The sequence below is a fragment of the Mchenga conophoros genome, linkage group LG5 (assembly GCF_057382185.1).
Source record: "Mchenga conophoros isolate Kocher_MC1m ecotype Shallow Benthic linkage group LG5, M_conophoros_male_GT1.1, whole genome shotgun sequence".
Lineage (NCBI taxonomy): Eukaryota > Metazoa > Chordata > Actinopteri > Cichliformes > Cichlidae > Mchenga > Mchenga conophoros.
In genome coordinates, this window is record NC_140530.1 from 18,047,435 (window position 1) to 18,333,027 (window position 285,593).

The 285,593-nt window shown below is 40.9% G+C and overlaps 13 protein-coding genes across 23 annotated transcripts in view; 6 read left to right on the forward strand and 7 right to left on the reverse strand.

Moving 5' to 3' along the window:
- The window catches only part of faim2b (Fas apoptotic inhibitory molecule 2b), a 4,663-nt gene extending 3,331 nt beyond the window's left edge, over positions 1-1,332 (forward strand). For both annotated transcript variants that reach the window (XM_085273817.1, XM_085273818.1), the window contains exons 11-12: positions 98-151; positions 264-1,332. In XM_085273817.1, coding sequence (XP_085129943.1) covers positions 98-151; positions 264-413 — 204 coding nt within the window. In that variant the 3' untranslated portion in view covers positions 414-1,332. The remainder of the gene's footprint in view (positions 1-97; positions 152-263) is intronic.
- A 4,346-nt stretch (positions 1,333-5,678) lies between these two features.
- Positions 5,679-32,512, reverse strand: LOC146574280 (RNA-binding motif, single-stranded-interacting protein 2-like). Of its 3 annotated transcripts, none has more exons than XM_085273819.1 (14): positions 32,377-32,512; positions 22,024-22,190; positions 16,696-16,754; positions 14,920-15,011; positions 11,629-11,786; positions 11,397-11,476; positions 11,162-11,271; positions 10,945-10,988; positions 10,656-10,749; positions 10,297-10,347; positions 9,478-9,588; positions 9,273-9,353; positions 8,036-8,123; positions 5,679-6,298 (listed from the first exon to the last, which is right to left on the reverse strand). In XM_085273819.1, exons 1-13 carry the CDS (start codon positions 32,446-32,448, stop codon positions 8,043-8,045), a joined length of 1,200 nt encoding a protein of 399 aa, XP_085129945.1. In that variant the 5' UTR covers positions 32,449-32,512; the 3' UTR covers positions 5,679-6,298; positions 8,036-8,042. The 3 variants fall into 3 exon arrangements, with proteins under 3 accessions (XP_085129945.1, XP_085129946.1, XP_085129947.1); XM_085273820.1 differs by having other exon boundaries at positions 22,024-22,187; positions 32,377-32,503; XM_085273821.1 differs by lacking the exon at positions 32,377-32,512 and adding an exon at positions 32,135-32,244.
- Positions 32,513-46,458: 13,946 nt separating this feature from the next.
- lrp1aa (low density lipoprotein receptor-related protein 1Aa) lies at positions 46,459-147,092 on the forward strand. 2 transcript variants are annotated; one of them, XM_085273822.1, is made up of 90 exons: positions 46,459-47,070; positions 65,623-65,745; positions 79,762-79,899; positions 84,162-84,281; positions 84,859-84,987; positions 85,105-85,368; positions 95,472-95,634; positions 97,152-97,374; positions 98,976-99,165; positions 99,249-99,392; positions 100,461-100,697; positions 101,013-101,193; positions 102,239-102,461; positions 103,752-103,941; positions 104,045-104,170; positions 104,763-104,903; positions 105,326-105,451; positions 105,534-105,650; positions 105,758-105,838; positions 106,755-106,922; positions 108,625-108,807; positions 108,924-109,121; positions 109,249-109,494; positions 110,425-110,622; positions 111,612-111,816; positions 111,966-112,130; positions 112,218-112,462; positions 112,986-113,117; positions 113,934-114,161; positions 114,650-114,824; positions 116,337-116,431; positions 116,544-116,693; positions 116,859-116,999; positions 117,235-117,360; positions 117,478-117,609; positions 120,962-121,096; positions 121,360-121,489; positions 121,605-121,731; positions 121,820-121,971; positions 122,107-122,231; positions 123,289-123,663; positions 127,352-127,541; positions 127,648-127,852; positions 128,003-128,195; positions 128,766-128,891; positions 129,490-129,618; positions 129,714-129,833; positions 129,924-130,037; positions 130,136-130,285; positions 130,547-130,669; positions 130,761-130,877; positions 131,769-131,897; positions 132,020-132,142; positions 132,262-132,402; positions 132,814-133,001; positions 133,113-133,296; positions 133,387-133,472; positions 133,565-133,684; positions 133,867-134,054; positions 134,800-135,005; positions 135,090-135,278; positions 135,388-135,536; positions 135,628-135,721; positions 135,818-135,934; positions 136,033-136,152; positions 136,725-136,847; positions 137,252-137,377; positions 137,463-137,579; positions 138,248-138,354; positions 138,444-138,576; positions 138,687-138,809; positions 138,921-139,043; positions 139,238-139,375; positions 139,455-139,592; positions 139,686-139,805; positions 140,085-140,356; positions 140,485-140,666; positions 140,780-140,886; positions 141,000-141,119; positions 141,228-141,404; positions 141,531-141,671; positions 141,779-141,952; positions 142,142-142,303; positions 142,447-142,630; positions 142,724-142,831; positions 143,006-143,076; positions 143,167-143,260; positions 143,415-143,453; positions 144,175-144,319; positions 145,183-147,092. In XM_085273822.1, the coding sequence occupies exons 1-90, from the start codon at positions 46,974-46,976 to the stop codon at positions 145,321-145,323; spliced, it is 13,710 nt and encodes a 4,569-aa protein (XP_085129948.1). In that variant the 5' UTR covers positions 46,459-46,973; the 3' UTR covers positions 145,324-147,092. The 2 variants fall into 2 exon arrangements, with proteins under 2 accessions (XP_085129948.1, XP_085129949.1); XM_085273823.1 differs by lacking the exon at positions 143,415-143,453.
- LOC146574282 (somatostatin receptor type 5-like) lies at positions 123,766-125,907 on the reverse strand. The gene has a single exon (XM_085273826.1). The coding sequence runs from the start codon at positions 125,355-125,357 to the stop codon at positions 124,323-124,325; it is 1,035 nt and encodes a 344-aa protein (XP_085129952.1). The 5' UTR covers positions 125,358-125,907; the 3' UTR covers positions 123,766-124,322.
- A 59-nt stretch (positions 147,093-147,151) lies between the features above and the next one.
- Positions 147,152-156,780, reverse strand: LOC146574283 (uncharacterized). The gene is made up of 19 exons (XM_085275470.1): positions 156,689-156,780; positions 156,329-156,401; positions 155,244-155,442; positions 154,943-155,109; positions 154,752-154,865; positions 153,851-154,665; positions 153,580-153,589; positions 151,915-151,940; positions 151,587-151,659; positions 151,372-151,434; positions 150,994-151,056; positions 150,659-150,721; positions 150,033-150,231; positions 149,653-149,828; positions 149,486-149,572; positions 149,272-149,355; positions 147,995-149,158; positions 147,647-147,864; positions 147,152-147,541 (listed from the first exon to the last, which is right to left on the reverse strand). The coding sequence occupies exons 2-19, from the start codon at positions 156,377-156,379 to the stop codon at positions 147,472-147,474; spliced, it is 3,642 nt and encodes a 1,213-aa protein (XP_085131596.1). The 5' UTR covers positions 156,380-156,401; positions 156,689-156,780; the 3' UTR covers positions 147,152-147,471.
- Positions 156,781-157,370: 590 nt separating this feature from the next.
- dtex3lb.1 (deltex E3 ubiquitin ligase 3L b, tandem duplicate 1) lies at positions 157,371-160,830 on the reverse strand. Its single transcript, XM_085273825.1, has 6 exons — positions 160,559-160,830; positions 160,231-160,285; positions 159,561-159,756; positions 159,243-159,409; positions 158,945-159,028; positions 157,371-158,831 (listed from the first exon to the last, which is right to left on the reverse strand). Exons 2-6 carry the CDS (start codon positions 160,267-160,269, stop codon positions 158,016-158,018), a joined length of 1,302 nt encoding a protein of 433 aa, XP_085129951.1. The 5' UTR covers positions 160,270-160,285; positions 160,559-160,830; the 3' UTR covers positions 157,371-158,015.
- Positions 160,831-161,743: 913 nt separating this feature from the next.
- LOC146574285 (uncharacterized) lies at positions 161,744-179,692 on the reverse strand. Its single transcript, XM_085273827.1, has 52 exons — positions 179,049-179,692; positions 177,956-177,997; positions 176,909-177,043; positions 176,724-176,797; positions 176,559-176,631; positions 176,297-176,386; positions 176,077-176,132; positions 175,394-175,514; positions 175,127-175,303; positions 174,828-174,910; positions 174,594-174,642; positions 174,409-174,498; positions 174,202-174,297; positions 173,626-173,697; positions 173,451-173,537; positions 173,204-173,353; positions 172,955-173,056; positions 172,669-172,845; positions 172,318-172,403; positions 172,188-172,236; positions 171,909-171,998; positions 171,726-171,821; positions 171,556-171,627; positions 171,372-171,458; positions 171,133-171,279; positions 170,344-170,450; positions 170,073-170,253; positions 169,794-169,967; positions 169,625-169,707; positions 169,327-169,375; positions 169,148-169,237; positions 168,948-169,043; positions 168,619-168,690; positions 168,423-168,509; positions 168,153-168,299; positions 167,936-168,072; positions 167,474-167,582; positions 167,294-167,388; positions 167,001-167,136; positions 166,089-166,265; positions 165,913-165,995; positions 165,554-165,602; positions 165,351-165,440; positions 165,077-165,172; positions 164,910-164,981; positions 164,728-164,814; positions 164,444-164,590; positions 164,214-164,362; positions 163,139-163,270; positions 162,947-163,049; positions 162,655-162,704; positions 161,744-162,510 (listed from the first exon to the last, which is right to left on the reverse strand). The coding sequence occupies exons 1-52, from the start codon at positions 179,409-179,411 to the stop codon at positions 162,483-162,485; spliced, it is 5,490 nt and encodes a 1,829-aa protein (XP_085129953.1). The 5' UTR covers positions 179,412-179,692; the 3' UTR covers positions 161,744-162,482.
- Positions 179,693-181,527: 1,835 nt separating this feature from the next.
- zc3h10 (zinc finger CCCH-type containing 10) lies at positions 181,528-185,570 on the reverse strand. The gene is made up of 3 exons (XM_085273828.1): positions 185,262-185,570; positions 183,597-184,885; positions 181,528-182,544 (listed from the first exon to the last, which is right to left on the reverse strand). Exons 2-3 carry the CDS (start codon positions 184,740-184,742, stop codon positions 182,032-182,034), a joined length of 1,659 nt encoding a protein of 552 aa, XP_085129954.1. The 5' UTR covers positions 184,743-184,885; positions 185,262-185,570; the 3' UTR covers positions 181,528-182,031.
- On the forward strand, positions 185,130-187,117 carry LOC146574287 (dnaJ homolog subfamily B member 9-like). Its single transcript, XM_085273829.1, has 2 exons — positions 185,130-186,115; positions 186,745-187,117. Exons 1-2 carry the CDS (start codon positions 185,884-185,886, stop codon positions 187,038-187,040), a joined length of 528 nt encoding a protein of 175 aa, XP_085129955.1. The 5' UTR covers positions 185,130-185,883; the 3' UTR covers positions 187,041-187,117.
- A 270-nt stretch (positions 187,118-187,387) lies between these two features.
- Positions 187,388-193,980, forward strand: LOC146574288 (sorting nexin-5). The gene is made up of 14 exons (XM_085275548.1): positions 187,388-187,581; positions 187,808-187,918; positions 188,047-188,154; positions 190,109-190,169; positions 190,284-190,408; positions 191,789-191,872; positions 191,953-192,027; positions 192,123-192,153; positions 192,334-192,421; positions 192,549-192,588; positions 192,671-192,757; positions 192,916-193,005; positions 193,167-193,232; positions 193,364-193,980. Exons 1-14 carry the CDS (start codon positions 187,576-187,578, stop codon positions 193,499-193,501), a joined length of 1,110 nt encoding a protein of 369 aa, XP_085131674.1. The 5' UTR covers positions 187,388-187,575; the 3' UTR covers positions 193,502-193,980.
- A 30,560-nt stretch (positions 193,981-224,540) lies between these two features.
- LOC146574289 (leucine-rich repeat neuronal protein 1-like) lies at positions 224,541-234,773 on the forward strand. The gene is made up of 2 exons (XM_085273838.1): positions 224,541-224,910; positions 231,685-234,773. The coding sequence occupies exon 2, from the start codon at positions 231,888-231,890 to the stop codon at positions 234,033-234,035; it is 2,148 nt and encodes a 715-aa protein (XP_085129964.1). The 5' UTR covers positions 224,541-224,910; positions 231,685-231,887; the 3' UTR covers positions 234,036-234,773.
- A 263-nt stretch (positions 234,774-235,036) lies between these two features.
- sumf1 (sulfatase modifying factor 1) lies at positions 235,037-242,849 on the reverse strand. Its single transcript, XM_085273839.1, has 9 exons — positions 241,621-242,849; positions 240,837-241,010; positions 240,655-240,729; positions 238,396-238,478; positions 238,116-238,238; positions 237,694-237,808; positions 236,331-236,444; positions 236,179-236,238; positions 235,037-235,614 (listed from the first exon to the last, which is right to left on the reverse strand). The coding sequence occupies exons 1-9, from the start codon at positions 241,909-241,911 to the stop codon at positions 235,513-235,515; spliced, it is 1,137 nt and encodes a 378-aa protein (XP_085129965.1). The 5' UTR covers positions 241,912-242,849; the 3' UTR covers positions 235,037-235,512.
- Positions 242,102-285,593, forward strand: part of LOC146574291 (inositol 1,4,5-trisphosphate-gated calcium channel ITPR1) — a 74,973-nt gene continuing 31,481 nt past the window's right edge. For 2 of the 7 annotated variants that reach the window (XM_085273834.1, XM_085273836.1), the window contains exons 1-39: positions 242,102-242,572; positions 243,417-243,529; positions 246,120-246,190; positions 255,948-256,057; positions 256,715-256,801; positions 258,159-258,317; positions 259,433-259,531; positions 260,260-260,343; positions 264,912-265,058; positions 265,217-265,312; positions 265,732-265,776; positions 266,818-266,972; positions 267,688-267,787; positions 268,071-268,231; positions 268,325-268,466; positions 268,687-268,845; positions 269,427-269,599; positions 270,766-270,885; positions 271,169-271,363; positions 271,469-271,720; positions 271,820-271,961; positions 272,071-272,224; positions 272,308-272,498; positions 272,606-272,738; positions 272,824-272,878; positions 272,960-273,125; positions 273,418-273,591; positions 273,729-273,803; positions 273,939-274,076; positions 274,183-274,308; positions 274,434-274,634; positions 274,732-274,983; positions 275,439-275,564; positions 275,672-275,800; positions 276,828-276,854; positions 277,141-277,261; positions 277,375-277,559; positions 277,642-277,790; positions 277,880-277,991. In XM_085273834.1, coding sequence (XP_085129960.1) covers positions 243,438-243,529; positions 246,120-246,190; positions 255,948-256,057; positions 256,715-256,801; positions 258,159-258,317; positions 259,433-259,531; positions 260,260-260,343; positions 264,912-265,058; positions 265,217-265,312; positions 265,732-265,776; positions 266,818-266,972; positions 267,688-267,787; positions 268,071-268,231; positions 268,325-268,466; positions 268,687-268,845; positions 269,427-269,599; positions 270,766-270,885; positions 271,169-271,363; positions 271,469-271,720; positions 271,820-271,961; positions 272,071-272,224; positions 272,308-272,498; positions 272,606-272,738; positions 272,824-272,878; positions 272,960-273,125; positions 273,418-273,591; positions 273,729-273,803; positions 273,939-274,076; positions 274,183-274,308; positions 274,434-274,634; positions 274,732-274,983; positions 275,439-275,564; positions 275,672-275,800; positions 276,828-276,854; positions 277,141-277,261; positions 277,375-277,559; positions 277,642-277,790; positions 277,880-277,991 — 5,103 coding nt within the window. In that variant the 5' untranslated portion in view covers positions 242,102-242,572; positions 243,417-243,437. Of the gene's footprint in view, positions 242,573-243,416; positions 243,530-246,119; positions 246,191-255,947; positions 256,058-256,714; positions 256,802-258,158; positions 258,318-259,432; positions 259,532-260,259; positions 260,344-264,911; positions 265,059-265,216; positions 265,313-265,731; positions 265,777-266,817; positions 266,973-267,687; positions 267,788-268,070; positions 268,232-268,324; positions 268,467-268,686; positions 268,846-269,426; positions 269,600-270,765; positions 270,886-271,168; positions 271,364-271,468; positions 271,721-271,819; positions 271,962-272,070; positions 272,225-272,307; positions 272,499-272,605; positions 272,739-272,823; positions 272,879-272,959; positions 273,126-273,417; positions 273,592-273,728; positions 273,804-273,938; positions 274,077-274,182; positions 274,309-274,433; positions 274,635-274,731; positions 274,984-275,438; positions 275,565-275,671; positions 275,801-276,827; positions 276,855-277,140; positions 277,262-277,374; positions 277,560-277,641; positions 277,791-277,879; positions 277,992-278,690; positions 278,730-285,593 lie in introns of all 7 variants that reach the window. The other 5 variants (XM_085273835.1, XM_085273837.1, XM_085273830.1 and 2 more) reach the window with 4 other exon arrangements.

Below are 285,593 nucleotides of genomic sequence, written 5' to 3' on the forward strand. Positions count from 1 at the left end.
AAGGATTAGCCTCAGATAATCTTGCACTGTGTCTTGCTTAAATTAGCATCCCTGCTAGCCTTCTTAAAAGTGTTTTGTAATGCATTTTATCTCACAGGTACCTTGGTTACATGCCACCTATGCTGTAATAGGAGCCATCCTCTTTACTCTGGTGAGAATCACACAGCCTACCCCCGTCTTAGTTTCCAGCTAAGTTTTCAAATGATTACCTCGTGCTCACCTGCTCTGCTTGTTTTCTCCATTTGTGCCTTTCTCTGCCACAGTTCTTGGCGTTCGACACTCAGATGCTCTTAGGAAACAAGCGCTACGCCATCAGTCCAGAGGAATACATCTTTGCCACGCTCAGCCTCTACCTGGACATTATCTACCTCTTCAGCTTCCTGTTACAGCTCACGGGAGAAGGCCGGGAGTGAAGCCTGTTTTACACGTTTCTCCTGCATACTAAAGATGTTTATCAGCTGAACTATTTGAACACTTGACTTGGATTTACCTCTCGACAGAACGACATGACTTCAAGGCTCATTGCAGCAACCTGTTTGCTCTTTCTTTAAGTGATGTGTTATCGAGCTAACCTTTGTTTAACCTTCAAGTCTCTTCAGTTCATAATCTTCTTATCAATGGAGACCCTGAAATCCCAGCTTGAAATCCCATAGACTACACCGTCCAACTACTGCTAGGTGTTACCTTGGGAATCTATAAGTGTGTGTGTGTGTGTGTGTTTTGAATGGCACTTTGGACTCTTAAGTGGATAAAAGCAGGTACAAACAGAGTTGGATGCATCACTCTGTTTATTCAGCCTTGAGCCAATAATGGAGTTGAGTTTATTTTAATCATTTGTTTCACATCCAATATGTAGATGCACTTTTATACTTGTTTTTATTTTTATTCATTTCATTATATATGATAGGTTTAGTGTATTATCAGTATGTACTGTATGTGTGTAAGCTCAGACTGGGCATTGGTATTTCGGAAGTAGCAGCTACTGTATGAGTCAACAGACTTTAAGATGTAAAGAAAGCAAACAGCAACCACAAAGGGAAAATGTATTTAGAGTAAGTCAGAGTAAGAGAGTACATTTGGCTGTTAGAGATCTGTTTACACTGGTGTTGAGAATTTACCGTGGCCTTTCAGCTGTTATAGAAAATAGTTTTAGATTAATAAGTTATTAATGGGAACGCTGGAAACTGTGTGTAATGAATAAAAAACACTATACATTTCTTTGCAAAGAACACGGGCTATGGACTTGTAAGTGGCAATGTAATTAAAGTAACACATGAAACCTATAAAAATTGTTAATTTTAATGTTACAGAATTAAACAATAATAACATTTCTTTGTATTGTATGTTTCTACAGAGCAAACTACACCATCCTTGTGGGGTTTGGAGTTGTGTGTACACTGACCAGTATTAGATACACCAAGCTAATGGCACAGATTCAACAAGGTGGAGGAAACATTCCTCAGAGATTTTAGTTCATACTGGCATCAATGGTCTCTGATCAGTGGTTGTTCATCAATGGTCATAACATGCATATTAATGATCAAGAAACTGACCTTACAGCCCATTTTTCATCAGTGGTGCTAGTTTCAGTCATTGTGTAAAGGTTAGGGAAACCTGCAGTCAGCTGAGCCTGAAGAAGTCACTTGGACTGAGTGATGTGGTGACTATTCAGGCCATCTGAGTACAGTGAACTTATTGTCACTTGAGATGATCTGTGCTTCGTGGCATACTGCACTAACCCTCTTGGATCAGCCATCAAGATTGGCACACTGCTCATAAAGAGATGGAAATGGAAATTGCTATCCTATTAAATCAACTTTCTTTTCCATGTGTCAGAACATCAGGAGGTTGACTCGACCATATCTACGTTCCTAAATGCAGTTGTTGCCATGTTATTGGTTAAGTACTTATTTAAGCAGGTGGACTTTAGCTTCCTGCAAAAACTAATTCAATTTAAAGATTAAGAAAATAAGACTAATGATACTGCAAGATCAGGCATCCATAATATGTAATATACACCCCTAATTTAGCAAAAATTTAACAGCCAATAATAAATCACTCACAAAAACATTGAAACAAGACTTTTATTAAAAAAGAAAACTGACATATTCAAATTCAAAGAGAAAACCAAGAAAGAAGTAAAATCTCAATCAATTAAAAAACAAACAACAACAACAAAAGAAAAACAAAAACACAAGTTACAGACAATTTAGCAACTCTGGCACAGGAAGACAAAAGTAGCCAAATGGCATTTGCAAAATAACCAAATATCAAAACCTCTTTCCTCTAACAAAACTGTACAAAATGAGTTCTTGTATAAATAAGAAAACTATTCACAAACAGATAGTGAAATGCGCCAATCTGAATTTTCAAAAAGCTTGTGATCCACACAATACAGTTTATACAGTGTAGAGCTGTGTTTGTGGATCAAAAATGTTACTTTAAGACAGCATTTCTTGCTAAAATGATCGAATATTTATCTAGTTAAACTGCTCACTACTGCAACATATAGTAAACTGTAGTATTACACAACAGTATGACTCAATTGTTTAAAAAGAAAAAAATTGCGACACTGGTATTAACCAAACTGAAATAAAATGAAACATTTTGAAAATCCAGATGTGACGTTATTAAACCAGCTGTTTGGAAATCCTGTTTTAGCAGCAAAATGTTTTGAAACTATGAAATAAGCTGTCAAATTGACATTAGGATGGATACAAATAGCATTTACAAATCTATGCGGACTAAAAATGCAAGTGCAATGAGTATTTTTTATTTTATTTCAAATATTGTGTACTTTCCATGTAGTCTTAGTATTCCTATATTTGTTATGTCATTTAAAAGGCCAGTTCCTTTAGTTTCCTGTCCTGTCATCTCTGCTTTAAAAAAATAAATAAACACTGCATTGTAACAAGTGGTCATTTCATAGTTTCAAAATCTTGTTTTGTATTAAAAGTGATGGCTAATATATGGAATAGCATTTCTCAGAACATTTTCCTTCATGGTGCGCTGAATCTGAAAACTTGCAAGTCACTGTGTTTTCTGGACAGGTTATAATTCATACTAAAAAATTAAAAATCACAAAAACACACAAGAAGAAAGGGAAAAAAACGGTGAAAGAAGTGCAAGGAAAGACAGGCTATTTACAAAATCTGCTTGTGTCTGAAAATGTTCGTGTTTGCACCAATCGTAAAATCTGTGCTCCGTTTTTCTTAATGTCCATTGAGTCAAGAGCCCGACCGATATAGGATTCTAAGACCGATACTAGAACCGATAGCTGGTGATTCAAATATCGGCTGATACTTTTTTTTCTTTCAACATAAATTTTTTGGTTTGTAGATTTGTTTTTGTGTCCTTACTAAGACAATATGACAATGCTATCTAAAAATAATGTTTTCTTATCACAAGTTGTGGATTCCTTGTTTATGCTGCTCGGATCAGCCGGTTGTTGTTTTGCAGAATTCCAAACATGTGCCCTCTGGTGGACAAACCATGCAGTGTCAACACATAACATGGTGGAAAGGTGTTTCTCTCGTCTCATCTTCGCTTAGCGGGCTTTATAAATGTTGACACCGACATATCGGCAATCAGCTAATAATATCGGCAGGCGATATATCGGTCGGGCTGTAGCTGAGTTCGGTAAAGTCTGCTCGCATGCTGTCCTGCACTCATTATGTAAGCTAAGGGGAACTAGGGTTAAGCAGCTGGATTTGTTCTTTTCAAAAACACTTTCTAAGACAGAGCTGAAAAAGTCCTCAAACTGTAGTCATAATTTGGAATATTGAGTGTACGTTAACACTCTTATTGCCATCTTTCTCTTTCTTAGAGTCAATAAAAGGCATTTTATACCATTACACAAAACATACGAGCATCTTGGGAGATTGGAGACAGCGGTGGGTGGCTAAAACATCTTTGGTTGCAGAAATGTACAACAGAAAAATTGCAAAAAAACAATGTAAGCCTTGGGGAAGATGTTATCTCGTTCGTCTTTTCACTGGATTCAAACATGAATGGTTAAAGAACAGGAAGAAAAGCTCCTGGTAATTCTACGTCTAACTCAACTGACTCAAAGTTCAAACAACCCTGCTGCCATTTCCACAGTATATACAAACTCATGTCAAATCTATGTGAAACCGGGCAGTTCGTCCAGAGGAAAAACATTAAGGCTTAGCTAGAAAGAGTTTTTGCAGACTTTTTTTTTTTTTATCACTCACAAAGTCATTCAGACTTGCTGTCTCACTAAAGGCTGTAAGAATCATCTTTAATGGCACTTCCATGGTCTAGTGAGCAGTCCTTTGTAAAACCATTATTTCTATTATCTACATATGTACAGTTTTTGATATCCGTATAAATTAAAGTTCAACATGTTTGGATGTACGTGGTGACAGCTTAACTCGGTGTGCTGACTTAAAAAGCTGAAAACAGCCCAGGTTTGTGTGTTTATGAGCTTGTCCGAGCCCGATGCAGCAGCATCAGTAGAAGTGATTTGGATCAGCACTAAGTAAAGTCACTGTTTGGTTCAGCTCTCCATTCTGGAAGGCTTTCTGCTAAAGAGGCCAGACGCAATGTCGGGACAGACGACGCGAGGTTTGGAACGGAAATTCATGTGAAAAGAAAACAACGCGCACAAGAAAACAGCGTCAACAAAACAAACAAAAAAAAAAACGACTCCATAAAAAGCTAAAAATCTACAGCTAAAATCTAATCTACTTGTAAGATTAACTCATCAAAAAATAAGGCAAATTAGCTCAAAGACTTTCAAGTGAAAGACAAAAGAGAGAGAGAGAAAAAACAGAAGACACTTAACTTTCTACAAACTAAAAAACAAAAATCACTGACAAAGAATCAAACTCAGGTGACAGCAGCATTGAAAAAAAAAAAAAAGACTTACAGCTCCCTTTCCTCTCAAACTAATTATTCTCAGGGATTTTGTTAGTCTTCCATTCGATATCCCTCATTGCTTTCACTAAGCTACGTCTTAATTTAGTCACTGCATTTGCTCTTTGTTTTCACATAATCTCTCCTTTGTAATGCGGGCACACGTCACCACTTCAGGCAGAGGATGAATTCAATGATACCTGATGGTTCGCCACCACAAAACCGCTTAAAACCACTTCTCATGGACGAGGATGTAGTAAAGTATTAACTATTAACAGTAGGTGCAGGTTTTTTTTGTAAGCATATGTGGACTGAGAGTGATCCAATCATAAAAAAATAATTAAAAATTAAATTCATGAGCCAAACACTGGAGCTCAGCTAGGGGGGAGGGGGGGGGAGCTCTTTCATGTTTTCATTGACTACAGTATTAAATAACTCCTTTTGTATAAACGTATGCCTCGCTGATCTAGAACCTCTAAAAAATAGAACTATAATTCAAATATAAATATAAATAATTGATTGTCTTTTGTTCTCTTATGAAAGAATGATTTAAAGTTAAACGAAAAAACAAGAAAGAGAAGAATTAATTTGACTAAACTATAAACAGTCGATGTTTGTCATCATCTGTGCGTGATGAGAAATCTCTGCAGCAGTTACAGGAAGAAGTAGCTTTAAACGGTTTGCCTCCCACAGTCAGAGCGACTCGACACACCAGACCAGCGGAAGTGTTTGTAAGGTTTTTTTTGCTTTTTTTAAATCTGTACAAATTGCCCCCCTCCCCGCACACCCCCGAACCCCAACCCGTCCCGCTGCTGCAAATAGAATGTCAAACAACAACAGACATCAGGAAATAAAAATAAACCTTTGCATATTTTACAAAAAAAACAAAAAATCAAAAAGACACATTGTGTTTCAACTCTTCCTTGAATCACTCTGAAACATCCAGAATGCTCAGTTAAAAATAAGAATTTGCTATATTACGTACACAAAAATAATGCTCTGTCTTTTCCTCCTCTTTTAATTTTTTTTTTCCAAAGAGTTTTTTAAACTTCTTTTTTTGTTACGTTCCTTTTTTTTTCAGTTATCAAAATAGATCAAAGCTTCTCTTGAAGAAGATTCCCACCTTTGGTTGATCAGCTCTTGAGGATGTGAGCTGAAAAGTCTGATGATGTTAAGTGTTGTCCTTTTTCTTTAAACCCCCCCAAAAAAGAACGAAACAAAAAACACAGAAATAGACAAACAACAGACAAACACACACACGCACGCACACAAACAAACACACTCACAGGCATACACGTGTTCCTTTTGTCATCCATGTTCAAGTCGGGTTGCTTGGTGATGGTATGGAGCACAGATCTCTTCCAGCTGAATCCTGTTCGGTTGGATTCATTTCGCAGCCTCGGCCCCACCCTGCCGGGAGCTGCAAAACACACGACTCAGCGTTGACACTCTAAACCCACTCGCGCACTTGCACTGATCATAGTTTAGAAAACATTGCATGAGATGCTTTTAGACCATAGCAGACATAATTAGCTAAAGTCTTCCTCTTAAAATCATATTATGCAATATCAAAGCATTCCTTCCTACTCCTTATTTTGAGTTTTTTCAGCCGATGGATACACACGGCGTGACCGTCTACCTCTACGATCACTGAAAGCACGAACCACACCTGATTCCGGTTTGGCTGCTATTGAGTTTAAGGTTGCGTCACTGTGCATACCTGGACCGCTTCCAGCACTGCAGCGACCTTTAGATGCCTGACTGGAAGTCTGTGCTTAGCAACCGCTGACCTCAAACTTACCTCAGAGCAAACATAAACTTGGTGTCAGATAAAGCCGATGGTGATGACAGTTGGCTCCCGCTGAGGCAGTTTTCAAACCTTGGAGTGATTTATCACCTCGGGAAAATGATCTGTCATCTGTTTTCTCCTTTTCTTTCTTTTCACAATCACCGGTTGATGCACCAATGAAGTACCCCAGAGTGAGACGACCACTCGGTGCAAACAGCCTCAGCCGTGCTGCGGCCTGGCGTGAAAATGTTTTTTAGTCACAGCAGCACAATCTTCACTCACCGCATGCCCTGTGTTTTCAACCTCTTTACCATGAGGGTTGCAATTTTGACGCAGCAGAGAAGATCTGGTAACCACTGCGGATAGTTTAAAGTGGGAAGAATGGGGACTTCCAGGGTGGGATCTAAAAATGGCAGCAGCAGCCCTGGATGTGGTGCACATGTCCAGGCAAGGATATGACAAACAGCATACAGGCTTATAGCTCATGAAAGTTAGAAATCCAGTATCTAATATCAGATTATAATCTTTCATAAGAGCAACTAAAAAAAAGGATTTACAATAAAATAATGTCCAGCTTCGGAAAAGCATGTTCATTTATACACTCTGTGCTTAGTTCAGGCTCCTTCCCCTCGGCTTACTGCATCAACGCGATGTGGCATAGAGGCGATCAGCTTGTAGCACTGCCACAAACAATTACATTTAAAATATTTGATATTTTGCTCTTCAAAGGCTCAATAACTGAGAAACGTTTAACCACATATGTAGGTGGAGTGTACAGAGAATTTCTCAGTTTTAAAGTCCCTATACAAAGAACAACACTCATAAACATGCCCCCATCCAGAAGCCACAATGACCATCATGTCTTTATTGTGACCGTGGTTCAGAGGGCTGGGAAGTTCATCTTGCAACCGGAAAGTTGCCGGTTCGATCCCTAGCTCTGTCTGTCTTGGTTGTTGTGTCCTTGGGCAAGATACTTCACCTACCGCCTACTGGTGATGGCCAGAGGGGCCGATGGCGCGATATGGCAGCCTCGCCCCAGGGCAGCTGTGGCTACAACTGTAACTTGCCTCCACCAGTGTGTGAATGTGAGAATGAATGAATAGTGGAATTGTACAGCGCTTTGAGAGTCTCAAAAAGCGCTATATAAATGTAATCCATTATTATTATTATTTTTCTAGAGTTTTTGATTTGTGGAAACCTCCTTAAAAAAAGTTATTTTAACTTAGTAATATTTTCACCATTGTAATCATCTGTGTCCCTTTTAACCACGACTTGTGTTTTCATTCATGCTCATTACAATTTTGCTAATTAAGCAATTTACAAACGTCTACATATTTGTAATTTGCAGGAAGGAGCGACCTTATCTACCTTAGCTTTACTTGGTGTGTTGGTATGAGTAGTTTGTGTGTTCTGTAGGAGTCTCCATTGCAACCTGCTGCTGCTGGCCACCGTTTTCCTGGGGTAAAAGAAAAGAAAAGTCAGGTTTAGCAACTTAATAATTCATGACAACCACACAGATGTTAGCATAAAGGAGACAGACGATATTTTAAAACTCCCTTCCTAATCACATTAAATGCATCTTATCCTTTTGTGTGCATGCACAAAGAGCAAATATTGGATTTAAACTCACAGCCTCCCCCTTTCATGTGCTTTCTGTTGTACTTCATTCATAAATCATCCATTTTCTCATTCACAAGGTCACCTAAGAGGCCACCACTGCTATCACTGAGCTCCATTCAGCAAATGGCTTAAAAACACCCCACAGGTTCAGAGGCCCTACTGCAGAGCACTCTGCCTGGATCTGCCATAATACAGCCCTGGAACACACAGACTGCGCAGTGATGGCCAAAGTAAATAAAGAAAGACATAAAGAAATTGCCAAAGCTTGCCCGGTTAGGTAATAGTCTTAAATCTGAGGTTCGCATATGGCTGCATTCAGGTTATCAAAGGTTACACATGGACTCAGCCCAATGTTGGGCGGAAACAGAAGCAGACACTCCATTTATACAGGTTCTCCCAGCTGGAAATATTCTCTTTGGTTCAAGCAGCAAACACATGTGCTGACCTGGAATAATCAGTCATTCAACAGATAATCAACACGATGGAAGAATTTTTGCTGCTTCTTAAAAGCACTTTTAAGTGGTGCTGTTTACCTAATAAAGCAACAAAATGACAGATGCTTTTCAATATTTCATTATTTGACAATTTTTAATGAATCAAATATCTGGCAGATTTATGAATGAATAAGGAAAATGAGCAGTTGCAACCTAAACTAGGCACATTTGTTTCACAGATTAAAAAGAAGGCAGGACAGCACTGCTAAGTCATTTTGATCTCAAAAACATCAACAAAATGACTTCACAGACACAGGGACGTACGCCGCAGTTAAAGGTTTAGCTGGTAAATTCGTGATCACTTTAAAAGGGCTCTCGGGATATCGAGTGAATTCAATCAGCCAGCTGGCACCTTTGAACAACCACCTCCATTTCTTTAGCCACGTTCAATTATTAGTTACACAGCATGTCCCACAAAGGAGTTTTCATTTTGAGCCAGCCACCTCATGGAAAAACAAAACATCATTAAGACATTAGGAAACGTTTCATACCTCTACTGGGACGCTGGAAGGAGGCACTGGGGTGTACTGGGGGATGTAGGTCCCCTGCATAGTTGTATTGGCCGGAATATACTGTAGGGAAGACAGGGAGGAAAACGAAATCTGTGACTGTGTGTTTAGTATTTCACGCAAATAATTACACTTGTAAATGTCGTTAGTGACGGGGACAGTTGTTTGTGTGTCTGTTGGTACTGACTGTGCCTGTGCTGCCCAGAGACAGGTGGCTTAGTTGCTGGGTGAGAGGTCCCATCATGGATGTGGGCTGGATGGACATGGCATGTTCCATTGTTGGGGTAATAACTGTACCCTGCGAACGCACAGAGACACACACCTAAATGCAGTCCCAGAGTGTGACATGTATGACCTAGAAACTACATTTTGTTAAAATGCAGAGGTTAATATTCATCATATTTTATTAATAACACTGGTACACGTTTAATTTTTTTTTTTTTTTAAACTGTAGATATCTACTGATGAAACAAAAGCCCTTTCAGGTGTGCATTCCTCTTTAAGCTTTCCACATGGCTTCGGCACGCACCCTGATCCCTTTTCCATAAAAGCTGACCCAGCAGAAGATATTTTTCCTTTCATTTGGTTAATGCAAATCATAGCTGCCACTGGTCAAGTTCAGATAGTGGCAGCAATGCAGCTGATGCTGGGCAGCTACAGATACACTGTCCAGTTTAACATGCAGCGTAATTACAACCACAAAAAAGTATTGAGACTAATTCATGAATGGCGTTCCCTAAAGCAGGTCAATGCTTAAAGCGTACGCTTAAAGATCACAACTATCAGGGATCCAATAAATATTACAGCTTCCTGTGTGACCACTGAGGCCGCTTGTTCCTGTTGATTTCCATGTAACAGAAAGAACTATGTTCTTTTTCATTGCTGTGACACTTTGATTTGTATATCCTGCTTCAAGCGCTTTTTGCATTTACACTTTTGTTTATGCTTTTTTGCCCTGTGGGCCAAGTGAAAAGACCAGAAAGCATTGACCAGAAGGGATACTCACAGCTGGCTGCATGAGGTATGACTGATGGTGCATCCAGGACGGGTTGTGTACCTGTAGAGGCGGGAGTACATCGCAAAATTACTTTTCGATATTTTTCATCTGGTGCTGTCACAGTCCCCTCAGAGCCCTTAATGTGTAAGCTGGCACAAAAAGGTCACAAGAACAGAGACAGGACCTGGATGAAAGCAGCCGTTCTGCATGTTAACTTACATAACGTGACCTTAATGAGGGATTCGGTACAGAAAAGCAACAGAAAAATACATGATTCACTTTCATGCAGATTTTAAAAACCAGCAGGGCTAAAAATGAACAAACAAAACTACTAATAATTTGAATATAAACAGAGTGAAAAGTCCCACCTGGTATGATGAGACAGGAGAATGCATGTAGGGAGAGAGGGAAGTCTGAGCAATCATTCGATTTGGAGCCAGACTGTAAGGTGAGGAGTAGAAGCTGCCAAACACACAGAGCAACAAGAAGAAAACATGAAGGAAACTGCAACATGTCCACAATTTCCAGCTAATTTAGCAACATATCTGAGTTCCTGCAATGTCCAGCAGAGGGCAGCCTTTTACCAGTCTCTGATTGCTATGTTTATTTTCCTGGAGGGCTGGGACTGTTTTTAGTCAGTCCGTGCATACCACTCACCCATTTTGTAAGGCTGTGGGGTCATATGCAAGCGTCATTCCTCCCTGGGAAAACAAAAAAGGGATTCAGAACCAGTGAGGTCATGCAAACACCGGTGCAGTACGTACTAAAACAGTCTGCTAGCACAGAGTGTGGACGATTAAATTCAAAACTTTCCAGTATGTACTTGATGTGATTTTTCTCCAGAATTTTAGAGGAGAGAAAAAAAAGACATTACCGTATCTCCGTCTCTAGCCCAAGGTCTTCCATTGTGGAGATATTTGCTCTGGTTCTGCCTCTTCTTCTGACCTCCGTCTGCAAACTTACATAATAAGGGCTCTGTGGGCACTGAGAAAGCAACAGGTCAAACAAGAGAGTGAATTCACTGATCACAGTGGGGAAGAAAACACACTCAGCTCCAGCACTTACAACAGTATCAGGTTTCTATAATACAAAAAAAACATTCCACGCACCGGGTATTCCTGGTGGAGTCTTGATGAATTTGCCATTGAAATGCTGAATTATGGCCTCGCACTTCTCCGTGGATTCCATCCTGAAAAACCAGACAGAGTTCAAATTAATCCCTCTCGAGAAGCGCTGTTTGCATTCGGTTGGTCCGTGCCAGAGCTGCACAAATTACACGTAATTGATAACAGAAAATGAGCTCAAGACACGATGGGCCACCATGCGAGGCCACAGTCTGACCTGGCAAATCCGACGCCGCGGCTGGTCCCATTAGCATCTCGGAGGATGCGGGTGGAAATGACCTGGCCAAAAGACTTGAGCATGCTCTCCAGCTCTTGCTCATCCATAGACACGGGCAGGTTGGAGATGTAGAGGTTGGTGGGGTCCTGCTCCTGTTGCTATACAGAAAGTGAGAAATGAGAATCCATTCGCTCGTGCATCTTCTTAAGCTTTGAATGAGGAAACGCGGCGCCGACTTTTTATTATTTATCTCAAAGCGACCGTGTCGGTGCAGACGCCGCTGCTTTAATCAAGTATTTACAGTTGCTTAAAGCGTGAAGTTCTCCCGGCTTCAATTTAAAAATATATATATTATAGCACACTTTCCTGGCACTCTTGCAAATAGAAAAATGTTGTCACTTTCAAAAATCTTTTTTTCCACACGGCACAAATTTTTGTGTAGGCAGCAGTGCGACCCGTCTTTCCATCAACACCTGCCACTGCACTTGGCAAATTGATTAAATTACATTTGCGTGTCAAGCATAATTTAGTAACAGAACCTGCTGAAATGTTTTTAAGCAATTAGTGACAGACCAATAAAGGGAAACCCTGAATAATCTCTCACCACTTTCTATGTGTCACTGTCACAGCTGAGGAGGATTTGAAAAACCTTGCGTGCACGCTAAAAAAAAAAAAAAAAAAACACTCTGACATTTGCAAAGCATTAATTTGTGCACAGGGGTAGCGAGTCGTGCTTTTTTTTATAATTTTGACTAATGAAGAGATCTTGATCTGTGAGTAAATTAAGAGGAGAGATCATTTGGTGGCACTACTTGAAAGCGAAACCTTGTGTGACTATGCAGAAGCAGACAGGAAGCCAGGCATGAAGTTAAAGAGTTCACAGAGCAACAGGAGCCTGGCAACCATGAAAAAAAAAAGAGGCTGGGCTAAAAAACAGGGGAAGGAAAAAAAAAAACGGAGAGCGAAGAAAGAGGGAGGAAATTAATAACTCAAAAGGCTGATATTTTGTTACGGAAGGAGGAAACTTGCAGGGTAGGACCTACCCAGGCCTCTGCAGTCATTTGGGCAATTAGAAAGGAGAATGACAGAAAAAGAGTGAAACTAGAAAAGAAGACAGATGGGTGTCTTCTGACTAGCAGGCTGCTCTCTATACCATTTTATCTCCTCTTTTCAGTGCCTGCTGCATGCAATCAAACAGCTCTGCACACCACAAATAATAAAAGCTTTTTAAATTTGGATGGAGAAGAAGCTGTCAGAAGCTGTCAGCGAGCGAGCGAGGCAAATCGAGTTACAACTGTTTAGACTGGACTGATCCAAGCAACAACCAGGAGAGGACAGCCAGTACCTCAGATACTTGCCAAGCTGTTCGGGCACATTTGACAGAGGTGGCGATCTGACAATGAAGAATTCCTGAGAACATTTATGGAATTAAAGTATGTCAACAGCTATCTTAAATGTTTTATAGCCTACATGAGTATCTCCTACTCTCAGCCATCTGGTGGAGAGATAACCTATTTTCTGTGATTGCCGTCATTCCTGCTAACACAGCTATTATGCAACAGAGGAGCAAACCGCAGGGGTCATAGGCCAGCTGACAGTAATGGAATTCAAAGCCATATGACAAAACAAACACAAACAAAAAACTCCACCCCTTTTCCCTTTTTTTGTTTTCCTTTTAGCTTGGCCGGCGCACGCGGCAGACGGTTTGATATTCTAACAATTTTCCTCCTGCTGTATTAAAATGTTGCCGCGCGCAGCTCAGGCGCATGAATGGGATTTGCTGAGGTGTCACCGTGTATTGTCTGTGCCAGGCCTTCACCGAGCCGTGTCTGTTAAGGTGTGTCTGCGCGTTAGCTCGCTTGGGTGTTTGTGTGTCGAGCAGCGTGTGGGTGATGACGTCTGAGTTCAAACAGGGAGGTGCTGAGAAGTAAAAAAGAAAAAAAAGAAAAAAAACAAACAGAGGGGGTGGGGTGGAGGGGGCTCTATTTTTAACTTTGCCATTGTTTCGCTGCCCCTACACACGCAGCTCCTCTGGGCTTGCAGCCTGGAGGCTGGGGTGGCCCATTCAGGGACTTAGCACACACTCTAAGGACATCTAGTTCAAGGTGTGGTTCATTGTGTTTGTGAATAACACTGCAGCAGCCATGGTGAAGCTGCTGGCAGGTGAACCTGCCCTTGATATTGATAATACCATTGACTATAGCTCTTTTTTTTTTTTGCTGACCTGAAATACCCACTGACTCTGAGACGGCGGTGTATATTTAGGTTTATATAGTGGTTATCAACACCTCTCACTGAGCACATGCTGTCTGGGTGAGTCAGGTTATGGTGTCCAGTTGCACTTGTCAAGTACAAAGATACGCAGGATTGTATGGCACTCTTACAGAAGCAGCTCAGTGAACTTAGACTCAGGTTTTAGTTGCACTGGACTGTTTCAGATCAGCTGGCAGTGTGTATCCGTTACAGTTCTCCAGCGCTGCTCTGAGGGAGACCCTGGTGTTACATTGCTGCAGGTCTGTTTGGGTGCAAGATAGAGGGAGGAGGTAGGGACGCCGGCGTGGAGTGTACTAAGTGCTGGTGTCTGCCCCAGGCCCAGGCCCAGGCGATGGACAATGCCAGTCCATTGTGCCTGTCCCATTGACAGCGGGTGTAGTGGCACCCTCCCCCCCGGGTTCCTTCAATGGGGAGCCTCAGAGCCAGAGGGATCAGCTTAATGGGCCGACAAGAGTAGCTTTGACTTCAGACACTTGGACAAAGAGTTCAGAACAAGTGCTACAACAGAGTTCAGAACAAGTGCTACAACAGGAGCAGGTTTGTAACATACACAGCACAGAAATGAAGTACGTGAGGGGGAAGGAGACAGGAGGTAGTGCGGAGGACAGTGAAGAAAGAGGCAAAATGAGGATTTGAGAGGAGACCGAACAGAGCGGAGGAACAAGCAATAAAAAATATGATCAGCAAACTGTTTCTGCAGGTCTGGGCTGTGCATCACTGGGACATCTCAGTACACACACACCTCCCTATAGACAAGAGTTTACTTTGAACCCTTTCCAACAGCACAGTCGCTGCCAATTAGGCCACTGCATGTAACAGTTTTTAACCTTTTACATGATAGTGTGTGTACGTGCGCAGCAATGGGGCCATGACTCTTGAGCTGATGGCTCTCTGAAGATCAATACGGGTACAAGACGGGGTGATGGGCTAAACAAGGCATGTTTAAATCTAATGGTGGCTGGTAAACTTGGAAGCAACAAGTGGTAGATGGATACAAGATAGTTGGCTAATTCTTACCTTAGCCATCTGAGCCTGGACCCCAGTGGATTTCAGAGTTGTAACAGCTTTCTGTGCTGCTGCTGGACTGTCAAAATCCACAAAGCCATAGCCTGTAAAACAGACAAACTGATGGTAAAAATGCTGTAGCATCAGGAAGTACATGAAAAGATGCCATGCGCTTGCTGAATACAGCACTCTACAAAAGTGTTGAGCCACATTTCTTTACATTTTGCTGGAAAAATGGGAAATGAGTGCAGTGATTCATTGAAATGTGCAAGCAATTCTAACAAGCTTGAAAGTCAGTATTTGGTTTGACCACGTTTATTCTTACAAGCTGAATCTGATACGCAAGCTTAAGTAGTCTTCTGTAATAGTTCTTCAGGCTTCTTGAAGGACATCTTCTTTGGATGTCGGCTGCCTTTTGCTTCATTCTCTGTCAAGATCATCCCACAGTGGTTTAATAACGCTGAGGTGTGGGCTCTGGGGAGGCCAATCCATGACTGATAGTGTTCCACTGAGTGTTTTCCATCTAGGCGCGCTTCTACTGCTTTTACAGCGTGTTTGAGATCATTGTCATTAAAACTGAAGCCGTTGCCAATCAGTTGCTTTTCAGATGGTATTGCATGGTGGTTCATAATATGTCTGTACATTCCTGCATTCACAATTCCATCAATATTGACAAGGTCCCCAAGACTACTGGCCTAAAAGCAGCTGCAAACCACGACAGAGCCTCCACCGTGTTTTACAGTGGGCTCCAAAAACTCACTGTTGTACCTCTTTCCTGACCTTGTCTGTACATTATGATGACAATTTGAACCAAACATTTCAAATTTGGATTTATCGTTCCATGAAACTGGTTTGCACTGATTTTCAGTCCAGTTCTGTGTAATGTGGCATACCTCAGCCTTTCCTCCATGTTTCCCTTCCTTAAGAATGGAAGCTTTTCAATAGCCATCCTTCCATTGAGAACATTTGTCTTCAAACTAAAAGATGCACTTTTTGAAACATGTTGGTAGCAGTGTTTTTTATTTGTAAGGTGAACATTCTCCATTTGTGGTTTACATTGCACTTTTTCAAGTTTCGCTACATCTCCAAGAGCAAAGGGTTTGCAGCCAAGTACATGCCTTCTGTGCAAACTATTGGTGACTGTGGCAGTCTGCTACTGACCAAAGCAATCCGGTGAGGTTTTAGGTGGAGCATCCTCTTTGCAACAGATTTTGCTTGTCAGCAGTCAGCAAACTCCAGCAAGCACATGTCAACTGATCTGGAGTCTTTAGAGCTATGTGACTGAGGCCTTATGAGCGATCGTGGCTCAAGAGTTGGGAGTTCGCCTTGTAATCGGAAGGTTGCCGGTTCGAGCCCCGGCTTGGACAGTCTCGGTCGTTGTGTCCTTGGGCAAGACACTTCACCCGTTGCCTACTGGTGGTGGTCAGAGGGCCCGGTGGCGCCAGTGTCCGGCAGCCTCGCCTCTGTCAGTGCGCCCCAGGGTGGCTGTGGCTACAATGTAGCTTGCCATCACCAGTGTGTGAATGGATATGCAAAGCGCTTTGGGGTCCTTAGGGACTAGTAAAGCGCTATATAAATACAGGCCATTTACCATTTACATGGATGTTCCATCTAATTCTGGGCCATACAGGAAAACAGTGTTTTCCTAACCCTTTGACAAATGGCATGCTTCGCCACAGCCAAAGAATGACTGAAAATGACATTCAAAAAAATATGTATATATAATAATAATAAAAAAAAAAAAAAAAACATGACAACCCAGTCTTTGAAAAGATTATTAGAGTTTACCTTTACATTTGTTGGTAGTTTTGTCCAAGATGGCCTTGGTCGACACAATTTTGCCATACCTTCAGGGAAGAGACAAGAACACAGAATACAGGATGAATGAGTGGACAAGGTTACAACGAGGCAACAAGAGGAATCTGCTCCTACCACATGCATGCCAATATTTATAAATTTCCCCTGGCTGCCAGACTACAGGCGTAAACACGAATACAAAATCCTTTGTGCAACCATTTGTGTGCATTTAATGATCTTAAGAGGCACTGAAAACTTCGTCTGACTCCTCCCTCGTGTCTCTGTTCAGGCCGCCATACAGTAACTCTGTTCCCTGACTTTGTTTTCGAAGACAGGGGACGGCACCCCAGGGCCAAAAACAATTTGTTCCCGGCCTGTCTTTACCAGACACACACACACAGACTAACACACTAACACCTCTCTTCTAAATACAGCTCTGCTTTAGGGTATTTTTGACTTAAATACAGCTTAAACGTCTTGTCACTTGCAACATCAGACTCTCAAACTGGGATATTAATTTTCAGGAAAATGCATTCTCATCCACCCATCTACAAACAAAAGAAGGAATATAGCGTGCGAAACACAAGTTCATGTCTTAACCTGTCATTTCGGTTCACAGCTGTCAACGGAGACGTACAACAAAGGTCAGTCAGTAAAAGATGAAAATCAGTTTCTGCATACATCCAGCCACATAAATATTGATAGTAGGAAAATCACCTTAAAGGCAGCAAATGAGAAGTGTTATGCAACATGCTGAGACTAATGGAATGCAGTGTTGTAAGACGGTGCATCAGCACTACAGTATAATAGACCTGCCCTTGTCTGGTGAATTTACCCAGTGAGAGAGGCTGGTGCTCCTCTGTTTGGGCAACATGGCGTCTGGGCGGAATGTACACTGTAACCTGATGCTTCACCCCTCCAGTTCGCCTTCCTTCCTTCCCACCACGTCCCGCTCTCTCTCTCTGTTTTTCCACCCTCACATGGTAGCACACTGCTGGGTCCTACACTCCGGCCTTGTTTCAGTGCACGTTTAACCACATGACTCAGACCAAGTTTGATGGTCACAACAGAGACGTGGGTAATGACTGGCAATTCAATTTAAAGACATCGCTACTCCTCCACTTTTGTCCTAAATGCAAAGACCAGAAGTTATATAGGAGCAACGTTTATGGCTCCACTCCAGTTACCGCGGTGGGGCATGACTGAATGTTTGCATTGACCTTATTAGCTTATGTCTGTGTGTTAAGTTTGATATTCAAATAAACGTATATATTCATTTCGATTATGATGAATTAAAATAATCTAGAAGCTCCGCTGCACAGTTTATAGTGGTAGAAAAGCTCCTTATTGCAGGCATTAATAATTCATCAGCCATTACCAAATAAACACAGGCTATGTTTATACTGTCCCAGTGTCATCTAACAGCTGCAAAGTGGTTGTTAGGCATGAATGTACACACACCCCTGATATAATGTAACCCATTCAAGCCCAAATGAAGTTTTACAGTTGGACCTCTGGCTTTCACATATGGACACAGTTGATTTTATGGTGGATTTTTGTTAGTATACAAAGCTGAACTGGTGCTGTGCTGTTTACAGCCATTCGAGAAACTGCAGAACGTGTCCAGTGACATTTTCATGTAATTATACTTCAAGTATTTCTATGTTGTGCTGTGTTTTACCTCTACATCACTTTATTCTGAATGCAAATGCCGTACTCTGTACTACAGGACGCTTTGGTTACTTTGAGGCTCCTGTGCAGTTCAACATTTCATTCCTGAACAAATATTCTGATTGCATGGATAATCACGTTAAGGTAAAGCACCCTTCTGCCATGAAAGCAGCAACCCCACCCACCTGGAGTTCAACCCTTGTGTTTATGAGAGGCAGCCAGTCAAAGGAAGTTGACCTACTGTAATAGGAGGGTGGCCAGCCCAAATCAGCTGATGGCTCAACTTCTGCAAAACACTTTGCAACCCACCTCCGCCTAATCTCCTCCTTTTCATGTTATTCATGCTCTTGCTGACTTAATCAATGTCACGTGCATTGTCAATGAAGCCTGCTATGTTACGTGAAGCATTTGTGGTGGTGCTGCTGCTTTCCCTGCATTACACAGAACAGTCCCACACCGCCAAATAAAAGAAAAATGGCTGCAGAAGTCATAATAATCCTATTTTGACAAACACGGACCTAACAGAACTGCAAGTTTCAGACAGCGGACAACCTCAGGGACTGCGCTAAGGATTTCTTTGAAATTTGAATCACACCAGGCTAATCTAGCAAGGTCCATGAATAGAAACAAGGAGCTGGAAATTTGAAATAACCAGTCACCTTTAACTAAAACAGACTTGAAAGCCACTGGTTTCTTTTTATAGCGGTGTCTTTTCACTGATATAAAGCCTCGGAAGTAAAGATGCCGTACACACATGCACGCACATCCTTCTGAGACAAATTTCATTAAGTTTATCCACTACTCTTTTTACAGAAAGCACTTTGTCACCTGTCACCTGATTATGTCAGAACAGTAAGCGTCTGATTATTTAGGAAAAAGCAAAAATGTTTGGCATTTACAAGCAAAGAGCAAAATTTAGATGAGAGATATAAGTGAAGTCTAGGTGAGAATCAAGTCTAAATATTTTTTATTATCAATGTGGATTATATGTCGGTACTCGAGGTATGAATATTGTCCGACTGAAACAACTTTAAGGTGAAATAAATGTGAGTTTGATCTTGAATTGTACTTAACTATCATTTATCTAGAAACCAAAGGTCTTTAGTGGCATTGCTGTGAGTTCATTAGGCACAATGAAACTACTATGTTTGTTGTATGGACAATAGAAATGTGCTTAAAAAAAACTGGTTGACCTGATGTTAGGTATCTCTATTTTTTCTGGTTTCGATCTGATGCCTTTAAACTAAAGAAATCTAAAAAACTCACTTAAGACTTACTGATCACTGAGTTATAATTAGAACCAAAGATAAAAATAAAAGCTGTCATTTATGACTTCCCCAACAACAATGCTATGAGTTTAAAAGGTCAACGGGCACTGACTGTGTGACCCTGCGCTTACCTCGGCTCCTTTGCAGGAGAACACCAACCAAGCACACTATGGAGCCCAAAGGGGCCTAAAAGACAGCCCTAACCCATATATGGTCATCTGACATTCTTTCCCAGCAGGCCATGCTACTTTTTTCCCCGCTCATTTAAGTTTCTCCTTCAACAGTAGCCCTCCCACCCTCCTCTAAAGTCTCCGTCCTCTTTCCACTTCTCTGCCAATCCACAATGGCTTCTCTGTAAATCTCTTTAACACTCAAACTTCCTGTGTTTCACATCTGCACATTTCTGATCTTCTTAGATTGCTCACACACACGACAATTCATGAGTGTGTGTATGTGTGGTCACAAGCCAAGTAAATTCTCCCTGTGGATTTTAATACTTCTGATACTTTTCTCTGTATGGGCAGGATGATTAAAATCAAAGTTTTAAAGATGGATGGTCTGTGATGTTGGAAATATTACCGGGCATTTTTAAATTAGAAGTTGTGTAAGCTTCTTCACAGGGATATGCTTTTACTGTGAAAGAGCCCTGATGGATGTGGGGCTGAAGTTCACTTCTGTGACGTACAGCACTCACTTGCAGCAGCCAAAAACCAGTTTGGGTGTTTAACTGCATGCTTGTCTGTAAAGCTAACTACACTGGCTAGGCTGTTTGTTTCCAGGTGTACAAGTCTGGCTTCACTGAGTTTAAATGAGGAAATATTGTAAGTTTCTTTTCTTTATCTCAGCACCTATCCCATCAAGATTAATTCAACTGACTTTAGTTGTGATAAGACTCACCCCTATCACAACTAACATAAGACAGGCATTTTTAAGTGCTTCATAGACCCAAACTAAGGTTACACCTTGGTATATATGAGCGCACCACCATAACTCCAACAGTCAGAATATGTTGGTTTAGGTTAGGATAAACTTAGCTTAGCAGCTAACCTGATTCTGTTTAAAGGCCAGAAGTAGCAGCACCTCAAAGGCCCCAATCAGCATTCAATACACATGTGTGTCCACTAGCACCGACAGATAAGTCTCGGTTTCTTCATTGTTATGAGAGGAACATGTGCAATGAAGAAAATTCAACCTGAAAGGCGTGCACCACGCATTCACTGTCAGCACGCACACACGTGGCCAATGGGACGGACTGTTACATACATGAGATTAAGTCTGGGGCTTCATCTACCACTGCAAGACTTAGATGCAAACACAGCATGTCAGCTAAAGGAATCAGAGAAACGTTGCAGGATGTTCTCTCATGTGTTTGCAGCTTCTTATCTCACACAAAGCAGCAAAAGTCCTTTATCACTGCACCCGTTCAAACACAGCATCTACACCTAATGTAAGCCCCACACCAACCTAAGGAAAACTCTCAACTGAACTGTGTAGACGTTGTATTGCAAGTCATACTGTCATCTAATCATCACACAGTAGAACAGTGTTATTGCATATCACAGATTGTAGTAGGTCTTCTGTCTACATACAGAAACAAACAAGAATTTGCATAGTGCATCTAGTTTACGATGGCTACAGTGAAAATTAGACTCTGGAAAAAATGTGAAGTTGTTTGCCAAAAAGTCTCCATTGTGTAACCATTTTTAGTTCTCTGTGTGTGTAAAATCAAAGGCTGTATTTAAAAGATGGAGGTAGCCTCCACATCTGGAAAAGGAAGCCAGTGAAGAAGTGCTCTCTTTCTAAGGTCCAGCAGGTGGCTGCAAAAAGAAGTCTGGTTGTTTAACACCCCGTGGCTGTCAAATAGCACTTTCCTGATGGGCTTATGGTCTCCGTCAGTAGTTTCCATTTATACTGAAAACAGCACAATGTTCCTTTTGTCTTTTTTTTTTGGTCAACAGTAGGATTGTGAAGGTGGTTTTAGTGCCTCAGCTTCACAGTCAGATCTATCTAGGACTCGTGATCTATCTAGGACTCGTGACTGGTTACAAAAAGCTAGAACAGCACACTCGGCTCGAAACTTGAAACAGAACTTAGCTTATCAATCAGTGATGTCACTGTGGTCACGTCTAATCCTTTATATACAGTGTTTTTGGTAGGCGAGGATTTCATAGATGGAATAAAGGCAAGCTAGATTGTTCCTTCATCCAGTGTTCATGTTTTCCAAAGCTAACCCCAGCCGACCTATAGTTTTATGTTCCACTTGACGATAGATAGATAGATGGTAACTCAAAAAATGAGAAAGAGGATGATTTTATAACTTTATAAAAATTCGACTTGCTGTGCTACGTACAAAATAACCAAAAGTTTAAAAATGACTTACGGTTGGCAGAGCTTGACCAGATCTTGGTCCGTGGTCCCCGGATGGAGGCCGCGAATATACAGATTGGTTTTGCTCAGCTGTTCCCCTCCACCGCCACTGCTGTTGCTACTACTGTTGGTGTTGGGACTGGGGGGTGCCATCTGGTGGCCGGAGGACACATAGGTCTGCTGCAGCAAGAAAGAAACATACCGATTATTTTACTGTGCACAAACATTTATAGGAAAAAACATCGCTGATATTCTCAAACGCCAGCAGAAACTACACAAGTACGCTGAAGTTTTTATTAAAAGTGTGAAAATTCAAAGGCGTGTTTAGAGATGTGGAGAAATGGAAAGTAATCCTGCATGAAACAGATGATTATGTGGGAGCTGCGAAAAGTGATATCACACAGCCCTCATGTCAACACTCACCAATAGCGCTTTCTGAGGGGAATGTGGGGCCTCTTGGCCGACTGCTCCACACATAGGGAAAAGGGGCCTCTTATGCTTTCTCAATGTTGGGTAACCTTTTTTTTTTAACTTCTAGAACCACACAAAACAATCCTGTGGTGCAAAAACCAAAGACCTAAAGATCTCAGACCAACATTTAGTTAGTCTCATGATGCAGAAATAAATAATAGCCTTGATGTTAACAATGTCTACTTTGTAGTGCGACTCGCTGCCTCGTGTTACCTCAAATGAAAAAAAGCAGATACGTCAAAAACGAGACACTGACAACGCTGCATTTATTTTCGCTCCCGAAACTCGCTGAAGTCTTCACTTTAACAGTGTAATCTTTTCCCCTCTCAAACAGTCATTAAGGTTAAAGGGTTAACAAGATCCCGAGCGGCTAGATGCAAAAACAGGGATCAGCTTAATCCACGATAATTATGAGTCTGAGAACCCCATCGGCTGATGTCTGATGACAGATATGTGGTTACAGAAATGACTCGAATCTAAACAGAAACAAGGAGAATTTAAAGAGATTAATAAACTTGGAGTTTATCACTTTATTAAAAAATATGAACAAACATGCTCATGAGCCAAACATTTGACATTTACTTCCGCTATTATCTTATTTTGGTTTGTTTTCTACAAGGATGCAGTGGCAGTGAATTCTGCTTGTAAACTAATGGATGACTCACAGCTAGGACCATGAAACGGATGTTGCGCAACAAAAAGTGCATCATCTAATCTCTCTGTGGGACCGTGGCTCTCCTTGGAGATATCAAACAAAAAGATTGTGTAACTGTGCAGATGCTTTCATTTTAATGGAATAAATATGATGTTATTATCGCTTTGCCAGTGAAGGAAGAAAAGAAAAAACTTCTCCTTTCGGGAATAGATCTGGTAGCTTTTTTCCAAACATGACTGGGGAAATAAACACAGAGCGCACCAGCTTCACCAGAACAGGCGAAACTGGCTGTCTGCAGTGAGAAAATGACTTCAATCGCATTCATTTAACAGTCCAATTTCTTTAACTTGCTGTTGTATAGGAACGAATTAGATCAAGCATGCTTTCTAAATAAGCTTAGCAGGGTGCTTCTGTGAAGCTGGGCAGGAGGACAATGGGTTTATTTCACGACAGAGGAATAAAAAGGGCTCGCCGATCAATCTGGTCGTGTTTAAAAAAGGCCCAGCAGGACGACACGGTCGCACCGGGATCACCGACAGCATCGCTCAATTCTGCTAATTAGACAGTATCCATAAGGGCGTGAGGTCCCTTTAAGACAGGCTTTCTGACCTGTGACCCCCTACTCCACCACCAACTTAAGCTTGAATGTAGACTTTTTTCATGACAGGTAGATGAGATGGAAGCACAGCCTCCCTTTTGTCCATTTTCGTTGTATCTTTTATTCCAGGGATATTCAAACATGTTCACAAGTGTGTTAGACTTCTGCCTACAGGAGTCGTCCTATATCATCACAGTGAAATTCTTGATGAATATGTTTTGCAGGCAGCTAATTTGTGAATGAAAGAAGAGGACAGCAGAGGCCTATAATCTCATTCAAACTCTCTTTACCAAAAAGCCAAGTCTCATTCAGTGAGCGTATCACTGCAACAACACCCCTTAAATCACCGGTCTGCAGTCACACGGCTAACTACGCACACATACCGCTGAAGGGTTGTTAAGGCTAAAAATGTGCACAGAGAGCTGCATAAAAGTTCATATTAACAATTGGACAGAGACGACTGACGCTCAGAAGCAAATCTCTGTCAGGCTTTCAGAAATTTCTCTTTATTGCAAAAAGCTTTAAATTCACGGTGCTGTAACTATGCTGTTGATGCTCGGTCACGTTATAGTGGTGACGTGTAATCTTTCTCTCGGGTCCTACATTAAAGTGTGCGGGTACATTGTTATAGAAGCAAAAAATATTAAACTGAAAAATAAAAAAGTTTAAAAAAAAGTCACCACCCCCAACGGTTGGTAATTAGCTTTCACGTTATTGCAGTAATCATATTTTGTAGTCCTGACGCTGCATTTCTCCTTCTCTGTGAGACTGGAAATATAAATAGATTATTTTAAGGACCAAAGATAAAAATCAAGAACATTTCTATAAATAAAACCATTTCCTCTATTTTTATGCAAACCTGTATGAAGACTCTGACGCTGGAAGGAAGTGTCTATTTTAAATATAGCATACTGCAAGCATTTAACCCTGCCTTTAATCTTTCACAATATCAAAGACGTACCCCGTGTTGTATTAAACTCTCAGAGGCGATTCACGCACAGGAACAGCTCACTGGCTTAAGTGAGACATCTTACCTAATTGAATCGCATGTCTAACGGTTTAATTGTATCAGAAATATCCTCCACCAACACCCTGAAGACATTTGACACGAGGTGTCACATGAGTGCACCTTCTTCAACCGTCCTTTAAGTCTCACGCCACCTCTGCTTTTATTTTATTTTTTAAAATCTCAGCCTCTCAAGCTGACTCACACAAGTCCATGGACTTCCTGGTTGTGTGTGTGTGTGTGGGGGGGTTGCCCACCTCCCCATGTCCTGCTGGCAAGAAAGAGCCATGACTGCCTGTGTATGGCAGCCGACTTCTATGCTAATGCACAGATTAACTAAATGAGGACACAGCTTCCAGCGTGTATAGAATTACACTGCTGAGCTGCCGCTTTACATCCGCCTCTCTTTAGGACCGACCAGAGCAATGAGTCATGGGAATTCAAAACCTACGATCCTTCTGAAGCATTAACAAACCTTCCGGAAGAGTTATCCGATGTGTGTAACCACATCTTTTCTTCTTTGCCATGTTGATAAAAACCATACAACCAAAAATGTAACACTTCATTATACACCCAACGGAACGTTCCGTCCCAGAAAACAAAAGTGCTAATAATCATAAAAACATAAAGCAGGTATCTTTAAAAAGGTTAAACAGTCTGTACGTGTTAGCGGAGGATAAGAACAGGACTGTACGTCTCATAAAGTGGTGAGTGACAGTATGGCAGTAGGCAGGAAATGCTGTGTGTCTGCTCCTGATCTTATCACACAGCCTTCTAAATGAGGAGCTCTGCATTCCAACCAGGTGACAGGGACACCAAACTCACGTCCAGACTCGTTCCTGAATCCTCCTTCCTTTCAGTCTGCAACGCTCCCCTTCCTTTTGTCTCTTTGTAGGCACCTATTAATCTTGGAATTGTCTGTCTCTTATTGTCGCTGATCACACCTATGTGCGCACGCACAGGCCAAATGCACATGCCTGCGTGGCTTTCAAGCCGGGTCAGGTGGCAAAGGATGGAGAGCTTGCAAACGGATACTCTCAAACACTGGGCCAGAGCTCAGCTAGAGATCTAACAAAATGTGAGACAGAGAGAGAGCGTCTGGCATCGGCGCAGGCCTCGGCATTGGATTTCTGACAGCTGTGCTTTCTCCAAGGACTCTGTCTCCCTCTCTACCTGTTCACCTTGGCCGGTTCATGCGGCTGGCACTCTGGCCAGGGACTGATCCAAAACATCTGACACATTAAACAAAGAGACAGATAAACATATACCTGGCATGCGACCAGGAGGACAAAGGTGGCTGTACAGAAAAGTTCAAAGAAAAAAAAACAAAACTCGCTGCAGCAAAACAGCTGGTTTTTTTACGCACAACCGTGTGGAGTCGTTTCTGATACCTTTTTCAGTAGTGTCTGATATAAAGGATTGGCTGATTTCAATACAATATAAATAATCCTGATTCATATTCCTCAATCTGCGTCAGAACACACGTGCATTCCTGTTTAAATAAAAAGGTTTCCAGTTGAAACGCATTCATTTAATTGATTATTGGTACCCACTAAAATCGTGGTATCGTGACATCCCTAATCCCTGCCAATATTTACTTTAATCTTTGTCTTTATCCTTCATTTAGGGATGGGCAAGTCATATACTGTGGGTTTTTAAGAGATTATTTGCCTGAAAACAGCTGCCTACTGCTTGCTGAAAATAGGATTAATGAAAGCAACAAGACTCCACAACAAAGTAAATGTGTGGGCTGTAAAAAGTACCCAAATAATAATAAGTATCATTTTAAAAAACCAGCCACCCAATATGTTTTTTCCCCTCATTCAGACTTCAAAAAACAATTGATCAATGGAAACTAAAGCCTTTGGGTGTAGCTATTTTCTAGCATTAGCATGTCAGTGTTTGAGCAGCAACGATGTTAAAGTTAATATGCATTAAAGTGTTTGTGTCGGGGCACACAGTGTGGAACTTTGTGTCAGTGAGACGGTTACACAGATGACTGGCAGCCAAGCAAACCGCAGTTTTCAGGCCCTCATTTAATATGATTGCATGGAACGTATTTATGAAGCAGCGAGACATGTACCCAAAAAATTTAAATACAAATTGAGCCATGTTTGTGTGCGATGAAACTGTGAATTAAGCTTGAGACAGCCACCTGCTTTCTACCTCCTAGACATCAGCTGTTTTCAGTTCCTGTCACAGTGACAGGAAAATATGACATGAACGAGGACATGAATCATGTTTGACACAGCGCACAGTTGTAATGTATCAAAATGAATCCTAATGAACATTTAGTTCGCTCTACCTTCTTTCTAGTAAAAAAGAAAAGAAAACCCCAACACAGCTGTGTGGCAAAAATATTTCTTTGCACTGTGATTTCGCGCTCTCAGTCCAGGTGTGCACAGTTGTGGCTAGCAAAATCTTCACAGTGGTTCTGCTCACTGCTGAGATCACCCATGTTTATTAAGATAACAGCTAATCCACCTTAAAGAGAAAAAAAAAAGCTTGTATCACCTCTTTTTCATACTACATGCTATAAATAGTCAGGTCATTCCTTAAGCTGCAAATTAAAACAAATGAGGTGTGTAAGGCATATATTATTCTAATTTTATTTTCTAAATTACCTTGCCTGCAGTATAGGGGGGCAAATACTGCTCATTTACAACAAATAAACACTGAACAGTGTATATGGGTGCTATAAAGTGCTTGACTTAATAAGCTAAACACAAGCTCGCTATGCTGCACCAATTAACTTACTGTTTAAAGATGTTCTAATTATCATATGAAAGCATGATTACATGTCACTTTGTTATCCCGACTAACCCCAATCACTGTTTCCTTTATTTCTCCCAGAGTTACTGAGGCTTTCCATTTATTCTTTAACTCTAAGGCATTATTTTTATTTACTTTTTTACAATTACACTGTACAACAGCCATCAAACAAAGAGCTCGCTTAATGGAAAGGACTTTTTATTCACTATAATACACAAATACAGTTTAACAATTTAGTTTGGCTTAGATTTTTTAAATATTTTAGAAATCTTTCAATAAAAAATGTAAAACTAGATATTTTATTTAATTTATTACGCAAATAATAAACTGAAGTCATGTTGTTATAGCCACATTTGAGCTAGCGTACTGGAGTCAGTCAGAAATTAATGAAGTGTAACATTCAACCACTAAAACTAATTCTTCTGTTTAGGAATGTAAGTAAATAAATGTAATACGTCATCCTAATATAACAATAATAATGATCTTTACATTTTTTTCTGCTCTTTGCTTGTAAAACAGTACATGGATCCATGGATAACAGCAATAATTAGATTTTAGCATTGAAAAAAATAATTTTATTTCAAAGAACTTGGAGATATTGGTGCATTAAATATTACAGCAATGTAAAAATGGCAGCTGTGGCATAAACCTTCCATCGGATGCTGGTCTGCATATGTTTTATTGCTTTAGTGCATTTAGTGCAATCATTTGGGGAATTTTGAGCAGGTCAACTATTTTCCGCGTGCGACTAAAACCTCCACAGTCACGTTAAGGAGAGAACACGCCGTACCAAACAAAATCAAACTTCTTAAATGACCCAGTTTACTCTGAGCACGATGTTACAGTGAGAGAGGTTTTCTTTAAACATCAGTGCTGCAAAGTAAAATCAGTTGCCAGCACAGGCATTTAATAAACATCTGTCTGGAAGTCTTAGCATAACTTTCTGACATCAACTCTTATCAAGGAGTAACGTGACAAAACTAAACATGCCCACTTAAATGTTGCTGGTTTACATAATGCTTGAATTCAGGAATGAATACTTGTGAAAGCGTTTGGAGTTCATGTGTAAAAGGATCAAACTACCGAGTCAGAAATGGATTCGAGACTTCACATCTGCTTATTTTCCATCAATGGCCTTTTTAGAGCAAACCTTTCTATCTGTGTGTGAATTTAATGCTCCAGTCAATGTGCTTTATTGATTTCTTTGATTTCTTTTCATATACATAGCTGTGCTTTGACTTAGCAGAGTCAATGTTGAGGCATCCACAGCTTTAAATCACAGCACTAAGCTGACATCTGTTGAAAAGGTCTCCAGCCAAGAGGGAAACAAAAATGTGAATGACAAGTACAAAGAAAAAAAAACCCACGCCATTCGATGCCGCCCTGACTGAGTCTCACGATACCTTAAGAAGCGACGAGCCGCCTCCTGTTATGTTTCCATGCAGGAAGCTTTACACGGAAACCGACCAAATTTGATTTGAGAACATTAATTCTATTTATTTGAAGGAGGAAATGAGGTGCTGAGTCAGGGGAGGAGCAGCAGCCTTTAAGCACGACAGTAACCGAATGGCATTTAGCAGTCGCTAAGTCAGTCTCAGTAATCACCGTGCTCACACAAAGAGCGCTTTTCTCACCCCTGTGAATGGGTTTATTTCTCATTCTGTTTTTTATTCGATGCACTTGTATAGCTCAGGTACGGCAAAATGTGAGCAAGGGACCAAAAGAATGAAAGGAGGTGCGCGGAAACAAAACACAGGAACTTGACCCCTCTGTGAACTTTGGCTCCCCAACATAGAGGAGCTTGATACTACTAAAGCAACTGAGGGGTAAATGTTTTGCCTATGCCTTAAGCTTCTTTTACATGTTGCTTTATGCCTTTTCACCTTAATTATTCCTTTGAGAAGTCTGAAACTAATCATTATGCACTGAAAACACAGATAAGCAAATTCAAATCAACTGAGTATCACACGTTTAATTCAGATGCAAATATATTAACTAAAAGAAGTGCTGATACTTATATTTGAAAACAAATTTGACTAATATTTAATGCTGATGTGTATTTTATGTGTATTTCATGAAAATCTAAGTAGAGATGAGAGCAACACTCGTGAAGCGTGCTAGGACTGTACATGTCGCATGAGTTGACCACAGGAGAACATTTCCCTGTTGTCAGCACACGTTTCATCTGAGTCAGGCACAACTAGTAAATAAATAACTACACATAACAAAATTTTATACAATTATTTAATGGTGCAAGCGTCAGAAAGAAAAAATATATCATCAATCAATCAATTTACGAGACTAATGGATGTTTAATATCATCAGTTATCGGTGTCCGTCTTAAAAAGCCAACATGGGTTGGACTTCTCCAGAGTATTCCAGCTCTTTATCAAATCATCTTTGCACCCTTTTTTTGAAAACAACACTTAATGCAACAGATAAACAAAGGCACCCGGCAAAGGCAGATGTCATATTTAGCTTTCATTATACTCGGACACGGTCAGCAAGTAGAGACCCGACAACCAAACAGACAAGCCTGTGTGTCACAAAAAATTGGTGGACATGCAGGCATCCACATGGACTTTCGCACCCACTGTCTGATGATGAAATTTAAGTCACTTTGAGCCAAGTGGACCGTAGCGGACTCGCAGAAGCAAAAGATATAATCAAGGCCTTTTATTTGGAGTCTGCAAGGGAAAATCAGCTGACATTTATGATCTGGTGAAAGCTTGTGTTAAACTTATCGAACGCAACAATTTCCTGATTACCAGCATTGTAAGTGATGTGGGGGGTTTGTGGCTCAAGAGTTGGGAGTTCGCCTTGTAATCGGAAGGTTGCCGGTTCGAGCCCCGGCTTGGACAGTCTCGGTCGTTGTGTCCTTGAGCAAGACACTTCACCCGTTGCCTACTGGTGGTGGTCAGAGGGCCCGGTGGCGCCAGTGTCCGGCAGCCTCGCCTCTGTCAGTGCGCCCCAGGGCGGCTGTGGCTACAATGTAGCTTGCCATCACCAGTGTGTGAATGTGTGTGTGAATGGATATGTAAAGCGCTTTGGGGTCCTTAGGGACTATTAAAGCGCTATATAAATACAGGCCATTTACCAATAAAATTAAGAAAATCAGATTAAAAAACACCAATCATATAGTTTTTGAAACATCAACACACATGAGAAAATTTAGTCTTAATTTGCCAGTGCACATTTTGAAACATCTGAATTCTTTTGAGAAAGAAAGTGGAAAATCTAAATAGTGTTGGCAATTCCCACAAGAATTTAGCACATCACCAAAATATCTGCTTATGCACGCAATGAATTAAATACTGCCACATGATCTGTTGTGTACATGTATGTCACTAGAAGACCAAATTAAATAAATGAAACTGAAAGTGCTGACATGCACACACTCCACTGCTCACACTTGTGTACTTCCTTAAAAAAATTTTGACAGTATCTCTTAGTCCCCAGTGGTGTTAAAAAAATGTAAAAAATAAAGTGGGTGTTGATAGTTTAGAGAATGAACCATTTGTCAGAAACAATATAAAACCCAACCTAGTAACAGCAGTGAATTTAAAAGTCTATTCAGTAACAACCCAGTGCCACTGCATCAAAAACAAATCGCTAATTGAGTTTGAGCCTGCACAACCCAAACATTTTAAGCTATTTGCCCCAGACAAGCGCAAGTGTTGACATCAGATCTGGTAGGATGAGCAGTCCGCGATCACAGAGAGACAATATGTCAATACACATTTTCAAAATGCCATTCGGGGTTCAGGAGCTCACAGCAACACGCTCAGTGAAATGCAGGAATATCAGCAGGAGATGAAAAACCACTGTTACTCTACTGGATGGAGAGAAAAAAAATCACAACACGATGCCTTCACGTTCAAAGGAAAAGCTTTTACCGTCACTTAGAAGTCATTAGGGTCCACAGGGAGAGGTCTGCGTGACTAAACAAAAACACCACTCTGGAATATGGATTATAGGAAGCGAAAAGTTCTCGAAAAGTAGCTTTGCTACTTCACTGTATCGAGACACTTTTGCTCATTTTTAAATGGCTTCTGTTACGGTGTATAGTGTACTACTCGAAGCAGAGTAGTCAGGCTACATTTGCCCTCACGTAGTGGTTACAAAAAGTGACAATGTCAACAGTGAACGCAACAGAGAGAGCGCGATTCATAATTCTGGGAATGTAGTCATCGGGGTCTGGTGGGATTTTTCAAGGGGTGGGGCATATTCCGCTTTCTGATGGGAAACGAGGGAAAGAGGGGAAAAAAACTTTGCTAACTTACGCGGCGGCGGAGACAATGAAGACCTGATTTAACACCAGATACTTGTGTCCGGAGCTCTCTCACGGAGGAAGAGGCAGAATTCATTTTGTAACATGTTCCCTCTCAGTCTGCGTTTCTCCCTACCCCCACTTCCACAAACACCATCCAGGCACTGACGCGCTATCCCAGCACCGTACAGTAAACCACAAAAGTTGCTCCCCACCACTGACTTTTCTCAAATGAGTGAGCAGAGCCATAATCGACATCCCCCGCTTGTAGTACCCGCACACAAATACTACTAAATAAAACAGCCAGGCGTCCAGCGTGACAGGGACCGAGCGGTAGAAGGAAATTTCCCACCTTGACACACACCACGGAGCGGGCCTGCTCTTTAAGCTGAATATTTGACTCCACGAAGTCTGAAGTTAAATTCAGCTCGTTTAGCTTCTCAAGGACACTGCAGCTCACTGTCACAAACCCTCTCTCTCTCTCTCTCTCTCTCTCTCGCTCTCTCTCTCTCTTTTTTGGTCGCGACAGACGCAGGCGTGTTGCCCTGCAGGGCGAACAAGCCGAAAATTGGGGAAAATCCCGAAAGCGTTTACCTTTTTGCTGTTTCTGCTGTTATAGCCGTTGTATGGGTTGATTCCTGCCCTTGGCGATACGGAGAGCAGCATTTTTCTCGGCGCTATGTCCGGAGCGGCGAGCACAGCCCAGGCTGCCAGCTGACGTCAGCAGCTGGGGAAGTGAGAGCCTGGAGTCCCGCTGCTCGACGGCGAGTGGTGCTGCTGCTGCGGCAGGACAGCCCCCCCTCACCTCCCCCGACCTCCCCCACCTGCCCCTCACTGCTGGCCCCTGAGATCCTTCGGGGGTCCTTCACGCGCGCCTTTAGGGGTCCGCACAGAAGAAGGGCTTTACCTCAGATTCATTCACTCAGCAGGGGGATTTCGAGTAAAAATCACCAGACAAGAAGAGTCTCAAAAAATTAGCTTTGTCGGAGCAGAACACTTAAACAAAAAACCCATCAAAGTTACAGTGTGCTTTTGTCTGAAGGTCCTCGATTCACTCTTGACTTCACAGGCATTCACCTTCTTCAGAATTCTCATTCACTTTTAAAAGCATTGACTTATAATAAGGGTTCTCGATCTTTTGATGACTGGGTGGTAATTAAGGAAGCCAGCAAATGACTGAGGCCAGATAGGAAATGCACTATGCATCTTTCATCTGTGAATTATTGACAAAGTTAAAAACATCCTGTCTCAGAGTGATCCTGAAAAACTAGTCCATGCATGTGTTAGCCATCACTTGATCCAAAACCCTAAGTGGGACTATGAGAGAGCACATTTCTGCTACATTAGTTTCTTCTCATGGACTCCTTGTTAAATCCAGGACTGAATTTAAAATGAATCCTGAATGATAATATCCCAATGATAGCTTTAAGACCTTGCAAAACCATGTCATCCCAACAGAGCACTTCTCGCTCAGTCTGCAGCCTTACCTAGACTTTCTGAAAGTAGAATGGGAGGCAGAGTCTTCAGCTATCGGGGCCCTCTCCCGTGCAACAGCTCCCAGTTTGGTATCAGGAGAGAGACACCCTCTCTGCTTTTAAGTGTTGGCTTCAAGTTTTCCTCTTTTGATGATGCTTATAGTTAGGACTGGATCAGGTGACGTTTAACCAGGCTGCAGAGGGGCACACATGGTGCACTGAGCATTTCTTGTTCTCATCTCACCTCTTTTCCCTCTGTGTTTTTATATTATTATCTTTTGTCTACCCTCTCCTTTAGTTTGTAGTTTTTCTGTTACACACATCTTCCAGAAATATCTACTTTCACCTATTTTTAGCCTATATATAATTTATACTACATTATTCTCCTCATTTTAACAACAGAGACAAAAATCTAAACTTTAAGTTTTGCGAGAGGTGCCATACAGAAGACAATAAAAGCGTAGTAGAAAAGCAGATGCCATCATTTATTTATCTTAGATGTAAGAAATTCATAACACCTCCACATCCTTTTAACCCACCTGAAGGGTTGGCTATTTCCCGTGGGTGTTTTTTGTGCTGTCTCTCTGTGCTCTCTTTTCCCTCACCCCCTTAACCAATTGTGGACGATGGCTGACCCTGATTCTGGTTCTGCTGGAGGTTTCTTCCTGTTTAAAGGGAGTTTTTTCTTCCCACTGTCACCAAGTGCTTGGTCATATGGGGACATCTGATTTTTGAGGTTTTCTCTTTAATATTGTAGGGTCTTTTTCTTTCACTATAAAGCACCTTGTGGTGTGATTTGGCACTATAAACATGAAACTAAATTGAACTGAACTGAAGCATATTTAATTTGCTGCTCCTCTTTCCTTTGTATGTGTGGCTTTCTCTCTCTATTTGTTTTTTGTTGTTGTTGTTGTTGTTGTTTACTGATAACAAATGCATTTTAAACTTTCTTAAGTACATTTGCAGTACAGCGACTCCTATGAACTGAGAATGGTTAATATTTCCTCATTAAATACTGAATGCAAACAATCAGCCAGTTCACATAAGTCAGTCTTTTCTGGATATCATTATAAAGATGACAAGACATACTGTTTTATAGTTACAGCTCTCTGCTTTCCATTAACATGTTCTCATCACTCCAATCAGTTTTATCCGTGCCGTTCTCCTGCTGCATGCCTTCAGATGCCATTTATTATTATCTTACTTTGCCCAAGAAGGAAAGAACCATTTGTGATAACTCCAGACTGCTGATGCTTATAACACAGATCGCCCAGAGTAGCTGGAGCTTCGAGGATCATTGCATGATTTAACATGCCCCCATTTAGAGCATCTTGTTTGAAAATGTCTAAACGTGTAAAATCTGCTCCTAAAAACCATTTTTAAAAAAGTGTATCTGTCTTTTTTCCCCTATGATTAATATCCAAGCAACATGTCTTTTGAAGACATACAGAGCCTTAAAACCTTCAGTCTGGCACAAGAGAAAAATAAATGAATACATTTTATAAACCCAGACTTATAATGTCATTACTAAGGTTCTCCTTCGCTAGTGCCACCTCCATTGTAGTCATTAGTTCATCAGAAGCAAGATGAAAATAATTTCATGGGCCAGGGAAGCAAAAAATAATCAAGTATGTTGTGTACAACTTGAGACCTTCCTGTTTTGGTCATCTGGAGGGAAAGAGACATATTTAGACATATAGTCAGTTTCTTGCTTGTGCCGTCACTGACCCAATGACTTGTGACCAAACAGAAACAAAGCTATTGTTTGTATTGTTTGTGTAACTCAATTAAGTATCTAGGACTCACCACTAGTAGAAACTATTGTGCAACACTTAAATTGTGCTGCTTAGAACTTTTAGTTCTGGTGTTTTAAATGGTCGGAAATAAACTTTTGTGCGAGGCAATGATGTGGTTTTGTCACAGTGAAATGGGTCAAATGCAACACTGTGTTGTTTGTTCTGAAGGTCACAGACAAATACTATCAAAGAGCAGACACACATGAGGTGCTAACCCTAAAAATTTGACATCAGAGTGTGAATGAGCATTGTCCTAAAGTTACCTTTAACATGTTATCCATAGCTGCCTAGTCACTGACTCTGGTTTCTTATCTACTACTACTATATTTGAATGGCTTTTCACTTTCTCTTGTTGCCAGCAATTGGCTGGAAGACATATTCCAACACAGATGGCAATTGAAACCTGATTCCTAAATTGCAGTGGCATTCAGTATAACCAGCACTGACACAAAAAACCCAGCCCTGCTGCTACTTTTAATCTCACACTGCAGCCATCAATTATGAAATTAGCAATCTATTAGTTTCATTTCAGTGTTTTGGACAGTACATCAATATCGAGTCATGAATGATTTATGAGTCAATGTATTTTTTCAAGCATGGGGACTCTTTGCAAAATCTCTCACCAGAAGAAGAGTGATTTGTGTTTTTTCCAGCATGTACACACCAAAGCACAATTTCTGCTGCTGATACAAACACCAGAGATGACTTTTAAGAGCAATGCATGTGTTCGACATATAAAACAGGCTACAACTGGTAGGCAGAACTGACTTTCCCTTAGGATTGTGTGCCTTCTGTTCAATAAAGCTGTAGCTGTTAGTCTCCAAATTCTCTGTGTATTTTGCTTATAATTAGCTTTGTTTAAGGTAAAGTTAAAAACCACAAAAAAGTTTCCTCTGCTATCAATTTGCCTTTTGTAGATTTTACAAAATAGCTCTACAGATTGCAGACTTTGTAGAAATGGCACATCCCTGTATAGTCTAGTGAGCAAAAGGCTTTCCTTCCTCCACAGACGGCCCACTCTGCCAGCTGTGAGCACTGCATGTCCTCTGTGTGGACAATAAAATGACAAGTGCAGCGGTATGGTCAATATTTCTAAGAAATGAACCATAAGCACTTTGTGTTAGTCCGTGTATCTCTGGCTTCAGCAGCCTGTGTGTGTCTGTTCATTCATTTCCCTTTAGGAACACACCAGCAAGACTGCTGCACCAGCAGCAGAACCTCAGTCTGTTACAACCAGCCGCTTTGACGACATGAACATTGTTTGGACATCAACAGGCTAGTTGCTAAGTAACCCAGCCCCCTCCACCCCAAGTGTTATAGCCTGTGAATCCATACTTATTACCTCAAGAGTAGCTAAGCGGTTCACATGTGCACACGGGCATGTGTTTATGCTTATGTGTGCATGCAGGCGTATGTGTGGGATAACCGTAATGCTTTATATTAGAGACAAAAAAAAAAGAAAGAGGTGGTGCATTGCCTGTTTCTTTTCCTTAAAAAAAAACTTTAATTTATCGTGGCCTCAAAGTGGGAGTGAAACTATGTTTTGAAGCATGGGTCAGAGTTCTTTTCATAAAATGAAAGCTGCATCTGGTACAGACTTGCATTAAAAATGTTCTCATTTTTTTTAAATTTGTCTTCTAAAATAAATCAGCCTTAGCAGATACTTTTTATTTGCAAGTTTATTATGAAATGCAGCCATATAGCCACAGCTATTTTGCAGTGTGGAAGCCATTCAGGACAAAGGCAACTGTTTAGGAAATTCCACCCTGTGGTTTGCTATAGAGAGCATGAATGCAGTGGGGGTGAACCCCTGTCATCAAAGTGGGTTGTTGTTTGGGAGGAAGGGAGCCTGTGTGTGGTGGAAAGTGGATATGAATGCTGTGAAAGGGTTCAGGTAGTTCATGTGTGAGGAAGGGTCTGGGTCACTGAGATTGTCAATGTGGGGTTCAAGGTCAAAATGGCTGAGAGTGGTAGAAAGGCAGAAAGTCACTGCAGAATTTCTAGAAGTGGGCAAAAAGAAGAAAAAGACAAAGGTGTCATTCGAAAATGACCAATGAGCACTATGTGTTTAAGGGTGAAAATTGAGAAGCAGCCAGTCTTTCTTTCTTTAAAATCTTCACCTCTGACAGAGCAATCCCTTCACCCAACACCTGCTCCACACAAAGAAACAGCTTACTGCATATTGAAGCAATCTCTGCAGATATGTGCAGCTCGAGTTTCATAAGCTATGGCTTTTATTATTTATGTTAATTCATGTGTTTGGTTTTCATGTAACATAAACCATTCACACAGCAGCAGCAGCAGCGAGAGAAATACACTGGTAGTCACGAAATAAACTCTTTTTAATTACAGTAAACAATAAAAAGTGCACTATCTCACAAAATAGCTTTTTGCCATTTTAATTAAAACCTTAATGAATTTAATTACACATGTGCGTGTTGCTTGTTCTCAGTGCGGGTTAAGCAGCGAATGAATGGCTACAGCTCTGTTGTAGTGAATAAAAGCCATAAAAAAGATGCATTATCAGAGGCACAGACAAACAAATGGATGCATTCGCTTGCTTCACGTGAGAGTAGCTACTTAACACGTCTGCCGAAAAGACCACACACACACACACCCCTAACACTCATCAAACAATCAGTCAGGCATTCCCTGTGGCTGGAATGTGTTTTTGAGGGAGAGTGTGAAAAAGGAAGTTTTGAGGGGCGAGGCGGCTTGAGGGGAATGGATGATGACTTTTAGGTTTCAGCGTAAGATATTGTTTGTGTGCACATGTCCATTAATTATCTTTTTATAATGATAATTAATCTATTAGCACAGTGAGTAAAATTGTGCAAGCATCCCGGACATCCTGATTCTTCTGAGGCACTATTTCAGACTGTATTTGAGACAAACGGGAGCAGTTTACAGCTCCTATTTCATTAATTCAAATAGGAAATGAGAAAACTATTAAGACAACTGACCTCAACAATCTTCACCCTAATGTCAACTCTATCACTGACCTAATATTAGCATAAAACCTACCTGTTTAGGACCAAAAAGCTCTCCAGAGAGTGATCCGTACAGCAGAACGCTGCTGCAGGATTGCTCTCCCCCTGCTTCAGGACACCTACACCAGGAGATGCCGGACTAGAGCAGCGCAGATACTGAAGGACCCGTCCCATCCTGGCAACAAACTGTTCCAACTTCTGCAATCTGGTAGAAGGTTCCGCATCTTCCGGACAAGGACAGAGAGACTCAAGAGGAGCTTCTATCCCCAAGCCATCCGTGCCCTAAACACACACACCCGCCCTCTCACATCACCTATAATTGACTGAGACAGGACTCTTCCAGACACTAAACCAAGGCACAATGTACATTTCAATTCCTTTAATTTTAAATATGTTTATATTGTCTATCCTGTAAAATAGTCAGATGTCTATTCATATTAATGTACAGAATTCACCTGCTTGCTGCTATTACTGCACATTCACCCAATGTATATACTACATATATAAAAAAACACCCAGCACGCCCCTGCGGGCGGTTTATCCTTCAAGCTCGGGTCCTCTACCAGAGGCCTGGGAGCTTGAGGGTCCTGCGCAGTATCTTAGCTGTTCCCAGGACTGCGCTCTTCTGGACAGAGATCTCCGATGTTAATCCCGGGATCTGCTGGAGCCACTCGCCTATATATACATATATATATGTATATATATATATATATATGTATATATATATATATATATATATATATATATATTTTTTTTTTTTAAATTCTGGATTCCTTTTCCTCTCGAGTTCATGATTACTTGTTTTGTTTTGCTGATTGTTGTTGTGAAAGACTTTCTGAGCCTTATCTAAAAAGGTACTATATAAAAAATGTACTTACTTGCTTACTTACTTAATACAAATAAAAAGTATAGATTTTTTAATAATTAGCCATATTGCTTGATTGGTACACATCAGTTTAACAACATTTCAAAACTCACCATCTGAGGATGTAATTAACAGATTATCACTGAGAACCTATTTGGCGTTAACATGCATAAACATTGGGCTCACTGTCATGACACCACAATCTAAATGTTGCACGATTTATTTTTGTTTCTCTTGATTTGATTTTTTTTTTAACCCCAAGTCCCAGCTGCAAGTAATGTGAACAGATTCTGAGTGTAAAGAGGCAGAAAGAAAGCCTGATGATGGAGTGGGAGGAAAGGAGAGAAGGGGATGAGGGAAGGGGGAAGGGGAGAGATTGAGCTAAGCGGATGGGGGAAGGGCTGTTTGTGCATGCCTCAAATTCCTTAGGTGTTATCAGCGTTGCCCGCTCCATAATTGTTTCTTTCGAGGAGGGGAAAAAAAATACACAGACTGTACAACATTGTAGAACTTCCTCTCGTAGGTTAGAGGACATAAAACAAGGGGTAGTTTTTGACTTAGCTACACTTGTATCACTGTAGACTAACATTAAAAGGGCGGGTCTGACTTTTAATGCATAGCACGGAATAGAAAGGGGAAATGGGCTAGATTCTTCTAATCAAGTTAATTGCATTTTGATTGTGTATTGCAAAAATCTTCACAGTTTTGAAGTATTTAAAACTTAAAAATACATTCAAATAATACTGCATAATCTTGTCTTCTCTGGTTGTTTACAGAAATCAGGCCATATTTCACTGCTCAGCTTTGGAATTCTACGTACACTTGTCAAATTAAAAGCCCTTGTCCCACCTACAAACAAGAGCACTCACATTATTTTGATTGTGTCATTTTGTCAGCTCAAACAGGCTTTCATGCATGAAGAAAATGAGCTGCTCCCTGTGTATAAGCAGATGAAGTGAATGAGACAGAAAATTTCTTTAAATATCTTTTTTCTCTCTCTCTTCCTTAAAATGAAGACACTGTAGTGTTGGGACACATGCGCATGCACGCGCACACACAAACATGCACAGACGCACACATGCACAAGATGTGATTCTAGGAACTTTGATTGATGAGGTAATCCATCTGGCTCCAAAGCAAGGGAGGGGAGGGAGAGAGCATCAGTGAAGGGAGGAGGGATGGGTGAGTAGAAGATGAGTGATGATCTACTTCAGAGACTGATGCATCCCCGTCTCCATTTGCGTGTGCGCGTATGAAGGAAAGTTAAAAAACGCTCCAAGTTTTAAAAAACACAAAACAGATATTGACGTGAAATCCTAAAATCAATCCATACTTTATTCATCAGTTTTGGAAAAAATAATAATCCAACATCTTAACATTAACATGCTGGAGGGGAGCAAGTACAGACTGCCTCCTCCGCTCTGCGCTTCACCCTGGCTTTCACCACAGCTGCAGTAAACTGGGCGTAGGTGCACCAAGAGCCTTAGTTTGAGGATGAAAGAATGACGCACAAAATCCTTGCTCCTTGCTCATGACACAGAGCAGATGAATGGCGTTTTCACTTACTTCATCAATAAAATGTGCAACGGAAAAAGACATACCAGAAGCCCAGCACAGCTCTCAGAGAGTTCTCCACAGGTTAGTGTTTCCATTAATACGGTAATTCAGTGTCACTCACATCAGATACATTTTGTAAGGAGAAGAGATGTTTTCCCACTGCACAGTGTGGACACTTTACTTCACATGCACAGTTGCAGTTGCTTCATCCATCCAACTATCCTTTGAAGGGTGGCTGGGAAATTAAAGCATGTCAAAAACATCAACCAAGAAAAGCTACAGGCTATGATGGCTTTACTGGCAACTAGACCAAGAGAAACAAGTGCTTCCAATCCTGATATAGCCTATCATGTGCAGGACTCAGAAGCATGGTGTTTTACAATATGATGGTGGTAATGGTAAATGGTAAATGGCCTGTATTTGTATAGCGTTTTTACTAGTCCCCCCTAGGGACCCCAAAGCACTTTACACATCCAGTCATCCACCCATTCACACACTGGTGGAGGCCAGTTGTAGCCACGGCTGCTCTGGGGCAGACTGACAGAGGCGAGGCTGCCATATCAAATTCAAATTCAAATTCAAATTTTATTTGTCACGTACACAGTCATACACAGTACGATATGTAGTGAAATGCTTGGACAACTGCTCGTGACCTAAAGAGAACAAAAAAGGAAAAGGCTATGAATAAGATAGGAAATAAATATGAAAAATTAAAAAGGGTAAATTTAACTAGGAAGGAATAAAATATAAATTAAGGTTAAAAATGAAATAACTGTACAACACAAATTAGAATGAAGGGTAAATTTAACTGGGAAGAATAAGATAAAGATAAATATATAAATTAAAGTTGAAAATAAAATAACTGTACAACAAAATACACAATACACAATATAGAACTATATAAGAATGTATGAAGAAATCTAAATATAAATAAATATATACACAATAACAGCAGCTGTACAAGTATTAACCGGAAATGAAGAATATAGTGACCAGTGTTGTGCAAAACCAAAGTCCAGAAAGTCCAGTGTGTGTGTAAGAACCATATGTGTGAACCATCGGCCCTTCTGGCCAACACCAGTAGGCGGTAGGTGAAGGACACAACGATCGAGACTGTCCGAGCCGAACCTTCCGATTACAAGGCAAACTCCCAACTCTTGAGCCACGATCACACGATCGGTGCAGAGATACAGAATATACTGGAGCTACAGGTAGAAAGGGAAGTGCTGAGCAAAATGTCATTATGGTGAAAGATGCGTGGGTGTATATATGCACAGCATTGGAGTCACTTTAGGATTGCTGCAGGGATAAATATTACTGTTAGCTGTTAGAGCAGATCTCTAATGTGTTTCTCCATTTGTTTCGCTGTCACACATATAATGCATTAAAACTGATTAGAGGAGAAAAAGTGAAGATCCCCAGAGATGGATCTAAATCTGACAAGTAACACATGAGACTTCTACAAGGTCAAGAGAAGGGTTAGAGGGAATTATGGAAAGAAATCATGAGCGATGTGTTAATAGCAGCATATTCTTGATTACTTTTTCCTATTTTACTGTTGTTTTTAGATTTCATTCATTAATTCCTGCTCAAAAATAGTTAAACCAAAAACAGTAATTTAGTCTAGTCGTTGCTTTTACCACACACAGGGCTGAGGGTAACATGAAAGTGATGTCTGTGAGCGCTGTGGACTCTACAGGCAAGCATGCCACCTGTGTTATGCTTCCATCTGCTGGTATAAATTGAAAAACAGCAACTGATACCTCAACATTTCCCCCATAAAGAGCCTTTTTGAGAGCAAAGGAAGCAGTGTTACGGGTCAACACGCTTGCTATAATTTTGCAATGTGTGGGTTATATGTTTACATGCACAAACAATGCTGCAAGTAGGTGATGTGACAGCTCACTCCAAGACTGATTTTCCCTTGTTTCATTAGTTTCACTTGAGTATGTTTTCCAGAGCTGATTAACAAGAAAGAGCAAAAAAAGAAGAGAAAAGGGAAACACAAAAGTGAATTAAAACATGATCACCTTTTAGAGAACTTTAGAAAACTGAACAAAATCATTACACAGCAACTAATATCTCAAGAGTTTAAGTATAGTCTAATTAAAAATGAGGACAAAATCATCTTTTTGCTGCGCCCTTTCCCTCTCACCCCATCAATCCTCCTCTGTCACACTAACTCTGCACGTCGTCCTTCACTATATCCAGGAATCTCTGTGGTTTTTCTCTTTTCTTTCTGCTTGGCAGATCCATATATATCTACTCCAAAATATCCACTATCCCTACTCTCTACATCTCCAAAGCATCCCAACCTCACCTTGATGCACTCATTCCTTTCTTTCTTTCTTTCTTTCTTTCTTTCTTTCTTTCTTTCTTTCTTTCTTTCTTTCTTTCTTTCTTTCTTTCTTTCTTTCTTTCTTTCTTTCTTTCTTTCTTTCTTTCTTTCTTTCTTTCTTTCTTTCTTTCTTTCTTTCTTTCGTCCGGGGAGCCCAGTGGCTGTGAAAATACATTCACAAAAAAAAATTCAAAAAGGGTTCAGACAAACATTTGCACTGTTACTAAGCTCCATAAACTGGGAAAAATGTGCCATCGTGGGACAAGGTGGTCGCAGAATGATGTAAAATGGCTGTATTTATCACACGTACATGTCTGAGGTTTGTGTGTGTGAATTTTCTAAAGACTACATGTTTTTTTTGTAAATATATCTCAAGTCTTTTTCCCTCTCTGTCCTTCCATGCTTTTTCAGTGAATGTCTGGTTTTAGTTATGTAAGCACTGCACAAAAGCATTTGGTATGAGGACATCTTTGGACTCAAACACAGCATTAGATAAGGTAAGAACTGGTATGTGGCGCTGTTATACTGTTAGCTATGCTGCATGCACTAAATAAAGCATTTAAACAGCTATAAGAGGACGATCTGGGTGAAAAATGTGGAATTCCTGATTGAATTAACACCAAATAATAGCTTGTTTAACACTAACTGTAAATGAAAATTTCAGTTTTATTTAAAAACAAACCTCGTTGCTCATAACTCTTCCTGAAAGGTTTGGCTTCAGCAAATATAATGACCCTGAAATCAAGAAAAGACTGAGGTTAAAAGCACAAGTGGTATTAACATTCTCTCTTTCAGAAACATCTCGGTCAAGTGTTTTGCTGGATATTCTTTGTGGTCACGCTTGCAACTCATTTATTTTCTTATCCTTGTAAGAGTCTTGGGGGGACTGCTGACACAGAACAGAATACTTAAAGCTATGCGTCACTTTGGTAGTATTTTAAATACAGTCTTCTTCTCTCTTTTTTTTTTCCACTGACACAAAAGACCTTTTGTTCTTTGGCTTTAGATAACCTTGCACTGTAGACCCTCTAGGTGTCAGTGCTGCACAGCATTTCACAGATAGATTCTAGAGGTCACTTGATATTGTTGCTCTAAACTGGTGCACACACACTGGGGATGCGTAAGTAAAAGCCAGATTCATTTGTGCTGTCAGGAGCATGCACAACCTATAAAAACATAGTTATTATTAAGGCTCAGTCTAAAGACTCCACACCTGGTCTTGTGTTTCTTCCAATTCTGCATGATTGTGCCACTTTTTTTTGTAAATGAATTTTACACTGTAGTTGGGATTAAATTAAATATGTAAAAAGTCACAGAATTTAAAACCAAAATACAGTCACAACAAACATAATCAGGGTTAACGAGAATAAAACTTTGACTCATCAGATATCAGCGTCAGTAGGACTGTGACCACGAATGACTTGTTTTAATAAAGAGGAAGTAAACCATTAACATATAGCCAGTGTCTTACAAGCTGTTTGCATGATTTTTTTTTTTTTAAAAACAATGAAGTTAGAAGGGTTCTTAATAGAGGCTGCAGGCCTTACTTTATATATTTTAAAGAGCAGTTCAACATATGTCAGACAATAATCCCAGCAATCTGTTTGTAAATGAAGAACGTTTGTGTTAAGACAAAGTCTGCTCTCTGCTGAGCCACAAATGTTGAAATGATTCACTGCTTAAGTCTAAATTAATCTAAGCCATCTATAATTCACCTTATACAGTCACACTGCCATTTATTGTATATAGTCTTTCTGTGTATTCATCAGATGTTATCATCGACGATTATATAAACCAGGTAATCTAATCCCAAACCTTTAGCTTAGGCTTTTTCTCTGGCATTATAGTCCCAGCTCCCCGGAGTGCTCTTCAGTAAAATAAAATATGTGTTTCAGGGTGTTGCTTTTGTTAAATGATCCAAGTAAACCTATTGCCTAACATGTTCAAGTAAGCAGTTTGTACTTGATGAATGTAAAGCGATGGTAATGATCCAAAATATCATCAGTTCTCCGAACATTTCTCGATGTGCTGGAGTATCAGTGGAGAAAGCAGCAGCCTCAAAATAGACAGGATGAGCTTCTCCATATCTTGAAAACCTTAAATTAAGACAAAGCCAAGGAAACCCTCGTGTCCGCCGCCTGGCTGTCGTTTTGGATAGAGGTTCTTGTAGGCTGGTTTAGCATCCCAACAACATCAGCTGTCATCATTCAGGGTAAAAAAAAAAATCCCCACACATTTTTTGATGTACAGATGGGTGTTTCCCTCCATACTAGGCAGTTCACAGCTTACAAAACCGTTAGTGTGTCAGCTTTGTCTACGATTGGTTACTTTTTGGTTACCTTTTTTAAATAGCAAAATGGTTGCTGTGGTAATTATGCCTCTGCACACTATTTTCTAACACATTACGTGACTTTCTCCTCATTATCACAGTAAGAAGCTTTTTCATGGGTACTGTTGAACCCTGTTGAAGGCAGAAAGCAAGCATCAGATACCAGTCATGGCCACACACATCACTAAAAAGTATGGCTCTGATTCTTGAGTAAAGCATTCTTCCACTAAAACGTCATTCCATTTCAAGGATCATGTCCTTCAAAGTCGTGATTTCAAGACTATGTGCATCATAATAGGTTTATGGGGTCATGTGGGGTCTTCTTCAAATGTCGTTAAACTTAGTTCTGTGAAGGCTGCATCCAGAAGGTAGCTGGCTTGGGGGTCTGAAAATCTGCAAGTCATTGGGCCCTATCAAGATGCAAATTGTTTGCTGTGCTTAGCAAATTTATTAGACCACCAGTCATAAAAATATGAAAGCACAAATATTAGAAATCTGTCAGAAACTTGTTTAAAACTAAAGATTTTTATTGGGCAAATAGCAAACTGACTTAATGTTGTTAATCAACATAACATTCAAACGCCAAAACTACATATCCTGTTCAGTAATGAAACTGACTTAATGTTGTTAATCAACATAACATTCAAACGCCAAAACTACATATCCTGTTCAGTAATGAAACTGACTTAATGTTGTTAATCAACCAAAACATTCAAACACCTAAACTACATATCCTGTTCAGTGATGAATTTGGCATCTTAAATGAAATAATACTATTCTGCTTTTCATCTTTTTTGTAAAACAGTACATTTGAATTTTCGTGGATAACGACAATAATTAAAGTTTAGCATTAAAAATGTCATTTTGAATTAAGGAGCCTACATGCTGGTAGATTAAGCATTACAGAAACATAAAAATGATTTAGGTAATTAGCAGTACTGACAAATTTAGGGCAGCCGCGGCATAAAGCTTCAACTGGGTGGCTTGTTCAATACATTTGTTAAGGATTGACCGCAACTTCCAATATTATTGCGAAAATTCAGATCAAATCAACGTCAAATCCCGATGAAGTTGCAAAGTACTTGAAAATAACGACAATACTGGAACGATCGGGTGTTTTTTTATGTCACAATCTAAATGTCAAATCCGTTTAATAAGGTGGACTGAGAATCCCTACCGTGGTAGCAACTGCAGTTTGCGAGTTTACATGAGTGAGCCTAATTTGAAGGAGGTGAATGGTGGTGGTGGTGGGGGTGTCGGGTGGTGCTGGAGGGAGAGGGGAGGGCCAGCTGAGCCCCCTGATGTTGCGACGTCACTCAGACCGCTGACTGACTGGGCTCCGGGCTTCAGGCTCAATCTGTGGCCAGCAGCAGCAGAGGTGGCGGGGAGGAGAGGAACATTTGATCCACTTCTTATTCCCCCCCTGTGACTTCTTCTCCATCGGGGCAGGGAGAACAAAAGGCGGACAGCTGCATGATTACAGGCGCCAGCGAGCTCCTTCATCTCGCCTACAAGCCGGGCTAGCTTGATGCTCAATTCAGCCTGCTAGCCTTTGTGGCAGGGCTCTCCATGCATCCGAGGACCCCTTAGGCAACCCGGGCTGGGAGAAAGCCTCGGCTTTTTGCCTGGACAAGTCTGGAAGACTTATTCTCCGAGTGTGGGCAGACAGCAAGCAGCAGCCCTGTCAGCACTCACTGCGCACCCAGACAGCGGATTTCCAGCAAGGAGCATCCCCGCCGGGGCACACGGTTACACGTCGTCGCCTGTCTGCTCTGCAACCTCCAGCTTTTGACAGGAGCAAGAAGCGATTGATGAGTAATATTCTTCCAAGATAGGCTACAATGTTGCGCATCGCGGCCAACATGCTGGCAACAGGATTGCTTTTCTTGGGATTCATACACAATTTGGAAGTAATCGCTCCAGCCAGGGCCATTGATGGTAAGCAGAGCTGATTGAATGTTACCCAGAGTGTTGTGCCAATTGCTCAAAAGATCTATAGCCGTTAGGTGATGTGTGCACAGTGATTAGTGCGGGATTTATTTTGCTCTGTGCCTGCGTTGCAATGAGAGTACACTGCACCCGTTGGAAGGGGGAATGCCTGCCCCCACTGAGCGGAGCAACGTGGAGGGGATGAAACCTAGGCGAGACAATTAAAGCGGTCTTTTGTTACTGTGTCCCGGTGAAGCGTGTGAATGTTGCAATGTCACAGCACCCCACCTCCAAACCCTCCATCAGCACCCCGCCACCCTTCACTTGATTCAGGCGCTCGCATCCCAGCATAGGCCCCGATAAGAGCTCAAAGCTCATGTTTACGTGTCGATACCTTCATTAGAAAAATGTGTCGACCTGCAGTCTGAGGCGTTTTTTTTTAAGCTATGATAGTACTACGTCTCATTAAAAAAGAAGAGAGCTGTGAGCACCTCTGCCGCGCTGTAATCGAGCCTATCTGATGTGTCTCGACTTCAGTCAGTTCACGTTCAACAGTTTTCCCCGAGAGCGCTGATGCGATGACAGCAGCCGAGCTACCCCTCAGTCAAACCGCACTGCCACACTTTTGTCCCATCCGTGGCTGGATCGTGCTTTATTAAGAGCAGAGGACCCGTTCGTGTCCATCACTGCACACTTGGTTTTTTTCTGCATCTTTAAGCTCCGAGGATGTGCTGCCATCAACAGGCATGCGTAACGCTGTGCACTGTTGCTGTGTGTCGGTGCCATTATTCAGTTTGTTGCGTATCTGTGCCCCCGAAATGCCGACAGTCATATTGTGATCTGCAGGTAGACAGTGAGCAGCTCTAAACGCCTCTGCTGTACCCCCCCCCCCCCCCCCCCCCCGGACTTTATGAACACACACACACACACACACACACTGGAACAACTTCTGGAAACTATTAAGCTTCACAGTCCCACTCAGGGTTCCTGTTTTTGTGTAAGACAGGAAACAAGTATTCATTCAAAGACAAAGATTTGCTGACAGACTTCTTAAAATCTCTGCAGGTGGAAAGTAAATCTATAAGCTTGTTCTTCAAACACAGCTTTTTAAAATTTAATTTCATGTAATTTTTGAGGGGGATGTCACCAGGGTCAGCAGGGCTAATCGGAGGTCCTGAATTCACAGTGTCATTAAATTCAGCAAGACTTGGATTCAAATCCCAAGCTGCATTTTGAGATTATTCATCGAGCCACAAATGGCTCCCTGTGTCTTTTTGAAGTCATCTCATCTCACTTGGCAGCCCAGTGCGGTGAGGTTCTTAAGGAGCACAATCCCCCGCATAAAAACACCACCTTGGAGATCGATAGCCTGCAATCACCTGTAAGTTGAGAGAGACTTGAGAGCCTGCATTTAAGCGTTTAAAACAAACAGCTTCTGCCTCAATTCACAGTGATTGTTTTAGCAAAAATCTTCTTCCCTCTGAGTCTTTTTTTTCCTTCCCTTCATTTGATGAGTCAGACCAGTGCAGTGGAACAGAGGAGATCACCAAACCTGAGTTTTTCCTAAAAATCCACTGAGATGCAGAGCCTGCTGTGCTCGACGGCATCTGTGAGCAAAGATTCTAATTTGTTTACAGATGAGGTGTTTCATTACAATTTATTGGTTAGACTGACTGTGAGATTTACCAAATAGTCTCTAATTGTAACTCATGCATTTGGAAGATTTCTTCACTACATTGCCTTCTTTCTAACGTAGTTAAATGGCTTTTATTTTTTAGGGCCCCTTCAGTTACACATGCTACTAGTAAATCCCCCCTCCCCCCCCGACTTGACATCAAAGTCTTCTTCCTTTTTTTCCATAAAGGTTTTTCTTTCTTTCTTTTTTTCTCATACACTGTAGTCAGTGTAAAAGGCTCTGGGTACCAACAAACCCCAAGTTTAATTGGGTCTAAATTGCTCTTTGTTTCCCAGAAGAGACCTCCATGAACAGTCTCAGCTTGTTCAGAGAGCTCTGCTAATTGGAGGCCCAGTGGAAAGGGCCCTAATGAAAGAATTCCCATCACTTCGGTCTATGAAAGTGATTTCACTCTAGAAAGAGATCACTGGCCTCTTACAAATAGACAGTTTCCCCCCAAACCCCGCCCCAGGCTTTCAACGATAAATATTTTGTTCAGAAAATGACAAAGCAGAAGCGGTGCCTTAAGATCAGTCTCTTCAACTTTTGATAATTTCTTTTACTGCTTTTCTTCCTTGATGATGAAAGTGGCACGGGTTCCTTCCTTCTTAATGAACTCACGATGCAGCGATTATCCTGGCAGTTCCCCTCTGTGCATCTCTGTGCTGCAACATTTGGTGGAGGCCTAAGAACTGCCCCGGCATTTGGCTGATAGCCGGGTGCTACTCCCATGACAATGACAGCATAGGGCCAAAAGGCTTATTGTTTACAACTGTATAGAATACAGAGTAGGTTTGTGAGAGCTTCACAGCTGTTGACCTTATCTTACCCTAAAACATTTAAGCGCAGCAGCTAATGCAAACAGCAGATGAGACATATATAGAAGTCTTATATAAATTTCTAGGTCAGATCAGTTCATTTGTTTCTGAAAATACTTTCAAAGCTACTCCAGCTGGATGAATGAGGAGCTTAACCAGGGGAAAACAATCAGGTGGTTACATAAAGCTCATTCACATCATTGCATCACTTACAAAATCTTGCCTTTTTTTTTTTTTTATCTTTAACTCTTATAGATGCTAGTAGACCATGACCAGAACAATGGTAGCTGGTCACATTTAGGGGTGGGGGATATAGCCTCATAATTCTATTGTGATATTCTGAGGACATCTGTAATAACAATATTTTTAAAGATATATAGAAAAAAAATACTGAAGAACATTTTATTGGTGATTGTAGCTCGCAGGCAGCAGCATTTCTTAGTGCAAACAAAATGAAGGTCATTCGCCGTCCTTCGTTTCAAATAAGCTGCTGTAGTTGATGCTAGGCGACCTGATTCAGAGTATAAATGCAATGCCATGAGGTGCCAGCAGCAGCAGCAGTATTAAATGTGAGCACAGAAGTAGCCTAGGTAATGTGTTCCCTAGAATTTTTAAGTAGTGTAACAATAAAGCAATATCAATGCTAAGCAGCATACTGATAAAATAGTGCAATTTCACTATAACCAAGCACAAAATAGTTGGACAGATTGTGATGAGAGGTCCATCGTAGTGGTTTCAATACAATGGAGGTGAGGTATAGCAGACACCTATGGCTGCAGATGCCTGTGTGCAAACATGCCATTCAGAGTGATGATGCCCATTGTGCATTAGAGTCTATTTGACTGACTTGTTTTGGAGCCAGCCTCAAGTGGCTGTTAGAGGAACTGCAGTTTTTGGCACTTTGACAGGTTCTTTTTCCAGCTGCAGAGGTTTTGCCAACACTAGTCTTTATTTAAAGTTAATGTAGCCGTCTCCTGAAGCTCACTTATACTCAATAGGTAAATATAGACTACAATGCTACCAGCTGGTTGTGTACAAAATCTTCATAATTAGGCGGTACACTGTCAAAATCTTTGAAATTGCAACGTCTTTCTAGCCACTCGGCTCTGGGTACACGTACACTTTTTAGAGCAGTCCTGTGACCCACTTTAGGCTTGTGACCCACTGATTGAGATATGCTATCTATATGGAGCTATTTAAGGACTGAAGATGCTGCACAGAGGCGACAGAGCGGAAAGTTGCTCTTGGGATGTAATGATCATGACATTTCTTTACATTCGCAACACATTAGCCAGCAAATGACTTAACAACCGTCACCGTACTGTATGTGAAGGTGATGATATTTTAAGAAACTGCGTATGAATTGAAGCTTAGTTAAAATACCAGTCCATCTCATGTCAGGATCCTTTGATTTGTACCTCAGATGAAATATAATCCCTGGAAAATGTTAGTCTTATTCACAGGTCACCTCTCTTTAGAAACAATAGCAGAAATACTCCTGCATTAAGACCAAAAGCGAGTACAAAGTAATACTACAAAACCTTCTAATGACAGTTAGAAGAAGAGAAGGATGAGCGCGCTTCAACGTGTTTCAGGAGAGAACAGGATTTTGGGGCAGTAGCGATGAGCTGCAGAGAGCTCCATAGTTGACCTAACATAGTGTTCAGGATTGTGAGTCAGTGTCCAGTTGAAATTTGGCTCCGGTGTTTGCAACCACCTGCAAATATTCCTAATCGTATTTGATGTGAAGGCTAGGCTCAGGCTGTGCAGCCTGTTATTTTTTTATAAATTCACATATCTGCTTATTTACTGCACTTGTTTTGTTTTTTTAGGAGCAAAGTGGTGAAACACAGATGTTTATTCTGCTTTTATGTTTTTTTGCTATCTGGTCTTAAGATTTACACCCGTGTGCAAGCCTGTTTGGCTATTCACCAACTCCTAAGGGAACAATTTGTCTGTTTCTGCAGATAAATTCTCGACCGCGTCCAGTAGTTAGTTGGCAGTTTTCTGAGGTTTGTTTTTTGTAATCTGCAGTTTTTTGCCAAGCAGGTAGGTTGATTTGTAGAGCTTTAGGAAACAGCACAGTGAGAGCGACCCAAATCAGTAAAGTCTCAGTCTGCAACATCAAAAACAAAGAAAATCTGATTTTCAATTTTTCAATCTGAGTCAAAGTGAGGAGGACTTTTTTTCTGGGGCAAAGAAGACCACTCTGATGTTGGATCTGCTTTGAGTAGTAGCTTTAAATCCAAAGATGGCCTGTAGATAAAAGTATAGCTATGACAAAGACAGTCATTTCACTCTTGTGTTATACTTGTAGTCTCATGTGTAAAACTCATCAGTACACCTTCCCCCGATATGTACCAGGGCAAAGACAATTAACTTCACATCTACTGCCGCAGCTACTTTGTCAAATTATTGATTTTTCCATACCAGACTTGAAAGAGTTTTAGTTTTCATTTCCTGCAGTATTGATACGCTGATTTGAACTGCACTTCCTTGCTCTCTTCTCTCCCCACCGTCGAGTTCGCACGCACACAGACACACATTGCAGTGCCCACACAGCCCAGCCGCCTCTCACTGACTTACTGCCTTGCTGTCTTCTTCTTCATTTTTCTCATCCTCTCAGGTTAAACAGCATTTTTTTTAATAGTATTAGAAAGTGCACTTTAAATCAAACGCAGCTTTTGGCCGTATTATAGCCTTAATATTTTTCTCTTTTAATAAAACTCTAAACCTGCAGCGCTCTTAATGTTGTGGCACTGATTCCCCCTGGTACTTGTTTGAAATACTATTATTGCATCGAAGTATGTAACTCCTTTATTATTGCAACACTTAGTGGAAAGCCGTGTTATCTGCTGCTAGATGCGAGCACATGTAGGAGTGGGCTACGTAAGTAATCAGGCTGCCTTGAAAATTCAACAAAATAAAATATTAGTCTAAGTGTGTGTGTGTGTGTGAGAGAGAAACAGTTTTCATAAGAAGTGGATGACTAACCTTTCATAACAACCCAATTGTCATGATAAAACAACAAAAAAACCCAAAAATGGTGACACAAAGGTGCTTAAATATTGTGTAATGAGTCCAGTTTGAAGGGTTTTGCCAGATTTGCAAAGAAGCTGTCGTGCTTTATAGGTGTGTAATGTGCATTATTCATCAACGTCAACAACAACCACGTCATGCTGATGCGAGGCAGTGCCATGGTCAGGCTGTAGGATTTGCTGGGACCCTTTTATCACCGATAGCAAACATGAGGTAAACTCACTCCTCGGGCGTCAGTCTGAAAGGATGTCTGTTATATTAATGACTCAAGCTGTGACCTTCTCTCATTTTCTTTTCTCTTTACCAAGTTTCAGATTTCGTAAAGCACGAGGGAGGCAATGTGATAGATTGTCCCAGCATAAGGCAGAATTTGTGAATTTATTTCTTTTATCAGTTTGCTAGATAAATTGCTTTATTTTCCTGTTGTAAACATTGTTGAATTTCAGCTCCAGCCCCAGGGGAAATGTCTTTTTTATTTGTTCAAAATGTTCCCAGTCTTGGTTGCACCAGCAGATATAACCAATATGTAGTCTTTTTTTTTCTTTTTTTTAGCACTAGGCCTCTAACAAATATATTTATTAACATCCATTAAGGCCTTTCCTAGAAACATTGTTTTTCACTGACATCCATTTATTCCGGGATAGAGTGGACACGCATCCAGAGGTCTACACAAACAGACCTCATCCTTTTCTCCAGCCTTTGCTGATACATCACAGTTTGTATCTAGGCTCCACAATGTAATAAGAGTCCTCCGGCTTCATGCCAGCAAACTCTTCCTAACTCGGGTTCAAACAATGAGCGCTGAGCCACAGGCCCAGACGCACCAGCACCGAGGTTATAATTCATAGCACTGTGATTTAGATTCATTTACAAACTTCTAATGCAAAATGTAAATAACAATAACCTCAACATAGGCCTAAAAAAAAGAGCAGACAGTAGCCTTGACTCTGAGGTAAAAAAATATTTTTAAAAAAATCTCCTCACCTGGTCTGTAGTGGAGAAACAAGCCTGAGGAAATATAGCAGTCAACTGGGAGATTATTTATGTAGCAATTCCTGGCAAACATTTTACACATTTACAGTTAGGTCCATATGTTTTTGGGCAGTGACATATTTTTTTTCATGCTCTTGTCTCGGTACACTATCACTGTGTATTTTAAAGAGAACAATATGTGATTGAAGTGCAGAGTTTAAGCTATTCTTGAAGTGAGGCCGCAAAACTGACGAGCAGATCTGGAGTTGATCCCAAGTGTTGAAATTGCATTTCATAGCTTCTTACTGGAACTTTCAATATGATGTCCAGTAAGAGAACCAAAGTGAAACTATCATAGAGACAGCAAAAACGAATCAACAGTGGCCAGCTCAGCAGCACCAAAAGGCCTGAAAGACCACAGAAGACAAGTGCATGAAGAATTAACTCCATGGTTTAAAAAAAAACAACCCCAACTTCAAATCTAACTAAATTAACACTCTAAACTGTGCATTGTCAAAGTCTGCATTCAAGACATTCCTTCGTGAATGAAGGTTTTATAACAAGGTGCAAACCACTGGTTATTCTCAAGAATAAGAAGGCCAGATTAGACTTTGACAGAAAATATCCAGAAGAGCTTGCACAGATCTCCTAAAAAATAATCTTTGTACAGATGAAACCAGAATGAACTTGGAAGAAAGGATGGGAAGAAAAAAATATGAAGAATGAGAGAAAAGGTTCATGATCTAAAGCACGCCCTAACATCAGACACGGGGGAGGCAATCAGAAAAGGAAGATAAAAAATAGAAGCGCTCTGTGGTATCTAAAGAAATACATGCTAAACAGGCGCTCCTCAGTGGGATTAAAAAAAAAAAACAAGTCAAAAAAGCAGAAAACTTGCAGAGACACTCTGTTAGTAAGAATTAAAAAAAAATTGATAAAATTTGTAAAAGCACAGCAAGAGACAAACTTGACCTACATGTATCGACTAAAGAGTTTTAGCAGGGTCTGATGAGGACCTTGATGAAGGAGGCAATGTTAGAGCATGGGCATGCATGGCTGCCGATGGAAGCGGGTCACTAGTGTTCATTAATGACGTGAGTGCTGATAGAAGTAGGAGGATGAACTGTTAAGTGAACAGGGCTTAAGTCTCTGCTTAGATTTAGGCAAACTCTAAAAGACTGATCACATGTTGTTTCCCAATGCAAAGCAAGAAAAGCACGAGAGAACAGGCCTTAGTGACTGTGTCTAAAAAAAATAGCTGTAATTCCCTAACAGCTAATTACTAAACCCCTTGAATTAAAGCTGAAAATCTGCACTTCAATCACACCTTGATTGTTGGATTTAGGATCCATTGTTGTGGTGTGCAAAGGCAAAAATACAAATCCAAAAACCTGTGGAGCTAACTTTATGAGCCACACTGCAAATGCTGCACGCAGTTTTTAAGCAACTGGCTTCTTGCATAAGATTTCCCACATTCAGATGTATGTGTGTAGGCAATGTGGTCTCTCTGATTATGTGCATTGTGTGCTTCTGGGAAAAGAATGGGTCGCTGTTTGGTCTGCTGTTATTAGCCTACACACACTAAACTAGTTGGAATATATTTGGTAAATATCCCTGAAGACATTTCCTTATTTATATGAGGTATTTTGGAGTGTGTGCAATTGCATTTTTAAATATATGAACTGGCTGAAGGAGTGATTTGGCTTTCAGATTAAGATTAGGATTATATCACTCGCTCACAGTCTTTTCTCAATGTGCCAAAGGCCAAGAAACCCACCTTACAGCACTCAGAAAATGTTCTTATTAACAGAGATTTTTGAGCGACTGTGTTGCCACATGACAGAGTCAGGCTAGTGGTTTTCCTTCTCTGTCCATTTTTAGGCATAGTTAGGTTAACAGCTGCTGTCTGCTTAAATACCACAGACATGTATTTACAGCGATATCAATTTCTTACATTTTCATGCAGACTTGTTTGAATTCCCAAATTTCCCCAAAAAGGAAATTTCAGCAACCTTTAGATTTAAATCTGTTACTTTTTATGCAAGAGGATTTCTTCCGACTTTGCTTTTTGATCGTCAGTGTCTCGTTGGAGTCTCAGCCAAGGTTGCTTTAGCACATGGAGGTGAAAAAACATTCTGGAGAATCAGGTCTTGTTGCATAGAGCTCATGCGTCACACTGAGACTTGAAATTTGTACTGGTCTTACGAAAAGGCACTAAAGAATTTCATATAATCTTCTTTAATATGTTCCCCTCGGCAGCATGCTAAGCAGGCTTAATTGTCATTTCCCCCCCTCTGCCGCTGCATACGGCGTGTGCTTCGGTGCTAGTGCGACAAAGGGATTTGTCTAAACTGACTAAGTTGATAATGATGCATCACACCTTGTGGTTTTCTGCTTCGTCCCTTTTTCTTCTTCTTTAGAAAAAAAAGATTAACCCTTATGATGAAGCGAAGGAGTTCATGACCTCCTCCCCCCCTGAGTTCTAACAGTGAGCGTAGTAGCACAAATAGCAGTCATGGTTGATTACCACACCGGGGCTGAGACATGGTGAAATCTCAGCCAGACATCCAAATAGCTTTTCATTTGATTACTCTGCTTCAACTAATAGGTTCTTGTTCACAATACTACAAAGGCTTGCTGAAATTTGTGGAGTTTTTTTTTCTTCTCAGATTTGACCTGTAAAAATCAGACAGTCACATTCAGGAGTGTGTTGCCCTGTAAATGAAGCCTCATTTGCCTTTGCAGCTAGCACCAGACTTGAACATATTCCTCGTGATGGCTCTCCTGAGCCTAATGCATGCATGACACACACTTTCATGCATACGAACGTACACGTGGCACAAAATTTACATCCATCCAGAAGGCGGTTGAGTAAGTCTGCACGCACAAGCCAAACTTTGACTTGGATTGTAGATTTTTTTTAAAGACCTCATTACCTTAATGTAGGTGACAAGTACAGTGGGGGAGATAATTATTTGATCCCCTGCTGAATTTGTAAGTTTGCTCACTTACAAAGAAATGAACACTGTGATTTTATGGTAGTTTAATTTTACTGGAAAGAGAGAAATCCAGAGAAAACACATTACGAAAAAGTTCTTTGCATGTCATTGAGTGAAATGAGCATTTGAGGCCCTTGCAAAACATGACTTTGTACTTAGTGGAGAAATCCTTGTTGGCAAGCACAGAGGTTAATTTAGTTAGTCTGTAGTTTTGCCCACTCCTCTTTACAGAAACTCTTTAGGTTTCTTGGCTGCTGCTTCATCAGTTGAAGCTTAACCTCTATCCACAGGTTTTCTATAGGATTTAAGTCTGGAGACCTTTTTTTCATCATGCCTTTGTTGTCTTGGTGTTATGTTTTTGGTTGATGGTGGAATGCGCTGGAAGACCCATCTACAACCCATTTTGTTTAAGAGGCACAGCTGGAGCCTTTATCTCTTGTTTTGTAACACAGGAACTTTTTCCCTCCCTCTTTCTTCTCCTCCTCTTCCATTACAAAATTCTGAAGTGTTTATGGCTCAGCTGTGGAGGTGGATGAAGAGTTGGCAGACTGCAGCCAAAGAGGCCGATATGCTCATCCCTCAATTTTGGCACTTAGCAGAACCCCCTCAGTTCAGCCCATAGGCCAAGTAAATAAACCCATATCCCATTTCTTTTTCGCTCAACCTCAGTGTTTTCTATATCTATACAAGTTTGTCAGATGCCATTTCTTGAGAGTGAGAAGCGTGTTGCCATGAATCCACTGTGAAATTTTCTATTTATTTTTTGTTGAATTCTGTCAAGACATTTAGCTCCAAGTCGATATCAAACCGGCTGGGTTGGGTTCTTTCCTCAGTGGGTGACTCAGTAAAGATCAAATCCAACTCAAAGTTTTCCAGAGTCTGTGTCAGGGTCAGGACTTGCAGCACACAACTCAAGATGTTAAACTTCCTTGGTTAAATATTAGAAAACATAATGATGACACATATTTTGAGAAGCAAAAATGTTTAAATTAGTGACAGCATCTTAACCTTTGAGAAACTATTGAAGTGTTTCATTTGTGCGAGTACATGCTGTCTTCTGTAGACTAAACTTGGCGTTTGTTTCCCATTAGACATTTCAAAACTCTCTGTAAGTGTTTAAAATGACGTCACTGTGTGTTTACTTCAGCCAGCACGCCCTCCTGGTACTTTTATGCCCCCTGGCAGCTTTCTTAGTTTCAGTTGAATTAGTTTTCTTTTGTATAAAGATTTTATATGATACTTTTCCTGCTTAGTCTCAGTGTATGTGGATGGCATGAGTGACTTAGGTTCGGAAAAGTCAGGGGAAAAACCCAACTCTTATTTCATAAAGACAGTCAGATTCCAGTCTTGTGAGATGAAGCTTGGGTAGCAGGTCTAACAGTCAAATAACAATTGTTTTATTGTATACTTTAAAACAGTTTGCTGTTAGTTATTTTATGGCTCACCTGGTGGTATGGCCACATGCATTGCAATATATTTATAGCTTTAGAGGTTTGCTATTTTAAAAAAAAAAAGGTGAATTTCTGATTTACCATTTTTTCCCCAACTTGTGCAAGCAGGATAACATGTATCAACAGCTCAGTCCAAAGAAATCTGGTATAAAGAAATGTGCTCAGTGTCATTTTTTCCCCTCAAACACAGTATCACCATCCCATCAGCCTCATCAGCTTCAGCTGTGCTAACACACTAAGCCAGTGGTTCCCAAACTTATTTTGCTAGGCCCCCCTTTGTTTTACAAGAAAAATGTCCCCCCCCCCGGGGGAGAAACACAAAAAACACATCCTCCAACCACACACACCCATATTTTGCTCAATTGCGGTTTATTTCACACCTCAAACATTTAGTAAACAATTAAGCAAATACAAGTAAACTGCAATAAATTACAGGTAGTAATAAAATAAACTACTAACTCTAACGCTACGTCCGCACCTATGTCCGTATTTTTGAAAACACAGCTGTTTCGTCCACATGTAAACGGCGTTTCGAATCACCGAAAACTGAGATTTTTTAAAACTCCTTTTTTTGCTTTTACGTGTGGACGAGGAATACAGAGTTTGTCAAAGGTATGTGCCTTTTTTCACGTCACGCTGTGCGCCACGTTATTGTTTACATGAGATGAATTGCAGAATGGGAGATGGAGACAAAATACTGTTAATCTGACTATCTGCAGGTTTTACACCAGTTACTGTCCCTCTATTTACAAAGGCAGAGGCGTTGCGGTGTGATTATTTTACATGTTGTTTTTTTCCTGTGTAATAATATTCAACATTGCTATCAATACATTTTTCAAAAAATGCCTCTCTGTGCAAAATGGGTTTAAAAACATAAGCAGCTGTGGGATACTGTTTGTCCGTGATTTGAACCGGGGGAACAAATCGTGGCAGGATCAGCCTGATATTATTTGTATCCTGCTGTAACTTTACTGTATAAAGAGCCAACATCTCCAAAATGTCAGGAGTAGTTATTTATTACAAGAAGTGTTTGTGAACTAAAAATCAAGAATGTGGGATACTGTTTGTCCGTGATTTGAAGAGCCCAACGCCTGATCCCAGTAAGGGAAAACCAATTCTGCAGGGGAGACCTACCTGGCACTTGTGCAGGTGAAACCAAAGGGAAGATATGCTTCACCATATTTTCTAGTCTTTGGCTTGGAAGGAAGTTGGTTTGGAAACATATTCAGCGATGCTTCATCTCCTGCTTTGCGTTTGTGTGGGCGGCCTGTGCTAGCAGTGTCCAAGCCTTGTTTTTTTGTTTTTTCCCCTTTTCATACCGCGCCCCCCCTGCAATGGCTCTGCCCCCCCCCTTCCAGGGGGCGGGCCCCACACTTTGGGAAGGTCTGCACTAAGCTAAGATGGTGTGCATAGTAAATATTTTACCTACTTAACATCAGCATGTAAGGCTGGCCAAGAAAGCTGATTCTTAGTAAGTTCAGAGTTTGGCCTCAGAAGGTTCTATAACCTATATTAATACTAATAATAATACTAATCTGTATTCTATCTACTGTTGGTCTTATCACAGTGGTGGGTTTACTACACTGAAATTCTCATTTTTTGATTTCTAACTCCACTCTTTGATACATTGTCACTATCCATTTTAAGGAAAGTACTCCTGTGATGTGATTAGCAGTTTCAGGACTGAACCTGAGGACTAGCTGGTGGTTAGTAACTACTGAGGAGGTGCCCCAGGAACTAAATACCTTCACATCTCTTTCTTCCCCCGTTTAATTTGAAGCTATCTAAGATCTACTAATTGGAATGCTGAAATGATGCAATAGCTTCCCAATGGTCAGGATGTATGTCGTATCTTGTGGACCTTTATTTTCTGTGAATTTGTCAGTAAGATTAGAAAAGTACTATACATTCACCAGCCTTTTCTTTGCTTCCTCAATTACTTGTTAACTTAAATCAGTACTCAACCAATAATGTGGCAGAAGATCTATACATTGAGGCAAGTAGATTTAGTCAAGGCGACCATCTCTGATATTCGAATTGAGCATCAGCATGAGGAAACCCAAGGGAATTAAGTCACCTTTGTTGGTGGCAGATGTGACTGATCTCACAGTTTTAGAAACTGCTGATCTATTGGGATTTTCCTGCACAACCACAGTATGTAGAAGAGCATGTCTGAAAACACGAGACATTCAATTTTGAAGCAGAGAGGCTAAAGCAGCAAAAGACAGCAAAAGAGGAAAAATGTTGCCTGATCTGACAAATCCTGATTTCATTTGGACAATAAAGTCAGAATTGGTCAAAAGCAACATGAAAGCACTGATTCATCATGAATTGGTAGCAATAGTGCACTTTGGTGATGGTGTAATAGTGTGGGGGACATCATATTGGCACACTCTCCGCCCCTACTGATCATTGTTTAAACAACAGAGCCGACATGAGTGTTGTCCATGCCTTCGTGACCATAGAGCACCTTTGGGATGTGATGGAATGGGACATTAGCTTAATGGATGTGTAGCCACCAAAGTGCAGGAGCAGCGTGATGCTATCATGTCAATATGGACCAACATCTCTAAGAAATGTTTTCAGGACCTTGTTGAATCTAGGCCATGATGAATTAAGGCAGTTTTAAAAGCAAAATGGGTCTAAACCAATGCTAGCAAGGTATAACTTGCTAGCATTGGTTTAACCAATGCTAGCAAGGGGCGATCGTGGCTCAAGAGTTGGGAGTTCGCCTTGTAATCGGAAGGTTGCCGGTTCGAGCCCCGGCTCGGGCAGTCTTGGTCGTTGTGTCCTTGGGCAAGACACTTCACCCATTGCCTACTGGTGGTGGTCAGAGGGCCCGGTGGCGGCAGTGTCCGGCACCCTCGCCTCTGTCAGTGCGCCCCAGGGTGGCTGTGGCTACAATGTAGCTTGCCATCACCAGTGTGTGAATGGGTGGATGACTGGATATGTAAAGCGCTTTGGGGTCCTTAGGGACTAGTAAAGCGCTATATAAATACAGGCCATTTACCATTTACCTAATGAAGTGGCCAGTGATTGTACAAATATTAGTCCATAATGTCTATACCAGTGTTTACACTGGTTTTCAAAAATGAGGTACATTTATACACTAGTCCCAGCATAACTACGTCACTTGGGGTTCTTCATAGGCTGATGAAGTATCTAAATAGTTAAAAAAGAACCACAATGGTCTCTAGTTTCTACAGTGTAGACAGAACAAAAGTAGGTGCCAAATGCAACAGTTAGAGCCCTTAAACAGTTCCTGTATTCTTAAGGACCCTTTAAACAACTAACTTTGAAACTTCCTGCTGTTCAGAGTCCTTTCAGCCCCACTGTTGACAGTACTTTAAGTCTGCCTTCATCTCAACCGCTGCTGAGCAGTGTGTGATGAGGCCATAGTCTCAGTGTCTGCTGGAGCTTTGTCCTGGTTGATCTCAGAGGGCAGACTTCCAACTTATTTATAGCTCTGCTGTGGGTGTCTGAGGAAATGCTGCAGTGACTGGGGGCAAGGCTTGTGTTTGCCTTAGTATAGGTCTCTTCCTCCCAAGCAGACAGAGCTCATCTTAGAGGGCTCGCGGGCAGCGGCGGGGTGCAGAGGGCAGTGGGTTATAAACCGTCCCAAATGGCGACAATTCAAAACATTTTCCCGCAGCCTCCGCTTTAGTAAGCACACAGGCAGCTCATTGATAGCAAGTGTTACATTCCTCCATCCCATCTCAATATCCCTGCCCAGCTCAGTGTGCTCTCTGATCTTCAGGCCTGTCCTGAAAGCTGAGATCACTTCCCCCAAGGAGTTGTAGCTCACTGCCCACTCTCCATTTCCTCTCGCATTGATGCCGTACATCTAATTTGTTCTCTTATATCATCATTCGGCCTATCCATCTGTTGACCTCATTTATTTGCTTTTCAGTTAAAGCTGTCCTTGGATCCCTTTAAACCCCGACTTTTAACCATATTAATTCAGATCGTGCCAGCAGCAGACTGCTTTCACAGCTAACAGTAAAGTGGTTGTCACTGGCAGCTGTCTTCTATCTTCTATGACTAAACAGTTTTACCTCAGTTCACATGCAAGTAAACCTGCATATTCAAAATACGATTGATTCTTTTTCTTGATCTCGCCAAAATTAAGTATTTTGTCATTACTTGTCATTGCCTGCTATTTAGATTGGGTAGCCCAGGACTTACTTTAATGGTTTCCCTTTGCCCATCCCAGACTGAGCTTCACTTTTCCTTAGCTAACCTCTTGACCTACTTCTTATTTTCCCTGATATGATTCTGTCAGCAGCCGCTTGCAGCTGAGCCTGAGGTGCTTGTTAACTCCCCCCACAGCCATTTTGAAAGCGGAGTTCACAGCAGAGCGTGTCAGCATCTACATAAACAATAGACAATAGACAGATACACCACAACTGCTGCCTGCTCTGGCTGGTGCTGATATCCCTAAACAAACAAACAAAAAAACATGATCGCACACACCGAAGAAGAGGGAAGAGAAGCAAAGAGGAAACCCTTTAACACAAGCTTGGTTGCATTTCATGAATAATTCAAAACCTTGTGACTTCTGAGAGAGAGAAAAAAAAAGGCGACCCTTTACACACTCATCCACACACACACACACACACACACACACACACACACACACACACACACACACACACGGTGATCACAGCGGTACAGAGCGGAGGATAAGTGGGGAGCGTGTGAATGTGCGCAGCAATATGTCAGGTTGAATTCATGGTTTTTAGGTTGAGCCCCATTTGAAGATTCCTTTCACTGCTGGAGTTGAAGAGTAGCTTTACATGTAGATGCCGTCATCCTGTTTATCCTTCTTCATCCCATAAGCCACTCCTATGCTATCCTACACTCCCCCACGTCCTGTTCGTCATGCTCTCTATCTGACTAAGTTGTAGCTCTGGTAAAAATGCCCATTTCTGGCCTCGCATTCTGACCCAAAGAGGCTGACTCGTCTGCACAATGGCGTTACATAATCGTCTATACAACACACTTTTTAAGATAACACTGAAAATGTAAATCATCAGTCGTGCCGCGGGACTGAGGTGGGTGGATCGCTTCAGTGAGGCGATGCTGTCAAAGATGTTGGAAGAATCACCCTCAGACCACTATATTCGAAATAATGACAGGAAGAAATAAAGGAGTCTATTAGAAAAACAAACTTTGAACTCAAATGATGGAAAAACACCAGCCTCGTGATGGATATTTAAACACTGAATATCCACAAAAACAGACAAATTTTAAAGTGTCGGTTTGTTCCATTTAAATGCCATGAAAGACTTTTGCAAAATGGTAAAAACAACACTTCTCGGTCATGTATTAAGCTAAATCTTAGTATATTATTTACCGTATGGTCCCATCTTACTACAATGCATGAAATCGCCATCTGTGAGTTTGTTTCTTTGTTCACAATCTCCTCCTAGACCATCAGGAGCTGAGCAACCAAACCTGGCATGCAGGTTTATCTTTGGTCCTTGAAGGTTGTTATCTATATCAGATCTTACAGTGCCATCAATTTGCCTAGCAACAGTTTGAAAATGGCCTGTTTTTAGAGTTTATGCACCCGTAACATCTTATAAAATTATCATCTGATGTAAGATCTAATTTAAACCTAGAAAAGCTGAGTTATGCATGCATATTGTTGATACTCTAATGCCATCACTTTGCCTGGCAAACACCTAACAATGTGCTAAAATGACCCGTTTTTACCCTTTAGACACCTACAGCACCTTGCGAAAGCATCCTATCATTTTAATTTCACAACAGTAACATCTCATTTATATCCTCAAAAGCTGAATGATACATGCTTAGCAACCACCTAGCAACGGGCTAAAATGACCCATTTGTAGCATATAAACAACATCTACTGTCTCTATTTTTGTACTTTTCTCAGTGTGATAAAGTGCCAACAGCACAAACAAGCCAAACAATACTCTAACATGGGCATTACTAGTTAGTTAACAAAAATGTCTGTAATTCTACCTTTTTTATTACCATGTTAAGCAGTTTATTATATCTTTAAATATAACTAGAAAATTATATTTAGTTTGTAACATAATAAAAAAACCGTTTTAGTTAAACGTACTATTAAAATGAATTAATTTTTTGGGGGGGAATCAAGTAATTATATTAGTTACCAGTATGCCAGTAACTGTAATATAATTAGAGGAATATGTTGTTTGGTTCAAAGTCATCTTAGTCTCTCCGTCTTCAGCGTGGTCTGGTATGTCTTAGCTTAGCACTGTGGCTTGGGTTGTGCAGCTGCAAGCATAGACTGTATATAAAAGTCTAGTTTATGTATACAGTCTTTGTTCAGAAGAGGAGACTTCAGCCTTCTGGTATCAACAAAGTAATCTTAGCTAAGCTAGCCGGTTGCCTGCTAACAGCTTGCGTTCACATATCTGCTGGGATTTTTGAACCTTGTGAAGCGAGTACTTATAAGATGTTGCTGCATGTGGTCATAATGGCAAATGTTAAGCTAGCTGCTGACAGACAGTAAATACCATAGACTCTGATAAACATCCACAGATCGTAGGCTGCTGTCTGTAAAACCACAAAAAAGCATCACTTCTGTATGATTTCCTTACAGTTAGGTAGAGCAACTGAAACGTACACATGTTAAGTAATGTAGGAATTACTCTTTCTGATGACGAATGATTTAAAAAGAAACAATTTAGCAATTTATTTTGCAGTGATTACCTTATGGGAACTTATCAAACACTGGCAATAATAAATAACATCTGCTCTGTATAAAACACAGCTTTACAAGAGGACGTGAACAAAGAGTGCTCGGGACAATGTGAAGAGCAGTCCATGTCAGAGTATTCATTAATCCCTGCCTTTATTTACACTTCAGTGACAGCTGAATACACGTTGAATGAAATATGGTTAAAAAGCTTAGGTCAGTGTTTACGTTTTCCTACTAAGTTTGTAAAATCTTGGAGACCGAGATTATTTCTTCCATTTGTTTTAACGTATTTTCAAAGCCAAAGACTTTGTACTCCATCGTCTGTTTTTTGGTCACCGCTCAACAGTAAGTCCTGCTCGTCCAAAACCAAAGCTGAATGACTCAGCTTTGTTGCTTCTCTGTGTGTATATGTGTTGTTAAAGTGTTCATGTGCTGCACAGAGAGGACTTGAATTAATGTGGCTTTGAATATGCGCTGCCATTTGGCTGTGGCTAGAGTGGGCAGTTTTTCCTCGCCCTGGAAGTTTGGACTGAAGGGGGGTAATAGAGGGAGGGTAATTCAGTGAACAGGATGTTCTTTGATATCCTCCAGACGAGCTGCTTCTCTGCCACCGGCTTGCAAATACTGACCTGGATATTTAGGTGCAGCAAGTTTATGCAAAGCTGCTTCCAGGCTTGCTTCAGTGCTCATTTTGCTTTTCTTGTGTGTGTATCCATTCTCTATTGCCCTCCGTCATGTAACAACGTTCCAAAACCTAATTAGGGCCAGTGTGAGCTTCTATTGACTCACAACAGACACCGCTTCCTAATGAGACCTCAGGAATAAAGATCATTGACAAAAAAAAAGAGCTGCTTTTATTTTTCTCCCAGAAATCCTTTTAGTCTTACTTTCTTTTTCTATCTCTTTTTAGCCCCAAGGACCTGCAGCCCAAAGCAGTTTGTGTGCAAAGATGGGGTAACGTGCATCTCAAAGGGCTGGCGCTGCGATCGGGAGAAGGACTGCCCGGACGGCTCTGACGAAGAGCCTGATGTTTGTAAGTCTTTCAAAAAATAATGAGTTTAAAGGCTCAAATATGCTGTATCCAAATAAATCATCAGGTTATTGAGCATGCTGCATCTCACTTATTCAGCAGAATAAACTATCTGGCAGTTAATCATTCAGAGACAGATAACTGTTGTCCTGAGAAGAGACATTAAAGACTAGTTATGTTGCTTCTCTTTCTTGTTGTATAATAGAGTCCAGAGTGAATCATTCTGTGCTCAGGTTACTGCTTATCACATTTGATAAGAATAAGGGTGTGTTTGAGGCAGGTTAAGACAGGGAGCATTTTCACTAAATCAGTTAAAAATGCAGTGTTATGCAGACCTTACATTTTATTCAATCTCAAATTAAAAATGCGAGCTCACTTGGTCTAAAGAACATCTTCAGCTTCTCATCTTTTGGCAATGTGTGAATTATGCACGTAACCAACGGTCACCAAGTGTGAAATTGGCTTGGAAATTGATCAGAACCTGCATGGGTAGATTTGTAAAATGTATCTTCCTCTGTATCCGGGGTATGCCAATATAATACTGCAGCGTTTGTTCTCTCAAACACGCTCTAACAGCAGTTGTTGACTAAAAGACCGAGATTGATGCACTTTTCGATTTATTTGGCTAACCACCGCCAGACGAGAGAAAACAATGGGATGTTCTATCAGCAAATGAGAGGAGGTCGTTCTGCCGTTGAGTAGCTCTGTCACGGCCAATTAGAAGATCTACAAAGTTTGTTTTTCCCTGGTAAATGTGATTTTCCACTAACACTCAGACCCACAGAGGACACAGTCGTGACACGAAACCAAACAGAAAGTGCTAAAAAAACAAGAAAAAAAAGAAAAAAAAAAGACAGCTCTTGTTTCAAAGTCCTCAACTAGATGTTGAGATGCTTTGAGGCCGAATCCCTGGGGTGAGGATGAAAGTAGCAGTGTCTTTTTGGTCATCCTCTGAGACTAAAATGCCTGTAGTTATCTAAGAGGACAGAGGGCTCCGGGTGGGTTGGGGAGTGGTATGTGTCTGTGTATGTGTGTGTGTGTGTGTTTTTGGAGGGGCTGACCTGGGAGAGAGAGAGAGCAACTGTGTGGACAGAGAACTGTAGCTGCAGTCTAGACGCATGAGGCTGTATGAGAGCAGGTCTGGAAGTCATTAGAGACTCGCCCAGAGCAATGGAGAAACCTGCTGTTTTTCACAACCTGCCTAGGCCAAACACACACACACACACACACACACACACACACCCTCCCCACTTCTCATCTTGGCCTTTCTTCTTCTGTGTCTATCTGGGACAGGAAGAAGTGATTTGATCCTCTGTTTCTTGCTACTCCATCTATCGTATGCCAAACCTCTCAACAGCAGCAGTCATAGGACCTATTGCCTCCAGGGACCCGATTTTATACAGTCAGGGAGGAAAACTCTAGAAGTGAAGCAAGGTCAGAAAATAAACAGGTGGTTAAACCATCTGGCACAGGAGGCTTTAATTGGGATCGTGAATTTCTTTTATGCTCAGTTAATGCTATCCTTGCCGTAATCAAAATATACCAGCAATCAGGTTTTCCAAATCTCAAGAAAACACCCAAACCAACAATGAACGGATGCTATCGGCATGTAGTCACAAACAAACATAATTATTAGCCACATGTAACATTAAGAGGTTAGGACTAATGTCTCACAGCAAGAAGGTCCCGGGCTTGAATTCACAAGCTGCTCGGGCCGTCCTGGGTGTCCATATTCTCCCAGTGCCGGCGTGGGTTTCGCCAGAGGCTCTCGGTCTTCCTCCCACAGTCAAAAGCCATGCAGGTTATGTTAATTGGTAATTCTAAATTGGCCGTAGGTGTGAACATGAACACGAAAGGTTGTCTGTCAGTATGTGTTATAGTCGTACGACAGGCTGGTGACCCGTGCTCTCACCCCATGGCACCTGGGAAAGGCTCCAGCTTCACCATGACCCTGAAATGGATAAGTGATAACAAACAAATTGTTTTTCCTCCGTTTATGAAATTTGACAAAAGCATGGGAGCTTAAATATGCTGTGAGTCTGTAACCCCAATAGGCATGGAAGCAATACTGGGCTTTGCAGCTGATGTTGATACAAGCCACATTTTCCTCCTTCACACACACATTCATACAGCGCTTTATTCTGTGCCTTTAAATACTTTCTATTTAACTATCACGCGCACACATTGACACTCCGATAGATGCCTCGGGGGCAATTTGAGTTCAGTATCTTGCCTTAGGATACATCAATCTTTAGACTGGATGAGCTGGGGCTCAAACTGCAGATCTTCCGAAGCCACAGGCAATATATGAGCTAGTTTTACGTTAAGATGGTCAAAATTTTTAAGTAAGAGTAAAAATAAGGATGAGCGACACTGCGAAGGTCTTGCCTAACTCTGAAACTCGTCTGCTTAGTTGTGATGCATACTCTACATGTGCCGCATACAACACTGAGAGTCTGAGCCGCTCCCCTGCTGGATGGTCTCTGCGATGAAGCAATTTTTAATTTGCTGCAGTACATTAAATTTTAAATGACGGCATAACGGCCAACATAACCTAACCACCTAAAAAGCTGCTCTAAACCAGAGTTTTCAGAGAATATGACAAGAGATAATAATGGACAGCAAAAACATCATATACTGACAAACCTGCGTTTTTATTGTTTTGATTAAAAGTGCTCTTTGTTGAGGGCCTTTTGCAGATGCTTCTGGTTGAAAGATGCATGAGGTAGTTTATTTATTCACTCATGTGGACGGAGCTTCACAGTGGGCTTTGTTGAGGTGTTGGCTATTGCCAGTGAAGTCAGCCACTGTCCAGTGCAGCTGCTTTGCCCTGCTGCGTAACCCCTACAATGCTGTTCTTTGTACTCCGGGGCGCTGGGTCAGACTGGCATAGAGGGATACTGAATGAGTAAAACAAAAATAAAATGGTCTTCTGGGCGTTAGGCCTTTATATAGAACTTTGAACTACATTTCTAGTCAATGAACAGTTAAAAGCCAAAAGATGAATATTAGTGTGGTCCGCAGCCTTCAGGTAGGGTGTCAATTCCTGCCTCGATAACACAGGAAGAGCGTGATGCTGAAATGATGGCCCTCCCTGTAGCCTCTAAGTGCATTTTTAGACTGACATTTCCTGTCTAGTCTGCAATTAGCTTTTTAGGAGATGAAACATATTTGTAACAGCCACTTTTAGAGTGGGAAAACAACTGATGTAGTGGAGCATCTCACTGATGCCTATCAGAAGAAATGAAAGACTGTCGTGAAAATAAAATCTAGTAAGTTTCATCTTTTTTTTTTTTTTTTTTTTGAAAATATTTTTATTGAAAAAAGAAAACAGTACTTGCAGTTACCGAAATACAATCAACCTTTCTTAATTTTCCTAAGTAAATTAACATACACATATATATATATATATATATGAAAAAAAACAACAAAAAAAAACAAAAAAACAAAACACAACGCCCCCCCCCCCCCAGTCCCACACAGATCAACACAACCATCAAACATATTAGAGGAATATAACAGTAACAAAAGTAGATTCAAACAGGCAATACCTCTAGACTAGCAAAATAAGAGATAAAGGGTTGCCACTTGTGAAAAAATTTGGCTGTGCAACCTCTCAACGTATATTTAATTTTTTCAAGTTTTAAAAAAAACATGACATCTTTAAGCCACCGGGAAATAGTAGGATACTTAACAGACTTCCAATGCAACAATATTAGACGTCTCGCTAATAGGGATGTGAAGGCTATAATATCCCTTTGTGTGGAATCAAGTGTAAGTGAGCGAGCAGGAATCCCAAACACAGCAATCAGAGGACAAGGATGAAGAGTTACCCCAAGAACAGTTGACATAATAGCAAAATACCTTGACCAGAAACCTTGTAGCTCAGGGCACAGAAAAAACATGTGGCTAAGGTGACAAGGAGAACCATGGCATTTATCACATTTATTTTCCACTTCTGGATACAATTCAGAAAGTCTAGACTTAGAGAAATGCACCCTGTGTATGACCTTAAATTGAATAAGTCCAAGACGAGCACAGGAGGTGGAAGATCGTATCCTCGTTATAGCCCGTTCCCAAGACTCCTCATGTATTCGAAATCCCAGTTCTTCTTCCCATGTACGTAAGTTTCATCTTTAACCTTGGAAGGTAAAAGCGGTTATAATCTGCTGATATACAGTTGACTGTTGTATAAGACAGCAGTTATAAAAGGAGCAACAACCAAGGTCATATTAAAGCCATTAAATTAGATAATCCTAGGTTAGTATAAGTGTCTGTTGTTCCTACAAGGATTAAGGTATAAGTACTTCCCCTTTTTTACACACATTTTTACCTCTCATAATAACAATTTTAATTATTAACTAAAGAAGATGAGGAAAATAGGTTTCAAAGACCATGGATCCATGCCAAATGAGTGCAGCAACATAATTAGACAACACTTTAACCGACTCAGTAAATCTGATTCTCACAGTTGGAGGAAATTTAAGTTGTAATGCAGACACGCGTGACAAAGAGGACTCATAGTAGTAATAGTTAAAAAAAGGTGTAAACGTGACATCTGGAATCTCTTATTGTTTGTGTGTTACTGTACCTATAAATGCATTCAACAGATAGAGAGTATCACTAGAGCTGATCTGAAGAGCACTTGTAGCATTTATATTCGTAGGTTTCATTTATATGGAGCTTTTTTCACGCTTTTACTATGCAATCAAATAGAAAATGTTTGCAATTATAAAAACTGAGCAGAAGCTAAAATTCAAAAAACTGTATAAATGTATTTACTGTTATTAAAACAAATCTAAACATTTTGTTTTTCAAGTTTAAAAGTTGTTAATGAATCTAAAACATGCAGTTCAGTGGAATCTGAAGGATTTCAGTCATGGCTCTTAGCCATAGGTATGTAGTTAATAGGTAATTCTAACACAATTATTTTGCATCATGACCAGGTATCTTACCTGACTACAGCTGCTAGATTTAATTGACATTACACGTCTCTGCTTGACACGTTGCTGCTAGTCTAGTCTGTGTGTATGCGCAGTAAACTGTTACCATGGTTGAGACTCACTGATAGACTTGCTTTGCATCTTTTAGTGTAGGTTATGCCTGTGAAATTAACCTCAAAAGCAAGCAAACCCCTTTGCTTGGATTTGCAAGCAGAACTTTTGGATTCACATTTTATTGCCTAGTCTAAGATAACTCTTGTTTCATTGCATTACAAAAGACTCCAGTGTAACTCCTGAGGGAAATTTCCTGCTCCTTACCTTTTATATATTCTACTGATGTCGTTTTCCCTGCCATATGCCCCATAGGTTTCTCAAAATTCACTGATATTATTCTGCAAAATAACATTGTGTGTTATATTTAAAGTTTCCTATATTTAAGAATAAACTCTGCAAGGATTCAAACCATTCCCTTTTCAGTTATTTTTAAAAATATTTCCAATATGTATGGCTACATTCGTATTATCTTTCAAGGGTTGTGTAAAAGTTCAAATTAATAAGTCTTATATTTGATTTTTAAGCAGTCCATAGGTGTAAAAAAAAAAAATCTAAAAATGTGCAATACATGTTGTATATACATGATGCATATCAAAAAATGTAAACATCTTATAGTTATAGGTAAAATGACCCAAATGCTCCAAAAACAGGCAAAAGGTAACTGAACACCATTTTCTTACAGGCAGCAAAAAGTCCAAAAAACAAAGTTGATAAATCCACGTTTCCAAAGGAAACGGCAAACGTAATCTCTGTAAAGGCAGAGTGGTTACAATGAGGGAAAAAAAGACACAAAGTAACAGGGGAAAACTAAACACGGGTGGACATAATCAAGGTAAAGAGCGGACAGTAAATATATCTAAAGAAAAGACACCAGAGACAAACCCTGTAATGTAAAAACAGGAAGTAACAAATTGAACACAGAGGGTAAAGTCACAGACAGGATACAGGGACACTAAAATCCCAATGGCCACAACAAAACGTGTACATAGCCATTCGTTCGTCTATTTCCCCCCCTGCTTATTCATGTCGTACTGTAACATAGGTATGTTTTGAAAACATAATGCCGAAGATATTTTTTCTTATATTTCGGGTACAGTTACACAAACTGCAGGAAAAAAAAATACTTCCCCTTATAAAACCTCAGTGCAAGGTGCACTTCTGCAAAGTTTTTCAAGGTGGTTGGCAAGAGTAGGTGGTTTGAAGCATCTTGTTTTGTTGATTTAAGCTCCTTTATTTTCTTCAGTCTCTTTATGTAGACTGACTCTGTGATGCTGAGATCAGGGCTCTGTGGGGGCCTTACCATCTGTTGCAAGCCTCCTTGTGTTGCTGCAGTAGACAGTTCTTTATGACAGGCTCATTCTCTTGCTGCAGAAGGATTTTTGAACCCATTATTTGACTTCCTGATGGTATTTCATGATGGCTAAGATCTGCCCGAATCATTAGAGAAATCACTAACTCCGACCTAAACCCCAGCTGCATTTGCACAAATTCTGCCTCTAACGTGAGTAAATGGCATCATCCTTTCCTGCTTTTTACATTAAGACTTGCTGTCATTTATTTCAGTGCAGTTCCTTTTTTTTATGTGTAAAATAGAAACCTGTGGGTCTGTTTTCACCTCCGCGGAACGTATATTGTGCATTTACTGTAATGACTATATTGAAGGATGTGGCGAGCCAGATGTGACCCGTTTTTAGATGAGGGGTTGAGGCTGGGGCAGCGAAAAAGGGCAAAGCTGGCGCCCGAAGCAGAGCCCTGCCTATGTTTAGCCAAAAAAAGCATGTCAGGCGTTTCAATTTTTAAAACGCTATTATGTAATCTGAGCTGCCCCAAAAAAGGTGCGGCAGGCCATAGGCACCATAAAGCGAAAGCAAGCCTAAAAAGAAATATACAGCATGCTTTTCAGCTCAAAGAAAATCAGTAAATTGAAGAAAAAACAAAAAAACAAAACTCTGCATTTTGAATGTACAGACAGATGCTGAACACCTGGCTTTGCCTTGTGGCTCATCTTTCTCACCACCTGTGTCTGATTAGTGGCAGCAGCGAACGACTGCAGCCTGTATCCTGTAGTGTGCATTATTGAACACACAGCTTGTCTCCTGCAGCATTTGTTTAACTTCACACTCCTCTTACAATGAGGATTACTCTCATCCCGACCCCTCAACCCCCGACCCTTGTGTTTCATTTATCTATTTCTCAAGGTGATAATTAGTCTGTAACAAATTTAAAAATAACTGTTCGGTTTGGGGTTTGGGGCTCGGTGCTCGATTTGTGACGATTAAAGTCAGCCTGCTGCTCTCTGGGTAAGAGGTCTGAGCCAAAGTGGACTGGAATGCCTTTCAGATATTTAGTCATTCTGGGCCAGCAGTAAGTCTTTGAGGAAAATGTGAACAAAACTGAGAGTTAAGCCTCACACCATGGTGAGGAAAGAAGTCTTTTCAATCTGAGAAAAAGAGGCGCCGCGTAAAAACCTTATTTTAGTCAGCGACGGGTCTGTTCCTCTTCTTTCAAAACTCCAAGAGAAAGAGTGAAGGGTAGGGAAAGAGCGTCTCGTTTGCTGTGCGAGAGAAAGACGTGTTAAACTCCTTTCTGTACTTTTAAAGCTGAAGTAGAGCAAGTGTGTTTTGGATCAATGCCCCCACATATTTAAATTTCACACCACACCAGATTTGTTTGGGGTTTTTTTGGTTTTTGCCTGTATCGTTGACTTTTTCTCTCTCATAACCAATACCGGAGTTTGTCCACTCTGTCTAACTGGTTGGGGTATTCTGATGATGTTGTCCTGTTTGAATCTTTCAATTTACTGCGCTGACAGCACTGTTTGCTTAGTGGTTGCTCTGCCCCGAGGAGCAGTGGTGCTCGTGTGTTTGGAGAAGGCTCAGTTTGTTGTGCTTTCGAGAGCTAGATTTAGCCTTCCTGCTTTGCTTGTCCCCTTGCCAGCCACCCTAGAAGCCCACCCCCCCACAAGAAGGAAGGAAAATGCAGTCTTGATATCTTAGAATGAAAAGAGTGAGCAAAGAGCCAGAGAGCTAAGATCCAACCATTAAACAGCAGGGTGGGGGGAGAGGACACACAGTCAAGCTACATATTACTGAAATAAACTTTTATGATGTAAATTTTTGTAAAAAAAAAAAAAAAAGCACAGCTAATACTCAGATGTGGTTGCCTGTACAAAGAAAATTCAGATAGCCTAACTGAAAATTGTCCCACTGTGGTACTTGTGAGTCACCCACAGGTGCGCTTCGAGTGGCAGGTTAATGTGTTGTTTGCCACCTGCGGAGCAAAGTGTTTATAGGATGGCTGTCAGAAAGAGGGGAAAAAACAGCTGTGAAGTGCAGCATTGTTCCCTTTGCCGCTCGGCTGCCTGCCGTTGCTGTGCCTGCTCTTTTGCTGCCCATCATCTTTTTTTTGACAGGGCTGCGTTGAGTAGCCACATCATAATACAGACCCCCCCTCGCTGTCCCCTCTCTGTCCTCTCTTAGCCTTAGCGAAGGCTGTGCTGTTGCTGTGTTAATTTTTGGTGTCCTAGTTGTTTGGGGTTTTGTTTTCCTTTGGCAGGGCAGGCAAGGGGGGTGTGGGGTAGGGGAGGGTCGAGGGTCAGGATCTGGGCGCTTCATCCAAGAATATGTCATGTGGCTCAAGAGCATCACCAGTGAGGGCCCGTGAGGACATGGTCATGAGTTTACATTTACAGTATATGTGACGCCTTTGATTAGATTCTTCTTTTCTGTACAATTTGCTTTTACGTTCTCATTTTTAAACGTCTGAAGTATTTCAAATGTAATAAAAGGCAGTGGGGTAGAATTGGTTTTCTCTGCAGTGAGCCTCATTCTGGCTCGCATAAAGCTCCTTTTATCTTTTATTGTAGCACCAGCAGGATCTCGTTATTTGTATTTGTGTTTTTATTGGTGCATTAAGAATCCATTTGACTAGCAATATGGGGGGAAAGTGTGAACTACTCAGTGGAAAACCCTTGCAGCCAAACAGACTTTGGGCTCTGCGACAGCCTAATCCAGACCCAGATCATGACTCCCTCTCAATCAGCTTGTCTCCTTTCTACTGGTGGAGAGGGAATGCAGATGAGGAAGCAGTTTCCAGGATGAATCATTCAGCATTCATCTTGTGAAAGAAAAAAAAAAATCTTAAAGTTGCAAAATTATGAGAGAGTCCTAAATGACACATACAACATTCTCCTCATAAATCACAAAGCGCCAGCTGCCCTGTCATCACTTTGCTCCTGTGCCCCGTGGCCCTTACCCTTTACTGTTACCCCAGCTCTCCCTCCACGTGGCTGTACCACAGCTCAGGTCAGGCTTCGCACGTGACACTGCTTACAGCACTGTGGCTCAGCCTGTTTTGTAGGGGGTCACAGCCGATTTGTATGATCCAAACAATGGCCTTAGTTCTTTGTTCACCATCCCACTACCATTGCCCCCCTCTGCCCTCATTCCCTTGGACTGGAAAAGTCCATGTGATCTACCTCAGTGTGTAGCGGCTTAGAGACTCCACTGGTACAAGGTGTATGAAATCCTGTATGCCTCAGCCTGCTTTTGATTGGTGCTTAAAGAAGAAAAGCTTTGTTTGGCTCCAGCTGTGACCGCCAGGTGCTTATACTGATTCTGCAGATTAAAAAAGGGGTAAATCATAAAATAGATGGTTACTTCAGCTCTCATATTGCATTGCAGTTTTAAATTTTTAAGGCATATGGAAGAAATGACATCTGTCCTGTATCTGCTGATGCCTCCGTGACGTCTGTAGTGGAGAAACTAGGTCTTGGAACAAATTCTGATTCTCCACAGGAAAAGAATAGTCAAACTCCCCAAACGCAGTTTTTAACCACCGTCAGCATCACAATGCAGGCACTAAGATACTTTTTCTTTTTCGTGGACCCCCGTATTGAGATAGAGAATAGTTGAATCTGTACCCAGTAGCCCTGTGCAGGTCTTTCAGTGAACTAGTGAATGAGCTCTGTACAAAAATAGAGCAGAGGAAACTTCTTAAAGGAAAAAAGGTTCGGGCCTGCTAACTTGGCTCACTCACTGTAGAGGAATGTTGATTAAAAAACCCTGTTTAATTCAAATTAGAAATGCCTTTTCTACCGCGGCACCTTCGCCTGGTGCCAGCTTGAAGAAGAATTGAGCCTTGTGGGTTTCTGGCCACTTCCTGTGGATGAGGTGTTTCACATGGCCTTCTGTGTCTTCTCTCTCTCGCTCTCTCTTTTTATTTCTGTCTGCCTCTCTGTCTCACTCTCTCTCTCTGCCTCCGTCACGTTACCTCGCCTTTGGAGGACAAATCATTTTTTATGTGCTGTTTAAAGAAGGAAAGTGAGTAGGCATAACAACGTGGAAGAAAGGCAGAGCCAACAGTTTAACTTTTCACATATACAGAAAAAGCATCTGTAGCATATAGGCAAGCAGTCTGGTTGAAGTCGGTGCGTTAAGCGAGGAACAAAACTTAATTCCTACCACTTGTATATGTCATAACACTAAACACAAGAAATAATTTTTTTTTCCCATTTTTAGGTTATTGTTTTATTAATGAACGAAACTTAAAGGATCAGTTTGAAACTTCTTTCTTGGCATGAGTTGATGGGAAATTTGATCCCGGTCTCGAGTGTGTTTGTGCTAAATGCAGAGCTGGGACAGAGCTTCGCATGAAGATTTGAAGCAGAGGGAAATTTTTACAGTAGTCAAGCTGTCTCAAAAAATGTCCATCCATCCATCCATTCACTTCCGCTTATCCTTTTCAGGGTCGCGGGGGGCGCTGGAGCCTATCCCAGCTGTCATAGGGCGAGAGGCGGGGTACACCCTGGACAGGTCGCCAGTCTGTCGCAAGGCTAACACACAGGGACAGACAACCATTCGCACTCACATTCATTTGCACATTCACACCTAGTGACAATTTGGGTTATCCAATTAACCTATCCCCACAAGCTGCATGTCTCGAAATATCACTAATCTTAACTGGAAAGTAGTTTAAGCAACTCGGCTGGAGCTTCATTCTGGTATTGATTTTCTCATTTAACTCTTGGAAAGAAGGAAAAAATGCTTTCTAAATGCCAAACTATCCCTTGAGTAGAACCGTCTCACCATCTATCACATTTCAAACACAAGTATGAAATCTAATTAAAGCATTTGTTCTCAGCTATAGCCTAATTCTGCTGCAAACTGGATGTTATTACTGTGATGATAAAAGTTACAAGAGCTGCCGAAAGTTGTGGATTATTGCTTCAAAATATGCTGAAAGTTCTGGGCACACATAGAGGGTTTGTACCGGGGTTATGCTGAGTCATTTAGTCTGTGGGGGGAAAAAAAGTCTGGTCAGAGTTACAAAACAGCAAACTCAATCCCCAAAAAAGGAAAAAGGGGTTCCTTAGCAAAGGGGTTTGTCAGCATATGTTCTTTCTATATCCAGTTAAAGTTTTATGAATTTACTTTTCAAAGGTCAACATGTTTTCCTTCCCAGAAATCCCAAAGTTCTTTCCTTAGCACACACTCACATCGGGACTACATGCCAGAGCTCTGGTGTGATTATTGTTGCTGTTTTGCCTTTTGGAGAGAGCTGTGTGCACACTGCAGATTCAGTGAAGGCAGTCATTTGGCTAGTCCAAGCTAGGATAGTGGTGTGTTTTTATAGTTCCTCCTACTTTTCTTTAGTGGCCATCTTTTGCTGCCTCAGTGGTGCTTTGGATGCTTGCTGTGTCTTTCTGCCAGTTAAGTTGGCAAGCAGGAAAAATGCATGGTCATCCACGATAAAGAAGTACTAGAGGAAAAAACATTAGATTTTTTTAAATGTAATCTTTCCTGTTTGCATTACACAGAGGAGACACTTAATGTTTCACAAAACAACAGCCAGTGTAAGAACAGGATCTTATGTAGCGAGGTTTCCCAACTCTAAAACCTCAGATATTACAACATGCAGCTCTGATTAAATCATCAATTACTCAGCACAGTGACTGGGTCAGGTGTACTCTACAGTGTATCTAGACAAAAGGTATTCTTTAAAGGTTATAAGATATAATAGTACCTATATAGGTTGATTCACTGAAAGCCAGACTATGGATTCTTTATTCTTGTAGATGTTTTGTGTTGAATCCAACAGCAGTGGTACTCTCCACAGACATTTAGGAATGGATAGCTTAACTCAGGAGGTGGCAGAGAAGGATTTTGTGTTCCTTCGGTCTGACAAATGTAGTGCCCGAGGACTTTGTCAGAAAGTCTGTCATCTACTGCTAGAACAAAAGGGCAGTATTTTTGTGAAGACTGATTTTAAAGCATTCCTGCTTTACTGCACGGTTTATAGTCGAGAGAAAATTGATGAAAGAGATAAAGGGACAAGGCTTATGATGAAGATCCAGAGGGTAAGATTATTCTTGGGCTGTGCTGTATGAGCCTCTGTGGCTTGAGACAAAGCTGCTTTCAACAAGTGTTTGCAATGGCACAGCTGAAGGTGTTTCCACAGATGAGGTGATACAGTACAATTTTGGTATCCATCACACTTGTGTTTATTCCTGCCGTGAGTGGTTCGTTCTTATTGGAAACCCAAGCAGAGTGACTTCTCTTATTTAGTTTAACTATGTAGGCACTAAATATACAAGTGATACCAATTATAAATGGAACCAATTAATCTTTCTTTGGGTTATATTCCTATGTTGAATAAACTAAAGTAGATCTATCTATATACGTACAGATTATTCAGTACAAATCATTCATGCAGACAACTAATCAGCCAATCACATTGCACCATCTCAAAGCATTAAGGCATGAATACATGAGCAAGATGACCCGCTGTAGTTAAAATTGAGCATCATAATGGGAAAGAAACGTGATTTGAGTGACTTCGAACACGGCACGATTGTTGATGCCAGATGGGCCGGTCTGAATTATTTCTGCTGTGATTTTCCCACACAGCCATCTCTCAGGTGCGTTGCTGATGTCAAAAGACAGAGGAGAATGGCCAGACTGCTTCCAGCTCATAGAAAGCCAATAGTAACTCAAATAATCACTTGTTACAACCAAGATATGCAGAACAGCATCTCTGAATGCACAACAGGTCGAACCCCGAAGCAGCAGAGACATCACTTGGTTCTATTCCTGCCAACTGAGAACAGGAAACTGCGGCTACAATTCACAAGTTTACCCAAACAGTAGAAGATTGGTAAAAATGTCATTTGGTCTCATGAGTCTCAGTTTCTGCTGTGACACTCAGATGGTAGTGTGAAAATTTGGCATATACAACGTAAACTCATGGAGCCATCCTGCCTTGTATAAACATTTGAGGCTGCCAATCTGTTATATTGGTATCGGGGCTATTTTCTTGGCACACTTTGGGTCCCTTAGTAGCAACTGAGCATCATTTAAACACCAAAGCCTACCTGAGGATTGCTGATGATGATGTTCATCAATTTAAGACCACAGTGTATCCATTTTCTGATGCTTGCGTCCAGCGGGATGTGTCACTAAGCTCAAATTATGTCAAATTGATTTCTTGAACATCACAATGAGTTAATTTTGCTCAAATGGCCTCATGATTCACCAGATCTGTTTAGTAGGGCAACATTTAGGATGTGGTGGAACAGGAGACTCTCATCATAGATATGCAAATTTACAGCAACTGCATGAATCTATCATGTCGATACGGACCAAAATCTCAGGAATGTTTCCAACGCTTTGCTAAGTCTATGACTAACCTAAGAAGCCTGAACCAAAAATCCAAATTTTCTGAAAATGGAGCATTTATTGAAGCTTCCGACAAATGTTATATATAAAAAGAAATCATATTTGCTACATCCCAGATTTTGTCTGCAATTTATTGCTATTTATATAAATTAATTCATAGAATATGTATTAGTGGGAACCTTCTGAAAAGTACTGTCAACTTTGAAATTGTTTGGATGAGAGGTTATTAAATTGTTACAGAAAAAGGAGAATGAAACCGACATGTGGAAATAGTAAAGACTAAGCTGGCATTAACAACTACAACTTAACATTGTCAGTCAACCGTGTTTGTGTTTGTCTTCCCTCAGGTCCACACAGCACGGTATCACGATGCCCTCCCAATGAATACCAGTGTGGGGGAACAGAGCTGTGCATCCACATGAGCAAACTGTGCAATGGGGTCTCAGACTGCACTGATGGCTGGGATGAAGGACCACACTGCAGAGGTATCACTTAAGCCACATTTTTATACCCCCCCCAAAAAAAAAAAAAAAAATCCCTACACACACAGATGAGGATAAAAACTTAGCTCCCTATGAAAGCTTTTGTCTTTGGAACGCATAAATTATTTCTATTTGCACACAATAACCGAATTACTTCAGAAAAAAAAAGAAAGATTACTAAGGTCCGTATTATTAGCCTCCTGAAAAACTGACCTTTTTATGGAAAGCTGAGGGTTATCTTCCAGTTTACACACAGTATAAATAGGTCATTAAGACTTGAGCACTGACCCTGGCAGTTTCTGGTTTTTGTAAAGTGAAATAATGAAAGTGTCCAAAATTAAACTTTTTTTTTTTTTGGATGTTTGGAAAACTATGTTGAAAACTTCTTGTTCTTAACTACATACAATTTTCATAGGGAAGCTCATAATTCTGCCCTCGTCTATGATATGCAATATGGTTGTATAAGACTGTGTAGGTTAATATTACAGATGTGGATCTGTGTGAAACTAATGGTGTCTGACTGTCTTTTTACTTATTTATTGTACAGTCTTCACCCATGATATGTGCACGCCGTGAAGCACCGCTGACATCGCAGCAACATGTTGATTTACCACATTCATGTTATAACATTGGATTGTGCTGCCATCTGCGTATGTTCCCACCGGTTCTGTGTGCTGTATTTTGCGGCTGTGTGTATTTTTAGAGCTTTAAAGTCTTTATGATTTGAATTAGGGAAGCAGTGATTTTGAAACCAGAAACTGGGAAGTAATTTATGATGACTCCAAGGAATGTGACATTTCTTTTTTAAGAATTTGCTGATTGAGCTCAAAAGAGCTTCAAAAAATAGAATTTAATTGTGCAAAACACTTTTACATTATTGGAGGAAAGGGTAAAGATCTAAAAGGAACTCAACCTGGGGACTTTAACTTAAAGGTCAGCAGAGGAACAGAATTGATGATGGACTATCAATCAGACTGCTTTATGTGGCGCTGGTCAAAAGTCAGCACACAGCACAAACCCAGCATCACTCACCTGTCCTCTGGAGTGTCTTTAATAATCGTAGCTGTCAATAATGGTAGAGTTTTACTGCGGAGGACACACACCGAAACCTGCCATTCTCACATCCAGCCTGTACAAAAATCCCACTCCTGCTGGATGAAAATATTTAATTGATATTTCAATATTCGTTTCAAAGCTGTGAGATTTGGCTTCTTAGATTCTGAACTAAATATCTAACCTCGTCGTCTTGCTCACCACCTCGCTCACCTAAGAGTCCGTCTGTCATTCTTTTCCTTTATTCTTTTCTGGGTGTCCCCAATACTCTTAGTTAAAAATGAGCTGGGATTAAATATTTATTGAAGAAACACAGAAAGAGCCACTGGGAGAGGCATCAAATTTTCATGCGCTTTCAGGTTGGCTAGACTTCGTTACGGTGTGTGTGTGTGTGTGTGTGTGTGTGTGTGTGTGTGTGTGTGTGTGTGTGTGTGGGTGTGGGTGTGTGTGTGTGTGTGTGTGTGTAGGTGTGTGTGTTCACCTCATAATTGTGATGAAACTCTGTCAACATATGGGATGCCCCTGTATCCAGGGGTACCTTCTGCACTATTAAAAAAAAGAAAGAAGAAGAAAGAAATCATTTTGGGGCCTGTGACTTGGGGTTAAAGTTAATCTTAAGGGTTAAAGTTGGAATTGCATCTTTATTTGATGACTTTTTAAGCTTTTTTTTGAGACATCAGGTGTTACATTTAAGAGTCATCTGACTGATTTTAAGGTTGCATTCTGCATTTTATGTAATTCAAAATAAATATTTTGCCGTGTCTGTCACCGTAGGTTGTTTACATTGTTGCCCATGTTGGTTTTCTAAACTAATCTCAGTTGCTCGGCGCTCAGACTTGTTTTGGAAAATTCCGAGCATGTCTGTAATTTCAACTGTGGCTGTCCCAGCAAGTCTCTTGAGAGCAGGAGAAAGACTGGTGTATTCATAGGATTGTCAGCAGGACAGTGGTTACACGGGGGAATTCATCCCTTTCTCATGTAGGGGTCTGGGGTAACATCTTTAAAAATGCACAAACCAAAAAAATCTGCTGATTTGTGTGGTTTCTTCTCTGTTTCCCGCTTAGTGCTTACAGATGAAGTTTATTTTTTATTTAAGAAATTCATTCGGTCAGTAGTTCAGAGGTTTGCACAGCACTGCGACAGACTCGTGGGATTTTGTCTCAGAAATGCGACACTTTGACTGCGCCTCTTCTCTTTCTAGAGGTGTTTTTTTTTAGTGTGAAGAGTCTTCCAGTGTTTCTGGGAAAAGTGAATCACTTGTGACTGATAGATCTCAGCTTGGTTTGACATGGCTGTGCGTTTGTTTGACTATGACTCATGTCTAGATTTATATCTCATGGCGTGTTCCCTGCTCTTTTGAAAGCTCTCCTGATGTTATGTTTGTACTCTTTTTATCTCAGACGTGTACGTAGCCTTGGAGATGGTCTGTGATAACACTGAGACATTGATTTTGAATGCTAGGTGGGAATATTTGGTTATTTTCTTTTATGTCTTTTCTCTTACTCACTTAGAACTAAAACAATCAAACTTAAGATCACTAGAATATATATGTTATACTTTAGTGATTTGAAGCATTACCTTTGAGTTGACCTGAAGATTAAGAGTTCCAGAGAAATAACTTTAGTGAAATGGGTTACATTTCTCCCAATTTAGAGTTTACTTTGCAGCTACCCCTGTAATCATTAGTATCAGTTCGCCACTTGCACTTGGCACTGCTGTTAAATTTACTTTCTACTTTTGAATTACCCAAGGGTAATGTGACAAACCATAAAGTCCAAACAGCATATAGGCACAGATGCCTCATACCAACAGTAAAGCACAGTAGTGGATGGATGGCGATTTGGGCTTGCTGTGCAGCCACAGGACCTGGGCACATTGAAATCATTGAGTTGGGCATGAACTCCTCTGTGTACCAAAGTATTCTGGAGTCAAATGCTTTGTGAAAGCTTAAACTTCCCCAAAATGGGTCATACAACAAGTCAATGATCTGAAGCACAGCAACATATCTACAACAGAATAGCTGAAAAAGCAAACAATGAAGTTAAAATCTACCCAAAGTCCAGATTTCAACTTGACTGAAATACTGTGGCGGGTCCTTAAACGAATGCCTCCAAACCTCAATGAACTGAAGCAATGGTGGAAAGAAGAATGGCCCAGTATTTCTTCACTATGATGTGAGAAACGGATGAAGTCATATAGGAAACAACTCTTCCAAATTATTGCTGCCAAGCTACTTAAACATGGAGTGTGCTTAGTTTTTCACAGGACTGCACAGAGTCGTGCGAAAACCTTTTTCATATGACTGTATACGTATGTTTGAGTTTTGTCTCTGTAAGTTTAAAACATTTCTCGTCATATTAGGGCGAGGCTGGTACATTAGTTGTTACTAGATGTTCGATACATTCGTTTGACCAAGTCTCATGATTCCTCCGTTGAGCTGAACAGTCAAAGTTTGATCCTGAAAACTCCTTAACAGCAGAATTATAATGGGAACCATTTGTACCATTTACACAAACACAGTCATATTTTGAATAAACCCCCCTGTATCTATTTTTCTACTGAGAACCACTTGTTGTTGTTGACTCTTTTTTTTTTTTTATCTTACTTCCAGTTATTGTTGATTTGATTTATTTTTGAGGGTTTTTTTTGGGTTGTTTTTGTTTTCAGGGACATGTTGAGGCACAGAGCAGCCAAGGAAACTGTAGATCACGTCTCTGTCAGTTCTAGTGTCTTAACTGATGATATAACTGAGCTGACTATAAATTTTTCATGCCCATTATTTATGTTCTTCACAGTCGGGAGGAAGCCACAGAGGGTGAAATTGAACAATTTAGCAATGCACATCAAGATTTTATGCAGTTAAGCACCCTGCTGAGCTCTAAAAAGAACGTACGATAGCAGATTCAGCAGCACCTGTGCCTGATACCTACAGGCATTCTCTAAGCTCTGTGTCTTCTGATAGACAGTACTGAGCGAGATGAACGGAAGCTGAGTGATCACAGTATAATATCTGAGTGTATAGTGATATGTTGAAGGGATTATTGCATAATTATTACAAATCCCTTTCCCCGTTAAAACCACCGAGGAAGCATTTTCAGTGCAGTAGCAATATAAGTAACAGGAGACGAACATGATTAAAAGCTGTCGTTTGTTTTTAGTGTTCATTTATTCATCATTCCTCTCTTCCGTTGCTCTCTTTCCTTTTATTTCAGAGTATATCACCAACTGCTCTCACATGGGCTGTAAGGAACATTGTGCCGTTACTCCGGCAGGGCCTGCTTGTTACTGTAAGACTGGCTATGAGATCAGCCCAGATGGAAAGACATGCAAAGGTGAGTTCCTATAAATTCCGATAGTCAAGTATGGACCGCAAGTGTCTAATCATCGTGTCACGGCAGAAAAACAGTCTGTGATTCATCTTTCTGTCCTATGCGCACATTTTTTTAGTAATAAACATGTTGTTTACAAAGCCAAACCAAAGTTTATTCAGGTTTTATAGAAGCCAAACTGAGTGCGGGTGGGTTGGGTGCTGAGAAACATGTGGAGCATTTCCTGCAAAAGTCTGTCTTGAAAATGTTGCATTTTGGCAGGTTTTTGGAGGACTTACTGGCAATGATGAGCAACACTTGTAAATCCCATTTATATCATGGTTATTTTTGCAACAAACCTGGTGTCTATCTACAAATACTCACACCTTTACGAAATTAGAAGCCAGTGGGAACATGAAAAACAAATGAGAGATGTATTTGCCAGCTTAAGGAAACTGAAAGTAAATATTAATCAGCATTTTTTCTTAAAATTATACAGTCAAGTTTTTATCCTTTTATGTTGTCCTTTCATTTCTGAGCTGTTGATGCTATTTGGTGTATTTACTGACTAATAACACCATCTGCGGTTTCTTGGATTCAGACTTTGATGAGTGCAGCCTGTACGGGACCTGCAGTCAGAACTGCACTAACACCGAAGGATCCTACACCTGTTCCTGTGTGGAAGGCTACCTGTCTCAGCCAGACAACCGCTCCTGCAAGGCCAAGAATGGCGAGTACAGTCAGGCAGCAGTAGAACTGTAGAGTGAAGCAGGTTGTCTCAGTGCATATTGATGATCTCCTCGCGTTCCTTCTGTTTACTCTTAGTTATGTCCGTCTTTCTTTCCAGTGCCAGTAGAGCGTCTTCCTGTCCTGTTGATCGCCAATTCCCAGAACATAAACGCCACCTTTCTGAGCGGCACCACAGTCAACAATCTGCTGTCTACCAGCACCAAACAAACCACCGCCATGGACTTCCTTTATGCTGAGGAAAAGGTCTGCTGGATCCATGTGGGAGACTCCCCCTCGTCCACAAACCTCAAATGTGCCTTCATCCCCAATCTGAAGAGCTTCACGGACGAGAGAATCATCAATATCTCCTTCAGCCTGCACCGTAAGTACAGCGCAGCATCACAGCTAAACCATTTAATGTTTATAATGTTTTCAAATTACGCTTTAAATGCTTTTCAAATTATTCAATGAGCTACAGAACTTGCTCCAAAAACTCAGCACAGTATTATCTGCATAGTCCAGAGCGTGCACCAGAAAATGGTCTTCTATAGCCTTCTCTCACACTTTACTCACACTTTAATATGGGAATGTATTATTTATGTGTTTGTATTGTAATTCTGTTTCTGACAGCAATTCAACGTAAAAATGTTTTGCTGTAATTGCTCAGTGTAATTAGCTCAGTGAGGCACACTTTACACCACCTGTGGCTACATAGCAATCTGCCAAACCACTTGGGATCTTTTAAGCTTTGGCTTTTCAGTTTTCTTCTGTAGGCCTTTTGCATAGTCAAAAACACAGGCGTGCACTACACTCCAGAAATGATAATTAGACTTTTTCTCTTGGTTTATATGAAGAGGAGGAGGGACGTTTCAGCATTTTTGTGGCTTTGCATAGAAAAGTGCTTCCGTTATACATGCAGGTCTTATTAAAATGAATTGTTGATGTAATGCGTGCATTAGCTGTGACATAGCAGATATCCATTACTACTTACTACTTACTACTTCTCCTGCAGCAAGGTGGACATTGTTATCTGGGAGTGATTTAGGCGTCTTTCTGTGTGATGAACATACACCCATGTTTTTGTCAGATAGACAAATAAACATCCATCCACTTTTTCAGATGGCAGTTTGACAGAGCTTGGGGCAATTTAATCCGATTAGTACGGTCCCACCAAAGTCAGCCACAGGTTCTCTTAGTTCTGGTCTCAAGCCCAGATAAACGGGAACACTTGTGTCACAAAGTGAACCCGGCATAAAAATTTTTGCCAAATTAAACATGTGACTCATTTGTAAGATTTCCATACCGGATCAGCTGAGGGCCCAGTTAAATTCTTGTCTGGTCCTGTTGGCCAGCAGGGTGCTGGTGGAAACTGCCCGGCAAAGACAAAGAAAGAGGAGAGGAGGAAGGAATGTTCGGGGCAGCGAGAGAGATGTCTGCTAGAAGAAGAAGAATAAAATGTTTTCAAATGGGGGTTTTTTGGTCATTTTTTTTTAAAGGTTAAAGAACATGAAAGTGTATATCAGAGGGGTAAATAAATACTTAAAACACAATGTAAATAGGGTAACAAAAAAATGTCCGGAAACTGGGCCAAAAGCTGGGCTGAGCTTCTCTCGGCTCTGTGCACAGTCAGTCATAGATATTATGGCAACACATTAGAAGCAGCTGTATTTTTCCATGGCTTAAGTCTCCTTTCAAAAAACACTGTAGAGTCCTTACTTGTGTAAAAATGAAACTAAAAGTCAAAACCTGAGGAGAGTCACTGAATACAGACATGAGAACTTGCATGTTCCTGAGTGTAGACACCCTGCAGGTCAAGCAGTCACACCGTCTTTCTTACCGTCTTTTTCCCCTTTATCGCTCCTTTGCTTCGCACCCTGTTTCTAGTCATACTGTGGCTTGGTTTCGGGCAGCTTGTCTTCAATGAATCAGAAGAAAACAGAGCGACAAAAACAGAAATCTCATCTTGAGAAAGCCACCTGCGATGCCTCATTACAACATCTTTTGGGAAGCTGGTCGACAGGTGGTTTGTAATCATTCGTAGCTGCAAACATTAATCGGGGGACTTGGCCCTGAATCAGTACAACGCCGAATTTCTCCCTCACTTTGCCGTTCCGTTTATTTTCGGAAAATAAACTGCGTGCTTCTCCCCACAATCTTTTACCGTCACCTTAAGGGAAGGCTAAAATGAAAGCGAGCCTATTTTGCGAGTGCACCAGAGAAAGTCGAAGAAGTACGCGACGTCTCATTTGTACTTTATAATTGCTGAGCGGCGCCAACAGAGCTGTAACTCGATGAAGGAATGAGAAGTATTGAAGAACCGGCTGGGAGAGATGGGAGGGCGTGCAGGACTTTTGATGAGCTTAGCGAGCAGACCTCTGGATATTGGTTCTGATGAGAACTGGAGGGGATCTGACACACTAAGTAGCTCCTTACAGCAGCAGGGGAAATGAGGAGTTTTAAAATTCAACAGAAGGAAGATAATGTGCTCACGAAGGTCGTGACAAAATCGAATCGGTTTATGGGAAATAGGGGAACGCCCTCAGTCCGCTGACTGAATTTGAGCGGAAAATGAGAAAGAGGGTGCACATTAAAGACAGTCTTCCTTGTGTGAACTTTCACATATTTTCACTTTACTTTTGATTTCGGGACTTCAAGCAGCCCTATTGAATAATGTAGCATGTAGTTTTGTTCTTCTCCTTTTCCTCCCCTCACATCTGCTTGGAGTGCAACCACTTGTCTCTCACTCTCTCCACATTCCTTTTCCATGTGACTAAAAGAATGAAGTAACATGACAGAAATGACTTGCTCAGCGCCGACCGTCATAGAAAGTTTAGAAGCAGAATAGTGACAGAGAGGCGAGCTCTGGTTTCCACATGCACACACAATGTGGTGCAGCTGTCTTTTGGAAATGTGCTAGTTGTAAACCAGATGATACTAGACAAGCTTAGAGCAGGAAAAATGGGGGATTTTATCATCAGAGTAGAAAAAACTAAATAAAAAAGCATTTCTCTGTGTGTGTTCGCTATTGCTACATTCGTCATGAGCTCATTACTGCACATCAGTACATCATAACGCCCATCTCAAAATTACAGAAAGTGCCACATCATTACAGAGCTTGCCTTTAAGGATACAGTATTTGAGAGTAGTAATAATAATAATTATGATCAAAGTCATTCAAAAACAAGAATTATCACAGTTGCTATAATTGTGCAGCTGTAACCAGAACCTTACAACCGACTTGCCAATTTAAGAACCAGAAGCATTTTTTATTTATTTATTTATTTTTCCATAAAGGAAATTCCATCAGCCTCAGCTGGTTTCCTCACGCCTGTCCTCCACGCACATGCACGCCCACACACACTGCAGTGTTCGTTTGTAGGCACAGACACATGTGTGCGCACCCACGCACTGACAAGATGGAGCACTGGCTGCATTGAAGAGCAAGGACAGGATGTGCATGACAGATGATGCAGGATTAGAGATGCTGTAAATGTGGAAGCAATCGAAGGGCGCTGCTTTTTCTGTATCCTTGTCACCGTATTGTGGTTTCTGTGTCATTGTTGTTGATGGAAAATGCATTTCGGTTGCTAATGAGGCAAATCAAAATATGCTGAATTAAAGCAAGCGTATCCGAGGCACAAAAGGGTTGCTGGGTATGAGCTACATAATATGGAAAGATGTGTAGATCTTTATGCTATAATGACTTTAAAAACAAACATTTATGGCTGTGTACTTTGAGCCGTGTAAAGAATAAACAGTACAAACGGGCAAGAGTTTTTGTCATCCGTTCCACATGATGATTTGAAGGGACTGCCCATCAGACTTCATCTTTTGTACAGGCTGGAAGGAGGAAGGAGCAGATTTACACTTACAGTTAACGTCAAAGGAGCCAGCGGGCTCCAGTAACAGGGATTTACATAGGAAATGACGCACATGTGATCAGAGTGACTCATGACCTCACTATTTCACAGATGAGTTGTCCAGATGTGTCTCCACCCGCGAACACTGTCACTCTCTTTAGCCACATTGCCTTTTTTATTTTTTTTATTTTTATTTTTTGTACTCTCAAATTTCTGAAATAAACAAATTTAAAATCAGGCAAACTTTTAATGGGATGACAGAACAAGTCTATAGCCATGATGCAGCACGTTTAAAGTGTGCTATAATAATTAGCATTCCTATACACAAAGCACAAACTAAAGCATATAACAAATATGCATATTGATAATCATACTACTTCAAAAGTACTACAAAGTAATGCTGCTACTGCTTCACCCTGCTTCACCCACAAACATCTGCCTCCTGCTCAGCTTGAGGAAAAATCATGGGATTTTGCAGTGTAGGATCCATCTTTCTGGCACATTAATGTCCGCACTAAATTTCATGGCGTTAATCCCTGTTACTGGAGCCTTCCAAATAAGATTTACATTTTTAGAACCTTTGTTCCTGTTTGATGTACGATGATGGAGGTCAGAGGATTGTTTAAAAAGGAAAGTTGCAAAACTACCTCCTTAACATTTGATGATTTTTTTTCCCCCGTTTATCTCAGCACTTTCTTATTTAATAAACTGTATGTTGTTCTGCACCATTTATTCTACACCGTGGCTCTGCAGAAAACAACTATCCTTTTAATATACAGGCCGAAAAAACACTCAGAAAGCTGAGTAAACTTTACTGTGAGCAAAATGTTAATAAAAGGAGCTGCCAAAAAAGATGACAAACAAAAAAACCCTAAAAGCTAACTAAACTAACAAAGCTGAATTAAGGCTTAAATAGAAATCACAGAGAAGCTGAGAGCATGAGCTATAGAACACTTTTCCTTGACCTCAATGGGAAATGTCACAAGGTGAAGGAAAGGTGTGTAGGAGACGTGATAAGGCTAAGTCTACTCAGCCTAGGTTCCTTAACAGCACGATGTCAGATATCTGCTGTGTCGAAACTACAACATCCAGTAGATGGACTACAACATGCACGCCTTACCTGACCCTTTTGTTTTGCTTCTGTCCGGTAAAGGATCTACTACGAGCCATCTGAATGTTTCAATATGTAACTACCAAGAAGCAGCGGCGTGGCATTCAGAGATCAGCTGCGCGTTTATCAGCCTGTTCAAAATTCAAACCATATCAATAGGTTACGGCACGAAATGGAAAATGCATTTATAATTAACATGCAGGTGATCTGCGCAACTTTGTCAATTATCTATGAATGGTGGGATGGCATTATCCTCTTTCATGAAGGATGGTCCAGTGTATCCTCTGCTAAAGGATGTAATAAAGGAAGCACAGACAGAAGCACCTTTCCTTAGTATTTATTTACAGTTCCTCTTATTATGACTGCGACACAGATACTTCCACGTCTACTCTCTCAGTTAGAAACCTTTCTAAAGGAAACTGACTTGACAAAACTTGTGGTACACACAAGCTCTGTCAAGGAGACATGGTAACATGAAAAACAAATACCAAACATATTTCCCTTTTTTAGGGAACACAGAAAGACGTGACAGAGGGAAGGACAGACGGAAACAACAAGGACACTAAGCAAGCAAATATGAAACTGAAGCGAAATACAAATCAAGTATCCAGAGCTAACGCTAGAGCAGCAGGACAGTCTAAACTGGTACCCAAGAGCTCAAATGAAATCAAACAGAGATAAGTTTACATTTACTAAAAATCAGCCTTTGATGCTTCATGCTATGCACAGGAGGGCTGATCCCGGAGCTGCCAGTAAGCCCCCCTCATCTCAGCTTGTACTCTAAGAGCCAAAGTACCTGCTACCCTTGCACAACCAGCTACAGTACGCTGCTTAGGACAGACACTGGCCTGAAATCTCCTTAAAGGGTCATGTGCTGTTAAAAGGCAAGCCAGTCAGCACATTTTTAAGTCTTTCCATTCAACACTTGGTCAGCTTTAAGTTTCCCTTGCTCCCTTTCTGCTCCTTTACTCGCCTCACTCATTTTAGTTTGCACATTTTTTCTTATTTAACACGGGGACTGGGTTGTGCAGTATGAGGGACTGGTGTTAAAGCTTCAAACATTTCAAATTGACAGCCATGAAGTCTCAAAGCCATATCTGCCACTTTAAACGCGATGATACTGATAGAAGCACGCTAATGCGTCCTTCTGTTAGCGGCGTAGTACAATGCTGGGCCCCGTGACCGCCCTACTACGTGCGCAGTTGCTTGTGTAAAACGTTGTTGAGCTCCTAGAAATAAATTTTAACTCCATTAGCTAGTCATGCACTTGTTTTTCTTAGACCAATGGGGAGCAGCCTACGAACAAGAAAACACGAAGAAAATGAGTTGTTTAGAGAAAGGAAGGCTAAATGAATAAGGCAGCTGTTTCTGTTTTTTCAATTATACGGTGCTGTTTTTTATAGCATAGTTTCAGACAGACAGAGCTGCAGTTAATGAATCCAGACTGTTTTCCCACCTCTGGGGAACAGACAAAGGGGAGGAATGGGGGATGATGCATGGAGGAGGAGAGAGAGGAGAATGGGAGGAGATAGAAAAGTCTGTGGCTTTGCTGAGGCCATTTCTGCTCAGCAGAGGTGTAGGAAAACCTTTTTTTTTCATGGTTTTCAGTAATCTTGCACAATCTCCTCTTTTCTCCCTCAGTTGTTTACCCAGGGTTTAATCTGGGAATCGGTGTTGTGAGGCAGCTGGAAGCATTTAAACAGAGAACTCTGTGTTAAAAATTAAGAGCACCTTTGGGACTTACGGCCGCTGATTCCATAAACCTCAGAAATGCTGCTGCACAATTGCCAAGTTTCCCTAGTGGAAATCAGATCTCTCCCTCGCCATCTTTCTTCTCTTCTCACTTTTTTTTGTCTTTCTCTTTCTCTGTACTGCTGCATTTTTCTTTTATCCCTTTTCCACTTTTGTTCAGGCTCAAAATATTTGAAGGTGGTCCGTTTGCCTTCCTTTTGTTTTTTTAAGCTCTTCACAAAAAATGTGAGTTATGTTTTTTTTAAACAAGAGTTTAAACAGATTTATTGGTTCATTGCTGGTGAATTTTCACTATGGGCACTTTTACTGCATTCTTATACTAAGGAATCTGCTCCATCATTTCCCGAACCCAAACGTTTCTTTCCTGGTTGAAAAAAATTGATCCTCAGGTTTCCCCTAAAGTCAGCACGGGGACCTGATCACTCTGGTAAACATACTGCCATGTTACACCACCACCCAAACCTCCGAGCGCTGCGTGGCCAAGGACCCCTACAGTATGACTTTAGCCCTACATACGAAGTGTTTGCGTAGAGTGTGTTAGGATAGTTCTGTGGAGAGCTGAGCCAAAGCAGCTGTGAAAATACAGGCTTTGTGATATGTGAAGCCTGCCTCACCAGGATTTCTCTTACTTTCTCCCTAGTATATGCATAGTTTGTATCTGCCATGCCAAAATGAATATTTACAGGTACGTTTGCTGGTGCTGGAAGAAGTATTCAGCTGTTTTGCATAAGTAAAGGTAAAAAAGTAGCAAAGGGTTATGTTCACAGCTTGTTTCTGTGGCATCTCAAGAGACTAAGAGCAAAGAAAAATCATTTTATGTTGGTCGGTTGCATGAAGATGGCTGATTTCATAGTCAGTCATCTGTCATATGTTCCCCCTGCACAGACTGCATAATATTTGGCCTCCATGGAGCCTGACTTTCAGATTTTTGAAAGTGATGAGCAATAGGTCTCCAGGCTTTCAAGATGTCTTTGACAGAGAATCACAAACTAGTATTTCTGCACCAACAAGTAGATTCCCAAATTTGTAGAAGACTTGGCACATTTCGACATGCAGTCCAGTATGTCCTAAAAAAGGATCTGAGGAAAGTGGACAAGTAGAGGACAAAAAAAGAAAAGTGTAGGGGCTTAAGAAAAACTATCTACATAATATGAGGAGTAACTTAGTCATTAGGAAACAGACACCTGACACAGGACCTGAGAGATTGCAATTTCTTTAAGTATTTTTTAGGAATAGTTCTCCAGGTTTCTTAAAGGACATTCAAAGCTCTTCTTTGGATGCCGGCTGCCTTTTCTGTTCTGTTCTCTATCAAGATGATCCCACATTGCTTTGATATTGAGGTCTGAGCCCTGGGGAGGCCTATGACCCGTGGCTGATAGTGATCTATTGTGTTTGGAATCATTTCTTGCTAATCGGATGTTTTCCTTTTTCCACATTGACAATTCCATTGATTTTGACAAGATTCCTAACACCACAGGTTGAAATCCAGACCTAAACCATGACAGAGCCTGCAAAATGTTTTACAGATGGCTTTAGACACTCAGTGTTGCACCTCTCTGCTGAACCCATCTTTAAATATAGATTCATCACTCCATAAGAACTGTTGCCGTTGATTTTTCAGCCCAGTTTTTTGTGCAATTTGGACAACTTTTCAGCCTTTTTGCTCATTTTCCTTTCCTTAGGAATGGCCTTTTCACAGCCATCCTTCCACTGAGAGCATTTCTAATTAGGCTTTGGCAAACAGTAGATGGATCAACTAGATTTTATTTTGGCTGCTTGTTTGTGTCATTGTTACAATTTTTTTCTTTTTTGCTGTCTTTAATATATTTTTATGTCTGTGAAGACTTTTGAACCTTTTGCGTTATACAGATAAAATTCACTTGACTAACGCCAACAAACTCAGTTACTAAACTGCTTCCGCAAACACAGATAACTGCTAATTAGTGCTGCGTAACATCCAAATAAAATACTGTAATTTCCCTCAACAAAAATGAAGCACAGACTTTGCAGATTGGCTGTTAGTACAATTACCCACACAGCAAGCCTTATCATTTGTCAGGTAATTGCATAAAGACACCAGCACAAACAGAGAAGTCCAGTTCAGTGACTTGAGTAAGCAGCCTAGCAGTCATTTAGGGGCAAGTTCAGCCTGTGTCGACGCCCACCTGTCATAAAGCATCCCCACGTCTAATAATGCTTAACTTTAAGGCTTAATTTAATCCAAACAGGTATGTAACCAATAAAACCCCTATGTAATAAGGGTGAAAATCAGACAAAGCAAAGAAATGTAATGTGAGAATATTTTAGAACTGTGTAATGCCATCTGGCACTGGTGATGTCATTTCCTGCAAGATGTTTGCAGTAATGACCAGGGAGTTCCGATGCAGGACTGAGGTTCTGGCTACAGCTTCCTCCGAATGTCCAAATGTCAACACACAGACACACACACGCACACATACCTGCCTTACTTTGAGTATGACTTAAGAGCTTGCTGTAAACTTGGCATGAATCAAATATAAACACCAGAAAAATTAAACACACATGGTGATGAGAAGCACTTTACTGTGAGGAAAAAGTATTTGTTAAGCCACATCTTTTAAAACAGTATTGGAAATCGACTTTATTCATTTACCAGCAGTTCAAAAGGAAAGAGACTAATCATGTTTTACAACTTTATATGATGTATACTTTGTTAAAAGTATAGAATTAACAGTAAAAAAGTTACAGCACTCATATGAAAAGGAGTATAGTCTGCAATATATAAAATATATTATTGGATTATTCCTTACTTAATTATTTCTGGTCTGAGCTTTGAGCTTTTTTCCAACCTGCCAGATAAATGAAGGTATTTGAAAAATATATCCATTTCGGCATTAAGAGTACGTATAAAAATGCAAAATATAAAGAACTTATGCGTAATTCTCTTGCCCTTGTGCTTCACCAATGCACTGTACTTAAATTGGTAACAGTGAGAGCAACAGGTAGTGATAATTCCAGGCCTTTAATATCCTCCCATCTCCATTCATCTTCAACAAAAGCTTTCTGTCTTTGATTGTTGGCTCTGACTCATTGCGGCCGTGCTGCTGTTTGATGAAGAAGGGGGTCTGTTAATGTAACGTTTCTTTTTACTCTATTTTCTCCTTCCTCAGACCCCTCCCCTCTTCACCGCATTCGGCACAGTTTTGATAGGGGAAGGGACGTTACAGTCTTTATGTCGGTCTGAATTTGAGCTTCGGTAGGCTTTAAATGTTCCATAAACTTTGCGTGTGGTGCTGTGCTGTGCGCTGTACGTGTTTGATTTTTGTCCCGTATGTGGGGAGTGGAGCCTGGGGAAAATAAACCCAGTGAAAAACCACACAGAGCCGTCAGCTCTGAGGTACCACTATGGCAACATCACATAACCCGAAGCAACAAACAGGCTCTCTCATATTTTGCTGAAGTGATTTTAAGTGACAGACACAGTACTTAGACTCTGGCTAATTGGCGTTAGCTGTCGTCTTGTTTGTCAGTCAGGGAAAGCGATCCGAATGCGAACCTGACGTCCTGGACTGTGTGCGAATGTGTGCATGAGAGAGAGTGTCTGCAGCACACTGCTGCAGACGAGCCAAACCTCTTACCCATCTCCTAGAAATAAAAACAACATCATCGCACGCCACGAGTTCCATACTAGTCACTGAATCATTACAAGTACAGTTTTTGCTTCACCTTGCTCCCTCTGTGTCCCATCTTCTCCCCCACCCCACTTCCAACTTTTCTATCCAGATGTGGAGCAGATGGCCATTGACTGGCTGACCGGAAACTTCTACTTTGTGGACGACGTGGATGACAGGATCTTCGTGTGTGACAAGAATGGGCAGACATGTGTTACCCTCCTGGATCAGGAGCTGTACAACCCCAAAGGCATCGCTCTGGACCCCACCATGGGGTGAGTGTGGTCACTTTCTTAAAGTACGGAGGGAAGGACATCACACAAACTTTGTCCAGCAACTGCGTTGTGTCATCCATCGCTGTTATTCAACTTTAAAATATGTGGAAATAGAGGGAAAAAAACAGGATAAATTGTAAGTTTGGAAGCTGGAGTAATTGAGCGCAGATGTTGGCGGTATGCTGACTGTATAAGGTTTTGAGAGGAAAAGCACGTTTTTGTTTTCGGCTCTTTTGTTTATGACCAAACTTTCCAGCTGAATTCCTGAAAGTGCGTCTGTCTCTGCGGCGCGTGGTCGTGATTCTGAGAGATCGTTCTTCGGAGAAAACTGCGCGAATGCAAGAATGTGCGTTCGCGTGCACGTATTTGCTTGTAGTTTTCCTCCCACACGGCTTTCTCTGCTGTAATTGGTTCGTTCAGGAACAGGTAGAGCTGCTGGAGCTGGCTTTTCTTTTGGTAATCGGCAGTGTCATTAGAGGGAGAAAACAGCAATAACAAACACTGGCACAGCAAAAAAAGTCTTAGTTGTGCTTTTAATCTGCAGGCTGATTTACTTTGAGTGACATACAAGTAAAAGACAAAATTTTATAAATAAATAAATAACATCGTTCTATTTTTCCTGCCTTCATCTACTCATTAGCAGTTGCTCCGTTTCTCTGTTATGAAAGGATTTTGAGAGGTCTACTTTAGAGAAGGACTCACAGCTCGCTTGTGTAACACATGTTTTTCACAGTAGACGCTGTTTGTTAACACGTTTACAGAGACTGTGAGCAGGATTTGATGATTTGATGTCATAAACAAGTTATTTTATTTTATTTTTTTATATTTCTGCTCTGGCAACAATGAAAACTTATGGTCTAACAAACTGGTTTTGGAAGGAAAAAATGTTATCAGATCTCAAATATCCATCAAAAAGCCCAAAATAAAGTTTTCAGTATTTTTTCCAACCAGAAGTTAAAGTCTGTCAATCAGCAGCATCTCTGGGAGCGGGCTATAAGGTGCTCCCGACACCTCCTGAAATATGTTTGGTCTCCCTGGCACCCCCCACCCTACTCCCACCCAAAAAGCCACTGGACTAGAGTGCTGTTAATCTTACAGTACCCAACAGTAATAGGTGAGAGCACAGATAGGACCAGTAGGAATGTAACCGAGTACATTTACTCAACTACTTTCTCAGGCTTTATGTACTTGTAGTTCATTTACAGGTGACGTCTTGCTTGTAAATGAGACATCTAGTCTGTGTGGGATTACCTGTATAAATAAAGGTTATAATAGGCTATAATTTTTAGTTACTGAAAAAGTCAGAATACTTTTTCTATTTTAAAAAGTATCTATTACAAGATTATGTTTGCATATTAAATCGGCAATATGACACAGGGCTGCATATAGCCTTGAAAACTGTGCTTTGCAGACCAATTTGCATCTTTGGTGCCCCCTGTGCCCCCCTTGTACTCCATTTAGAAAAATCATGAAAACACCCCTGCTATCAGTCCGTTTCTTCTCACTTCTTTCTATAGGAAGGTGTTCTTCACAGACTACGGACAGATCCCCAAGGTGGAGCGCTGTGACATGGATGGCCAGAACCGCACCAAGTTGGTGGACAGTAAGATCGTCTTCCCCCACGGCATCACGCTGGACCTTGTCAGCAGGCTGGTGTACTGGGCTGATGCCTATCTAGACTATATTGAGGTGGTGGACTATGAAGGCAAGAACCGGCACACCATCATTCAGGGACTGCTGGTAAGAAAATAATCTCATTATTATCTCTCTTTAGCTGTAAGAAATTCCCCATAACGCCGTCTAACATGCTCTGGAGCTCTATACACGATACGTTACCCCAGTGTGCGCCTTTAATGCGTTTTTAGCCAGTGAGTGATTAGCAGGGAGAAGATGGTGGACATTTGGCTTTTCATTAAATAAGCTGATTAATCGTGTCCAATATTGAGGCTGTTGATGTTGCTGCGCTGTTGAAGCACATTGGCTCTTAAACCTGTTACCATGGCTTTTACTGTGATCTGTGGGGGAAGTAACAGCTTTCATTTACTCACTGAACCTAAGGGCACAGACATGCACACACACACACACACACACACACACACACACACACTTAAACCGCCACCTCTTGTAATATATGTGTGTGTGCGCACCTGTGATAGACCATTAGTACATGCACATCCTTCACTTACAGGATAAAAAGAACCGTGGTTATGGATGGTGCTGAGTCAGGGCTGTTTTACCAAGTCGGTGTATGTGTTTGCTGAGACTTAGCACACACTCTCTTAAAGGTGCAAGCTGCGTAAAAAGTAACGTTCAGATCACACACTCTGGCCAACACAATCCGTCAGTCTGGTTTGTGTTGTCTACATGTGGAAGCTAAGGTGACCTAATGCACTATTGTTAATTGTTGCCTGAATCCAGATTATGATAGGAAGCAGTATGTAAATGTAATCGTTAAGGTAGTCTGTGTTTATCAGCGATATCCACAATGACAGGCCTCAGTTCCATGTCAGATTTCGTGTTGTTCCGGTGTTTTTGTATTTCCTGCTGACTTTGTCAGCTAAAGGCAAGTGTTGTGTGAGCAATCATCATGTTTGCGAGCTCTGGACTATTTTCGGTCACACTTTGCACCATGCTAACCACGGGAAATTCTACTTTTTGGACAAGTGGCTTTTTAAAATTGTATATTGGGGCACCTCAAACAGCTTGACCACTGTTCTACACATGTGCGCATGGTTTGTTAAACTAAAGGTGACATAGCAACACAGCATTTGTTTAATGGTAAAAGAGTTTTTTAAAAATCTAACCATCGGAAATGTCACCAAGAAGATCACAAAGAGGAGAGAACTGTTTTGTTTTGGTGGTAAGTTGCCATGGAATGAGGAAAATAATAGCTACCAAATTGTCCCCATACAGAGAAAATAAAAGACTCGCTCAAGGAAAATGTCACAAAGCAAGGAGTGACAGATCCATTGTTGTATATTGGCGATGCAGGGGAGTGCACTACTAAAAAAACAGCTCTTGGATTGCATTTATTTGTTCAAATTTATGAAAGTTAAACCCCTTTTTTATGAGGTTACACACAAAGGCAATACTAAAGTGTTTCTGCGTAGACGTCACGAGGGCTTAGATGATTTTTTACAGTCTCTGCAGACTAATAAAGCGCTTGTAGGTCTATTTTTTTGTAAAGACTGTTAGTCAGAGAGACTTTGTTTATGGAAAACTTATTTTGTATGAGTATTTGTACATGTAAGTTTAACAACAAGAGACGAAACACATGAAATACTGAAAAAAATAAAGCGTTTTTTGTGCTTTCCTCTCCCTCTGATTTGTGTTGTTTTTAGATTGAGCATCTGTATGGGCTGACTGTATTTGAAAACTATCTCTACGCCACCAACTCAGACAACGCTAACATGCAGCCCAAGACCAGTGTGATCAGGGTGAACCGCTTCAACAGCACAGACTACCAGGTGGTGACCAGGGTGGACAAGGGAGGAGCTCTGCACGTCTACCACCAGAGACGGCAGCCCCCAGGTAGACATGCCCGCACATATACATCATTCCTAGGTGGATATTTTATTATGAGACTCATTTTTTCCCTCTTTCTTGGTTTCTAGTGCGCAGCCACGCATGCGAGGAGGACCAGTTTGGGAAGGCTGGAGGTTGCTCCGACATCTGTCTGTTGGGGAATGGCCAAAAGACGCGGACTTGCCGCTGTCGCTCTGGATTTAGCTTGGGTAGCGATGGCAAATCTTGCAAAAGTGAGTGGGAATGAACGGTGACTGAGCTCCAGCGATTGTAAATCAACACATCCATCAAAAGTTATCTGCGTGTCAAACATTCACTGTAGCAGTATTCCCAGACGAGGGTGGGCTCCTGAATTTCCCAGTGGGTGTATGGGGGGCATAGCTCAAGTAATTTGAAATTTTACTAAGAAAGAAACAAGTTTGTTGAATTGTGTCGTGCATAAGATTGTTACATGTAGAAATGCCATTTTTTTAAGAATTTGGACGGTCTTTTTAGACTTTCTACATGTGCCCTATGAGAAGGTATTATAAAGGCCTTTCTATGAGAAGAGCTGCTTTAAGTGTATTTTGGTCTCAACTGTTGCCTTGGCTCGGATCCATGTAGATTCAGTTTGAAGTCACCAGATTAACAGATGTCTCGAGCAGTTGCTGTCTGTCTGTGTTCATTCTCCTGTAGATTTAATCCTGCTATCTCACTGTTTGAGTTTAAGCACAACTCTCTCCCTCTACCTCAGTGACTCTATATCAAATGATCTGCGAACCAAGTTGTACAAGTCATTTATCGATGTATGAAACGATCTCTTCTGCTGTCCTGCATATGCAGTCTTTCTGTTCTCAAGTTATTTGCAGAGTTGAGTTTTCTGAAAGTAACGCCGGCACTGAGCTCCAGCATTTGTTTTATGTATTTTAACAGCATTGCTGGCTCTTTGCTGGCCGCTCCACAAAGCTGTCAGTGTGATTCAGCTTATTCTGAGAAGTGTTTTACTATCCACCAATAACAGCTTTATATTGATCTGCCTACTGAGAAAAGAACGTCCTTGAAAATGGCAATATTGATTGACCCAAAGGGCACCCATCCTCTTCTTTCGCTGTCTCATTAAAAATCACTTAATTTTCATTTTTGGGCTTTTGTTGAACTTGCATTTTTTTAACATTAATAATCCATATAAATTATTCAGAAATAACTGTGTCAGCATATGAGTTGGCCTCTAATTTTGATTCCTTTAAAAAAAATAAAGTAAAGAACAGTAAATGATGGTCTAAGTTGAAGTGTTTTACCTTTATTCCCTTGTTTTGCCACAGAACCAGAGCACGAGCTCTTCCTGGTCTATGGTAAAGGTCGCCCGGGGGTCATCAGAGGCATGGACATGAATGCTAAGGTGCCAGATGAGTACATGATCCCGATCGAGAATCTAATGAACCCGAGAGCGCTGGATTTTCACGCCGAGACCGAGTTCATTTACTTTGCTGACGCCACCAGCTACATGATTGGGCGCCAGAAGATTGATGGAACGGAGAGGGATACCATTCTGAAGGAAGGTACGGCAACAGCAGCTGATTGGAGAGACCAAAACGACATGCCAAGATTATGAGCTAGTTCGATGATTTTCCATAATAATCTCAAAAACGCATTTCTTAAAATAAAATTTGTAGCCATATTGTAAAAGACTGTTTTTGTTGATCTGGCTTAAAATTATTTGAGATAAAAAAGTGCTTTACAATATGACTCTTCTATTCAGTCCAGTTTATAACAAGTAGCAACTACAGCCTCTTTCAGTACCTTACTTATAAAGCATGTGATATGCTTTATGCTGTGTAGAAAAACTTCACAGCCACTGTTTGTGTTTGTCTAAGCGATCCACACGGTGGAGGGTATAGCTGTGGACTGGATGGCTGACAACTTGTACTGGACAGATGACGGGCCCAAGAAAACTATCAGTGTGGCTCGACTGGAAAAGGCTTCACGCACCCGGAAAACACTGATTGAAGGGAAAATGACTCACCCTCGTGCCATTGTAGTGGATCCGCTTCATGGGTAATATGGATAAAGAGATGAAGGGAGGAATAGAGTGCAGAGAGAACAGATATCAGTAAAGAGCAGTAGAGGAAATGATGGTAATAAGGTACAAGTGAAAGCAGATAAGAGATAATAATAATAATAATAGGTGATCGTTACATCTGGTTGTCTGTCTGATGACTCAAGTAAAAAAATACCCACCCTGCTGCTCCCCTGTCAGTAAAACCAAAGCAACATTTCTGTCTGCTCTCTTTGTTTGCTTTTATCTTTATCTGTTGCTTTTCCTTGTAAGCAGTATCTTTGTATCATCCAGCCGAAGCCCTTTGATCATTTTTCACCCAGTGCTGCTGACCATTTTCCCCTCGAATTGGCGAGTCCTTTCTGATTACACCTATCACACCTTATTTACTAAAACAGATGGAGCATTTTGTATATTAGTTTCATTAGCTCCATTTTATTTGCATGCAGCCATATTGCTCTTTCAAATAATTCTTTATAATGGTGTACATGGATGTGTCTTATTGATAAGACCTCCTGTGCTCTTTCCTGAGAAATACATGCTCATAAACCCACGCAAAGACACGCACACACATTGGATTGCTAGTAACAGGGTGATGTGTGTCCACACACTTCCCTGGGGAAAGGCACTCACTTCTACTAATGCCTGTAATCAATCAGGCTCAGCAAGGAGGAGGAGAAACTAGCAGAAACCACTAGAAAGAGGAAAAGGCAAGGGAACTATAGAATGCCACTGTTAATGTCAGTCATATTATGGCAAGAAGGGACGTTTCTAATGTCGTACAATAGTGTAGACATCAGTGGTTGACAGGACCTAGAGTACCTGATGACAAACACCGGCATGCCTGTGGGCATATCAGCTGAGACACACTGCTGAGCATTCCCCACTGGTTGGTTTGATGAGTATTGGGTGCTTTAGGGCAGCTAGATAAAATGTCACTGCTTTTGTTAATCCTAAGTGATTCTTTACGATGCACCAATAATATTTACCTTTTCCTGTCTTGCTATCACTTGTACCCATAACAGTTCCCTTGTTATTCCTCAGGTGGATGTATTGGACAGATTGGGAAGAGGATCCTAAGGAAAGCAAGCGTGGAAAGATCGAGCGGGCGTGGATGGATGGCTCAAACAGAAATGTGTTTCTGACCAGTAAAACAGTGCTGTGGCCCAACGGCCTGAGCCTGGACATCCCCCAGGGAATCCTCTACTGGGTGGATGCCTACTACGACCGCATAGAGATGGTCTACCTTAACAGTTCCGGACGCAAGGTCAGAATTAAAATGGTTTAAGAATTGAAGGTTAAAACTGTTTTACTGGAGTCTGGTAACTTCAGACAGGAGTTAAAAACGGGTGTCAGTGCACTAATAAGGAATGCGCTTTAAAGCAGTGGAATAATGTGGGTGGTCTATCACTGTGTAGTACAAACAATGTGGCCTTGAGTTTTGTTAACACTGGTTTCTCCTTGTGTCTGAACTGATATTTTGATTTCACTGAGCTGTGGTGCTATTGGTGCTGTTTTTATAATGCAGAAACTGGAATGGAATCTAAATATTATGCGCACACACACACACACACACACACACACACACACACACACACACACACACACACACATTAGTGAAACAAGTGCCAGTCAATGTTTAATGTGCATTTTTATATTGCTATTGCCTAGACACTTATGTTACTTAACCCATGTAATAACTAGTAAAAAACACCAGTCATTGCATCATACTTTATCATCACCATGAGCAAGGTTTGAACTACACTGCTCAAAAAAGTTAAAGGGAAAAAAATCATGCTGGATATCTATACTGATGCCGTTGGGTGGACTGAAACATAATGTCCCAAGGGTGTTCGACTGATTTTAGGAGAGGTGAATGTGGGGGCCAGTCAACTCTTGTCACATGAACGCGGGCATTTTCAAGCACCAGAAGGAACCCAGGACCCACTGCACCAGTGTAGGGCCTGACAGTGGGTCCAAGGATTTCATCCTGATGCCTAACTGCAGTCAGGGTGCCACCCTATACCATCACTGAGCCATTATCAAACAGGTCATGTCGTCAACTGTGCAGAAGGTGAACCTGCCGTCATCTATGAAAAGCACAGGGTGGCAGTTGTGGACCTGCCAATTCTGGAATTATAGGGCAAATGCTAATCAGGCTCCATACGGCCCACTATGAGTCTGTCTCTCATTGTCTGTGATGGTTAGACATGCTAACATTTAGACCAGTGGCCTGCTGGAGGTCATATCGTAGTTCTGGCAGTGCTCATCCTATTGACACCGGTCCAGCTGATGGGTTAAAGGCCTTCTACGGCCCTATCCAGCTCTCCTAGAGTAACTGCCTGTCTCTTGGAATCTCCTCCATGTTCTTGAGACTGTCCTGGGAGACAGAGCAAACCTTCTTTTCCTCTACTGTAACTGTTATTAATTTCATTAACACCAAACCAGCTGAAACTGACCAACAACCCCATCTGTTACCTAACTGACCATATATATGCAGTAGCGGTTCATTATAAAAACATGCTTTACAGTCTTGCCTCTCTTCTCACATCACCAGACGGTGTATGAAGGTCAGGAGCTGAACCACGCCTTTGGTCTGTGCCACTATAAACACTTTTTGTTCTGGAACGAGTACCGCAGTGGTAGCATTTACAAGTTGGACACCACCACAGGCACTGCCACTCTACTGCGCAACGAGCGACCTCCCATCTTTGAAATTCGAATGTACGATGCTCAGCAGCAGCAAGGTACTGGGAAAAGCGTTATACATAACATCCATCCAAGCATGCTAACTTAAAAAGTATTATTGTCCACAGAGACAGCATCTCATAAGTGCCCATTCATCTACAGGTTCTAATGCATGTCGCGTAAACAATGGAGGCTGCAACAGTCTCTGTCTGGCCATACCAGGAGGGAGGCAGTGTGCCTGTGCAGAAGACCAAGTACTAGACAAAACTGACAACACCAGCTGCAGAGGTTTGTGCATGAACTCATTGTACGTGCTTGTGTGCGTCTGCAGGGTGTTTCTAATGGCACCAGTTTTGCTCCATTACCCACAAGGTTAAGCTTCTTGTATGTCAGACAAGATGAGTCAAGCAGTCTGACTGTATGTTTTCTAAAACTGTTAGTCCTAAAATGTTTGAACAAATGCAGACACACAAGAGCAGGCTACAAGAGCAAGCAACATCTACATACTGTAATGCAATCCAGTGCAAACTGTGCAAAAAACGCTGCCTTTGTGAAGCGTTGTCTTCAAGGTGTTCTTGTTGTTTTGCAAAAAAACCAGAGATTACAGTCTTTGTACAAGTGGTTCCCTTCTGGTTTTCTTGATTGTTATGCAAGCACCAGTCAGCTCAGCCTCAGCCTGTTATGGGTGGGTTTTGACTGATGGATTTCATGAATGTTCATGTAATTGTGCTTTTTCACAAAACCACGCATTTTTCCCTTCTGTGGAATATTTTCAGAATTCGTTGCAAACTCCTGCTACTTTTATGTCCCTCAGGACCTTTGTTTTTATGTTTTGTTTTTACCCCCACATTGTCTTTAACCTCCTTCTTCTCTTCTACAGCAAACCCCTCTTATGTACCTCCTCCTCAGTGCCAGCCTGGAGAGTTTGCCTGTAAGAACAACCGTTGTATCCAAGAGCGCTGGAAGTGCGACGGAGACAACGACTGTCTGGACAACAGCGATGAGGCTCTTGAACTGTGTTGTGAGTTACTGCCCGTACACGCAAACAAAACAGCTGCCCCTCCTTTTGCTACTGAGTCAGATGGTGTCCTGAATTTGTAGTGGAGCCAGAATGAAATGAGAGATTTTGAATTGAGTGGGCGAGAGTTTGTGTGTGTGAATGCCCGTGTATATGCGGGTACACGATTTCTGCGGCTCGGGAAATGCTCTCTGTCTGTCTCTCCGTCTGTCTTTCTGCCTGTGGTCAAAAGTGCAGACAGGTTTCCCTTCCAGACAAAACAACACCCCGTCCAAACCAGCTGGAATATCTACCCTCTCTTGTATTCGTTTTCACCTCACATCTCCGAACTCTCTCACCTTTCCGTTCCCCATCTCCACACACGGCTTCTTGTATTCCTGTTTCTCCCTCGCCCTTCAGTGCGCCCTTTTTTTCCCCCTCTCCAGACCAGCACACTTGCTCCGCAGACAGATTTAAGTGCAAGAACAACCGCTGCATCCCTCTGCGCTGGCTGTGTGACGGGGATAATGACTGCGGGAATGACGAGGATGAGTCCAACACCACCTGTTCAGGTAGACAAAGACTCATTTATTTTGGGTCGTTTCGGAGGTTTTTTTCTATTTATGACGTGAACTCTGCTATTTTGTGTTTTAGCCCGAACCTGCCCGCCCAATCAGTACTCGTGTGCTAGCGGGCGCTGCATCCCCATCTCCTGGACATGTGACCTGGACGACGACTGTGGTGATCGATCAGATGAGCCTGCTTCCTGCGGTTAGTCAACTTAATTTCCACCCGACAGCTCGTTGTACAAATTGTTTTGCCATATGAGCGCCACGTGAGCTAGCGCTTTATATCTAAAAGTCTTCCTCTGTCCACAGCCTACCCCACCTGTTTCCCCCTCACTCAGTTTACCTGCAACAATGGGCGCTGCATCAACATTAACTGGCGCTGTGATAATGGTCAGTTTCTCTTCTTTATTATCTCGTCTGCGTGTCTTTTATGTCGACGTACAGTAGCAACTCGTTGTTTGTCTTTGTCCCAGTTATCTGTGCATGTTTGGCCACCAGCCTCATTTTGGCATACGCTCTTCTTTTCATCATCTTTTGCGTTTGCATGTGCGTGTCTGTGTGTGCATGTGTGTGTGTGTGTGTGCAATTGGTTTTGTTGTCACGTGTTGTGCTGTTAGCCCAATCTGCTGTCTTCCATTGGTTCTGTCTTTCAGAAAAGGATTGTGAGGACGGCTCTGATGAGTTGAATTGTCCAAACCTGACCGGTTAGTGCATAGATCAACATGCACCACAAAAGCCTTGATGCTAGCCTCGCTTTAGGACTGACCAGGCAGGATTAGAAACAGTTAGGGCTGCTTTTCTGCTCATTAAACATGGCCACAAGCTGAGACCAAAACTGCTAGCATTGATTAGTCCATTGTGCACAAATTTGACACCAAGTAAACTATTCATTAAAACAAATACATTAAATAATCAAAGTGTACTTTTTGAGGAATTACTGGAAACCTTAACTAAAGAATAAATGCTATTTTCCAGATGACTTCATAGTCAAATTGTTTAACAAATACTGAACATTATGTATTAGGTTGTCTCAAAAGTGCTCAGAATGCTCTGCTTCCAAGCTCAATGTATCAGCGCTGGGTACATTCTCTCATGGTGCATGGTCTGATCTATGCAGTTTCTGTGATTACTTTGACTCTCATCTTTGATGTTCAATTTAATTTGTGTTAAGTTTTTTTTTAATTTTCTCTGTCGTAATTGAGAAAAGATGATATCTATCTATCTATCCACCTGTCTATCTATCATCTGCACTGCATGCCTCACAAAGTGAGTAAGTTAGCGTTGCTTCACTGCATTTGTTTTCCAGATAACGACTGCGGGGACAACAGTGACGAGGCAGGTTGTAGTCACTCCTGCTCCAGCGCTCAGTTCAAGTGTAACAGCGGCCGCTGCATCCCAGATTACTGGACCTGTGACGGAGACAATGACTGCGGAGACTACAGTGACGAGACCCATGCAAACTGCACCAATCAGGGTCTGTATCTAACCTCCATATTGTCTCTTGAAACTTTTCCACTGCTGCAGAATATTGCTTTCCAATCGAATGCACCTTTAACTAGAAAAAGCAGTGTGTTAAAATATCCTTTAAAAAAATCAGTGTGTTAAGAGTCAAGTTTTCTGTTTAGATAAAGCCTTGCTACACTTGTGCGAACAAGTTTTGCCTTGACTTCAACTTGAAGAGGTTTGTTTCATCTCTTTTCTGAACTTCATGTTTCTGTTCACGCAGCACTCCCAAGGATGTTATGTGATGTTATTCAGACACTTGAAGTCGTTTAAATATCAGGCAGGGAAATCTGACACAGTACTTAGCGAAGTTTTATGGTGTATTGCATTTGGAAGGAACAAAAAACAAACATGATTTAAAAAGTAGCTATCGAACGTGACAATTGTACTATACAGAAATAAAATAATACAATAAAAGGACCTGCAGCTGATGGAACAGACTGCATTCTATTACCAACCTCTGTTGTACCCATAAAAATGTATGATAATTGATTTCCCCTGACAAAGAATTTGCATTTATATACTATATAATTAGTATTCATATTTAATAATAAAAGCTTTAGTTGAAGAATGGCTAAGAAGGAGTACTGGCAATAAATGTGAGGAAAGGGGAAAAAGACATTGTGCACTAAAAGTTACGGGCCACTGGCTTACCATAGAAGCTACTTTCGGCTGCTCCCTTATTGACAAGGCGTCGTCACAGCGGGTAGCTCCACATGTTTGATTTGCCAGAGTTTTTACGCTGCATGGCCCTTCCAAAGGAATTTGAGTCTCCTCCTGGGACCAAACCGTGGAGGTTTCGCTTGTTAGCCACTACGCTACAGAGCCCCTACGAAGGCTACTGGCTAAAGTAAAGTGTAAAGTGTGCGTGTTAGTCCCCATAGGGAAATAGTTCCTCTGCATTTAACCCATTCACCCAGTGAAGCAGTGGGCAGCCACCAGTGCAGCGCCCGGGGAGCAGTGTGTAGGGACGGTACCTTGCTCAGGGGTACCTCAGGGTAGCCGTTCAGTGGAGTCGAACCCCCGACCTTCCGATCATTGGGCCACCACTCTACCTACTGAACTATCCCTGCTATCCCTGGCTGATAGTATAGGTTGGATATTTTGCAGTGTTTCTTAGTTGAAACAAACAAGACTGAATGAGTTTACAGAAGTCAAATTTATGTTAAACATTCAAGCTCATGTTCAAGCTGGTGTTTATGAAGCACAGGTAGCTGTTAGTGTCACGGATGGTTCTGCATTAATTTCTTTATTTAATCTCTTTCTTTTGTTTAGTTGATTCAATGGGTTTCGTGTCCGTAAGTCACTCTGTCTGTTAGGTACAACCTTTGACACCCAATAATTCAGATATACCTACTTATACTTATAAGTAACTTCTCTTAAAAGCAGCGAAATAAATCAAATATATTTTGCTGCTGTAACGAACTGCCTGCTGATGTGTAGAAAACAGTGACCTTCTGAATTCACGCTTAAAGCTTTTCTGTCAAATCTGTCCTTCTGCGTGCTAATTTCTAACGGGCACCTCATTAGTTTTAGTTCTCAATCTTTTGAAGTCGCACATTGTTTTTGCTCAAGGCTGTGTGTCCTAATGCGAGAGATGTCGCAAAACGGCGTCACTTTCGAGTGATGTCTTTTTGATGTCTTGTTTTTTGGTTTGTTTTGTGTTTTTTCAGCCACTCGCCCGCCTGGAGGTTGTCATACAGATGAGTTTCAGTGTCGGATGGATGGCCTGTGCATCCCCTTGCGCTGGCGCTGTGATGGGGACACTGACTGCATGGACATGAGCGATGAGAAGAACTGTGAGGGTGTCACGCACATGTGTGATCCAGCTGTCAAGTTTGGCTGCAGGGACTCCGGTGAGGAATCCACACTTCTTAAAATGCACCGACTAATTTCATTCTGCTTCTAATGACATTTTATGCAACGTTCTGACGGACGTTGCTCGTGAAATAACCCTGCCTTCTGTCTGTAGCACGCTGCATCAGCAAAGCCTGGGTTTGTGATGGCGACAGCGATTGTGAGGACAACTCAGATGAGGACAACTGTGAGGCACTGGTGTGTAAGCTCTCTCACCATGTGTGTGCCAACGACTCCACCATCTGCCTGCCCGCGGAGAAACTTTGCGACGGAGCTGACGACTGCCCAGATGGTTCTGATGAGAAACTCTGTGGTAAGGAACAACACCACCCAGGCTATGTCTCATTGCAGGGAACGCAACGCAGCAAGTGAAGGCCTGCATTTAAAATGATCGCTAAAATAAATCAACGGTTAAGTACATCTGTTCCTTTTATCTACAGACTTGTGTTCGCTGGACAACGGCGAGTGCAGCCATAACTGCACAGTGGCTCCCGGAGAGGGGGTCATTTGTTCCTGTCCTCTGGGCATGGAGTTGGGGGCTGACAACAAGACTTGTCAGATCCAGAGCTTCTGCGCTAAACACCTGAAGTGCAGTCAACGCTGCGAGCAGAACAAATTCAGTGTCATATGTTCGTGCTACGACGGCTGGGAACTGGAGCCTGACAAGGAGAATTGCAAGAGCACGGGTAAGGGATCATGGAAACAAAAGGCAGATTTAGGGAAGTGAGCAGGGGTGTGTGTGTGTGTGTGTGTGTGTGTGCGTGCGTGTGCGTGTGTGTGTGTGTATAGAATTGAGTTACACAGGAGGGGGAGAAGAAGTGACCCTTACTATACCTCATCACTGCCAAAACAGCAGAATCGAAGGGTGGTTTGGTTTCGGGATGAAGGAAATGAGAGGCAAGCCAAGCAGGAAACTGTGGTTGGAGAGGATGCATATCGCCAGAATATGGTATTCTTTTTGGACAATAGACAGTACACTGGAGACAGGAAAGGGGAACATATTACATTGTTTTAATGAGAGTATATGACATGTAAAAAGATTCATGAAGAAAACCTAGCTAGTGTTTTCTGACTACCAGTTTTAGTTTATGAAAAAGTGATTATTAAATGTCAAAGAAAAAACTAAAGAGCTGATGTGTTTTTAAAAAAAATTATTAAAGTCATTAAAAGTGCAATTTGGGAAAGACAGAAAATACTTAATCACTTTATATCAACTTTGAATTTTGTAATCCACATAAAGAATGTAGCTATCTCCCTGCAGCAACGAGGACACAGATTTATGATGCTGCCTCTCACTGCCAGGTCTTAGAGACTAGCCACCAGCACCCTGTCATTCATCCTGCTGCCCGTATGGCTGCCTGTTAGGTACAGATAACTCCTGTCTTATTTACACTGAGTTTTAATTACCAGGGATTAGAGCCACTTTCATACCCCCTCCTTTGCTGGTCAAGCCACACACGGCAGAGGAACAGGGCTGCAGGGTTTTCCATGCTGCACAGCAGAGCCATTTTGGAGCGTTTTGAGTATCAATCAACGGTGACCAAGCAAAAGTTTTAACCCTTTATGATCTGGTTAGCTCCATATTTTAGGATATTGTTTTTTTCCTCTTTCCACAGATCCTTTCAAACCCTTTATCATTTTCTCCAACCGCCATGAGATCCGCCGCATTGATTTGAATAAGGGAGAGTTCAGCGTGTTAGTTCCTGGGCTCAGAAACACCATAGCCCTGGACTTCCATCTCAACCAGAGTGCCCTCTATTGGACTGACGTCGTGGAGGATAAGATCTATCGTGGGAAGCTGTCTGAGAATGGAGGTGAAGCCTTGTACTGTAACAGGGTTTTATGCCTAAAAGACCTAAAAGCACCACCTCTTTGGTTTGTTTTGACAATCGAGGGTCCGCTAAGTTTCATGCCAGAATGCACGATCTTCATCAGTGAAAAACAATTCTATTTGCAGCTGAAAACATCTGGAAATTGGCCTTCCAATTGCAGTGCAATGATTAGGTTTTCTAGGATTTTATTGAGCTGAAAGGAACACATTGGAATGCAGGGCCCCTTTTCTGTGCTTAAAAGCAGAATAGACTGTAGAGTGTGTACAGCTATGCTGCTGGAGCTGTGGCTTCTGGGTAACAGAACATCAGATACTTCATCACATAAGGTCAGACCGGTCAATCAAGACCTGCTGCATCAGGCAAGCAAGGCGTCATCATGGCTGCAGCAGCAATAATGAGGAAATTATGTGCACAAGTCTCCACTTATATTGTGCATCTTACTGTATGTTTATTTGCTTGTTGTGTGTCATGTTTACTTACACAGTCCATAGGCTACATGCAGCAGTATGTGTATGCTTTCATTGTGGCAGAGAGGATAATGACTCGTGTAATTAGACCCTGATTAGGAGCCCAACGGAAAATGAAAGGGTTAGAAAGGGGCTGGAAAATGTGTCTCTTTGCTCCTGGAAGACACCACACATTTGAGACCTTTTCTGCAATTGTAGCATCACCACCCATGCTGAACAATACTACTGTATTTACCATTTGATTAAAGAAAATCGCAGAGTTAACTTCTTATCCAAATAGCTCCATTGCATTTACATAATTTGTCAAACTAAAACTGGATTAGCAGTTAAGATTAGAAATGTAGTCGTCAGCAAATCCCAGCCTCTGCAGCCTTTAATGCTACATGTTGAGATACTGTGTGAATTTAAAAAATGTAAGCACCCCAGAGGAGTGTTTATTTTATTGAGTAGTGAGATGAAATATGATGTTTGAACATATGCCCTGATTTTTTTCTCTTCTTGTAGCTTTAACCAGCTTTGATGTGGTAATCCAGTACGGGCTGGCGACACCAGAGGGTCTGGCAGTCGACTGGATAGCGGGAAACATTTACTGGGTGGAAAGCAACCTGGATCAGATAGAGGTAGCCAAGTTGGATGGAACCATGAGGACCACGCTACTGGCGGGGGAGGTGGAGCACCCCCGAGCTATTGCTCTTGACCCCCGGGATGGGTAACAGCTGTTTATTCCGCCTCCTCCTCATATCAAGGAGAACACGTTAACATCACGTTACAATGGCTCTAATTGTTTTGGCTGTAACTACGGAGCTTTTTCAGTTATAAACCTTGCTGACTGTTTCATTTCGTGTTATGGTTCTTTAGGATTCTCTTCTGGACAGACTGGGATGCCAGTTTGCCAAGGATTGAAGCTGCATCCATGAGTGGAGAAGGCAGGAAGACTATCCATAAGGAAACGGGCAATGGAGGCTGGCCAAATGGACTCACTGTGGATTATTTAGAGCGTCGCATCCTGTGGATTGATGCCAGGTTGTACAGAGGGAAAAACATGAAAATATTTGCACATAAATGTTCAGTAATACTCCGAAACATAGCTAAAACTTGTGCTTTATGCAGGTCTGATGCCATCTATTCAGCCAAGTATGATGGTTCTGGACTAATTGAGGTTCTGAGGGGCCACGAGTATCTGTCGCATCCGTTTGCTGTCACCATGTACGGTGGAGAAGTTTACTGGACAGACTGGAGGACCAACACGCTGGCCAAGGCAAACAAGTGGACCGGGAGCAACGTCACAGTGGTGCAGAGAACCAATACGCAACCCTTTGACCTTCAAGTGTACCATCCATCCAGACAACCACAGGGTAGGAAACAGACACACACTCATGTATGCACCACCATTCAATCAGTATATGGAAAGATTACAATCTGAAATTATCTACAAGTTTCTGCCTTCAAAGTTGTTAATTGTACATTTTGAGTTACTGACAGTCATAAACTGAATCACCCCACAAGAAAGTTTGTGTAAGTCAAGACCACTACAGTCAGTATTTCCATCTGCAGTCATTTATAGTTGGCCGTTCTGAGACCTCTCTGACCTCCATCTGCTTATAATGAAAGCCTAAGGCATGTGACGAGACACGAAGGCATCGATAAAACTGTCAGAACAGTAATTAGACAGGAACACCATGCAAGGGGGGAGCTGATTTTGGGAGGGGGGCTGCAAAGTGGCTTGCAGAATTCACGGGGAAAAGAAGTTTTACACTATGCTGAATTTTCTTGACCATTAGGAAGTATAATTACATTCGATTTTAAGCACACATTAAAACATTTCATTGACCTTCATACTTTTAAAATAAAACCTTTTCTGTGCTCATGTCTCCGTAGCTCCTAATCCGTGTGCAGCTAAAGACGGCAAAGAGCCCTGCTCTCACCTGTGCCTCATCAACTTCAATCAGACGTTCTCCTGTGCTTGTCCTCACCTCATGAAGCTGGGCCCTGACAAACGCACGTGTTACGGTAAGGCTGAGCTCACGAACACAAATGCAACCACTGTGGAAAATAGACTCGTTGAGTCTTTCTTAGCCTCCACGCAGTCCTGTTCTTTTCTTGAATGTTACTGTCTAATCCCTGTCCTTGCAGAATTGTTTATTTATAATTTCTTTTATTTTTCTCTTGGAGAAAAAGAGAGAGGATTAAACAGACTTTTTTTTTTTTTTTTTTGCTTTGAGGTCTTTTTGCTGTGACAGCTTTGGAGCGTATTGAGGTGTCCGTCTGTAAAATAGTGAAAGCTGGCCTGTTTATTCAGTGTGTGAGTTTAATATTCAAGGCAGCACTTTCTATTATCTTCGGCGGTAATGGAATGGAGAGCCCCATTCTGTCTGATGCAAGCATCAGACACATCCCCCAGCTTCCACCACCGGCTCTGGGATGGCCAATACAGCCCGGCGCTGTCATTACTCTGCCCTCTCCGGCTCTCTTTCCCTCCTTTGCTGTCTATCATTTAAGCCGCACACAGTTAAATGATACTTGACTGTTGAGACCAGTGCAATTGCAATGTATCTTCACTGATTGAATTCGCTCGCTCTACTCTGGCTGTGCTATTGAGTTAGCCAGCCAGACACAATCATTAGTCAAAAGATGCAATTGGATCAACTGTTTGTTCAAGTGGTAGGAATAATGCGTGGATGTACTGATCCATGCTGTAACCATCTATCCGCAGCTCTGACTCATGCATTAGTGTGTACTCGTGCATTTGACTTGAAGCTACATTTAACTCCCGATTACTCACATTGAATACCAAGGGTCCACGTCAACATCTTGTGTCTCCCGCAGAGTCTCGCCAGTTCTTGCTGTACGCTCGGCAGATCGAGATCAGAGGAGTAGACATCGACAACCCGTATTACAACTATATCATCTCCTTCACTGTGCCGGATATCGACAACGTGACTGTGGTGGACTATGATGCTCTGGAGCAGCGTATCTACTGGTCAGATGTCCGTACTCAGACCATCAAGAGGGCGTTCATCAATGGCACTGGAGTTGAAACTGTGGTTTCTGCTGGTATGATGGAGGCAACACGACACATTACAGAACATAATTAAAAGGCTCATTATTTAGAGCCTTACTTTAAGAAACAAATATAGCAGGGTAATTTTATCAGACTGCACCAAGATTTTTGTCCAGTAGTTAAAAATTAATGCTTCTCTCACTTCTAGATTCCTAGTATGCAGATGCTGTTATGTACAAGGGCTCTACACAACAAAACTCATTAGCTTGGGGAATGGCGATCTTTTGCCTGAAATAATAACCTGAGTGGGCACGTTTTGGTGGATGATCTATGCCAGCTAACTCTGTCTTTAAAAAAAAAAACAAGTTAGCTGGAAACAATAAAAGATTCAGGTGATAAAATGTGTCATCAGTTGTCCTGTTAGCCAACAAATGCAGTACTGCATTTTCTAACCTATGGACACGTGTCCATAGAAAACATCTGTTTTTAAAAAAAAAGGCTGATTAATAAGAGTTTGTTCGTGTTCTTCATCTTTCATCAGATTTGCCCAATACTCATGGTCTGGCTGTCGACTGGGTGTCCAGGAACCTGTTCTGGACCAGTTATGATGCCAACAAGAAGCAGATTAATGTTGCCAGACTGGACGGCTCCTTCAAAAATGCTGTCATCCAGGGCTTAGACAAACCCCACTGTCTAGTGCTCCATCCAGTACTGGGGTTGGTCTCGCACACAAATGCACACACACACTCATACTATAAAGCTGTCGCCACGCTGAAGCTTTCAGAAATTGCTCACAGACACCCTCCTGGCTTCACCTATAACTTGCAACAGATACAAGCAGAAGTCTGCACAAAGACACACACAAACAATCATACAAAGTCTGTCTGGCAGGTTCCCCTCTGTGTGCGCTCACAGTAATTCAGTTCCTGACCTCGGAGTGTTTTGTCACTCAGGAAGTGGTTCCAATCCTTCTCCCCTCATGCTGCCTCTCTCTGTCTTTTTTTTCTATTTCTGTTTCAAAAGTTTCTGTGCTCAGAGTATAAATAATTTACAGCAAGTGTCTCTGTTGTTTTGTGTTTCTTTTTCTGTTTCTCATCACTTTCTTCACTGTGTTTATCTTACATCCTGTCCGTTCCTGTCTTGCCTTGCATAAGTTTTTCTTTTTTTGCCAGCTCCATGAACTCAGTCTTTTCTCAGTCCATCAGAGAATAAAAAAGTCCATCTGTATTCATATACTCAGTTTTGATCTGCCGGAATATGTGGGCTTTTGTGTGTTTGAGGTCAGTGAAGAAAAGATATTTTCTTAAGACAAGTCTCTGCCTCTGTGTGCATTATTTCCACTGTACTCCTTCCTCTCTGTGAAAGGCTTTAGCCTCCTTAAGAGGAGGAATGTTTCCGATCTGAGCATTGTTGGCGTGAGAGAAAATGAGAAGCAGATGTGAGATCTGTGAGCTCTCCCCTTTTTCTGGCACACAAACACGCTGACCCCACCAAAGGTGGGTGGGGTCAAAGAAAGTTGAGGCGGGGCAAAGAGTTGGGAGGGAAATGTGTGTGCGTGTGTGTGTGTGTGTGTGTACACAAACATGACAATATAGGGGTTTATATGCTTCAGATGCTTTATTTAAGGGTAGTTAACAAACAAAGGAAGGGCGTGGTGGCTCTGGCTGGATTTAACAGAAAGTGAATGAGCATAGAAAATGTGCAGTCCAAACAAAGTGGCACACACACGTATATACATGTTACCCTCTATACTCTGCATATGTGCATTTCCTCATGACAGTTTGAGAAGCAGTCATTTATGTGAGTGCATCTGGTGTGGGAGATTAAAGCTGTCAGCGGTTGATCGGGACATTAATTAACTGCTGAACTAAACGCACTGAAATATAGTTTCTTATTTGTCAGGTTTTTGCCAGCTTTATTTCTGCCTCACTCATCGTCATTACAGTCTGTTGATGCGATTTTGGCTTTGAAATGAAAACGGCAGATTGCGTTTTAGAAAAGTCCAAATAAGCTCGCGTGCAGTTCGGTGTTGCTCACAGACCTGATGCTCTCATTTCTTATCGATAACATCACTGTTGTTCATGCTTTGAGTACCTTTAGGCTTTATGGTTTTCAGTGGCGTACTACCACGGTTGGTTCAAGTTTAATAGTGATGTAGTAAAATTTCTCTCTCTCTCTCTTCCTGTTGCGCATCATATCTTTGTGGATTCTCTGCGCACCTCCATCAGGAAGCTGTACTGGACAGATGGGGACAACATCAGCATGGCCAACACAGATGGCACCAACCGCAGCGTCCTCTTCACCAACCAGAAAGGCCCTGTTGGTGAGTTAGCGGCTCTTTTCTGTGACTGTATAAGCGACAGCACCCCCTAGTGACAGGGCAGATGATTACAACTCAGAGCTGTCTTTTTTCTTTTCCTTTTTTTTTTTTTCAGGCCTCTCCATTGACTTTAAAGCTGAGCGGCTTTATTGGATCAGCTCGGGAAACAGCACCATCAACCGCTGTAAACTGGACGGCTCTGGACTTGAGGTGCTTGAAGGGGCCAAGGGCAAGCTGACCAAGGCTACTGCTCTGGCCATCATGGGTAGGTACCCAGAGTGCATTAAAACTGCATTATTCATCTTGCGTGATACTACTCTTATCTGGCTGTGTTGCATTGAAAATTGCTCCGGTTAACACGGTTCTTGTAGTGTGAGATCAGGTTTTAATGGAGAACGCTGATCATCCTCATGTGCGCTGTGTCCTGTAGGAGACAAGTTGTGGTGGGCGGACCAAGGAACTGACCAGATAGGAACCTGTGACAAGAAGGACGGTGGAAACTGGAAAGTCCTGAGGAACAGCACTTCTCCCATGATGCACATGAAAATTTATGATGAAACTGTGCAGAAAGGTGCAGAGTTTGGTGCTGCAAGCCAATTTTTCTGGGGGTTTTTTCAGTCTTTTTTTGCTTTGTGAAATTGCTCTGCAAAAAAAATAGGAAGAAGATATGTCCTTGTTTCATTTAAGATCTGCTGTGCAGACTGCATGTAGCCCAGAGCTTATGTGTGTATCTAAAGCACATCTGTTTATGCCTCTGTTACTAGTCTTTGATTTGTTTTATTTGCTCTTTGCTTTTGTATTTCCAGGCACCAATCTTTGCAGTAATAACAACGGAGACTGTTCCCAGCTGTGTCTCCCCACCTCCCCAACCACCAGATCCTGCATGTGCACTGCAGGATACAGCCTGCGCAGAGGGCAGCAGTCTTGTGAGGGTACGATGCTCCCATACCCATGCCATATGCCTGATTTTAGACAATCCTGGATATATGAAGTGATGAATGTGAAGTGATGCCACGCTCAAAAATGAATATTTTATTTGTTTGCTGTAGGTGTCGGCTCTTTCTTGCTGTACTCTGTGCACGAGGGCATACGGGGTATTCCCTTGGACCCATCAGATAAGTCTGATGCCCTTGTACCAGTGTCGGGCACCTCCCTAGCAGTGGGCATAGATTTTCATGCAGGTAAGAAATTCTCTAGTTCTCTAGTTCGGACCAAAACTTCTGGTCTCAGATTTGCTTAAAAACCTTTAAATTAATTAAAAATCCCAGTCTGCAATTAATACAATACAAAATACTACATAGAGTGCACTATACAGGTCATCGGATGTTCAAGATGGGCTTTACATCTTCCAACAACTGCTCACACTGTCAAGGCAATACACCAGACAATTACATCCACGCTCTTTGGTTCTGTCCACCAGTGCAAAAGTTTTGGCGTGAGATATGTGAAGACTTATCAAAGTGTCTGAAATGTAACATTCCAACCTCCCCCTTAGTGTGTTTGTTGGGCAGCTTAGATAATGTCACTTCAGAAAAGAATATCGCCCATATGGTTTTCACTGCCCTATGCATAGCCAAGAAAACAGTCCTCATGAACTGGAAAAATAAAAATAATCTTAATTCTAACCAATATAGAAATTATCTATTAGATTACATTAGTCTTGATACAGCCTCTGCCACCACATCAGATCAATTGCTCTGGACTCCTTTTATCAGCTCCATCACCTAGTGGAGGTGGGGGGTCATAATTTGGTCCCACCTTCACTGTTGTGATTGGTGTGGGGGTAGGGACAGGCTTAGGGCGTCGGGGGGTTCCCCGGAGGCATCTTCCTTGGGGGGCTCAACCCGGGGTAGCGGTCATGTCCGGTTGGGGGCTCTGTTGGCTCTCAGGTGACTGTTTCCTCGCGGCTGCGTGCAGCGGGGCTAGGGGAGGGTCTGTGCTGACGGACGTGGGTTACTGACCTGGTAGCTTGGCTGGCCCTGGGTGGGTCCGGGATGCGCGTGAGGTTCTGGGGGCGCTCCGTCTCTGGGCTGGGGCCCGGGCTGGGCCTCGGGGGCTTGGATCCTGGTTGGTGTGTTGCCGGGGTTGTGGGCGGGTGGGTGCATGGGGGCCTGGCCCTGGAGCAGGGTGCCGCCGGTGCGTCGAACCGCCTGGGGGGCTCTTCAACTGGTGGGGGAGATGGTCACATCTAGCAGGAGCTTTCTTCTCTTCAGGAACTCTCTGCAGGAGGGGGAGATACAGGAGAGGTGGAGGAAGATCTCAGCCTGGGCGTTTACTGTCTTATGTAGTCTGGAAGATGAGTGGATGGTGGGGTGGGTGCAGTTTTCTCTGTGGTGGGGTTGGGTGGACTGTCCCGGGCTCTGTGGAGCCGGGAGGCGCTGCTGCACTGGGCCCCGGTCTGGATGGGCCTGGGCCCCCTTTCCCTGGCGGGTCGCGGAGTGTGGGAGTGCCTACTGGGGTCAGCGGGGGAGCTGGCCCCAGGGAGGGGTTACCTGCCCCTCCCTTCCTTCCCTCCCCATCTCCAGCTGCCTCTCTCTTCCCGCTCCACCACAACCACCCACACATGCAGGGCCTTGGAGTAGGGGTATGTCACCAGGGTGCAGAGGAGGCTACCCCCCCCTCTGTCCCCTTCTGGCTGCCTCTGCCTCAATTTTATCCCACAACTTAGACATTCACATTATTCACACTCTCATTACACATACATATAGGATCTTGGGGGTGGGCACAATCACGGAGTCCAAATTACCATCAGGGTGTACACCTCACCCCTGGCGTCGTTGCCCACCTCTCAATTTTAAATACACTTAGTCATTGAGGGCTAGCAGGAGGGACTATGCGCTTACCTGCTGCTCTCTGGCAGGTAGCTCCATGCCCTCCTGGGTTTTAATTGCACCTTAGAACACACATGCATCAACACTACAATGAGCGGGTGGAGGGAGGTTTGGAGTCTTCTCCCACCCCCATTCTCTGCGGCCTGCTGGAGCGGGAGGGCTAGGTGGAGTTGGCCGTCCGACTGCGGTCTGGAGTGTGGGGCCTCCCTGCTGCTACGGAGTCGGGGTGGTCTGCCTCTCCCCACCGCAGGGAAAAGGGTAACACCACCTGGGTCTGGGTGCAGTTCCCCCCTCCAGGGGCAAGGGTACCTAGACCCGGTTTGTAGAGTACGCTTGGGGAGTGTGATCGTGTGTACAGCGTCTCTTTATGTCTGTCTCCACGTTGGTTGAGTGTGGAGTGAGTGCATATGAGAGCATGAGGGTGGGAATGGATGTTTGTATCTGTGTGTGCCTGTATGTCTGTGTCTATATGTCAGGTTGGGTATCAGACACCACCTCTCTGGGGACACCTCAGGCCCTCCAAGGTTTGGAGGCCTATCTCCACCCACCACCACTTCCCCTGCCGGTGGCGGACTCCCTCAGGTGTCGGTGCGTTGGTGGTTCTTTGTGTCTGGGGGTGGGCGTCCAGGTACACACCGGCTCACTCCTTGGCGGCCGCTTATCGGGGCCTGGAGCCTGGGGCTCGCTCGGGCCCCTTCGGGGGTGGGGTGCCCCCGGCCTCTCGGCCTGGGGCTCGGTCACTCAGGCACAGCTGGCGGCCGGCGGAGCTCACGGGCGCGTCACTGCAACTCCCCCTGGCTTCTGCTCCGCGGCTGCTGAGTGAACCCTCATCTGGGACTCTCCTCAGCTCTTTCTGGGACAGTGGCGCGGCTGCCCCTCTGTTGGTCTTCCATGGTTTCTTGTGTTCTGGGGGCCTCTGGATGTCTGGAGTTTTGATCTCCTCCATACCTGCTTCACACCCTGGAGGACGGGGCTGTGGCCCCCCCACACTCCCTAGCAGATCGTTACATGGAGAAACCTTTGGAATACAAGCACGCTGATCCACGCAGGTATGCACACGGGTGTTCACTGCTCGTAGACCCAAATTACACCTTTCTTGGCTGCTACCTCGAAGCACATCTGTCCTGCGTGCTGCACAACAACATTGAATATTTAGTATTTACTGCTGTTTACACTTAGCTAGATTAATGCGATGGTGTTGTGTTTAGTATGTTGCTTTGTTTCTTTTTTTTTTGTCTTTTTTTTGCTTGTTTTCTATTCTTCTCTCAACAGGTGATCCAGGAGATTTTTATTTTTTTTTCTCTCCCCCCCTTTCTCACTGTCCCTCTCCCCTTCTGTTTTTCCTTTCCTTCCTCTTTCTTTCTCCCTTTCCTATCTCTCACTCATGTCTGTCCCATCTGTAACATCTGAAAATAAAATATAATAAATAATAAAAACAAAGATCGACCAAATGGACCAATACGGCAATGCCACGATGATCCATTTGGCAAAGTAAATCCATTGGGTATCCTTGTTGGTCTTCAGACAACAATTCTGATGGCTAAAGAACCAAATGGGACAGGCGGAAAAAAAAAAAAAAAAAAAGAAGAAATTCTCTAGTTCTGCATATTTCGTGTAGCTGAATTCACTGCTCCATAAAATATTTGTTAAAGCTACTAGCTTCCTTTTTTAGTCCAACTCTGTGTTTTACTTGTTCCCACAGACAATGACACGATCTACTGGGTAGACATGGGCCTGAGCACCATCAGCCGGGCCAAGAGAGACCAAACCTGGAGAGAGGACGTGGTCACTAATGGCATCGGCAGGGTAGAGGGCATCGCTGTGGACTGGATTGCTGGTGAGAGAAACTGCATCCCGGCTCATGCGTACTAAATTTAGATAATGACAGTTAGACATACTGATAAAGAGCGTTTTGCTTTTCCTCTCTGCACATTTATCATGCTTGCACATACCGCCTGTCACTGTTAAAAGCAACAGTGTGGACCTGTTGCACTAAGTGAGAAAACAGAAAGTAGATGCAAAAACAGAGAGAAAAAAGTATTATTTCCAGGTCAATGCGGTTTAAAAATTAGGAAATTGTTTCTCCTTCATCCTCCACAGGAAACATCTATTGGACAGATCAAGGCTTCGATGTGATTGAGGTGGCCAGGCTGAATGGTTCCTTCCGCTATGTGGTGATCTCGCAGGGCTTGGACAAACCTCGTGCCATCACTGTCCATCCTGAGAAAGGGTGAGAACGAAGGACTGTGCCAGGTTCCTACTTTAGCTTCTCCTTCTGTGATTTATCTCAGTGTTGATTTCTGCGGTATTTGGTTTTCTGTCTTTGCGTGCTTTGGCGCGAGCAGCTACCTGTTCTGGACAGAGTGGGGCCAGTATCCCCGCATCGAACGCTCTCGCCTGGATGGATCTGAGCGAGCCATCCTCGTCAACGTCAGTATCAGCTGGCCCAATGGCATCTCCATCGACTATGAGGTACACCGCAACAGATCATTTTGTACATTTATATCGCTGACTTGCAGCACAGAGAGTGGGCCTAACATTACTTAATGTGGGAATGCAGGATGGTATGCTGTACTGGTGCGATGCCAGGACTGATAAGATTGAGCGCATCAACCTGGAGACTGGAGAAAACAGGGAAGTGGTGTTGGGCAACAACAACATGGACATGTTCTCTGTGTCTGTGTTTGAGAGCTACATCTATTGGAGTGACAGGTCAGATACACCATTCCTACTCAGTTTTATCCCTCTTTTTGCGAATGGTCCTAATGTTTATTTATAAATATATATATTTATATCAGCAAATGTCAGCTTGTGTTTAATGCTGATAATCTGTCTGGTGTCAACCAGGACGCATGCTAATGGCTCCATAAAGAGAGGCAGCAAGGACAATGCCACAGACTCTGTGTCACTGAGGACTGGTATTGGGGTCCAGCTCAAAGACATCAAGGTTTTCAACAGGGCCAGGCAGAAAGGTAAGCAAAGTGTGCTTTAAAGGTGACCTGTTACGCTCATTTCCAGCTCCCCATTTTTATTCTGGCACTCCCTGGAATAGCTTTGCATGAATCGCCTTTTAAAACACTCCTTATTTACTCTTTAAAGGTTTTTATGGAGCACCTCAGTTGATCATATCTTTGAAACTTATTTTAGCTCCTGTGTCCTTAAGCTGCTTCTTTCTAAAACCCAGATTTTCTTATGACTGGCTGTCCTTGCAAACAGGACGCAGTGCTTGGAAATTCATGCTGAGCTGACGTCATCTAAGCCCTGAAGTGGAAAAACAAAGTTATAGATGAAGCATGTGTGAACCCTGAGCTTATCACCTTAGAACACATATGCGTTATTATTATTTAATATACAGCAGTGGAGAGTAAATTTTCCCTATTAAGTTTTAATTTCCTAAATTAAAAATGTGCAATAATGAATACATCGACATTAAATCTGAACAGAAAAGTGGACAAAATCGTGTTTTTGTTTCTTAAAATTTCAAAACTTCTAGATTAATGTGCAAAAGTAGTTTTTGCAACAGTGCAAATACATAAATACTTACAAATCCATAAGGTTTACACTAAAGCGTTGATCAGTCACAGTAAACAGAGTGTTACCACCACACAAAAATCCCCAGCATCACTAAAGGGGCAAATTTCACTGACGGATTGGCCAGGCATCCCTGGGCATGTATGAGTGCGCTGTGCACGGGTTTCTCGTGATAGCTGAGAAGCTTGTTGGAACAAAGACCTGGAGTAAAATAGCGCACTGCTTACTTGGAGTTAACATGTCAGAAACTGTTTGATATACTACATTTTTTTGTGACATACTTTTGAGAGCTATCTGCAGACAGCAAAGCTAAGATAACAAACACAGGAAATGCTGGAAAGTCTGTTCTCGACGACATCATTGCTTGGCTGCGCCGCATCGTCTGCCTTCACATGCCGCTACATATATTCTATAAAATGAGTAAAAGTATAATAAGAGTCAGGTGAAAATATATTATCATTCAAATGTATATTTAATTGCATTTTGTTCTCTTTACAGGAACAAATGTGTGCAAGGAAAACAATGGCGGATGTCAGCAGCTTTGCCTTTACCGTGGCAAAGGACAGCGTACGTGTGCCTGCGCCCATGGCATGCTGGCTGAAGACGGCCGCACGTGCCGCGACTACGATGGCTACCTTCTCTACTCGGAGCGCACCATACTGAAGAGCGTTCACCTGTCCGACGAAAACAACCTGAATGCCCCCGTAAAACCATTCGAGGACCCCGAGCACATGAAGAACGTCATCGCACTCACTTTTGATTACAGAGGAGGAGGAGGCAAAGGAGCTAACCGTATCTTCTTCAGTGATATTCATTTTGGCAACATCCAGCAGATCAGTGATGACGGGTCTGACCGCAAGACTGTAGTAGAGAGTGAGTTTTCCTGATTCTTAAGTTAGTTTTCTTAATGCTTTGTGCTCCGTCCAAGTAACTAACATGACATGGTGATCTGGCCTAAACCTCCCACCCTACCCCACCCAAGGTTTATGGCTCCTGTCATTTGTCCAGTCATAAGACTCCCTGATAAGAAATCTTCCTGGAGAAGAAATCTGCTGGCTTTTCCCTAAAATACTCATATTTATTCTGTAGATGTAGCCAAAGTAGAAACAAAGGAAAAGCATTATTTTAGAACAGAGTGAGAAGCAATACAATCAGGCTGAGAGACAGATAGACTTTCATTCACCTTATCTCAGCACAACAGAACACGGGTGCACCGTTAATGTTTTACTTTAATCTCTTTTACAAGGAATGCGTGATATTCCCGCTGTGCATGTAAAGCAACAAATCCCAGAGCAAAGTTCCCGCTCAATTCAAGAGCAACTGTTGTTCAAAGCAATGATGCTGACTGTTGCTGTGAGAGCTCTTGAGTTGACTTTGTTCATGAAGGCAACGCTGACGTCCAGTTTATCTGTAGTCTTTGATCACGTTTTTTTAGCTTGTGTTTTTTTGTCGATCCCAGTTGCCAGCAGTTCCTCGCTGTGCGCAATTAAAATAGTCACGTTATGTCAAGTTAGCTACTCGTAGTAATACTGTCAGGCAGCAGCCATAGCCACATCCCTGCTGTCTCTTTGTCCGTCCCTCTTGAACAGCCTCAGTAGGTCCTGCCTGAACTTTTCAGACATCAGCACATAGAGAATAGGGTTCATCACTGTAGAGGAGGTTGCCATAAAGCGTGCAAACACAGCAAAGGGGCCATAACGTGGTGAGGCTCCAGTGGCTCCTGTGCCTTTATCCGCCAGTAAGGCCAGCGTCATGCCGTAGGACGGCAGCCAGCACAGGGTGAAAGCCAGCACCAGCATAGCCGACGTTTGGGTCACTTTGCTTTGGTAACGCTCCACCTGGGGGGCTCTTCCAGCATGCCGACTCCTCCATAGGAACATGTAGATGCTGCCATATGCCACTGCTATGGTAACTAGTGGTAGAAAGAAGGCCACAAAGAAATGAGACAGTCCATAGATCAGCTGGTCACGGTGGGTCTGGAAAGCAAAGCATGCAAGCCCGTCAAGGGCTTTTTGTGGGGTTCCTACAGAGCGAAAGACTAGCTGTGGAACAGCAAGGCAGCAGGCTGGGACCCAGACCAGTATGGCAGCTACAGAGACTCGGCGAGTAGTGAGAAGGGAATATGCTCTGGCAGGCTTCACCACAGTCAGATAGCGACACACAGCCAGTGTGGCCAGAGTAAAGATGCTGGTTGAAGAGCAGGCTGATCCCAGGAAGCCCAGCAGACGACACATGAAGTCACCAAATGGCCAGTGCTGCATGGCTATAGCAGCTGTGTGGAAGGGAAGCATGGAGAGCAAAAGCAGGTCTGAAACGCTCAGGGCCAGAAGCAGGATGTCTGTCCCCATACCCATCACAGAGTTTTGGGGAGACTGTCCAATACGTCCCACCCCTCTCCTCCATCGCTTACATAAGATTACTATCACTATGGTGTGTCCGCTAACTCCCAGCACCAGAATTAGTGAATCTAGTATTGGGACTAGAACCTGTTCCACATTGTCCAGTCCAGGGTCACTGCTACTGTTACCCAACAGATCCTCTGAGCTTGTAGAGTTCAGCAGCAGCATTGTGTCTTCAGTTTTGTTGGGTCAGTTTGTTCAATCTGGTCATAAAACTTCTGATCATAAATGTAGGAATGATTAAGGACATTCCAGTAGCAGTGTTCTCAGAAATGACAACGCACAGATTTACAGTTCAAAGTTTAACATGAATCGCCTCAGACTGAATCATGTTAAATACATAAACACATATGACTGTGCTGACTGTATAAAAGTGTACAGTTAAAGCTGCTTCCTCTCGATCTGTTCCACCTCTTATTGGCTTGGTATTGTAGAGGGGAACAAAGTGAGATCAGGCCCCTCCACTGAAGTCAAGACACACCTGATTTCTGAGCTGCTTGCCATTCTTCTGGTTGAACTCCTGTTAAGGGCAAGCGGGTGTTGAGAGGTGAATGCTGTAGATTGTGTGAGTTCAGAGCAGGCAGCTACTCCACATGGCATTCGCCTTCCACAATCAGTATTCCTCATATATCCAGGAAAGGAACTTCCAGAGAAAACCGCAACAGTGGAAAGGATAGTTGATAGTTTGACAGGAAGACAGGATGAAACCAAGTAAGCGGTAGGTGAACTTTGGACTGATTATGATAGAGCAGGACGTGGATGGGCTGTCCAACTCTCTGTGGGAGGGCCTATTGAGGCCCAACATATTTTTTTTCCCCATGCTCTATTTAGTTTCTTCCCATTTTGTGGAAAGGCCTCTGCATTGTCTCGACGTGCATTTGCAGCACAGCCTGCACAAAAACCTGCGCTGATACAAAAAATAAACAAAGAGCGACACAGTGAGATAGTGTTTGCCTTCAGAATCGGGGTAATTATTGACTCCCGGCCTGATGGCAAACACTACACTGCTATCATACCTACTGTAGATAAACGGCCATAAAATCACTGTCAGCAGAGCTCAAGACCTGTATATTCAGCTTGCCTGTATTGGCACAAGCAGCGCGTGAAAATGTAGAGAATCTTTGGTAGCCCTAGATCAACAGTAATGTGATTTGAGCAGACAGTGGTGGCAGTTTGTGATTTAAAATTCATTAACACCGCTAAAGAAAGAGGAAATGGGGGTGAATAGATTTCACGGCGCTCTCTATCGATTGTTAGGGTGTTGATTTATGAGTGCGAGAAGCGGGGGACAGTTGCCTTGCGTGTTGCGATGCTCCGCTTGATTTTCAGTCGCTTTGCTTCTCTCAGAGTCCCATAGCGTGCGCTGGACGCGCGATGATTCACGTCTGCGGTGTCGCACTGGAGATATTGAGGTGTAGTGTGAACTGTCCCACCTGGTGGTAAACCTCACCGTTGCTTTGGCCTGACATCTGATGGGATGAGATCATATCCAGTCCTAAGAAAAGGCTGCTTTAATCATTAGACCTGCACTGTTCCATTGCAGCAGCTGCAGTAACAAGTAGGGGACTATTACTTATTATTTGGAGCGGTCTCTGACTCCATGAAGCACAAGTTACAGTATTTGTTTGTGTCTGCGTCGCGTGTTTTCTCAATACCGGTGCAGCTGTTCTCCATCTGATGTTGCAGAACTTTGTGTTCCTCCATCTCTGCTGACTTTTGGCTGTCCTCTGGCCTCCTTTCAGCCGTGAAGCTCCCAACTTCTTATTAATTTTAAGGCTGGGAAAGCAGAAAAAAATGACCTCTTGCTTCTCATCTCTTGATGAGGCAGTCCAGTGGAAAGTAATATGCTAGCTGGTAACCGTTATTGTGACCTTTATCCTCCACTATTTGCTGGATAAAAGCCTTGAATCACACAGTGTTCTTAGTCATTAATACTAAGCTGTCATGCCCAGAGCCCTGACTCCGGGTTGCCACACAGCAGTCTGCCAGCTCTGAGCTGCTGCCAAACGGTCTACACTTGGCCTTTTAACACAACCCCGTAGCTGACGTGCTTCTTTTTCTTCTCCCTTTTTCCTCTTCTATCTACTCCGTCCCCCACCTCTGGTCGTTGCCTTCTCTTACTGTCTGTGTGCTCTTCTCTCGACTCCTTCATGCTTTTTCAGATGTGGGCTCGGTGGAGGGGTTGGCATACCATAGAGCCTGGGATATGTTGTACTGGACGAGCTACACTACCTCGACTATTACCCGCCACACTGTGGACCAGAGCCGCTGGGGTGCCGTTGACCGGCATACAGTGGTCACCATGTCAGGAGACGACCACCCGAGGGCCTTCGTTCTCGACGAGTGTCAGAGGTAAGAACTGATTCAGTTGTTCACATCGCCGATTTGCAGGCCATTCTGCTCACGCCAGTTCATTACACCTGTTTGTATCACTGATTATTATGTTGTTTTTCCACAGCCTGATGTTTTGGACCAACTGGAACGAGCAGTCTCCCAGTATCATGCGCGCCACTCTGACTGGCTCCAACGTCCTTGTGATCATTGGCACGGACATCCGAACCCCCAACGGCCTGGCCATAGACCACCGTGCTGAAAAGCTTTATTTTTCCGACGCCACACTGGACAAGATTGAACGCTGCGAGTATGATGGCAGTAGGCGCTACGTGAGTGACAAAAACACTAAAAATATTTCTAATGCTGCATGGCTGAGCAATGTGACTGTTTAAATAGCAACCGTCAGCTTTTTACTCTTTCACTGGTTTGATAGAAAAAGACTGGGGTTCTCATGACTGTGGTTTTGCTTCCCCCTGCAGGTCGTGCTGAAGAATGAACCGGTCCATCCATTTGGCCTGGCGGTGTATGGAGACTACATCTTTTGGACCGACTGGGTGAGGAGGGCTGTGCTCCGGGCTGAGAAATACACCGGGGCAGATATGAAGGTCCTGCGTGCTGATATTCCTCAACAGCCGATGGGTATTGTCGCGGTGGCCAATGACACTAACAGCTGTAAGTCTTTGCACCAAATGAGGAAATTCAATGTAAAATTGATTTTCATCACAGTCCTCTGTCGTAAGACTACGACTGCTGGACTGTTTCATGTAAATGTGTGAAGCAAATCGATCTTACATAAAGCCTGCAAACCAAACATTGGTTGAGTTGAGCCGGTAAAACATTCAACATCTTTTTCACATTTATGATAAGTGAAGGAATCCTGAATTTTTCTACTATTTATTTATTTTTTATTCCTCTCTGCATTTATCATTGTTCGTATCTTTTTATTTCAATCAAGTCAAGCATTTTTCCACTCTACCGTATCTTTTCCCTCGAGTTCCCTTATTCAGTAAACAGTTTTGCACCAATACCCGCAGCACCGATGCAAGCCGAGAGCCCGCTGTAACAGCCGCAAATCCTATTTAGATAGAGTCACATTGTGCATTCAGCTGAGGCAGAGCCATTGCCGGGTTCACCCAGGTGTTTCTGTCTGCTCGTGATGTGTGTTCGCCTGTGTGTCAGGAGATTGGATGCGAGATCAGAAATTCTCAGGTTTGTGTGCTAACTGTCCTCCTGTTTGCACAGGTGAATTCTCCATGTGTCGTGTTAACAACGGGGGATGTCAGGACCTGTGTTTGCTGACCTCTGAGGGAAGGGTCAACTGCAGCTGTCGGGGCGACAGGAAGCTATTCGAAGACAACACTTGCATAGGTAATTCAAGAATAGGACACGCTTATATGGAGGAAATGTTTATACACAGGAAACAAAGCGAGGACGATTTCAAAATTCGGACACATTTTTTTTTATAGCTCCATAAGTAAACAGAAACACTAAATCAGATCAGTGTGCCTTTAAAACACAACATCCTCGAGATAAATTTGTACACTGATTTTCAAGGTACCTAGCAAACAGGTTGCTCCCATCTTCTTGGAGGACTCATCACACTTCTTCCGTGGATTTAGGCTGTCTTCATCTAATCTTGATAACTGAAGAGAAGGGGGCTGGTCGGGGACTGTCTTTGGTAGAACTTGTTATTGTTTTTGCTGAAGATGGATATTAAAAACTCTTGGCTGAGTGTTTGAGGCCGCGCACTGCCGAATGAGCTGAGACTGAGCAGCATTACTGTAGATGTGTCCCAGATGGTACTGTTGCGTGGTGATGCTGGTGATGATGAGCAGACATTCTTCTCGGGCAGAACTTGATGTGATAAAGTAACAAGCAAAGACAGATATCGGCTCTGTGCCTGCTCTGATTGTCTTGGGTTAGGCGACTCTTCCTAAGTCCCTATTTCTCTCTTTTTGCCTGTCAGCCCTCAACACGACATGTAACAGCATTGATGAGTTTGAGTGTGGAAATGGAGACTGCGTTAACTACACCCTGACTTGTGATGGCATGGCTCACTGCAAGGACAAGTCTGATGAGAAGCAGTCATACTGCGGTGAGTGGAACCTTTTTTTGCGCGTCGAAACACTATCAGCCGTGTTTTTTTCTTGTTGGATTTTGTAGTTAGAATCCATCCTGTCTGGTTTTCAGCCAACCGCGTCTGCAAGAAGGGCTACAGACGCTGTGTGAATGGCCGCTGTGTGGGTCACAGCTCCTGGTGCAACGGGCAGGATGACTGTGGAGACAGCTCAGATGAGCTCTTCTGTAACAGTGAGTCTGCTTTTCCAATTAATCAAACATTTTTGCATTCGCATTTCTTAAAATATTGCTCTCACTAACCGCCGCCTCTCCTCTCGCCAGCCACGCTGTGCTCAGCCGATCAGTTCCAATGCAAAGACGGAAGCTGCATCTCCAACTCCAGCAAGTGCAACCAGAAAGTGGACTGCGAGGACGCTAGTGATGAGATGAACTGCAGTAAGTTAAGATCATCAGATTTGTTCTTAAAAATTCAATGTTGACATTTTTGCTACTCTGAGGCAGTGGTAAAATGTTTTGCTTCTCTCTTTGTTAAGCCGCCACAGACTGTTCCAGTTATTTCCATCTGGGAGTGAAGGGAGTGACATTTCAGAAGTGCGAGTTCACCACACTCTGCTATGCACCTTCTTGGCAGTGTGACGGTGCCAACGACTGTGGAGACTTCTCAGATGAAAGAAATTGCCCTGGTATTTTAATTACATCTGACAGCTAAATCTACTTGGATTGAGTTTTTTTGTTTGTTGTTAGAGTAGAAAGAACTATTTGGATTATGCCACAGGGAACAGGGAAAAACGATGAATGTTTTCATCCATTAACTTGTGTTTTGGGAGGTAATTCTCCTTGAAAAACACAGCAAAGTAAATGTAATTTGTTTTTCCTCTCTTCATGCTGGATTAACTCTTTGATGTTTCCTTTTCAAACTAACCTCTTTTCTGCTGCTCTGCCAGGGAGCGGGAAAACAAAGTGTCCAACGCCCTTCTTCGCCTGCCCCAGCGGTCGTTGCATCCCTATGAGCTGGACCTGTGATAAGGAGAACGACTGTGAGAACGGTGCGGACGAGGCTCATTGTGGTAAGTTCGTATACGCTGTACAGGACAACAGACCGTTGCTTTGTTTCAATGTCTTTGCTTTGCACTTTACGCGTTCTCACTTCTCCTTTAGACAAGTTCTGCTCAGCCACCCAGTTTGAGTGTGGGAACCACCGCTGCATTCCTAACCGCTGGGTTTGTGATGGAGCGGATGACTGCGGGGACAGCAGTGACGAGGACAGCAAGTGCAGTAAGTGCTGAAGGCATATTTAGACATGGACAAATACTGAACTCCTAAAGTTGAGTGAATATTGCAACAGTTTTTAACCTGCAGCACTGATTAAATGTATGAGTCACCCCTAATTTCTGTATACTGTGAACTTTCATAGTCAGTAAGATTTTCTTGCAATTTTTAGTGTTCTTGATCAACAGATCTCCAGGCTTTCAGTTATTTTCAGTTATTTTCAGTCGAGTTCTTGTACCTGAACATTTTCTGAGAATTTCTTTTTGTTTGTTAAGCCACATGACTTGATTTGACTCATGCGTCAAAGTTAAGCATAAAAAGGCACCTAACTCAAGGTATGGATCAGTCTACACATAACAAACAACTTAGCAAAGAACCAATAAGTTGTATCCAAGGAAACTGGAAAAGCAGAGTACAAATGCAGAAGAGGCATTGAGTATCTACAGCAGATGAACAATATCTGAAATCCATGTCCTTAAGAAATAAGAAGAAATCCAGACATAGGAGCTGAGATAGAAAAACACACAATGGAACACTGTTAGTCATGGATTGGCGTCCCCAAAGCTCGGACCTCAAAATGATTTAAACAGTGTGCGACAATCTTTACAGAGAAAGCAACAAAAAGCAGCCATCATCCAAAGAAGAGCTTTGAATGTCCTTCGAGAAGCCTGGAGAACTGAATTGTACCACATGTTTGCATGTGCTTTGCTGCACCTACCTCATATTTTCTTAGCAAAATATAAGGAAATGATGGGTGGTCTTCTGCGCACTAAACAATATGAGTTTAATAAGTGCAAAACATTAGGCTGTGTACAAAAAATTTGATTTTTTTAAAAAATTTTTATATTAAAATAACCATTAATAGACATTCCAATCAGTCACCTCTTTCTATTACAGAGACTAAAACCTGCAGTCCAGAGACGTTCCAATGCCCCGAATCACACAGGTGTATTCCTAAACGCTGGATGTGTGACGGAGATAAAGACTGTCCTGATGGAGCTGACGAGAGCATGAAAGCTGGCTGCTGTGAGTGCAAGCTGAGGGCTGAGTTTGATCAAGATAAATAGATTTTAATAACTCTCATAGACTAAGGAATATCTGTCAGTTTTAATGATCTCACTTGTGCGCCAATTATTTCTGCGCCTCAGACTTCAACAACACATGCAGCAGCAATGAGTTCATGTGCCAGAACCGACAGTGTATACCCAAGCACTTTGTGTGTGACCATGACAACGACTGCAGCGACGGCTCAGACGAGTCCCAGGAGTGCGGTGAGTGGAGCCGTGACCTGTGATTTGAAACACTCTCCCTCCTCCTGAGTGTGTGGGGGTTTTTTTGGGGGTTTTTTGGGTTTTTTTTTTGAAGTAGCATGTACCGTTTGTCGCTACAGAGTATCCGACGTGTGGACCGAACGAGTTCCGCTGTGCGAACGGACGCTGTCTCATTAAAAATTCATGGGAGTGTGATGGAGACTTCGACTGTCATGACCACTCAGATGAAGCTCCAAAAAATCCCCGGTGCACTGGCCCAGGTTAGACACACAGAGTCTCTCCAGGAGTACTTTATTTATTCAGTTCATGTATTCAGTATATTTATTGAATTAGTGTGATTACAGGACATGTAAAATTCATTTTTAACCACTGAACTTGCAAAAAAACCTCCAAAATAAAAATAAAGGGACAATAATATTATAGCATATATAAAGGAGGTTCCAGGAAAGAAAGGGAACAAGGAGAAGTCACAGTCTTTATATTATAATTAAATACTGTATGCTAACAAGCCTAAAAGAGAATAAGACTCCACTATCTTTATCTTTTTGGCAATTGTAATCCGCTCTCAGCGTTTGCGACTGAAATTAATCCTGAGGCTTTTATATCAGCTACGCCGGCTGACATTTTCTCTTCATTTGTTTCTCATTTCATTGCTTCACTTTGCGGAACAGAGAAGAAGTGCAACGACACCGCGTACATCTGCAATAATGGAAACTGCGTGAACGAGACGTTGCTCTGCAACCATAAAGACGACTGTGGCGACGGCTCTGATGAGCTCAACTGCTTCATTAACGAGTGCCTGAACAGCAAACTGAGTGGCTGCTCCCAGCTCTGTGAAGACCTGAAAATAGGGTTTAAGGTAAGTGAACAGCATGAAATTAGGACTTGAGTTCTTAAGTAATGGATGTGTAAAAAAAAAAAAATTGCACGGACTGCTGCTTTACCTGCTCTGTGCTTTGCTCCCCCACAGTGCAGATGCCATCCCGGCTTTCATCTGAAAGATGACAGGAAGACTTGTATTGACATAGATGAATGCACGACCACTTACCCGTGCACGCAGCGGTGCATCAACACGCACGGCAGCTTCCACTGTCTGTGTGTGGAGGGTTTCCAGCTTAGCCCCGAGAACCCCACAATATGCAAATCCACTTCTGGTAAGAAATGTGACAGATTATTAGCATTCAGGGATGTGTTTAAGGGAAAGCCTCTCATAATTTGTCATATCCTCTCTTCACTCCTTGCAGATGAAGAACCCTTCCTCATCTTTGCCAACCGCTATTACCTGAGAAAGCTCAACTTGGACGGCTCTAACTACACCTTAATCAAACAGGTGAGCCCTGCAGTTTCAGTCCTGCTGATGTGATTGGAAAGTGCTGGAGTTTATCTACACAACAGACTAATGCAGTTCCCATGCCTTGACAGGGCTTGAACAATGCTGTCGCTCTAGACTTCGACTATCGCCAGCAGATGATTTATTGGACAGATGTGACCACCCAGGGCAGCATGATTCGACGCATGCACATCAATGGCAGCAATGTTCAGGTCAGCATAGAAGCGTCTTGGCAGAGGAAGAGAAATAAAATGTGCTGCTAATAAATGCTAGAAATGTAAACTATATTCAAAATGATGAATGTGTTCGTGTGTGTGTGTACATTGCATGTGCAGTGAAAGCCAAAGACACGCTTTTAGTTTCAGAAAATAAAAACTGCCTGCTCATTTGTCAGGTTCTTCACCGCACATCACTCAGCAACCCAGACGGCCTGGCAGTCGACTGGGTAGGAGGAAACCTGTACTGGTGTGATAAAGGACGGGATACTATTGAGGTGTCGAAGCTGAATGGAGCTTATCGAACAGTTCTGGTCAACAACGGCTTGAGGGAGCCTCGCGCTCTGGCTGTGGATGTACGCTACGGGTAAGAGTGACACTGCAAAATGTTCCTAAAGTGCTAACAGAGAAGGTTTTTTTTTTTCTTTTTCTTTTTGGAAGAAGAATTTTTAGGTTTCTGTTTGAAGTGAAGGGCTCACTTTACCAATATCTGTTGTAGTCAGTAACCTACATCTGTAGGTTACATGAGGTGAAATGAACATGAGACTCTAAATCAGTTTTTCTCAAACAGGGTAATAATACCTCTTGTGGTGCTTTGGAGAACTGCAGGCAAAATAAGATTTCTTTTCAAAAATGTTTTGTACAATTCCTACAATTAGTAACATTTAAAAAAATGTAAGCTTGATAAAGCTCGCTTACTAGATTCATGTGTGTTCCATCCTGATCTTGTTTGATGAAACTCCTGTAGAGCACTTTGTCACTGGTCTCTTGCCTTAAAAAGCACAATTTTAATACATTTCTCATTCTTACTCTCTAGTAAGATAGTCTTCCTGTTTTCAGTGAAAATTTGTATCTAGTTTAACCAGTCAGCTGCTGTAAAAGCTCACAGAAATGTTTTCCATCTTTTTAGTTGTGAATTTTAATCCATAGAAATGAAGTATTTTTCAGTGTCTTCAGACATTAACCATTTTTGATGGTCAGCGCATAATTGTCAGACAAAATATCAAAGGTTGACAAAATAAGAAGGTTGAATGTCTAGGACATCTTGAACCTTGTAAATGTTAAATTCAGATTTGCTATTAATCAGTAAACCTTATAAATATCCTTCACAGGTACTTGTACTGGTCTGACTGGGGTGACAACCCCCACATAGGGAGGATTGGGATGGATGGCACCAACAGGAGCGTCATTGTGGAGGATAAGATCACCTGGCCCAATGGTCTAACTCTGGACTTTATTAATGACCGCATTTACTGGGCTGACGCTCGGGAGGACTACATTGCGTTTGCTAGCCTGGATGGAACAAGCAGACATATAGGTAACATACACATAAACGCACAAGAGCAACTTCAGGTGTTGATTTTGTGGCTAAATTCTCCGTCTTTATGCTTGCACGTTGTAGTTCTGGCCCAGGATATTCCCCACATCTTTGCCATGACTTTATTTGAGGAGTACATCTACTGGACAGACTGGGAAACAAAGTCCATCAACAGAGCTCACAAGACTCTGGGGACCACCAAGACCATGCTGATCAGCACCTTACACAGACCCATGGACATCCACATTTACCACCCATATCGCCAACCTGATGGTAGGACAAAGATACCCGTCATTAACAACCACATGTTAATCTTCATCTGTGCTCTGGTTCTGTCTGATTTGCTCTGTGTTCTCCTTGTTAACATGTCTCTCCTCTTCAGTGGAAGGCCACCCGTGCCAGACAAACAATGGAGGCTGCAGTAACCTGTGCTTGCTCTCTCCTGGAGGCGGTTACAAGTGCGCTTGCCCCACCAACTTTTACCTAGCAGCCGATGGCAAACACTGCTTGTCCAACTGCACCGCCAGTCAGGTAAAAGCATATCTGCCTGTATTAAAACATGATGACACATCACAATACCAGATATTAAAAAAAATCATCTGTTTTTCTTCTTTTCCTTCAGTTTGTTTGTAAAAACGACAAATGCATCCCATTCTGGTGGAAGTGTGACACTGAAGATGACTGTGGTGACCACTCAGATGAGCCCGCAGACTGTCGTGAGTGATCCGACCGTAGCAGTCGTGACACATTACTGTTGTAGGCTGACGTTTTGATTATGCTGGTTAATAATGCGCCACGTATTCTCCCTGTAGCTGAGTTTAGGTGCAGACCAGGCCAGTTCCAGTGTGGTACGGGCATCTGTACTAACCCGGCCTACATCTGTGACGGAGACAATGACTGCCAGGATAACTCTGATGAAGCCAACTGTGGTACAAACACCTACACATATCTAGAAAGTCTAAATTAGAACTGACAGTCTTTATCCCATGTAATCACTATTTATTGTATTTGTTTGGGGTTTTTTCAGACATCCACGTGTGCCTGCCAAGTCAGTTTAAATGTTCCCACCCCAGTCGATGTATCCCTGGCATCTTCCGCTGCAATGGGCAGGACAACTGTGGAGACGGAGAGGATGAGAAAGACTGCCGTAAGTCATTAGTTCCTCTGCTATTTTCTTAGTGTCTCCCTTTCCTGTTCACTACGGTGTGACTGCCTTTTTATCTTAAACACTTTGGTTCGGAGCAAGCTGTCTCCGTCACTTGTAGCAAATTTGTCCCCAGAGGATGAACCAATCTGATTGCAGAGAGGCCATAACCGTCCTTCTTTTGTCTCACTTAGGCCACTATACTATTAAGCAGATGGGAAATTGCTAAACGCTGTGTCCCTCCCCGGAGGATCTCTGTCCTTTTTGACCTTTCCTTTAGCAACGAAGCCCTTGGGCCAAATTATGTTGCATAATGTAATTGGGATGGCATTTGCTAAGGACATTTCATTTTCCCTAGAGAGAGATTACATGAACTGTTCAGTTGTAGTATCCAGAGGTCAAAATGAGCATTTTAGCACCTTTATAGCAGGATCTCCGTGTTTGCAGTTTGAAGGAGCCAGTAGCAGAACCCAAACACTGCAGCTTTTTAACATGTGAATTCTTCAAATGGAGAGCAGCTTGTCTTTATGTAGTGTGATGAAGTAAATGGGCCCATCTGTTTGCCTCATATGCAGCGGAGGTAACGTGCGCCCCCAACCAGTTCCAGTGTACCATCACGAAGCGCTGCATCCCACGGGTGTGGGTGTGTGACAGGGACAACGACTGCGTGGATGGATCTGATGAGCCTGCCAACTGCAGTAAGACATCTTTCTTTTTATTACAACACCAAAACAATTGCTCTGCTTATGAAGAGCGTCTCCTCCGCATCGAAATGAAATGGCTCAGTAATAGAATCTGACCAATTATACTAATGAGACGCTGTGAATGTCAGCACCAGAGGAAATCTGGATGTGGAGAATATTGCGCTGGAGTTTAAAAGAGAAATTTAAAACTACGGAGTGAAACAGAGCTGCATCTAGACTTTTATCATGTCGTCGTTCACCCTTTTATTGTCGAGTTTGAAGCTGATTAAAACCCAGGCAATTCTTTTTACAGCATCAGTAAAGGAGGCATGACCTGTTTATCCGTTAGGAGGGAGTAAGCCTGTAAAGTCCCATATCTACTTTTGAGGGTCTAATCCAGTCAGTCTCCTCTGTTGCAGCTCAGATGACATGCGGTGTGGATGAGTTCCGCTGCAAGGACTCGGGCCGCTGCATCCCGGCACGATGGAAGTGTGACGGAGAGGATGACTGCGGGGACGCGTCGGATGAACCCAAGGAGGAGTGTGGTAAGGAAAGAGTTTTGGAAGGTGAATAAAGATAAAAGATGCTGGCGATGAGGGGAAACTTGTGCTAAATATGTATTTTGTACAGATGAGCGGACGTGTGAGCCTTACCAGTTCCGCTGTAAAAACAACCGCTGCGTGCCTGGCCGCTGGCAATGCGACTACGACAATGATTGCGGTGATAACTCAGATGAAGACAAGTGTGGTAGGTCACCCCAGCTTTTCTTACTTTTGGATGGGACGGCGCCCACTAACACTCTCACCCACCCTCGACGCACAGTGATTTGTAATATAATTGTTAAGTAATCTGTTCCATTAGAGTGGGTTTTAGTGGTGAGCAGGGTTTCGCTTGTCACTCTGCGTTTGTGTCTTATATTTATACACGCATGGTTGAGATTTAATTTGTTTTTAAGTTAGATGGCTTTACGGCCATTTGCACATCTCACGTTCACATCATCTCATGTCTGTTTTGCATTTTACACTGGCCAGTTGCTGTGAGCCAGAGGTAGGTGTTATCACCAGTTACCCAGCCCTTTGTGTGCCCCCGGCTTTTCTTTTAGTCCTGCCAGTATTTTTTTTTTCCATTTTATTTGTTTATTTTTAAATCCCCGTAGCTCTTTTAGCTCCCGTGTTACACATGCCCGATTCTGTACCCACCGAGCCAACCCTGTGATATGAACTATCTGACTTATTTTATCCACGTACGTCCGGCTCTCAACAGAGCTTCTTGTGTTGTTTTTTTCAGTCTGCTCTATTCCCGCCTTTTCTCTTCTATTTTCCTTTCCTTACACCTCTCCTTGCTCCTTGCTTCGACTCTCCTTGCTCCTAAATCATGCTCACACCCATTCTGAGCGCTTGCCCCTGTGTCCTCAGTGCCTCGCCAGTGCTCCGAGAGCGAGTTTTCCTGCACAAACGGGCGTTGCATTGCAGGGCGCTGGAAATGTGACGGGGACCACGACTGCGCTGATGGCTCAGATGAGGTATCGCTCACATTTTAACTTCTGATGGAACTTTTTGGTTTAAAATCTGACGTGCTATAATGAAAGCAATTCATTTGTTTTCTTTTCAGAATGGCTGTGATGTGAAATGTGACAGAGATCAGTTCCAATGTAAAAACGGCCACTGCATTCCCCTCCGCTGGCGCTGCGATGAAGATCCCGATTGCATGGATGGCAGTGACGAAGAGAGCTGTGACAGCGGCGGTAAGAAGCATGCGTCATCGTACCACCACTGGATATTTCTAACAAAGCTAATTCTTAAAATATCAGCATCTAAGACCGATGATAACTGAGCGCTCGCCGCTTTGTTTCAGCTGGTAGACACTGCCCCCAGGATGAGTTCCAGTGCAACAACACCCTTTGTAAACCACTGGGCTGGACGTGTGATGGTGAGGATGACTGTGGAGACAACTCTGATGAGAACCCAGAACAGTGTGGTGAGAACCAGTGCATTCCTCACATTGCTAGAATTACAGAAGACCATTTGATAGCCTGCTCTTATAGAGGTTTTCCTGTTCCTTAATGCTTTTTCTCCTTTGGTCCTTCAGTTAAATTCCAGTGTCCACCCACAAGACAGTTCCGGTGCCATAACGACCGTGTCTGTCTACCTGTATCAAAACGGTGCGATGGTGTGAACAACTGTGGGGACAACAGTGACGAACTCAACTGCTGTAAGTGTGCTTTTTTGAAAATGAGTATTTATTATTGGATTGATAAGGAGGGCAGGGTTTTAGTAACTTACTGTAACGTCAGATAAAAGCTGCGTATTGTTTTGCAATTGGATGTAAGACTTTTGTTATGGTTAATTTTTCACATGTAACATGTTAAAAATAACTTCTCTGTGACCCTTGTTCTCTTCCAAAAGGGAGTACCTCCAAACCAGCGTGCCAAAAGGACGAGTTCGGGTGCTCGAACGGCCGTTGCATCAGCTCAGTTCTGCGCTGCAACTACTTCAACGACTGTGAGGACTATGGCTCTGATGAAGTCAACTGCAGTAAGAAAGGTATGTTGGGCCACAGTGAATTTGTCACATTGGCGGTGTTCACCCTCTGACCGCCTGCTGCCCGTTTCCTTTCCCGCAGACACAGTACTGAATGACTGTCACAGTAATAGGACGGTGTGTGGAGATGGAGATGAAGCTCACTGCGTGGTCAACGGCACCGACTCTTTCTGCTCCTGTAAACCTGGCTTCACATCCAGTGGACGTAACAGATGTCAAGGTACCCTGGCTTCATTTTTCATGTGTCTTTTTACAACTCTAAGGCGTTTTGTGTTTGCGTTGTGTGTCATGTGGTTTTTGGGGTGTTTCACAGATAAGAACGAGTGCAAGGAGTTCGGAGTGTGTTCCCACATCTGCAACAACACTAAGGGTTCCTACAAGTGCAGCTGCCACAAGTACTTCAGCAGAATCAATGACACATGCAAAGCTGATAGTAAGTACTTCTAACCTAATCCAGCAATGTTTTGGGTTCGTTTGTTGTTTTGATTGACAAGCAAGGTTGCTGGTTCGATTCCAGCCAGAGACACAAATCCCATTTGGGGTTGCATCAGGAAATGTAAAACTGCCACATCAAATATGCAGAGTTACTCGCCGTGGCGACCCCTTGTGGCAAGGGAGAAGCAGAAAGTAGCTTCTATATACACACTGTACATTCTTTGTGTTTATTTCAATGCCTTCCTATACCAGAACTCACTTTGCTCTTCATCACCAGCTCAGAGACAAGTCCTCTACATCGCTGATGACAATGAAATCCGCAGCCTGGACCCTTCCATGCCAAACTGGCACTATGAGCAGATCTTCCAGGGTGATGCCAACGTGCGCATTGATGCCATGGACCTGCACGTGAAGACGAATCGCATTTACTGGACCAACTGGCACACGGGACGCATTTCTTCCTACGATTTGCCTTCTTCCTCCTCGTCCCCCAACAGCAACAACAACCGCGACCGACGCCAGAGTGACTCCAGGATCACCAGCCTTGAGGTAACTTTGTGTTTCTTGTGTGTTCTTGCTGCGTGTTTACAGAAATCTGATCTACCATAAACAAAGAAAGAATATTTGTCCAGTTTTATAGATTCTTGTTGCAGTCTCAATTTCTTGTTTGTTTTCAGATTCCTGATCTGAAAATGCCCCGGGGCATCGCTGTGGACTGGGTGGCAGGGAACTTGTACTGGACTGACTCTGGTAGAGATGTGATCGAGGTGGCCCAGATAAGTGGAGGACGCCACCGCAAAACCCTGATCTCAGGCATGATTGATGAGCCTCATGCAATTGTAGTTGACCCCCAGAGAGGGTAAGTGGTTTGTGGGAGGCGTAATATGCAGTCATATCGGAGAAAGGAGTTTGAGGAATGCACACTGTGTTTTAATTGTGTTGACATCAGAGAAATTACTTTTCATTCATTAGGAAAATGTACTGGGCCGACTGGGGCAACCACCCCAAGATTGAAACAGCTGCTATGGATGGAACCATGAGAGAGACTCTGGTTGAAGAAAACATTCAATGGCCAACCGGTAAACCACACAGCTATACAAAAGCAACACTTTCTTTTCATCTTGCCTGCAGTTAGTATCAAGTTTGAGTATTTCCTCTTTTAAACTTTCTCTAATTTACTGTGTGTGCATAGGCCTGGCGGTGGACTACTTTAACGAGCGTCTGTACTGGGCTGACGCTAAACTCTCAGTGATTTGCAGCGTGAAGCTGAACGGCAGTGACGCCATCGTGGCTGTAAACAGCATTAAAAACAGTTGCGTGGCATCTATTTGCATTCTACAGCTCCTCTTGTAATCACTTCTGATCGATCCGTCTTTATTAGTCAGGAATCCGTTCCAATTACACCTTTGTTTCCACTCAGAGCTCCATCAGCCCTTCAGCATCGATGTGTTTGAGGACTACATCTATGGCGTCACCTACATCAACAATTACGTCTTCCGGGTGAACAAATTTGGCAAAGGCCCCATCGAGAACCTGACAACCGGAATAAATCACGCCACAGATATCGCCCTGTATCACCGTTACAAACAACCTGAAAGTGAGTGTGAGGAAAAAAGAAAAGAGCAAAAGTTCAAACAGCAGCAGCAGTGTTTAATCAGTTAGTGCACTGAAGCAGCTGTCGCCCCCATTTTTAATTCTTGTTCTCACGCTCTCTTTCTATCAGTGACTAATCCCTGCGACAGGAAGAAATGCGAGTGGCTGTGCCTGCTAAGCCCCAGCGGACCTGTGTGCACTTGTCCCAACGGACGTACGCTGGACAACGGCACATGTGTAGAGCTTCCTACTCCCACGCTGTCTCCTATCTGTGAGTCCACAGACAGAAAGTACACACTCGCATACACAGAATGTACGCAGGCACTGCCTTGTATATGTATGTATATGCATGCTACTGAAAGATTTTGTCGCCTACAGCTCCTCCTAGCGGTCCCTGCTTAATCCAGTGTATGAACGGCGGCAGCTGTTTCCTAAATGCCCACAAGCAGCCCAAGTGCCGCTGCCAGCCTAATTATGGAGGAGATCGATGCGAGATTGACCAATGCAGGGACTACTGCAAGAATGGAGGCACATGCACACCTTCCCCTACAGGTTAGATATGAAAACGTAGCTTACTTTGCTATATTTATAATGCCCGATATTGCAGTTAACAGCTGGGTTAAAATATTGCTTTATAGGCTACCTTCATGGTTCTGTTGGCCCAGTAAAATATTGCACACTTTTCTCCATTCTCCACCCATCCTTCCCTTCATTTCTCTTCATGTATCTGTCCTCCCACAGGCTCTCCTACCTGTCGTTGCCTGACAGGCTTTACAGGACCAAATTGTAACCTGCACACTTGTAAGAATTACTGCCGGAATAAAGGCAATTGTACGGTCAGCGCTGGAAACCAGCCAACTTGTAACTGCCCCTCTGGCTTCCTTGGCGACCAGTGCCAGTACAGTGAGTGTTTGCGTTGTCTGTGTGACGCGACAAGTTTCAAACTGTTAAAACTGAAATAAAGAAAAAGAACAGTTGAAATGAGCCTTTATGATGTGGCCAGGAATTAATGCACCTACGTTATTTGTGTGCGCCCGTGTGTGCAGGAACCTGCGAAGCCCATTGTCTGAACGCAGGAACGTGTCTGGAGAGCGAAAGCGGCACCAAACTGTGCCGCTGCCAGCCCCAGTACACCGGTAGCACATGTGAGATTGACAGGTGTCACTACTGTCGGGATGGCGAGTGCGTCCGCAGCAATACTTTGACATCGGTGGTGAACTTCACCTGTCGGTAAGAGCACTTATAATTTGCCTCAGATTAACGGAAAAGAAACATAAATGCGTGAAGCTGTCACATTTTGCTCAATTTCTTTTTTTTCCATAGCTGCACAGATGGCCGAGTCCAGCCCAGCTGTTACACGTGCGATACGAACGAGTACTGTGCAAATGGCCAGTGCTCTATAGACTCCAATACTCGCCTTCCAAAGTGCATGTGAGGAGTGCATTCATTCATATTTGTTGTCTATCAGTCTTGGTTAAATCCTTTGCATTGTTTCATAGTGTGCATGAATATTTCTGTTTGCATATATCTCTGTCATTATAATACTGCATAGATTACATATTTTTTATTGTGTCATCTTGTATTGGTGTCTGTGTTCGTGTGTAGATGTTCACCTGGCTGGGAAGGGCATCGCTGTGAGTCTGTGGCCAGTAGTGATGCTTCAGGTTCAGGCGGACGTGAGTCAGCTCTTCCACTGTGACGTTGATAACAGAGGTTTCTTGAGTTTTGTTTGATGAGGCTGTTTGTTTTTAATTCTTTGTGTGCAGGCACAGTCTCCATACTGATTGCAGTGCTGATGCTGTTGCTGCTGATCCTCCTGGCTGCAGGAGCGTTGTTCTGGTACAGGAGAAGGATGAGAGGGTGAGTAACACGACATTCAAAACTTTGATTTACTTTGACCTCTTCTTTTTGTTTTTTTGTTTCCTTTTTTCTTCCCCCTTTTCTTCCTCCTTTCCGTTCTTCGATCTGCACTTTTACCCTCCTCCTCTGTAATGACATCTCTTCTGCTCCTCAGGTCTAGCCGGCCCGGAAAAACCGGCTCCAGACGCTTGCGGTAACGGCTGCCAGGGTTACACTTTTCTCTCCATGCCCTCTTTCAGTTCTTCATTCTGAGGCTCTCTCTTTCCCTGCCTCTCCCTTAACCATGAGTTCCTGTGCTGTGTTTGGTCCTTAGTGTTGTGCCATTTTTTTCTGATGGTCATTGAGGCTGTAGGTCATCCCGCTCCTACAGTGTCCGTCCTGTGTAGTTATTCTCTTTCAAAGCAGGGCTCCAGGGCAGATCTATTGAAAAGATTAAATGAATAGATCTGTCTGTGTGTTAGCCAGTGCTGTAGGTCTTTCATATTGTTGTCCATCATATTGTGCCATAATGTACTGTGTTGTGGTTTGAGCTGTGGTAGTGTCTCTTGTAGCGAGACATGGAGAGTCCAGTAGCATTGTTCCAAGCTCTGACTGGAAAATGCAACTTCCCAAAATCCAGCATTTACTTAGCCATGGATACTTCATTTGTATTTTAGAGGAATGATTGTGGATTTATTGGGGGTCTGGGAAGATATCCAGGTCCAGTATGTCTGGATCTGACATTACCTCCTGTACATGAATGCTGGGTTTGTGTTGGTCCTTGTGCTGTGGCTTAGCCTGGATGGTGGTGAGAGTCATGCAATGCCTCTCCCCTCCCGTCGTAATGTGGCTGTGTCCCTGCTTGCACTCTTCAGGCAGCTCTACTCTTGAACAAAAGATGAAATTATGACTGCTCTCCTTGTCATTTTGTATAGGGCCAAGGGCTTCCAGCACCAAAGGATGACCAATGGGGCAATGAATGTTGAGATTGGAAACCCTGCTTACAAGATCTATGAGGGCGAGCCTGATGACGATGCTGGGGAGCTGCTAGATGCAGACTTCACTCTGGACCCAGACAAGGTAGAGAAAAATATAGACGTGTGCAAAACTTCAGTCACTCTTCATTTCTTTATAGTGTTCTTGCAAGTTGCCAGACTATTATAATGCAGTTTTTATTTAAAAAAAAATGTCCTGAGTAATAGTTTAATAGTTAGTATTTTCAGTCCAGTCCTTGTACCTGACTATTTTCAGAGGGATGCTTTCTTGTTTGTTAAGCCACTTAACGCCAACCTATTAATCATTGAAGGGTTTAAAAAAGGTGCGTAACTCAAGTGATGAAGCAGTTTTCTGTTTACACATAACAAGCAACTTAGCAAAGAACCAGTTTTATCTTTAGCCACTTTGTTATTTGCAGACTGTCGCAAACATCATCATCAGACAGCACAGACAAGCTTAAAATAGTATTGTTGCACCAACAAGGCGATTCCCAAAAAAGCTATTAGCCCAAAAAATTGGCATCTCTCATCATGATGTGCAGTGTGTCCTTAAAAACACTTGATGAACAGCAGGTCATGTAATTAAGAAACAAGAAAGGTTCAGCAAAGACCTGACACAGGACCTGAGAGATGCAGGTGAAGCGATTAATCCAAATTTTCAGTTTTTTGATTCAAATTGTCATCAGTGTGTATGGAAGCGAGCTTTGAATGTCCTACAAGAAGAAGAAGCTTGCCTAAGAGAGTTCTTGGTATGTTGAAGAATAAAGCTGGTTATACTGCATTTCCATGTATGTTTGCACAATAAATCCAGCATCTATTCCACATTTATCTTGCAAAATATAAAAAAAAATTGGAATGACTGAAGACTTTTGCACAGCACTGTATATTCGTGATGCTAAACTTCAGTGTTTTAAACATGATGTGATGGATCATTTTTCTTCCTTCCAGCCCACTAACTTCACCAACCCAGTTTATGCCACTCTGTATATGGGAGCTCACAACAGCCGCAACTCTCTGGCCAGCACAGATGAGAAGAAGGAGTTGCTATCCCGTGGAGATGAGGAGCCCCTTGTGGACCCACTGGCATAGACCTTGGTGCCGGATCACGCTATTCCAAACACCCCCCCATTCTTGCCTTTTAAAGAAAAATTGAACAAAAAAAAAATCAATAAAAAGTGTGAGAGAAAATTGATAAACCATGTGAACACTGTATAAAATGTACAAAAATGAAGGACTACTTTTGTATGTGATTGCAGTATTATATTTTGTTCTTTTGAGATTCCTCTGGTCAAAAACAAATAACATTTTCTATGAGAGATTTTTAATTTCCACTTCGTCCCTTACCCTTTACCTAAATAGCCACTACCTCTGTGCAAAATGAAATGGAAACATGGAAATCATAAGAAAAAAAAAAGAAATGCTATCATTGGAGCAATTTTAATTTTTTATTTTTGTATGAATTGTATAGAAAAGACAAAAACATTGTTCCATTTCACCAGTGCCAACTGTCTGTTGTTTGTGTCGACTTTGAGCGGGAAAAGGCAAAAACTCAAAGTTTTTGAAATCGGTACATTTGTCATCTTGTCGAGCTTCTTGGCAAGAATGTGTGAGACAGATTTGTGATAGCACCGTTTGTGTATAGCACATGTAAAATGTCAATACCAGATGGCAACTACAGTATTTCCACGTATTTTTCTTTCTTTCTCAGAGAACAATGTTCATAAAATGATTGTGTGGTCTTCCTTGCACAGAATATCACATTTTACGGTATAGTGTATACTGTAGGCTTTATACCTTAAGATGTAAAGAAAATGTTTGTTTTTATCACTTTGTGTAACAGCTGGAGCTGATGTGTTGCTGTGGAGAAAGGATAAAGAGGCTTGTTGGTGCGTGATTGTGCAGTTATATGAAGAACGTGGAAGGTGGTTATGGGTTAAACATTCCAGGCAGAGTGATGGATGGAGATTATGGATGTAAAGCAATAGATGGGGTGATACTTTAATGGGTGGGTAGCTGGCTGTGTGTACATGCCCAGAAAACAGCTGGCTAACAATGGCGGGGGCTTTTTTGATAGAAGACTTATAGATAGTGTCATGTTTGCACTATTTAGCGTCTGTTTTCTGGTCTTCCTGTAGAGGCTGCAATTATGGTCAAATGTAAGGAAGGAAAGATTTCTTTTCTATGTGTGTTCTGCTTCTCCAGCCCTGGTTTTTGTTCTGTAAAGACCAGGTAGCATCCATCTGGCTTTGTGAGTAAATTTGCCTTCAGAGGATCAAAGTCTGTATGTTCACAGTTGTGTAATGACTCTGTCTTAAGTGCATTATTTTCATTTGATCCTTAGCGTTTCTCTGTTTTCTTTCTTCAGCCCTTCCCCATCTCTTCTCTGTGCCCTGCTGCTGCTAATGCTACCATTCTGGTTGCTCTGACACGTCCTTACGCTCAGCCTCTGTCCCAAAATGCTGCTTCTGTCAGAAATGTGTCAGCCATATCTTAATGCATGTGAAAAGTAACACAAGTCTTCAGTGTAACTACAATAACAAGTTTTTATTTTGCTTACCTGTCAAGCCAGTGTTATTTTATGCCGTCGTGTATGTTTTGTCTTTAATTGAGAGAGAAGTACAATCATTTTACCGAAAGGACATTTTTGCTAAATCATATGTGCATTTCCAGACTTTTGTTTTGATTAGTCCTTGGTTTTTTAAAATGAAAAATGACACATAGCTTTTATAGTACACAATGCATGGAGGCGCAGACTTTCTTCTGAAAAGAGAATAATGTTTAATTTTTGCTGGAGTACTTTACAAACTAAATAACAGATATTGTTATAAATAAAATTTTAAAAATTGTACAGAAAACAAGCCACAGTGTTCTGTGTTTTGTTCACAACCGGTCCTGATAAAAGGAGGAATTCAGTGTGGAGGATTTAATCATTTATTAGGCAAACAGAAAGTCAGACCATCAGCACTGTAGACCTGAGATTATATAAATCTGTGTTTATGCAAATCTACATTTTATATTGTTACATGATGAAAACTTTGACAATCAACAGAAAAAAAAATCATCACTTAGTATTTGAAGATAATATATATAGCTAATGAAAGAAGTCAATTCTAAACTTTACTGATCAGATAAAACATTAACAGAGAAAAGAGCAAAACAGAGTATTTGAATTTCAGTGTCTGTTTAAAGAGTCATCTTTAAACATTTTTAATCCAGCTGCACTTTGTATTAAGAACGTCACTCAATGCCTTTGGCCTTTAACTCTTCTTTGACTCTGCTCAGGTACTCAGGGTCAGGATACCCAAAGCTGTGGAAACAGAACATATCCAAGGTTAACATGTAGTATTTTATTAGAGAAAACAGTAAAAGAAAACATTTACCGCAACACAAGTAAGAAACCTGGCTACTCTACCTTTCTGCTCCTCCTGACGTGGATGTTTTGTGGTGAATGTCATTCCAGGTCACCTGGCCGTCCATTCCAGTTGTTCTGGATGTCCCAATAGTAAAAATGAGCCTCTGGTCAAACGCTTTTTTCAGCAGTCGCAGCACTTCATTGCCCTCTTTGTTGTTTGGAAGATATGCTGTTCTACTAATACCATAATAGTGCTGTCCAGGATTGGGATGTTTTGCCTTAAAAGCAGAATGGAAAGTAAATAATTTTTATCATTTTTTTTCTTTTTATAAAACTTCAAATGAAAACACAATCATGTTTTGTTTTTTTAAACAGGGACATAAGCATTCAAATAAAATGGTCATTTACCGTCTGTGTTCCACTTGGAATCTCATAGCTGATCTTTATGGTGCCACAGTCTGAGTATCCAGGGAGGGAAAATGTGAGTATCTGGTGTGACATTCTTCCATCTGGTTGGTCTCCGACTATCTTACCAAAGACAACTCTGCATATAGGACAGATGGGCCCATTCGCCTTCTCCGCTTGTTTCAGACAGTCTTTACAAAATTCATGTTTACAGTTGAGCAGTCTCTTGTTTTTGAATTTATCCAAACATATAGGACACCTTTCATCACTTTGGTCACCTGCTCTTTTCCCACTGTCAGTTGGTGGGTCAATGTTGTGCTTCCTGTTTGCTGATTGGCCACTCAACACAGGCTCATTGGAGGCCCCCTCTGATTGAGAAATGATTGTGCCACTGAACCCAGTGGCACCATGGAATTGGGATGAAACAAACCTCTGGTGTAGACAGAGAAGTGCTCTGAGGGCGTGGCTCTCCATTGAGGCATTTCCTTCTTTCTTGTAGAAAGCTTTGACATTAACTTTGCCTTGACCAATGTCTGAATCTTTGAATGCTACGTTAAACTTAGCTTTGATCTTTTCTATTTCCTTGTTATAAGAGTTAGTCATCAACTTCCAAAATGTCTTCTCAATGATCAGTCCTGCATGCGGGAAATCATCTTTGATGGTCGCGTCAATCTTCAGTGATTCTTGAGTCTCTCTTTCATACTCTTGATGAGAAGCATCTGTGTTTCTTTTCCAATGTGTATCTGCATATAAGCACTTACTGATAACATCTTGACTTTGTCCTGGTCCACGCACAGTCATTGTTTCAGAGGTCAGAGTAACCAAAAGCTTGTTTTTCTTTTTCTGGATGGTTTTCAGTGCATCGCCCCACTGATCTGAATCTATGAACTTGAGAGGAATAACTGAGCCACTGGATTCAACTAAGCTTTTCTGGACGAGGTTTACAAACTCCTTGAGAGCACGGTCTGGTCTCCCATGGTTTTGGTCTTCTTCAAATCTCACCTTCACATCTGCCATGATTTTAACTCCATTCTCTTTCTCTATAAGTTTCATTTCCTCTTCGTACATGTGGCTCACGTACCAGAAAAGACCCACTGGGACAGAACAAGTGTACATTTCTTCACCTGCAGGATCTCTGCTACTCTGTTTCCCCACCTGAACTTGCTCCTGAAGATTAAAAAAAAGGTAAAATAATCTTTAAAAAAAAAAGATCATTATGTTTGTTTGTTGAAGATCTTCTTTTTCATTTTTATGTTTGTAATTAATGACACAGTACATACAGTTTGTAAGTACATTGGGGAAGTACCACTATCTTCTTCAGTTGTAGAACCTGTGTTACTCTCCTTCCCTGGCTGAATGTGCTCCTGTTGAAAAAACATACAGTATATCGTTTATATACATACTGTATACTGTATAATGCACTTATATACATACACTATACAGTATATCTCATTAATATTTTGATAAACTTTTAATTTATGACCCAGTACATACATTTTTTGTCTTTGGCATGAAAGAAGCACCCATCTGGTCTCCAGCTGTAGAACCTGTTTCACTCTGCTCCCCCTGTTGATCTTGCTCCTGTTAAAATACAATACATTATTAAATTCAATAGCATGCATTAATATTTGTTTTTTAATGATTTACTACATTTTACATACAGTTTGTGGCTCTGGTAGACTTACTGAAGAATCATCTTCAGTAAGTAGTTGTGTATCGAGCTCTGGAGATGGCAGTGTCAGATTGATGGATGTTATGGTGACCGTTGTTTTTTTTCCCTTTCCAGCTCCCTTCTCAGTTAGTGTTTCTTTACTCAGTTTCAGAAGCTCAGTGATAGCTTAAAAGAAAAAACATAAAGAATTTTTTTTAACCAATATAAATATACAGGAAGAAGTCAGTGTGTGTGTGTGTGTGTGTGTGTGTGTGTGTGTGTGTGTGTGTGTGTGTGTGTGTATAACACTATGTATTTTGGAGAAGTTATAAAGACAGTAGATTAATCAGATGATTATTAATCAAATGATTATGTAGGACTTGACTGCACCTGGAGCTGGTTTAATGTTTATCACTGCACGCCCATCTTTTAGGATCCTTTTCACTGAACAGTCCACATTAGGTTTACATTTGTTGAACCAGGACTGAAGCATTTTCTGTAGACTAGTCTCAGGCTTCTTTGTTTTTTGTGGTTCATCATCAGACTTTGTCCACTTCAGTGAGAGAACAATGAGAGCTCCATCTTCAACCTGTGATAAAAAGAAATGAAATAAACAATTGATAAAGCAGTGTAAATCTGTGTAATCCTATGATATTCAATGAAAATAAAAATATCTAAAAGCCATTTTAATCATTGTTTAAATTTATATCTTTAGAATTATTTTTTCACTTTTACAATGCAGATAAATAGTGTGAGGTTAGCCACATGTCATATTTTCACATTTTCAGCTTGAACAACTTTACAAATCTTCTCACTGGCGATCACAGTCACACTGAACAGCTTTACACAGCATTGATCATGTATCTCCTGAACCTCCACTGTTGATCAGCTGAGATTATCATATTGATCTTGTGTAATCAATACTTTCACTTTCACATAATCTTGTTTGGAGCTGGAGCTTGTTTTGTGTTACTGAGAACTTAATCATACACACACAAACTGATCAAAACACTTACTGCAGCAGGTGTATCGGTAGGTTTTAGATGTTGCTCATTTTTGCCCATAGCAGAAGGCTGCACCTTTAATAATGATAAAAAGTCTTTTTAAGTATAAAAACAAACTCTTGTGTTGAAAGTAAAACAAAACAAAACAAAAACAAGCATACTGCTCCCAATGAAGATAATAACTATGGCTATTTAATGACTGAATTAACCCCCAAAATTTTGCAATCTTACAAAGTTTTTTTCACTGATGAACCTCCAGAGTGGATCAGCTGAGATTATTATGTTGATCTTGTGTGCTTAATTCTCGAAAACGTACGTAACACACAGAAACTCACAAAAACACTTACTGCACCAGGTGTATCAATTGGTGTTAGGTGTTGCTGGTTGACACTCAAAGAAGAATGCTGCACCTATAATAATGGGAGGACGGCTTTTTAAGTATAAAAAAAGTGTTGTGTCAACTTAAAAAAGAAGTTTATTGGTGCTAATGAAGGTGGATATTCACTAAAGTTGATTATTTAATGACCCTTTAACACCAAAGCTCCTGTAACAAATTTGCAACCTTATGAAGTTTCTTCACTCATGAACCTGATCAGCTGAGGTTAGCTGAGCTTGTGTGCTTTCACTTTTACTTACTTTTTACAAGAATATGGATAAAAGCTGGAACTGGTTATGTTTTATAGAACAGATGAAGCATAAGCACACAAACTCGGCAAAACACTTACTGCAGCAGTTGTATCTGTAGGTGATGAATGTTGCTGGTTGTCACTCAAAGCAGAATGCTGCATCTATAATAATGAAGAAAGACTTTTAAAAATAAATCAAACAAAGTGTGGTGTCAAAAGTGACATTTGAACGCCGCTCCTCCTTAATGACTGCATTAACACCACATTTCCTGTAACAATATTATTGTATTCTGATTCGGTGCTAGTTTACGTACGCTCTGGTCGTCAGTCTCCATGGGTTCCACCATGTCCGTGTCCGAGTCCATGTTTCCGATTTTGATCGTCTTCCTTCAAAACACAACACAAACAGACGACATAACAACAGTGTGTTTTTTACTCAAACAACCAGCAATTCTTTATTTGCTGATTTTATATATAAAAAAAACGTTTCCATAAATTAGCTAACGTTGCTCTCCGACTATCCTGCAGAGCTACACTCTCGGATACACTCCACTTTCCAGTTTCCTTATGTCTTACATTTTAGCCAAACCTGTACAAATGTGTGTATCTGAACAGAAATATACCTGGAAAATATTACTTTACCTCGTATATGACTTACTCCTGCCTCGCTACTTTAAACACTGGTACTTCCTTATAAACGAAAGCGAAAGCTTGCAGCTCCGCAATAAGGATCTGCGTCACACTCCAAACACGCAAGTGCACCTCTGTCATTTCCAGCAGTGTTGGCAAGAGGTCTGTTCGCTTAGCTGACTGTGGAAACTAAATCCTTCTTCATTGCTAGAAAACTACAGAAAATGTTCTTTATGTTACATGTATGTTGTCTGCTTTATGTTTCAGATATTTTTAAGAGTTTGTGTAAGATCGTTTTTGTTAAATATCTTCTGTCTTATATGATTCTGACGAACACTGCATTGATTTTTATTTCATCTTTGACTCCCTTCAGAACTATGATACCTGAGGGGAAAGTATTAATAATAGCCTATAACTCAAATAAAAGGTCAAATGTATACCAGAATGCCAGAATCCACTGAAAATTTTGGTTTTAACTTTAAAGTACCTCAAGTACATTTTCTGCTGATATTTCACAAATTCTACTCATTTTCCACTCACTGTAAAAGGTTTTGGTGTTCTGTTTGTATTTTTATAACATTTTTAAAAATGCTGTGATGAACTTTTTTCTTAGCCTTAAAAATGCCCCTCTGTCCTCATTTATTATAATTAATTTAATCGTATGTATTTTTAGATGCAGTATACAGTGGGAATGATCCTTTAATACACAGTATACCTACAGAAAATCTTATATGCAGTATAGGTGCAGTGTTGGGGAGTAATGGAATATGTGTACTGACGTTACGTGCTTAAAATACAAAATATGAGTAACTGTATTCCGTTACAGTTACCGTTTAAACAGGTGGTATTTAGAATACAGTTACTTTGTTTCATATGTTAGGCTGCAGTGTTGGTCAAGTTACTTGAAAAAAGTAATCAGATTACAGTAACGCGTTACTGCCCACCTCTGTTAGGCTGTCCCCTGTCTATTTTTGGTAATTCCAGGCCGGTTTAAACCCACACAAAACAATGTCTAGGTCTCAAGCTCGCGGCCCATGTCATCTCTACTTGCATAATGACGTGAAGAAATATTTTTAAAAATTATTGCTCAAAAAATTATTTAATATGAAGGCAATAGGCAGAGTGTTACAGGCATAACCCTAAAGAATAGCCTCGTGGTTGTAAGTAAGCTATTAAAACTCGACTGTACACTGTGTTCGTGTTTTCCTCCGAAACAGTAAGTTCCGTTGGAGCAGCCTTTCAACGCCTCTCTCTGTCTCTCGCTAGCAAAGTTGATCCAGTCAACAAAGTAAAGCTAGTTTTCGGCTACGAGCGGAACCCGACGTAGCCAGAGGTCCCTTACAGTTTTATATACGCGGCCGCTGCAAAAAGTGCAGCCTTATCTAATGTCCACCCTACTGTTACTCATTTCATATTAAGATTTAAAAATCTAGTTGGTATTGGTATGGCGAGTAGCCTTCAATAATAGTAATAAATCACACAGCAATAGTACATTCATGTAGTTGTAAAAAGCATGATAATATATTAAGTAATCCAAAGTATTCAGAATACTTTACTCTCATTGAGTAACGTTATCCTTCTGGGGGTTCAGAGCACACGTTACAAAAAAATACGTTACAAAATACATTTTGGGGCGTGTATTCTGTAATCTGTAGTGGAAAACATTTTAAAAGTAACCTTCCCAACGCTGAGTATAGGAGGTTGCCTTAAAATGTAGGAAGAGGCACAAGATAAAAGGAAAGTTATTACACACAAACGCCAACATGCAAAAAAAACCTTTTTATTTCTTGTTGCCATGTTTCAGCAAACATGGTGGAATTTAGAGATTGGGTTGAACAAAGGTTTCAGAAGACACAATACAAAGCTACATGGTAGCATTATGAAATATATACAAATTCCACTGTAAGCATGCAAATAACACAAGAGTTTAACACTAGACTGAGATTGCTATAGCCACAACCAACCCCATATTCCAGTAGCAGCACTGGACTGGGAGACATTCATGGGAGATGTGGCAGTTTTCTGATATAAATGAAAAAGCTCTCTGACAGCGTGGCTCTCCATGGAGGCATTTCCTTCATCTTTCTTGTATAAGGCTTTGACATTGACTTTGCCTTGACCAATGTCTGATTCTTTCAGTTCCACATTAAACTTAGCTTTGATCTTTGCTATCTTCTCACTGCAAGAGGTAATCATCACCTTCCAGTAGCTCTCCTCCATCGTTAGTCCCATATGCATCAGATGGTCTTTGGTGGTCACGTCAATCTTCAGTGATGTATCTTGAGTCTCTCTTTTATACTCTTCATGAGAAGCATCTGTGTTTCTTTTCTGCTCTGTATCTGCATTTAAGAACTTTTTCATGGCCTCTTGACTTTGTGTTGGCCCACGCACAGTCATTGTTTCAGAGGTCAGAGTAACCAAAAGCTTGTTTTCTTTTTCCTGGATTGTTTTCAGTGCATCGCCCCACTGTTCTGACTCTATGAACTTGAAAGGAATAACTGAGCCACTGGATTCAACTAAGCTTTTCTGGACAAGGTTTGCAAACTCCTCGAGAGCACGGTCTGGTCTCCCATGTTTTTGGTCTACTTCAAATCTCACCTTCACATCTGCCATGATTTTAACCCCATTCTTCTTTTCTATATGTTGCATTTCCTCTTCGTACATGTGGTTCACATACCAGAAATGACCCACTGGGATGGAACAAGTGCAAATCTCTTCACCTGCAGAAACTGTGCTACTCTGTTTCCCCTCCTGAACTTGGTCCTGGTATAAACAAATAAACAAATGAGCAACAACAGCAACAACAACAACGTGTGTGTATTTTTAATGATTTACTACACAGTGCATACAGTTTGTGGAGCCGGCACAAATGTACGATGGTTTGTCAAAGCATCCTCTGAAGCACCTGTCTGTTCTCCACCTGCTGAAACTGCTTTACTTTGCTTTCCCAGTTGAACCTGATCCTACAAATACAGTACATCATTAATTTTAACAGAATTCATTTATATTGGTTTTTAATAATTTACTACATGTTACATACAGTTTGTGGATCTGGCACAGATGCAGAAGGGTTCATTGAAGCATCCTCTGGTATTTGTGCATCAAGCTCTGGAGATGGCAGTGTCAGATTGATGGATGTTATGGTGACTAAATCTCCATCCTTCCCAGTTAGTGTTTGTTTATTCAGTTTCTGAAGTTTAGTCAGGACTTAAAAGACAGAGACAAAATGGATTCTTTTTTGAAACCAATATAAATATGCAGAATGAAATAGAAATAAATGCTTTTTTTGGAGAAGTTATAAAGATAAGAGAGTAATCAGATGATTATGTAGGAGTTTACACCTGGAGCTGGTTTAATGTTTATCACAACACGCCCATCTTTTAGGATCCTTTTCACTGAACAGTCCACATTAGGTATACATTTGTTGAACCAGGACTGAAGCATTTTCTGTAGACTAGTCTCAGGCTTCTTTGTTTTTTGTGGTTCATCATCAGACTTTATCCACTTCAGTGAGAGAACAATGAGAGCTCCATGTTCAACCTGTGATAAAAGAAATAATAATAAAACACTAAAAACATGTAAGCCTGTGATATTATGCTGAAAATCATTAATTTAAATAAGTATAGTTTAGCATTGTTGAGATATATCTTTTTAGAATTATTTTCTTTAGTATTATAATGAATAGTGTGAGCTTAGCTACGTGTCATATTTTCACATTTGTCACACTGATGTCGCCTTGCAGCCTTAGAACTTTACAATGTTCTTACTGATGATCAAAGTAACGCTGAACAGCTTTACACATTGTTAAGTTCCTCAATCTCACAACTCTTACAATACAATGCTGATGGTTTATATTTCATCTTATGCTAATTCTCATGGCCATTGATCAGTGGTCTTTGATCAGTGAGTTTTGGTCAGTGGTTGTTGATCAATGATCATGAGAATTTGTATAATTAAGATTAAGGAACTGACCTCCCAGCCCATTGTTCCTTCAGTGAGCTGGTTTCAGTCATTATGCAAATGTACTGTTTATAAGATTGGGGAAACCTGCAGTCAGCTGAGACTGAAGAAGTCACTTGGATGAGTGACAAAACGTTTCTCCCACAAAACGCTACGTCCAGATGAACAGAACCAACTTTTGGACACCGCCAATAAACTAATATTATGCTGACCTTGTAATCTCAGTAGTTTCACTTTACGTTTTACAAGAATACGGAAAAAATGGAGGACATTAAGTATAAGCACACAAACTCACCAAAATAAAAAATCTTTTTAAGTATAAAAGCAAACCGTGGCCTCAAAAGTGCACTTTAAAATATGTAAGGCTCCTACTGAAAATAAGCACTGTGGATATTTAATGACTGCATTAACACCAAAGTTCCTGAAACTATATTATTTTATTCTGATTCGGTGTTAGTTTACATACTTGGCTCATGTCATCAGGTCTGTCAACCTCCATGGGCTCTGCACTGGCCATGTTCAAGATTTTGATCGTCTTCCTTCAAAACACATCAAACACAGACGACATGACACAGTGTGTTGCACTCAGACAACCAACAATTCTGTATTTGGTGATTTTATATAAAACTATTCTCATAAATTAGCTAACGTCGTTCTCCACCTAACCTGCAGAGCTACACTCCTGGTTGCACTTCACTTTCCAGTTTTCTAATGTCTTACATTTTAACCAAACCTGTAACAACCACAACGTTATATCACACGTTTTATGTATCATCTAAACAGAAATGTATCTTGAAAATATGACTTTACTGCGTATTAGACTTACCCCTGCCTCGCTACTTTAAACTGTTTTTTCCTTATAAACGAAAGTGAAAGCTTGCAGCGCCACAGTCACGCCCCAACACGCAAGTTCGCCTCTGTCATTTATTTGGGACAGAGTGTCCTCTGTTGTTGACTAAAGGTCCGTTTGCTCAGTTAAAATGACTGTGGATACTAAACCTCCCTTCATTTCCAGAAAAAGGGCAGAAGATGTCTTTTATAGGACAAGTTTTTTCTGGCTTGATATCTCATGGTTTGCAGTTTGTGTAAGCTCACTTCTGATAAATATCTACTGTCTCATATGATTCTGACACATGTACAGCACTGACTTGTTTCATTTAGTTGATATAGGATATACCAGCTATACAGCATGATGCTGTAAATAAAATAATTTACTGCAGGCTATAACTCATGCAACAGGTAAAATGTATCATTTACAATCCACGGAAATTTTCTGTTTGACATTTTCTTTAGTGTAAATCAAAAACATTTTCTGATAATATGTTACCAATTCTACTCATGTTTCACTTGCTACAGAGATTTTCTGGTGTTGTGTTTGTACTTTTATAAAAAAGCATTTCTGCCACCACTTAAAAAAAGTGATATATTGTGGTTCCGTCCTAAAAATGCTCCTCCATTCTTTGCAGTTACAAATAAATGAAATCTTTTCATGTAGATTCAACATGCAGTGGGAAAGATCCTTTAATATACAGTATTTCACATTTCCATTACAGTAATCCTAAATTGAACATTTATGCAGTATGAATAGCTGTGTTACAAAGTAGGAAGAGACACAAAATAAAAGTAAAGCCATTTCACACAAACACCAACATGCAAAGCTTGTTTACTTTTTGTTTAAGGCAAAATTGTTTCGCTGATCTCCAACTTTTTATAAGGCTTCACAAGGCACGAAACAAAGATACATGGTAACATTGTGAAATATAACAACCCCATTGTAAGCATGCAAATAACACAAAATATTAGCACTAAACTGAGATTACTGTCATGTCCATGACAAACTCATTTCACTAGCAGTATTGAACTGTTCATGGGAGATGTGGCAGTTTTCTGATATAAATAAAGAAGCTCTCTGACAGCGTGGCTCTCCATGGAGGCATTTCCTTCATCTTTTTTGTAGAAAGCTTTGACATTGACTTTGCCTTGATCAATGTCTGATTTTTTTAATTCCACATTAAACTTAACTTTGATATTTTCTATTTCTTTGTTATAAGAGGTAGTCATCAACTTCCATGATCAATCCTTGATTTGAGAGATGGTCTTTGGTGGTCATGTCAATATTCAGTGATGTGTCTTGAGTCTCTCTTTCATTCTGTTCATGTTTCTTTTCTGCTCTTTATCTGCATGATTGTGCCACTGATCCCAGTGGCACCATGGAATTGGGATGAAACAAACCTCTGGTGTAGACAGAGAAGTGCTCTGAGGGCGTGGCTCTCCATTGAGGCATTTCCTTCTTTCTTGTAGAGAGCTGTGACATTAACTTTGCCTTGATCAATGTCTGAATCATTGAATGCTACGTTAAACTTAGCTTTGATCTTTTCTATTTCCTTGTTATAAGAGTTAGTCATCGACTTCCAAAATGTCTTCTCAATGATCAGTCCTGCATGCGGGAAATCATCTTTGGTGGTCATGTCAATCTTCAGTGATTCTTGAGTCTCTCTTTCATACTCTTGATGAGAAGCATCTGTGTTTCTTTTCCAATGTGTATCTGCATATAAGCACTTACTGATAACATCTTGACTTTGTCCTGGTCCACGCACAGTCATTGTTTCAGAGGTCAGAGTAACCAAAAGCTTGTTTTTCTTTTTCTGGATGGTTTTCAGTGCATCGCCCCACTGATCTGAATCTATGAACTTGAGAGGAATAACTGAGCGACTGGATTCAACTAAGCTTTTCTGGACAAGGTTTGCAAACTCCTCGAGAGCACGGTCTGGTCTCCCATGTTTTTGGTCTTCTTCAAATCTCACCTTCACATCTGCCATGATTTTAACTCCATTCTCTTTCTCTATAAGTTTCATTTCCTCTTCGTACATGTGGCTCACGTACCAGAAATGACCCACTGGGACAGAACAAGTGTACATTTCTTCACCTGCAGGATCTCTGCTACTCTGTTTCCCCACCTGAACTTGCTCCTGAAGATTAAAAAAAAGGTAAAATAATCTTTAAAAAAAAAAGATCATTATGTTTGTTTGTTGAAGATCTTCTTTTTCATTTTTATGTTTGTAATTAATGACACAGTACATACAGTTTGTAAGTACATTGGGGAAGTACCACTATCTTCTTCAGTTGTAGAACCTGTGTTACTCTCCTTCCCTGGCTGAATGTGCTCCTGTTGAAAAAACATACAGTATATCGTTTATATACATACTGTATACTGGGACGGAACAAGAGTGCACCTCTTCTTTAGGGGCATTACTTTGTTCACTTTTTTGAACCTGTTCCTGTTAAAAATACAGTACATCACAATACAGTACAGTACATTTAATGGAATGGCATATAACATTTCTATTCCATTTGTTGATGCTTTATCACATCGTACATACCGTTTGTAACTCTTGCAGAGATGCAGAAAGGTTAATTGAAGCATCCTCTGGTACTTGTGTATCGAGCTCTGGAGATGGCAGTGTGAGACTGATGGATATTATGGTGACTGATTGTCCATCCCTCCCAGTTAGTGTTTGGTTATTCAGTTTCTGAAGATCAGCCAGGGCTTAAAAGACAAAAAATGAACTCTTTTCTAAAACCAATATAAATATACTGAATTAAGTCAAAATATACTTTTACTGAATAAGTTATAATTCAGTAATTGTTTATTGAATAAGTTAAGAAAGATATTAAAGTTATTCAAGACTATACTGCACCTGGAGCTGGTTTAGCCTTTACCACAACACGGCCATCTTTTAAGGTCCTTTCCACTGCACAGTCCACCATATGTTTGCATTTATTGAACCAAGTCTGAAGCATTCTATGTAGACGAGTCTCTAGCCTCTTCACTTTTTGTGGTTCTTTTAGATTTGTCCACTTCAATGAGAGGACAAATAGAACTTCTTCATCATCCTGTGATAGAAACATAATAAAACACTTTTTAATTTAATTTAATTTTAATTTTTAATTTATTTAAACAAGCTTAGATCTTCCTAACATTGTAAACATAGATGTTTTAGTGTGCATTTTTCATATATATAGTATACATAAATAATGTGAGATTAACTACTTTTATCATAATTTCAAAATTGTCACCTTAAAACTCTAGATAGACTAAATACAGTTGTTTCAATATATGTTGGATGTTACTGACTGTTACTCTTAGTAGTTTACTATAAAACTGTAAGGGAGAAAAGTATTTGTAAATATAAAAGAAAATCAATGTGTCGAAATGCTGTTTTTCTTAACTATTGTACGTCTTTTATTGTAGCAAGTCACTGTGAAAATGTATTGATCATGTTTAATGCCAACGCTCCTTTTAAAGCTATTTTTCAGTCTGATGCAGTGTTGGTTGGCTGGTTCATGGCCGTGGTTTCTGCAACTTACGACTTTCATGGGCTCAGCTTCATAGACGTTCGCTGACATAGTGACAGTCTTTTCCCTTCAAAACACACCAAACAAACAGCTTAGGCCCACGAAACATACCTTTTTATTCAAACATTCAAAAGTTCTTTATCTGGTGAATTTTAAAAAAATTTTTCTCAGTAGGATATTGTTCAAAATGGCGTACTGAGAACCGTTATTATCTCTTTACTTCATTTCCTTAATGCAAATATCATTTTTTTTATGTGTTATATTTAATTTACACATTAAATATACACATTGTGCTTACCGAATCACATTTATTGCTCGTAAATATGAAGCTTCCACTTACCTTTGCTGGCTACTTTAAAAAGTGACTTTTGCTGATAAACGAAAGCGAAAACGTTCTACCTCCACAACAAGAGCGTCACAGTGATCGCACCAAATTTTTAATGTGCGTTTTTTTTTTCATTTGCTGCACAAATAAAATCCGTTGGCTCAGTTAAAATGGCCGTGGAAATAAACTATCTGTTTATGTTTGACTTATTATTCGCTAGATATTTCAAATAAAGTTTACAGTTGATGTGAAATACGGTGTGTTAAATGCTTGCATCTCTCTCTGTGTGTGAGGTGGTGTAAAGTATAGTGAAAAAGTATATGCTCCCTTCCTGGTTACTTGTTGTTTTTGTTTGTTTGCATATTGACATTCTGACATGTTTTAGATCATCTCCAAATCAACTTTTGGAGATTTTTGGAGATTTACTTACCTGGATGATTGAGCATGCATCAAGACATTTTAGATCATCAAACACATTTTCATATTAGGCAAAGAGAATTTTAAAAAATTCTGTTTTTAAATTATGATTTCATTTATTACGTGTTTTTTTTTAACCTACCTGACCATATATGAAAAATGAATTACTCCCTAAACCTAATTACTGGTTGTGACACACTTGTGAACTACCATCAACCATTTGAAATAACTGGCAACGTGTCTTTCACATTGCTGTGGGGGCTCATTCTCATTCTTTTCAAAATTATTACAATTCAGCAACACTGGAGGGTTTTCAAGCATGGGCAACCTGTTTAAGAAAATGTCAAAGTATTTCAATTAGATTTAAGTCCTAACTTTGACCAGGCCACCCTAAAACTAGTGTACTGACTGTGCCTACAATAACTCTTCTATATATCAAAGAGAATAACAAAAATTCAGTAGAAATTGTATCACAAATATTCACAAAATAAAACTGTTACAAAATTGAATTAATAAAATTCATGATTCTATTTGTTCCTACTTGCTGTACATAGTTTTGACAGTTTTTTTATATGAATTGAGAATTTGTTTTTTCTAGCTTTACATACATCCTTTCATTCTTTATATTCTGAACTCAAGTTTGCAAAAACATTTCCTTTTTAGACTCAGAAGAGTCCGAGCTTTTCATGTACAGTACACCCGTAGTAAATAAGCAAGCAAGAAAGCAATTAAAACATAACAAGAGCAAAGTACAAAAGGTAACAAATTTATACAGAAACAGTCTTTTGTTCTGCAGAAATGTGAGCTGTGCAAAATCTGTTTATTTTTGTTGCCATCTTTTCAATAACATTTTCCCACCTGATCAATGACCTTTGCAAATATACACAAATTAAACCATAACTGTGGAAATATGTGTAACACATCCTTAGCTGTAAAAAAATAACCATACAAAAACTATTTCCAAAGGCACTCTCAAAAGCTGCGTGGCAATGTGAAATATAAAAAAATCCACCATAAGCTGGTAAACAAAACAAGATTAAAATACTGAAATGGCATTAAAATTCATGAGTGATACATGAAAATCAACTAAAAGCTATAATGTTGCTGCACTTCAAACAAGATTTAAAACACTCTCACAGCAACAAGGAGCAAACAAAGCAATAAAATGTAACATGACACCTTCAGGCCACTTCATCCATCACTTTCTCTGTTCAGTCTTTAAATTCAATTTCTTCATATAATTTTCAATCATAACTTACTTACACCTTTTTTTTTTAAACTTAGCTGCTTCTTTCTACTTATCTTTGGTGACTTGTATGTATGTGGTTGTATGTGAATACGAGAGCTGTGCACTTCTATACTAGATGCTATAACACAGTGAGCTGGGTGGATATAGGTAAGGCTGCCATGCTGGCACTGTGTGCAGAAGTACAGAGGAGAAGGCATCGGTGTGATTAGCAGCAGCAGGATTTGAATGATGACGTTTTCATCGCTGTACTACGGCATCAGCAAGCAGCGATTTCTATTCAGCTTCATCCTTGAGAGTGAACCTGGAAGATGAGGTGGAACAGTCATTGAATGATAGTAAGAGTTCCTGATGGTCAATAAAAATGGTCAGAAATAATGACCATCAAGCTTGAGCATTTGAATAAATGTAAATACAGTCTGGATGAAACCAGATCTCTTCTGCTCACCATTCTGTGACACCAGACACGAGGTTCACCTCAGCCAACTCGAGCTGCACCTAAAGAATGGGAATGTCATGTCAGCATCTGCATGAACACAGTTTCTGCCTGTATTCACAGCATTTCAGAGTGAAAAGATAAAACACATTTATGGAATCAATGCAATTTACGCTACCAGCTAAGGCACAGTGAGGAGATTGGAGTACATTTTACCCAACCGAATCTCAGTGTGCTGTTTGGCAGTATATTTAAAGCCATGTAACAGATGCAGGAAGAGCTACAAATATGATTTCAGTCTGACCTGTCCAATGACGTCTCGGCTTCTGAATGAAGAGGAGTTATTTTTCACTGATACACTGAGGCGTCTGAATCTTATCTCGTCCTTAGGCAGATCATACTCAAACCTTTAAAAAAGTACAAAAAGATTATTAAAACACTAGGTCAGATCTTTAGGGATAACAAAACCTACAAAGGAGAAAAAAGGTAGTGCAACCTTTCATTAAATTCTGGGTTGAGGTCTCTCTTCTTCACTCCTGTTTTTTTCTTAGTGGCCTTGCTTTTATCTGGTAGCAGCATGAGGGAGACATAGCTGTCCACACCATCTTTATGTTGCGACAACAGACCTCTGTGTGGATAAAAAAATAAACAATATAAAAATGAAATATAGCAAAGATGAACAAAAGTTAACTGTAAAAATGTTTTAAGACATGCCAGCAGGGGTGGGAGCACTTTGATGTTTCCCGGGAGTTATTTTGAGTTCATGAACAGTCAACTTCAAAAGCAAAAGTACAACAAGCAAACATGAGAAACTCAGATATAAGTATAAGTTGCAGCTCTCACTCCAAGTATCCACTGGACAGGGGGTGCATTTCCTAAAGATGCTTCATTGTGCGTCTATTGGTAAAGCCCACAATGTCTATGAATATATTTTCTACCTAACAGAAAATCTGCTACCATTAGATCACTCATACCCTGGATAACTCTATTAAAATCTAGCATCTGTTAAATGAACATAAAGCATTAGCCTATAAAATTAACGGTCTCACAGTTCGTGCGAAAAGGTTGTCATATCATATGATGGAGACATTATTTTTCATTTAGTATGTTAGAGCAATACAGTTTCTTCTTCAATATATGGAGCAGTCAACATAGCATGAAATATTCTTTGAGTTATCATTAATAATTTCCCTATTTGTGGGTTTTTCCTAAAGTGTTAGAGACCAACAGAAATGCAGAGCAGAATGTTTTTCAATGCAACAACATACAGGCATTTCTGATGGACTCAGGTGTTGTTTCCATCATGTGCTGAATTCAGTTTTCGTACAGCCACATCAGAAGATGTGCAAAATGAATTCAAAATGATCTTTCTGTCAGTATAAAGTTGGTGAAAATAAACATGAATTTCGTTTATGACCTGTTTTTGACCCCACGCAGAAACATGGTAAGTTTATGATGAAGTTATGATGAGGTTGTGTTATACTATTACAAACACCTTCCTTTAACACAGCCTCAGATGCATAATATTCATATGCAGCACTCATGCGATTTAAATGTTTTGTTTCACACACCTGCAGGCGTGAACGATGACAATGAGCTTTCTCTCTTGCGAGGCGTATGAAAGCGACAGCTTCACCTGCCCGTTTCCAGAACTGCACCCAGAAGCAGCACAGGGCAAAGTCCCTGCACCAATCAAATCCGTCATTTTGGATGCCAGTATCTATAAAACACATCCAGGATAACAGTAAGAGTGCGCAGTAACGAGTCAACTCATTTGCTTTTATCTGTCAGATGTTATCACCTTGAGTTCAGCCCTAAGCAGGATTTGACTTTCAGGTGATGCTCCATCCAGATGGAACCACTGATCCTGAACCAGCTGTGGCTCTGCAAGCAGATTCTTGACAGGAATCACCAGAGATCCCATTGGCTGGTCCCAGCCACTCGACAACTGCGATGCAAAAGAGCGTGAGAATGAAAATCACCCCAATATTAGTACTCTTACATGTAAGCAAATTAAATCTGTACACAGAAATGAATGCAAGAAGTATGGCAAAAGTTAAAAACAGATGTAGATAAATATCTTACTTTCACCACAAGCATATCATGCTTAGGATCATGGACCACAAAGTAGAAAGACTCATTCCACTGAGGACTGGTACTGCGGTCACAGAGCTGATAAAGTGTGATGAAATGATACGATTAATATAGCAGTAAAAAAAGCAATTATCACACTGAGTTGCAGAGCATCATGAGAGAAAGAGCCTCACTTTGGTTTTGTAGGCTGTTTCACCCAGAACAAGCTCAGCTCCGGCTTTTGGTTCTTTTCCACTCTTCTTCAACTATGAAGCAAAAGAGAGGCATTCAAGTTACACAGCACGTGGGATTGTTTCTGTCAACTTGTGCACAGTGTATCAATGAACTGCGGGCGACTTACAGATAATGAATGTGCTCTGTCTATATGGACAAAGAGCAGAGCTGCAGCAGGGACAGCTTTGTTCTTAAAAGCCTGGAGAGACTGAAGCTGCAGCACCTGTGGCATGGAGCACAGCCAGTTAGGTCAGGTGATTATTTTGCAAAGTGAATATACCTTGTGTGGTGCTATGTTGCTCAACAGCATTCTAGGAGGCTGGAGGCATATTACTCCATGTTTAAATGAACAGAGCGAGGCTGAACTGAGTGAGTTTATTAACACGGTCTGGGGGGCCCACCTGCTCCAGTCTGGCTGCATTTGACACTGCAGGAACCCACTCCAGTATCAAGTGAACCTGTCCAGATTTCACGTCCTTCAGAGTGTACCACTGCAAGAGAGACAACGTTTGTTAGAGAAACATGACAAACTCTTTGTACGAGGAAAACAGGCAACACTGAGTTAAAAACACACAGGGTGTGGCTCAAGGTTTGCATGACTAACCTGATCTGTGTACTGTGATCTTATGACCTCATTTAGCTTAATACTGAATCTGTGAACACGAATACAGGCAAATGATTAACAACAACACGAGTTTAAGTTCACATAATATGACCATGTTTACTTCAGGCTGATTTCCAGATGTCAGGAGTTTTAAGAGACAAACTTTGTGAAAAAAGCAGTCAATACTGGATTAATAACAATAATGTAAATGGTATTCTCAATTAATTTTATACAGGTGGAAATTTGTTTTAAATAAAACAAAAATGTGTTATCTTTCATTTTCCATGGCTCGAGGTGGAAGCTGCAATCAAGCTAGACCAGTGAAACACAGCACTGATTCTTTAGAGTAGGAAACACACCTTCCTAGAAAGTCATCAGAATCTATATCCTTATCAAATGCTTCAAACTTGATCTCCTGGATGCTGTGCCCTTTCACAACGACCTGTTTAAAAGTAAGAGAAGCAAACATTTGTCAAAAAAACTACTTCAGACAAATCAAAGCTCAGATAATAAACAACAACCTTAAACAGCTTACCTCATACATTTCGTTCCATGTTGGGTTTAGATTCTCCTTGATAACATGGCTCTTGAATGCAACCTCGCCTACGTTGATCTTGACATAGGGATCGCTCTTGCCCTTCACCATCCCCCCCATCAGGTTATCCTTTGCAACCAGATTCTGGGCCTCCAGCAGGTGAATCCTCAGGAGCCCCTACAGCATGAAGACTGCAAGTGTTATACAGAAAGTACCACAGAACAGAGCAGACGTTCGTTGGATTTATTAAGTCAGTGTATACATTTCAGTGTGATCCAGATCATTTCTGTCCTTCCCACGGAAGACTGGAAAACAGGAATTTCTTGCTTACTAGCTGTTAATCTGACATTCTTTTGTCACTTTCATAGATAAATCTTTAGAGATAACCATCAATCAGAGATTTGTTTAACTACTTAATGAAAACCTGCTTTTCTTGTTCAAATTAGCAAAGGATCCATCATTAAGAGTATCCTACATTATAAGTTGCGTTTGCAACATGCTCATTTTGTTTTAAGCCTCTAGATGTCCTTCTTCTTCCTTGAAGCTGGTATGACACAACAGAGGGGGCCATTCTAGTAGAGCTCAGAGTAAAATAACAGGAGGAAGAAGGAAAATCCTGCTGTGCAGAAAGAGACATGAGGGGCTGTTTAGAAACCCAAATGATAGGTTGAATCCCAGCAGCATCCATTTATCTAATTATCCCCACCGAATATCTGAGGACACATGGAATCGCTGGGAGGATATTGTCTAATGTGAGGTAATGAAAAAACACAGGCTTAATGGAGCCCTACATTTCAAAACATTAGAATTAGACCTCCAGAATGATCTGAATATGTATATATGAACTCAAAAGCAAATTACATGATACTGCTTTCCTTTCCATGCTGATAACAAACACAGAACTACACCCACCTCTTGAGCAAAGCCCTGGCTCGGGGTTGTGTGTGGTGGAAGAACCTGAGCAGGTTTGGGGATTTCAGGAACCACTTCTGGCTTTTTAGTGTCAGTGGGAAGACCTGCCACTGTGGCGTGAGCAAGATTGCCCAAACTGGAAATTCATTCATATCCAAACACACAGAAAATGGAGAAGATTTTTTTTTCTCATTATGTTTTTTTTTTCAAATTGTTTGTTTGAGGCAAACATGACAAAAATATGAAAAACTGAAGGAACAATATAGTTGTGTTTGCTGTCACGTGGAGCTCACCCTTCTGTTTGCTTTTTCTGTGGTTCAAAGTCTCCTCTGTCTGCTGTGTGGGGCTGTGTGCGGTGCTCTTCTGCATCGGCTGGCTTGTCCACCAGCTGAGCAAAATTACATTAATGTTATGAAGACGAAAACAGACATCTGGGGCAGAGTAACAACTGACTTTTGTGTGATGTGACTCACTGCGGCAGCAGGGGATGGGTCATGTGCTGGTTCAACATGAGGAGCCATCTCTGTAGCAGTTGCAGGATTTGCTTCAGGTTCTTTAGTCTGGTTTGATACTGCAACAGACCTAAGAGCAACATTATTCTAAAAACATGAAAGTCTGGAATAAAGCTTGTCAGACATAATACCATCTGAATGATGCGTCCTGTGCAGTCCTAGTGCAACTATGTCTATATATTTAAGTGGTATATGACATCAAGGAGCACGTTTCCTAAACCTTCACTCACCAACAGGGAGCACATTTAATATCTTCTATTTATTAAGCTTATTTGTGTTTAAATTAAAGGTGTATGAACTGCTTATTTTCCTTAGCAGCACTTCTAACTTTGGTTTTAACTGTTTTTGAATAAGACTACAGTCTCGGGTACAGCAGCATTAGCTTCAACGTGAGATTATAGATTTCACACGCAAATGACTCACTTGTGCGTTGGCATCTCTGAACTTTTTTCCTCCTTGCCAGCTGCTGCGGATGCCTTTTCTGTGTGGGTGCTGGTGTCCTCTTTCTTTACAGTGGTCACAGTCGGCCGTGGAACTTCATCCATCCTCGAGTTAAGAATCTGTTAATGACACATTTTCAGTTGGGGTTCCTTGATGTCAGTCACAGTAACATTAATGTAGAGTGTACATATCTTCATACCTTGAGCTCAGCCCTCAGGAGGATCTCGCTTTCAGGTAATGCTCCATCAAGAGGCATCCACTGGTCCAGGACCAGCTGTGGTTCAGAGAGAAGCTGTCTCACAGGAACTACCAGAGATCCCATTGGCTGGTCCCACGCACTGGAGAGCTACACAGCGAAAGGACACATTTGTGATATCAGTCAGCACTTGAAATGAAGAGGGCAGCAGCAGACTTTAAATGCTATTGTACTGTACTGTGTATTGTACTGTAACAAATTCAGGACATTTACCTTTATGATGAGCATCTCCTCTTTGGGATTGTGTACTTTGAAGTAGAATCCTTCGTTCCACTGAGGAGCACTCGTGCGATCGCACACCTTCAGGCAGAAAATGGATAAAGAATGGTAATAAATTATTTCTCTTTTAAAAAAAAAATCAGGTGTGAAGTTATAGTATATTATGTCACATATATTATTAATTTCATACCTTAGTTTTGTAGACTGTGTTACCAAACACCAGCTCAGCTCCAGCCTTGGGCTCCTTTCCACTTTTTTTGAACTGTACACAGAAATAAAAAAGATTAGATTACATGAATAGTTTGAATTCCTTTCATCTATTTTCTTAACTTCTCCAATTTAAGTGTGATCAGAGTTTATCCCAGTAGACATTATTCTCCGTAATTATGACATCCAATACTATCTTATAAAATATAAAGTGTTAAAAGTGGCAATTTTTCACTTTATGTGCGTAAACGAACTCATAATCAAACTGTCTATCATAATGATTTTCACTGTGCAAAATTACAAGGGACTCACAGGCAATGAGTGCGCTCTGTCCACATAAACAAAGAGGAGTGCTGCACAGGGAGTGGCCTTGTTCTGGTAAGACTGCAGAGACAGCAAATGCATTACCTGCAGCAGAGAATCAAATAAAAAATACATTAGTGACTCAGCACCGATGTGCACAGCGAATCAGAGAAGGAGCATTTTGTTTGTGTACAGAAACATGCACTGACTTGGTCTAGGGTGTTATTATGGGACACTGTTGAAACCCACTCCAGGATCAGACGGACACGGCCAGACTTTACATCATTCAAGGTGTACCACTGAAACAGAGGTGCTCAAACATTGGATTACAGTTTATAAATGCACAAGGCGTACACACATTTAGTAAGAAAATATCTACAATACCCACCTGGTCTAAGTACTGGGAGCTGATTATGTCTGCCACGCTGATTTTGAATCTAGTCAACAAAGAAGATTATGCACATTATGCACAATTCCTGTTTCAGCGATTCTGAATTTAGAAACAGTGTTTTGTTTTTTTTACTAGTGTACTGTGATAAACATCATATCATGGTCGACTGACACTGGGTTTTTTTGCCAGTATACACATTTGTTTACCAACTGCTATGCTCAGGTAGTTATCTTAGTGTGATCTGACTCCTCTGACTCAGTTCTGAACAAGTGTAGACCTCCACATTAGCCCCTACCTGCCCAGGAAGTCATCTTTGTCCATGTCTTTATCATACAGCTCCACTTGCATTTCCTGTCCTGACTGAGGCCTCAAAACCACCTTAGAGAACACAAACAAGTTTAGTCAAAGTCACAGATGTTAGGTGGTAACAGGCCTTCTGATTTTATGCAGCCCCTCATACACACCTCATACATCTCATTCCAGACCGGGTTGAGGTTTTCCTTGATCACGTTGCTCTTAAAACTTTCTTCACCGACACTGATCTTAGCGTAAGGGTCACTCTTGCCTTTTGCCATACCCATCACTTTATCTTTGGCAACAAGACTCTGGGCCTCCAGCAGGATGATCCTCAGCAGACCCTAAAGGGAGGGATATTTTCATCCATGCGGCTTTTTAACAAACAGGATTTTGTCGTGCCCTGCTTCTCGTATCTGCTTCTGTAGATCAGTGTGTTGTGATGTTACCTGACTGGCAAAGCTGATGTCTGGGGAAGTATGAGGGGGCTGTGTTATGGCAGGACTTGGTGATTCTTCTTCCGTCTCATCTGGAATTGAATCAGCTGCCTTTTTTTTAGCATCGGCATCTTCATGCGAAGTCACTGAAGAGACAATAGTCTCCACGGGAGGAGTGTCTATTGAGCTCGACCTAAAAACACAGCGATTAGAAATCAGTCAAGTTTAAGAGGGAAATCTGGTGGCTAAACAGAAATAGACTTTACTGAATAAATAATCTTACTTGAGCGTTTTTTCTGTCTCCTGTTTCTGCTTAGCAGCAGAAGGATCTGACACCGCAGTCACCTTAGTTTTATCAGCGGTAACAGGACATTTGCTTGGAATCAGCATCTGTAGTTAAATGGACATTGTTCTAAATTAACTATGTTATTTATTACACAGTCATTACACCCGTTGCAAAAACAAATTAGAAAAAGAACAAAAAAATGAGCAAAAAAGGAAATAAAAGAGAGAATTAAAGTCAGAGAAGGGGACTTATCGCGAAAACAAAAGTTAATGATATTCACTTATTCATATGAAATATGTTAAATATTTCGGTCTAAACCAACATAGTTAAAACTGAAGATTGATATTTGTATCTGCAGTGATTTAAATTAAGCATAGCTTTGTTCTGCCACCTCCTTTGGTTGCACTATGCTAACATGGAAAGCCATGGGCAGAGGGCGCAACAGCAAGAATAATAACAAGAATACAGAGCAGGCAACAGTGACAACAGCTATGACACCGATATGTCACATAAAGCAGGATACTAGGAGCTGGAGTAAAGGAGGGTTGCAAAGCAGCTTGCAGGGGTTCAGCAACTAAAGCGGCTCATATAGTGTGCCCTATATGAGCCCTCAGAAACTGTGGACTGGCACTGAGATCAACTGATATGTTGGGAGTGAAGCTGAGCTTGATGCTCTGACTCACTTAAACTACAACTATGCTTAATTTAGAAGATAACAAAAAAACAAAACAAACAAACAAAAAAAAAGTTGAACTGAAAAACTGAGAGAGACAAAGACTGACATACCTTGAGTTCAGTTCTCAAAAGAATCTGGCTCTCAGGTGAGGCTCCATCCAGATGGAACCACTGGTCCAGGACCAGCTCTGGTTCAGAGAGCAGCTCTCGAATAGGAATAACCACAGAGCCCATGGGTAAGGTCCAGCTGTGGGAGAGCTGGAAAAACACAATATTTGGTATTAACAACTTCTATATGAGAGATCTGTTTACATGAGGATAAGTTTTATAATACACCGAAGTCATCTTACCTTAACAAGAAGAATAGCCTCTCTGGGGTCACGAACCAGGAAGCAGAATGCTTCATTCCACTGAGGTGATGTTGTACGATCACACACCTTAAGACGAGACAAAAGAGTCAATCCATAGAGTTCTTTGCCAATCTTAGTACTGAAAGAGAAGCAGAAGTATCAGGATGAGGGCTTGAAGTCTTACTGTAGTTTTTCGAGACTTTGCTCCAAGAGTTAACTCTGCTCCTACTTTTGGATCTTTTCCACTCTTCTTCACCTGCAGGATAAGACAACAGTCAGTAATATTTATTTGGAGTCCAAAGGTCAGCTCCTAGTTCTACAGTCTGTCCTACAAAGCAGTATTAAAAGACTTACTGACAATCCATCTGCCTGCTCGACAAACACAAACAGCAGGCCTGCCGAGGGAACTGCCTTGTTCTTGTAGGACTGTTGGGAATAGAACTGAAGAACCTAAAGATGCAGAAAGCAACCGCAGAATATAAATCAAGCTCAGCACAAGGTGTTCATTAATCCGTGGCTTGTTTCGATATTACTGACCTGGTCCAATCTGTCTGACTCTGAGGCTGTTGGAACCCATTCCAATATCAGGTGTACACGACCAGACTTCACATCACTGAGCGTGTACCACTGAAAAATAAAGAGAAATCATTTTAATGTCTGAACTATCTTTAATTAAGTAATTTTAGAGAAAAAGTTCAAGCAGATCTATCATTTGCATTTTTCTAAAATTTCATATGTGTCTGTACCTGAAATACTAAAACTCTATGTAGGTGGCTAATCACATTCCTACAGGCTAACACTGTAGCACATGCCCACCTGATCAGTGTACTGAGCATCAATGAGATCCTTTAGACTGATCTTCAGCCTGCATGTCAACACATACAAGATTAGAATAGATCATGTAGATGGTAATAAGCATTGTGATGCTTGATTTAGATATAGTTACCTGCCCATGAAGTCATCCTTCATGTTGATGTCTTTATCAAAGACCTCCAAATGCAGGTCCTGGCCTGGAAGCTGGGTTAAAATAACCTGAGGGGCAAACCAAGTACACATCTCAAAGGACCCTTTTTAACTAATTACACTGCAACTAAATGAACTACTCAGCCAAAAAGCAGCTGAAGACTTGTCTTTTTAAACTTGGATTTAGATTTTATTTTAAAATGGTTCTCTGGTTCTCTATTTTCTTGTTTTTTGTTTTTATTTGATGTGAACCACTTGTCTTGAAATAAAATTCCTTACTTAATTACACACAAAAGCACAGATTATTCTTTAAAATTTTACAGCAATTTCTTACCTCATACATCTCGTTCCAGGTGGGGTTAAGATTGCCTTTGATAACTTCGCTTGTGAATGTTTCACCCCCAATGCTGATCTTGACATAGGGGTCACTCTTGCCTTTCACCATGCCTCCCATCAGGTTATCTTTCGGAACAAGATTCTGACCTGCCAACAGGTGAATTCTCAGCAGTCCCTGAAATAAAAATGTGCATTTTAAATTTTTAAAAAATAAAAAAAATACTAGCAAGATCCTAAGAGCTATCAAGTAAAAAGAAAAAAATAACTGGACTGTCCTGTATTACCTCTGTAGCGAAGCTAGGATGGGCAGAGGTCTGCTGTGGGAGCTGTTGGGATAAGCTGGAGGACACATCAGATGGAATGCGCTCTTCGTCTAACCACAGGACCTTTGGTGAAATGGGAAAAAGGAGAAGCAGAAAGACAAAAATTCTTAATTGAATTTGGAATTAATCACTTCCTACACTCCACTTTTTTGTTAGTGTGTTTATTAGACATTATAACAGTGCAGGATCATAGGTCTTAGTCCCATTTACCCTGAGAATCGCATTGAGGTAGATGCGACTGGCTGATCCAGAGTTTTCCAACTGGAACCATTGGTCCAGAGAAAGATTGGAATTTGATAAGAGACGGGACAACGGGATGGTCAGGTTTCCCAGCGTCTGCACACGGTCAGCATCCTTCACCTAATGAAGAAAAGACAGTTCAACACCATCACCCGTCAGATTATCAAAGATGAGTTTTATTGCATAGTAAATGGTACATAATCTCATCATCTACTACCTGAATGTCTATGTCCTGGTTGCGAGGATCGTGGATGAAGAAGGTAAAAGCTTCTTCAAACTCTGGATTAATGGTTGTGTAACAAGTCTAAAGAGAAGACGGAAAATGTGCATATGACAAAAAAATAAACAAAACATATCAAGAGAATTTTAAATGGCTTTCCCAGGAGATGTACCTTGCTCTCTCTAGTGACGTCCTTCACAGATAACTGCACCATGGGATTGGGCTCTTTATTTCCCTTCTTCATCTAAAACGTACACAGTTGTGGACAGATATGAATGCAGAGTAAGACACTGACATTCTGTAACCAAGCGCAGCACAACAAATAGATTTATCTACTATTATAAGAACATGAGGTCGGTCACAATGAAAGTATGTGCATGGCTACCATAGCAACAGCACAAATAACTGAAATGAAGCACCGTGCTGCCTGGCACAATCAGGAAGTCTAAGTTTGCAAAGAGAAAAAACAATAAGCCGGGGGTTTTCTTCCAAAGTTTCTTTAACTTTTGTTTTTCTTCTTAAATATATGACAAAATTAGAAGAGTCTGAAAAGTGTGTAACAGTTTTGGATAGAGTTACCCATATTCATCAACAGTGGAACAGACTAAACTGGGTTTGAGGCCAAGGCAACAAACTTGTGGAATGCGAAACAAATAGCAGTTTCAGCTCAGTTAGTTTAACCACACACAGGAAGCAGCTCTGAGCTGTGCACGAATGTGGGCACAGAAAGCACACTTATTTGACTCACAGGAAGCGCCTCAGCCTTATCCAAATAGATAACCAAGATGGCTGAAGAAGGGAGATCAGCATTCTTGTTGGTGATGCTCTCGTTCCTCTTCAGGACCTAGATGATGATTTTACAACATTTCTTTTAGTGTAATTGTTTGACAACAAACACAAGTCTCCTCGATGACACACGAAAAGCTGATCATCAGTGAAAATTAGACACTCAGACCTGCTCTAGTTGATCAGTGCTTGGCAGCAAACTCAACCACTCTAGCCTGAAGTGAACCCGTCCAGAATCTGTGTCCTTCAGAGTGAACCACTGGGAAGACACATTCAGACATACTTTCACCGTCTTATGATTAAAAAAAATCATCCTCAGTGTGGCAAAGATAAAAAAGAAAACTGCTCACTTACATCATCGACAACTATGGATTTCTTCACAATGCCCAAATCCAATTTGGTCCTATAAGGAGGAGGAGTGCAAGACAAGAAGGATTAAAAACAAAATACAGTAGTGCAATTTCAATGATCAACAGAACAGAAAGGAGACTCTGTACATTCGAAGTACTTTTCCCCACTGTTCATGCAGGTGACAAATGAAAGGTGACAACATGAGATTCAACCAGGACATGAATTATGCATATGTACCTGCCCAAGAAATCATCCTTGTCTGGGTCTTTGTCATATACCTCAACCTCCAACTCTTGACCAGGTACTTCATGGACAATAACCTGATGTACGGAACACATATAAGGACATGACGACTGACAAAGGGGCTTGTATGGAAGCTGTCTGCAGCCTCGTGAATGAAAATGAACAATGCCAGTGACTGATATATCAGGAGAAACACTCAAATACAGAACAAAGTGAAATGATGTGTGAAAGACAACATTTTCCAATTTACGTGCTGATGGTTTACAAAGAAAACAAAAAACCTTTCTCCTCACCTCATACATCTCTCCCCACTTGGGGGCATCTGTGTTGTCAATGTGTTTGGAGGTGAAGGTCTGAGGTCCCACCCTTAATATGGCGTAGGGGTCAGACAAGCCTGCCATGACCCCTTTCACATAGTTGTCCTTGGCTACTAGTTTCTGTGCCTCCAGTAGGTGGATGCGTACAACACCCTGAGAGAGGAGAAGAGGTTCATATACTAGTGTTTTAAAGCTTGAAGTACAATTGTAGTCTGAATGTGCAGATGAATATTCAGGCCTTACCCTGGGCAAAGGAGAGCGTAGCTGGGCCACAGGCAGGCCAGGAACCAGCGGGACAACCAGGCGGTTGGGCAGCACCAAGAAGGAGGCAATAGCATCCATAATCATGCTGTCTGACATGACACTAAAACATAGAACAGAGTAATATTTCAGTGGCAGCACTAAAAATCATTTAATTTTCATTGTACAATAAAAGTAAATTATTGAAACGACATTTTTGAAGGGAAAATATTGTACTTTCTTTAGTTTCTCTTATAAATATACTGTTAATGTTGCATGCACATCTTAAATATGACAGAAGTTTCAAACAATGAAGTCAGCCTATGTACAGGTGATTCCTCTGAGCCAAACGATCTTGATCAGGCTCACGTCACTAAAATGTTCATCTCTTGCAAGCAGAGAGAAGCCCCGCCCACTTGTCTGTTTATGAAGGGCATTCAATTAGCAGAAATTTGCCTTGAATTTGCAGAAGGGAAGAGAGGTAAAGCTAAACTGTGGGGCTTTACAAAATCACTGCATAGGATGAGTAGGGATTATTTTTAACTGTGAATCATGATCATGCAAAGCTTCTTGAATAGCGTACATGAAGTTGGAAACATTTAGTTGGAAACAAGCAGACTTGGTTCCCTTTAAAGGTTATGGTTATTAATAATGTGTAAAGCAAGATTTTTTTCAGCATGACTCACTTCAGTCCAGGAATGTCCAACAAATTAGTCAGTCCAGTCCAATTGATGTCTAGTTTCTGGGAAGAGATAAGAAGGAACCGTGTAGAGCAATCTTTAAGGACTGATAGCAAACCAATAGCATACAAGACTATAGGACACGTGTTATTGACAGAAATGGGGGTTGGAAGGTGCAACAAGAGAAGGACTAATGGAGGTGAATTGTAAATATAAATTGACCTACAGGCCGACGGATGAAAAACATAGAGACTGCACCCACAATGGGCACATCTCCAATCAGAGGCTCAAGGATCACTCGCATCATCCCGTGTAGCTGAAGCAAAAGAGAAACAGAAAGGCCAATTATCACTAAATAAAGAAAAGTAGATTTTCTTTGTATTTTACTGAATTCTGGGTCTTTAGATTGGCATTTAAAAGCTTTACATGAAATGGTTGTCTAATAATGTCACCACATAGTAGTTTTAAGCTTGGATAAGAAGACAAACCTGTATGCCTTTGACTCCAGCTTTGCAGAAGTACCGTTTCACTTCAACATTGATCTCCACGTTGCCAACGTAGCTGAAGATATAAGCACAAAAATGTCACCAATATGAGCACCCTGGAAACATTCCAGTAAAGAGAGAGTAAAAAGCAAAAGAGTAAAAAGTCACCTAATATACAGATCCAGCAAGACTTGTCCCTTGTCATTTTCTGTGTGTGCCTTGATCCCTACAACCTTCATGGCCTAAAGCAAACATAAAGGACATTTGTTTGAACAGTATAACTCCATCATGCATCACTTGTGTGGATCTTTGCTGCAAATCCATAGCATTGTGTAAACTCTCAGTGTCATCACCTTGTCTCCCATGTCCACCTTGGTAAAGCTGAGGGTCTGGAGGTGGCTGCTTGAGGCTCGGATAGAAGGAGCGATGGTTTCTACCAGCAGCTTCTCGAGGTACTGGCCGACAAAGGGCCACACCTGCTGCAGGACCTGGCCAGGATATCAAGCACATGCTTTAATACGATGTTTTTATCTTTCATAAACATAACCGAGACGACTGCTTCAAGTAAACTTTCGCCTTCTGTTTGAAATACCAGAAAGAATGACAGAGACAGCTGCAGTGTACCAAACCTCCTCAGCTGTTAGTGTTCTTGTTTGGGGTCACAACATGCTGTATGACATCTGTGGTCTAGATGTGGTTCTTTCTGCACAATATTAATACCGCTATGTAAACCTGTGCAGTCTTCAGTCTATTGTCAATGAGAAAGAATCTAAAAACAGAGCACAGTTTGCTTGCGTGCCTCTGACTTTGTCAAAAAAACAAAAACCCCACAGTTGGTTAGAGTCTGGCATAAGTGGAGAATGAGTCATCAGCTGCCTGCTCTTATGGCGCATGAAGCCTGAGCAGTAAAGCAATCTGCTGACCTCCCCTCCAGTAAGCAGTCTCAAACCTCTGCTTTGTCTGCTTTCTAATGCTTACGTCTTGTGATCCTGCTATCTTGAATGCTTTTTATTTCTTTATGTCTGTATTAGAGGCCTTTCTCTAGGCTAGAAGAGCTAGAAGGAGATGGGGGTGGGGCTGCAGGGTTTCTTTTTAGTTTGGAGAGCTATGTGGCTCCTCCTCTTTCCTGTGAGTCTGGTAGGCTGCAATGAAATGGAAATGTTGAGTGGGCTGTCTGGCACCGGGCCTCCCCTCTGCAGTACAGACAGAGTGGCCACAATGGTGGGGGTGTGGCCTTTTTTCCACTAAGGTAGCAACAGTACTTATCAGCAAGCACACACTAAGTGTCAATCAACACAACAGCTGGGCTGTTGAACAGCGTGTGTTTGCTGGGCTTGAGGGGAAATGGACAGTTGTACAATAAAATGATGAAGAAAAAGAGGAACTTGTTGATGTTTTACCTTATTCAGCCATTCAACCTTCTCAACATCCGGAAAGTTTACCTGAAGGATAGAAACAGAGGGCAGGGACACGCTTAAATTTTATATAGAAACTGATAAACAAACAAGAGGAAAGGGAAATGATTCATTCACAGATGACCGGTAACTTTGTTGCTATCACAACAGTGCTCTCTCCCTGAGGGTTCAGACTGAAAAAGCTTTTCAAAAACTATACAAAAAAATGGATGAAGATATGTTATATAAAAAGATCACTTTAAAAATGATGTGGCTATTACACATTAAGCATTGTAAGTCAGTTGTCAAGATACTCTTGCAATATATGTGCTTGAAGTGTTTCCCCCCCATGTATATTTCATAGGTTTCTCTCAGACAAAGCACTGCCACGTGACAATGTTGAGAAATCTGTTTTGAACCTTTCAGTGAGGAGATGCATTCTGTCTGGTAATGCACGCAATCATTTTAATCACTCCTGAAACAGGAACCCACAGAACCTCACTTGGGTGTGGCCAGATACTCCTAGATGACAGAGGCACATGTGGGTTTCTGAATTTGCGTTCTGTCTACAATTACTACAAAGATGTACTATAGACTGCAGGTCTAGTGCCCTCACACATTCTCCATTCAGTTTTGATTAGACAGTTTGAGTGTTTTTGGAGCTGTTTTTGAAGCAACAATCCCCTTGTGTGCTTTTAGACATGTTTCGTTTTAAAATTAAACACGTGTGCAATGAATTTAGGAAGTGTCTTTGTATGAAAGGAAGAGGGACAAAGAGTTCTACAAAACTGAATACTCCTTTGAGGAGCTAAAGAGCAACGGTGCAGCAAAGTTTTTCAAGGCTATACTAGGCTGTGGTGCATGCCATAGTTCCATTGCAGCAAATAATAATTACTGGTTGGGGATAAATCACTCAAAAATACTCATTACACCCTACAGTAGCCTCTGTAGTGGTATTGTGATTGCATGGTTCAGTGCCAGGCTTTGCTTGATTTGTGTAATGTAAGGTTACTCTAGGCCAAAGTGGGCTAAGGGGGAGACAGTGCAGCAGCAGAAAGTTTAATATGCTCTCAGACCATCAGGTACATTCATGTCTTACCCATGCAGGAAGGTCTCGCTTGATTTTGGACACTCTCGTGGATGTGTACTCTTGCTCGTTGTCGAGCAGCTGTATGGCTGACTTCAGGCGCGTCTCCTTGCCTTCTCGGGCATGTTTCCATCCCGTGTAGATCATCATGCCGAACACCAGCAGACTGGTGCTGACCCGATAGTATCCGGCAAGGTAGACGGGCAGCAAGGCACCCAGGCATTTCCCAAAGGTCCAGAGTACCGCCACTGCACTTATCCCCTTGGGTTTGTCAGTTTCTGCCTCCACGTTACTCATGGCTTTCTTCTCGCGGTCGCCTGTGCTCGGACACTCGGCGCCCTTGGATTCGCTCGGCTCCGGCTTGTCGCTCTGCATTATGGTTATCTTCTAAAACCACTAAAATACCGCAAGGCTGTTCGCTGAATGATATTTGCTGTCTTTAAAACGGCGATCGGACTTCCCTAACACTTAATCTGCGGTTTCATGACTCGTGCGAGCCACTGCCTGAACAAACGCACCGCCGCTAATTCGCCGTTCGCGAGTGTTGCATTTTATACGGACTACAATTAAAATGTGATCGCGATCGCTGGATTGGATCGGTAGTATTGATTGAGCACAGATCTCGGAGAAGTCCCCGAAAGCTACTGCTCACCCAGTCCCGTTAGCTGGATAAAAACACGCCCACTAAAAAGGCGTTTTTGACTGTTTGCTGCGTCAAATTACCCAGTCACTGTTATTACTGCAGCATTATGTAGAAGTTCGTAAGTTTTCTATAATCAAACTATCCGAAAAAAGGGTATATGTCTGATGAAGCACAGACCACCCATTAACTCAACAATACACGCTTGGAAATACTTCCTACTGCTTTATCATCTCTCCCCAAACCCCCAAATAGCGCACAGGCTATTGCCATGATTTCAGTAAGCAGGGTTGGATAGTAACTAATTACATGTAATTAGGATTACGTTATCAGATTATAAAAAATAAGTAGTATAGTAAGTAAAGATTAACTGTGATAAATTTGCAGTAAGATTATAATTCAGTTGTTAAGAATTGTCTTGAACACACAAATTTGGAAACACTTGCATTTAAAACTGCTTGAAGTCGATACTTTTTTTTCCTCCTCTTGGCACAAAATGAAGCACTTTCTAAGAGACACCACGTGCCCACACTTTTCATTATCATGCGGTTTCTAAAGCATGGCCACTTTATTGAGTAGATAATACCCTACCCCCCACACCGAGAACTGCCCCAGTTCTTGGTGGCATAGATTCAGCAAGGTGCTGGAAACATTCCCTTCAGATTTTGGTCCATATTATTATATCAGATTTGTTGGTTACACATCCATGATGAGAAGCTCCCCATCTACCAAAGGTGCTCTCATGCATTGAGTTGTGATGACTGTTGAGGAAATTTGAGTAAAGTGAACTTGTTCAAGTTCATGTTTAAGAAACCAGTTTGCTGTCCTTTGTGACATGAGAGGACAGGTACACCATGGACATGATAGATAATATTCAGGTAGGGTATATGGCACCAGTGATGCACAATTGGTCCTAAAGGCCCAGAGAAAATATACCTCCACACTGTTACACCACCACAAACACAAACCACTGATAGAAGGCACGATAGATCCATACTTCCAGGTTGTTTGTCAGGTTCCAATCCTACAAACCAGCAGAAATCGAGACTCATGAGACCAGGAAATACTTTCCAAACTTCAGTTGTACAATTTTGATGAGCCCATGCAAATTTCAAACCGTTTCCTGACCTTTGCTGGCTGGAGTGATATCATCTGCTGCTGTTCACTATTTTATTTTCAGAGGTGTTCTTCTGCATACCTTTGTTGTTAAAAGTGGTTTTCTGATTTCCTGTTACCTTCCTTAAAGCTTGAAGCAGTCTGGCCATTCTGCTCCGACATCTGACTATTTTACAACCACTTTACAACTTTTTATTCTGCCAATTTCAATGCCCACTTTGAACTAGACATTTGCATGAATGAACAATTAAACAAGCATACCTAATAAAGTGGGTGTATTTTAAAAGCTAGTACGGGCTTGCATTTGAACCACTTTCCCCAAAATAATGCTCTGATTAAAGAATATGTTTTGGTTGCACCATGTTTAGTATGAAGGTGCAATATCTGGTTTTGAAGTAATTGTTTTCAGAAATATTTGCTTTGCCGTGATTACATAAATACTAAACTGACAGTAACTAAATACAACTTGAAGCGCTCCCACCAGGCCCCAGAGTGTGAAGTCAACGCCAGATACTTTAGCTGTTTAAAGAGCCACACGCACATGAAGTTACTAAACAGAGATTAAGCTCTAGTTTACACAGCATGACTCCTCCCAAACAACTAGACCAACAGGATATAAACATGAGCACTCATATCACTTCAACATGAAAATATATCCATTTATGACATATGTAAACATAAAAAAGCAACTGTAAAAAGACAGAAAACACAGGATTCACTGTTGAGTGGTTGTAATTCTTTTTTTTTGTTGGTTTTGTTTCAAATGTGCAAAGTACCAAAATTAATTTACACCAGAACAATCAAACTGTTTCCAATGTCTTTAGATGGACAACGCTGCAGCTTTGCCAAAACGATTCACATTTCACACACCACAGATGACGGCATGAGTTTTAAGTCTTGTCATTTTTAGTGTATGTGTGTATGAAAAGATCCCTTTGGTACAAAGACCTTTGCCAGGGATTGTGTCAGTCAATCTGCGAAAACAAAGCAAAAAAACCCCAAAACCCTCAACATTTGTAACGTTGCCATAGAACAAAGTTCTGATTTAGGGAAGGATAAGCATTTATCCTGACCCCTGGTGGAGAAAACGAAGTGTCTCTATCACACATCTCTCTTTGTTCAAACGTCTTCTGAGTCTCATACACAGAAAAAAAATCCATCTGTGTAAAAATTCAAAACCCATTAAAGTTCAAGTACATTTCCAGTTCGACTCATTGGTATTGCAGCCCCTGCAATCATTCAGTGTGGCAGGGTTGTGATCCTCATGCTTTGACTTGCAATTGGGTACGACACCATTGGGGTGGTGGCGTGACTCATAGTGATCCCGGGAATCGGCTGAGTCATGGACACTGCCACAGGTGCCACAGATACTGCCACTGGCGCCATAGAAACAGGGGGTGCCATTCCCTGGGCAATGGTCTGTGCGAGGGCGGCTGAGAGGGGGGTTATCTCAGGATTGAGGTGTGGTGGAGGAGCTGTGGGTGGGGCTGCATTGGTTTGGGGGGCTGCAGGGGCACCAGCGGGAGCTACAAGGTCTTGCTGGGTGACTGGCCGAGCCTGTAATGGAGCACTGCTCAAGGTGGTGTGAGTCTGGGCGATGCTATGGTTGTAGGAACTCACTGAACCTACGGGGGGCGCCAGATTCTGCTCAGTGGGTGCGGGAGTTGAAGACAGTGTCATCACTTTGGCTTGGCTTCGGAACTGGGCGTTCTGCTCCAGGAGAACCTCATTTGTGGCAATGAGATTGGAAACCTGAAAAACACATAAGAAAGAGTTTAGTATAAACAGGCAGAAAGTTCATGACAGGAAACACAGAGACATTAAATATTTGAAATACGCAAAGATATAAAGGAAATCATTTACAAGTAGTCTTACACTTCGTGTTAACTTATCACATAGTTTTACAGAGACAGAAGGCTAAAAACGGCAGAATCTGAGTGTTTGCGTGTCTCATGATGTTACAGAGTGTCTTTTCCTTTTACCCCCAAAACATCCAGTGAGCCTTTTTGTCAGGTGACTAAAGGGGAAACAAATTCTTCCCCATTTACTCCTGCACAGCTTCACTTCATATTAACTCTTCAGTAACAATTTCAGCTCATTCCCCTTCAAGTCCACCATTCTACTCAATAGGCAGAGCATTTACAGCAGTCTAAACTCTGTGCTTTTGGACATCAGATGATCTCAGTTCTTACTAATAACATTGACCATTTTAACAGTGTGTTGCTGGGTTCTTTTCCAACATTTCGATCCCATCTGATATGATGGGATCTAAATGTTGAAAAAAAGCCCAGCAACACAAAAATGTGTCATTAGCATCCTCCAAAGAAGCAACACATAAATAGGTTCCTGGATGACTCTTTGTTTAGATCAGCAAAGTTTGCTTAATTGTAACTACATGAAATAAAGTCCCCCTTTGTCACCAACTCCTTTCACCTTATATTTAAAAATTTATTGTAATGTTAATGTAAACTGTTGATCGCTGGGATTTTAATATACAAGTCTGTCAGCAGACACCTAATCACACTTCTAACAAACATGGGACGAACATTCTGGTGGATTTTTGGATATACCGCTGAGATGCTGTTTGGATCGGCGTTTTCTTTGAACCTGTCATGTTGAAAAATCTTTCCAGGATGTGTCATAAAACACCTCGATAAAGTTTCCGTTTAGTTGGAATTTGGCAATGCTTGTTTTGCATGTATCTCAGTAAAAAAAAAAAAAAAAAAATGACTGAAGCCATTTACATTCTGCATCAGTGGCATGACTCCATTCCCAGGAAGTCATATTATGATTCTTATACCTACCTGCTTTTTCAATTCTTCCACTCTCTTCCTTAGCAGGGAATTTTCTTCCTCTAGAAATCTGTACTCCAGAGGACGAGGCGGCAAGGTGGCTTGAACTCCCAACTCGTAGAGCCCACCTCCACTCCCATCTGTCAGACGCAGCCCCTCCAACCGTCGCCTCTTTAACTGTAAAGTGGTGTGGTCCATAGAGGTCTCCAGGCAACCAGCATCAAACAGACCACTTTCAACCAGAGGATCAAACATTGAGCATGTGCTCCTGTCATAACGTCGCTGTCCAGATGAACTTATGGACAGACACCCACTCATTCCACTTCCTCCTACTCCTCCAAGACCTGAGATACCTGGATCTCTGCAACCACCCAAGCCAGGGCAGCCGGTCCCCATCATATTACCTCCACCCCCTGCGCCACCTCCCACAAGTCCCTGCATTCCTCCGCAAGCACCTCCTCCTCCACCCATGCCTCCTACAGCATTCACAATGCCACTGACACCTGGCCCCATAACACCACCCACTCCAACCCTGGTTGGTTCATATTCACAGTCTTTTTTGACATGGCGAAATTTACATTTATTGCCCCTCTGGCACTCTCCTTTCAGGAAGTCTCTACAGATGGGAACCTCACCACGGCTATGGGGGAGATCCATGGGGGAGAGGCCTAGCCGTGCAGCAACTTTCCCTCTTAGTCTGAGAGGTAACTCTCCCGTCTTCTTGTAATAGTCCTCATCCTCTTTGGATCCGTGGACAAAGCGACAGTTGGAGCGCATGCACTCCTTATTTTGATGATCGTGACAAAAGATGAATTCGTTCTTCTGCACTCCCAAGTCTGGTACCTCGTTAAAGTCTGGGTGTCTGAAGCGACAGCGCTTTCCTCTCTTGCAAACATTGCGTATGAAGTCCCGGCAGACGCCATCCAAGGCCAGTCCCGCACCTTGGCCTCCACCGTTCCCATAGCTGTTGCCATTTCCGAGCGCTCCTCCTCCACCCATACCCCCAGAGCCAGAGACGCTTCCTCCGACACTACTTCCCGAACCTCCTCTGCCCTCTGCTGCACTCCCTGCCAAACCAGACCCGGGTCCCCCTTCTTCACCCAGACTACCACCACTCCCACCACCACCTGACAGGTAGGAACTGTCCCGGTCAGGCATGGCGCTCGGCCCAGCTCAAGGAGAAAGGAGCACTCATGTGTGTTTGGGACTGGCAAATGTGAGCTGGCAAACATTCACATACACAGAAGTAGTCATTAATTGTTTCTTCACACTCGAAGTATTGCAATCTGCTGTTTAATTACCTGCAAGACAAAAACACGAACCCAGCATGAGATACTGGCGATAGAACTAAAACGGGAGATTTGAATATCGGCATGTAAGACAACAGGACATGTATATGATTACCTTAGACAAGGTAAGGACAGAAATTTAGCACGTGACAACACATCGTAAACAATAAATAGCCCTGCTTCTGTTTACATGGTTCTTTGGTAAAACACTACAAAACATCAACTAAATTGAATGCAACGGATTTCAACCAGTAAATAATGCATACTCTGTCGTATTATATTATATTCCAGAATAAGTTAGCCTAAATGTTACTACGAAACCGTCGTCTACCCTGGGTAGCTAATGGCTAGCGAACATCTAGCTAACTGGGTACTACTGCAGTCTTACCAAATCGAAGGATAGAGAAGGTTCCAAAGTACAGCTGAGAAGCTTCCACGAAGAAACAACTTCCTCTAACTGAGTCAACAGACACCGCTGCTAACAAAAGCAAAAAACTTGCTTTATTTTAGCGGTTCCTCGAGGCCCTGGTGCTGTTTACCACATTTCTTAATGCAGCTTTCAATACCAACGAAGAAGAGCGCCGGCGTCTTCCTTATTTTTTCGCTGATTGGGATTTTCTGCCCTCTATTGGTGGAAATGCGGAACACCACCTTAGCGTGTTCACAATTTGTTCATTTTTAAAACCACGAAATAATTTCGTGCACGACGTAAAGTTGGATTCACGGAGTCTTGCACAGTCTGTGAACGAGGTCACTTTTTCTTTCGTGCCCGTGTATCACAGTTTTTGTCGTAAGCTCCATAGAAATTGTCGTAAATACACCAACAACTGATACTTTTGGTGTACTTTTACTACAAGCAGTGCTGACTGGAGACTTTACGGCGTTGTGTGGATATGAAAATGAGACGCTAAACCACAAGGTCTGCCACACTTCCAGATAAACTGTTGTGCACATGACGACGTTTGTTTTGAGTTCCTCCTCACGCTCTCTGTGCTGGGGCGCTCCTCAACATGGCAGCGCAAGGTGCTTCCTACTGGCTGCGACTCTGCATGCTTCTGCTGCTCTGTCTATCTGAAGCCCTGTCCGAAGTGATAAACAGAAATTACTACGACACTCTTCATGTTGAGCCAACAGCAACGGACAGCGAGATAAAAAAGTCTTTCCGAAAACTGGCCGTGAAGTACCACCCTGATAAGAACAAGAGCGCAGATGCTGAGAAGACCTTCAGGGAGATTGCTGAAGGTAAAGGATGAAAGGATGCTTCATCCGACACACGGAAACGTTTACATTTTACAGTGTAAATAAGTGAGGAGTTTTATTACTATTATCATCATTATCATTAGTATAATATTTTGTAGTAAACTGAAAATTACTTCACTCTGGAAGAAGCTGAGGAACAACAAAGCCACAAAATGGAGTTTAGTTAACTGAAACTACTCAGAAAAAAGGTTTGAAAATAGTTAAAATTAAATTAAAAATTATGTTAAAAACTAAAGGAATGTGTGATTTCAGAAAAAAAAATCCCCCTGATTAAAAAAACCGCTGTTCTTCCTGGCAAAAGTGCAAAAATGTACTTGCTATTCCCATCAAAAAAAAAAAAGATGTAAATAACTGGAGGCCAGCTGGCTCTTGCAAAATGAAGTTAAGCTGCTAGTTTAGTTAAATGTAGCTCACTACTCTCTAACATTTCACACAGGTTGGTGTCTGGGCAGCTTTAGCTTTACTATTTGACTCTAGAGGACTTTGGTACACAGACTAGTTCATAATTGAGTCAGTGACTGCAAGGTGCCGAGGCGTTGTGGTTGCTTGTTTGTAACCACACCCCTCCATCACCAAAGTTGACCTTTTCCCCTCTAACTGTGTTTCCTTAGCCTACAGAGTCCTCTCAAACAAGGAGCAAAGGAGGGCGTATGACCATGTGGGCCACGGAGCTTTCCTGAAAAATGAGGACCTACTCAAGCCTGAGGATGAGTATCAGACAAGCTTCCACTTCAGCTTCCCAGACTTCTTCCACGACTTTGATGACAGTCTCTTTGGTGGACAGTGGCGCTTTCACCAGGAAGAGGATGAGGAGGATGGTCGTTATGATCACTACAGTTTTGAAGGGGAAAGATTTAGCTTTTATTTTGGAGATCCAGATGAATATGAAGAAGAGTACTACTTCTAAAAGTTTTTTTCTCCCTGTGCTTGGAATGACTGTTACCTTTTAGCATGTTTTCTTTTATCAATAATAAAGTATTCTGTCTAAAATGCTCTCTCAGTATCTGTTTCTTGTATTCATTATGTAAAAAAAATCACCTAAACAGACCCTTTGAACCTGTTTACATTCTTCCCCCTTTTATGGTCTCACTTATAAATTCAGCAGCTGTGGGGTTGTAAGGCTGGCTGCTAGATAACCGACTGAGCCGTTATGCCACTTTTCCTGTGTGGGTGTGTCGAAGGTCCAGAGTTACTCACACGCCATTTACTCATCTTTTTCCTTGCGCCAGCACTTTAGATTTGGCACAGTTTTACTCCATTTCTCATGGGACCATTGTGCACTTTGACCCAAAGGATATCCTGTGCATTCTCAACACTTGGAGCTCGAGCAGACTAAAAGGCAACAGGCAAGAGCTCTTTCCAGTTTTATGTACTTTTATCACGCTAAAAGGACAAACCACAAAGGCAGATAAAAGACAGACTGCTAGTTTGCAAAGCTGACAATGATGGTGAGTATGCCTGTAGATTTTGCAGGATTTGTAAGCCTCTGAGTGTCATGTGACAGGCGTTTACTCCTCGCAGACATGAGTACAGTGTGTGCTGAATTACATTTTTTTTCTCCCTTTAAATTTAGTTTGAGCATGAAAGCGACTTTAATCTCAGCCTGTACAGATACCATTAGACTGCTTCTGCTGTGCTGTACTGCTTTTGACCGCTTTGTTTTTTTAATTGCAGGAAGAAGTGAAAGAAACTGCATCTGTTCTGAGTGTCCATGACGACAGCATCAAAGTTACAGAGGTGTTGAAAGACGGGGACACTCTCACCTTTATCATCGTATCTCAAAAGGTGAGATTCATTAGACTGTCATCTGGTTAGATCCAGGCAAATGACACAAGAACCATAGAATCTGTCAGCTTATTTATTTGAATTATGATTTTCCAAAAGCAGTTGGTTGTCTTTCCTTTCTGTTCCAGCTCTCTGGTACAGGGGAATACCATGTGGACCGGACCTATGAGGATTTTGAATGGCTGCAGCAGCACTTGTTCTCTCAGGGGGATGTGCCAGGAATACAGGGAGTCATAGTCAGTACTTGTTATTCTTTAATGTAGCTTGTATGTGCTTATTTGACAGTAACAGGGTCAGGGCTGGAGTACTGGTGGCTTTAGTGCCACAAATGTTGAATTTGTGTGGTGTTTCTATCCAAGAAACAGTCGTGGTTAAAAAAAAAAAAAGTAAACCCTCTTTAAGTTCTTGTATTTGAATGTCAGGATATAATAAATTATCCAGTCCTTAGAAGTTCTTCAATCAGGTAGGTACAACCTCACATGAACAATAGCACATGACATATTACAGAATGACATCATTTATGTAACAAAAACTCTGCCAAGCAGAAGCAGTGTGAGAAAAACTAAGTACAACCGTTGATTATATAGCTTGTAGAACCACCTTTTGGCAGGAATAATTTGGAATAATGTTTTTCTGTAAGACTTTGTCAGTCTTTTACATTATTGTGGAGAAATGTAGACCCATTCTTCTTTATAATGTAATTTCATCAAGATTTTTAGGCATTCATTTATGCACAGCTCTTTTAAGGTCCCACCACAGCATTTAGGTCAGGCTGATGTCTGGACTTTGGGTCGTTGTAACATCTTTTCTTTCTTTTCCTTTTTAGCCCTTCTGTCACAGATTTGCTTCTGTGCTCAGGATCATTGTCCTGTTGTAGGACCCAGTTTGGGGCATTTTTAGCTGTTGGACAGATGGCCTCACATCTGACTCTAGAATTCTTTGGTGTACAAAAAGCATCTCTCCTCCACCACCATGTTTAGCAGTTGTTAGGAGGTGTTTGTCTTGATATGCTGTGTTTGATTTTATTTGTCCAAATGTGGCACTGCACATTATGGCCAAACATCTCCACTGTGGCCTTGTCTGTCTGAAGGATATTGTTCCCAAAGTCTTGTGATTTGTACTAATGCAACAATGCTAAGCTGTGCGAGAAGAGGCTTTCTCCTTGCAAACTTTCCAAACAACCCATATTTGTTGAGTCTTTTTCTAAATTTACTCCTGACCATTAACATTTAAAAGGCTAGCTCTTGAGATTTTTCCATAGATTGCAGTCAGCCCTGGTGGGCTGGGTGGGATGCCCACTCCTGGGAATATTGGCAGATGGCTTGAACTTGTCAATAAGCTTTCTCACAGAAAAAAAGATGAACTTCAAATTCTCTGGTAGTAGCCTCATAACCCTTCCCAGACTGATGAGCAACCACTATTGCTGATGCAATTCTGATGAATTTCTTGGAACTGGGATAAAGTGAACATCTGTTAAGTATTTGTACACAAAGTTCTATGGCTGCATAGATTCAAACCCCCCAAAATGCGCTGGATTCACCCAGACCCACAAACATGGGCTGAGTAGCCAAAACATGAACACCACACAAAGGTTAAATGAATAAAGACACAGTGTAATATGTCATGTATTGTTGTGTATTTGAGGTTGTGTTTAAATAATGATAATGATGAGTTTAAAGTTAAATTATTTAAACCTGCCAAGGACCAGATGACTTTTATTGTGTCCTGGTATGTAAAGAATTAAAAGAGCGTACTTTCTTCTTGCTATGATTGTACTGCTTTTGTGGTTTAAAGTCCTTCCTGCTTTTCCTTCCTGTGTCCTCCTCTTTTGTAATCAACTGATTTTATCGTTGCTATTTTTGCCAGCTGCCCCAGTACTGTGGGGAATTAAGTAAACAATGTAGGGACTACTTTTTTCAAAGAAAGTCAACAGTACACCATCAGGGTGTATTTTTTTTTATGTTATTTCCTACTATGACAGTGTGTGTTGATGTTCCTTGTAATGTATTACACAAGCACATTGTGTAATATCTGATATAGTGCATAGAGTTTGCATATCACAACGGATCTAAGCACAGAGTAACTTTAAAATGCACGAAACTTTCACAAGCTCGTATTTAAGACATGTTTTAAGAGACAAATAATGGGATAAAAAATTTTGTATAAAATAATATTGTCTTCTTTTTCAAGTTCCCTCCTCTTCCTGCAAAGCCCCAGGTGAATGCATCTCCCAGATCTATAAAACAGCTTGGTGAGTACATCTGAAGACTGCCTGTGCACAAAGACAAACACTTCCCAGTTCTGATGTACAGTGTCAAATGTGATGTGAAGTGGTGTGGTTAAAATGTCAATAGTTTGCTTGCAGGTTTCCTTGCTTTAGGAGAGTGTCAGCCCTACTGTAAAGCATTAGAAACGTTCCTGCAGCAGGTTGCTGCACACAGCATACTCAGCAAAAATAAAGCCGTGGAGGTCTTTCTGACCAGCTCGGATGTAAGTGAACAGAAACAGCTTTTTGGCAGCTTTGCCAAGCTTCAACTTTAGAGCTAGAATCTCATGTTACAACAGGTTGTCACGTGAAACCTTGTGATGCGGGAGACTGACAATAAATGGTTAAACTTTCACCAACGTGATAGAGATCCATGTGACAGTACTCATTCATTCGGCTCTTTATATATAAATATATATGGCCTTCCAAATGAGATTGTATCCACAAAAGAAAAGTTTTTTAAAAGGGTGAGAGTTTGCGTATGTAACCTCTACTGATGAATTCACATCAGTCAGATATCACCCTGTAAATAGCCAGCATACAGTTCTTGTTACAAGAAGGTGGTTGTTTGGGTTAGAGCAGGGTGTCTAATAATCAGGTCAGTGGTTAGATGTGTGTGATGCTGATAGCACTGCATATACAATAAGAAGCACTGTAACTGTGGTCAGTGTGGCTTGTAGTGTAAAGAAGGTAGAAAATTGTCATACAAATGCACAAACATACATGGAAATACAGTCTATAAAGCCAAAGCAGAGTTTGTACAATTCTAAAAAGATTGATAGTCACTATTTGATATGAGAACCTTTAGTCTTCAACACAGCCTGAAGTCTCTTAGATAAGCTTTCTTATCATTTCTTCAAGTAGTGTTCAGTTGTCCAGATTTCTTTAAAGACATTTAAAGCTCTTCTTTGGATGTTGCCCTCCTTTTGTTCCACCTTGTTTTACATGTTTTACATTGGCTATAGACATTCACTTTATAAGAACTGTTGCCACTGAGGCCTGTCAGACTGTTATCTTTGGATATTTTTCATTAATTCAGCTGAAGAAGTGGAAACAAATGACGTGTTTTTGTCACAAGTAGCCCCAACACTGGTTCAACCCTCGAATTAGGTGCTCTTTTTATGCTTGAATTATTCATAGGCCACTCATAAGTGGCTTAATATGGTCAGGTACAAGGACTGTACTGAAAATGAGTGAAAAAGCAACCAGTGCCCAAAGAAAAACTTTCAAAGATTTTCAGAAAGCCTGGAGAACTATTGCTTAGGACAACCTTAAAAATGACAAGAAGGTCTGGCTACTTGGACACAAAATATCAGGAAATGAGGGTCAGCACAAGACTTGTACAGACACATGTAGAAGGAACGTAGTATCTTGAAATATATAAAGTCAGTGTTGCGTGTGTTACATCTCGATGATACGTTTGTTTCCTGTGTGTCGAATTCTGGCCAAACGTTTATTTTATTAAGCTTTAATAGTTTTCAGCTTGTACATTTTACCAGCATATTTCAATGGACATTTATAACAAAATGCCATTTGCTGTGATATGTTATGATATTCTGTGTAATGATAAATGATTTAAGCTTTTATTATGTCCTTACATTCAGCCTCCAGGCAGACAGAAAGTAAAGAAGAACATTTTCAACAGACTGAGTCAAGCTGTGGAGGAGATGAGAAAAGAAGGCCATAAGGTACGCATCTGGGACTCATATATAGGCAGAATGTGTCCAGAGAAAGTGGGGGGTTAATGCTGTTATCAACGTGTCTGCAGGATGTGGATGAGTTCTTTCAGAATGAACGGGATCATAACCTCGTTCTAACCGGCTGCACCAAGACTGCAGCTGAGGTGAGACGGTCACCTATTGCTTCTCGGTCTGTTTATTTGTCGTCGTCGTCTCCTTTTCTTAGTTTGATTTCCAAACATTTCCCTTCTTCTTGCAGAAATTCCTAGATGTGGTGGCAACAGAGCAAAGTAAGAAAATTATATAAGTGTGAAAGCACAGAAAAAGAATTGATCCGTCGATGTTGTTTAAGATTTGTGTGATCAGATTCAGCAGATGATAATTATGGTGTTATGTACACATGTTTTTGGGGCTCAGTGTCAGCTGAATTCATCCAATGTGTTGTATTAGAGTGCTCTGTTTGCTTGCAGAAATAGCAGTGGCCTGTGGACACTTCTCAACTGCTCTGCATCTCTGCGTGGAACCAGGCGAGGATCCTGACAAACAGGCTTTCTCTAGGTTGGAAAAAAAAACATTAGTACTGGACTCACACCATTATCATGTGTATTCAAAGGAAAAGCATCTGAATGATTCATATAAGTTGTGATAAAGCTGCATACATGTATATATGTGTCTTTTCTTACAGGGTTTGTGTGAAATTATCAGAAGTGTTTGAATCTATAAAGGTAAGCTGTTTGTCTTTTCTAATAGCATCACAAACAGCAGTGCACTTGTGCTTTGCCGCATCGTGTGTTTGTGTGTGGGCAGAAAAATATGACGAGTGTTGCTGAGAACAACGTGAACACTCTTGGACTGGGCCTGGACCTCGAGTCACGTTATCAGGAGGCGGAAAGGGTGTGTTTTCTAGTTCTGCAATCATTTCATGCTCATCGTATACATGCTGCCTTCCTTCCTATATTGAATCTTAGATTTCTGGTTAGATGCAACATGTTTGGAGTGAATATTGTGACTAAATTGTTCAGCGTGTAACACAATTATTATGTCCAATAAAGGAGATGCTCTTCAGGAGAACCTGCAAACTAGTGGAGTTAGAGAATGCCCAAAGGAACGTAGAGAAGGCGAAACCTGTAAAGAAGGCTGCTGTGAGTGTCTGCACCCATACTTTAAAAGCATGGTCAGATCTGCACATTTTCTTGTAACCAGCAGGTGTCAGCAACGTATCTGTTAGTAAGAGGAAACAGCATTTGTTGTGGGCTTTCTGATGTAGACTTAATGATAATAACATGCGCTTCATATTCATCAGATGGAAGAAGTGAAGAAAGCAGCAGAGACTGAGTTTGAGCACACTTCTGGAGTGGCTAAGCAGGAGGTAAAGTCCACAATAAATAACTGCATTCCACACTTTCACGTGTCTTTCCACAGTGGATTGGTTTGCTGAATTCATGTTGTTGCCATGCATTTTCTGCATCTATTAATATTGATGTGACGTGATTCTTTCAGATTGTACGTTTTCAGGGAGCGCGCGTGGAAATGCTGCAGCAGGCTCTGGTTGGTTGGTGTGAAAAGCAACTTCTTACAGCCAAAGAAAGTGCTGACCAGTTCAACCAGCATCTGGAAGTCTTTAGGGGAATGGCCTAGTGACCTCTCTGGCACCCTCTCAAATTAGCATCCTCAGTAAATCTAATCATAGCACGGAGCAACCCAAACCTGTCCTTCACTGTGTTGTGCTGCAGTTTGATGCTTTATTGAGTGTAAATAGGGAAATGTAAGCAACGGAGAAAGGATGGCTCTGCTGATAATTTCACACACACACACACACACACACACACACACACACACACACACACACACACACACACACACACACACACACACACACGCGCGCTTTCTTATTTTCCCCCATTCTCTATTAAGATGTACTCACTCCAATAAAATCCAGGTAGAAATGATTGTTTTGAGATCTTATCAGTGGGTTTCATCATCCAATAACACTGCCGTGCGTGAGCGAAGGTTTATGTGTTCTATATTGCACTGCTGCGTTTGTGCTGAGAATGTATTGTGCTGCTCTCTAGCCAGTACATCAGCTGGGGTCACACAAAATAAAGTGTGATGAATTGATTCCCAAAGTACCTGCTTGCCTCTGTGTGTGTTTCTTACTCCTGGATCATTAATCAGTTGGTTTGACTGCTTCTGCAAGGACATGGCAGCAAGGACAGCCTGTGTTGGCCTTTTTGAAATGATTCTGGCTCTTTGAAAATCTCTTTGAACATTTTTTGACACCATTAAGACCTCTTGTAAGGTTTGCCATGATACACATAAGCTAAAATTTTCTAATATAGTCTCAATATCTGCTGATGTAGGCCTGTAGGTTCATATCTCAGTCCTGCTGTGTTCTTCATTGCCTCTCTTGTGACCTGTGATCTCTTAGCTGGCAGAATTAGGAGTAATGGTTTGCATCCTAAGGAATAAGTCAGGAAGAAAGATGAGTGTCCTCTTAAGAAGAGAGGATGGAAAAGCGATTTAGCTAACAAAGGAATTAAAGGATGTAATGCGATGCTAAGAGTTTCCTCCCAAACTGATAAAAAAAAAAAACGAGGGGAAGGATTTGGTATCGTTGTGGCTTGCAGTGAAAGACTGCCTGCACTTGGCATTAGAGGGCATGCTCTCATCCCCTTGTGATACATTTCCCTCACGGTCTGACAACCTGAGATCATTTTATATCGCTATCTTCCACCCTCACAATTACTGCCCTTCCTCAACCTCAGGCAGATGCTTACCAATGAAAAAATATTCCTAACCTGCATAGATTGTGTTAAAAACATCCACCATTGTACCTTTTTGACGGTGGTCTCTTGAGAAATTCATTAAGTGCGATGTCATTTTCAAGAGACCTAAGTGCCGATGTGCTCATGTATAAGATTGCAATGTTAACCCTTTTTGGTTCTGCATGTAACCTTGTTATCATTTTCTACAGTTAAGGAGATTTAAAACATAATTTTCAAAGAATTGATCTTCAAATAGCACAAAGGTCCAGCGTTCATCCGAGGAGGTCAGTACTAATCTCCAGACAGGCCTATTTCACAGCAGCCACTTTGCCATGAAATAGCAGGTAAACACAGGTGTTCAGTGGGTACAGAGCATTAAATTTATGTGCTATGAAGCACCTGGGTTTACCAGATATTTCTTGTCTAAATGGCTGCTGGGAAAAAAAATCTCATCCATCTAGTTCTTGGACATCTTACTGCTGCTAGGACTAAAAGCAGGGGATCAATAAACTCATACAATTATGAGTGTACATTATTCCTTGCAATCTGTTCACATGGATCCAACATATTTCTCCGAGGCTCTGCTTCATGTGACATGTGAGAGAAACGGTTGATCAAGTTATTAAAATATTTGAGATTTCTCCCAGGAAAACCTTCATCTGATGGTGGTGCAAAAATCAGATCACCTACTGTAGGTCTACTTAAACATTCAAAAAATGCTACAACGAGATATTCACTGCTCAAAATAATTAAAGGAAACGCTTTCAAAATGCATATATACTGATGTGCACTGGGTATTGTGTGAGGAACAAACTGATGCCACTTTGCTTGATAGAAATTTAAAGGATTAATCAACAGAGGGCTAAATCCAAAGACAAAAAACTGAAGTGAAAGAAAAGATGAGGCAAGCCGGTCTATTTTACTGAAATGTCATTGCAGTCACTCAAATACTGACCAGATCAATATCTCTGACTGACTTGATGCTAAAAAGCTATTCTTTAAGCTAGCCTTAAATTTTCTTGAGCAGTGTATTTACATGTCAAACATGCATTTTAATCCCATAAATGTGTCCAGGTTAAAACCACCGAAACAAAGAAAAAACAAGTTTTTCAAATGAGCTTTCATTTAAAAAATGCACGTCATTATTTTAGTCCCATGTTTATTGGAAAAACAACATTTAGACTAAGTTTACAGCAGGTCACCGGCAGGTCACTGCAATGCTAGTCCACATTTTACACCCCTTTTTTAATGCTGTCGAGAGGACGATAAAAAGACATTAGTTTTCGGCGCAGCACGTTTATTGATCATTAAATCCAGCAGTTTCATCATTAAGGTTTTGCTCCACATTTCTGTGGTTTATTGGTTTTAATGGAACACTGTAAATGGTAAATGTGGGAAGTTTATGGAGCATTTCTATTAAGTTTTAGATTTTACTTTTATCTACCCAAGAAAAACATTATGAATGTGATACAAAGCTACATGGTGTGTAATGGGACAAATGCATTGGGCTGTGCTTACAGTAAGCAATCCAAAACAGAAAAGCCTGCATGTTTTTTCTGGAGAATTCATCATATTGCAGCATTATACTTTGTGTTATTATTCATTATCTGTGATGCTTCCATCCCTACTGCTTGTCAGTAAAACCAGATGAATTTCACATCAGGGGAGCCTCATTTTTGGTGCTTTCATTCTGGTGTTCGCAGGTAACTAGCACACGATGAGTGCTCTCTCTCTCTCTCTCTCTCTCTCTCTCTCTCTCTCTCACCTACACACACACACACACACACACACACACACTAATGAGAGCTGTTCTCAGCTGCTGAGAGCATGACCCAGATCAAGGACAGAGGGATCATGGCAACACTGTGTATGGAGTGTGTGTGTGTGCCTGAGTGTACCTCCCCCTCAAAACATGGACTTGGAGCTGCTTCGCAAAAGTAGCTCATTACTGGTAGATAGGCAGCACCAGACATACCAGCCTTGTTGAGCGCAGAGAGACGAAAGCAGCTTGTCTGAATAGTCGGCGTGACAAGGCATTATGACTCCACCATTCCCTTGAAACTGCACTACACCAATTTGATGAGCATGACAGCCTGTTAGGTAGGGTGTAGCTTCTTTGTTAAGTTTATTCAGTGTTTCCACTGGAGGTGTTTTAGTGTTGCTTGTGTGTTCTTTGCATTGAGTTAAAAAAATGTGATAATCGGCCAATTAAATTCAAAGCAAAACCATAAAATGAATGTACAACAAATCAAAAAATGAATACACCATCTGCATGCGCTGGCTATAATAGATCAGAAACTCTGTTTCTTCTTGACTTGTCCCTGGATTTCCCCAGATAGCTCTTTCCCATCTTCAAAGTCATCTTTGATATCTTTGAGATGGTCTAATTCCTGGTAACATAAAAGAACAAAATTTGATTACAGATGCTAATGTGAAAGTCTCTCCCTTTAAATCTTCCAGACAAGACTTGGCATTCCTACCAATTACACAGGGCTTGAAGTCAAAGGGAAGCAAACACACTTTGAAAGCTTTAATCCTGTCTTTTCTTGCATGGGGCTTCTGTCATACGGTCCAAGGCTTGGCTGTGGTCTATCACAAATAAATGAGAGCGTTGCAGCTCAGCTGAGTCAATCCAAGGTTGTTGGCACCTCATTAAATCTAATCACCGCCGTACACAGACTCATTAAAAGTTGGTAGGATGGAGAATGAGACAGGAGGAGAAGGAGAGAAAGAGACAAATGCCATAATGCAGATGCCCCAGCCATCTGTAGTTTATACAGCTTCATAAGGCACATCCTATTCTGAATGCGGAGTACAGCACAAGGTAAATGTAGAACCCCTCAGCCCTATAATCAACCCTGATGGCAGCGCTCCACCAATGATTTGGATAGTGCATAGTATATCAATTTCCACCCCTTCGCAGTGCAAAGCATTAGACTTGCTAATTTTGTCTGTTTTTTTCCTGTTCACTACTAAATGGATCCATAAATATTAATAGATTCACACTCCCCTCCTGGTTGCCTGTCATGCATTCTAGGGATTGTGGATGATGATATGATATTGCTAATTAGTTTTGCAGAAATAATGTTAGCGGTGAAGCTATGGACAGGCTGACATGCTGAGGTGATGACATTCCTGCCATTTTAATACGCAGCAGAGTCCTCTGAATATACCGTAACATGGACACTTGCAGGAAACATGGAAAGGGGAATTGGGGCTGCCCATCTTCTGAATTTACAACATCATGATTTATTCAGAAAAATAACAGCGCATAGACACACACGTGCGCATGTTTTGCAATGCAAAAGTACAGTATAATGATGCACACCATTATTAAACACACAATAAAAATGTGCCCATTAGAGTAAAATCAATTATTCATCAATGTTTCCGACACAGCTTTGATCAGAGAAGCATCAACACACATTCGAGCTGTTCACTCCAAAGGTCATTATTGTCACATGTTCTCCAACGTGTGGCCTTTTTTTGTGCGCTGCTGACATGTGCTTACTACAAAATCTACTGTAGTAACAGCTTTAAAAAAAAAGGTTCACAAACACAGCGGAGCTCAAAGAATGGGAAAGGCTCGAGTGTTGCATTTATTGTTTTCCAAAACAAAACAATTTTTCACTGTCTGAGCAACTTTTTTTTTTGCCACCGGAGCTGCACAGGACTCTCAATTTTGTTCAAGGACATCTGAGTGGGATGACACTCGCTGCCACAGGGGCTCAAACACTTTGCACTACTGTAGCTGAAGAACAGCCTCTCTCTGCTCATCCAGACACCTTCATGTTCCAAACACACATTCAAGGGCAAGGCAACTAGATGGAAAGTCATCAACAAAACAGAGGTTCAACATCTGTTGCCGGGATGTTTCCAAGACAAGTTTCGCTTCACCTTTCCCCCGCGGTTGTTTCCTCCCATTTGTTCACGGCGATGGGATGCAGACGGGATAGCGAATGCCCTCTGGATGCTGCTATTAAATTTCACTTTGCGATTATGCTTGCTAAAGTCTCATTAAATCCCAGTCAGAGATAATGCATGGTAAACTCCCATTATGGTTTGATTAGAAGGCGCGGGGCCTGCCATCCTGCTGATTGTGTTTTTAATCAAATCCTTCCTGCTGCAGAGCAAATGGGGGCTAAGATGAGAAAATAACAAAGAACAAAGCAAAACAAGCTGAGCAAGCAGGAACAATTTACCTTTTTTGTTTTGTATTATTTTGCGGCACACTGGAGGCAATTAAGACGCACTGGATATTTTTTTCTCACTATTATTTCAAATGAATATTTTGTTGGAAAGGAAACCAATACACAAGAAAACAGAGCAAGTGATTAGCTCAGTGTCTTTTCTCTTTAAATGCTTTTAAATAATCCTTGGTCAGCTTAAAAAAATCCGTTAATCTTCTGTCACAGTTCTTACTGGCAATGTGTCATGCAAAAATCAATCATTTTGACACAATACTCTGCAGTTACACAATATATTTTGCACAATATGATTACATCATTTATCTGGATGAATGTGTATTGCAAACTGCCTCCCACGAGTAGTGTTCACTACACTGAAAATTTACACCTTAGTGTTAGAAACGGTTGAGTCAACTGAAAGTGAGCAACTTCTGTGCATGCTGTGGATGAAAGGATGGGAGTACAGCTACTGTATCTGCACCAGTAAACCCTGTCTGCAAGCAAGGTTTAAGTAGTGACAGAGAGGTGAGGTTCTACTGTAATAATTAATTTCAAGGGCACTAAAGTTTCTGCCTTTGTTCCATTAGGGAGTATGCAGAAAAGCTCATTTTGGCTTTTGCTGAGTTGACCCTTTGTGTTGCAAACACTTAAAGAGAATAAATGGACTTTTTTTGTAGAATTTTACATGATAGGAATTTATAACTATATTAAGCTACAGATTTCACACAGATGGCACGAGGTTTTTAAAGTACTGTCAAGAGGAGCAGCGATGAGAGGAGCAGCTGTCTCTGTGCTTCTTGCTTGCTTCAGGCTTGGAGATCTATCACTGCCTCCCCCAGTATTATAGGAGTACACTATGTTCAGCAAACTCAAATCAGGGTTGGTCAAAAATGAATTATTACTCTATACAGTATTTAAAGGCATGGTTGTAATTAAAGAAGAGAAAATAAAAGAAATGGGTGATTTCACTCTCGTTTAATTGAAGAACACAAAATGTTCACAATCTGTCATTAAGTAAGGAAAATGTTCGTCTTGAAGAGCATTTAAGACGCATGTTGCCTACATGTTCTTACTGTAATGTGTTCTCATGCATGTATACTCAACAACCATCAGTGGGAGTGGGGAGAGAGACTGCATCCAAATAGAGATGAGCAGTTCATAAACACACAGTACTGCACAGCAATGCGATAATGTTAAGGATGATAACCACTCATTAGGCATCATTAGGGAGCTCATTAAGAACTACAGTGCAATGCATGTACTTTCCTCTCATATATATACATGAAACTGTTATGTAGACCTCTAAGACTACAAGAATAAATAAGGTTTGAAGTCTGGATTTGAGCATCCCAAGTGGGGTGCTTCTTTAACTCATAGATCACCCTCTTTAAAAAACAAACAAACAAACAAAAACCAAAAAAAAAGACTCTTTTTATGGTAAGGCCACAAAATGCCACAAAATGTAAAAATATTATATAGTAATATTTTTTTCTACTTTAAATGACTCAGTCTTTTAAAACTACTTCAGCCTGAAATATCCATTCTCTTCCACCTGGAGCCTATCCCAGCTTTCTTAAGGCAGGGTACACTCTAGACAGATCGCCAGTCTGTCGCAGGGCTAACACATAGAGACAGACAACCATTCGCACTCACATTCACACCTATGGGCAATTTCGAGTTACCAATTAATCTAACCCCACTAACTGCATGTCTTCGAACTGTGGGTGGAAGCCGGAGCACCTGGAGAGAACAACAAAACAGAAAAAACAAGTAGATTTTCATTTTTTCTGTAATGTCAACTTAAAAGAAAGTCTCACTCAACATCCTAAGGACAAAAAAACGACAGCTTCCCAAAAACTGCTATTATAGAGTAATATTTTTTTCAGTTTAAATGACTCAATCTTTTAAAACTACTTCAGACTGAAATATAAATATCAGTGACTAATTATATTTAATCATATTTTTTGGATTTTAACCCTTTAAAGAATAAGGGACACCAGCTGAGGTGGGACAGAGGCCGCAAATGGACAGACTGTCCATGCAAAAGTCACACTGCCCTTACATTTGCTGATGAGAGGAGCCTGCAGCAACACCCTGCAGATCTGAATTGCTTATTTTTTTTTGACCTGTAAACACAAAATGAGCATCTCTACACAAAACTGCAGTTCCTCTGTTTCCACATAGGCCACTGAGTGTTTCCCATGCAGGCTTGTCATGGCCACAGTTTCCTGCAGGATTTCATCAATTAGCAGCAGTGCATAGCTGGTGGCATAGTGTGTAGGTCCTGGGATCAAACCTCTGGCTGCTGGGATGTAGGGGAGCATTGCAGTCTTTGTGGAAAACCAAAATATGGGGATGACCAAAACATGGAGATGGAGACACCCATCCTGTCACTGCTTCAACTATCTCCTTTCCAGTCTCACCATCAGATGAGTCAGAGTTGGACTCCAGCTGGTCTGTAAATGGTAAAAAAAAAAAAAAGTAGCGCCACTTGGTGAACCAATTTAAAAATTAAAACTTAAAAATTGAAGGTGAGCAGTCCAAAATAAAATCTTAACATAAAGGAATGCAGTACTAGTAGTAGATGTCGAGATAAATGGGGGTTAAAAATGTGCATTTTCAATTATTTTCAATGAGACATTTTGGCCTGTGAATAAAATGTGGTCGTTTTCACGCAGCTTGGCCATTTTAAGCTAAAAGGAACCTGAGACAACGATCGTAAAAAAAAAAAAAAAATAGATATCTTCTGGCAAATATGAGCTATGTTTAGTCAGCGCAGCCAAAATAGCATGAAAATGTCCCCTCGACTATCTAAGGGTTTAGAGTAGAGAAAGAAGAGGGCTCTAGTGTCTTGATAACTTTTTCTTTGAAACAAAGACATCAGCCTTCTGTGTTAAAAGGTTAAAATACGCTAGTCTACTATTTCATAGGTAACAATTTAATTGCATCTAGGGGAAGCCAGTGCTAGGAGGCAAAAACTAGAGAAATATAGTAAATCATATGGGTAACTAGAATTTGTGCTGCGCTATTAGGAGCAAACATGTTTTGTTTTTCATAAATGTCACAGCAAAAAAAAAAAAAAGGACAGGGAGGGAAAAAAATCATTAAAATGGATTATGCACACATTAGCATTTAGCAAGCTTTACAAGCCATGTTCCTGTTTACTCTCCACCATAACACGTGTCTGCTGATGTACATGTACAAACGACTGCTCTATCTCTGCCATCCTCTTGGTGTGAAGCAGCCAATTAGAGGCTGATTGGGTGAAAATGAATAGCACACGAGGAAGACATGAGGGGAAATTGGAGAAGAGGTTGTTTGTAGTGGCAGCGGGAGGAGAAAGGCGAAGAAAATGGGATACAAATGAAACAAAGGAACAGTAGAGGAAACAGACACACAGTGCATGATGAAAGAAGGAAATTAATTGGACAACCTGTAAAGAATCCAGCTTTTTCTTTGTGGCTGTGGCGTTATCAATCAGTCTGATAGCTGAGTGAATTATTCTCTGAGAGTGACAGTGAATGATTAGCGAGAGCGTGTCCAGTCCTTTCTGTGACAGGAAGAACTCCTCCACTCACGGAGTGAAGTCACTTATGGGAGCTATCATTACTACACCCACAAGCCCAAGATAAATGATGACAGGTGTTTACTGTCACAGGGTACTGTACTGATGTATTATTAGGATGTGAATAATTAATATTGTATCCTCAGTGAAACAAGTGGGAGCTTCTCCGTGTAAAAATAATTAAGTATTAGATGACATGTTAATGCTGAGCTGATTAGCACATACAAGCACTGGTGATGTACACGACTGCTGTAGTTATAGTTGAATTTCTGTTAACTTTGCCTGTCTGCCATTTGCTGCAGACAGGCAAAGTTTTTGTTATTGTTTTTGTTGTTATTATTTATTTATTTTGCTGGCCTGGTTGTTGCAATGAAGTACACTCAAATCTGAAAATACACACATACACACACGGAGGCACGCACACAACAATTATTACATTTTCTCCATCTCCAACCCGAAGAGGATAATCTAATAAATTTTCTGGCTATGAAGTCCAATTGTCTGGAAAACAGTATAATCACTTTAAAAAGGATATTCTGCCCAGAGTCTTTTCAGGATGAAGTTTAATTCAAACTCCACCAGTAAGATTATAGAAATCCTCAATGTTTGTCCTCTCAAACAACAGCGACTTTCAGCTGCTCCCTTATTCACAAGATACCCGAGCAGGTAGCTCGACATATTTGATTCGGAAGATTTTTAGGCTAGATGCCCTTCCGAGGAATTTTTTTGTTTGGCTCCTCCTGGGATGGAACCAGGGGTCTTTCGCAGGTTAGGCAAACGTGTAAACCACTACATTATGGAGCCACTGTCAGCTCTCAAACGATGATCCGCCGAAATGCACACAAAGCTCTCTAATCTGCTCTGCGTGTAACCAGTGATGAATATGAATGAGTGTATGAATATAGATGAGAGGAAAAAATAAATTAATATTAATGAAGGCCGTGCCTTCTCCCTCTGACTGATGGTGTGGGCACAGAGAGTGGAACCAATCAGTCATCACACAGGAACCCCATGATTGGCAGGCAGGCCGTTTGCTCTTTTCACTATTACAAGACCACCTCAGGGTGTGTGTGTGTAAGTTTTTAACTAAACATATGTGCTCGAGTCCTTGTATGGTGCAAACACACCTGGATGCATTTATAAAACATTATTTTGCAATGAACTACATGCAGTCTGAGGGATTTTGAAGCAGTACTTGTTGTGCTGGTTAATTTGAAAATAGAATATAATGAATGCATCCACCCTGATAAACTAATGACATTAGTGCAGAATGGTTGTTGGGCTTAAAATTACATGCAAAACAAGTACACGTGTTTTCCCCGATGGTTTTATTATCATTATACTGATTAAACCAACTCCAGAGCTTAATGAGGCATGCCAGTCAAATGGGAGATGCATTACAGGGTGAGGTCAGAGGTCAAAATTCCTTATTGGTCTAGTCATTAAATGATACAATATCAGTGACGCTGGATGGCACAGTTTTGATCTTTTCAGTGCCACGGAGTGACTTCCCTCAGCTTCAACTCTGCTCTCAAAAGAAAAACCTTTCACAGGGCAAAGCCTCTCAGTGCTTCATTAAAAGACTAATGCAGCGTCTCCTGTACCTACAGCTGTGGGATCATTTGCCACCTCTTTACCTTGCGCTTCTCCCCATTTACTCCAAGCCTCCTATTCCAGGTAATTGGAATTGGTAGCCTCGAGTGGCTGCACGGATTACGCTGTTCCCCAACCATCTGTAGGGTATCGACTGTTTAGTCCTTGAACTCTTTAAGAGATAAATGAGTCTTGGTCAGAGCTTAAATGTCATAAGGAAAGCCACAAATGACTGCATTAGTAAAAAGTCACAGCCAGTTCAAGGGTTCTTCATTAAATGATTGAGGGAGCTTACATGTCTGCTATTAGAGGACTACAGTGTTTATGAACGCGAACCTGATGCACATAAGCAACACCAGTCAGTATTTTCTTTTGCAATGCTATTGTCTTAGTAATTCCTTTTTTAAGCCTTTAGAGATTTTTAAAAAATATTTTATTATATTTCACATCCCCTCACCAGCACCAATACAGTTCAAATTACATCTTATTTACTTTAACGCTGGCATTTTTAGGTGTAAAATATGCCTTTGCTTTTCGACAACAAACATTTCAGCCGAGGGCTAAACCCAAAATTCAATAAAAATAATAAATCAAAAAATATGTTTTTACCCTCAATAAACATGAGGCAATAATTTTGAGTGAAATGCAACTTTTTATTTGTTTATTTAGACAAATGTTTTTTTTCTCTTTAAAAAAATGTGCTTGATATAAACTGAGTGCAACAGATTCCATTAAATGTAAATTTTATATTGACCTTATGTAACAAATTGCATGTAAAATTTACATATAAATAAATATGTTAAAGCCAGCAGTGTGGGTAGAATTGTTTTTTGAATTTGTACTATTTCTGTTGTTTTTCTATTGATTTTTCACTATATTTCATAAAGACTGCATATAAAATATGAGCAGAGCCACCACATCATGTTTTACTGTCACCATCTTAACATTTTGAAGTCTAACATGACCATTAAAGAGTGGATTTGACTGTGAAATTTAGAGATACTGTGAGGGATACATTAGAGCAGGCCCACCTTTCCTCTTTTTTGACATTAAAGAGGATCAGACTTGAAGACTGTTCTATCCTGTCAGACATGAAACTAGAAACATCCAGAAATAATCTTTAACACAGTCCATGACAACTCGTCTTTAAGAAATTTGGGGAGAATGAGTGCACATATGAGAAATTATAACAAGGAGATCATTCGTGTAAATCAGATCAAACTCAGAACAGAAGACTGAGAACAATTTGTCAGACTGATAGGGGTGGGGGGGCTTGTTCTGTGCTCTCCAGTGAGCGAACTATAAACCCTTTTTTTTTTTTTTTTAAATGAATTGATGATCCAATAATTTTTTTAACAGATTAACATGTGGTCTCCAACTGTAACATATGAAATAACATCCGTTTTATGAGTAATTTGCTTCATTTTAGATGAATTTGAAGGGAAAACAGTTATTTTCTGTGGCTCTACACCAAATAATAGGATGTTGTAGTGAACAGATGCATGATGCTCTAAACAGTTAAATAATCCTTCATTGGTTTCTATTGTATAGTAATTTGAGCTACCCTGCTTCTAGCATTTTTCATATTGTACTTGTGTAAATAGCTCAGAGCTAAACCAGTCTGTATTTCCTACATTTCAAATAATTATTTGAATTTAATCTTTGCTACAGTTTTTTATGCCACACATCCCTGATGCCAGTCTCCCATTCCACCACATCCCAAAGGAGATGTTGGAATGTGATAGTACTGAGCGGCCCATTCTGTCCGTGTGGTGTTGAAGCAAAAATCAAGACTCACATCAGATCAAACAACATTTTTCTGTTATCCATTTTTTTTTTTCAAACTAATGTAAACTGTAGCTTCCGTTTCCTGTTCTTAGCTGACACAACTATGAACTGATGTAATGTTCTGCTGCTGTAGCCCATCTGCTTTAAGGTTTGTTGCCTTCCTATCAGCTTGAGGCAGTCTGGCCATTCTCCTCTGACCTCTGGCATCAACAGGAGGTCAGAGGAGAATAGCCAGCAGTTATTTTCACCAGAAAACTGCCACTCACTGGATATTTTCTCAATTCTCAGAACACTAAAGATGGTTGTGTGGGAAAATTCCTTTAGATCAGCAGTTTATCATCTGGTACCAAAAACCATGACACATTCAAAGTCAAAAATGCCTTTTCCCCCCTCATTCTGATGCTTGGTTTGAACTTCAGCAGGTCACCTTGACCATGTCTGCATTCCTAAATGCATCAAGGTGCTGATATGTGATTTGTTGATTAGATATTTGTGTTAACAAGCAGTTGAACACTTATACCTAATGAAATGGCCCATAAATGTACAGCAGTATGGGCCAAAGAGCCATATTAGACTAAAAGTTTATGATGAGTAGGAGACTGAGAGATTTGGTGAAAACAGTTTAAAATCGTGTTTTCTGCATAAAAAGGAAAATAAGTGTTATTTCTCTAAATAATAATGCACTGAATAAATTCCCCTTTATGTTGTCTTCTTCTCTAGTATGTCACAATACGCAGCGAACAGTGAAGCTCACTAAACTCCCAGTTAAGGTCAGATATCCGGAGTGTCAACTTTGAACTACTGGTGTGAAGCTTTCTTTTCCCGCAGTCTCTGTTGCTGTCATGAGAAGGACGTATCAACAGTGGCAGGAATCATGTGACAAGTGTGATGTTGGAAATGGTGACATGTACTGTATCCATGGTGTCAGTGCATTGGACTAGACAGGGCTGTCTTGGCACGACATACTATGTCAGCACTGTGTGTCACATTACCCTAGGGGCACCATTTCTGTGAAAGCGCCACTAAAACCACCAATGTCCCTGTTAAACCCTGTAGAGAATCTCGCCATAGAAAGAGATAGTCCACAAATTATGAGTGAATAGCTAATTAGAAGCCATTGTGCACATAATAGGCGAATAATTTGTGGCTACCCAAAATAAAATGTTACATGATCATCTCTGGGGGAACATAATCGGCTTATATGGTTGAATCTTCTTTTGTACAAACCCCCTCTGAAGGCTTTTAGCCTGCCAGAGGTGGTGTCGCCCGGGGTTACACATTTTTATTGCTCTTCTGCTTTACAATACACACAGAAAATACAAAATGCCCACAATTACCGTGAGATAGATGGCTCTATCACGGGGTGTATATTAAACAGGAGGAGCGCACAGAATGCCGTAAATGAGATCATGGATTACAATTTTTTAATTGGTAAATGGGCTCTGAATTTAAACTTTAATGCAAGCTGATAGAGAAGGACAGATACTTTAAAAGGGAGAAACTGCATCCTCAGGCCCCATAAATCAGAGTTTTTTCCTCTGTCTGCACTGTAGAGCCAATTAGTCAGATGGATGTGCAGTGTTATCTTCACTCCGGCTCATCTCCACCACACAGTCACACAGCTCCTGTAAACTACTGTGGCCGAATAGGCCCAGATAAGATCAGTAATAAAGAGCCACCATGCTGATATTTTTGCCGTCGTAGCAACTAAAGAAGGAAAAAAAAAGCAAACATTACCATCGCACATGCTCATCTAATCATATCACTTAGCATCGGAATGTTATTGAATACGTAATAAAATGCTTCTGTAACTGCTACACTTTCATTTCACTCATTTCATTTGACTGAAGCGTTGAGCTAATAAAATATTTCACATTCGCACATCTTGTTGTTTCAGTCTCTTTATTGCAAACACCACAGTGAGAAGATTTCAGAAGTGACAGCTTAAAGAGGTACTCAAAAACCAAACACGTTCGTAAAGCTGCGGGAACAATGGGAGAACTGTAATTGAAATAACACAATTCAAATTATACTGGACATGTCACCCTTCTCAGCTTGCTCAGAAGAAGAAGAGTTTAAAATACATGAAATTGAAAAATTTTCCTTGTGAATCTGCTCTGTAATTGTACAGAGACAGGAAGAAATCATGCTGTGTCATTTGGTGACTCAGCCCTCATCCCGATGGAATTTTGATTATCTCCACAGTCTCACTTTGTTCTTTTTTAATAAGCAGTTTCCTTAGCACAAAAAACCTTGTAATGGCTTCCTTTAAAATAGAAAGGAAGGAAAAAGACAGCGCAAACTCATGGTTATATAGATAAAGTGACAAGTGGTCACATACTGTGTTGATCGGTCTTGAAGGTCACCGATTTGCAGTTGCTATCTTTATTCCCATGATGATTTGGTTTGTTCGTGATCACGAAAACATCCTGCGAGGAGTTCAATGGCACACTTTTGTACATGGATGGCTTGGTCTGACACCATTAGTCTGCTTTCCGTGACTTTGTCTGCATATCAAGCCTCCTCCACCCCTACAGGGCTCCGTGTGGATGGGACAGATGTTCCCTTGTAGATGTGACATCCCATCAAAGCCTGGGAAACCACGTAAAGGCTCGCCTAGCTTGGGCTCAAACTGGTATTCACGCATTTCCATTGCCTACAGTCAGCGGGGTCGGCCACTCACCCCTGGGACTGCGGGTGGGTGTTGATGTGCCAACCCTCTTCCATATCCCATTGATGTCCTCAAGAGTCCAGGTTAGAGGTCAGCCCTTAAGGTGACAGGGTCAAACTTCATCTCATGAATATGGAAGAACACAGGACTTAGGGGACCATCTGGTAAGCTCTATGGAAACCAAACAAATGAGCCTGCTGAGAGGGTGCCGCATTAGTGTAATTACTGTGGACGTTGCAGGCCTAAAAAGCAGTGTCAATACTTGTTGGCTTCCACTTTATCCCCTAGCATCTGCAGGTGGATTAGACTAAAGTGAAACAGGAAAAACACCCAAAGCTTCCATTACTGAAACATATAACTAATCCTCTGCTAGTTTAGCATTGCTTTAAAAAAATGTAAGCTATTATTCCACATGGGCCCATAAGCCATTCAGTTTCCTCTGTAGTTATTGCACTGTCAGATGCTAAACTGTGTTTTGCTTTATTTGTTTTCAGCATTTGCTGTGCAGTTTTGTCAGTTTTGATTTTGTTCAGGTATCTGGTTGTTGGTTGCATTGCCTTACTTATGATGTCTTCTCTCCCGGCCTGTCTTTGTGGCCTTAGACACAGACTTGACCTAGCTTAGGTCCAGTCAGGGATTTTTGCCTTGCTTACTTTATTTCCCATGTTTCCTGTAACTTTTCCCTGCTTTAAACATTAGCTATCTAAATAAAGTAAGTAACAGAAAGACAAAAAGGCCAAAAATAAGCCCTTAAAACAATTTTCAAAAGATATCCTTATTGATAAAACATCATTAGAGTGTATCGATGTCCATCCAACAGAAATCTATATAATTAAAAGTTGGAAGTCTGACACTTTATGCACAAAATTATACTTCAATATTACATTTTTCCTGAAAAAAAAAGACCTTTCTACAGGCTATAAATGTCTGAGTAATGGAATACAGCTCCCTGTCTAGTGACCTTGATAAAAATCTCATCCTGTTTCTGACACTGTGTGTGGGTCTTTGTGGGCCTTTCACTGGAGGCGAATCATGGGTCAACTTCTCGCTGTCATTCTGCTCGCCTTTCTCTCTTTCCTTCACTTACAGCCCCCAAGAGTGGAAAAACAAAACAAAACACAATGCTGCTCTGTGTCTTATTGTCTGTCATCACATATGTTTGTCTCGAGAATTTTTTTTTTCATGTTTGACTGTAGCCAACAGTGGGCCTATTCTTTTGTTTTGCTCACTGATACAGGTGACCTGGAGTCAATGAAAGCAGAAGCACAGGCCTAAAGATTTCAGAGGGAGTGTCTGGATGCTTTTTACATCAGTGAACAGTGTCTGAAAGCTTGTTTCTGTAGAGGAACTAAAAGTGACACTAGCCCAGGTGGCATCAGAACAGCTGTGTTTACATGTATCATTTTTTTTGCGCTAGGTTTGATGGGGTTGGGCTCAGTGAGTCTTTCTTTAATTCTTTATTGTCTAGTGCTTATTACTACTCGTCAGAGTTCAGTCTCTCAAATAACATGTTGTCTAACAGTATACTTGTCATCCAAAGCCATACTGGAGTGTGATGGATAATCAAAGGAAAGATGAAGAGCATAAAAAATGAGATGGAGCTAAATGTTTAAAAATAACTACTAGCTAGAAAACACGCCAGTCAGAAACACCAACCGAACAAATACACTAAGCCTTTTTATATTTTTGTAGCTTGGGTTCAGTTTCAGTCATTGTTCAGTTCTTTTAATACTTGATACCTGAATATAGAGATCATGTTTATTAGGATGGGCTATGATTATTATATTCTTAGTGAGTTTTTGAAGGTGCATCTACACCTTTAGCATACCTTGAAAACTCAGCATTCAAGCAGATTGGTTAGTTTGAAATCTTTTGCATATGTATTCTGGATATCTTTCATCAGACAAACATGGACAAATTTCAGCCTTGTATAACTGACCTTTTGGTCATGGGTGCAGACTCTCTTTCCACCTTCCTCCATATTTTGGGAGTTAATAATCACCTTTTTCCAAAATTCCTATACTAGACATCCAATAATGCCATTCATATGTGATTTCTTTGGTCTTGATAATCATGAAAGGACATCTGATGTCATGAAAGTCTTGAATAAACACACAGGTTCACGGGGCAAAGTGAGAGCCCTAGGTGGAAGTCAAGTTTCAGGCCTGAATTGATGTTTCAGTCCTCCCCTGAAGAATCACATCAATGTGCAATAATATCACCTGGAGTGCCAAAAAAACCCATGCAGCAATAGCAAAAGCAAGCTGCAGTTTGAATAGCTTTAAAACTATGAAGCTGTTGTGTAGCTAGCTAAGCATTTAGCATGTTGTCAGGCACTGTTTTATAAGGAAAATATGCATGTAAAGCACTGTCAGTCATTCATTTATCAGGTGACTGGGAAATCTATTATTTTCACACCTAATATAACTACTGTACAGTTGTCAGTAGTTGTTCATAAGATACTGATTGGTGGGATGTTGCCATTATTGCGAGACTCTAGCTAGTATTTGTGATTTTTGTCCAGAATTAAAATGTATTTTAATACGTGACTTTGGCCATTTAGAAGAATTGATTTGGATGAGGTGCTTTCATGCTAAAGGAGCTACAGTGTAGTACACATGACTATGACTGGTTACACAATCTTCCCTATCTTGACTGTTGGATAGTGATAGTGTTTTTTTTTCCTGCTTGTTTGAATTCAAAAGGCATTGCATTATATGCATCATAGTGTCTACCCATATGGAAAAGATACATGTGAAGCTTTGTAGTTTGTATCTGTCTTGTGTAGAGATGGCACGATACCACTTTTTTATGTCCGATACCGATACCGATATCATAAATTTGGATATCTGCCGATACCGATATGAATCCGATATAGTGTTTTTTAATCAACAAAACTGTTTTTTAAATATCTTGCTGCATTTTGTATAAGTTCATACTCAAGTTTAAAACAACAACTACACTAAAGCTATTCTGTTATACCTGTATGCAAAAAAAAAATATTTCATAGTTCAGCAATACTGATCAATCTAATAAACTTAAACCTACACCATCCTCCCTATTCTGGTATTTTAAAGAGTACTTAGCATAAATATTAAGCAACCTAACTAATAGGGTTCCAACTCCCAGCAACAACAAAAATAAATAAATAAAAAATAGGGAACCACCCCTCACGCTCCACCTCATGATGCTTAATCGACGTAATCAACCTTAATTTGATGCAGTGTGAAAAAAAATGCACAGAAATCAATTATTTTTCAAGAAATATTAAATAGATTCAACATCTTTCTTCAACAAAATTGCAGACTGCACAGATGGTACCTTCCCAAAGGAAAAAGTACTATAGCTTACTAGGGTATATATATTAGACTTAATAGTTACTATATACAGTAATTGACTTCTATTCATTTTACATCAAATTAAAACTTTGGGTGTCAGATAATTATTTATTAAAAGCTAGACATTTTAAATGAGAATAAGAAAGAAAAGTATGTCTTTGTGCCCCCTTTTCCCTGTTAATGCCCTATCGGCCCCCCTGGCTAAACTTTGCTAGATCCGCCCCTGCACAGTTACCAGCGTCAGCTACGTAGAAAAAGATCCTGGTGTAGAAAGTAATATTAAATAAATTCTAACAACAGCTTATCAAGCTTAAACATGCTGCTGTTGTTCAGCCGCTGGTTTCCTCTTTCTGGTGCAAAGTGGGCCAAAAGCAAACTAGAGACACGGACTCACGACAGAAAAGCCGATCAGCTGATCGTTAAGCAGTTTCATGATTGAAGTAGCAGCAGGAGAGGCAGTCGCTTGTTAAGCTTAACGCAGGAATGCTTTACAAACATTCAGAGATGGACTTACACACTTGCTTTACTTCTCTCGGGATAACTTTGTCGGAGATGAAATGCCGGGTTGCTAGCGAAGCTCCAAATGCTATCCAGACCACTGACAGGTCCCGCATGCCACAGCCGCTCTATCACGTGATGCATACTGCTCCGACGTGCTAACGTTCTGAGGTGAGTTACGGCGTGTTGCAAGTTTTGTGAGGTGCTTTCGTGATATTTAATGGATCGGATTACATTTTTTATTTTTCTCCGATATCCGATCCAGTAATTTAGGTCAGTATCGGACCAATACCGATACGTAATATCGGATCGGTCCATCTCTAGTCTTGTGTGAAACTTGTATGAAAAGCATACAAGAGTGAAAACAGACATAAGATCCCTTGAAAAATTATATAAATGAGACTTGTATGTTTTGGATACTTACTAAAACAATATATGAAAGTAATGAGAAAGTGGCCACTTTCATATGATTCACTATATGAAGTAGGCCACATCTTATGCAAGTCTTTTATAAATTTTTACTATTTCTTTTCCATATGGGTGTGTACATACAGTTTTGTGTCTTAGGGCAACCTTTCAGAGTAAAGCATAATATTCCTTGATGAAAAGAAACACTGCTTATCATGGAGAGTAAGTTTTATTTCATCTAAATTTACTGCAGTAAATCCTGTTTTTCATCTGAAAATCACACTTGCTTTCCTGACTATGTATGAACCAATACTTTATTAATTTGTGAATAAACAGAGTTAAAAGGGCCCTGAATTAATAATTGTTTTGGTTGTATGACTTTATTGAGTTGTTGCTGGAATTCTACGATTTGTAGTTTTGTTAGATACAGGAATATTACCCTGAATGACTATAGTGTAAATATATTTTACACACATTTATCTTAAGAAAGGGTGACTGCAAGTGTTATGCACAGAGAGGGTAAGCCTGAAGCTTGCCTGTCAGGCTGAATTTCACTAAAGACTCAGGGCATGAATAAATCACCACATTTTGACCCATTTAAATACCAAATGGAACCATACTCTCCACTGGGGAAATACATGCTTGAACACACCACCTTATTTCCATGATGGAAGGTGGATGCCACTGGTAGACACTGGAACTGTGGGAGTCATGCAGTGATCTTAAGAGGGCTTGTGGCATGACTATATTGCCTTTGGCTCTGGGTCAAATGGAAAAATATATCCCCAGCTATAGCCTGAGGTTGGTGATAGCACCATAATGTAATCACTAGAGATGGACCGATCCGATATTACGTATCGGTATCGGTCCGATACTGACCTAAATTACTGGATCGGATATCGGAGAAAAATAAAAAATGTAATCCGATCCATTAAATATCACGAAAGCACCTCACAAAACTTGCAACACGCCGTAACTCACCTCAGAACGTTAGCATGTCGGAGCAGTATGCATCACGTGATAGAGCGGCTGTGGCATGCGGGACCTGTCGGTGGTCTGGATAGCATTTGGAGCTTCACTAGCAACCCAGCATTTCATCTCCGACAAAGTTATCCCGAGAGAAGTAAAGCAAGTGTGTAAGTCCATCTCTGAATGTTTGTAAAGCATTCCTGCGTTAAGCTTAACAAGCGACTGCCTCTCCTGCTGCTACTTCAATCATGAAACTGCTTAACGATCAGCTGATCGGCTTTTCTGTCGCGAGTCCGTGTCTCTAGTTTGCTTTTGGCCCACGTTGCACCAGAAAGAGGAAACCAGCGGCTGAACAACAGCAGCACGTTTAAGCTTGATAAGCTGTTGTTAGAATGTATTTAATATTACTTTCTACACCAGGATCTTTTTCTACGTAGCTGACGCTGGTAACTGTGCAGGGGCGGATCTAGCAAAGTTTAGCCAGGGGGGCCGATAGGGCATTAACAGGGAAAAGGGGGCACAAAGACATACTTTTCTTTCTTATTCTCATTTAAAATGTCTAGCTTTTAATAAATAATTATCTGACACCCAAAGTTTTAATTTGATGCAAAATGTATAGAAGTCCATTATTGTATATAGTAACTATTAAGTATAATATATATACCCTAGTAAGCTATAGTACTTTTTCCTTTGGGAAGGTACCATCTGTGCAGTCTGCAATTTTGTTGAAGAAAGATGTTGAATCTATTTAATATTTCTTGAAAAATAATTGATTTCTGTGCATTTTTTTTTCACACTGCATCAAATTAAGGTTGATTACGTTGATTAAGCATCATGAGGTGGAGCGTGAGGGGTGGTTCCCTATTTTTTATTTATTTATTTTTGTTGTTGCTGGGAGTTGGAACCCTATTAGTTAGGTTGCTTAATATTTATGCTAAGTACTCTTTAAAATACCAGAATAGGGAGGATGGTGTAGGTTTAAGTTTATTAGATTGATCAGTATTGCTGTACTATGAAATTTTTTTTTTTGCATACAGGTATAACAGAATAGCTTTAGTGTAGTTGTTGTTTTAAACTTGAGTATGAACTTATACAAAATGCAGCAAAATATTTAAAAAACAGTTTTGTTGATTAAAAAACACTATATCGGATTCATATAGGTATTGGCAGATATCCAAATTTATGATATCGGTATCGGACATAAAAAAGTGGTATCGTGCCATCTCTAGTAATCACACTATAAACTCAACATTTCTCAGTTGCAGGGGCTGAAGAAAAATTTAGCAATGTGTTTTTCTTCTTATTAAGCTTTTCTACTCTTAGTCGTCCATCTGTAACTGGTCATGGAGTTGCTCAGCAACAGTAACCACTGCTAGTTAATGTAAGCTTCTGGTCGTCGAGGTCCTCAATGTTCTAATGATTCCTTTAATGTAAGACAAAAAGGAGAATATTAAACAATAATTTATATAAAAACAGATTCTTTTTTTCAGATCATACGGCTTGCATCCACCATTTTTCCAACTTTTTTTTACTCCAAGACTTTAAAAGTTAACCTTCGTGTACGACTTGATAATGAAATGGCAACATTTTAGCCATGGTTGGTGTACAGATGTACTTTCACTCAGATGATTTCAATCTAGTACTGACAGTTCCACTGTCTGTACAACAGCCCCAGAGTGTGTGTCACTTTTTGTCTGAAGGAGCCTGTTAATATTTAAATTTCATGTTTGTCTGGATTTAACAAGTGCAGCGGGAGACAGGATGATGTGCATAAGGGGTGTGCCAAAGAGGATGGAGGATCAGATAAAAGGTCATCACAGCTCTGAATACTTGATCATTATGTGTGCTTCTGTCTGTCTGGAGAAAGACTGACTGTCACAGGATCATAGCAGGAAAGCTATTTAGTGACTGTTATACAAAGTGCCCAAAACAAGTATAGTGGCTCCTGCTGAAGGTCTATTTTACTCTGCAAATGAAGATTAAATGATATCACCCACAAGCTGATATGAGACTCTATCTCACAATAAGGTTTGTGTCAGAATTTGCAGAAAATAATGCAAACTGCAGGATTCAGTGAAAAAAAAAAAGAGAGCCACAAATCAATCTGTATATCTTAAAGAGTAATTTGTTATACAGATATACAGAGGTATATCTGTAAAGATATACAGAGGAGCAATGTTTAGGATATCTTTGTATGTTTATGCAACTTCAGCTTTACAAACCACTAAGCAAGTTAACAAGAACAGAGAGGTACAGGCACGGAGATGTCCATGATGGAGAGAAACGACCAAAAGGCATAAAATGAAATATTTCCACTGAGCAATGGGAGAACATAGCATATTGTACAATGTGCCTCTCTTTCTCTTATGGCTTCTTAATAATTTACAGAAGAAACTGCACTCTGTGCTATGCCATGCCTACGAGTGTTTTTGCAAAGAATTGCTTCAGTAATGTGTGAAAGTTTGCCACTTAGGAGTCAGCTACTGAAAAACTGAATGACAAAGTTAGAGGTAGGGCCCCACTGTTTACATGGAGTAGTGTTATTCAAATGTAATGAGGCTGGCTAGCTGAAACCCTGCTTCACTGCGGTGATTTAATCAAATAAAGCTCTTAAAAGAAATCCCAAATCTGTTCCAATTACTGCACTGAATCCTGCAGCTACAATTAGTCCCAGAGCTGATGGTGTGCTGCGGGCTGTTCTTGGATAACCTGCAGATGGTGATTCGTGCATGCTGTATCAACATTGCCTGAGAGGACACTGGACCTGGTGTGTATTTACATTTTGTGTGGGTTGTATTTTAACACTAAAATATAACTACGGGCATAATTTGTTTTTGAGTCATCTGAGTGTATAGAACGCACAGTAGCAGCAGCTGAGGGCAGTCTGATAGTCTTTAGCAAATTAATAGCTTGACTAGTGCCCGAGCGTGAATTTCCTTACTGCAGCATGCTGCCTATGCGTAATTTGGTCATTCTGCTAAAGACTCTTTAAGGTACATTCTCTGAAGTTTTCCTGTCCTTGACACCCTCCACCCACTCACTACTCCTCTGAAGCACTGGCTCTTTCGTTCTAGAATCAGCATGATTTATAAGAGCTAATAGCCACCCACTCTCTTCACGCTCTTTAACTCTCAATCTATTGATATCAGTCAGCCAGGAAATGGAGCTAAATTATCCCATTCACTGAGAGACTTTAACAGTCCAAAGGATTTACCCTCTAACTGAGAATTTTGCACATTATACAAAATTTTCACAGACCACACAAACTGACATTTGCATTATGAACATGCCGATTAATTATGCATACTTTCTCATCATGCTATGGAAATAATTAATTGTGACATGCACGTTCTTTTCTTCCTGGCACAGTGCTAATGACTAGTAATATAAACCAGCATGAAAAGGCAATCAGGGCTCTGAAGACAAGAAGAGGAATTATAAAAAATAAAGACAAAGAGATATTCCACGAGGAAGCAGACTGGTTAAAGAGGCCACCCACCCTCTACCCCCCACTTACCCAATAACACAGACTGGTGAATCACTTCACCGCCCCTCCCCAGCGCACACCAGTCTTACCATATAGAGAAAATTGAGTGGGGCATATATATATTTAAATCCATCACTCCCTTAACTTCTCCTAATGCAAATCCTCTGCTGGCCCTAATCACTTCACTACATTTTTATTCACCTTCCTTCTTCCTAAGTGGGCCAACTTGCCCTTTCCCTCAACCCGAATCCTTGTTGCTTTCTGGACACTTTTTTTTCCCTTGCAAAAATGCACTGGGATGCTTCAAGGATGAAGTGCTTTGATCTCTGAGAACATCTCATCCTCTTGACAGCAAAAGTGCAATGTTTCTTTGTAAGATATTTTTCAGCTCAAGCACGGAGAGCAGCTGAACAAAAAGGTGGAGTGTTTTGAACGAGAAAAGGTGCCGGGTAAAGTGCTTTCACAAAAACAGCTGCTTCAGCTGCCTCTATTGAAAATATCTGCAAAAACGTACTCCAAACAGAAACCTGGTGGGCACAAAGCTTAATGTTTTCTTTTGGATTATTTCTTTCTCTGCATATCTGCTGCCCATAGACGCACACATTAGCAGTACTTCTATCTCTGCCACAAGCATCAGTAAAAAAAAGAAGAAGAAAAAAAAGACACATTCTGACTTCAAGCTCAGACGGAGCATGAAGCAAACAAAGAACAGTTGTCTTTGTTCAGCTGGCACAGGCGAGGGAGGGGGTACAAGGAGGGATAAGGATGGAGGATGGGGAGAGACAGATTTCTCTTTTTCTCAGTATGAACGTAAAAAGAGCTGAGAAGCAAAATTTCCTGCTCTAATAATACACGTACACACAATGCAGAATCCTGAGTACCATGCTTTTAAACAGCGCTGTGCTTACTCAGGTGGATCTATGCTTACACAAAAGCGTGTAATATAAAGCATTATACCAATGACTGCTTAAGCATACTGTGTATTTCTATTCTGAGGGATGAGTTAAGCTTAAAGCAATGCTACAAAAGCTTTTTAAGGGTCTGCAGCAGTGTTAGAAGCCCTGTGAGGCTGGCCTGCACCCTGCTAGAGAGGTCTGAACAAAATGCTGAATGTAGCATGCTAATTTGCTCATAATGATAATGCTATCATGCTGATATATTGCAGCTTAAAAGCTTGTTTACCATGCAGTTCACCAACCACTTTGGCATGTTAGCATGAAAATATATGCAAATTAACTCCAGGCACAAATTGAAGCTTGGGTGAATCACATTAATTTTGCAGGTATGTATTCATCAGGTAAAGTATGCGTACATTTTATTGTTTTTTCTCGATGAAGACGTTCTTTTAGTAGTTTATTGATTTCTGGAGGAGAACCATCTTGCAGCTACTATCAAACTGATGACGTGATATTTCATAACATGAGTGAATTGCTGTTACAGGAATGATCAAAGCCAGAATACATCATATTTCATGCCAGTCTGTCCAGTAAGTCTTGCAATATCTGAGTCAAAGATCGGCAGTGATATCACTTAAATGCACAAATATGTCTCTAGGATAAAAACTGAGCCAAAAAAAATATTACTCCGCTTGATACAAAAGTAAAATTATTCCATTAGTAACCGATAAAATAAAAAAATAACTTCTTTGGACACAAACTGAAGTATTCTGGTTTCCCTGATCTCAACATACTCCCAATTACCTCTTGATGATGACACATAAGGCATATTTAAGTCTTGCTTTGAAATGGAATGAATAGAATAGAGTTTGATTCATTCGGAATATTTGAACTTGACAACATTTTTCTTTTGTGCGTCCCCAGCTGTATCTGTGAAATTGGAAGTATAAAAAAACACAAAACAAAAAACCTCATTCTTCGACTTGAGGCTGTCAAAGCATTTTTTTTCTCCTGCTTTGCAAGACATCAGTGATGTAAAACCCTACTCGTGCCACGTGTGATTGAATTTTTAAGGAGTTGTTATTGTTGCAGGAATGAACAGAAAAGAACCAAATTGCTTTTAATATTCTCATTTGTCTGAGAGAGGACATGAGAAGGATGGATAAATACAACTGATTAACGAGATGCTATTATTCTATTATACTTTTTCACCACAGTACACCCAGGGGCAATTAGTGTTATTAATATATTTTTGCAAAAAGAAAAGCAAAACGTAAAGGAGTACACACGGCTACTTTATACACACACACACACACACACACACACACACACACACACACTGCAAATGCTTCAGAAACTGTTTTAATTTTGGATTGGGCCAAAACAAATCAAGCAAGGCCTGCATTTGACAAACTCAAATGAAAGTCAGTTCCCAAGAGCCTCTGCTAAATTGCTTTGCTAAGGAGCAATTAGAAAGGGATCTGTTGATTTTGTTTTTAAGTGGCTCTGATTGGTTGCAGAGTAGAAGGCCCTAATGTGGACACTAATGCAAAGTGACATGTGTAACAGAAGTCAGGACCTCATCACCTCTGTGGCTATTAAGACCAATTCCGATGAGACATTTCACACAAATTCACCTTGAGTCTCAGCAGTGGAGCTGGACATACAAAGTCAGTGGTATCACTCTGCCCTGCATTTCTAAACAGCATGTTTAACAGTATGGTTAAAGATTATCAAATATTAACTCTCCCAGGATTAATAATGCAGTCACGCTCTCTCATATAACTATCACTCGCATTTTTTGTTAAATAGTTCGGGTTTGTAGGCACAGTTTACCTTTATCTGCGGGTGTATAAGAACGTACTTTTGTGTGTTTATTTGAGTGGACCCTAAGTGACTTGAGAATTTCGAAGAATGTAATAAAATACTTTACTCATTAGAGTCACAACATACAGATACAAGAACAATATCCTTGTAATATCTGAGATTTAGCTTACCTTAAAGCCAGTCTGGCTCCATCCTGTCAGCACCTTTAAAGTTTACTAATTAGCATGTGCCAACTGCTTTTTGGGAATCCCCTAAAAAAAACCCTATGTGATATGGACAAACTGTCATAATTTGTAGACAAAGAGATGTGGGGGTGATTGATTTGGTTATGGGGTTGTTTTTTTTTGGCTATTTATTTGCTATTTTTTGGAAAGATAGTTGAGCTAGGTTAAGTTAAGACTCTGGGCTGTAGCTGTAGTTGTGGGAGTGATATTGCTGATATCCCCAAAACAATGATCATCAGTATTATAGTCTATGGTTTGGTATAATATAACAGAGCCAGCTGAAAGTCACAGAAAACACAGCACCTGTACACTGTTGGTATAAAATGTGAAAACCCTGCAATAAATGCAGTGAAGCTTAAAATGTTCAATCTACGTTGATACTGAAAGGAGCTGATTCAGCTGAGGGGAGATTTTCTGAGGCTGGTTGTGCTAGTTTTTGTTGAATTGCAACATGCAGTATTGTAAGATGTTTCTGTTTCTCTGCCCATCCCAAGTCTAAATTATTATAAAGTTAGAAAATTACAAAACTCACAACTAGGCCAAGGCCCAAGCACTATTCAAGGAAGTGAATAATAATCATTTCAACTGCACCATCTGCACCAAAATCTAACTTCATAGTTATTAAGTCACAGAGAAACTAAACAGAAATAAAAACACACCTCTGTATTTGTCATGTATACACACACCGGCCACTTCATTACGTACATCTTGCCATTATATTGGGATGGATCCTCTTTTGCTTTTAGAACTGCTTTAAATCTTCTTGGCAAAGACTAATCTAAGTTTTGGAAACTTTCCTCAGAGATTTTGCTCCAAATTTCTGGTCTCATCCATGATGAGAATCTCTCATTCCACCACATGCCAATCGCGCTCTATTAGAATGAAATCTGGTGACTGTTGATGTAAGTTGAATGCAGTGAACGCCATGTTTAAGAAACCAGTTTGAGATTAACTAAGCTTTATCACATGGTGCGTCATTCTGGTGGAAGCAGCCATCAGAAGATTGCACACTGTGGTCATGAAGGGATGACTATGGTCAGCAACAACACTGAGGTAGGCTGTGGTGTTTGTGATAGTCATATAGTGCTAAGGAGCCCAAAGTGTGCCATGAAAAAATGTGCTACACCATTTCACCACCAGCAGCTTAAAACCTTTCATGCAAGGCACAATGAATTCATGCTCTCATGATATTTAACCTTAGCAGGAGAAATTGAGACCAGACAATGTTTTTCTAGTTTTCTATTTCCAGTTTTGGTGAGACCATGTGAACTGTAGCCTTATTAAATCACCTTTCATTCCCCAGTTTGAACCTCAGCAGGTTGTCTTGAACATGTCTGCATGCTTCAATGCACTGGCTCACTCCCAAGTGATTGGCTAATGTATTTGTAGTAAAGAGCAGCTAAACAGGTGTTCCCAATAAAGTGGCTAGTGAGTGTATATGTGCTCACAACTTCACACGTGTAAGTGTCTGTTTATTAGCGTTGGTGGAATGGGCATCTGCAGTTCCTTAGAAGTGTTTGCTGCAGTTTGGCAGAAGGTGGTGATGGTACCAAGGATGGTGTAATTATGGCATAATGTCACATCAAGGCTGTAAATGTGTTAAATGTTCAGAGGCAAGCAGCATCTGCTCTGGTTCCATCTGAAAACAGCATGAGACTGTTAATAATAACATCAGTAAAGCTCAGTTAAAAAAAATCTCTTCAAATAAAACTCCCTTGAGATCTTGTGCTCCAATAAATATTATTTTATGTGTTCCAAATAAACCGTGGGTGAACTCAAGCAAATGCTTCTGGATAAAAAAAAGGAGGCATTATCATGTCTGTGAGTGTCTCCATCTACTTCTCAGCATGCATTTTATTTCAGTATTCATCTGATCATTTCTGCCTTTTATAGTCCACCCATCTATGACCCCAAACAAGCACTGACAAGAAAAATGACATCTTATCGTCTCTTCAGCGGAGTGCAGTGCAGCAAAATCACGAGAAGACCTGCGAAAGGTAAAACAGGGGGCACATGTTTCTTTGCGACTGTTTTTCCCAGATGGTCATGTGGAGGGAGCTGTGTGATCGGAGATCTAATAAACCGGTGGATATGCTGCATCGCCATTCCTGGGAGGGAGTTGTTGCCAGAGCAACCACACCACAAGCACTGCAGGTTAATGGTGGGAAATTATGATTTGCTGGTTGCAACCTGCGCACGCACTGACTGCTGAATCAACTTTGAGCTCTCAGTGGGGGTAGCACGATGTGAGCAGTAGCGAGTTTTATACATCACAAAGGACGTAGAAAAAGTTCCAGATGGATTCTGCAAATTGGCAAATATAAGAAAAAAAAAAACATTATACCTAGACGCCCTGCAACTATACGGAATAATTCAAAATGTAAATCTAGACTAGAACATCATCTGAGATTCAGAGGATGCAGCTGTTTCCTCGTCAGCCTGCTCGCTTTTCTCTTTTTCTGCTCTCTTTCCTGCACATCCAAAATAAATTATGCAAAATTAGTCATTATTGCTGACATGTTCTATTTGATTTTAGACTAAAATATGACCTATAATTGAATTCATTCATTTTATGTTTACTTCTGCAGGAAAACTGACTGCTAGCCTACAGAAGTGAAAGAAAATAAGGTTAATTTCTTACTTAATGCTGCCTAATTCTCGAGATCAGGGTGGTAAAAAAAAAAAAAAAATCTCCTGATGCACTTTCTCACCTTTAGTTTACTGACATCAGGATGTTGACATATAGAATATTATATTGTATCCTGTGCAGAACAGGAGTTAGTCTGTTGGGTTTCCATCAACAAAGTGAAATGCATAAACCTTTTTTTTGTTGATGGATGCAACTCAAAAAGGGCTCCACTACAATGTGAGGGGGTCTGAGGAGAATGTTCAGAACCCTCTGATTTAAAGGGTTAGGGGGTGACAAATCGAAATGGTGAATGGACTGGTCCTTTCTCTTCAAAAAAGATTCAAGATTCCAACAACAAAACAAAAAGAATAACCTAAAATGCCTACTATGTGGATGTCACAAGAAGGACGCCATCATATTAACTTCCACTACCACTGAGGTTTTCTTTGGGGTCTGCTCAGTATTAAACGAATGTATGTATCTGAAGAGTCATCTGTTTCCTGGGGTCAACAGTTCATAATCCTTTTAACTGTTTGCGTCTTTCTATCAACAGTCCATCATAACCATGTGAAATGGTTGAACACTGCAGTATTTCATCAGTGGTACACAAATCCAAACTTGGTCTACTAATGTGGAATGGAGAATCTATAAAAGCTTTGATAAAAACCAATAAAATGGCAAAAGTGTCTTTGTGCTGACAATGTATATACATATATCTGCAATTATCTCCTTAATTCTTTTGTAAAAGAGCAAACCCTGCACGTGACATCCTTGCACACATTCTTGCACACTTTGATGATAACATCTGTTCTCCGTAGCTGTAGTTTGGATGAAGTACCTGACAGGCAGTGCCCAGACTTGCAGCTCAAACAGAAAGTGATGAAACAGTGTCATTTTCACGGCTCCCGCAAGAAAAGGAGGGAGGAGGAGGAGGCGGCGGAGGAGCAAGAATGAATCCAAAGAAGTGACAGTTGTGTAGGAAATATGTATCTTTCTTAAATTCCCAAAATGGACTCCTGTGTTTGTGTGAAGAGTTTGCGTATTACTTGCCTTATGCCTAAATCTGTTTCCACGTCAGTGTGGGGACTCGCCTTCTGTATGTGGATAAAAGAAAATCCCTATGACGTAAACAGTTTAATTTAATGCTGAAGATCTGGTCAAAGGGTTCTGGTAATGTTCAAGTTGAGTGATTCTTAAACTTCAGAAGCTCCACAAGCCACAAAGTTCACACCCAGCAGCCAAAAATCATTAACAATTCAATTATAATAAAAAATTACATTATCATTATATCACTGAACCTAGCTTCTCTTCATGTTTTTCTCCAGGTCATCCATGCCTGCAGCGACTCCATGTTCCACCAGTTAGTCTTGAGAAACCATTGGGTAAGGTCCAGTGTGTAAAGATGGTAAAAGTCCAGGAATTCAATGTTAGTCATTAAACTTCCGAGTCTGTGCGTGTGTATGTGTGCGCGCGCGCATGCACATGGAAGAGAGAGCTAGGGAAATGGGGGAAGAAGTGGGGTGACTAGATCCACTTTAAAGTCCATTTCAATTCATAATTATTATGAATTATTAACTCCGAGCTCGTGGCAGACAAAAGATTTTCTACCAAACACGTTCACACATTTTTTTCACTGGTGATAACTACTTTTCAGTAAGGTTTACCCGAAGAGTGAAAATACGCACAATGTTTAAGCGCTCAACAATAACACTAATAATCTAAAAAGAAAACATCGAAATAGTCTCAGTGTAGTCACATGTCATTGTTTCCTCAGCCTGAGGTTCAATCACAACATAATCCGCGCATCGCAGTTTACGGCCGGTAGGGTGGGATTTTCGTTCCCATGGTTGTGATGACAGAACAGATGGTGAGGCTGCTTGTTTGGGCACCAGAGTCGGTGTCAGAGGCTTTTCTGTCCAGCTGACCTGTACAGGGCAGCTGCTCTCTGGAAGCTGCGCGCTGCTGCTTTTCACTGCTGAAGTATCGCCTGTCGCCGTGTCTCAAACACCAGTTGGAGTAGAAGGGGAGCGAAAAGCCGGGGTACGGGGTGCTTTGCTACAAAATCTCTTCGTTCGGGTTCACATCTGTATTCGAAAACATAGTTTGCGTCGCTCAGTCACCTTCCTGGAGTGGCGGATGCTGCATGGGTCACATACAGTAGCCTGCAGCATTCTTTGGTACGGAGGATTCGGCGCTTCGTAGGTGAGAGCAAAACGCCTGTTTATTTTATGCATGTGCTGATGTTTTTCGGTGCATGCCCATAGAACAGCTCGGGCGATTTTCTTAATTTCTGACTTGTATGACGGCATTAATATTTTAATCCGTTTCAGAACGATACAGATGAAGTCATCATTTTGCAGTTCTTAAAAAGATTTGAGAGCTGCACTGTTCAACAAAGATCCAATGTGACAATAATGGATTCTCGTTAAGAGACAAGACTGATTTGATTGCCCGAACAAACGGAAATATAGATTATTCAATAATAGTAATATTAAAAAAATAAATAAAATAATAATAATATTAAGGTTTATCGATGTTTGGACGTTATCATTCTGCGGTGTGTGCTCAGTCAGTCTTATCAATAAAATGCTTTTTTTGCTGTGATTTTTCGAGGAGATTGCGCTCTGCAGTCAGTCTCTACAGGGCATATCTTCATTATGAGCCGTTCCAAGTCTAGACAATCATCAATGTGTGACGTTAGGACGCAGGAAAACAAAGAAAACATGAACCAAACCTGGTGTTAAAAATGGCTTTAAGTGAAATTATTTCTGTTTTAATTGTTATAGTTTTCTCCATAAAAGATCTAAATACATCTCTACATGGATGTTGTTAAACGCGCAGTATTGCAGACTTTCCACTGTAGTTGGTTGAACTAACAATGTAGTGTAACATTTAACATTTACACATACTTACCCGGTGCAGTGCAGAGTGCACTGGGGCAGCTGAGTAGTATTCACCTCTCTCTCCACACACACACACACACACACACACACACACACACACACACACACACATATATATATATATATATATATATATATATATATATATATATATACATACACACACACACATATTTATATATGTGCATGCCAAATAAGGGTGAGGAAATGAATCCTTAGGAAGTGTGTGAAATTATGACAAGGAGAGGAAAGGAGACAACAGACAACCCTGTGTTTCTACTAAAAAGAAAGCGGGGGGGGGGGGGGGGGGGGGGGGGTCTGCATTGTTCAGGTCACCTTTGTCAAGTTGGCTCTGTTGTTTCAGCTGCTGCACTACAGAGCACCTGTTACTGAGGTCACTAATGCGGCACCAAGGGTTGAGGATCATAACTGTTTATTACAAACGTCTGGTTGAGTTTTGTCATCTTGTTTACACAGACAAAAAGATTGTGCATGATTTGCACACTGCCAATCTTCCAGCAAATGCAAGCACACAACTTTGTGTAGTCGCCCAACGAGCCAGTGATATGAAAGCTGTGGATCCCCCCCCCGAATCTTAGCATCAACAATGCACAGTGACGTATCTCCTCAGCTGGTAACAGGGAGTGTGAGAAAATACCGACACAAAGACACGACTTGGTGTGTCTGTGCGCCATTGTGCGCCATAGGGCTACCGCTGCAGCATGTTCTGGAGCTGCAGTTCCCACAGTGGTGGAGGGGAGTTGCGGGTGTCAACAGCTTGACCTTATTCCTTTGAGAGTGTGATGTGAATTCAAACATGGGAACGCAATGAGCCATTAAAGGTCTTGTCGTTTTGTTGTGACTGAATGAGTGTTTTTATTTTATTTCATTATCAGTATATGTTTTTTCACACTCTACATAGTACTTTAAAAAGCCTTTTTAAAATAAAATATGATGCTCGGTCAATTTAAAGATTAAGTATGTCATTAAAAACAAACTAAAACACTGAAAATGTAGGTAAAAATAAGAAATAGTAAATGAACTAAGTTTGTGAAGACTTATTGTCCATTCGATGCAAACCACATTCATTCACAACATTTTTATTGTACACATGCAGTCTTCACTGTCCCTTCCCACATGTAAACTCACACATAATAAAGAAGCACATTTCCTAAAATTCCACTCAAAAGAATTAATATTGGCACGATTTCTTTGCTCTGTGCAGTAGGTCAATTTAAACAGAGAAAGTTAATTTCCCTTGACCTCTGAGTCTTTCCAAATAGGGATTCCCCAGAGATTAGAGACCTTGGCATGTCACTATGATTAATCGATACTCCAATGACAACATATTGGCTTTTCACACACGCTGCAACTTTAAGGAGAGCTGAGGTGGAGAGGGAGAGTGTGGACAAAAAAAAGGGACAGAAAAAAAAATAAAGCCAAAGAAGAAAAATTGTGTCAAGATCCATCTCTGTTCCACAGGGAAATAAGCCTCCTGTATGGATTTGCGGTAAATGGAAATACAGAGACAATTTGCTGCTCTGCGACTTTTAACCTTCAGTGGATTCTGAAGAAATCATGCAGCGTACTTTTCCGTGATTCCATACATACTATTCGATTTTGTCATTGCTCCTTGAGTCCTGTGGCGTTTTCAGCTCCTCCTGTAGTCTTCGAGCTCTCCACCTTCTCTCTCTTTGCGCTCTGTCTTTTTCCTGACTGGTTGGACATGCATCCCTCTCAGCTACACCTCTGCAATCAGCAGCTGCACCAAAGCCCTCTGTGATGTGAAGTGAGACACTTGCATACTAATGGAGCAGAAACAGGATGTCTCTCAGGCAGGCCAGCACAGTGAGGACATGAAGAAAACATCAGGCGGCATTGCTTAGGTTTCAGTGCCACATTACAGCTCTGGATTGATGCTGTTTGTCATGGCAAACTCGAAGCATTAGTAAATGAATAAGTGTCTTATTATAATATAGCGTATGGTGATGCATGTGCAAAGTATAGTTTTATTTATTGGTTCCTCTGCGAGGGCAGTGTTTTCCTTGCACATATGGTTGGCTGTTTAATCATACCAGTGGGTTTCTATTGCACCAGCCCAAGTTTTTACTGGCATATTTCATTCGCTGCCTGATAGCACTAATAGCTGTCTTCTCATATCTTTGGTTATGGAACAAATGCCGGTGGCATAGCCGTTGCCATGGTGATGGGATGTCTGTGAGCCTGTTGTGTGGCTGCTGATACAGAAACACTGCTCACATTTTGCACCCGGTGAAACGGGCCCCAGAAACAGATGGGTGAAAGAATTGCCTCCTGTGAAAAATGATGTGGTGCGCTATCAAGTGAGGTCCCTCCTGGCTGTGCCAGGGGCATATGGTGAAATATAATATTAGCGGCAATTCTTAGAAGGGCGTAAAATCAAATGAACTGAAATTACTCATAAAACAACACAAGTGTCATGATTTTTATTCAATCAAAGTGTTTTCAAATCACCTCTTTAATGTCTGTGATTGAAAACAATGACTGCCAGGTGCACCCATAAAGACTTGCACGCCGCAGATCTAAAGAGAAATGATCTTGCATCTGATTGCAGGTTTGTTTTCCTTCAGGGGCTCTCATTATCTCGCCACTTGTATTGTCCAAAGAAAATGTCTTATAAATAGATTTATGGAGCCTTAACATAGAACAGACAAACTTCGTTATGTGCCGCAATTACATCCTGCTGTCATGCTTCGGACCCTCAGGGCCAATGAACCTCTGAAGGTTCAGCTGAACCAAGTGCAGACCAATTGTAGATTCCGTGCAGCAATTGTAGATGGTTGTTGACGCATTTTATATATATAATGTGAACTTGGATTAAAACCTCATAACTACTGGGTGTGCTGTGAGAGTAAATCCCTCAGCTTGAGCCTTCAGTTTAGACAGTCAGCTGGATAATGCCGAGCTACTGAAGGATTTTTCTTCCTCCTTCTAGTGTTCTGAGTATGCATGCATGTAAAAATCAGCAAGTCAAATAAGAATAGGCAAGAACGGGTATGTGTCGGGGGATGTGTTGCGATGGGACGAAAAATGTATTTTGTGTGAAAGTGTAGATCCAAATGTAAGAAGAAATATGTTTCATACAATATCTGTGCTCTCTGCTGCCACAGCCGAGTGATTAGCAATAGATTTTCAGCATAAAGGTGCTCGTACCCAAGAGGTGCAGCCCTGCTGTGGCAGTGAGTGTATTATATTATATCTCAAACCGAATCTCTGCTGCATCCCTGAGAGCAGTGAAAACAAAAGTTCATAAAGTTGTCCACCACCCACCCTCTTGTTGATATGATCTGGTAGGACTTTACAAGTCCTCTGTTGCAGTTTAAATTGTGAGACTGAAGTGTGTTGCCCACTACAGAATATATAGTTATCATGAGGAAGTTGTACGTGGAGCTTCTCAGTTACAGAAGCAGTCTATAAGACTGCACAGAACACACAAGCTGTGTAGAAAACTGTAAGAATGTGCATTAAAGGCCATAACACTCTGACACAATGTATGCAAAAAAAGCGATGGACATAGATTAAAGTTATCCTTCAAACACGTTAGTAAGAGTAGCAGTGAGCAGGGGGTCAGAGCAGCAGGCTGCATGGCTTAGCACTGGACCAGCAAAGGCTCGATGTTATGAACAGGTGGGAAGCCATTCCAATCACTTCAGCAGAACTGGTCCGTGGCCAACAATATGTGTGTGTGTGGGTTGAGAGAGAGTGTACGTGTAAATTTGTGTACTGCAATCATTATGAAGCAAACTACCAGTGAAAAAGAGCATATGTGCCCAACAAAACTTCCCAGGGTCAATAAGGTCAACACGTACACACAGCAAGACATAGGTGGGGACCGGATGCTGACTCCCACAGTGTTGCCAGGCTGCCAGAAACCTAGTGGCAGGTGTCTGAGTTTTATGGCCTCAGCATGAAAACAAACATCACTCCTCCTGTCTTCTCCAATTTAATACCCGAGCAACGCAACACATGGAGCAAGAGAGAGAGGACAGATAAATGTGTTATCGAGGAGATTTCTACATATATTTATAGGCAAGTAATTAAAATGAAGAACATATGACTGGATTATTTAAATGATGGATGATTAAAAGCAGAAGGAGAAGCCACATGTTCAGAGTTTTCTAATCAGGATCTATGAATAGTAGGCACACGTTCCTGCTGCCTCACTTTAGTCACACTGAGAGAATCATTAGATCGGATAGTGTGTGACCAGGTCACTGCAGAGATCAGCCACCTGATCCAAGGTAGCATATGAATTCTTTTGAGAAACTGGGGTGAGCGCTGAAGCTTTAATGCTTAAACTTTCTGTGGTATATTTCCTCTATTTGACTGAATTTGCCTTTTTTTTGTATGTGCAGTTCCTCTCCTCTGCTGCATTTCAATTTCTAGAAACAACTTATTTCTCGACATGGCACAGGCTTTTATTCTGTATCTGTCAAGCAGTTTTTACATTATGGTGTATGCGATGTTAAGGGAAAAACAGCGAGAATCTGTCAACACATCGCAAAGCGTGAACAGACACCATATGAAAGGTGAGGGAAAACAATCTGTATCTATTTTATGTTAATATCTGAGGAACCTGCTACTTACGATCTGAAATAAATGTTACCCATCTCGCACACACACACACACACACACGCACACGCATGCACAAACTCAACCTCAGTATGTGAGGATCAAAACAAGCGTTAGTGTTAGTCACACTGGAAGCTGAAACTGCAGTTGTTTGTTTTAGTGAAAGAAAGCCAAGAGCCTCTTTTGCTTTCCCATTTCTCTGTCTTCTATTATAGGAATAAATGGAGATTTCCTTTCAGTTGTTTAGGATGCGTACCGACACATAGACACAAACACAACCTCACATACAGACAAGATACCGTGTCTGCACGTGCAAAACTAGCTAAAAGAAGAATGTTATTTTTCTAGTTTGTAACAGTATAGAGGAATTCTTTTTATTTGTTCAAAGAAACTGACAGCAGTTCCTCATTCTCAACACTCATATTGCTTGTCTGTGCCGGTCATTCTTAGTAATATTTGTCAGACTGGGTGACATCAGACTGTAGAACAAAAGCAAAAAAGCATAAAATCTTAAAAATGCGCTGGTGGCTCAGGATGACAGTCAGCTCATCTTAATCTCAACAAACCTGGACGTGCACAGTTATACAGCGGGCCCACAGCTCAAACTTTTTTTGTGACTGCCTACCATGGGTCTTTATCATAAGCAGTGAGTGATTAACAGTGAAGAGCACTCACTCCCAGTATATTAAGCCTGTTGTGTAATGGGCTCACAGCCAGAGTTGCCGGCTGCTCCCACCCTGCTCGCTCGTTGAAGAGGATAACTGAAACTAAGCTGGTATGCAGATAATCTAACCAAACCAGAGAGAGAGCGAGAGAAAACATTTTCATAATCTCCAAGGAGACAGATACATCAAGGAGGCACAGGCAAAAACAAACCTATCATCCTACGTGCTGAAAAGTGTAGTGCTCAGTCTAAAAATGTTGCCTCTTTCTCCCTGTTAGTTAACCTGCTTGGGTAAAATGGCAGTTTTAGTGAAGGAGGAGCAAGATTTTAAATACGTTGCAATGCCTTGTGATTTCATTGCTGTAACACTAAAGCTTTACATGTAAATAAAGAGTGCCTCGCTCAAGAGCAAATTTCAAGCAGTCCTTTGGGATGACTTGTTTCAGCTGAAGTTCATTTCAAGATCTCAAATTAATTAAACACACTTCTGCTTGTTATCAGTTATGTCTGGATGTGTGAGCTACAATTTAAAATGATGATAAATTCCTATGTGACTCAAGGGGAACCACATGAATTTGACAGATTCTTTCTGCCCTGTTAGACACATCATTTTAAATATCCCTAAACATCTGTGAGGTGCTGGTATGGAAATGTGACGTGTCTCATTTTTTTCCATCATCTTGAAATTAATAATGAACTCATTACTTTCTCACTTCATTCTGTTATGCCGTTTTTCAATTCCCCCCCCCCCAGTTACTTATATCCCTTAACAGCTGCTTTACTCTTTTTCTTTTTCAGGTCAAAACCTCAAGTTGAAGTTTGGATCTAATGCCTGTCCTGCCTGTCTTTTGCAAACTCCGTCCTCTTGGTTAGAAATCACTATTCTCAACCTACAGCAGCTAGCTACAAAGGAGACTAATGCTTATTAACCGTACCCTTATATCCTCCTCCCAAACGCTGCCTCTCATTTAAGCCTTTTGTGAGCAGGGAGAGGAGACAACATGGCGCTCAGCTGTCAGCCTTGGCCTCCTCTAATCTGGTTGTGCATAGGATTGCTTCTTTGCTTTCTGTCACCGGCACACGGCAAAGATTGCCCTCATTTGTGTGTTTGCGAGATCCGCCCTTGGTTCACCCCTCAGTCAACCTACAAGGAGGCAACTACAGTGGATTGCAATGATTTAAGGCTAACACACATCCCTACCAACCTGTCAGTGGATACCCAAGTGTTACTGCTCCAAAGCAACGCCATCTCTCGTACCAGCGGAGAGCTGGAGGTACTGTTTAACTTGACGGAGCTAGATTTATCCCAAAACAACTTTAGCACTGTGGAAGCTGTCGGCCTCACAAGCATGAACCACCTGACCACCCTGCATCTAGAGGAGAACCAGATCACGCAGCTGCCAGACCACTGCCTGCAAAACCTCTCCAACCTTCAGGAGCTCTACATCAACCACAACCAGATAAGCTCCATCTCCCCTCGAGCATTTGCAGGACTGCACAGTCTGCTGCGCCTCCACCTTAACTCCAACAGGCTCCATGTCATAGATAGCCGCTGGTTTGAAGAAACACCCAATCTTGAGATTCTCATGATTGGGGAGAATCCAGTTATTGGCCTCCTAGACATGAACTTCAAGCCCCTAGTAAGGCTGAGAAGTCTGGTTCTGGCTGGAATGGATCTCACTGATGTTCCACCCGATGCATTTGTAGGTTTAGATAATTTGGAGAGCATTTCTTTCTATGACAACAAATTGGTCAGTATCCCCCAACTGGCCCTTCAGAAAGTTCCCAATCTCAAGTTCTTGGATTTAAACAAGAATCCAGTCCAGAAAATTCAAGAAGGAGACTTCAGAAACATGCTACGTCTGAAGGAGCTGGGCATCAACAACATGATGGAGTTAGTGTCTATTGACCGTTATGCTATGGACAACCTCCCAGAACTGACTAAACTAGAGGCAACCAACAACCCGAAGCTGTCTTATATCCACAGGTTTGCATTCAGGGATATGCCATCCCTTGAGAGTCTGATGCTTAATAATAATGCTCTTACTGCCCTTTACAAGCAAACTGTGGATGTGTTGCCAAATCTGCGGGAGATCAGTCTCCACAGCAACCCATTGCGGTGTGATTGTGTCATACAGTGGATGAGTTCCAACAGGACCACGGTGCGCTTCATGGAGCCCTTGACTATGCTGTGCACCTCCCCACCAGAATTTAGAGGTCAACGAGTCAGAGAGTTCAGGCTGCTGGAGTCAACGGAGCAGTGTCTTCCCCTTATATCCCATGAAACCTTTCCCAGCCACTTGAATCTAGAGCTGGGCATGAGCGTGAGCCTGGACTGCCGGGCAATGGCTGAACCAAATCCAGATATATACTGGGTGACTCCTCTTGGAAACAAAATCACAATGGACACTGTGTCAGAGCGCTATCACTTGAGCAGCGAGGGCACCCTGCGGCTTTCTCACGTGCAGGTGCAAGATTCTGGTCGTTACACCTGCGTGGCCCAGAACACTGAAGGGGCCGACACACGGGTCGCCACCATCCGCATAAATGGAACCCTGCTCGACAGCGCTCAGGTGATGAAGATTTATGTCAAGCAGACGGAGTCACACTCCATCTTGGTGTCCTGGAAAGTCAACTCTAATGTCATGTCCTCGAACCTGAAGTGGGCTTCGGCCACCATGAAGATTGACAATCCACACATCACCTACACAGCCCGTGTCCCTGTAGATGTCCACGAGTACAACCTCACGCACCTTCAACCTGCCACCGAGTACGAGGTATGCCTCACTGTCTCCAACATCCACCTGCAGACACACAAGTCTTGCGTTAATGTGACAACACGTAGCGCTACCTTTGCCCTGGACCTGACAGACCAGCACCCAAGCGCAGCTGTGCTAGCTGTCATGTCAACCATGTTGCTCTTCCTCAGTCTGGCCACTGTGGGCATCTACATGGCCCGAAGATGGAAGAGGAAAAATTACCACCACTCCTTGAAGAAATACATGCTGAAGACATCCTCCATTCCACTTAACGAGCTCTACCCTCCACTCATTAACTTATGGGAGGCTGACGGTGAGAAGGACAAAGATGGGAGCACAGAGGGAAAACCCTCTCCTGTTGACACCACACGCAGTTATTACATGTGGTGAGGATTCACTGAGGATTTATTGTCTCCAGCAGCACAACGACACACTTTTGCCATTTTGGGGCAAAAGTTGACTAAAGTTGCAATTTTTTTGTATTCTCAGCTTTGCTAATAAGAGGCAGAGTGATCAAGTGCAGGATTTTTATTAGTATAGCGTATCGCCTTTGTTTGATTCTTTCTAACGTTCTGGACTTTCCAAGATGGCAGCTGTAGTTAGCCTCCAGGTTGTCTTAGTTGCTCTGCTCTGTTTCTGTGGTACATTTTTGACTCACTTATTTTTGGGAAGCTTCTACAGCAGCAGGGTCGATGAACTTCTTCCAGCATTACTAGAAATGTTTCTTTCTCGGTTTTGTAAAACAGTTAATCTGTTGCGCACTGATAGATAAAGGAGTTTGTACAAACTTCGAAGCTGACAATGGGGTTTAGACTTGTTAAACTGTCTACTGAATGTTAGCAATTGTGCAGTAATGTTGTATCAACTATATCTTTGAACTTTCTCATTTACAGCGCAAGATATTAGGATTTTAGTTTGCAGATAAATGTGATGTTAAATGCTAGAAATGCAAATGTTTGATAAGTACCTTTTGACTTCTTTTTCCTTAAGGTGCACTAGAAGCCTTTTGACTTTTTGTTCATTCTTTTATTTGGCTAGACATTTGTTGGCTGCTTAGTTTATTATTTTCACATGCAACATGTATACTAAACACGTTAAAATAAATAACATTTTGATTCTTTTACAGAACTTTGGGAGTTTTCTGTGACTCTTTGGCATTAGAATTGCATCTGTTCGCTTTAGATTAACAGTGTTAGTGGTTGATGACACATGCTGTATTTAGGCTCTGAATCTCATGTCTTAATAAATGGTACTGTAAGCTCTCAGTTCCACAGATAGACGTGAATGTGTGCTGCCCTCTGGTGGATGCTACATATTAAAACTAATCATGTTTAATATGGCTGTTTATCAAAGCTTTTACTTTCAGTACATAACTAATACAACATACAAAAAAGAGGAAATACTGCTTTATTACAACAACTTTATAATGGAAATATATGAAACAGTGATTTTGAGCAAAAAAAGTACAAGTTTCTATAATGATTTTACAGCAAAGTCATTTTCTGTACATTAAGATTTACTTTCAGCACAACCAGCTTTTAGCTGATAATGGCAACAATAAAAAAAAAACCACACTAATCTGTTCCAGTGAAAGGTACAGTAACTTGAATTATTAATATTTTTCCCACCAGTGCTCAAAGGTGGCCAGAGAAAGCTTTTCCATTCATTTCTTATGAAAACATCTGAAAAACTATAAAAAGTGAGAATACTGTGAACATATATCATAGTAGAGAAGATTTACTGTCCATCATATTCAGATGTTTGGCAATGAGATCACAGATCACAGGTTGCATGTCCTTCCTGCATAGTCAACAACAGGTTTAGGCAGCAGCTTCAGTAAAAGTGTGTTTAAGACAAGCAGGTGAGATTATCGTTTCTCCTGAGAAACACAGCGGAAACCAAGATTAGAAGCTGAGCTGTCCGGTGTATTTTGGCTTCTTGCTGCACAGCGATACCTGTAACAGTAAGACTGAAAAAGGGGGGGAACGGGGGGGAAATGTACTGTGAATGAACTGAATAATGTCAGTAACAGACACTGCTTTGTGATATTTTACTGTTTGATAGTCAAGACTACTGATATTAATCTTGTAGAAAGCCTGCTTATGCACAGTCTCCAATCACTGACCTCTCGGGTCCCTCACATGTGTAACTATAATGTGAAACAAGAAGAAAACTGTGGCCAGTCAACATGTGACAAGGCTGTCACTAGCATCAAAAGCCCCATGAACCAGAAAGGAAAGAATGAATACATCTATCCCTTTGTTATCCCACAGGTGGAGAGTAACAGAGAGCAGAGAGCTACCCTACTTCCTCTTAGAAATGCTAATATCAGTTGTCTGGATTCAGTGTTTCCAACAATAACATGGTTTCTCCAACAGCCAGAACCGCTTTACTTTCACTGATCACTTTATTCCAAAAAATCCCACAAAATCCCAGTGAGTGAGGCCCTTGGTATATTAAACAAATAAATAATTAACCACGTTTTAAATTTCAGATTTAAAAAACTGGATGTTTAACATAATTTTTTTCATACCCTGTGGCACATGTATGACCCTCCCTTCTTCACTTTATCTTTGCCTGAGGGAGGCCCCATCTGAAAGAGAGCAATGGTAGATAATAATTACAGAAAAAGAAAAAATCAACACCCACGACAATTACAAAAGCCTGAATGTAATCTGCCATTACTGGGTTGCGTTGCGGGTCCGTGGTGTGATGCACAGTCCACCAGTCTGCTGTCCATTCCCATGCATTCCCCACCATGTCGTACAGACCAAAAGCATTGGGAGGAAAGGACATCACCTGTAGGGTATAAGGGCACTACTGTCACTTTACTGCAATGTTTTTAAAAATACATTATTGTTAATATTATCATTTCTAATTTCTAAATTCTACACTAATTCTAAAAGTAGTCTAATCTATCTATCTAAAGGATATTTAAGCCCTGTGGCTTGAAGAACTATTGTGCATGAATATTTGTGTCTTTCAATGGTACACACAGTATATTATGGTAATTAGAACACGCTAATGCTACAGTATTATTTGGCCTGTTAGTGCTGCTGACAAACTGATATCCTTAATCACAGTGAGAAAATAAAATGAATAAATACATAAATAATAAAAACTATATCAACTTTTGTGAACATAAATTAGACATGAAATACCAATGATATGATACTATTATGAGGCGCTATAGGTTTTAAATGCATAAAACGGGTCATTTTAGCCCCTTGCCAAGTAGTTTCTAGAAAACATGATGACACTATAATATCTGATATAGATAAGAATCTTTAAACTTATTTTGGTTGCTTAACTCCTCCCAGTATAGAAGGAGTTTGTAGACAAAGGAACAAACACAGAGATTTTCTTTTATAGTAAGATACTGTTCATTGTTGTTAAAATAACTTGCAAAAAAGATGACTGCAGAAAATTGTATATTTACACATGCACAGATTTTTAAGTTACGTAAACAAAAAAAGTGTCAAGTTAGTGAAGCTGAGGGTTGACTTTACAGGTTTGATGGGTTCAGTGACATTCTTGGAAAAAAGACTGGGCATTTACATGGTAGATGGAAACTGAAAAGCTTTGTTATCTTAATGCAGAAAGCAGAATGTTGAAACACAAATCAAACCTCTAAACCCGCTGGACAACTAAAGGGATTTCTTAACTGAGCTCAAGTTCCCCTATTACTTCAACATCAGTGACTGCCTTTTACCCTAACAAGGTGACATAATGCAGATTAGAATATCATTTTACATCAACACCGTATACTCTTAAAGATTTCACACAGAAATCGGATATTCAGGATTCATACTAGAATTGGAACTATGAAGTTGCCTCTGTGAAGAAAGACTGGATTTATGTTGTCTTTTTGTAATCTATGTAATCTCTCAAGGCTGCAAGCTTCTTTTGTGACTTCATCGAGCTTTGGAATGCGTAATTATGTCTAGTATTTTCCTGGGCCAAACTTTTTCTGACTAAACCTGAAATATGAGATCCCTCAACACACCCATAATTATGGCATTTCTTCATTCTTGCTTGTGTCTCTTACCGGTGAAGTTTTGATATACCCATCTTCTCCAGAGTTGTGTGTGGGGAAGTCTCCCTGCCAGAGGTTAGCAAAGTGTTGTCCTTTAGGGTTCAACTTGTTTCCCCATGGATAAAGTCTAAATGTAGGCGTGGTATACCAGGAAAGTAATCTGAGACATATTTCATGTAGGAAATGCACATTTTCAAACATCTTTCACAGAAAAGTTCCTTTTGCATTTGTGCTTATGAATCTTCTGCTCACTTTGGTCATACGTTGTTATTATTCCCATTTTTGAATGCACATTTCAGACTAGAGGTTTGTTAGTATTTCCCCCTCTTATAAACTGTGTGTTAAGCAACTGTAACAAAGCAGTTTCCCTACATGGATCAATAATGTGTTTTCTGATTATGATGCATCATCATCATCATCAGTTAACATCTTACCTGTCTTTCAGGCCACCCCTGCAGGCATACTCCCACTCTGCTTCTGTAGGGAGTCTCTTGTTAGCCCAGGAGCAGTAGGCAACAGCATCTATCCACGAGACATGCAAAACAGGATGATGGAGCCTAAAAAACACAGATTTAAAGTAATTTACCGAGCTCTTATCATCTTTTCATAAATAAAAGAAGAGTGAAGGTTTGATGCTTGATAGGTGTTTTATATAAATGTGGAGCGTATTATTGAAAACATTACGAAGTTTTTAGTAAAAGAGAGTTTTTCTACCTGTCTGTGATGTTGGAGTCTGGGCCCTCAGGGTGCCTCCAGGAGGCTCCTTTGACTGGAAGCCACCAAGGGGCAGCGGCCACCTAACAACAAATGGTAGTAACAGTTGTTACGGACCGCATTATGCTTTTCACACTTTCTTTTCTGTTTTTCTCTTGCAAAGCCCACTGATGTGCAACTCCTCAAACAACAGGCCATTTTCAACACTCTTAAACAGTTGTAGTATAAATCATCACGTCCAGCTAAAGACAAAAACGTGCTCTCTGAAGGTGCTGGGTTAAAACTAAAATGTAATTATTTAAATGAATAAAACATACTGTGCTGCATTTATAAAATGCAATCCCTGTCAAAGGCTGCCTTATTTATTTTAATATGATTTGACTGGAGCAGCTTACAGTTCCCAAGAACAACATTTGTCATGATGCTAATATTGATGCTGTGCTGCTAATTTTTAATATATCTAAAATGTTGAATGTAAATATGTGAGATATATTATATTAAAGTGGTCATTTATACATTTATGACTTTATTTTAGGTTCAGATAGCTATAGAGAAACATGCATGTGCACAATAATTGTTGTAAAGACCCACCTTTTAGCACATCCCAGCCCACCCACTCACTCACTTCACCAGATGCACCTTGTTTAGTTCTCTCACCTTTGATTGGGTGTGGTGCTTGTCCTTAATTGCACTCACCTGTCACACATTATATAAGGACTGCATTCACTTTTGGCTCACTCTTTTATAATAAAATATGTGTAACTTTAATAACAGCATCACACTTTTAGAATAAAGAACTTTGTTGCCAAAATCCAACAAATGTATAACTTTCAAACTGGGACTCTTTGGGAAATAATTAGCAGTAATTAGTGAAGTTATTGTGCCATATGGGTAAATGTGTGGAAGCCTCTAGGTTTGAGGGTCATACAGAAGACTTCTATAGGTAAACCTGTCAAGCTGTAGGTATGTAATGAACACACAGTGAAAACTAGAAACATCAGGAAGCATCAAACAACAATCTCTTGGAAATGTTCTGTCCAAAACCACAAAATCTATCTTTAGCACGCTCCAAAGTTCATCGACTCATGTTGCTGCTGAAGTGTGGTAAAAGTCTTCAGTCCTGTGTGCATAAAAATAAAAATAAAAATACTGGAAGCTGCCAGTGCTACCCCTCCGCCTCCTAGTAAATACACCTAAAACATCAACTTAAAATTTCTACATTACTTCTTTATCAAGTTACTGCATTTACAGACTTGTGTATTCACGCCACCTGCCTGCCCACCTAGCGGGGTGACGACAGTACCCCCATCAACCTTTTACAGCTGACAGGTAAAAACTGTTTAAGGTGACTTTCTGTGAAGGAGGTGCTTTGAGGCTTCTTCCTATTTGGCATGATATTTTTATTTTTTATTTTTGCAAAGCACACGACTGTAGGTGAAACTGTCACATGCCGAAGAACTGGATTATCAAGCCTCTGGGCATTTGATAAACAAATTAGCCACATTTTGTCATGCAGCAAGCTAACATTAGGGTTTTCCATCTGTTGTGGGGACCCTGACATCAAAAATAAAGCCGATCCACTGTGTCCTCAGATTCAGAGCATGCATAAAGACTCCTGTGTTTCCTCTTTTGCTGCCAAAAACAGAAAATTTGGCGTGCTTTTCTTGTGACTGGGACATTTTAGAGTGTGAGAAGTGGCTCAAAAAAGGGTGGACTGCTCATACCTTTGTTTGAGGGCATATAAAATAGCCACAAGGTGGGCATGATGAAAATGTGATATAGAGAACTCAAAGGAGAAAAGCATGGGGTTCAAATGAAACCTTTGACCTAGCTCAGCATCAGTGTTGTTTGTGGGAGAGAAAAACTCCCTTTGGGAACTTTAGCTACATGTACTTATATGAACAAAAAAGCTTTTTTACACATAAACATTTACAGACATCTAAACACAGCATGAAAGCCTGTGAGGTTACATTTATTACAACACTTTATATTTACTGTTGTCTACTAAACATAGTGTGTGAACTTGGACCTCTAGTCCTGCAAGCTACCAATATCTATGTGTAAGCAATAAATAGTTTGTTAGATCGTTGCATAAGTGCAAACTAATGTAGAGCACATCTTTGACTGTGTGCTCGTTTTGTGCAGTGAAATCGAAAGCATGACATGTAGCCTGCACATGTCTTCCTTCAAAGCTACAACTGATGTAGCAGGTAAAAAGTGAGCTGCACAGGTAAGTCGCCTGCTCAGTGGTACACTTACTGCTTGAGTGACTTGGCTTTTCACTGGCTCACTCAAAAGTCCCTCAAAAACAAACGAGTCTCCAAATTTCTCTGCCTAAAAATCAGAAAAGACACAGATTTTATGGGCAAAAAAACAACACCAGGATAATGAAAACCACTCACAGAAAAATATTGTTTTATTTTTTAAATATTTTTTAAAACCTCAGTCACATATCCTGTCGCAAGGACGAAGCTCTGAAACTGTTGGTTAGTGACTTCATGGATGTCTATGTTGAAGGAGTCCACATACACCACTCTCTGGGGGCCCTCACCGTCTGGGGGGATGCCTGGGTTGTCTGTTCCCATCAGGAACTCCCCTCCAGAAATCTGCACCATCTGCACGGAACAAGTACAATTTTTTATTTACATATGCAAACAAACTGTGCTAGAAACTGGAATGTAGATTCAGGATTAATAACTCTTATGAGCTACAAGATCATAACAACCAATAAAGAACACAATAAAACAATGAAGATCTATAATATATCTAGTAAAAATCTAAGTTATTAGCCACCTATAAATAATAGAAATACTAGTAGAAATAAAAAAAATATGACACCAGAGTGCCACAAATGTGCAATATTAAGAGGGTAACTTACAGGAAACAAAGGCTAGGCTGTCAAACTTCCTGCTTCTGCATTCAAGTCATATTTACAGCACATGGTGTTATGGTTTATTTAAACACACAACTAAAATTAGCACATATGTGGACACAATTTTGCAACCCTTGGTTTTGGTGTTAATCGACAGATCTGTGTTGCAGCTGATTGGCTACAAGGCCTTGCTTATGCATGGGAACCTCAGGAGGCCTAATAGTTCCAAGAACGATCAGATTCGACTTTGGTAACAACTTTATGACATTTTGCACGCATAACCTTATCTCCACACTCTCACAAAATAGCGGTGTTTTTTTTTTTTTTTTTCTGTAACGGGAGTCGCAACATACCGGACTTTGTGTTTCCCGCTCATTGTCCTGCACCTGATTCGTCCTGTCATTTGCGTCTTTGGAGTATTTGAGATCAGGATCTGTGGAAGCTGCTTTACCCTCATCCTCGTCCAAGGGATCCACAGTTGGAGCGTCTCTAGTCAGCTTATCACAACCGCAGCCCGCCGCTCTTTCCGGGCCTGGAGGTTCTGCGCTACATGAACTCTGAAGACACAACACTTTGCTCACACATCCAAATATGAACAATAAGGTGAAATAACGCAACATTTTGATGGTTTGTTTCCAAGGCATAGCTCAGGGTCCATGCATGATGTTGACACTGTTGCTTCCGTAAAGTCACGTGGTCAGTCAGCTGGCTACAGTGTAACAAAACGTAACCCTTTCCTTCCCGAAGTGAATGTTTGCTGTGGACTAAACTCTGTTAATCCACAAAAACACTGCAAATTCTGATCACGGCTCGCAAATACAGCTACATCCGGGGGTGTATGATGATATTAATACAATCGCTTATCTGAAATACACTTCAATGACTTATTCGCCCAAAATCACACAGATTTTTGACCTTTCTGTTTTGTTTTGTTTTTTTTTACAGAAAAATAGACTTCTTCGTATAAATCTGGGCAGCGCAGTAGCAGGAGTGATAACCCAGCTCAGATTTTCTTAGCGGTAGGATGGGGCGACGTGGACATCATTTCCCAGCTATCAACACTACGGCCGCTTGAGAAGAAGAAGTGGAAGTGAGCCAGGCAGTTCAACCAGCCTGCCTGCCTGCCTCAGTGAGCACAAGCTGCGGGAGCACTGAGAGGCGCGGAAAGGTGTCCGAGCTGTCAAAAAACTGGATTATTACAGTCGCTGACGCCTGGATGTCATCCCCCGGCCCGGAGGAGAGGAGAACCGCAGTCATGTTGTCTTAGCTGGCCCAGAGAAAGCTAAATACCCGAGCACAGCCGAGGTAAAGTTGAGAGCTTAACTTGAGCAGTTTGCCATCATCCTCCTTTCATATGTCTATCTTCTCGCAGCGGAAAGGGGGGAAAAGGATTTAGTTCTCCTTAAATGGTTAAAAAAAACCTCAGAGCTCAAAAGTGGCGCTTTTTAGTGAATAATATTTTTGTTGAAGAGAAGCCCAACAAGATTGTATCACGGTCGGGTGGATCTTACACCGACAATGATTTCGGGCTGCTGTGAAGCAATGTGATAGTGAGCCGCGATTACAATGCTAACGCTGGATGTGCTTTCTCAAGTTTCGCTGGCGCTTCGGTGCTTAGATGAATAAGATCCGAACTTTTGCTGTGTGATCGTTGATCGTTTGGTCGGGCTTGCAACAGACGGCGGTCGGAAAGCTACCAGAATAACTTGTTATGGGGCTTTATCGACCTCAGTGAGAGGCAGTGCTTAAAAAAAGAAAAAAGAAAAACACACAGGCAGATAACCTGAGTGGAGGGGACCTGCATTGCTCTCTATCAGCTTTCAGTGGCCATGACCTGTTGCAGGTGCATAAACCTCGCTGGCAGCTGCAGCTCCTAAACATGTAAGGCGCAGCACAACACCAGCGGGGCTACAGTAACATCTAATAGACATTTTCTCTTCCTCTCTATGCAAATCCTTGCAGCCTGACAGTTGTGTTTGTGTAGTCTCCACCTGCAAGGGAACCCGCTCTCTGAAAACTGCTTCTAACTTGGAACTATTAATTTGCATATGGATACTGAATAAATGCATGATGGTATGTGTCCATGACAGGCATGTTATATTAAATGATCTAATAATATCCATATTTTCTCCCAATTTCTCCTATACAGGTGCTCCCTTGTGTGCCAAACATGTCGGACAAAATGTCCAGTTTCCTACACATTGGGGACATCTGCTCCCTGTATGCAGAGGGATCAACCAATGGTTTCATCAGCACCCTAGGGTATGTCCCTGTGCCTGTGTGGAGGGCCCACTTCACACTTTTCTTAAAAAATGCTGCTCAGTCATGATACTGAGCCAGCAGTTTTTGGAAGGGAGGAAATCACACTTGTAGTAGCAACTGTTAACCATTTTGATGACAAAGTCGAGAACAAGCACATTTCTTCCCTTTAGTCCGATGCCTGTGTATGCACGTGTTTGCTTACACGCAGCGACAGGGTCATCATTTGGTCTCGGAATGGGATTAAGTAGTGAATGTAATTTGTTGCAACAAATGCAAAAAACATGCAGATTATGCTAAAGTTTGGGCAGGCCTGGGTTGGAAGGGTGGAGTTAGAAGACAATAAATGGTCTGGTGGTACTGTTGGCAAGCCACTCATTTGCCCACACAGTCACAGCATCATTTTCCTCCATCAATTCTCCTTACTTGTAAAATGCATATTTTTGATATGGTCTGTCTGTTGGGATTACTTACACTGGCTTACTGCTTGAAATACTGGCCTTAGGATATGACAGAACTATCACAAGCGCAGTAAGATTCAGTTGTGCTGCTTTTAACCTCTCCCCTTTGTTCTGAATCTAAACAAAGCAACAAGAGAAAGTTTGCATTAATGTTTTTGCTGGTATGAACCATCAGGAAATCACAAGACGGTAAACCATGGCATTAGCATTAGTAATGGTATCAGGGCTATCTGCTCAGTGTCCTGGACCTCCCCTCCTGGCTCATGAAAAATGGAATGACCTACAGCGAAGACTGAGTCACTATAGAGACATTGTGGCCTTTCTGGAGTTCATGTGCTTCCCACATAGACACACACACGCACGCACATGCTAGCACATGTATTTAGAAAATTGTCATGACGGTTTTGGCCAGAAGCCATCCTCTCCACGCATAAACACCAACTCAGCAGCAGATCAACTGCCCTTAAAGTAAGACACCATACTGAGAAAATTCTGTACACATTAACTCTTTTTCTTCACTCAAATAGCAGTCCAAGTCAACAGCTGCAGAGGGGAGGGGGCTATATGAGCAAATGAAAGGCTACATTTTTCTCTTTCTTCTTTTTTTGGGGGGAAAATGCTGCTGTGTGCATTGAGTATTTAGCAGGACCCATCCTGTTTGTGCAGAGGTGTAACTATTAAACTTGTGTTAATAACTGACCTCTGTGAAAGCGAAGTTGCATGAAGCATGCTCATGTGACGAAACCCCCCCCCCCCCCCAAGTACAGTAAGGAGTTTTGATGCCAGATTAACTTCAGCAGAGCTTAGCGTTGATTCAGTAAGACTCCACTGAAGGGCTGCAACACCGTGTTTCCAAAAGATACTCCCTCATTTGGTGTTTTGACAATACTGGTGTTGAAAACTGACTAACATGTTGATCCAAAGGCTAATTCTCGTAGTAAATTAGGTTTAGATCTGGTAACTGCAAAGGTCAGCGCATGTGATTCATGTTATTTTCAGCAACAACTTTGTGTTGATTTGCAGTTAGTATTCCTTCTAAGGGGTCAGGGAGATTAGAGCTTCCACAGTATAGTGGAGCAGTTGAATGCCTTCACTTTTGAGGTGAAAAAGTGTGAGTTTTTCCTTTAATTTGGCACTCTGCTGTTATTTGTCTTAACACGCATGGGTATGTTCGCCCTTTGTAGTCGGTCTTGTTCCTCGAGATGTGCAGGCTGATGGAACAGTGAGGTCTGTTTGGGCAACTTCAGAAGGCTGAAAGTGGATGTGGGATTTGGCCTGTGTCCAGACAAGTGTTATTCTAAGCCAGTGAAAGCTAAATTTGTCACCAGAAATTCCTGTCTGGCCACCGGTCATTTAATCCAGAATATTTCCTTATTTTGTGGAAGGGGAGGCTAAAACATGCTGCAACTATGTAACGATCCCAGATAATTCATGAAACAAAGGTAGAGTTTTTGCACACGCTTTTGTTGGAGATACTTTTTTGCCCGAGTCTCTGTTTAGCACATACACAGTAAGCTTAAACACAAACCCACAGGAATGATGAATTACAGTGACTCTGATATCCAAGAACAATGGCAATCTTAGTACATCTGCAGAAATGTTGACCAGTTATGCTGAGTTGTAGTTCTGAAAATGTGGTGTTGATCACTTTGACTGTCTCAGTATTATCAACCCTCTGTTCCTCCTGGCCTTTTAAATGTTCCGATCATTGCTGTGCTATAAAATTATTAATCAAACACACTCAACTGATGCAGTGTTTTTGAAATTAGCTTGCAACTGGTACTTTTTCTTTTTAAATTAAGCAGTGTTTAAATATTTTTTGTACCAATTGATTCATTGTGAGCTCTAAAAATATCATAAACATCAAAATGGCCTAATTGCAGATAATTCAATTTTTGTTAAAATGGTCCAAACTTCATAAGCATTCAGCTCACTGTAATAGAAGAATAAGAAAATGATTACATACTTATTCGAGTCTTGTTTAAAAAAACAACTTTAAAGGTGAACTTAACTATTCCTCATTGCTGCTGTGGTTGTTATGCTCGGGGCTTTGCCAGCTTTGTCATGGTAACTTGGGATATGATCTTATTATATGTATAGCGCTTACATGTGTCATGTGTCCGTATTTACAGCCTGGTGGATGACCGCTGCGTCATCCAGCCTGATGCTGGGGACCTCAACAACCCGCCGAAGAAGTTCAGAGGTAAGAGGAGCAAATTAATCTCCCCTCTTCCTCGTGACACTCCTCCTCATAGCACTAACTCCTATCTGTTTATACTGTGAAGCGTGTAAGACCTGCTGCTGAATGTGTTATGCTGTGTTTCTTTGGTGACAGCCACAATATCTCAGCCTCCTGGACTTCAAACAGGCGTGTGTGTGTGTGTGTGTATTTATTAGCTGTGTGCCCTAGCTCGCACAGGTCTGTGGAGGTAGAGGCAGATGGAGAGTCATCTCTTCTGCTGATTTGTTGAAAAAAAAAAAAAAACAAAAACACCCACTTGAGAATCTGTTTTCTAAATAAAAATCCTTCAGCTGTGTCTTTGGGTGAATTTGCTATTATTAGTTCTCATACAGGAAGTAGAACTCGTGACCTGCAGTTCTCAGGCTAGAGGTTTATGTCCCTTGGGGAGAGCTGGCTAAACATTGTACACAGAATATGATTGAAGGCCTGAGCAGTCACAGGCACTGGTACACATTTATAAGAAACGTGCACTTTAGCTTGCTGCTGCTGGATGACACTTAAAGAAAATGTAATATAGCTAGACCGTTGGTAGAGCTTCAACCGCATATTCAGATTTTCATTTTAATTTAAGTTTTTTGAAAGAGAGAAATGTAGTCTTCCTTGGTTCTTTGTTTTCATTGGCAATTCAAAGTAATTGTATCGGCCATTTCTATAAAAGCCTACAAAAGAGAGTAATTACAGCCTTTCAGAATTGTACGTTTTGAGCATATAAGACATATGAGTACTTATCCATTTGAATTATTTTATTTGTCTTTTAGTTCTTTACTTTCCCATTAGTATATAATACAGATGCATTTGCAGGTGTGAGAATAGGGCTAAACACTGTCTTGGGGATCATAAAACATCTAAATAACACATTCATTAAACTGAATAGCCGTGTAATTATAGTCAGATCTACCTGTTCTTTAGCAATGGAGCAGTGATACGATAAGTCTATTAACTTACAAAGTAGCAACGTTTGACATGTTTTCTTCCTGGGCGTGATTTCAACTATTGTGTTGCTTTTAGTCTTAATGACTGTACTCTGTCAGTCATTAATGACTGCCTCTGTCAGTGCGCCCCAGGGTGGCTGTGGCTACAATGTAGCTTGCCATCACCAGTGTGTGAATGTGTGCGTGAATGGGTGGATGACTGGATATGTAAAGCGCTTTGGAGTCCTTAGGGACTAGTAAAGCGCTATATAAATACAGGCCATTTACCATTTACCATTTACTGTGCAAAATTCTTGAGTCAGCCCTCCTTTCATTATGTTTTGTTTCCAAGAAGCCAGGCTTGCAATTTCTTAAAATTCTTGAGCAATAGTTCTCCAGGCTTTCCGAACGTCTTTCAATGTTTTTCTTTGGAAATTGGCAGTTTATTTCACTTCAGCTCCATTCAGTAATCTGGCAGATACTGAGCATAGTTTTCTTCTGCACAGTGTTAATCAATATTGGCCTTCAACTTCCAAGATTGTTACTTTTTCACGTTTTAGTTTGTGTTTTACATGGTTTAACTTATTATTTATTTTTGTATATGAACTGTTTATATATGATGTGTGTGAGTGTTTATGTATGTATTACTGATAGGAGTTCTTGTTTGTTTAAATGTCTTTCATTATATAAGTGACGTTCTCAACCTTTTCGCTTTCGGTTTTTTTACACCACTTAACACTAACCAAGGATAAAAAGACACCGAGCACAAGGGATGAAGTATTGCTGTGTCTACACATAACAGACAATTTAGCAAATAACCAATTTGAAATTGTGTCTTCAGGCATTTTTTATTTTTTTTTTTAGCAGCCTTTCGCAAAAATACATTATTTGTTCACTTTTTGTCAGTATGACACACATAAAATTGTATATCTGTTCCAACAAGGTGATGTCTTGCCTTGTTGTACAGCATGTCCTTAAAAACATTTATGAAACTGGACAAAAGAAGAAGTGGCAGGCCTAATGATGTGTAGGAGGTCAGGAGAGACATACGACATTGATCATCTACGGTCGTGTGTAAAACATCATGGAGGCTCTGTCGTGGTTTGGATCTTGTCAAAACTGATGGAATTATGAATACAGAAAGGAGAGGTCAGATTTTGTTCCACCATACAAGCACCACGTAGAAAGACTCTGCAGAAGCTTTATTTTATTTAGGACTGCAATGATCCCAAGCACTGGCTGTTTATACTACTAACAGCTGAGTGTGGAATATTAAGTAGCGAGAAATTATAATGACTGGACTTATTGCACAGGTGGCATCTTATCATGGTACTACTCTGGAAATTACTGAGCCTGACCCACTCTTTCACGTTTGTTTGAAAAAGCAGTCTGCATGCATAGGTGCTTGATTTTATAAACCTGTGGCCATGGAAGTGATTGAAACACATAAGTCAATGATTGAATGAGTTAGTGAATACTTTTGGCAATATATAGACCTTTTGTGTCTAACTGGAGTTAGTAACTCATTCACTGTGTCAGCTTGATCAGAAGAGGCCTTAATGCCAGTGAGAGAGGATTCTGGGTGTCTGCTAGAGGGGAAAAAGGTGTTATTAATGGATGTGGACAAAGCCACCTGGAGAAGGTTCCAGTAAAACCATACATAGCAAATTCCTTAAAGGTTAGTTTACTCAAAATGTAGAGTACTACTTAACCTGTACAAATATTATAATCCTTTTGGTTCTGGTAGAGTTTAAAATGTGACAAAGTAACTCTGTGTTAACAGCAATGATATAATGGACTTGGAGCCTGTAAAATTTAAAATAGCAACCCTATGACATTTCTTGGATCCTAAGCGAAGGTATGCAAATAAGCAGACATGTCCTTATACAGGCAGGTAGGATGCAATGAAAAGAAGCCTGGACGATGTAAAATGGAGTAAACATCAGGGTGTCTCAGGCCTGCGCATTTCAAGTTTGACCATAATAATCTGTTTGAAATTTTATAGCTTCATTAAAGTGTAGTTCCTGTAGTACCTCTTTGAAATGACCCTGGGTCTTTTGGCTTCAGAATGTTGTGAATGGTTTCGCAGAGACATCTTTAACTAGTCTGTTTCTGTAAGGAGCCAAATAGGAAAGAGGTAGTGTACTTACTTATCTGCTATAACGTGTGCAATATATGTCCCATTAATGGTATAGCATATACTGTAAAGAGAAAAGAAATGGAGCGTTTCACAGCAGAGACTTTAAGATGTCAAAAGAAGAAAAGGCGGCGGTGTTTTTAAACACCGTTAACAATGGCTCTGTTGTATGAAAGTGTCCCTTTTAAGTCAATGTGACAGTGAACCAGGATTAAAAGGAAACTACAAGTACATGGAAGACGTTCATTTTATTATTGACACATTTAACTTTTAGCTGTGACATATGCATGAAGCACGAGCTATGTGGTGAAAATTTACTTTTCAACCATGGGGGGGGAAAACCAATCGTAAAACGTAAAAATCTGACAGCTGCCAAACTCATGTATGTGTTCACAATACATGTCTTCATTGTTTGCCCCCCACCCCACCCCCAAAACTATGAGGAGTTGCACAGCTGGAAAGAGACCCAGTTGTGTAGTGATAATCCCACTAAGTGGACACCATAAGAGCAATAAGGCCAGACGAGCCATGTCCACTCTGTGATACGGTCACTGCTGAGGTATGCTTAACATTTCCTCCTAATGTAAACATGAGCACTCTCCACACAATTTATACTCCCACTCGTGAAGCCTTTGTCCATAGGCTTAGACATCAGCCTTTTCTTTGCATTTCACCTTTACAGTATTTTAGATACCTTTACACACATGCTACACACACACACACACACACACACACTGAGCGACATCCACACACATCTAAGGCAGAGACTGCTTTGTGTTTCGTTCTAGTCACTGTGATTTAAGGCTCTCTTGCACAACCAGTCAGATCAGTTGCTTTCATCAAAGTTACTACATGTGGAGGAAAGCTGCGTTATTCAAAAATGCCCTCCTCTTTAAAATCTGTTGCAACTTTCACTTTTAGCTGTTGCAAAACCTTCAGAACTGTCACTTTTTCTATGACTGAAAATGCATATTTAAGACTGACAAAGTATGTAAAGGCCCTTATCTAAATCATTGATGGTGAAAACTTGACCTACTGGCAGATACTTTCAATCAACGAGTGTCTGTAGAAACCTTGTCTTTCTAGCTGACTTAGGCAGCCTTTATTTAGCTACTTACTCTGTTGACATATTAGGAGTCATTTGGATCAGTTTAACAGCTGTTTCTTTTATATTTTATGCACCTGCCATTGCATTTAAATGTTGTCAGCAATGTGGTTATATGGATGGTAGTTAGCATTTTGTAGATTTGGAGCCAAGAGTATAAATCTTGACGTTCCAACCCATTTTTAAATTTTATTTATATTTTTTTAGACCTTTTTATTCAGCACTTTAATTAATAAAATACTTTGGTTTCCACCCAAAACCCCCATGTAATGATAGTGCATTGACATGACAACTAATGTACTAAACATACAATACATTTTATTTACTGTATATGGGCACTTGACAAAAGAAATTTAAGAGACAGGGACTTTCTACATGTAAACATGGCACACTTTGGCTTTGTCACTCTGGGACTGTCATCATCACACTGGCCTTTATTTCTCCTAAGAGCCAAAGCTGCCTCTTGACTCAACTTGTATTAACCAATCAGACCTCTTGGCACTTCATGTAATAAACAGCTGAAATCTGAGACATGTGTACAGTCTCTGGTGAGTGAGACTCTGACCTAAAATTTTGTTTTGAGCTGTGGGTATTCATAACACTCTTCTCTTTGTAGCTTTGAATAGACCTTTGTGTACCACTCTAAAAAAGTCTATAATAAGCCCCATAGTGTGGATTTGCATTTATCTTTGTTGTAAAGAGAATGTGTAAAACACTGTATAACAATAACAGAATGGTCATAGTTTGTATGAAAGATATTCATTAAATACTTGATAAATATAATTTCTCAGTCAAACTATCTTTTATTTCTTTTTTTTCTGAATTTTTAATAGATTTGGTTTATTTGCCTGTTTTATGAACATGGTAAAATGATGCTTGTCAGTTTGATGTGTGACAGCATTGCTTTTTTTTTTTTTTTTTTTAACCACACCTATTCTGGGTTGTAGTCTAAAGTGCTTTGAGAAGTGAGACTAGAAAAGTGCTATATAATTGCTGGTCTATTTCTAGAATAGTGTTAATTATAAAGCTCTGGTGTGAGAAACCTGAAACAAACACTAGAAAGGACTCCATTAACAAAACAGGTCTCTGAACAACAAGTGATTTTTTTTTTTTTTTTTTTTTGCTTGCTTGTTGTACTCTGACATTTTCACTGCTTAACTAGTAGCATGTGAAGGCCATTACACTGGGCAGCGTCTTCTTGTGCTGGCTTCAGATGTTGCCACCTCCTGCCTATCACAACTCATACCTTGGTTTACCTGAAATAACTTGAAACATTTAAATAGACTCAATTATACTTGAAGTGCCAGCTCCTTACCACCACTTGTCTGTTGTCAGGCCGAGCCACTGATGCTGTTACAGACGGACTGCAGAAAAACGCTGGGTGGCTCATCTGCGATAAACACCAGAAACGGGCCTGTCTTTAGTCCCCCTTCCCCTGCTAACAACTGCACAAATTCCTCTCCTGCCTATTGAGATGAGAGGTCTTGCAGGAAACGGTGAAGGGAAGCTGTTGTCAGTAGATCCATTTACTGTCTCAGATGCACTACAAGTGCTTCCTCTATAATACCTCCAACAGGATAAGAGGGATGCAGTGAATAGCACTTTATACAAGCCAGATTGTTGGTGATGTTTCAGATTTAGCAGAGAATAGAAAACGTGTAATGCATTATGTTTCCCCAGTTCCTGAGCTAGACTATGTTGTATATTTACTGCAGGAGATGCTATTTATGTTACTACTTCTTTGTAAATTGTTCAGCGTAGTTTTTAAAAAATCCAGTACTGTGTTTTGGACAGGGTAGCAGACGGTTAAGAGGAGATAAAGTGAAAGGCTGAATTTCCAATTTATTATTTTTTTCAGCTACAGTGAAGTGCGCAACTTTATGTTGTCATTCAGTTGAATGAGAAGCTGTCGTACCTTCATCCTGCCGTCCAAGTATGGTGGCAGTTCTGTGCTGTAATAAAACTTTCAATCATCTCTGTGTGCTTTACAGCCCCTTAGAGTTTCTTCAGTTGCTGGCTGCACGGCTTCAAGCGTCGTCCTTTTGATCCTCTTTAATCTGCGGAAGTTTGTCAGCATCTAAAAGACTTTCTCATAACCTTGTCTTTAAAACCAGTCTGACAGTGAAATCAAACCAGCACAGATACAACAATCATTTCAGTCACATACTTCTGTTGAGTCAACCAGCTGATACAATATGCCTGATGTATGAAATAAAGTGTTTTCCATGACGTCTCCCATTTACTGTCAGTGAATGTCTTCTTATAGTCAGTTTGTTGCCTCACTTTGACTTTCAGACTGTTGTCACATTAGATGGTGGCGTTACTTTAAAAAGATGCCCGAATTTGCAACGTTTATGCTATTTGCTAAGTTAAGTCACATATGCATGTGTGTGACACTCGCAGCTCACTTGTTCTCTGTTTATACTCTAAGGCACTGTCACAATCTAACACCATCTTCAGCTGTGAGTCAAGAATCACTCAGCACTGTGTGTGGGAGAGATGGAGGAAGAGGACTTTGAATAACTATGAATATATGCGTGAATACGAACCCAGCCTTAAAGCTGCTTTCATACTTTGCACATGTTATGGTGATTTGTGGATTTACCCTTTTCAGCACACTGACTGGCAGTAGATCAATGTCCAGCCCATTCATGCATAACTTACTCTATGTCACTGTGGCTGTGCGTGAGCAAGCACAGGGCACTAGCCACCGAATTTCCTCAGCCTATCAGGTCGGCTTTTTTAAACGACTTCTGACAAACTCACTTTTATTGGCTAGCTTTCTCTTAATCCTTTCCCCATCCTTGGTTTACATCTATTTGTGTATGTGGAAGTGCGTATGCAGGAATGATGTTGGGATATGTATACTTATGTGTTACTTTAATCAAATTGTGAAACACTTTGAAACTCTGTTTTGAAAAGTGCGATACAAAGTTATTACTAATATTAGTTACGGACGTCCTACAAAACAATGAAAAGAGATGTGTATATATTAAAAATCCAGTGCTTCTTCTGCATTGGCTTAAGATTTCTGTCATATGACTTAAGATAGGCTTTTAGCCTTTTCAGTTGTTTTATCATGTACCCGCCTTATAGCTAAACAATTGTAGGTCAGCATTTATAAGTACATACGAGGTGGCCAGTATCAAAGACAGATTTATTTCTGAGCTCAATTGTGTACTTGCATGCTAAAGAAAGAAATCTGTGACCCTGGAAGAAATTCTCACCTCTGTCTCACTTAAATAGCACGTTTCCCCTCACAGCTGGCTGTGATGCAAGGTAAATGTCTATTAGCTGATCATCTATCTGTCACATGCACCAAATATATTCCATGGAGTGCTGCGCGTGAAACAGGCTGTGTGAAATATGTATTCATTGTTTCATTTATGTTTACAAGTTAAAGCCACATCCATTATTGTATGTTTTGATTTATGTGGAACACATAAACGCACACTGATTATATCTAAAAGCTCAATTTCTCCACTTAGTTGACCTTTCTGTGCTCTATCTTACATTCTTTCATTCTCTTCTGGCCTTTCTCATTTCTCTTTCACTTCCTTTTTGCTTTGTTTTTCTAACCATGTTTTGGGCCAAGAAGTAAACCATATTTAATGGGGAGGGGCTAAGGGAGGCCCGAGGACAATTTAGGAGACACAGACGGAGACGTTGACTCCGAGGGAACAAGTTCTGTGTGAAATGGTTGGAGGAATTCAGAAAGGAGAAGGAGAGATGACAGAATATAGGGCTGGGGAGTCTCCACCCTCCTTTCTCTCTTTCAGTCATCCCACTCCCCTTCTTGGCCGGCCTTATTTGGTCATGTTACTGCAACTAGAGCTGAAGAAGAGAGAGAATGGAGAAAGGATGGACACATTGCTCCTTTTTTCTCCTCTTTTCATCCTCTTAGAAAAGAAAGCTGTGGTTTGATGAGAGGTGAAGTCAGAGGAAAGCCAGGACTCGCAGGGAGGAGTCACTGTCGAATTGTAGTTGAACTCAGCAGGGAAAGCGGCTATAACTCTGCAGCGAAATGCTTTATCAGTACTCATCCTGTGGAAGTCTCTGAGGGATTCAACTGAAGTTGCTGTAGAGCTTGTTACAAAAGAGGAAGTCTCCCAGGATAGAAGAGGAACTCTGTTAAAACTGCATCCACATGCAAATGAAAAAAAACACTAGTTTCCCTGCAGACCGGTTTTTGCAGTATCTATGCAAATGAGCAGCAAAATCAGAGACTCCTGATGACAGCTGCAAATCATCGTTGCTACAGTTACAACTTGTTGTGTTGCTGGATCACATTGCAGACACATAGGTGTGTGTGTGTGGTAGTCCAACCACAGCTTATAACCATACATTACTATGATCATACATCTGGTAAGCACACATAACAAACACATGCTGTGTTGTCTGTGATGACTGCTCCGTGAAGCAGACAAAGACCTTTGATCTTCATGCAGGCAAATTATTAATGCTTTTGAAGTGCAGGAACACACATGCGTGAATTTTTTTTTCTGGAGAACTGAAAGAATAATGTGTGCTTAAATGTTGTGGTTATTTAATATTTGAGCACATAACTTAAAATGGCAAAAAAGTCTAATTTATTTAGGTGAGTGTCTTTAATAATTTTTACTGTGGTGTTTTTGCTGTTCACGCTGTTGGTTTGTGTGTGAGCTGTGGCTGTTACCCATCTTCCACACAGCATCAACCTTCCCAGGCTTTACTCCCAGTAGATGAATATATTTTGTACACATTGTTTGATTTTTAACTAATTTACCATTGTCAGCTGTAATAAGTGTGGTATACAACCAAAACCATTTTTGAGAATTTGCTCTGATTTCAACTGGTTTGAGAACTGAACATTATGTAGCGTCTGATGTGGACGGATTCTGACTACAGCAGGTCACATATCCACTAACATCAGTGAACCCAGCTTTCATGGCTGGGTAAGGATCCACCAGTTTGTGAAATGAAAAGACTTGGAGATGTACGAACAGTCATTAGCCATAAAGGGAAAATAGAATCATGTGTAATCTTTTTACTTTTTCTGTTCTTCTGTTTCTTCTTTTTTCAAAATTGTTACACAAATTATTTGCATTGGACTCAGAGGTATATTTTCCATCTGTATTAAATGGAGGAGAAGAGAAGGAGTGACTGGAGAAGACAAATGTGGACAGAAACAGACGGAGCAAATTGTGACCATTTTCTCTCTTTATAACCATCTGGACTGATCGTTTTTTGCCTTTTTTCAAAGTTATATGAACATATGCATATTTAGTAAAAATGTCGATTTAGCCCTGGGTGACCAATTTATTTTTCTTTCCTGGGTTTTATTTTAGTTTTAATGTTAGTTATTAAAAACAGATTTTAAAAATAAATATATATTTATTTAATTTACATAATTGAATTGTTTCTAGACTGTGCACCAGCATGATGTCATTAGAAATCATGTGATTAAATGATATTTAATGTGATTAAATGATACACACATATATCTCTTTTTGAGTGTGTGTGCATGTTTACATGTTTTTGGATCCAGTTTTTCAGCTAAAGCCAGTGATTTCTATCTCTGTGCAGACTGTCTGTTTAGACTGTGTCCCATGAACCGCTACTCAGCCCAGAAGCAGTTCTGGAAAGCGGCGAAACCTGGAGGGAACACAGAGTCAGTGCTGCTTAACAAGTTGCATGTAAGTGAAGTGAACCTCCCAGCAGGTACTACAGACCACTGCAGTTAACACCCATGTTCCCAAAAGCTCCCAAGATAAACATTAAAGAAAGAGTCAGATTTTTTTTTTTGTTATTTTAACTTTTTGGGTTTAAATGGTCTTGATGAAGTCTAGACTTTGTAGACGCTGAATTAAAAAACAGCATAGTGAGTGTATCACTCTATCGATTGTGTGCACTCTGTGTCACAGTTTCAGGTGGGTTTTTAAAGGTTTTGCAGGTATTTTATAAAGTAGAAGTCCTTTTATAGACTTTTCTGACATTTCCCTACTACTGTCCTATCTTTCCACCCTCTACATTTTCCTTTCCCTTTTTCTGCTGCAATACATTACCATTTAAAGCAATCTGCAATCTGACTACACAGTCATAAACTGGAAGATTGCGATCGTGCCTGCGTTTCCATGGAAATGTGAGCCTGAGCTTTAACTAAAAGTCTCTGCTGCGTATATTTTTGACTAAGAACTTTGTTAATAATGTGGTGCCTTGTTAATGGCTAACCAACATGATTGCATCTTTTGGAATTACTGTGTAAGAGTGTTGGCAGTGATTTATGTTGCAATAGCTGTTAGATACGGTTTTGTTTTGTTTTTTTTCTCTCTCATCTCTCTTTTGTATCTCAGAGTGCGGCTGACTTGGAGAAGAAGCAGAACGACTCTGAAAACAAAAAGCTTCTTGGAACAGTGATTCAGTATGGAAATGTCATTCAGGTGTGTCTCTGGGAAATGGCTGTTTACAAGCTGGTCACACAAACTTTGATGTAACTAACACCTAGTTTGCATTCAACTGACATTAGTCATCACTGGCAGAAATAAACTGATTAAATAGAAATTATAAAGACAAGCAGACATTTCATAGAATTTCTTAGGATTCCTATTTTAATATACTGGGTATATGTTACATTGTGCTGACATGTGTCAACTCACTTATATTTATTCCACATGTGATTTTGTGTACACACTATTTTTCTCTCTCTGTTTTTTCATGTTTGTTAAATATATGTAACAGTCTTCCAAGGGGTGCCTCACACCTATAAGAGTTCACTTGTTATTGGAGAATATTAAAGGCACATTTTTCAAGATTTTTCCTTTTTTATGTTTCAAATACATATTTTTGATGTTTTCCAAAAAGGAATATAAGAAAAACACACAATATTTTCTTATTTCTGTCATTCTATATTTTTCTGCTGCATGCTTTAAATTATATCACGTGCACTAGTTTTACAGGAACAGGTCATATGATCATATATAGTGCTGCCATTTTTCACTAATTTCTAGAAATCTTATACAAACAACACCAATCTTTAGCATAACTATTCAACCACATAAGGTGTGAGTTTCATCATCTTGCCAATGTTAGTTTCAGTGTTATGACCATTGGTTTAGGAGGATATAAAAGTGGGGAAAAAACAAAATTTCCTGAATTCCAGAAGAACACTGAAGTTTGAAAAATTCCAGGCCTCTGCTGATTAGTCAGATGCAATTATATCGCTATCAGTCACGCAGCCTGATCTTTGCTGATTGCCTGGGAGAAATCCATGTGGTTCTTCAGGCTGGCAGGCCTGTAAGGCCAGTTTTGATGTCCAACTGAAGTTACCAAATATGGTTATTTGCCTTATAAATGGAAATAGTAGGTTAATAAGATTTAAGTTAGTATTAAAAGTGTTTTTAAAAGTATTTAAGTGCAAGCTTGCTAAAGGTAGGTATTATGGCTAAGTGCAATTAAACTTAAAAAACTGCTGAAGTTTGGTTAAAAAACAAACTACAGTATTGTTTTGCAATACCCCTAAACTGAAATTCATGCTGCACACTAATGAAACTAAACTGAAGTGACCTTAAAAAAGATCCTTAACAAAAGATACTGGAAACAAACAAATTAATGACAAATAATCTCTCCATTTCATATCATATATAAACTTTATTATATAAACATCAGACACTATTAGGAGTGTCTTGATCACAGGCTGATGTCCATCAAACACACTTCCCTTCTCACACCAGATTTCAGCCTCTGATTTGTCTGCCATGAATTTAATTCATTTCATTTGTTTAATGTAATTCTGCTCAGCTCCTCCACCTGAAGAGCAACAAATATCTGACCGTGAACAAACGACTGCCGGCACTGCTGGAGAAAAATGCCATGAGGGTGATGCTGGACACTGCTGGAAATGAGGGTTCCTGGTTCTACATACAGCCCTTCTACAAACTTCGCTCCATTGGGGACAGTGTGAGTCATTGTGTAGATAAGAGTGTGTTGCCACTATACCGTATGTAATTCAGTGTAAGGCAAAGCAAACAACTGAACTGTGTCTGGGAGGTTTTTTTTAATCCTGTATTTTTAAGACATCCCTTTAGAATGATGTGACTAATGTGCAGTAGTATATTAGTATGGTGTGAGTAGGAGATATTAAACTACAAGTACTTAATATTATTTTCATAGCCATCAGTTCTAAGCAAAATATTCACCTTCTTAATTGTAAGTTTTCATTTTTCCATTTTAAACTTTCAGCCAGATTTATGGTATGTTTGTAAGACGTCGGTTATACAGGTCTGCAGGGAAGATAAAACAGGCATTATCTACATTTTTTTAAATGATAGAACTCATACTAATATTAATTATTTGAAAGATTAACTCGTAATGATATATTATACATGGGGCCTTTAAGAGGCAGGTTGCCTTTGCCCTCCTTAGCCTTACTCTTGGGCATCTGTTTGATCACATCCCTGAACAGAATTCAGCTCGCGCCCACTTTCTCTGATCACAAAGCTGTTTTTGGCAACAGCTCTTCTGTCCTACGGCAGGAAGTAGTAGGCTGCTGTCCAAGGACAAAATGAACTACAGTGGAGTCCAGGCTTCCCTGTTAAGCTCCTCTCAAATTAGTTATGGCATGAAGCCTAAGCAGCAGGTCAAGAACAAAAAGATAATTGGAGTCACTCTCAACCTGCTGAGAATAGACAGTGCAGTGGCATATAAATGGATGGTGATACTCTCTGACCATTGCCTGTGTGCATGTCATTGGCAGATGTTTTTTAACTAAGTCGTTTGACACAGTTTACTATAGATTGACTCAATTTAACCTCCTTAAAGTCAAAGAATCACAAATTTTACAAAGCAGCCAGAGCATGTACAGTTATGGAAGTACCAAGAATCAAATGAAAGTCGAGGGATGTCAATAAAATTTAAAACGTCACAGAATTTGAAAATATATATTTTTTAAAGCTGTAAAAGATAAAAGAAATAAAACAATGAATCTGCACAACTATAGTTAAGACAGCGGAAGAAGTAAGACTATTATTTTTTTTTGTTAATGTTTTCTTTTTTTTTCTTTGTTTTAATGGCAGGTGGTGATCGGGGACAAAGTGGTCCTGAACCCAGTGAATGCTGGTCAGCCGCTTCATGCCAGCACACACCAGCTCGTGGATAATCCAGGATGCAATGAGGTATGATTAGCGCTTTTTCCGGCTTGGCTGACAGCTGACTGTTGTTAAACTGCAGGCTTCTTCTGGTGTCCTCCTTAGATTGAGCGCAATCAAACAAAAGGCTAAAACTAACAATACGTTAGGAGAGTTGTCCTGTTTTTCTGCTCTGTGTTACTAAGCAACATTGTTTTCATTAATTTATCAAAGGGCATTAAGTAGAAACACAAAAAGATTAAGAAATAAGTGCTTTTATTTTTCTTCTTTTTGAAAAGCAAACGCAAAAACTTTTGTATCTCATTGATGACTGATGACTGCAAGTGGTTTAAACATAAAGTGAAAACATAAATCTTGGATGTTAATGGCATCAAACAGACTCCAACGGAGGAACCAGAGGAATAAAGTTCAGTTCTGTGTTTGATATGTTGTATTAGTTAGTTTCATATTTACAGTAGTATGTTTACTAGACAGTTAAAATAGGTTTTTAAATATCAGTTTCTTTGGCGTTGACTTAGCGACATGTGTAGATTATTAACTGAATTACAAGTACTGATTCTGGCAATATATGCACAATACATTTAGATATTATCTTTAAATAAGAGTGGTCTCTGATCTAATCTCAAAATAAATGATTTTATGATGATTTTATGTTTTGTTTTTTTGATCTTTGGAGAATATGAGAAAACAAATGAAAGGTCTAGTGTCACTACATGATGCTACAACTCACATTCTTCTGATTGTTTGTTTTTCAGGTGAATTCAGTCAACTGTAACACCAGCTGGAAGATCGTCTTGTTTATGAAATGGAGCGACAATCAGGATGCCATTCTTAAAGGGGTTTGTCTCACAGTAGAAACCAGCCTAGAAAAACTGTCTATGGCTTTTAGAAAATCATTGCATATGTGTTATAACCAGAGAGTAACGCGTTACTGTAATCAGATTACTTTTTTTCAAGTAATGAGTTAAGTAAGGGATTACAATTGCAAAAACGGTAATTCGATTACCGGTACTTTCCCGTAGGAACACTGCGTTACTAAAACCATGACTTTTTTTTTTTTTTGCGAGAACGTCTCATGACAGTGACGTAAGCGAGTGCGACGTTCATGACAACAGCTGTCTGCAGATCAACAGTGGATAATATATCGAGTACGGGAGAGAGTATCAGCGTTTAAAGCGTGGAAGTACTGACCTTACTTTAAGTTTGATTCCATAAAAAGTGACAAAAACATTAGTGTCCATTGTGCGTGGGAAGAAAACGTCTTTTTACAGCGAAAAAAAACCCTAAACTCCCAAGCAAGTACCGAGCGCGCAACAACGTAATGGGAAATTCACAGAGAAACTCGCGGCACTGACCGCCGCGGCACACCTGCACCAGGGTAAACCTCCGCCTACCCTACTCCTGCTTTACAGGTGAAAATAGAGCAACAGGACCGCTAGTCTTTGATTTTATTTATTTTCTGCTGTGTTTTACTTGCATCTATTTGAAAGAGTGAGTGTAAACACACACAAAAAAAATTACAGTGGGGCAAAAAAGTATTTAGTCAGCCACCGATTGTGCAAGTTCCCCCACTTAAAATGATGACAGAGGTCAGTAATTTGCACCAGAGGTACACTTCAACTGTGAGAGGCAGAATGTGAAAAAAAAATCCATGAATTCACATGGTAGGATTTGTAAAGAATTTATTCGTAAATTAGGGTGGAAAATAAGTATTTGGTCACCTCAAACAAGGAAAATCTCTGGCTCTCACAGACCTGTAACGTCTTCTGCAAGAAGCTTTTCTGTCCCCCACTCGTTACCTGTATGAATGGCACCTGTTTGAACTCATCATCTGTATAAAAGACACCTGTCCACAGCCTCAAACAGTCAGACTCCAAACTCCGCCATGGCCAAGACCAAAGAGCTTTCGAAGGACACCAGGAAAAGTCTTGTAGACCTGCACCAGACTGGGAAGAGTGAATCTACAATAGGCAAGCAGCTTGGTGTGAAAAAATCAACTGTGGGAGCAATCATCAGAAAATGGAAGACATACAAGACCACTGATAATCTCCCTCGATCTGGGGCTCCACGCAAGATCTCATCCCGTGGGGTCAAAATGATCATGAGAACGGTGAGCAAAGATCCCAGAACCACACGGGGGGACCTGGTGAATGACCTGCAGAGAGCTGGGACCAAAGTAACAAAGGTCACCATCAGTAACACACTACAACGGCAGGGAATCAAATCCCGCAGTGCCAGACGTGTTCCGCTGCTGAAGCCAGTGCATGTCCAGGCCCGTCTGAAGTTTGCCAGAGAGCACATGGATGATACAGCAGAGGATTGGGAGAATGTCATGTGGTCAGATGAAACCAAAGTAGAACTTTTTGGTATAAACTCAACTCGTCGTGTTTGGAGGAAGAAGAATACTGAGTTGCATCCCAAGAACACCATACCTACTGTGAAGCATGGGGGTGGAAACATCATGCTATGGGGCTGTTTTACTGCCAAGGGGACAGGACGACTGATCCGTGTTAAGGACAGAATGAATGGGGCCATGTATCGTGAGATTTTGAACCAAAACCTCCTTCCATCAGTGAGAACTTTGAAGATGAAACGAGGCTGGGTCTTCCAACATGACAATGATCCAAAACACACCGCCCGGGCAACAAAGGAGTGGCTCCGTAAGAAGCATTTGAAAGTCCTGGAGTGGCCTAGCCAGTCTCCAGACCTCAACCCCATAGAAAATCTGTGGCGGGAGTTGGAAGTCCGTGTTGCTCGGCGACAGCCCCAAAACATCACTGCTCTCGAGAAGATCTGCATGGAGGAATGGGCCAAAATACCAGCTACTGTGTGTGCAAACCTGGTAAAGACCTATAGTAAACGTTTGACCTCTGTTATTGCCAACAAAGGTTATGTTACAAAGTATTGAGTTGTATTTTTGTTATTGACCAAATACTTATTTTCCACCCTGATTTACGAATAAATTCTTTACAAATCCTACCATGTGGATTCATGGATTTTTCTTTCACATTCTGTCTCTCACAGTTGAAGTGTACCTCTGGTGCAAATTACTGACCTCTGTCATCATTTTAAGTGGGGGAACTTGCACAATCGGTGGCTGACTAAATACTTTTTTGCCCCACTGTATGTGCTGGAATGTGCAGAAAATAGGTTTAAATATTAAACAAATTTCTTCCAGTCATAGAATGTTGCATATAATTAAATTTTTGCTTGATGCATAAAGTTGATGCAAACTAGGTGTTAGTTACAAGTTAAAACAAGTTTTAAAAGAGACTTTTCCATTTGATTACATTTTGTATGATGCATTATGTAGAAAAAGTAGAATTGGGCTGAAAGATCTATCGCTTTATCACCTATTCATCGTGTTTTTAAATCGTGTTTTTAAAAAGTAACCAAGTAACTAAGTAATTAATTACTTTTGAAAATAAGTAATCAGTAAAGTAATGGGATTACTTTTGGGGGGAAGTAATCAGTAATTAGTTACTGATTACTTTTTTCAAGTAACTTGACCAACACTGGTTATAACATAACTGTATTTTAATATAACATGAATAGAATGACAGAAACAAACAAACCAAATAATACAACAGCATCTAAGTCAGTTCAGTCTGGCTTTATGGAAAACCTTTCAGACGCTATAAAATGCCAATATAACAAGAATTCAGTTAGTTGCATTCATAGTCTATATTTGACTGAAATAGTACAAAGACTACGAGTCCATACGTTTTTGGACAATGACAAATGTTTTGTAATGTTTCACATTACATCACGGAGGATTTTAAATCAAACAATCACGATATGATTAATATAAGTATTGTATTAACTCGTTAAGAATCACAGCTATGTTTCTATATGCTTTCCCACAGACTGACGAGCAGGTCCCTTCTTCCTCAATGACAAATGAAACAGATAAATTAGCTTGATTGAGTTGCAAGTGTTCAGTTTCTATTTGGTAGTTTTTTATGCAAGCGGAGGAGGCGATCATGAAGCTAAAAAAAAATCTAAATGAATTAATTACACTAATTAAATGAGTAATTTAACTATTTATAAAAAAAAAAAAAGCTTCCCACAGCAAATGATTATTTCAGTGTAATTCAGTTGGAGTTCACCACTCTGTGAAAGAGTGCGTGGGTAAATGGTTCAGTTATGATGGAATAACGTTTCTCACTAAAGAACTGAGGGTTTAAATCATCTACAGTGATGATGTGATATTAAAGAATTTATGAATGTAAAGAAAGTGGCCAGAAACCAATACTGAAGAGTCCTGCAGCAGCACTACGTTAACAGCTCTTCAAATTCAGTAGTGGAAATCGGTAAATCGGCTCAAGGACACAGGAAGTGAGAACCACAGCTGGTGAACCAAATTTGTTGCTAGATCCACAAATGCAATTTAAAATTCTACTGTCAACGGCAAAAGCACAGGTAACCTTGACCCAGAATTTCAGCCGTCTTCTCCATTCACAGTACGTTTAGGTAAATTCAGAAAATGTCCTGTGGCCTCACTAATCGAAATGTTAACGTCTTTTGGAAGTCATGGAAGCTACAGGCTCAGAGACTGCCGGTTCCGGAGTGCAGAAAGATGTTTTATTTTATTGTAAAGCTATAAAGCTTGTTTTAGTAGGATTATATCAAACCACATTCTGCATATATACAACTGGAGCTTATGAAATCCTATTTATACTACCCAGATGCTTACAGTGTTAGCATTGTTAAAAGAAGTGGTGATGCAACACACCTCTCGCAGACCGCCACAGCTTTTTTTTAAACATTTTGCTGGCATCAAATTCCATATAGGAATTTAATTTCCATCCGTCTGCCCATCTATCCAGTCATTTTTATCTGCTTGTCCAATTCAGGGCTGTAGAGTGGCTGGAGTCTGGAATATCTGGAATTTCTTCTTTGCTTTTTTTTGGTGCTGTTTTCCATTTCCTATAGAATTCAAATAATTTGCATCTTATTGCATCTCACAGTGTCCACTTTTTTGGAAACTGTGCTCTAACTAAAAGCTGTTGCATAAGGTTCCCTCACCAGAGTTGAGTGGGCTGGTTGCTTGTTTGCTTGTTTTTTTATATATATATATATATATATATATATATATATATATATATATATATATACATTTTCCCAGTTGAGTATCATCAGTTTATAGAACATTTTAACAAATGTGTATTATCTCTTACAGAAACAGCTCTACATTAGGGGCTTTAACATCTAAAACAGCATAGGCAACTAGGTCTGCCATGCGACCTCCATGAAATGAAATGTTTGGCAGCAGCCAGAAAATGTTTAATTATTTTTCTCTTATTCCTCATATACTGAACTAGTTGAAACTAGTCTCATTTCATACAAGTTTTGGTGGTTTTAAGATTAACCTGAGAAAAGTAACCTACATTTTTCTTCTCTCCAGGGTGATGTGGTACGACTGTTTCATGCAGAGCAAGAGAAATTCCTTACATGTGACGATCACAGAAAAAAGCAATATGTGTTTCTACGCACTACGGGACGACAGTCAGCTACCTCGGCAACCAGCAGCAAAGCCCTATGGGAGATAGAAGTGAGCAGGAATATTGTTAGAGCTGGTTTTTCCTATTGTGCACTTGTATGCAATCCCAGGTGTAGATTTTCTGAACTGCAGCAACAAAAACCTGAATAGAGACTGTGATCTGTTTCCTATTTATTTTATATCATCAACTTTTTGTGCTCTTGCATCAGGTCGTACAGCACGATCCGTGCCGAGGGGGCGCAGGGTACTGGAACAGCCTGTTTAGGTTCAAACACTTGGCCACTGGACACTACCTGGCTGCAGAGGTCAGCACGCCTCCAACCTCCATTTGTTTGTCTGTCTGTCTCTTTAACAGCAAGATTACGCAAAAACTACCAGGGCAAATTCATGAAAGCAGGTGAAGAGGGGGAGTGCAGCAAAAAAAGACCCCATTTTTATTTTTGCTGTGGATTCAGACCTCTTAATTCAGATATGTGAAGCTGTGATTTTTAAGGCCCTCTTTGGTTATAATTGGAGCCAAGTGATCTAAACATCCTATTAATAACATGTTACTCATCAGCTTTTCTATTCCAAGAACTTCCATTAGACTTTATTTACACTGAAGAAAATATCAGTGACCCAACATTCAGTTCATTTTCCTAAGTTACAATCTTCCGAATGCTTTTTGGACTGGATTTATTTATTTATTTTACGAAGTAGTGAATCACTTTTGTGTTTTTTGCAGCTGAACCCAGATTATGAAGAGGAGTGCCTGGACTCACGCTCTTCAGTAAGTAGACATTTTTTAAAAAGTCATAATATTTAGAAATATTTAATTGGAATCCAGTGCTTAATAAGCCTTAGTAGGTGAATGTCATGGCCACAGAAAGAATTTGTGTAGTGTAGAAGAGCATCTCCAATCTAATTCTTCAGTTTTTAAAAATATATGCTAATGTGTAATTATTTTCACATATCACATATGTATTTGTATTTTATAGTTTAGTTTAACAGATACCATGTTGGTGAAACTCACCTACTCATTTCTTAATATGGAACCTTGTTTATAATAATTATAATGGCATTTGGGTTTCCTCGAAATCTCAACTTAATAACTCAGAATTTTGAGACAATAACCCCAAATTGTGACTTAAAAATAAAATGAATAAAAAACCAGAAGGCATAGCCTCTTTTCCCGTGTTATAATCAGAGCTGTATTGTTTACCATTTCCACCAATAGAGGGCTCAGTGTAGCTTTACTGGATGTGAATGCTTTAACTTTCAGCGAACAGCAGATGGCAGCCTTTCACTGTGAATGTGTGTTCCTGAAACGTGCAGTAGCAGTGTGCCTCAGCCATACACTGCACTTGCAGGAGGCCTCATCTCACAGGCCGGGCCGAAGTTGTTCACATCTGTTGGCCAAGCTGTAACAAGTGAACCAAATCCTAGCCAGTCACCTCCTCAGTTTACGGCCTTGCTCTTCAGATTAAAAGGAAATTAGTTTCAATTCATTATAGTTAAGTCTTTTTTGCATATAACATCTTTTGTTTATTGAGTTTTGACTTATTTAAGGTAGTCTTATGCCTTCCGTGGGAACCATTATCAGTTACTGAATTAAGACTGTGACGTTTTACGAGGGAAATGCAACTTACAAGGGGAAAAAAAGGAAGAAATATTTATGGTCACTGTAATATATTAGCAGTATCTTGCTTCAGTTCCTAGAAATCTTTCCACACTGAGTTTTAACACTTTCACTGACATATCTCTGACATTTTTTAAAATTATTTTGCTGTTTATTTTTAATCAGACTTTATTTTTCCCCCTTTCCCTCCAGCTTGACTCAGAGCAAGAAGCTATGAGAGCCCGTTTGAGAAATGTCCAGGACAAAGTCATGTACACTCTTGTGTCTGTTCCTGATGGAAATGACATCTCTTCCATATTTGAGCTCGACCCTACCACTTTAAGGGGGGGAGACTCACTAGTTCCCAGGTATGAAAGATAAAAAAGATGAAGCATTTCAGACCCACCCTGATTATTGTGTTATTGCGATACAGAGAAATTCATTGCCTGGTTCCTGCCCTGTCACTTTTTCCACGGAAACCCAGACAGCAGACACATTACAAGCAGGGGACTTCCACAGTATATTACCACTGTTGTAATATGTTTGCAAAACAAGCATGGCAAGTGTGTGTGATAATAATTGTTGTAAGAGAGTCTCTAACTGATGATTATTCACGATAAAGTGGATGTTGGAAGTTACGCAGGTGTAGTTGTTCTTTATGATGGCAATGCAGATAAGGATAATAAAGTGTGTAAAGGAGACAATTATTCTGTTCTTATGTGAACGTGTGTCTGTGTAAGTTTGGTGAGGAGTGAGAAAATATGACGCAGACTCGCAGTGTCGCAGAAGAAATGCACCGAATTTCGCTAGAATAGCTCGAGGAAGTGAAAGCTGTTGCCTAGCCACATTTATGGGAAGTGGTCGACTGACCATGTAGGCCCCAGATCATATGTATATTTGTGAACTTTTGTAAGGTGATCAAAGGTTCTGCTTCAAATGCATGATTTTTCTTAAAAAAGAGCATTTTTAAAAAAAATGGAAACATCACCTTTTTCATGAGTTATGTAGCCTTTGCACTTATGATGCACAAACAATTTGCAGATATAAACAAGAACAAAGCATAACAATAAAATGTCTTTTCAGAAACTCGTATGTACGCCTCAGACACTTGTGCACCAACACGTGGGTTCACAGCACCAACCAACCAATCGACAAGGAGGAGGAAAAGCCTGTCATGCTGCGTGTGAGTGACACTTAATTTACAATAATGTCTAAATATGTAGCAAATTGTGCAGGATGCTGAGCTATAACTATGCTGGAGATTTGGATCAGTCAAATCTAAATCACATTGGTTCCCTCTTCCTCCTGCACCTGCTGTGCAGTAAATTTGTTATATATTAAGTGCGGGTAGCTCTCTTTCTTTTTCACAAAAAATGCTCTTTTGCAGTTTTGATTATGGGTTCTTGGCAAAGAGCTTTAACAAGTGTTTCACAGACCAATTCTTGTTTTGTTTTGTTTTTTTCAAGATTGGAACTTCTGCACTCAAAGAAGACAAAGAGGCTTTTGCCATTGTGCCCGTCTCCCCAGCTGAAGTGAGAGACCTTGACTTTGCCAACGATGCCAGTAAAGTGCTGGCTTCTATTGCTGGGAAGCTGGAAAAAGGCACAATCACCCAGAATGAGAGGAGGTATAAAATGCATAGTGGGACAGTTAAACAGTAAACACTGTTAAGTTCTAACTATAAGCACGATCTTACTGTTATTCCTGCATATAAAATCAGAGCCGTTACCAAGCTTCTGGAGGATTTGGTGTTCTTTGTGGTGGACATTCCCAACAATGGACAGGACGTTCTGGAGATCATGGTTAACAAACCCAACAGAGAACGACAGAAGTTAATGAGAGAACAGAATATTCTCAAACAGGTGATGTCTTAATACCGTAAATATAACATTTTCTAGACACTCAAGGTTAAATTTTCCATTTTGTGTGAATTTCTTGAGTCCTACTGACTTACTGAAGTCCCTCTATCTTCTCATGACATGTGGCATCTTTGCCACATTTGCTTTAGCAGTATTGCATAGTTGTATATAGTTATGTATAATGTCATTGTTACAACTGTCTTAACATTTCTCTTAAATTCAGATCTTCAAGCTCCTGCAGGCTCCTTTTACAGATAGCGGCGATGGGCCCATGCTGCGGCTGGAGGAGTTGGCTGACCAGCGTCATGCCCCTTTCAGACACATCTGCCGCCTATGTTACAGAGTTTTACGTCACTCGCAGCAGGACTACCGCAAGAACCAGGTACTTTTTGTCTGGCCTGAAGTCTTCATAAGTGCAGTTCCCATCTGATGTTTGGTACAGGTCTCGCTGTGGTTTCTGTAAAGGTGTATTTCCGCTTAGTAAAATAAGCCATTGTTCTGTGATAACACTGATTTGATAACTGAAGCAAAAAATATTCCGAATCCAAGATGTGTAACTGAAAGTACTCTGAAGTATGCGCTGGTTCATCTGCCAGGTCTCTTTATCAATTTCTGTTGGCACAAACACACAAAGCCAGTGTGATATGAGCTCATTCTATAAAGAATTCTTGTAAAGTAAAGTTACCATTTGGCTTTTCTAGGAACAGTCCATTTCTTTGGTTACAGTGTAATAGTTAGAGGAGTCATTTCATTAGGTTAAATGAAGAGGACATTGTGGACATGCTGTTCTTTTTGCACACTGATAAAGACGGGGCAAAATGAGTCAATGATGGCTTCGACTTAAGGTTATGCTTTTTAGAAAGAGCTTAAAGAGAGACAGGCCAAGTAATGAATGACATTCTTTAAAATGTGCTTAAGCTGTCTTTTGTTGCTTTTTGTTGAGAGCGTCTGCCTCCCTTGCAGGAGTATATAGCCAAACAGTTTCGCTTCATGCAGAAACAGATTGGTTATGATGTCCTGGCAGAGGACACAATCACAGCTCTGCTCCATAACAACCGCAAGCTCCTGGAGAAACATATTACCGCTGCAGAGATCGACACGTTTGTTAGCCTGGTGCGCAAGAACCGTGAGCCCAGGTTTGTGTGTGTGTGTCTGCATCCAATTAAAATTAAATTGAATTTAAACCATTACTTAGTTATGTGTTACCATAACTCTATGTCTGTATTGTACTTAAGAACATTCTGGTGATCAAATAAACATCCGTTGCAACATTTTGTCATTCAGTGGACGAAATTATTATTTGTTTGCTCAGTTACAAGGAAAGGAACAGTCTCTCATTTTTATGGTAGTTTCATTTGAATGGCGATAGAAAGAATATGAACCACAAATCCAGAAAAAACACATTACATAAACATTATGCATTGACTTGCATGTCACTGAGTGCAATAACTATTTTAGCCCCAAGCAAAATATGACTTAGTGCTTGGTGGGTACACTCTTTTTGGCAAGGACAGAGGTGAGACGTTTTTTTAGTTGGTCACCAGGTTTGCACACATCTCGGGGGAAGATGTGTGCAGTCCCACTCCTCTTTACAGAAAATCTCTCAATCCTCTAGGTTTCTTGGCATCCACCTGACAACTCAAGACTTGAGCTCCCTTGAGTCTGGAGACAGGCTAGGTCACTGCATGACTTTAATGTGCGTCTTCTTTAGACATTCCTTTGTTGCCTTGCTGGTATGTTTTGGGTCCCATACATGCTGGAACACCCATCCAAGACCCATCTTCAGTATGCTGTCAGCCAGGGAGGGATTTTCTCATCAAAGATCGTATGATCCATCCATTGGCCGCTTAATGCGTTATAATCATCCTGTGCCTTTAGCAGAAAAACAGCCCCAATCATAATGTTTCCACCTCCACGCTTGAACAGGTCAAGGTGATGCCAAAGGGTTCGATTTTGGTTTCATCAGACCACAGTACGTTCTTCCAAGCCTTCTCTGAATCATTTAGATGTCCTATGGGCGATATCTGTGTGCCACATGTGTTTCTTTTTCTGGATTTTTGGTTGATCTCTCCGCTTTAAAATGAAACCAGCAAAAAAATAGACACTGATCTTTTCTTTGTAAGTGAGCAAAACTGATAAATTGGAAAGGGGATCGAATAATTATTTCCCCCACTGTAACTCTTTGTGACATCAGAAAAGCTGAAGCCTCGCTTCAAAGACTCATCACCTCTCGTGCTTTGAGAGATCGTGGAGGTTTTTAAAAGAAGACTTGGGATTAAATGTTATACTTTTGTTTGTTCAGGTTCTTGGACTACCTTTCAGACTTGTGTGTGTCAATGAATAAGTCCATCCCTGTGACACAGGAGCTCATCTGTAATGCAGTGCTGGATCCAGCTAACGCAGACATCCTCATAGAAACGAAGTGAGTCCTCATCACTCTCTTGACCTCCTCCCTGTTCCCTCTGTTTGATGTCACTGTGAATGTACTGAGGTTTCACTTTGACAGTTGCCCATTAATTGGTGTCTAGAAAAGGCATTTTATCCAGTACTGTGATTAAAAATACAAAGGTTATTTGTCGCCGTTTTGGAATAAATAAAACATTTTTGATACAAAGGCTTTCTTCTGCCCACACGATTACACTAGCAAAGTAAATAATGTCTGTTTTTATTAAGTTTTTTCTTGATGATTTCTTTTTTTTCTGTAGACTGGTTCTTTCGAGATTTGAGATTGAAGGAGCATCACTCGGGGAGAACTCTGTGGAATCAGAGGAAGACGAGGAGGAAGTGTGGTTGTTCTGGAAAGACAACACTAAAGAGATCCGCAGTAAAAGCATCCGGGAGCTTGCTCAGGATGCCAAGGAGGGTCAGAAGGATGACCAGGAGGTGATCAGTTACTACAGGTAAATACCGCACCTCAGCCGGCTCCTTGAAGATGGAAAAGGTGTATCCTGTGATGGCAAATTTACAAAAGGAGAGCCTGACTTACCTGTGTGGACACCTTACAGGTACCAGCTAAACCTGTTTGCCAGAATGTGTTTGGACCGTCAGTATCTGGCAATCAACAAGATCTCTGGCCAGCTGGATGTGGACCTGATCTTGCGGTGTATGTCAGATGAAGACCTGCCGTATGACCTACGAGCCTCTTTCTGTCGAATGATGCTGCACATGCATGTGGATCGTGACCCTCAGGAGCAGGTTACACCAGTCAAATATGCACGACTGTGGTCTGAGATCCCTTCAGAGATTGCTATTGACGAGTGAGGGAGTAGGCAAACTATATAATCATATTGTAAAGCATTTCTCATGTATGTGTTTGCAGTTTCGTAACTTGTTGTTTACATATGGTTTACTTGTAGCTATGACAATGATGGAACATCTAAAGATGAAATTAAGGAGCGATTCTCACAAACGATGGAATTTGTTGAAAACTACCTGAGAGATGTGGTGTCTCAGAGCTTCCCTTTTGCAGATAAAGAGAAGAACAAACTCACCTTTGAGGTCACCCTGGTGCTTTCTTGATATACTACAATTACACTCATGTCATAGTAGTCATGCTCCAAAAATCAAATCAGCAAACTCGCTGAAAGCATCTATTTTCCATGTTTAGGTGGTGAATCTGGCCAGGAACCTGATTTATTTTGGCTTCTACACCTTCAGTGACTTATTGAGACTAACCAAGATCCTCCTGGCTATTCTAGACTGTGTCCATGTCAGTACCATTTTTGCTTTCAACAAGCTGGACAAAGGAGATGACAGTAAAGGTAAGGGGATGGCAAGATGAGGACCGGAATCCCATGGATATGAAGTTCATTTGTGTGTTTTGCGTGCGTGTCAATGCTTCCAGGCAGTAATGTGATGAGGTCAATTCATGGCGTTGGTGAGCTGATGTCCCAAGTAGTGCTCAGAGGGGGGGGTTTCCTTCCCCCATCTTCAACCAGGGCCCCCAATGGTGACGCAGTCAAGACCCAGACTGAACCAGAGAAACAGGACATATTGGTCATGGACACCAAGCTCAAGATCATCGAGATCCTGCAGGTGGAAGACATACAATGTTCTAATGTTGTTATACTTCAATATAACCTTAATAAATACAGCACATTATATATGTATGTCATTTGTTTTTGTTTTTTTCTTCACTGCAGTTCATCCTGAATGTTCGCCTGGACTACAGGATCTCCTGTCTGCTATCGATCTTTAAGAGGGAGTTTGATGAGAGTAATTCCCAAAATGACATATCTTTAGCTGGAGCAGTCGAAGGACCAAACAACATGCCAGGTTTAGAATAACATAGCTACATCATACACAAATGTGTGAACAAGTTATGGACTTTGTTAGTTAGAGAGATTTTCTGTGATTCCAGGGGCTCTGGATTTTGAGCACATAGAAGAGCAGGCAGAGGGGATATTTGGTGGAAGGTAAACACACATTGAGTATCGAAAGAGTCGAAAATATGAAATAGAGAAGTGTTTCTGAGTATATGTTCTGTTTATGTCTAGTGAAGAGAACACCCCTCTGGACCTGGATGATCAGGGTGGCCGAACCTTTTTGAGGGTCTTGCTCCATTTAACCATGCACGACTATCCTCCTCTGGTGTCTCGAGCCCTGCATCTGCTGTTCAGGCACTTCAGCCAAAGGCAGGAGGTCTTGCAGGCATTTAAGCAGGTATCCTCACAGTGACTCCCCTCAACTTAAAACTAAAGCAAGGAAATCAATAACCCGTACACTTGTTTGTGTTTTTGACATTTGCTTAAGTATATTATGATTTGCAAATACTTGTATTGCTCTAAAATGGATGAAAAACATTGAAATATTAAGAATTATTCTTTGGAGGATCTTCCTAAACCTCAGTGACACAAAATGCATATTCAGGTTTTCACAGTAACATTTTGTGGATCCTGTATAGCTTTTTGCTCTGCACTTTGCCTAATCTTCCAGCAAATTTTTGTATTTACAGGTCCAGTTGCTCGTCACCAGCCAAGATGTGGAAAATTACAAGCAAATAAAGTCGGACCTGGACCAGCTGCGCTCCATCGTCGAGAAGTCTGAGCTCTGGGTGTATAAGAGGCTGGGGCCAGACGAGGGCATGGATGTAGTGGACGTGCTCGCCGCTGAGCCAGAACATAAAAAGGTGCAGGGTGTTATTTCCTGAACAGAGCCAATCTCATAACCCTGAAAAGCCATCCACCAAAAAGTATTCCTTTTGTTTTTTTTGTTGTTGTTTTTTTACCACAGTAAGGCTATAACACGCTGTTATGTCGTTCACAGGGTGACTCAGGGGGCATAGACAAACCAAAGAAAGCAGAAAGCACAAGCAGTTACAACTACAGGGTGGTGAAGGAGGTAACAAGTTTTCTAACCTTGTTAAAAGATTGTTTTAACATATCTGAATATTTTGCAAATGTTGTTGCGCAGCACTAGAGTTTTTCTACATATATTTTCCTCATGTTTTTGCTTTTTCTCAACTCTCCCTCACAGATCCTGCTGCGTCTCAGCAGGTTGTGTGTCCAAGAAGGTCTGTCAGGTAGAAAAAGCAAGAAGCAGCAACAGAGGCTGCTGAGGAACATGGGGGCTCATGCTGTGGTTCTTGAGCTCTTACAGATCCCTTATGAGAAGGTGTCAATGGTTCTCAATGGGTTTATTTTTTGTTTTTATTTTTAGTAGCACATTCTTTTGTGTGTACGAGCGGGCAAACCTTCACGTTTGCCCTTTTCCACTCCAGGGAGAAGACTTACGCATGCAGGATATTATGAAGCTAGCCCATCAGTTTCTACAGAATTTCTGTGCAGGAAATCAGCAGAACCAGGCGCTGCTACACAAGCACATCAATCTTTTCCTCAACCCAGGGGTGAGCTGTCTTGTGCACTGATTGAGGCTTGCAGTGTTAATGATACAAAAGCACAGATTTTGATTTTGCACAACAACAACATCTTGGAAAACTGGCTTCTCTTGTCTTTGTTTTCTTGTGTTCAGATCTTGGAGGCCATCACCATGCAGCATATCTTCATGAACAACTTCCAGCTATGCAGTGAAATAAATGAGCGTGTGGTTCAGCACTTTGTCCACTGCATTGAAACACATGGCCGCAACGTCCAATACCTGAAATTCTTACAGACTATTGTCAAGGCAGAGAACAAGTTCATCAAAAAGTGCCAAGACATTGTCATGGCAGAGGTGCTAAATCAATTCTACACAGTTTTTTCCCCCCCACTGTGTTTCACTTATGCCACAGTTTCCTTATGTTCTAATATGTATCCGTTTCTTCCTCCAGCTGGTGAATGCTGGTGAAGATGTCCTGGTCTTCTATAATGACCGTGCCTCCTTCCAGACTCTGGTCCAGATGATGCGATCAGAGAGGGATCGCATGGATGAGAACAGTCCTCTAATGTACCACATACACCTAGTGGAGCTCTTGGCTGTGTGCACTGAGGGCAAGAACGTCTACACAGAGATAAAGTGTAATTCGCTCTTGCCACTGGATGACATAGTGCGGGTGGTGACCCATGAAGACTGTATCCCTGAGGTGAGATAAGCTGGAATGTTTGAGAGTTATGAGAAACAATAAGCTGCACAGTTTGTGATTTTAATGCACTGGAAAAATTGAAGAAATAAAGATAGGGAGCCATATCTAAAGATAAGTGTTACTGCTTGCAATAGGTATGCTATAGAGGCTGATTATCTAAAATACATTTGATTTCGTGTGGATTGCAGGTCTTACAGATTGCTAATGCAATACAGTTATTCATTGTTTTTGCTGCATGTCAAGCTTTAAAAATGTCACATAGTTAGCTTTAGTGACAAATGTATCAAATAGTGCCACATTATGAATTTTGTCCATAATGTGGTACTATTAAATCCTTAACTAGGAGTCTAGAGCTTATTGTGGTGTATCTAAAGTTACAAATTCTACAGGTATTGCTGTTGTTTTATTAGATTAGCGCCATCTTTTTTACATGAACTTTAATCTTAACCTTTCAGGTGAAGATTGCTTATATCAACTTTCTCAACCACTGCTATGTGGACACTGAGGTTGAAATGAAGGAGATCTACACCTCCAACCACATGTGGAAACTCTTTGAGAACTTTCTAGTTGACATTTGCAGAGTAAGAAACCCCATATTTATTTCAATAATGACATAAAAGCTATATTAAAGGAAAAAAGAAAACAACAAACAAGCTAAAAGACAAAATGTGTTATTTCTGTTGTTTAGGTGTGCAACAACACAAGTGACCGTAAGCATGCAGACACTATTCTTGAACGCTATGTGACAGAGACAGTCATGGGCATTGTGACCACCTTCTTCAGCTCACCTTTTTCTGACCAGAGCACCAGCCTGCAGGTAACCTGTTACAATAATGCAAAGGGGTTAAAAAAAAAAAGCTTTTACAGTAGCTATAAATATGCTAATGTCAATATCAGCCCTGGTATACTTCAACATTTTGAAAATAACAGTAACGTGTAGAGTTCATGTAAATCTAACTGCCTAGACTATCTTTTAGGAACTAGTTATTACCTGCTAACTTTAAGCCTAATAGCAAACAGTTTGTCCTTATGTGGCCATCAGAACAAATATAAGTATAAAATATACTGTATGACTGTTGCTTCATGTAATTTTATACCAATAGCCCGAGTCTCTCTTGCAAAAGCAGAATTATGGGAAAATGCCAAGACTCTGCTTCCGTAAGTGGTAAACTCAGCGTTTCCTCAGAGTTCCCGAGAACTGTGTCTGCTGAGTAACATTATTTGGAGTGGTTAGGTTGGGTTGTTGGCACCATGTTTCCTCTCTCTTCCCACTTCTGTTTTCAGCATGTTAGTCAACTTCTGGTAGAGGTAATCGGGTATTGCAAGATCAGACATGGCCAGTAGTTATTTACAATAATTTTGGTTAATGAATCATTTTTTGTTCTTTTCCTTCATAGGGTTTAAAAACTGTTTATAGAAAAAGTTTATTAAAGGTAAAAAAAACCAAAACCCTCGATACAGTGTTTATCTGAGTAATCACCCTTATCCAGTGATGAAACATCTGGGTGTAGTTGATTTCCGCATGACAGCACCTTCATCGACGGGGATCATTAAATGGTTGATGAGCACAAAAATGATATGAATCATAAGCTATGGTTTCACCGCCTACCCGACTGAACATCTGTGAGATTTTGGACCATCGGACTAGATAATGCTTTCCACTGCCATCATTAAATCTAATGAAATAACTTCAAAGAATAGCATTCATTGCTCGAGTAGTGTTTCAGAGAGCTAACAAAGGCACATTTAAGCTGCTCTTGTGGCACAATGTTGGCCTAACCCCTTACTATATCTTGGTTTGCTATTTAATTTGTCACCTGCTGTATGTTTTCTGTGCTCTTCAGGCTTCTCTTTTGGGGAAAATATTTCAGGTATCGGTTACAATTTAAATAAGGGCACAGAAGATCTGGGTGCTAAGATTTCTTTCTTTTTTTAAACAATATGAAAGATTTTCACAGGTGCGTTTTGGGCAAAGGTCTGCTTGATGGGTTAGCAGTAGCAACTGACCACAATAGCATGCGGGGATTAGCACAGTAATATCACAGCAGCTCAGGTACAGCACTGTGTGTGCGTGTGAGACACATCTATCAGAAAACTTCAATCAAGAATAAACTACAGTTTCACTTGTTTTTCTCTTATTCTTATTTTTTTACCCAGACCAGGCAACCAGTTTTTGTGCAGCTGCTGCAGGCTGTCTTCAGGGCCTATCACTGCAACTGGTTGATGCCAGTGCAGAAGGGTCATGTTGAGAGCTGTATCAAAGTGCTCTCTGATGTTGGTAAGACCAAGGTCTTTCTCAAAATCAGTCCATCATATTCAAAAGGTTTAACAGTTTATATTAATCCTAAAGCGATTTGACACTAATGTTGTATGTCTTTCTGAATCCACCAGCCAAAGGCAGAGCAATAGCCATACCTGTGGACCTGGACAACCAGGTGAACAACCTGTTTGTGAAATCCAATAACATCGTTCAGAAGACAGCCATGAGCTGGAGACTTACTGCTCGCAACGCTGCACGCAGAGACTCTATAGTGACCGCGTCAAGGGATTACAGGAATATCATAGAGAGGCTGCAGGTTAGGTTTGTTTGAGTTTGCGCTGCTTTATGTCTCTATATTGCACAAAAACCTTCAGGGTGTTGCTTTATCTGTAATATAGGACATCGTGTCCGCTCTCGAAGACCGTCTTCGTCCGCTGGTCCAGGCTGAGTTGTCCGTTCTGGTGGATGTGCTGCATCGGCCTGAGCTGCTCTTCCCTGAGAACACAGACTCGCGCAAGAAGTGCGAGAGCGGAGGATTTATATGCAAGTAAGGAATGCTGCGATCGATGAAATTTACAATTAAAGCGTAAAGGCCCTCATTAGGATTGAGACTAAAGCTCTAATGTTCATTTGCAGGCTGATCAAACATACCAAGCAGCTGCTGGAGGAAAATGAGGAGAGACTGTGCATTAAAGTTTTGCAAACGCTTCGGGAGATGATGACTAAGGACAGAGGTTATGGAGAGAAGGTAGGAGATGCTGCAAAGCACAGGCATATTGTATTTCTATGGGGAGATGATTCACTTCACTGTAGGCGGTATGACTGTACATTTTTTACATTGTATATACTTTATTGTATCAACGCAGGTTTAGAATAAAAGATGTTGATAGTTTCTTGCTATTTTTTATGTCTTTTAAAGTGCCGGGTTTAAAAAAAAAACAAAAAAAAAAAAACTTTTCAGCAACTAAGTTTCATTCGTTTTAACTAAAAGTGAAGCACAAAACTCCTAAAATGATGCATTTTCAAAAGGCAAGTCCTCACACAAAAACAGCAATCTGATACAATGTTTACTATGATTTTATATATGAAAATGATTTCATCAAATCTTTTGTGTAGTTATATAGAGTTTACACTATATACACACATACTGCATCACACGTACCCCAACCAGTTTTTTGAAGGGATTTGGCTTGTCCTTGGTTTTCAGTTAAACAGGGGTGGTCACTGCTGTGTGAGACTGTACTAATTATACTCACTTTTCCTAATATCCATGCAAAAATACTGCACATGGATATGGCACTGTATCTGTGCTCCTGAATTAGATTTTTTTTTTTTCAGCAGTGTTAACTCACTTAACTAACATGACATGCTTTATCATTGACCTCTGCCTTAACTTCCTGCTTCCTGCATTGTTATCTAACCCCTGAAACCCTCTGTTCTCTTTCAGCTCAGGGCCTTTGATGATGAGATGGATATGCCTAAGGTTGTTTCTCTTTATCTTCCATTCATGCCCTTGTTTCCCAGAGCATCTGTTACATCTGTGAAACTATATTAGCTGTACTTTAACATTAGCCTACTGTAGCAGCTGCTTTGGCTGTGTGGGGGTTTGGGCACAGCTGGTAACAAACAGTCATAGACCAATTCTGTCTTAAACACCTGCTGCATTGTCTGCTATAAAACGGTGTGTAGAACTGAAAACGTGAGAAAAAAGAGAGGCTGGGAGATGTGTTCTGTTGCTGACTGCAGGTTGCTCAACTGAGCTTCCATTTTCCAAGGTAGTCACTTACTGGTTGGGCTATGTGCCAGTGCTATATTTGTATCCACTCAGTGTCCTTGCACTGTACATGACTTTTTGCCAAAGTGTTGGTTGAAAGTCATTTTTGCACACATTTACTGTATTCAGGTCCAGTTAAGGGAGTTATCTTTTTATGTAATAAACTGCAGCCCTGTGAAAAGCGGGGTCAAGAAGTTATATTTTGATATAGATTAGCTACAAGGGAAGACTATAGAAATAACACAATTTTACAGAAACTGAAATCATCTTTAAGATTAACGGACTGATGCAACAGAAATACCGATAAGAGACTGACAAAAAAACTGAATAGACATGAGAGTGCAGAATGCAATGACCATATGACAAACATCACACAAAAAACCCCAAACACTAAAAAGCTGATGATAATATAAAGATTAATCTATTAAAACCATGAGATTTCCCATTGCTTAATTTCCTCTCACTCTGTTCTCATGAAGATTATTCATTGCCCTTTCCTTTTTATATTTTTATATTCCTTTGGGAAGGGGGGCTGGGTGTCTCCCCAGTATCTCCTGCTCCAATAGGGGGCGCTCTGACTGTGTGCGTGCTCTGTATATGCGCCTATTAATGAACGTGTTGGGCTGTGAAGGGCTGAGGCAGTCACTGAGGCTGTGTCCTAGTTTTCCTTGCTTGCGAGCTGCACGATTCCTGGGTGCCTGCCAACTCTGGGCTGAGGTTACATAAGAACCAGGCTTTTTTTTTTCCTGGAACTCAGCCCCGCCGCTGATGTGTGACCTTCAGCAGTAATTGCCAATAAAAGTGTTGAGGAGCTGTTTATCCACAGAGCAGTTGTGTGCGCACGCATACATGTGCATGTGCACACCTGTGGGGGGGAAGTGAGGTGGGGGCTGTATGAGTTTCTCTCATGTGCTGCATCTCTGTCTGGCTGTCTACACGTGAAAAGCTGCTCCTGTGTAAGAGTGGCAGGAAAGTGGAAACCCGTGCCGATCTTCATATTTCTTCTCACCTCTTTCCCCCTTTTGGCCCCATTAAATCATTGTGACACAATTCCTTAACTGCTCCAAATCCCCCCCCCCCCCCCCACCCCACCCCACCCCACTTCCACTCGCACCTTTTCTCACATGGATGCAAACACACACCCGCTCTGTGTAAACGTAATGAAGTTGGCTGTGAATGTTTGCGTAGGTGTGATATGAAAGTGCGTAGCTGGCTCTTGTCTCTTCTGTTGATCTTTGAGCAAAGCAGAATAGCATTATATATGGTATAGAAGAAGGATACATGTTTGTGCGTTTGTGTTTAACAGGAAACAGAGTTTATGTGGGTCACATGAAGTCGATTTATGCAGCAGTGTCTGCAAAGTATTATGGAGGCATTTTTTGAAATGGAGAAATGGAAACAGAGACGGCTCGAGGTATATTTCTGGCCTCGCTGATGTGTGCGTACTATCCCATTGCTAAATGTCACTGAGATGAATATCAGCTTAATTCATTGCTCTTTGACTGTCAGAGTTATGTAAGAGCCAGAGGAATTCAGGATACAGTGTTAGGCTTTCTACTCTCAGGCTTCACCTGCCCTGATGTGTGTGCGTGTGTGTGTGGTCTAGGCAAAGCAGTTATGCAAGCCTTCCATGTTGGAAAATAAGGCTTGTATCATCCCTTTCACTGCACTGTTTCTTCCTGTGGCTTGCAAGAGTAATCTTGCTTTTTTGACTTGCTTTATTTATATCTACTTAACACATTTTCTCACAGCAGGTTTTTCCATCTCTGGTCAAGACAGAAATTTGTTTTACAGCTCTGGTATAGAAGTGGGTCAGCTACAATGTAAATGACAGAGCACAGCCTTTTAATTTAAGTCTGCTCTACTGTCTGCCCATAACAAGCAGTCGAGTGGTAAACCCCAGTTTTCATGTCATTCACCGCTGGTTTAAACATGACTCAGCCTCCACCTGCAAAGATGTGTTTATTTATGCACTGTCAGAGAAAAAAGAAAACACACACACGTAAATTAGCATGAATTTTTTGGTACGTGCATGTGTGTCTGCATACTTTCTTCCTTTTATGTTCAACTGAGAGGTGTGAGACTGATCGAGGGGTTTGCCCTGGGGAGATTCCAGTTTGGTGGAATATACTGTAGTTTGGGCGGATGTGGCAGACGTGAGGGGTTAGCCTGTGGTCGTTGTGGTGAGGTCGGGGGGTGGTGAGAAGCATATATCTACTCTGATCAGCGTTTTGCATTGTGGTTTGATGTAGTGACAGGGAAAACATGTCGATAGACTTGTGAAAGATGCTGATCCTCCAGCGTGTGCATGCGTAGCCCCCAACCTGATGCTAAACTCTGTTATATCTGCTGCTGGGATCAGCTGTTGTGTTTGTCAAAAAGGCTTAACACTGAGAACCCAAGCCACGTCTCATATCACACCTCGCTCAATAATACTCTTCATATGAAATAATTGTTGCAATGAGCAGAAGGCATAAGCTTTTTGATCATCATCAGAAGTGCTGGAAACATTAGAATCAGTAGATTTCATAGGTCATAGCTGCTGCTTATGCACAGATAATCATTTTAAAACCTGCAAGATTCAGGCTAGACTTAATTGTGTCGCTTTTTGATGCCATGTGCTAAAATCCCACTATTTGCATTTCAGCTATTCCAAAGAACTCATGAGTATATTCTGTGTTTTCCCTTTCTTCTTTTCTTGCTATGTCTCCGTCTGTCACTTTCTCTTTCTTGCTCTGTCTCATTGTGCTTTTTCACCCCCACCCACACGCACACACCAACAAACAAAATGCGTATCTCATTTTCCTGTTAAGAAACATGTTAGAACACATTAGAACGGTCACATAACTGAAAACAGTCCTGCTTTTTATTCTGATTTGGGGAGATATTCTTAACTGTGAAGATGTTATGTTTAAGAGTAAAGGGTTAAAAACCTGTATTCTTTTAAGGGTGTGTGTGTGTGTGTGTGTGTGTGTGTGTGTGTGTGTGTGTGTGTGTGTGTGTGTGTGTGTGTGTGTGTGTGTGTGTGTTAACTATGCCACATCAGATATACTCAGGGTGTTCTTTAGCCTCCTCCTTTACTGCTTGACATTCATGTTAGCAATTTTTGCGTATCTTTGAATACTTGCAGAGCTTTTGATGACACAAAAATGTATGCAAAAGCCTTAATAAGTAAGTAGAAAAGTGTTGTACAGCATATATCTTTCATAACTTTTACATATTGAATCCACCTGTCTGAATCTATTCTGGTTCAGCTGTAATCCACACAGGATCAAAAGTGCATACAGGCTTGATAGTGGTGCGCAAGGTTATACAGTATGTTTTAACTGCACAAGGTCTGTTAACTTCTCATATGCAATCCTGCTTGATTACAGTTGGTAGCTTGTTGACAGCACTCATTGGATTGACACATACTGAGAACAATGGGAAAGCCCAAAGACCTCAGTGAAGATCTAAGAAGTGAACATTTACACAAGTTGAGTAGGTCAGATTCCAAGATCATCAGTTCAAACAATCGTGTTTAAAAAAGTATGTAAAATTTTAAATGTATTGAACATTTCAAGATAAACATCACAAAGTGCTTCATAACAAAATTCTAGAACATAAAAACAAAGGTTAACAAGTATTAGTTGCTATTTGAAAGAGACAATGCACTTATTCGATGTGTCACCACTTTGCTGAGGTCTGGGAAAAGACCCAAAATGTTACACTCAGATGGGTGGAAATTGGTTTGGATGTTCAGAAACAACCCAGTAACCACCAAGGCTCAAGCCTGACATGAACTGGAAACTGCTGTAACATCAGTGTCACTGTGGACAGTGACACTGATGTTTTACATCGCCATGGACTGAGAGGGTGCCAACCAAGAAAGAAGCCCCTGCTCCAAAATCGACCCCTTCAAGCTTGACTAAAATTTGCAGCTGCCCACATGGACGAGACAAAGAAAAGGTTTTATGGTCAGATAATGACAAGAGATATGCCCGCTGGAGTAAAAGTGAGGCTTTCAAAACTAAGAACACTGTACTGTCATGTATGGTGGCAGTAGCATCATGCTCTGGGTCTGTTTTGCTACCAGTGGTACTGGCAGATTGCTCAACCTCCAAATAGCTAGACAGTAAAACTTGGACACAACTGTGTATTTCAACAGGAAAATAATCCCACAAACTATTCAAAACAGGTTTTGGAAAAGAAAAATAAGCTAACATTAAGCTTCTGGAAAAAGCCTTCCCAAAACCTGACCTCAACCCTATTGAAAGTTTGTATTCTACATTTAAAAGCCTGGTCTATGCCAGGAAACCAACGATTTTAAATGAACCCTTTGAATTCTGCCAAGAAAACATATGCCCAAAGCATGTTGATGACTACCAAAAGCATCTGGTCCAGGTGCAACTTGCTAGAAACATTTAATCAATCAAGAGGAGTTTATGTGAGTATCTGAGCAAACCTCTGATCATCATACTCTTGAGTTCAGCTTCAGCTCACATGAATACATGAAAACATACTCATAGCATGTTTCTTTTTTTTATTAATTCTGTCTCTGCCTTTCACTGGTTTTCTTGTTGCCCACTGTGTTTTTGGTAACAGATGGCTTCTGCAAGCATCTCTGTCATTGGTTTAGTGGCCTGGTTTCTTTTAGAGTGATTATGTAACTCTAACCTCATCGCCCCTCTCCTGTCTTTTCCCCTCTCTTGCCCTCTTACACTGTCCTTTTACATAACAATGTATGCACAGCAGTAGCTTACTCTGGTTGAATTTTTCCCCAGTGAACAGAAGAATTATATAGTTACTGAATTTTAATATTAATCTGATCTGAACTGCCACTGTTTTGGTTCTGCCAATAGGACTTTAGGAATTAAAAATAGGAACACAATGCATCTCTATATTACTGGAGTGGATCATTGCACTTTTTGTCATGTCCTACTCATAGCATAGTTCAAACTGAGAACCTCTCACCTCATTTGTATTTTCCCATTCCTGACTACCTGACAGTTGCAGTGTGATTTCAGTTTTGGTTCGTGTGTGTGTGTGTGTGTGTGTGTGTGTGTGTGTGTGTGTGTGTGTGTGTGTGTGTGTGTGTGTGTGTGTGTGTGTGTGTGTGTGTGTGTTTTAGGAGGGGAGCACGGTGGGGAAGGTCTAAGTTATTAAAATGATAATTGTATATTTTGGAGAACAGTCCAGTAACAGACTTGTGACACTGCAATTCAACCAACCAAGAAGCCCTTATACTTCATGCAGCAAGCAAACAATAAGCCTTAGGAACTGTAGGGTTTTCAATGGCATCTAGGGTGCATATGAACATTAAAAAAGTTATACCTTTCTAATGCATTTGTATCATATGCACCATCAGGGATTGTAGCATCTAGTCCTTTTACTGAATCAGAATAAAGTAATTACTTCCCTTATTGAAGGCAATAATGGAAAAGGGAAAATATATACATAAGTGACCTCATGCATATATTTTTTTATGAGTTGATTTCAAGCTAAATTGAAGTTTCAACTGTCTGAGTAAGTGAAATCAGACTTTCAGATTTACTGGCTCTTTCACAGGAAATCCTGCATTGAGTTACTGTCCATAACTCAGAAAGGAAATACTATCTGCGGAAGCAAAGTGGAAATTTTAAAGTTGAAAGTAACGTTCTTTTGACTCATACAGTTTTTACAGAAAGAGTACTGTAGACTTTGTCTCTATGACTCCTTCAGACGATGATCAAAATGGTCAGCATGAATGTTTTCAAAAAGCAAAATGTTTTTTTTATCCTTCATTGGGGCATGTGATCATTTAAAACAAACTTAAAAAACATACTTGGATTTTTTTATTTTTTTTTTTAGACAGAGCTACACTTTTTTATAGTTGACTTTTGTCATTCTTTAAGCTATGATAAGTTCAGCTGCAGAGTTTTCATATTTAAAAAGAAAAGCCATATGAGAAAATTATATTGGTCTCCCAACTCAATAGTGAAAAACCATATTATCCAGCAGGTTGGACTATACTTTTAAAAAACTTGATGGCTCATTAGAAAAGTTACAATATTGTTTGTTTGTTTTTCAGACTAGGCTAAAGTGCATATCCTCAGTTTTAGGCTGGTTGCCCTTTTTCACCACTGAAAGAACTGTTTGAGGGGAAATGGCCATTTATACACACGTTATCCAAGTTGCAAAAATCCAAAATCAGTTGGACAGTTGACCAATTTATGTTTAACGGAAAGTTGGTTTCTGACTAAACGACTTCTTTAGTCTTGGTCTCCGAGTCACTTGGATGAGTGACAAAAAGTTTCTCCCACTGAAAACACTACATCCAGATGAAAAGAATCAACTTTCTGGATTTCCTTACCTGGATCCTTGATCATGCATCAAAACTTTTTGACTAAGAGTTAAGATCTGGCATTTAAACTCAAATAGAGCAGGCTGTTTGTATGAAGAGCACATACAACTGAAGATTTAAAAATGAACAAACTTGGTCAGAGTTCTCAATAATAGCTGTGTTGCATCAATTCAGAAGAAACTAGCTGTGAATAGAAAAACAAAGTAGAAAAAGAAAGGAAATAGCAAACAAGCAGGTATGCAAGAAGCGCAATT

Coding starts and splice junctions, on each gene's coding strand:
- LOC146574280 (XM_085273819.1), bottom strand. CDS start 32,448: ATGCTGCTCTCCGTATCGCCAAGGGCAGGAATCAACCCATACAACGGC. Junction 9,589..10,296: donor CATACCTCATGCAGCCAGCT/GTGAGTATCCCT, acceptor GTGCGTTCGCAG/GGTACAGTTATTACCCCAAC. Junction 8,124..9,272: donor CTTCCAGCGTCCCAGTAGAG/GTATGAAACGTT, acceptor CTTTTACCCCAG/GAAAACGGTGGCCAGCAGCA.
- lrp1aa (XM_085273822.1), top strand. CDS start 46,974: ATGTTGCGCATCGCGGCCAACATGCTGGCAACAGGATTGCTTTTCTTG. Junction 79,900..84,161: donor TGAAGGACCACACTGCAGAG/GTATCACTTAAG, acceptor CTTTTATTTCAG/AGTATATCACCAACTGCTCT. Junction 143,261..143,414: donor TACAGGAGAAGGATGAGAGG/GTGAGTAACACG, acceptor TCTGCTCCTCAG/GTCTAGCCGGCCCGGAAAAA.
- LOC146574282 (XM_085273826.1), bottom strand. CDS start 125,357: ATGCTGCTGCTGAACTCTACAAGCTCAGAGGATCTGTTGGGTAACAGT.
- LOC146574283 (XM_085275470.1), bottom strand. CDS start 156,379: ATGGCCAGTGCAGAGCCCATGGAGGTTGACAGACCTGATGACATGAGC. Junction 151,660..151,914: donor AGGAGTAAGTCATATACGAG/GTAAAGTAATAT, acceptor TGTGTTTTGAAG/GAAGACGATCAAAATCGGAA. Junction 147,542..147,646: donor ACGTCAGGAGGAGCAGAAAG/GTAGAGTAGCCA, acceptor CTGTTTCCACAG/CTTTGGGTATCCTGACCCTG.
- dtex3lb.1 (XM_085273825.1), bottom strand. CDS start 160,269: ATGTCAGCGAACGTCTATGAAGCTGAGCCCATGAAAGTC. Junction 159,757..160,230: donor AAGCTGAGCCCATGAAAGTC/GTAAGTTGCAGA, acceptor TTTCTATCACAG/GATGATGAAGAAGTTCTATT. Junction 159,029..159,242: donor CTCTGCAAGAGTTACAAACG/GTATGTACGATG, acceptor TTTTTTCAACAG/GAGCACATTCAGCCAGGGAA.
- LOC146574285 (XM_085273827.1), bottom strand. CDS start 179,411: ATGCAGAGCGACAAGCCGGAGCCGAGCGAATCCAAGGGCGCCGAGTGT. Junction 176,387..176,558: donor CTGGAGTCAAAGGCATACAG/GTTTGTCTTCTT, acceptor CTTTTGCTTCAG/CTACACGGGATGATGCGAGT. Junction 170,451..171,132: donor TTTTGAGAACTGAACTCAAG/GTATGTCAGTCT, acceptor ATTTAACTACAG/ATGCTGATTCCAAGCAAATG.
- zc3h10 (XM_085273828.1), bottom strand. CDS start 184,742: ATGCCTGACCGGGACAGTTCCTACCTGTCAGGTGGTGGTGGGAGTGGT. Junction 182,545..183,596: donor TGGAAGAATTGAAAAAGCAG/GTAGGTATAAGA, acceptor TGTGTTTTTCAG/GTTTCCAATCTCATTGCCAC.
- LOC146574287 (XM_085273829.1), top strand. CDS start 185,884: ATGGCAGCGCAAGGTGCTTCCTACTGGCTGCGACTCTGCATGCTTCTG. Junction 186,116..186,744: donor CTTCAGGGAGATTGCTGAAG/GTAAAGGATGAA, acceptor GTGTTTCCTTAG/CCTACAGAGTCCTCTCAAAC.
- LOC146574288 (XM_085275548.1), top strand. Junction 192,758..192,915: donor GTTATCAGGAGGCGGAAAGG/GTGTGTTTTCTA, acceptor TGTCCAATAAAG/GAGATGCTCTTCAGGAGAAC. Junction 193,233..193,363: donor CTGGAGTGGCTAAGCAGGAG/GTAAAGTCCACA, acceptor TGATTCTTTCAG/ATTGTACGTTTTCAGGGAGC.
- LOC146574289 (XM_085273838.1), top strand. CDS start 231,888: ATGGCGCTCAGCTGTCAGCCTTGGCCTCCTCTAATCTGGTTGTGCATA.
- sumf1 (XM_085273839.1), bottom strand. CDS start 241,911: ATGCCTTGGAAACAAACCATCAAAATGTTGCGTTATTTCACCTTATTG. Junction 240,730..240,836: donor CGACAGGATATGTGACTGAG/GTTTTAAAAAAT, acceptor TCTGATTTTTAG/GCAGAGAAATTTGGAGACTC. Junction 236,445..237,693: donor GGTATATCAAAACTTCACCG/GTAAGAGACACA, acceptor TATACCCTACAG/GTGATGTCCTTTCCTCCCAA.